The sequence below is a fragment of the Taudactylus pleione genome, unplaced genomic scaffold, assembly GCF_031769625.1.
Source record: "Taudactylus pleione unplaced genomic scaffold, aTauple2 ptg000326l, whole genome shotgun sequence".
Lineage (NCBI taxonomy): Eukaryota > Metazoa > Chordata > Amphibia > Anura > Myobatrachidae > Taudactylus > Taudactylus pleione.
In genome coordinates, this window is record NW_028284727.1 from 5117015 (window position 1) to 5405372 (window position 288358).

Consider the following 288358-nt stretch of genomic DNA (forward strand, 5'->3'; position numbering starts at 1 on the left):
CAGGCCTCTCGCCTTCGCCTCCTCCCACAGCCTCAGACCTCGGCTTTCAAAAACCCGCCTCCCAGCATGACACATTCCCACACCTTTCACATGATCTTCCAAGATCCGCGGTGTGCGTATAATAGTAGTTTTATGTCCCCACCCAGAGACACATTATTGATGGACTAAGAACCACCTTGTGCCATCCCATAATAACACAAAAATAATATGTAAATGTAAGCCTAAATTAAATTCTAAATAGCAGATTGTGATAGCATGTTGTTTGTTATCAAAGGGTGGACTGTCGAAGCTGAATTGGCTGAGACAAGATCAGTTTAAAATTGAAGCGTGCGCGACGCCATCTTGCAAATGGCAGCTAGACTCCATTTTAGAAATAAGAATCTGCAAAGATGCCATTTTGTGACCAGCGTCATTTCAAGTTACAACTCAGGAGCTAAGAACAGATGGCAATGTTTTTGTTAATCTACCAAGGGCAACTGGAAGAACAAGTTTTCTGAGTAAGAGTAAATAGAACAGACAATGGTTATTTTTACATACAAATTGGGAATCCCTGGATGCAGATAAAGCATAGTTGTGGCAATTGTAATATAATCCAGGCATTGATCTACACAATAGGATTTGTCTGAATCCTAGACAGGATGGCCCCAACTTCACAGCTTGATTCACAGTTCACACAAGAGTCTGGGAGAACAAAAGAGGTTTTTTTCCTTTGAACACAGGACAGGTGGGGGCCTGCTGACAGAGGGCATGGAACTATAATGCTCAGCAATCCACACTGCTGAATGTTCACTTCGTGTATGAGAAATTATGCACTCAAATATCACCCATTAATAACTAGCGTCCTTATATCAAACCCCGAACACCCACACATTACATATTCACACATAAGGTTCAATAAGCTCTAGAGTGTATGATTTAAGTTGGTTCAGTTAGTTTAAATGCTGAAAAATAAAGATATTTGATAACTAAGGTATTATACATGCTAAACAAGTCATGTTTGGAGTTGTACTGATGCGTATCCTTTTTACAGTATTCCGGTGTTATCGGTGGGGAGATCGCATCATACATTCCCGAGTTATGGATCGCAGAGCCTACAAGCAACAAAATGTATATTTTAGAAGCAACGGTTAGGATGCTGCAGGAGGCGTGAAGAGGAAGACCCCCAGCTGTTAGAGGCAGGGAGAGTCTGTTTGAACCAGCCTGTTAAATGTGCTGTAACAGATGCTTCACCCCTGGGAACCAATGATATCAGCAACAGACTTCCCTATTGTCCCGTTTTTTCTGGGGGGGTATAAATATGAGTGCACGAACGCTGGTTCTGAGTCTTCGTGCTGAATGCTGAATGACGAGGGGTCTCTTGCTGATGCCTATCTCCGGGTCCGGAAGCGCCTGCGTATGTATACTGTACTTGGGTCTGTATAATTTCCTTTTGCACCTAAATTGTGTGTCTCTCTCTCTTTCTCTCTGTGTCTCTCTCTCTCTGTCTGTTTCTCTCTCATTGTAGTTTGATCTGTCTGTCTCTCTCTCTGTCGCTCTCTGTGTGCCTCTCTCTCTGTGTGCCTCTCTCTCTGTGTGCCTCTCTCTCTCTGTAGTTTGATCTGTCTGTCTCTCTCTTTCTGTGTCTCTGTGTCTCTCTCATTGTATGTTGAAGTTTAATCATGCATATGTATATCAACTGTACCTTGTGACTTTATGATTTATTTGCGCTTATTGTACACAGATCATAGCATATAACTGACTGTACTTTTACTTGAATAATACTTTGTGCTTCGGAACCACATGTTCTGAGTCTGGAGTCTCTATTTATTGTATGACTGTGTACGCAAATTAGCGTCATCCTTAGAGGTTTATAGGAAGGATTTTAGAAGGTACAGGCAGGGGTATATAGAGGTTCATTTAAATATCAACACCATCTGCCCTAGTATAGGCCTCACACTGAAAGTAGGAGACAAGCTGGAGGTAGTCACCTTTTCATAATGCCCAAGGACATTGCCACCTATAATCCCTAGATCAAATCTTGTCCTAGGCTTTCAATGGGAAGAAATTTGCACCTTCCAAGTGCACGGTTTTTAAAACTCACATTTGTAGGCACACTATGACCAACGTAAATAAAATAAGATAGATAATTCACACACTCATAATTATATGGTTAGAGCTGTAATCTATCCTATTTCACATTGTGAGACTTACTAGTTTCTTTCCAACATTTGTATTTATGAAAATTAGATAATTTTACAATGTCCAACACCCTTTTCATATTATTTCTCATGTTATTACAGCTACATTTGCATAGTGCAAGTATCAATTTTAGATGAATGAAGAAACACTCCCAATAAGATTTATATACTGTATTCCTTTATTGAAAATATTGAAGCATTGCTGTACATATCAGCCATTCCATGGTGTCAGTGATCATTTAAGAAGCAGAGCTTCTGTATATTTAGGCAGTATCATCAACCTTGCAAATACAAGTTGCAAATATTACCATACAAAAGCAAAGTCCTTTAGGTGTTGACCCCAGTTGTGATGCAAGTACATTTTGGCCAATTAACTGGTGAAGTATGTGAGATAACCATGCACTGAGATACCCATAACAGCAACAAATGTGTGGTCTGTTCAAAGAATAAACACATCAAAAATAGTAATGCTATTTTCTGTGCCCACAGTAAATAAAGCTTTGTTAAAGTTTGCTTAACAGTTCAATTTTGAATAATACCTTATTTTTAAGATTAAACAATTTTATAGAAGTTACCAGTGCTTTGACACATTTCAGCATCTCTGAACAATGTGCTTAAGAGAATGGACCCAAGCCACAAGTGTTTTGTTAACAAAGGCTTTAATTAATATAAAAAATATCTACATAAAAACAGTAGTTTAATTTATTATGATCCTTGTGTTTCAACTTGCGTCTTGCAAATTTCCACGACCCAGCTTTCTTCATAGAGATACAGAATTCAAGTTCAAAATTATGGTTTAAATAAGAAAAAAAAAAATTATTATTATACTATTAATAATAATAATAATAATAATAATAATAATGAACCACAAACTGTCATCTACCCAAAGAAAGCTTAAAAGGCAACACTCTTGCACAATCTGCTATTTTGGTATCATGAGTAACAAAGCCAGGTGGTTTAAATGCGGTTACAGTTGGAGTGGACAAAATGTTCAATCCTCAGTTTTCTTTATACTAATTTTCTCTATTAAATTTAGTCAGGGGCGTGACCAATTTCGGAAGTTAATATGGAATGAGAATAAGTTTGAAAAAAACTGTTCCATCTTAAATTTAATCTCTTTAGTTCCCACCTCCTTAGTATCAGTGAGCACTATTGACTGACACACTTACCTTCTAATCCCAGTCCTTTGCTGACCAGTCTGAACCTGTGTTAAATGTTGTGGCTCGCACCAAATACCTGACACCAGTTCCCGAGTCACAGTTTACCTAGCTCCCTTGCTACCTGTAACTAGAATATTTTATATTGTGCTAGAAAATTATCATCAGTTATACAAGGCAAATGGGTGGAGGAAACAATACCCAGGATATCCTATAGACACTAAGGATTAAGTTAAATCAATTACACATGTTCAGGAAAGCTCCAAAAACAAGTGAGGAGAAAACACCATGCTTTGATTATGGATGGGCAGTGGATATAAAAAGTCAGGTAAACCCCGAAACATATCTCCCAACATGTACTGATAAATCGGGACAATAAAGTGCACTACAAGGAGGCAACAGGGTGTGTCCTCACATCACAGGGGTGTGGTCAACGTTCTGATTCACTGGACCACACCCCTTCCTTTTTGAGGCTTTTGCTATGCAGAGCAGCAGTGAATTACATCTCTTGCCAACTGCCTGACCTATCAGGAATATGAACTTGCGGTTGTAAAGGTGGGACAAAACCCTCAAACCAGGATAATTGGTAGATATGCTGAAATCGGGATAAATCACATCAGGCTTTTTTTTAACACCTTTAGTATGACCTTGTAACCAACAAAAATGCAACTGAAAATACAAATATACAATTTTTAGGAGAAATTAATGAAATCCAAAGCCACAATACCTTGGTTGCACAATTGCACACATCCATTCATAATGGGGTGTAACAGGGTGCAGAGTTAACAAATCACATTCAAAATAATGTTCAAAGGGAATTTGCACCTGCGAGGAATGAAAGGGATTGTGATTAACCCCAAATAAAGATGAGCTGTTCCTGTAGTTTTTCCTTGCAGTTTTCTTGGTTGCTTCCTACTGGCATAGCCATGGTCCACCAAAGGGCAGACTAGATGGGCCAAGTGGTTCTATCTGCGATCAAATTGTAGGTTTCTATGAGATTTCAAAATGGGTGGGATGCATGATGCATCGCAGTAGCGATGCATTCCGCCGGTCATCGCATGCATGCCAGCGTTGGCAACGCCAGTATGCATGACGATCACCGCAAAGGACTGCTCTGTCGATACGAGCAGCCCTTTGCGGTGGAGGGGCTTCCGGGTCTATGATCCAGAAGCCCCTCCGGCGTCCTTCTGCGCATGCGCAGAAGGATGTGCATACCATGGTGGGGTGCTGGGAGGGATCTGATTGGATCCCTCTGTCAGCACTCTGTGGAGATAAGCCCATAGGCTTCTATGGGTAACGCCATCAGGAAGATGGCATTACCCACCACAACCAAGCACTCTGGGCTTGGTGCATATGAAAAATGCAGTCAAAATTGCATATTTGGGGTTTGACTGCATTTCTCGGCTTGCTGCATCACGCCCCTAATGGTACTGTAGCTCATTGTTGAAAGATACCAAATCGGGACTGATGTATAATAGAGCTTCAAAAAGGAGTTACATGTACCATGGAACATTGTGAAGACTATTAGCAGTGGCAACACTGGAGTCAGCGACACCCAGTGCGCCAAATAAATCCCTGAATCAATTCTCAAAAGGGGTGTGGCCTCGCAGCACATCCCCTCTTTCGATGCCCCCAGAGACTCTCCCCGGACTGCCGACTCCTCTCCAGTGACCGGGATCTGCACACTAACAGTGCAGCTCCTGGTCACTGAGGAGGAGCTGGCATTTTGGAGTCACCTCCTCAGAGAGCGACACCCAGTGCAGTCTGCACCCCTTCAGTGGACCACTGCTATCAGCAATAAGTGGAGAAGTGTGACCCAAAAGGAACATTGCCAATATCAGGACTTCAATCCAAAGATGATTTCAGGACGTGTAGAATACGCATGAGGGAGGATACAGAGAAGCCTACGACAGCATTAAAGGAGATGAAGATAGTTCCGTCAGGAACAGGTTGTTCCCTACATGTGACAATCTCCATATACTGCATGTCTGGGCTATGGGCTAGTATTGCAAGACAGAAGCAACTTCGCACAAAAGATAACATCCCAGGCCATCTACTGTAAATCATGCAACAATATTTAATTTCCCCAAATCATGTGAGCACATGTTTTATTGTCTATTGAGACAAAGATGGATTTTTTTTTTGCTCGATTTCTTAAAAAATATATTTGGCACAATAACACAGCTGATCATCCAGAGATTGCCACACCTAAAGGTGAAGCATGATGGGGACATCCTCATGCTTTGGGTGGCTTCTCTTCAGATGGGTCAGGGGCTGTAATCATTACAGAGAGAGCATAATGAGTACGGTTGAGTCCCCCATATCCAAAATGCTTGGGACCAGGGGTATTTTGGATATCTGAACATTCCGTATTTTGGAATATTTGCATAATATAATGAAATATCTTGGGAATGAGACTCAAATCTAAACACATAATGCATTTATGTTTTATATACACCTTATACACAAAGCCTGCAGGTAATTCTATTCAATATTTGTGCCTTAAACAAAGTTTGTGTACATTGATCAATCAAAAAGCAAAAAGTTTCACCATATCAATCATGCTAAAAAATTCTGTATTTCAGAATATTCTGTAATTTGGAATATTTGGATATGGGAGACTCAACCTGTAGCTCCAAAAATCATTATACTTTGGCATGAAACCTGCTGGCTTCCGTCAGAAAGATGAAGGGGAATTTCACCATCCAAGATACCAATCCGAATCACACAGATTACAGTCTTGGAATTACCCAAACCTCAATCCCATTTAAAAACCTGGAATGACCAAAAGAGGGTTGCGCACAGCAGATGATATCCCATCACAATACCATGGACCTTCAACTAGTTTGCAGACAAGAGTGGGAGAGAATCACAATGTCCAGGTTGATGGGGACCTATTAAAGAAAGACCATGCTAAAATAAAAGTAAAAGGTAGTTTAAGGGTGTGCACACTTATGCAACCAGGGAATTGTAGGTTTTTTTTAGTTTTGCTTATTTTTTTAAAAACATTGTCTGACTTTCGCTAGGTTACAGTAATGGCGGAAAAGGACTGACATGACTTATCTGGATTTCAGGCTTCACATTGCAAAACCTGCAATTTCAATATGGATTGTAGACTTTGTAAATCCACTGTAGACTATACAGTCATCAAAAATGCAAACGTACAGAAGAGAATTTGGCTTCATAATAAATATTAGTATATATTACTTTGCAGCGGTGATGGGGTGGGTACAAAATACACTTGGCTTGGAAAACACCTTTAAGCCATAACTGTTGGATCACAAGTTCATCGGTGCTACTTTCTACTCCAGTAATATGACAGAACAGTGGACAGATGTTAAGTTATAGAATCATCAAAAATGAGTAAATAGAGCATATATGCACTCACAAAAATCACATGTTTTGGAACACTTGTGTAAATTGTGTAAAATGTCTGCTGAAGAAATATAGTGGGGTGAAAAGAGTTGTCCTAAGTGGTTCCCTTTTGGACAACCCCTCTGTTTTCATAGTGCTCTATCCAATTAGTTATCTGACCTCAGCTGGGATCAATAAACACCTGTGCTATGGAAGCCTGGTGTCCAATTGGCCTTGTTCTCAACAGTGAGAGAAAGGCATCCAAAACATTAGGTTAATATTGCAGATTGTGGCACCAAAATGAGAAACAGACCCAATAATAATCAGATTATAGATCAGTATTGGGTGTGTTAGAAGACAACCACACAAATAGGCAAATTCTAACTACACCAACAAGCCCCAGTGAAACTGGAAGTGATCCAGTCGCTCAGCATGACCTCGCAACAGCCAAATGTCATACAACTTTGTGTGGTGCTTTATTGAGGTAAGCTGACTAAACACCAAACCTGTTTCTCAGTTTAAGGGACAGTATCACCTTCTAATTTAAGATTGTATTGTTATACAACATGAACATATGTCACCATTGGGAGAAGAGGGGGTGAATTCAATGGATTGGTCACTAACACTGGCCATACATACACCAGACCAACTTTCATCCAAACATCCAATTAGTTGATTGGTTGGAATAAAAATCTGGTTATGTGTAGGAGCAAATGACAATCAGCACTTTGCTCCCAAACACCAGTTTAGTGGATCACCAGCTAACTCTTCCCAACAGCACAAACAAGGTATGAAGACTGGTCTAGGCCTCTGAGAAGTCACTGTGCAAAAGTTATTGAATTGCTGAAGGAAAGTTTCAGTAATCCATACCTGCATAAATATAATGAATATTGTTGGATTTAAAAAACTTCTTCTAATTATTAATTTGCATTAATAATTTGTGTATTAAGTTTTTAAATTCTAAAATGTAGATAATGATGTATTGACAGTTAACATGCAAGAAAATCAATGGATCAATATAATCTCATCTCTGTGGTAAGTAAATAATGCATTATGCATATTAGTTGTCATTGAATGCTGATCACAACATTCCTATAAGTCTGTGAATTCAGCGTTTTTATTTTTTCTGCATTCTTCTTACCTTCTTATTGTTGTGGCACCTGCTTTCTGATTAAATCTACATATTTGCCATCACAAAATATGTATTTCAAATTATTTTGTACATTGATAATTATAGTCAGTGTTTCCAGATATTCATTTTATTACAAGAACTTTCCCAGCAGTTTGGATAATTAGATGGAGGTCACATTATGCTAACCAGTATATAAAAGTACAACATAAAATACGCGTAGAGAAAACTTAACAACACTTTACTAAATAATTTCAAATTATTGAAAAATAAGGCAAAAACTAAAAAAAAAAAAAAAATATATACGTTTAGAAAAACAGATTAAAAATTACAAAAAAAAAAAATAAAGCAGCTTTCAGAAACGACCTGCGTTCCTCAGTGCAATACTCTTGCTTGGAACAATAAAGTCACCTGCCCAGTATCTCATCTCTCCACAAACCCTTTTTTTTTTTTGTCAACATTCTCTTGGCTAACAGAGATATACATATAAAAACAATGCAATGTGTATGGCTTCCTATCATGGTCTAAAATGCACCTCCCCTAAATAGCAACGGTCAACAACAACAAGCTCCAGCTTTCAGTGGCATGGGGGAAAGAAGAGTAGGGTATCTTGTCATAAAAGCGAATATAAGGGGAAACAAGTCGTAGTGTAAATATCTGTGCGTATGTATTTTATAACTGGAATCCTTTAAAAAAGTGCCATGAGGGGAGATCTAGAAATTGAAGGTCAGCAATATTGTTCAAGAAGTTAAAAAAAATAATGTTACCATTGTTTTCTTAAAATGATAATCATTTTCTCCTCTTCTTGGGGGGTAATTGTGTGGACATACAGCTTTCAGAAGTATTCCATAATGAACATAGGCAGCCTCCCACCAAGTTACTTTTTAGGAACCATATTGCATGATCGTATCAGTTTGACTTTCCCTACCACTACTCACACGTAGACTCTGTCATGAGTCATTAACATTTCATACAAGGCTTCAATAATAGGTTTCCAGTCCTGCATTAACGGCTTGAAGCAGTCAAAGTTTGTTCATAACAGCATTGCATTCATGAAAAAATATGGATTCTTCAGTGCAATCAGGAAGAGCATAATGTTCTTAGTTCAGTAATAGAAAGTCAAATGCATGTTAGCAATGTGCTGCCTGATGTCCTCTCCCTGACCTAATGCGAAAGACATCTTTACATGCCATAGGATATCCCTTTATTGAAAGGTCCACACTTCTAAGTCCTGAATGATAAAATCTTCTTTCTTAGATAGGATGTCATTATTAAATGTACTACAGGGGTTACTGCGTCCATGATACAAATCTGAATCAAGCCACAAGCCAAATCGACCTCTGAAAGAACAGAACAAAATCAATGAGAAAAAAATCTTTACATTTATTTCATGGGTTTATTACTAATAAAAACAAAGGAACTAAACTTCCTTTAATTCTGGCTCAATTTTAAAGTTTGGAAATTAATATTCAAACCAATATTGTGCTCTTGTCCCAAGTGTGATCATAATTTTCTGTTTAGTTGCGGTTGCAAAAGAATGGTAGAAATATGAGCTACGATACATTTACATCAACTCAGTCTAGCTAGATCAGCATGCTAGCTGCTATTTACTAAGTATTAATAAATCTAGGGAAGAATCTTATTTATTTTATATAATATATATATATTATATATACACACATACACACACACACACACACACACACACACACACACACACGGGAAGTACTGACAAGCTTTTAGTACACATGGGTGTGGACAGAGTCTATCAGTAATTCCATAATCCTGACCAATAATATTATTTGTTAAAGAAACGTTAATAGAAGATTTTGTCAGTATGCAGACATAAGACTGCAAGCCACTATCAGAATAGGTTCAGCTAATTTTACTGCAGGACTTTGTAACTCAACAAAGCATCTGCCTCCCGATACAGAAGGACACTGATCTCTTAACATACTGCTGCTAGCATCCTGGTAATCAGATTGTTCCATCCCAAAAGCTCTTCAAAACTGAGGACATCGTGGATGAGCTCCAATAAGGTACACAAACCATAAGCAAAAGCACCTTAAGTAGCAAGTAGGAAACCCCATGCTGAAGTGTTTTTTGTTTTTTTTATTTACTGTTTTTTTCCGGTCACACAAAAGCTACCATACGGTATATATTAGTGTCATTTCATAAAAATATAATAAGTTACTTTGTTCATATACTAAATTTGTTTAGATCTAATTGCAAATGTTGTAAAAATAGGACACCAAGCAAGAATGAGTGAATACTAACCCTCCACCACCAAGCTCCAAAGAAGTGATATCTCCATTAATGAAATAAGAATTCTCTCCACTCCATTTGAATGCCTGCAATAGAAATTATGCAGAGGACAATACAGCCCATGAAACATTAACTGTACATAAAAATTGGAAAAAAAGAAACAAAAAATAGAGTTCAGAAACTATTAGAGTACAGTAATGCTATTTCCACAGCTAAATGCAGCATAAAATGTATTTTCAGGATGAGCCCACTAGGTGTCACTATGCACTAGTATCAGGAGTCCGGCACTGGCTTAGCTTACAACGGCTGAATGCAGGAAATCTGTGCAATAGTGCAATACAATTCCATCTCTCAAAGTTTTTCTTCTGTAAATAGGCATCATCTTAAAGGGAGATTAACATTTCTCAATAATACATTAACTTCCATTAGTCTGGATATATAATTTGAAAGAAAACAAAAAAACAAAACAAAACAACACCTTCTAAAATCGTCTGTGTACGCTGTAATTAATTATTATACATGATAACCTTATGGCTGTTAATACCTGTAGTCAGCCAACTCTGTACAATACTAATCAATGGTTCCATTATATTAAGGATTTTCATAGTCAGCATAGGTCACCTATCACCTCCGTTGTGTTACTATTTGAAAGTATCTCACCATGTGTCTATGCTTGGGAAGTTTTCTGCAATACATTAACAAACCATATACTAAGAACCATGGGAAAAGATTTACCTTAAAATCAGGATTGAATGTGAAGAGGAACGTTTCCCCTGTTCCATAATAATGATCGCTGAGTCTGAAGGGATGTGTTGCATATGTTCCAAACACCTGATTTAATGGAAACAAAAGGAAGACTGTTCGGTCCAGTGGAAAAAATTAGACTGTTACATTATATTACATGGTGCAAAAAGTAGACAGCATAAGTATAGGACACCACAGTGAGAGGGCATTATATTGTGCGGGAAATAGGCACAGTAAGCAGAGGAGACCACAGTGAGAGGGCATTATATGGTGCGGGAAATGGGTAAAGGGGGGGCGCATTTGGCGGACCTGGGTCCCTGCTAGACCCTCCATCAAGCCCGAGCCAATTAGTAACCACTGCCCGCACTCTGGTACCAGAACCTGCTGAACACCTGAACTGCACATGTGCTTTTTTTTTTCCTCACTTTTGATGTGCTGAGTAACATCCATTCATAGAGTCAGATCCCTGCACAATGCATGGAAATATGCACAAAGAAAAATATTACAATAGGAATGGACAATGTGCAAAATTAGGATTGGGGCTCCTGCGTAACATTATTAGGCATTTATATTTGTTTGGTATTTGCATTGCAAAGTTGGTAATTATGTCTCATGTGCTCAATATTGCCTCTCACACTCTATTTAATGATTCCTAATGGCTAGTTTCTGTTTCTATTGGCATTAACTACTACTATGTCAAAGGTGTGTAATAATAATGTAAGGCCACACCCACATAAGCATACTTACATTTACATAAACATCCACAATCTGTGTAACACACTTTCCACTTAAAGGTTGTACTGGGAGTAACATTTCTTTATGAACTTGCAGTTTCATGCTCTCTGATTATGGCACGAAAGAGAAAGCATGAAATAATTACTAGTCAAACATCTTTGCTAACAAAATTTAAATATTGACTACCCGATCTTCATATCATGAGCAATAAAGAAACACATTTAGGGTCAGACTATTAGCGGTGAGCTGCGGCTTTGTGGGGATGCATCTCAGAGCAAATTTCTACTTGTCGCCTATGGAGCTGCAAACAGAAACCAGCTGCAGCAATTAGTAGTTATACACGCAGCTGACAGATCACTGCTAAGTCAATCTGGCCCTTATCTGCAGAACTAATTCTACTTTTTTGTGTTGGTGAAACTGCAAAGATAATAGTTTAATAACCTATGTAACTGTATTTAGTTTATCCACCAACTGTTCCCTCCTCTTAGTATGTAAAGCTCTCATGGACAGGGCCCTCCTTCCTCATGTTCGACCTCCCACACCGGGATGCAATCGGGAAACCGGCTGACATGATCCCGACAGCTGGCTTCCCGACTGCTTTATCCCGGCGTGGGTTAAATGACAGGAGTCTATATTTAGACGCCTGTCATTTACCCGACGCCGGGAGACAGGCGCCCGGCATCCCGATCGAAGGGATGCCGAGTGCCGCGAGCGGACAGCCGCAGGTTGGGGAGGGTTAGGTTTAGCGCACCCGGGGGGGACTTGGGGTTAGGCACCCCCCCGGGAGGATTAGACTAGGGGGAGGGAGGGTTAGGCACCCCCGGGGGGGACTTAGGGTTAGGCACTTACAGGGGGGGATTAGGGTTAGGCACTTGTGGTGAGGTTATGGTTAGGCACCCCTAAGGTGGGTTAGGGTTAGGGGGGTTAGGTTAGTGATTACTTACCTTAGGACGATCGGGATTTCCAGCGCTGTCGGGCTGCCGCCGCCGGGATCTGTTAATCTGTTGGGCTGCCGGGAATCGGCGGTATTTCATACCGATTCCGGCTATGTCACCAATGCTCCTTTACTTATGTTTTCAAGAGCTCTTCAATAATCCAGATACTGTACAAGCTCATCATGGGCCAAACATCCTTGCCCTCCCTGTGAGTCTCCTCCACTTGCCCTACTAGATACAGTGCTCTACTCTCGACCCCTGTCCTCGTTCTATCTCAGCTGTTTTATTGCTCGGTGTTGTTCAGTTCCTAGGATAGGTCAGCTTACTCTGTATTGTACATTTGAGATGTTAAGTTACAAGGTTACTATGGGCTTGAATCTGATCCGCAAGCAATGCTGAAATTTACGTAGTTTGAGCAATTGTTAGCCATTGTGCATGTGTGAAAGCCGCACAGAGATTGTTTTAAGATCACACACACACAGAGGATTCACTCGCAAACTGAGTGATAGGTAGTCAGCGTTTGGGGGAGGTAACGGGGGTGGTTACAAAAAGACAGGCATGGTTTTCAGGGCGTAAATCAGCCACTGTGTACTTACTCGCTGCAGGAGAGCCTGCTGTGTGTCGGTAGACCTGCTGTCTTCAGCACCTTAGACATACTCAAAAGGGTGATGGCCTCTGGATCTGCGTTCAATGTTTCCAGTTCAGTGCATGAGCGGCGGATGAGAGATGCTTTCAGTGGGACTCAGCCAGCGAGTGGCTCATTAGCATATTTTCGCAATTGCGTTCTGTGAGAAATCACAGCTGCGATGGAATTTACGTGCGGATCTGAATCAGGCCCAATATACTGTATATTCCCTCTCCACTGCAGTGAACACTTATTGTCTTTTACTTTTAAACTGTCCACAGCACCTCTTTCTTAATTCTGCATGCAGATCCGTAACTAGGGTGGCACGGCCGGTGCCGCCGCACAGAGCACAGGATGCCCTGGGGCGGAACAGGCCGCCACCACAATCTGTATATTTGGTGGGTGCCCGCATGTTACTTGCAGTGCACCCAGGCTTCTTCTATGTACTCCAGAGCTCCACCTTCCAGAAAGAGCCCTGGGCCAATTGCAGCAGCAGGGAAGTGGTACAGAGACCAATAGTGGTTAGGGTGGACAGGGCTGACTGGAGTAGTGTGAGCGGGACAGAAAAGGAAGACAGACACTATCGGCTTCAGTAATGCTCGTAAGCAACTGTCTCTCCATGCCTGCACATCCCCCCCTCCATTCAGTAACAGCCCCCTACCACCCCCTGAACAGAAGAAGCACCAGCAGTATTATTGGCACCCCCACTGAACAGCAGCACCTTCAGGATTGAGCCCCTCGCGTCCCCACCGCACTGAAAAGCAGCAACTTCAGTTTTGCGGGTTACTGCTGTGCAATGTAATGAGAATAAGGTTGCACTGCAGTGTACTGTAATTTGAAGTGGTACTAGTGTGTGATCACGCCCCACTCGCTGTCCCAATTAAAGTATTTGGGGGTTGTGGGGTGAGGGGGGACGGGAATAGACGCCAATGCTCTTTCTGGCGCAGGACACCAAAATGTCTAGTTACGGCTGTCTGCATGTTTAATATAATTAAAAGATTACTTTGAATAAATGTTGTTGCGCACTTGCATTATACTTTTTATCAGTGGTTATGCGATGTATGAACAAGTGTAGTACAGTGTTTAGGGCACAGAATCACCAGACCAGCAATAATAATGTCCTGGGAAATTGTGTTTATATATTTGCAAATATAGTAGTAATGGTCACATATGACAAGCCTTTGCCTAGAACAAGCAGGAAGGATGTGTCTGGTTATATGGTTATATGGGATGAACTAATCAAATGCCAGAGAAAATACATATATTGATAAATGCAATATGTGTTATGATGCTTGACTACGTTCTGTACATTAACAGTTAAGTGCCGATATGTAGATTTCTTACAGTAGGTGTCAGTGGTCGAAGTGGAAATTTTAAAGTGGGGGTATGGAAATATCAGGGGGGCTTTTACTTAGGCAGGCCCAAAACCTTAGCCCCCCCTAATATTTCCATACCCCCATTTCCTCCCCTCACAGCACACCTCATAGCACAGCACCACCCCACACCTCAGCGTGCTGCACTCTGTTCAGCCGGGTGACCGCGGCGCTCCCAGGGGCTTCCTTCCCCTCACTCCTCGGTGGCATTTTGAATTCAGTGCTGGCCGCGAGACATGACAGCTCGTGGACCTGCAGAACAGCCTATGAGAGGCGACCACGTAGCCACCCCTAATTGGCTGCCGGAGCCAAAACTCAATATACTGCCAGCTGCACCGATTGGCTGAGCCAAACTGTTGACCAGAGCTGGAACAGTAACAGTCCCAGCGCCAGTCAGGTGCCAAAGTGAAGTGTCTGTATAACATGCCCAGAGGCGTAACCAGAGGTATGGGGGGCCCCCCCCCCCCCACCCATATTTGCCTTCTCCTGAGCCAGGCGCGCTGTTCAATCTCTTCTCACTGAAGCTGGGAGGAGGCGTGGCCATGCCTCCTCCCAGCTTCTAGGTGAGTCGATGTCATTTTTCATGAGGCGCTGGTTGCGAGCCAATTTGAACTAGCGGACCAGCAGCCACTGCCAATTTGCTGCTGGTCTGCAAGTTCCTATTGGCTCGCGACCAGCTCCTGATTTAAAAAAAAAAAGACATTGCTGCTGGCTGTACGTGGCAGGGTGCAGGGGGATTCTTGCTCGGCCCCCTAAGCCATTGAGTCCCATAGCAAGAGCACCCCTTGCACCCTCTATAGTTACGCCAGTGGACATACCGTCTCATATCGGCACACTTCAAGCACTGGTAGGTTATCCCCAGAATAATAATGTCCTCTAGTATGCAGTTGTGAAATGCAGCCCTGTATACACACTAATATGCACACGTTTCTGCTCAAGTTTTATTTGTGATGGAAAGTTTGAAGGTTGAAACAAATGTGAGGGCATGCAGCAACAGGGATACGGTGTGTTGTGAAACATGCATTTTGTGCATTCCAATGTATTGTGCAACACAAATTCTACTCTACAGAACACGGATAGGGAAGAAAGGTGTATATTCAGCAATCTAGTATCAGTTTCCAGGGTACTGATCCACTATTAACACCAAGGAGAGCTACCGACGATTACTTTTGGACATGCTATAAATTCATGTTTGAAGTCTCTCATTATGGAGTTGCTACTATATAGTAAAATGTTTAGTTGCAATTGGAAAGCTCTGTCCATACTAGAATAGGGTGCAGCATCTCCTGCAGAATACGGAAAAGGTACTGCATCACATCATGCTTTTTCAGCAATGAATACATATTGAATAGGAAGAGAAGCTGTAAAAAAAATAATTATGATAGCTTGTAGCATACTATAGGAGTTACTTTATGAAGAAAAATATAAAAGGTGAAGTATGTATACAGCAATCATAGCTACCATCCAGTTACTGTTCTCCCACAATAACACACTGTGATTCATACGCATTATTACCTGGCTGTCCATGTCTTTGACAACCAGAAGTACTGGGCTGTCCAGAGAAGAGAGATTCCTGTACAAGGTCTTCAGACTGGTCCCATGCTGCCGTGTACTGTAAATCAGATGCCAAGGATATCCTTGTACCCTAGCAGGAAGGCGGTGTGCCAGCTGCGTAACAAATAAAGAAGAAAAGCAGAAGTTGACTGAGACCACAATGCAGCCATAAGAGAATATATACAAAAAAGGCACATGGCAGCACAAGGTGTTCTTTCATCAAGACAGCTGGTACTTTAAAACACAACCCATCAAATTTATAAAAAATATTTGTGGCCTTATATCATGCAAGCAAATCAGAAAATTAATTCCTATAAAAAACAACTGTTCTAAATGCAAGAAAAAGCGATTTGAAAACAAAATGATTTATGGTCAGCCTTCCATGCCTGTTGACAGGGAGAGTAGAGCCTCGAGTAGGCTTCTGTGATCAGCCATGTGTCTCGGATAAACCACAGACTCATCACAGAGAAAATAAATTGTTATAATAGAAAATAAATCAAATTAAACTTGCCAGCATCCAGGGATCGGTGTCTTCTTCTGTGTGACCTGGCCAGCTGATCTGTGCGTCCTCAGCTTAGATGCCTGCCGAGACTTTAACAGCATCTCAGCCTACTACTGCACAGATCAGTTGACCGGGTTACACAGAAGGAGATACCAATCAAGCTGTAGGCAAGTTTCTTTTTAATTTATATTCTAATGAGAACCAAGAGGGAAATCTGGGGGAGGCTGATAAGTAGCTGGCAAAAAATACCCTGAGAAGTTCTTGGAGGGGATTTGCAGGGACAGAACATTCTTGCGATATTTTCAAATATTACATGACAAATTTAGCCAAATTAATTGCATCCCATCCACATCTGAGATGTGGACTGTTATAAATATGCCCCAGAAGATAACCCATACACACAAAATACATTTTCCAGCTGACAGCCACAGTGCCCCCAAATAGTAAAACAGTGGGGATCACAATCCAGGGACCTCACAATACAGCAGGACTCACCCATACTAGCAATGTAATAGATTAAAATTTTACATTGATAAGTGGGAACTGTGTAAACAAAATATCTAGTGTTTGTTTCTAACATAGTTGTTGCCAGGATATAATTGCACTTCTGTTCCGTCACCATCCGTGTTACCGATGCATAAAAGGGTAGCTTAGACTGCTTTCTTCCCAGACTGTCAGCTGGGAGATCCAATCATTGCAGCACGGGCATAGTTCTGCTGATGATTAGGGCGAGTCAGCGAGAAAATGTCTTGTAGGTGCAAACACTGAACAATGAAAAGTTCTTTTAGAAGTAGATCAAAGAAAATCTTTGTATGTGGTAGCTTACGGGCGACTTGTGATGTAGCTAAAGATTGGCTAACTTTCTGTTCAATTCCACCTGTACACTGTAATAGGAACAAATAATCTAACCCATTTAAGTTATTTCTAAAACCATACAAAAAGACATACAGTATGGCCATCTCTTATTCAGCACAAAAAATCATGTACAGTATGCACACATATAAAAATTGCCATTCTTGAAAGAGGTCCTATTTTCTACATAGCTAATGTATAATTAAGGTTCCCAAATTAGCTATTAAAAAAGGTATTTAAGTATTGAAATATTCATTGTCTTTATGCATACCTTTTGTTCAATGCATACCTCATGGAGGACTTCAAAACAAACTGAAACTCCGTCTTCATTTTATAGAAATGATTTTGCACCTTGTTGTACTAACTTGGTAACCTAGTACCCATTCATTTATTTAGTGAGAAGAGATGAAGATGTGTATAAACAGGAGGTTTACGATGTACATGGACTTTTCCAACATTTAGTACATACAGATGTGTCCTTTGTCATTGTTGTTGCTGCAGTCGCGGTAAACAGTCCTTCTAGTCCCGCCTAATCCCGTGCGGGTTTACTCATGCAGAGTGTCTCTTCATGCTTCTTTTTAAACGCAAATATGTCTTATTCACAATGCGATACGAACACGATGCACAAGCAGACTACGCTGATTAAAATGATATGCGGCATGTGTACGTTCTGTGTGTGACTGCAGCTGTATCTGTATACAAAATGCTACATTACTATGTTAGGGCCTGTTTTCCACATCATGTTAGGTTGTGATAATGTTACAGACTCGGCCGCACACAGAACATACACATGCTACATATCATTTTAATCAGCAGAGTCTGCTTGTGCATCTTTTTCGCATCGCATTGCAAATAAGAAGCATTTCTGCGAAAGAGCCGGCCTAGCCGCACGGGAGCCCTGTGACTCAATGTGCTGAGGATAGATGAGGAAGGACATATCTGCAACACTTGCTCTGAGCTGTCCTGCCTCAGGCACACCTGAATACCTAATATTTGTGTAGGACTACATTTAAATATACAGGCGAGTCAGGAAAAGAGAATTGGTTTGTTCATTACTATAATGGAACACTTCTCAGGCAAGGCTCAAGGCTGCGTTTTCTGTGATTCTGCAACATAAGAATTCTGACTGCCATTGTGAGGCTGCTACATAAAGACAGGGGAGCAGTTGTGATGAAACAAAAGTCAGCTCCAAGCTTCACCCTAAAGAGATCACTGGGATGGTGATGCAGAACCTTCCATACCAAGCTTCATGGTCTAAGACATTTAGAAAATAAAATAAACCAAAGAGACTCTGCATCTGTGCCCTGGAACCTCATGGCACAACTAATCGGATGTGTTACGATTATAACACATACGATTAAAACCCAATTATTTAATTGCAATATATATTCTGTGGTTTATACTCCAAGTTCATTTAACACGGGGGAACACAAAAAAGTAAAAATAAAATCATGATAATAATAGTCCCTGCATAGAGTAGTATTGCTTCATACTGAATTACAGCGAAAGCAGTTTTAGTAATGACTGGGTAAATCATTGAAAGCAAACCAATAATGTACTGCATTCTGTGACCCCTCCCTGGGGCTGCAAATAAAAATCTGAGGTAGAGGGATTTTAAAAGATCAGGTCAGCTTTACTGTACCAACACAAAAGTGGTATACCATCCTCAGAGCATGCCAACCTAATGGCAGTATATTTTACCACATCTGGAAGAATATCGGCGTTCACATACATGAAGCAAAAAGTAAATTAAAAATAATAAATTGCAAATACCTTGACGCCATCACAACAGGAAGCATTGGGGTTAGGAGGTTAGGCACTAGGGCAGTGGCCTCCAACCTTAATTGGGGTGGGAGCTACTTGAGAAAAATGAGATGTCTTGAAGACATTTGGAAGCTAAAATCTGGCCAATAACCAAATTTGTCATAGAACAACAACAATGCATTATTACAATGATAAAGCTACTAAGCTTTGGATGGAGATAAAGTGAACGGTGATAAGGTACCAGTCAATCAGCTCCTAACTGTGATTTTTCAAACACAGCCTGTGACATGGCAGTTGGAAGCTGATTGAAAAGGGGATGTGGGACCATAAAGTGAATGGAGATAAAGTCCCAGCCAAAGTGCCCAATCTGTACCTCTGATGCCTGTTGAGAGCAGTCAGTGGGGAGCAAGGTGCTGCTGGTGGAACAGTGGATGGGACTGGTGGGACAGTGGATGGCCTGGTCCCACGCTTCCACCAAACAGTGTTGGGAAAGCATTTCTCTTAACGCAGTCAGCAGCGAGCCTGCTGGCAGTGTCTGTCATGCAGTGACAGGCGCCGCGTGACATGTGCACCATGAGGTTAGAGCCGTAAGGGGAGCTGCCCCGCCGTGTTACCGCCGTCGCCGTAAGGAAATCTACCCAGATTGGGGCAGTGAGCGACGGGTTGGCGATTGCTGCACTTGGGAAAGGGTTAGGCACTAGGTGGAGAGGGTTAGGTTTAGGCAGCAGGGGGAGGGGGGGGGGTTAGGTTTAGGCTGTGGGGAGGGAGGGTTAGGGGAGCGCCGGCATCCAGTACCTAATGTCTTGGACTTTATTTACTAATGGGCGTCTTACTTCCTGTCTGGTTGGAAGTGAAAGTTTAAAACGGCATTCACAGTCAGTGTAAAGCCCGGCGTGCTTTAAATTTTCACCTCCATCACGCCGGTAAGCAGAGGTTTACACATCTGCCGCTTCATAAATAAAGCCCCTTGCATATATTCTATGGAGCGACTCCATGTCTTGGAATCTACCTGAGAATTTTCTAACTTATGTCCTAATTTTTATTATTCCCATTGAGGGCTGACTACCACCTGCTCATTCTAGTTACTGTGGTTGCTATTAGAAATCAGTCTGCCTGCCATGCTGAGAGAGAATTGGTCCAAGCATCATTTTTTTTAAACACGTATTTATGACTGCAGTCAGTACTTTTAACATTAATATGATAATTTATGCAGTTTAGTTTTATTTTCTAATTTGTTTGCTTTTTCTTAATTAAAATGTTTGGATACTTAGACTACCTCCGAGTTGTTCATTACCCTGCTAAATAAGGCTGTCCTATCCTTCATTTTCTACTACAAAAATAGTTACATTTTTGTCATCTCTCATCAACCAAAACAAATTTTTTTCTCCAAGAATGAGGAAGTTTGTTAGTACCGAAAGAAAAAAAAACCAAAAACATATTGCTCAAGAGCATTACTATTATTACTCTAAGACAGTGGTTCTCAAACTTGGTCCTCAGGACCCCACACAGGTCACGTTTTGCAGGTCACCCAGCAGGTGCACAGGTGTAGTCATTACTCACTGACACATTTTAAAAGATCCACAGGTGGAGCTAATTATTTCACTTGATTCAGTGTGGAGACCTGGAAAACATGCACTGTTTGGGGTCCTGAGGACAGAGTTTGAGAACCTGTGCTCTAAGAGCATTATAGGCAAAAACAGCATACCAATACACTAATTCCCCGATACATCTGGTGAGAAAGCATGTTACTTGTAAACATACTGTAGGTCTTTGCAACTAGAAAATACCAGCAGCTAATTTATGACAATTTGTTCATAGAAGTCAGTTGTTACATAATCTGCTAGCATGCCATTTAAGGTTATAAACACATATAGAACATGAAAAAAAAAAAAGGTTAAAATGTGGTATTTGGTTTACTTTTTATTTCTTCTGAAGATGCGCCTGACAGGAATGGACAATACTGTAATTACAGCTCCGCCCCTTTATTATTTCTAATCTATTACATCTTTCACCTGTATTATAGAAATGTTAATACCATAAAAATATATCTGCAATGTAACATTTTAAATAAATTTTTTTTAAATAAATAGAACACACAAAAGGCTTAGGGATAAACTTACTAAGATGGGAGTTATATTAAGAAGTGATGTTGCCCATAGCAACCAATCATTTATCTAGCACCTTCAAGAATATAATACCTGGAATCTGATTGGTTGCTAATGGGCAACATCACTTCTTAAATAGAACTCCCATCTTAGTAAAATTTACCCCTTAGAGTGTCTATCTTACCTTCTCTATATGCATGTCATCCAGCAAATTGCTCTTCTGCTTTAAATCAGGCAGAAAATCCTCAGGCGCTTCCTCCTCCTCCTCATCATCGTAACTGCAGGTACTTTTCCGACGCTTTGCTTCTTCTACAGTGATTATCTATCAAAACAGAAAAACAGAATTTTTAGTGAATAAATACAGTACATTAGATTTAACGTAGTCCAAATACACAAGCAGCAGTATGTACAGATACATATTATAAATGTTCTAAAATCCTTAGCCACAAGGCATTTACATCTATACGTTTTGGCATTTTCCATTCCCCACGCCCAAAATTATATATTATTTTATTTTAGAGCAGACCAAAAAAAAAAAAACAAATTGGCCACCAGAATATTGAATATTAATCATACAATCCTCATTATTCACTGATTGCGCAAACCAAGCTATTTTTGAATGTCTGCAATTTTGTGTGCCAAGTAAACCTCACACTGGCATAAGTTGATAAGAAGCCTGAAGTGTTGCCTCAAAAAACAAAAAAAATCATTTGTCCAGATCCAGCTTACAGAACGCTGAATTGTAAGTGACTAACAATTTACTGAAATAACATTTTATTAATGTTACACGTCTTTGTTAAGAATGCCAACATAAAACTTTAAACACTTTATAATCAATTTTTTTTTTTTTTTTTTTTTTAAAAAGATACTTTAATACAGATGATGAAAAGTTGAAATTACAAATCTTCAATCCCATAATGCAAACTAGGATACAATACCTTTTGTTAAAAAAACCCCAAAAAATAATTACATATAAAAAAGGAAAAGGAAAAGGAACTCTATAAAAAAAAGCAAATTGGCAAAAAAAAAAAAAACAACAACAATTGTATCTATGACAAAGCTGCATGCAACAAAAAGAATCTACCTGTACATAAGGCTCCTGAACCCCACTTGCAACGTAAAGGACTTTGATGTTTAGCATGTTATTAGGAGTCTTCATAGTAGAGGGTTAGAACAAAGACTACAGTCACGCTGGTCCTTTATATGCCACCCTGGAAGCATGTGTTTTCTAATCTGTACTGGACAGTTGAAGCCATAAAAGGGGTTTCACTTCCTAGCTACACATTTAACTTTCGATTTCCTGGATGGGAGGAGGATTTTTGTGCAAGAAAGAACTTGCCTGTGTCAGTGCCCACACAAAATACCTATATTTATGTAGCACTGCTGTTGAAGTGGAACGATTATCAAAACGGATGTTTAATAGATTGTGCAAAATAAACAAAATATGAACATTTATATAAATATAGAAAAGATATCCCAAAGCAAATATTGGTGAAAGCTATCATTTGTATGCTGCCTATAAATTGGCACGTTGTGCGAAAAATACCCTGAGAAGGGCAGGTGAGAGATTAGCAGGGGCAGAGCTTTGTCGCAAACTCTGTGTCTGCAATGCGATATTTCATACATCCTTGTGTGTATTCAAATATCACATTGCGATTTTGGACAAATTTAGTATATCCCAGTGTATAAGTAAGAGTATTATCCGTACTGCATTAGATCACATGATTGTTGAGTGAATAAAATTGACAAAGACCATTAAACATGCTTTAAACCAGTGGTTCTCAAACTCGGTCCTCAGGACCCCAAACAGGTCATGTTTTCCAGGTCACCCAGCAGGTGCACACGTGTATTCATTAACCACCGACACATTTTAGCCTAACCCTCCTGGAAGGGGTGCCTAATCCTAAGCCCCCCCCCCCCTCCGGGAGCCCCTAGCCTAAACCTTCCCCCCCTCGCGGCTGTCCGCCCCCTTCGATCGGTTTGCCGGGCGGAGGTCTAATGCCAGGCGTCGGGATTTTGACGCCTGTCATTAGACACCTGCCGGGATTAGACAGTCGAGAAGCCGGTGGTCGGCATTTCGACCGTTGGCTTCCTGACTGCATCCCCATGTAAGTGTATGGGTCTGTGCACAATTGGTAAAATACATTGTGGTCCTATGTGACAGCTTACTGCATAGTATACATTGCTGCAGCAAGTCTTTGTAATACGTTAATGAACAGAATTCTAAATGCGGTGTTAAAACGATTACAAAATACAAGAATTTTGTATATGCTTTGAGGCGAGCAGCCATTTTTCAATGCACATATGAACATACAATTACAGACAGCTGAAGCCACTCCTATATCTATGGGAATTGATCTGATGCAGAACAAAAGATGGAGACTACATGTTTTTAAGTTATTCTGACATTGCTGGCCATGGCACTACATACCTCTATCAATCCACACGGTCCTTTTGAAGAAAGTCTGCAAGTCTTTAAGCCAAATATACAGGAATGACTTGTTCTTTAATATGTCTTATGCAACCAATTAGCAAGTCTATTGTCTCAGCTTGGCGAATGGTTTGTACCAGCTGACCCAAAAGCGTGGGTCCTCCTTGAACGTGGTCAATTAGCTCCTTTTCCCCTTGCCTGATATATTATGGCTGCCATCTACTATTAAACCTCATCAATCAGCCAATAAGTGGCGGTGCAAACTTCACATAGAGCCTGGTTAGAATTTGTGTCCTTATCAGAGGATGTGTCCCTACCATTAACTGAACTATCTCTGAAGAGCATTGCGCTGCTAGTTCCAGATACGTCCTTCCACTCTTGGTCAACCAAAGGAATACTTTCGTTAAATGACGCGGTGATAGAAGGCTCCTTAGCCGCATACGCTCAACCCCAATCGCAGTGTTTTATATCACATAGAGACTTCTATAAATATCTTCAACTAAGACATTGGGTATCCCACAATACACAAAACCCTTATATGGTTTCGACACTGCCTTGGTACTTACGGGTATTAAGGGTATTACTACTTGGTGGTACTCATTATTAATCCACCCGCAGACACCGGTTCAGTTCTCTTCATTAACAAAGTGGGAAAATTACCTTTCTTGCTCGTTCTCCATGACACAATGGCATAAAGGTGTTCCAAATAGGTTTTCGTTTATCTAAATGTATTTCTCAAAGTGAACATTTCTATAAACTCATTCTCGGATTATACTTTACTCCTGCTCTTATGCATACTATTCAGCCATCCAGCTCTAATTTATGCTGGCGTGATTGTGGTCATGTAGGGACTCTACTACATATTTTTTGGTCCTGCCCCAAGATCTCCACCTTATGGAAGTCTGTCTTCTCCCTCATATCGAAGATTTCCCATTCCCATATTACCCCGTGCCCGATTCTAGCTTTGTTTCATGTACCTGGTGGAGCTACGATGCCAAATTACACATATATAATGGGTCATATATTCATTTTCACTAAACTTTTATTAGCCCATTAGTGGCACACATCTACTATCCCCACTATGGAAGCTGTTAAGTACATTCCCACTAAGAGTTAGAAGTGGCCGGAGTCCCGTATTTATCCTCGGCCTCCAATCCTAATATTCGATGGTTTGGTTGGAATGAATATTAGGTGTCAAAAAATCATTAACAGTCATGTGTCGTAATATTTTCTTTTTAAAACGCACATTGGCAAGTTTATATATGTATAAATATACATTAACGTGTTTGTGTTTATTATAGTATGTCCTTATCTGAAATTGATCTACTCAAATTTGTATACAGTCGTTTAAATATTGAATGTATTCTTGGCGTGTACCGCCTTACCCTAGTCCCCTCCCCACCTTTTTTTTTTTTCTATTTTGTACCCCTCCCCCCTATTTCTTTTTTTTTTTAATTTGTATAGTCTCTTTTTTCTTTATAGATTTTAAAATAAAAAGCAATATTGAACGAAAAAAAAAAAAAAAGTCTTATGCACATCCAACTACAAGGTCTACAGCTCTGTATTTTACACAATGAGTGACTACATTCTCAATGTGTTTTGAAAAGATAGCCATTTTACCTCCCAGCTTTTAGTAGAGGGTTCACTGAAGAAGTTGTCAATCATATGCAGCTCATCCTTCTCCACAACTACAAATCCTTGCTCCTTTGCATCTTTCCCATAGACATCTGGAGACCACTGGACAAAAAACGTGTAGAGATGATCCACCCTGCAAGAGGAAGCATGGCATGTACAGGTTACAGATAAAGAGATGTTACACCAAATAAAATAGTGATATGGGAATGAAGTATAATATTTATTAATACTATTACGTAAAACTTTAAATAAAAAACCTAACTTAAAATGTTTTAGGCTGAAGACATTAGACTGTCTAAAGACTGAATCTTCAACTGTAAAAGTCAATTGGTTATGATTGCTTGTATTACGAGGGGCGATTGAAAAGTTTGTGGCCTAAGGTACAATGAAATGTGCTAAACAGTTATTTTCACATAAAATTGAACTTCTTTTAGGATTACATAACAAGTGTCAAGTTAATAACTGTTGTTTTTGTTTTACAGACATCTGAAATGGACAGGATGACAGATTTATAAAAAAAAATAATTCTGTAATTGCTTATGGCGCAGTCATCTGCTACCTCGTAATAAAGAGTTTAACACCCACAGAGGTCCATGAGGACATGGTTAGGACACTAGGGGATGCTTCTAATTCTTACAGCATGGTTAAGAAATGGGCAGCAGAATTCAAACGAGGAAGGGACAGCCTTGAAGATGATCCTCTTCCCGGGAGGCCCGTCACCATTACCACACAAGAAACCATTGACAAAATTCCTAACATGATATTGGAAGATCGAAGAATAACTGAGCATTACATTGCCAAACATCTGTGTATCTCCCAGGAACGTGTTCACAATGAACTCTGAATGACAAAGGTCCCAGTTTGATGGGTCCCAAAACTTTTTAGTGTTGATCACAAGTGGGATCGTCTCACCATGGCAAAGACCAATCGGGCTCGGTTTTATACAGATCCTGAGCAGTTTCGTCAGCATTTTGTAACCATGCTTCCAACCTAAGACTAATGAACAATCAAAACAGTGGAAGCATCAGGGATCTCGTGCTCCAAAGAAGGTGAAGTAACTGCTGTCTGCTGGAAAAGGTGATGGCCTCCATCTTTTGGGATGCAGAGTACTGCTGATAGTATTATCCTTTTCAAGGTAGACCATCGCCAGGACATACTATGCTGATCTTTTGAAGCAGCTACTACAAAGAAATCAAGAAGAATCGATGTGGGATGTTGACAAGAGGTTGCTCTTCCACCAAGACAATGCTCCAGCACACAAGTCACTGGTGGCCATGACTGCTCTCCAGAATTGTGGATTCCAACTGCTTGAACACCTGCCTTATTTACCAGATTTGGCACCTTCTCACTACTACCTCTACCCCAAACTGAAGAAAGAGCTTGGTGGTCACCATTTTGCCATGGACGATTACTTAATTGAAGCGGTTAAATTGCCTACAAATAAATCCTTGTACCTTATCTCAAACATTTTAATCACCCCCCCATATTTTGGAATCAGATTATTTTCAATTAATGGTGCGTACACACGGGACGATCAACAATGGTAACGTTGTATGACCTCTTGGGTGTGCTGGACGATCAATTTGGATCATCCAGCACACCACCAATTCACCAACGACTATAGCGATCTGCGATCAATGATCACGGGTCCCTATAGTAACCTGGTCGATATTGACCAGGTTGGTCTGCATGCACGGGTGATGGACGATGGACGATATCATCCATACATGCCCGCGCATCGCAGGTCGATGGACACCGAAAAATGCACGATATGAACGATAACTACATGATCGATATTGTTATCGTCCATTTTAATCGTACCGTATGTACGCACCTTAAGGACCATTTTATCCTCCATATCATGGCAACAGGGAACTAGAGGGCCTGCAAAGTAAAATACATTCTCCCAATGGACGGTTCTGTCAATGAGTGTCCGTATATAAAATCGTAAATTAAATATAGCCAATTTTGTTACTGAACTGAAACAGATTAATGTTCATATGTGAAATGTCACATTGCGGTAACACAAATGAGGGGGTGTTCGCTGAGAAGTCCAAAAAGATGGACAGAGATAAGAAACTAACCGGTATTCCATTTATTACTGGATATAATAGCCAGCATAAACAGGTAGAACAGATTGCCAGAAAACATTGGGGGATACTTAAAAAAGATCCCCTATTGAGTTCTCATATTGTAAACTTCCCCAGATTTGTATATAGGAAGGCACTAAAGGCTCTATTTACTACAATCTGCATTTTGAATGCAGATTGTAGTGAGATATTACTGACTGAATTTGCATTGCGAATTCAGCCAATATCACAGGGATTTACTAAAAATCCCTTGCAGGGACAGAGCTTGCGATAAAGCTCTGTCCCTGCGAATCTCCTCCGCACACTTATCACAGTATGTTCACAAAAAAAATACTGTGACAACTGCCTGCGCATGCGTCTGCTGCCGCTAAACCCCGCGATCGCGACCCCCCCTCACTTAATTGCACTTACAGTACCTCCAGTGACCAGGCTCCGGTGATGTCCTCCATGGCTCCAGTCAGCTGATCTCCCATCCTGCACTGAGACCCGGTCATCAGGTGACCGGGTCAGAGTGCAGGATGGGAGACCAGCTGACCGGAGGGAGGACATCACCAGAGCACCGATCTCCGGTCCCTTGACTCAGGCAAGTTATTTTTTTTTTTTTGTAGCAGAGATCAGTGTGTGGTCTGTTTAGACCACACAGCTGATCACTGGGGCTGGTTCTGGGCTCTGTTCTGCCTGTTAGAGTGGAGCAGGATTCCGGTAACTGGGGTAGACAGGGCTTCCCCCGGTATTTTGACAGATGGATCTGACCGCGTGGCACAGTAAACAACCGCTCGCGGCACACTAGTTTGCCGCAGCACAGCGGTTGAAAAATGCTGCTCTAGAGAATGTTGAGTCAGGACAGAAAATGGGTAATAACAAAGAAAAAAACATTACAGCACATCTTCATATGTTTAAGCACCCAGAGCTACAGCGACTTAGGAGGCGGCAAGAGAAAAAGTCAGAAATGGTGTTTCCACTGTGGAAAACATGCACATCTTATTGTATGAAATGACGGGCACTCTTCCGTCTAGCATATTTAAAAAAAAAAAGGTACAACCCCAAAGAAACAGGACCACAAACACTAAAAGTGCTTCAGGGTTATGTGCTATTTGGGTTGGCAACGCTTATGAAACAAGTGTGCTCTACCAGTGGCGTCCCACCCCGCAGTATCACGCGGTGCGGGGAGGGATACTATGTGCGCGGCTCTTCTGAAAGGGGACGTGACCTTGCGGGCATGGGGTACAGCCTCGTAGCCCGAACCCCCGTGGTCCCATACTTTTTACTGGGGAGAGGGGGACTGCCCTGTGTGCAACGCCGGCTCCCTCACAGTGTCAGGAGCAGAGTGCTGCACTTAATACTACAGTGCAGCACTCTGCTTCTGTCACTGAGGCGGAAGTCTGCACTTTGGTGTCACCCATCGGCGGGTGACACCCGGGTGTGACCCAAACCACCCTTGTGACGCCTCCCGGCCCGTAACTAGGGTAGTGCAACCAGTGCCATGGCACAGGGCACCACAGAGCAGGGGGCGCTGTTTGAGCCTGTCATTTTTCCTGTTTATTATCATTCTCACTCGTAGCTTCTTCTTCTTTTATCCCCAGCATTACCTGGCCTCCCCTATCTCATCCCTGGCCCTTCCCCATGAGGCCATGGCTCTTTTTCAGGTGTGACTCGCTTAAGTCCCTATTTAAAAAATGGGAGGGTAAGGGGGGGGGGGGGGGGTCAGCTATGCTCTCTCTGGCACAGTGCACCAAAAAGTCTAATTACTCTGGATGCCACTGTGCTCTACTTCCCTACAGCAGGAGACAGCACAAAGCCATGCACTGTGCCACTCGCAAAACAGAATTTGCCCTCTTCAGTCTGTTACTATTCACAGTCTCTTTGGGTAATAAATGCACTTAATTTACTAGTCACACACTACTGTAATTAGTAAGAAAACATCTGGAGAAGTTCCCAATGGTAAAACAAAGTTTCCTGGGCAAGCAGCCAGAACACACATTTTTCTTATGGAGAAACGAAATAAATGTATAGAAAAAACCCCCAAAACGTATTAAACACTTATCTTGCTCAAGGCAGACAGTTGCAATCCTCAATTTCTCCAAGGCAGTGTATGCGGTTACCACACCCTTCCAGCAGGTCACTAGTTTCTACAATTAATGGTGCATACACACGATCAGATTTTTTCTTCAGATATGGACGATAACGATTTAAAAATCGTTCAGTCGTTCATATCTGATGAAAAATCGTTCATATCTGAAATGCCTGAACGATGGACGATCAACGATGCGCGTTGCCGTTTGTCAGATAACGATATCTGACATCTGATGGGTTTGCAGTCAGACTTGGACGATTCCATTCATTTTAATGCAGTTAAAAATCGTTCAATCGTTCAAAACTTTGGTCAAATCGTCCAAATCGTTCAAATCGTTTAATCGTTCATCTGACAAGTCTGACAAATCTGACCGTGTGTACGCTCCATAATTATTATCTTTTAACAGGAAGACTAGTGGTCATCAGGACTCAGTACAAGTATGTCAGGCAAATTTAGATGAAAGCAAACAGGCTGCTACATCCTGTAAATGTTACAAGCAGCTAACATTAGCAAAAGGAGCTGACATTATCCAAATTATATATGTACAGTATAAAAACATTTATATTAATTTTGCAAGGATTATGGTTTCTAACTTGTATGCATGTATATGGAGCCCATTTAAGGATACCAATGGCATGATTGAGTGGCAGTCACAAGGACCGTAGAGCATACTTACCTACTTTTGAAAAAGCATTTCAGGGAGATTGTGACAGCAACACCTATGAGTGCGGTGGTAAAGTGGGCGTGTACTGCTACATCTGAGAGGCGTGTCACACACTTGACTTACATCCAAATGTAAATGAGCTCCAAAGCAGTTAGCCAGATATATTTGTTCATGAAAAGACACTAATACTTATCGGAAAATGCATGTAGTCATAGGGATGATTGTGCCTTATAGCCAATGCAGGGAAATGATACTAATGAACTAATAATCCCATTTGAATGGGAGATTATATATATATATCACGATCAGTGACACTCTGCTAATTTTCTATGAAAAAGGTATTGTTACAAGTTTTAACGGTAGCTTTCATAGTCTTCTAGACAAAACTTCAGACACTTATTTTATTAAATTTCTGAAACAGTTTCACAAATTTATCTCCGTTTCCAGAACTAGTTAAAAGAATGCAAAATTATACAAAATAAAAAAGTGTCAGTACAGTTGTGTTTCATGGGAAAAAAAACAAAAAACAGATAATAGCAAACAGAAATGCCCCCCCCTTAATTTACCACTTGACTCACTTTGCCCAATATCAAGCGATCATATCAGAAGTGCTACTTTTTGATCAATCATGCACCCAGGATTGATCCTTCTAAGAATAGGGAATAACCAACACAAATACTAAACAATGGAATGTGAAAATCCATCCTCCATTAACACCACCTTGTTGAAAACTTACAGTTGAAACGCATTGATAGCCAAGTTTTTGGATCTCGGAACCTTATCGGTGGTACAGTATTCACCTATGGCCGGTGTTCAATTAGACCTGAAAGCTTGCACTTATCGAGGATTGTGGTCACCTGCCTCAGGCAGTCAAAACAAGATCCCTGATAACAGCCCCGTTTTTCGTGGCAGCAATCACGAAAACACTCTGTTACAGGGGCGTATCTATAATGGGTGCAGGGTGTGCGGGGAACACGGGCCCCTGGGTCCAGGAGGGCCCTGCACCGCACGCCCTGCACCCATAATATTACTTACCTCTCCGGAGTCCCATGTCGGAGCTGGCGTCGGGCGCTCTAAAACTACTGGAAAATTCCACCGCGGCCATTTTCCCGTCGTTTGCGCATGCAGAGTACAGGGAAAATGGCCGTCGCGGCCATTTTCCAGGTGATCTGTGCATACACTATACACTCTGGCCACACCCTAGTGCCCAGAGTCTATAACTCCGGCGCTGGCCGCGCACAGCTCAGTGCGCTGCCGGGCGGAGAGGAGGGGGCCAGTGTCAGAGACTGCACATGGGGCCCCTGCTCTGGTATCACGTACCCTGTTTGTTTTCTCACGAAAACACGGGCTCTAACTGGATAGCCCAATAATGACCATCGGGCAAAAATCGCGATAACAGCCTGTTTGTTTTTTCCAGGAGAAAAATTATAGCGGCTAATTAAATACCAGGCTATGTATATAGTACAGCGCTCTCATTTCATCCATCTGATCTTGACATCTACATTATTTTCTAAATTATTTACTACCGATTTACCAGTTTTATATATTTTAAATATGAGTTTATATGGTATTGTGACTTGTTTTTTTACTACAATTCATCATTATAAAGGGTATTATGCTGGATTGTGCTTTTTTGTCTTGATACACTCTGGCATTACACTATTATTGCAAGATTTACACAGCAAAAAAGTTTCAGACCCTAATTATTTGTGGGTTATCATCTTGGACAAAAATAAAAAGTAGAACAAAAAGTTGCTTATAAAAATATAGTAAGTACTAAGCACCCCCTTCCCACTCACATAAAACCACTGCAGGCGCAATCATTTTAAAAAGGAATAAAAAAAAAAAAAACACAACACAAAAAACACATTTTTGTATGAAAATGTATAGTGTAAAAGTAGATTTGTAACAACCACCACCATAAAAACTATTTTTGCCAATATGTAGTATATACTACTCACTCTTGAATGCTGTAGGATACACCCATGCTGAGGAGAGGAGATAAATCTGGCAGACTGATCTCAGGGCCAGCACAACTACTTATACACACAAATTGCCAGAAATTGTAGTTAATTATTACAGCTTTAAATTGTGAATCAGGGAAGAAAAGGATATTGCACCCGCCTAAATACTGTATTAATCACTAACTGTAGTAATAGGTTAATATAAAACTACATCAAATGGAAACTCCAAAGTGCAGACAATAGAAAAGTATAGATTTTGAAAATGAAACATTTAATACGGACAAGAGAGTACACTTAAATTTACAAATAAAAAGAATAATAAAAAAAAAAACCTTAGAAAAGGGGGATACATACCGTAAAGCAGGGTCGGACTGGCCAACACGGGTACAGGGGAATTCCCTGGTGGGCCCCACTGACTGAGGGCACCCACCTCCTTCTCTAGGGGTCAGGTTCCAGGCTATGCACTGGAATTATACATTGTTACTCTAAGGGTCAGTTACCCAGTGGAGCAGGACAATTGATGGACATGGGTGCTTAATTCATATCTATAGCTACTACACCAAGATTCACCCTCCTGCCAATCACAGTGGCTGGTCACAATGCACCCCTGTCCCCTTCTCTTGTTAGCTGTGGGCTATCAATGTGGAACATTAGTGTGCATGCACAGTCAGTATTTACTATATATATTTAAAAAGGGGCCCAGGCCATGCCCTCTATAATGGTTAGCCAAGCATCTAAAGTGGCTGGCCACACCCAAACTGGTGGTTGGCCACACTCACTGGTGGGCCCCTACCACTGTATTCCCTTGGTGGGCCCTTCATGCCCCAGTCTGAGACTGCCATAAAGTGTATATTAAATAAAGTTATTCTGCAGTCCTGTGAACACGTTGCTGTGGTCTCTTGTTATACTGCTAATTGTGAAAAAAAGAGCAAACTGGTAGGCAGCCCTGGAGCAGTGCTCACCGCCCTGTGTTGACCCCACCCCCGAACAAGGGACGGAGGCACTGGCAGGAGACAATGGAGAGATGCCCGGATACTACAACCAGTTCTACACACATGCAGGGTGCAAACCTCAAGCATCCTTTGGATGCTCCAAGCTGCACTGCTACTGGCCACATGGTGCCCTTCCAGATACAGGGAATATACGAAGTGACAGTGAAACTTGACATATTATTGGTAGACATATCTTCAAAACACAGAACAAACAACTAGGTAGAACGGCATCAAAGAGTGAGGGTCGGCTAACTCAATACAGCGCCTGAAGGACTCTGTACCTCCCTGAGCTGGCCCTGTCCACTGAACATGCTATGGCCGCCAGCACTAGATGGTAGCTCACTGCCGCTGCTCTACAGGCTGCGTGCCCAGCAGGTCATAAGTAGTGCTACTACCAGATGCTGATGCACAGCATAGTGAATAGATGCCACAAGCACGCACGTGGCACCCTTATTGTGCCAGGAGAGGCTGGGGCAGCCGAGCAATTTGGGGGAGCAATAGGCATGCCACCTGAGGTGACAAAAATGGCTTTCCCATGCCAAATGAATTATGCTGGTACTAGTAGCATTGCAATACCTATTTAGTTAACAGATTAAAATAATGTAATAATTTTAACAAATTATTTATTCCATGATAAAAATATGGTGGCAATTTATGTTAGCCTGTTTTTGTAAAGAAATTTTTTTTCCTTATGCTGGCCATACACGCTACAATTATCAGGGCGATCCGCCTAATATCGGCGGATCGCCCCGATAATTGTAGCGTGTGGGGGGCGACCGAGGGTTAAATCGGTCGGGCATGCCGGATTGTCCAGCATGCCTGTCCGATGTGATATTTACCGGTAAACTGTCGGCCGCATCGGGCAGTATATGCCCAGCCACGGCCGACAGACAGACATTTCCTGTGTTCCTTCCTACGGAAGGAACAGGGAAATGTCTCCTCCCCCGGGGGCGGAGTGCGGATGTCGGGCTTATACACAGTGAGAGAAATCTCAGTGTGTATGCCGGCGACATCTGCGGCTGGCAGGTTGCCAGATAAAATGTCTGTCAGTCTGACAGACATTTTATCTGGCCGTGTATGCCCAGCATTATCCATTTTCTTACGATTAATAAAACACAAAATATTTATTTCAATTTGCTGTTAGAACAAAACCCTATCTGCCTTTAAAGAAATAAGTGATTTTGGAGAAACCTGTTCTTCTCAAAAACATGAAATTGGGCCTGGTCATTAAACCTCCATTTATTAAGGGGTTAAGGTCCCAAAAATACACCTCAGATTATTAAGGGGTTAAGGCCTCAAAAATACAGACAGCATTTATCATAGTCAATCCTTTCAATTATTAAAAAAAAAAATAAATGAAAGATTTGATTAGACTTGTAATTTATTAGCCAGTTTTACAGTTAACATTCCAACATTTTTGCTGGCTTAATCAGAATACATCTCAGACAAACGTCTGTATTTCACTGCCCACTGCTTGACAGACTCAATTCTCTGTATACAGTACTCTGCATTTCTTCATTTTTTTTTAATGAAAAACACAGCTAAAATACATCTTAACAATGCATGAAAGAACAAATATTAACATTATCTTTCCATTCAACTATTTGTACGTGTTATCACTTTTGTGTGTGCTTGCAGACGCTTGCTTTAATACTGTATAATCGTTGTGTAGAAGAGGACAGGTCCGCAGCGCAAATGTAATTTTGTGTCCATTTTAAATATGTTTATGGGGGGGGCACAAGGATTTGCAGGCGAAACTGTAAGGTGCAAACATACTTATTTTAGTAGGTACATTCAAAGCAGTGGTTCTCAACCTTAACCAGGGCCGAAACTAGGATTTTTGTCACCAGGGGCAAGACAGTAATTTGGCGCCCCCCATGTAATTCCCCCTGCAGTAGTGCCCATATTGTAATGCCCCCATAGTAATGCCCATATGTTAATACCCCCATAGTAATGCCCCTGTAGTGCCCACCATACAGTAATGCCCCTGTAGTGCCCATGCTCCTATATTAATGCCCCTGTAGTGCCCATGCTTTCATAGTAATGCCCCTGTAGTGCCCATGCTCTCATAGTAATGCCCCTGTATTGCCCATGCCCCCATAGTAATATCCCTGTAGTGCCCTTACAGTAATGCCCCTGTAGTGCTCATGCCCCCACAGTAATGCCCCTGTGGTAATGCCCCTGTAGTGCCCATGCCCCAATAGTAATGCCCATGTAGTGCTCATGCCCCATTATTAATGCCCCTTATTGCCTATGCCCCCATAGTAATGCCCCTGCCCCCATAATAATGCCCCTGTAGTGCAGCTTATTAAAAAAAAAAAATACTTACCTTGAACCCCGCTCCTGCATCCAGCGTCGCGTCCGGTCCGCCGGCTGCTCCTTGGAACTATGGGGGAGATGTCATGACGTCTCCCCCATAGTGCCCGTGGGGAGAGCCGGAAGCTGGAGTTCGGGAGAGAACTCCAGCCTCCGGCTCCGGCTACACCGCGTCGCTGCAGAGAAGGAGCCGGGCGCCCGCTGGTAATAAATATTACCAGCGGACGTCCGGCTTGGAGCCTCTCTGCAGCGCCGGGCTGGAGGTCACTGGCACCAGGTACAGCGGCTCACCCGATGCACGTGCACCTCCAGCCCCCCCCCCTAGTTGCGGCCCTGCCTTAACCATCAAGTTTTCCCAACAGGTCACATTTTGAGGATTTCCGTCTGTGGAAGCAAGTGGGATAATTACTGACCCAGCAAGATAGATGAACTCACCGTGCACGATTAAAGAAATCCACAAAACATGACCTGTTTTCCATGTCTCCTCACAGAATCACAAGTTAAATAATTAGCTCCACCTGTGAATCTTTTAGAATGTGTAAGGTATACCCTTTTCAATTTTCACCTTCAACACGGCTCGGACCTGGAACACAGAGCATGGGTTGAAGCCTGGCTAGCCTTTTTACACATGGGTGATAACCCAGGTTAATCCCAGGTCGTCACCCTTCACATCAGCCCCTGGTCTTGCTGCGACCCTGGTCTATAGTCAGGCAACAGTGGACGCATGGAGATGATGTAATCTCAAAGCTTCACCGAGCCTGCCAATTGCAGCCTTTTAGGCATGACTCTGGTTATGACATTCAGACTAGAGGTGACCCGGGAAAAAACCCTGCTACCAAGCAGGGTCATGGATCCGGGACTCAGACTCTGGATCAGTCCCTTTCACACATTGGACCTAATTCAGACCCACTCACGAGCGCTGAGCGCTCGCAAGCGGGTCGATGGTGCCCTAATGCGCATGACGGAGGGAGCTACGTCGTGCGCATGCGCAAGACCCGCATAGCGACAGCCAAGCTATGGGTCTCGCACCAAAGGGGGCGTGCTGTCGATGGTGACTGACAGCACGCCCCCTTTGGTGGGCGTTGCTGCCCAGACGGAGGCGTTCCCATGGGAACGCCTTCCGTCTGGAGCCGGCCCCACTGACATCACTAGCGATGTCAGTGGAAGTGCTTTTGGGTCTGATAGAGCCAAAAGCACTCCTGGGCTTTCGGCAGAGAGACCCTACCGCAGGGTCTCATCGCAAGCCCGATGGTCACGATGGTCTTGACCATCGAGACCATCTTTTTTGGCCACTCGCATAAGCTAGACCCGGCAAAAACTGATTCAACGCAGGACGGAATTGCAAAGCTTCATGCAGTGCTTAAAATGGTCCCAGGGAAGTGGTGGAACTCGCCGCCACCCCCCCCCCCCCCGGTGATTTTTCAATAGAGGGACAGCTTGTGACGCAGACGCGTGGCAAAAAAAAAGGGCATTGTCTCGAGAAAGGGGTATGGTCACACAATAGTATTTCCAATTCAAATTACACCACACACAGTAGCACAATCTTGATTCACATTACACCACATAGTAGTGTCCCTTATTCATGTATAAACACACAGCAGTGCCTCTTTTACACAATGCCCACATTTGTGCCCCTTATACACAATGCCCACAGTAGTAGTGCTTCTTGTACAATGCCCACGACAGTAGTGTCCCTTACACAATGCCCACTATAGTGGTGCCCCTTATGCAGTGACCAGTGTCTATGCAATGACCACTGTGGTGGTGCCCATATGCAGAGCTCCCCAAATGGTGTGCCCCCTATGCAATGCCCCCATTAGTAATCCTCCTGTAATAGTGCCCCCAATAGTAATGCCCCATGAGTAATGCACCCAATAGTAACACCCCCAGTAATAGTGCCCAAAGTAGTAGCGCCCCCAATAATAATAATAATAAATAAAAACGCAGCCTCGCATAATCTATGATAACATCAGCAGGCTAAGTGACCCATGGGTACATGCGCAGTAAGAGTCCGGCACCTGCGCAGATTGACGACCATTGGGAATCTGTGTTTAGAAGTGCGCTGCTGAATAAGGCCCTATGGGTGAAAGGGGTATGAGTAATGAATACACCTGTGCACCTGCTTGGTGACCTGGAAAACATGACCTGTGTGGGGTCCTGAGGACAGAGTTTGAGAATCACTGTTTTAGACTAATTGATTGTATTTCTAATGGAAAAAAATAGAATACCACATAAGATATGATAATAAATTTACCCCAGTATAATCTATTTTTATTCTGCTTTAATATCTTAAAACCATTAGGATAATTATGTACAGTGGCTTACAAATGTTTCCAACCCCCTAAAAAAAAAAAAAAAAAAAAAAAAAAAGTCAACAGATTTGTCTGATGATGATTTTGAAAACCAGTAGGCTTTTAAAGTAAAATTTCGAACAGATATCACACAGGGGCAGATGGGAACCGTCCCAGCGCCCCCCTCTCTAGCACATGCCCGCTGCCGTGATCGGAGCTCAGCTCTGATCAGAGAGCTCTACAGCTTATGCGCATGCGCAGAAGCTTACTAAAGGTAAAAAACAAAATGGCAAATGGGGGAGCTGCTGCGCATGTCCAGCTGTAGCAGCTCCTCCCGCAAGGCTCTGCGGAGCCCGTCAGTCACCACCTCCAGGACAATCTTCTCCGTGCATGCTGCAACAATGAGCAGTCCACATGGTAACGCCGGCCACAGACAAGCAGCCAAACACAGAGAAACCACCATATACAGTAGGTAAGAAAAGACTTTCAAACTGACCGGGCTGTACCTAGTGCAGAGGGATAGGGGGCCCCAAAAAGAGTGTCGTCCACCAAGATTTCTGTTGCCAGCTCTGCTCCCCTCAGTGGTTTGCAACAGCCCTTGGCTTCCAGGTCCTAAGAGGAGGGAGTATCCTTCCCTCCTCTACAGACCCCACCCCCTCAACAGACCCCCCCCCCCCCCCATTAAGGCTGCTTTGAGCTATTTCCAAGGCTGGTTTTCCATACCAATCCACCGCTGGAGTCGCTTATCAAATTAATCATGAAGCAGTAGTCGCATCTGCCCAATCCATTTCAAACAAACTACTGAATTAGAACATCCTAGCTTTTATTAACCTTTGAATTTTAAGAAAAATCGATTGGCAGGTTATAGCACCAATCCATTTTTTTGAAAGTTGGATTTGTCTGAAGTAAGGTTTTTAGAAGAAATATAATCACAACTGAACCCTTTAATACACTATTTTTTTTACTTGATTGGTTGCACTTCAGGACCGGTCATGTTTTTCTTTATATAGTCTGGGGTTTAATTATGTAGCTTTACCTTGACAAAGCAAGAAGTCAAGGGCTTGTTGACACCCAATTGAGAATGTGCAATTTGCTAATGTAATATTGTCTGCATATAAAAATAAAATAAAATGTAGAAAGACCGTATAGCAAAAGCAGGATAAGTGCATGAGATTTAGGTAAGAGATCCAGTTAGTTGAGGGCAATATCATAACAGTATATGTTCGGAGTGTGAAAAAAATAAACATATAAATCTATGTAATCTGCAACATTTTCCTCATATGTACAACTATTTGTGTGGAGACATTTATAGCAAAGAAACAAATTGCTAAATACTAGTGATGACACCTCAATTTGCTCAAGAATTGTATAACATCAACACTACAATACATAGCTGCCCTTATGATAAAAAAGCAATTAAAAGAAGATAAATACAAGATTACAGAGTTTTATTTTAATACAGAGAAACTACGTTATTTGGCATTATATCTCTATGTGTGAGACACAATCAATAATATTTTCAAACAACTTTGCCAAATATTTACAGACATTTACGGCAGATACCTGCCGGCTCCGTAATCAACTAAGACTTAGCGACTCCTCTACACGACAGATGAAAGAGGAATTGGCTGCAACCACATTCTCACCATAACTCATGATATGCAGTGTATCTGGTTAATAACACTGTTTATATATATATATATATATATATACACACACACACACACACACACACACACACACACACACTAAGGGAACACTTAGTATTGTTACATCCATTTGAATTGGACAATGATCCTAGACCAACCAGACACTGAGTTGCGGCTCCAAGACTGCAAGCTTAGCATCTAATTACACATTGCTGTAATAGTAAATTAACCTGTTGGTTTCACAATACCATAATAATAGAAAATGTTCTTTGCCAATTGTAAATGACCTGATATATTTAGTAAATTAGGTTACACTAAATCAAGAATACAACCCACTTTAATGGTATTAAAACTTGAAGCTGCTGGGTTAACTTATTACATAATCAAAACAGATAGATAAATCTGGACATCCAACTATCCAAATAAAGGAAGAATAAACAGAAAAAGCAAACACATATTCCCGCTTTATTATGATCTATATTACAGACAGTCAAAAAGATTGCTCTAAACACAAGCCAATTGTAAACACTGTATAATTTCACAAAAGTAAAAAAAAAAAGACGACGACATTTTCCCCATAAAACAGTACTTCACCATGTAAACAGTCTGTAAACCAAGGACCAACACTAACCTCTCTTGTGGAACTGCAAACCAATATTCAGGCTGTTTTTTTTTCCGTACATATTGTTGCACCATTGCAGTTGTTTGGGCAGCAAAAGACTTCCTCATGGGCTTGCCCACTTTAATACATAGGAACATAGGCGGAATTTTGCTCTTTTCTTCTTTGGATGGCAACATATCTGGAATAGCAAAAACAAACATGGATTTTAAGATTAGACTTTTTTTTCACCATTTGTTTTTAGCAATCACTGGAAGGAATAAAATTAAGAGTTATGGTATAATATACCTTTGTTAACTTTTTCTTGGAGGTCCATAGGGTCCACAGAAATTACTTTGGGGTATGTGGTTGGAGTGATCCAGGCACCAAACAGTTAACAAGCCCCCAAGATTCACTGGGTTCTCCTCCATATATACCATGCCCCTGGCTACAGGCAGTTAGTTTGTTATCAAGACCAAGCAGAAGAAGGAAAAAGATGAGAAGGAAGGACAATTGTACTCTAGAATCACTCTAAGAAGAGGGAATCACAGAAATACTAAAGAAAAGGTGACCCAATAACACCAGGTGCAATAGGGTGGACCCTATGGACCCTGTTGGACCCTATGGACCTTGAAGAAAGAGAGTTAACAAAAAGTATGTTATACCATAACGCTTAATTTCTTCTTCGGGGACCATAGGGTCCACAGAAATTACCTTGGGGATGTCCCAAAGCAGTTCCCTTAAGAGTGGGGACGCTCCAGTGTAGAAAGGGGAATCAGATGCCTAAAGGAAGCATCCTGAGAGGCAAATGTGTCTGATGCATAAAATTTGACAAAAAGGTGTGGATGGAAGACCACGGCTGCCTTGCACAATTGTTCAGCAGAGGCACCACGACAAACCGCCACGATGGTCCCACAGATCGAGTAGAATGTGCTATCCCTGTGTTTGGAACAGAGATCAGCCTGTGTGCACGCTTGATAAATTGTCATATGAAGCCATCTGGCCAGAGTCTGTTTGTTGTCTGGCCAGCCATTCAACACAAATAGAGAATCTGTATACCTAATGGAGTTGGTGCGATCCACGTAGATACGTAGGGCGCGTACAACATCCAGAGAAGCTTCGTCTATAGAGAGGCCTGAAGACTGGAATCACAATTTATTAAATTTACATGAAAGCAGGATACAACCCTAGGAAGATAACCAGCCCTGGTACGAAGAACAGCTCTATCCTGATGAAAACCAATAAGGGAGAGCAACAAGAAAGAGCTGCCAAATCAGTGACCCTATGGGCAGAGGAGAAAGAAGAAAAACGGTCTTCGCTGTCAACCACCTAAGGTCTACTGATTCAGGGGTTTCGAATGGGGGAGCCTGCAGAGCCCTGAGAACCAGAGACAAATCCCACAGAGCTACCGGAGGGACAAAGGGACGCTGAACCCTCAGAACACCCTGAAAAAAAATGCCCGAACATCAGGCAGCGGGGAGATCCTTTGCTGAAACCAAACTGAAAGTGCAGATGCCTGAACCCTCAGGATGGCCAGACGGAGACACTGACCTAAACAAGCCTGAAGAAATGAAAGCACTCGAGAGGCCCTAAACACTTCAGGATAATATTTCCTATGTTCACACAACTGAAAATACGAGTGCCAAACTCTGTAATAAATGCGGGCAGAGGAAGGTGTCCGCACCCCAGGCATCGTCTGAATTACAGAACTGGTAAAACCCTTGGCTCTTAAGATGGCAGATTCAAGAGTCACGTTGACAAAGACAGACGAGAAAGGTCCAGATGCAGGCAGGGACCCTGTGTTAATAGGTCCAGCATTAAAAGGAAGAGGCCATGGAGTGACTCTGAAGGTCAGTAAACCAATGACGTCTGGACCAAGCAGTATTACTGTGCCGACTTCCTGCTTGAATTTCCTGATGACCCTTGAGAGGAGGGAGATCAGAGGAAAGAGATACATGAACTTGATGGCTACTCTTCTCAGTGAGCTGTACAGATTGAGGTAATCCATCCTAAATCACCTTCAGGTGTCTAGTTGGAGTACTTCCTTTAGTCATAAAAGGCAACACTGTAATGTGACCATCTTCACAAATATCTAGTAAATGTTAAGTCCAGTTACAACGGACAGGTTTTTTTTGTTTCAGAAAAATAAAAGGCAGTGTAACACACACAGCAAAACTTAATGCATTTAAAAAATATATGTGCAATAGGCTCTTAATCAACTACAAAAAGCACAAACAGCTTAGTAGGACATTGAACTCTGTATAACCTGGCCACCAAAGGAGAGGTATACAGGGCCATGATCTGGGAAAAAGAAGCCCAAGAGGGTTCCTGCCCAGGAGCTGGTAGGTTGGACTAATGTGGTGACTATTTGTAACAGTGACCACATAATCTATTCTGTATAAACCCCTGAGGGGACAACCCACCAGACAGGCCATACATGATACCAGCACAGGGGCTTTCGGCTCCCACTTCTCATTTTCTTTGGACATAACAAATATCCCTTATGTTATGCAAAGTTCCGCAGGGAACCTTACCTGCGTCCCCGATGTTCCCGGCTGCAGTCCGATACCCGCTGAAATAACCAGTTCCCTCACTGGTGTTGCGGAACTGGCGGGGGAAGACTGAACAGGCAACACGGGTATCCGTCTGGATGCCTAGCCAGTCAGCCTCGTGTCATTTACTCATGAGAATGAAAAAAACAAAAAAACAAAAAACGCACAACTTGTTTGGGACTGCTGCCGCAGTCCCCCTGTCAGCAGAGTGCACTCCTGCGCACCAAACAAAAAAGTAACTGCCTGTAGCCAGGGCATATATGGAGGAGGAGCCAGTGCATCCTGGGAGCTTGTTAACTGTTTGGTGCCTGGATCACTCCAACCACATACCCCTAGGTAATTTCTGTGGACCCTATGGACCCCGAAGAAGAAATGATAATTTCAAGGTACTGTAGTCTACTGTATTAATACAGGCAACCGCCGCCCATATAAAACAATCCTGCATCCAGTAGCAGACTAGTGCTGATGCAGTCGCTGTGGGGCCAGAGTGTAATGGTGGTGATCTCGGTCCATCTTCTACCAAGGCCTCGATCCGAACCTCACAGAATGCGTGGGTGTCTGCATATGTACAGTGAAGACCAGGTTGATGACAGCTCCTGTACTGGAAGTCCAAAGGGGACTTCACTGGTCATGCTTAAAAGGGGCAAAGTGGCGCTTCTAGAGAGACATGAACCAGCTAGGCCACCTTCCCTAAGTTTTAATATTGGGTCAATAGATGGAATATCATGCCTCTGACTGTAGGTCAGAGACAACAAGTAAGAAACGCAACAGTTTGTGCATATGATGAACAGCAGCTAGCAAAAGCTAGTTTTGATAAGGAACAGAAAGGTTTATAATCACATTTTACAGACCCATATCAGTGACATAGCCAGTTTTTGACATTACAGGGAATGAAGTTGCAAAAAAAAAAAAAAAATTAGTCATCCCAGGCCCAGATGTTTCGAAATTAAAGTATCATCTAAATACATTATTTGCATCCAAATGACAATTAACCCAATATTAAACCCTCACACACACACACTACAGAAAAAGTATAAAGCAAAACAGCCACAACTCAGTGAGCGTCTTAGAGTGAACAAAGCCTCCAGTGACCACAATACAAAACAGATTTTTGTGACAGCCATACAACACAGACAGCATTTTTTAGATGGCTATACAGTACAGTTATGAGATGGCAACTCAATATGGAGAGCAATTTTAATGCTGACATTATGTGCCAAGTTTGCTTTTATTCATAGAGGGGAGGGAGACATTTCACAAAGCTGGGATGGAAGAGAAAAATAAAAATGGAGCAGGAAAAAGGAAGTACAGTGGGAATTTAATTTTGTTGCCTGTTGGTGATGTGTTACAGGGTGGAAACAGAGGACTGGGGACTGAAAGATATTGGTATGGATGGAGAATACAGGGTCAGGATACAGGAGGAAATATGAGGAAGGAGATGTATGAATGCATTGAATGGCCCATACTGGGGGAAAGTGTGAAGTTTCACTGCTGAAGAACAGTTTAGTGTTGGCATGAATCATCTGCAAGTCCAGCATGTCAAATACTTGTGATTAAAAGCCCAGATATGGGTTCCAAGCCACATCACCATAAATGCAAAATACGACAATCCCATATCAGCAATCAACACAACTTCTCACATCTGGACCACAGAAGACATCAAGGGACTACCAGGTGTTTTGCCACAAAGCAAAAATTTAATATTTAGCATTTAACTTGCCAGACCAGCCTAGTTTTACAAAGGCAGCTTATGACAACTGACCAAAACTGAAAACAGTTGTACTAAGCATATTCAAATCTCTAACCATAACAATACATTTTGACTTGTATCTGTTTAACATATAAAACAATGGGTATTTAAGATAAAGAGACAAATAAAATTAATGAAAACTAGTGTTGGGCATGTGAATTAAGCACCATCCACATTGTGTAAGGTCTTTGGGTGGTTAAGGAAAGCGCAGCATTTGCCTTTAATGCATACATTAGATATAGTTTTCATGTTACCAGATACATAATCAAGGAAGAAAATCTTACCTTCTATTGGACCCTGCATTCTCTTCAGTAACCAGAGTTTCAACTCAGACTCACTATCCACTTGAGCTTCTTTTTGGCTGCTTTCTTCAGAAGAGCAAGGTGACAGAGAATCAGGAGGAGATCTCTCTGAGGTATGATCAGATTTGAGCTGAGTTTCCTCCATTTTCGTGTTGGCTTCCCCAATGTTCTCTCGAAATTTCATACAGAAACCAGACTTGCCACCTTCTGAAGAAGCAGATATGTCCCCTTTCGTTGGACTCAGGCAAAGTTCTATGTTTTTGGTTTCATTTGTGGTTTCCAAGACAGACAATTGTTCAGTTGCAATATCCTTAATATTAATTCTAGCTATTGAGTCAGAAATATGTCCAGAAAAACCAACTTCTACTGTCCCATTACAATTCAAATCCTCCTGTGGAAAGGCAGCCACCATCCTTCCATCTGATCCTTCACGGACATCATTTCCATTCTGCTGTGCTAAAGAATCTACTAACTCTATAAAGTCTTCGTCATTAAGAGAATGACCAGATTTTTTTGCTTCAGAGTCCACAGTGATATCAAGGGATTCCTCTTTTGTGAAATGGTCACTAACATTTAGCTGTACTTTTGATAGGTTATCCGGTAATTTCTTTGTATCTTGCTCTTCAGTGGTTAATTCTATGTCAGGAATGTTTTTTCTCTCTACAGTGCTTACAATAACTCCATTCTGTCTTTTCCCCTTATTAAGAGATTTGAACTTGCTGAATGGATTGATGTCCTTTTCAGATGAGAGATCCTCCCATTCCCCAGGCCTGTACAGAGGACAAAGATCCTTGGGTATATCGCTGTCGAGGGAGAATGGTGGATGGATGTGGAATGGTAAAAGTGAAAATAAATTAAAAATAAAACCAAACCAACAAAAACTTTACTGAAATCTATATAAAAAAAAAAAAATATCAAAACAATGGTAGACAAGCATAAAATTATCCTGACAACATAAAAGGTTTGATAACAGAAATAGTAATAGATAACAAAAGTAATAAGTGACGGAAAAATAATAAGTAAATGTAGATGTTTTGTGAATGACATGACTGGTTGTTTAATCATAGTAGCTAATAGATAGTTCTCCAGAAGTATTCCTTATATATTTCATGCCAATAATAATGCAAAAGAAACATGTAGAAAGTAGACCTGTGGCTACACATAAAAAACAAAACATGTATATGCTTTAAAACAGAGATGCTCAATTTGTGGGTTGTGTCACCCGATCGTTGGATATATTCAGTTGGGAACCCAGGAAACTGGTTGAGTACCGCTGTTACAGCTGTAGTATCGGTCTCCTTACCCTTGCTATAACAAAGAGATACTTATAGAACAAGTGACAAATATGCAGTCTGATGTTTGCATAATACAGAAATCTTCAAAAGATCTATATTCTAAAAAAAATTCAGTTTTCTTCCCTGTCAGATACAAATTGATTGTGTCCTTAACTGTTGAAAAGTCAGTAGTGTCAGAAACGTTGCTAAAATGTTATTTATCTGGCTACTATGTAAAATAGACCGCTACAAAAGTAGTTTTCTGTTTTATTAGTATATACAAGCATCATAACGCTTGTTACTGTAGTTTCTCTTTTTTTTTTGTTTCTTTAAAGTGTCCCTTCTCCAATATAAAAAAAAAAAAAGAATGCTGGAAGAAACATATTGGGGAATATTCTATTTGCTTAAAAGATATATCCACATACATTTTTTAGAATATTTCTATTCAGATCAATTTCTATTCCAGTATTCAGATTAAGTTTGTGAATCAACTATAGGGTCTGCAGTCAGTTTCAAACTAGTATTAGAGTACTGTGTAATTAATTAACACAGGATAAAAAAGAAGGTCTGGGTTTAAAGAATGAAAATAAAAATATAAAAAAAACCGTTACTTTCTGATTCTAACAGCTAGCTTCTCAAATCAGTACCAATTTTTAAAAGCATTAAAGCAGACTCCAAGGACATGTGAAAGCCAACTTACTACTGTACATACTCATTGGCAGCGGTTGCCAAACTGGGTGCAATGTTACTCTGGGGTTCCGTTGGCACATGCATGGGTGCCACTGGTTAGATGTTCAGGACCAAATCAAGATATTTATGGTCAATGTGATAGGTAAAATCAATGCTGGTTGCTGGCAATCATAAAATACGTGGACAAATAGAAGCGTAAACTTGTCCAGCGCCACATAACTTATTCTAACGATGAGAGGTAAGCACAATTTACTTAATTTAATAAATTATTGCTGAATTTCTCAATAAGAAACTTTTGGCCCATGTGTGCCGTGAAATAGATACTGATATTCTAGGACGCCTTGCTTCAAGAATGTTTGGGAACCACTGCTCTATGGCTTCCTTTTCAATTACATGCAAGTACACAGCTAGAACAGTACACTTCAAAAAAAAAAAAAGAATAAGAACAAAAATATGAGGAGTTTTTCTACTACTACTTAAACTATACTAAATAGGAAAAACTATAAAAATTAGCTCAGCTTAATTTTTTATTTCGCAAGATAAAAGTGGTTATTCATATGCCTGTGGTTTGTTAGGTCACATGACAAATAGAGAACAGTTTCCTATTCAACTAGGGGTCATTGGTCACTATATAGAATGGGTCGAAAACATACTCTGCTTTATGTAAACATGACGAGTGTACCACTGCAAATTAAAAATCAGACTCCTAAGTGAGTATGCAGTGTGATTTGTTATTTTGAACGGAACAGTTTTTTTTAGTATAGTTCACAAACGATCATTACCAGAGCCTTCAATGGACGCAAAACATGCACTTTATGTCATTCTCCATAAAATAATTTTATATGGAAATCAAAGCCAATTGATAACATTGACATGTATGTATGTATGTATGTATGTATGTATGTATATATGTATGTAGTGAGGAAAGATCAGGGGGGGTATTCATGGAAGCTTGAAGAGAGACAAAATTATGAGCGAAAGTACTAACCAGTCAGCTCCTAACTGTCATTGTACAGTCTGTGGGGTCTATGTGCTAAGCCTTTGAGAGATATAAAGTACCAACCAATCAGCTCCTGTCATTTTCCAAACAGCCTGTAAAGTGACAGTTAGGAGCTGATTGGTTGGTACTTTATCACTGTCCACTTGATCTCTCTCCAAGGCTTAGTACATAGACCCCTGTGCTTGTAAAATGAAACTTAAGGTTTAAACGATATGTCGCCCGAACCGGCAGATTGGGACGACATATTGTCCACATCACAAATGTGTACCCACTATGAGAGCGACCATGCACGCTCCCGCAGGTCGTGCATCAGGGTAGTTTCATCGGCCCTACATGCCAGGCAGGAGAATTAAGCTGGTGCCCAACATATCGGGTAGTTAGGCACCGGATTGTGTAATGTGTACCGGTCACCAGATATGTCGGCCTGTCCGGGCGCCACATCGCTGGGTACACACATCGGTAAGTATGTGCCCAGCGTTAGGAGCTGATTGGTTGGTACTGTATCTTCACAATTTTATGTCTCTCCAAGCTTTCATGAATAGCTTCCTAAGCCAGTTATATGGCGAGTAGTCTACTATTAAATTAACATCTTACTAAAGATCATTATAAGATTTACTTACGACGGTAGTGCATCTTTAATCTTCATGTGGGATATGTCGCTATAAAGTGCAATAGAAACAACTTCTTCCATAGGACAAATCAGACCATACTCCTCGCAGCCATTCTCAATGACCAGTGGATCCGATTTGTGGGGATCAAACATTACATTGTTGGGAGTGACTATCATGACTCCACCCACAACACCCTGTGTAAACATGTATAAATTGATTCAAAGAAGTATTGTGTCCCAATAGCAACTTTTTAATACAAAAGGGGTCAGACAGTACAGTTCAAATTTCAGAAATTATTAGTTGATTTCCTAATCACAGATTAGGTCAAGGCATATCAACCTATTAATTCCAAAACAAAATTGCAGGTCATTGCAAAATCACTAAAATCACCCATGTTCCAGTGACATCCCATAAATAAGCAATGCTTTTTTTTATCATGGTACGCAGTACCGGCACCTTTTATTTTTGGTATATACAGTAATATTTAATTTTTAGAACTAGTTCTGGAAACTGCAAGAAATCAGTAACATTTTTTCAGAGATAAACGTCTGAATCTACTAGGAATCTAGTAAAGACAACCTTGGCAAATAGCTTTTCGAAATTACCAAACAGGTTTTCAATGATTTCAGGCGATCAGTTCAAAACCAAAAAGTGTGCTTTATTAACCCTATGTATTCCACATGATCCTGCATTTCTCCTGTGTTTCCATGTCCCTAGATACCACATGCAGCAGTGTCTCTTTCCTCCATGAGAGATTAAGAAGTCTTTAAATGGTTAATTTATTAGTTGTCACTTTAATAACGCTCATTGTTGAAAGCTTACTACTACTATATCAAGAATGTCATTGCAGCGGAAGCTTTCAGTACTGAGCATTATCATGAAGTGCATGAATTAACCCCTAAATTAAGTTACAAGTCACTATTAATGTGATAACAAGCAACTAAAAGCACACATCCACGATTAAATTGAGCGATTGAACGATATCGTGATCGTTCGATAATAGTTTGCAGATTGTTTAAAAAAAAAGGTCTAAACGACCAGAAATGCGCGCTCCCGCTGGTCGTTTAGACATCTATCATCGTACAAATGTGTTTCACAACCTGACGATAACGTCAGGTTGTGCATGTTTGCAGATGATTGATGTGCCTACATTGAACAACTGCTCGGTCAGTGCAGGCTCATCACAGACAGACAAACGACTGCACGATTACAATGTCGTAATCGTGCAGTCTTTTGCCTGTCGTCTAGTGGATGTGTTCCTTTACTCTACTGGGAACTCCAGACACATGGGAACACCCACACAAGCAAGATCCTTTGAAATGCAAATATCAGCTCTTGCAGGGTGTCCAGAGTTCAAACTAGTCTGAAACTAAACCTGTGCCTAGTAATAGAAAACTGCACACAGTAGACAGAACTTTGTCCATTCATTTAGCTGCTCCCAGTCATTTATAATGGTTTTACTACATGTGACAGACAGTGAAATGAATGGAAGTTTCTTGAAGATCTGTAAACACTGCCAGCGAAATCACAATTTTTTTGTATTTTTGTTTAAAATTGATGTAAATAGCTAAAATGGCTGCTTTGTACATTATGCAAATATAACAAATAATATTTTTTCCCACGAAGTGTTTCATAGTGATATTTCGAAATTGCATTCCAAGTTATATACCAGACGCAATTCTTAAAAATTTCCAATAGTAACAATGATTTCTAAATTATTTATTAGTACGCAAGTACCATCTAAAGGCTTAAAAATGGTTAGCAGAATAGATCTATCATCCACCTATAAGAATCCAGTATACTTGCACATATTTATTTACTACCAATTATTTATATTTAGAATGGATTCGGTCTTTTGCATGCCAAATATACATGCAAGTAAATCATCTCTCAATCTGAGGATTGTGTGAGAATATATCACTATTCAGCAATTAGATGTAGCCATTTCGCTCCTAACCTACCTTCCCATCCGTTATGTATCTACAGTTCATTTTCAAGAACTTCACAACAACAGGCTCCTCCTCTTCTGACGTTGATGACAGAACTCTTTCTATCGGTATTGTGGATTTTCTTGCCAAATCTGCATCCTTTAAATAAATAGAAACATAGTAAATATATATATATATATATATATATATATATATATGTCTGAACTTCTGCAACACAGTTTCCATGATCTGAAGACTATTCATGTTTTTTAGAAGGAAAAAGCTCTTTGTTTCTGTCACAATGCTATTTTCCACCAAAACTCAAGTAGGAAAGAGTGTATTAAATTAACTATGAGGCTGTTGGGAAGTTGTTTTGGCATTTTGTATATATGTTTGTCATATTGACAAACTGTGGGAGCTGGAGGATACAGGAAAGGCACACACTGACAAGTTGTGTAATGGCACTTATATAACTATAGAGACTAAAGGGGCCTATCCATTACCCGACTGAACAATCTGACCAAAACCAGGTGGTTTTGATCGCATTGTTCACAAAGTCGTGCAATGGATAGCCGGCAAGGACCAGTGAAGCGCGTGCATGCAGGGTCCTTGCCATCCCCGACTGTCTACTGAACATGCCCGTCAAGCTGACAATGCTCTTCAGGTTCAGCATGTTCAGAGATAGGAGGTCGGGCTCCTTCACTGAATGATGTTCAGTGAACGCCGTTCAGTGCGGGCACCGCACCTCGGCGACCTGAAGGTCTGAACGCTAGACGTTCAAACTTTCAGGTCGCCTAATGGATAGGCCCCTTAAAGGGAGAAATTTACTAAAACTGGCCATACACCAGACCAACTTTCCTCCAACCATCCAACTAGTTGGTTGAAATGAAAATCCTGTAATGCATGGAAGCAAATGACAATCAATCATTTGCTCCCAAACACTGGAAACTGGATGAAAGCTGTTGTTCAGACAAGTTATTTAACCACTTGCCTGGCATGGTTGTATCAGATACGACCATACCAGACTGGGTTTTCCCTGACATGGTCATATCTGATATGACCAGTCAGGAAAGCTGTGTAGGTGGCTGCTGAAAAATTATTTTCTAGCAGCCGCCAATCACAGAGGGACCTCCTGGTCCCTTTACACACTGTCCCTCCCTGTGGGCCGGCCGATCAGTGATCGGACAGCCCAGCGCTGGCGCACACCCCCCCGGCAGTTGCAGCAGCCCGGCGGCTGCTGACAGGGCAGAGAAGGCAGCGCTGTCCTTCTCTCCCTCCTCCGGAGCTAGCAGCAGCCCGGCGGCTGATGGCAGAGCAGAGCAGCCGCCGGGCAGAGAACAGCGCTATCCTTCTCTCTCCACCCCCACTAGCAACAGCCCGCCGGCTGCAAACTAGACAGAGCAGCCGCCGGGCAAATAGAGGGTAGCGCTAACCTTTTCTCTGCCCCCTCCCCACCCACCGCCCTGTTAGCGGCTCCCCAGCGGCTGCAAATAGTAGAGGGAGCAGCCGCTGGCCAAGGAGCCAACCCTTTCTCTCCCTCCTCTATTTTTGCAAGCCCCACCCCATATATATATACACACACACACTATATATTATAAATATATATATATATATATATATATATATATATACACATACATACATACACACACGTGTGATCTATACATACATATATTATATACACACACACTGTATATACACAGTATGTGTGAGCGCATATATGCTATATATATATGTATAGTGTATGGAGCCCCCCAACCGATGTCAATCGATGGTTGAACCATCGATAGAAACAATCAGCCATCGATGGTACAGCTGTCAATGACCAGAACTACAGTATACCATAAAAAAATATATATTTTTATGGTATATGGCGTTTAAAAATAAAATAAAAAAAAATTGCTTTGAATTATTTTTAAAGATATGTTCTTGACCTAATTCAATCATAAAAAAAAAACAAAAAAAGACAATTTCGGAGCAGTTTTTGGAGAAAAAATGTGTCAGTTAAGTGGTTAAATCAAACAGATTTAACCAACTTGCCTGAAGACCTTTTTAGTGTTTATTGGTGACGGAGCAGTGTTATTCAGGCGGTATTTGCTGAGGAGGCATACCAGAACCAGAGTTAGCTCTTCATTGTCTCTCAGATGGCAAGACCTTTGCACATGTTATCTTTTAAATAAGTTGTATTCTGATTGAAATCAAACTTGTCCGACGACCATTTTCCTCTGTTTTCTGGCATTTAGGAGCAAATTGCTGATCATCAGTTACTCCCATACGTTACCAGATTTTCATTCCAACCAATCAACTAGTTGGTCAGAATAAAAATCTGGTAACGTATGGGAGTAAATAACGATCAGCAATTTGCTCCTAAATGCCAGAAAACAGATGAAAATGGTCGTCAGACAAGTTTGAACAAGTTGTTTAGATCACACATTTAACAAACAACAGTTTTTGTCCATTTTCCAGCATTTGGGAGCAAATTGCTGATTGTCATTTGCTTTCATACCTTACCAGATTTTCTTTCCAACCAATCAACTAGTTGGATGGTTGGGCAGAAAATGTTTATGTGTGTATGCACCTTACATACATAGTCAGATAAAATGTCTGTCAGACCGACAGACAAATGCAAATGCTGTAATCCAAGAACAGGGAGTACCACCTTGATGCTTAGTAAATAAGTATGGTACCCCAGTAGGGTTATTGTGAGTAGTAACCCCATTTAGATATGAGTTTTCTCCAGCAAAATAGTTTTCACTCTTTATTAATCAGCCTGGGCTCAAAAACTAAAACCACTCGTTACGGATGGGCCACTGCTTTGTGCTTGCCCCTACAGGCTAAAATTCATCAGCCACCCCGATGAGCCCTATTACTTTTCAGCACAAGACTGGTAATCTCTAAATTGGGAGTGGGAGACATTTTATTGCCCCACACTGCTTCTCTTATAGAAGCATCGACTCTGTGCTGACCTGTCTGGGACGGTGTCAATTAAAATAGCCCATGCTGACCAACAAATTTTTCACCTCTTGAGCACTGTGGATGACTTCTCTTTTTGCAGTGTGCTGCTCAGGGCAGGTACAGCTGCTCTCCCGAACGGGTCCGCCTCACCTCACTGACTGATGCTGGGAGGAGGTGTGGCCATGATCTACGGATATCCCGGCAGGCTCAGCATGGCCACATCTCCCAGCATCAGTCAGTGAGAAGAGACAGAGGCGGAGCCCGCCAGGAGAGCAGATGTGCCTGCCCAGCGCAGCACACTACTGAAGAAGGACGACCACGGAGGTCAAGAGATGAGCACATACCTGGCTGGCCTGGCAGCATAGGTGCAATGGAAGGGCCGGGTCATGGAGGCAGGCCGGGTCCCATTGGAGCCACATCCCCTGCACCTTCGGTATCTACGCCTATGGGCCCTGACTACTTGGCCTTTTGCCAGCAGGTTAAACTAATTTTTACCAATTACCATAAGACAATGATACTTGCCATATTTTTTAAATGATTCTCTGGCATTCCAATTTAGGAAAGACAAGGAGGAAATGGGCAGAGTCTAGATCAGGTCTCTTAAAAACAAACCTGCCCAAGACTCCTCATTCATAGGTTATAAATGGAGTCTTTTTACAGATGTGTCCACATATACCTACAAGTGTGTCCTCATACATTCTTGCTGCAGTCACGCCAAACAACCCCTCTTGGTGCGCTAGGTCCCACGCAATTCTGCTGATGCAGAGTCCTGGTCACAAAGTGATGCAACTAGGATGCACCAGCAGACTGTGCTGATTAATTTGATAGTCAACACTTGCATATCTGTGTGTGACTGTCTCTGAATCTGTATACAAAGGGCTACGGTGCAGCAGCAGTTTCATTTTTCCACACCAGTTCCATTGCGCTTAATTTACAAACTCAGTCGCACACAGACATACAAGTGTCACATATCAAAATAATCAGCACAGCCTCCTGGTGTGTCCTAGTACATCACATTATGACTAAGACGCATTTCTGGACAAAAAAAAAAAAAAAGACGCTCGGCGCTAGCAGAGTCATGCGAGACCTGTAGGCTCACTCACACGAGGCATCTTACACACATGGCGTAGTCTGGCTAGATGTAAGAAAACACATCTGTATATGCTTTAGCATGCCACAGACTTTGCTACTTAGCAGCGCCAAAACATGACTTTATACCAATTCCTTTGCAGCAAAAGAAAAATCATCCTAAGTACCTTGTACACTGCATGTAAACGAAGATGCAAAATTGAGGGTTAAAAAAAACCAAATGCATAGGCATCGTGCCATATGGTGCAAAAATGATAGATGTATGAGAAGGAATCGGTATGTAATGACGCCGGATGTATTGCCGGTGGACTACATACCGACGCTGGAAGCCCGAACCATCAAGATCCCGACTGGGGCTGGTAAGTACCATAACCCTCCCCTCTCCCCTCCCTAAATGGTGCCTAACCTCCCCCCAGGTGATGCGTAACCCTAACCCCCCGTCCCACACCCTAAACCTCCCCATCCATCGCGGGTAACAGCTAAATGTCCCCACTCACCTTCGTTCGGGATACTGGGCGTCGGGATTACGGCGTTTGGCTAAAGATATGAGTCTGTCCTAAAGATAGACATCTAAATACTGAGTCGGGTTTCCAGCGTCGGGATTCCCACGACCGGCATTCCAGACGCCGGTAAATGAACGGCATCCCGTATGAGAACACTTCTGTATATAGGACAGCACATACTCACAGGTAGTTTATCATACTCTGCATCTGATGACAATGGAGATGTAATACCAGAATTTGAATGAAGATCACAGACTGGTACATAAAGAACCTGCCAAAACATTTAGATATTTGTTATCGGTTAGTCAAAGGTTCATAGCTATAAGAGTTAAGTCTTCAGGTAAATAATTCACATTTTGTTTCCAAAATATTTCTGTAGAAAGACTGCAGTTTTACCAAATAGAAACACCAAATTCTCCCAATTTAGTGGCTGTAGAACAAGGAGGTTATCCCCTTTCTACATTTTATCAGTGTGTCTTTGAGCGCTAATTCGCCCATCCCATAGGTTTACCAACTGCTATCTATAATGGGTGCAGGGTGTGCGGTGCACACAGGCCCACACTGCACCTGTTTAATTATACTTAACTCTCCAGAGCCCTGCAAACAAAAATCACTGGGAATATGGCACGGCAGCCGTTTTCCTGGAGACTTGCATCTGCACAGTAGAGAAGTCTCAGAGAACAGAGCATGGGAACCATATTCCCGGAGACCGGGGCGTACACAGTAGACTCTGGCACATAGCCACAGTTTAATGCGCTGCCGGAAAAGATGGAGCCTGCACAAAGATTGCACATAGAGTCCCCCTTCCTCTCTTTAACTGCTCCTGCCCCCAATTTCTTTCACTATGTGTGGCTCAGAAAGACCCCCAACTGATAGATTCATGGGTAAGAAAGGGAGGTATCAGCCTGAGTGTCATTTGTGTATATATTATATGTGTTATTTAACCACTTGCTTTACATTTATTCTTATTATACAGACATCTCCATCCTGCTGACACTACAAACTTATGTCTCCCCTTACAAAATAAATAATACCATAGAATTTCACCAAGAAAGCAATTTTAAAATAATGGGGCAAAACATACATTTACACAGGGGACATAAAGGTCAGATATCCACTTTAATAAACCCCACTAATGGAGATTCAACTAGAGAGACCCCAATTTAGTTCCGAATTCAGTTCCATGATATACTAGGAATTATTATATTATTTTAAATAGAAATTGTTTCTTTAATTTAAAACCCCCACACAGCCATAACGACCAGAGCCTAACAGAGCTCTAATTTACCTCTCAAGAGTAAAATAGAAACAGCTCTAGAGAGCCGAATTATCCACAAGGCAACCAAGCAGCTGCCTAGGGACATGTGGGTTTTAGACCCATCAATCGCCCAAATGACAGAAAAAGTACCCCCCTCATGAGGCCTGGATTGTAGGGGGTATTGTACGAATGCTCGCTTACAGAGTTCTGCTGTGCCAGCATCTCATCAAGGGTTACTGGCAGGCTGCAAACCCAAACAGCTCTGCTAAAAAAATAAATAAAATCAAAAAAAGTCAGTGTAGTAGGAGCGGAACTTCCTTCACAGCACAGTCTGCCAATCACAGGGGCCAAGCTCCTCCAATCAGTGCTCTGCACATTGTCCTCTGACGACTCCTTCTCAGCAGGGTGGGACTGAGGCTGTCAGCGATGTGCAGGAAGTCTATGTAACGTGCTCTATGCAGCAGTAAGCTAGATACATGTAACACAGGTGAGCTATGGACAGTGGTTAGGTCACTAAAAAAAACAACGGTAATTAATTCCCTCATTGCAAATATTTGCATCACTCATTTTTTAAATGTCCACACTGAGTAGAAAATATTACCACACCTCTTCCTCACAGTAAATAGGTTTCTTTAATAGGATTATAGATGTTTTACAATAGTAATCATAAACTGACCACGCACTTTCAATGGCATAGTAGTAGGAGCAGCAACAGCAACAATCCTAATTGTGTCTGGGCTGACTGTACAGCAACCCCCACCTGTCTCAAGTCTTCTGTATCAGACGCTCATTAATCTGGCACAAATTGTGCACTATAAGGTCAGAAACGGCCAGCGATGCGCGCACCCACTGGTCGTTTCCAACATCAATCATCAGGAATGAGGGAGGGTGTCTGCACTGACCGACTGCAGGGGAAGAGGAACGACTGTACGATTACAATGTTCAATCGTACAGTCGTTCCACTATCTGCTAGTGGATGTGATATAACCATCTAACACTAGAGAAAGGATCAGACACAGCATACAGCTGCAACTTAAGGTGCATACACACTAGACGATATGCTCCCTGAGCGATATCGTCTAGTGTGTCCCCGGCAGGCTGTGCTCAATATCGTTCATGACATTGAGCACAGCCGCTGAACGATATCATTAGCGATATCGTTCAGCGCCGGGCTCTCTCACCCATTCCCTGACATGCAGCAACCTGACGAGGTCGTCAGGTTGGCCTGCATGTCAGCCCGATGAACGAGGATGACGAACGACCCGCGGGAACGCGCGTCGTCGCCATCGTTCATCTTTTCTGTGTTAAAAATGGACGATAAAGTGGACGACTGAACGATAACGATATCGTTATCGTTCAGTCGTCCACTTTAATCGCCCAGTGTGTACGCACCATTACTCCTCACATTTTGACAGACTATGGGGGCCCTCTAATGTCCTAAAGTGGTCCTACCAGCCCACCAATACAAGTAGTCTATATTAAGTGTTTCTTCTACCTATGTTTGCCTGTGTTCCCTTGCCCATGTTTCAGGTTAATAAAATGCATTGCAAATATATGAAAATGGCTGTGGTGAGCTATACAAAAAAACAACAACGTTTGGTCATTAACACAGTGGTTCCCATACTGTGTGCTGTTTTTTTTCTGAATCTCTCAAGAACAAAACAAACTTAGGGGTGCTGTGAAAACAATGCTGATATTCTAGGGCACCGTGATTCAAAAAAGTTTGGGAACTACTGGCTTAACAAATTAATTAAAGTAAACAAACTAATCAACTATCCACGATTTTAAAATATCAAAGCTAAAATGAACATACAATAAAAACACTGTCACATTAGTGCTGAACATGAACAATTCTAGTGTCGATGGTTATTACCTGTCCTGGCATGATGGTGTGAGTGAAGAGCTTGTTCAGTTCCACAAGTTTGTTGGGTGTGATATTGAATTTAAGTGCTATACAGTTTAAGGTGTCCGTGCCTGATGCCTATGACAAAGAAAGGTTTGAATTAAACAATAATTAATATTTTCCAGTGCCCATACTCTCTGGTGTTGTCTTTGATGCCATACTGCAATTCTTGAAGGTGCAAATATGAATGTGAACAGCAAGATACAGTATGTGCAACAATCGCTGCATAAAATAGCTGAGGACTATTAGCACTTTAAGGGACCCATTTATCAAGCCCCTTTTTCTTTCAACTATGTAGTTAACAGCAGTTTCTGAATAATAAAAGGTATCTGAGCTATTCAAGAATGGCCTAATGGAGGATATATCAGCGATATCTCCTGCATTAGGCTATCAAATGCTGCAGATAGTCTCTGTTATTCTCAACGGTGGCTGACTGGCAAAGTTTACCAAGCTCCAAATAGCTTACCTTGGCCGCAGTAGCAAATGCCATCCTCAGATGGCATTAGCTAGCAGACCGCTGAAAGTTGTCCTTAGTTACTAAGCCATATTGAAATCAAAATAAATCCTCAAAAGGTTTGGTCTCAGAGGAGCACATTCTTCAACTAAGAGCTTAAACAGTATTAAGCTGTTCGGTTTATAAAAGTGTTACTGTTTGCAGGCTTCGAATAACATAAAATAATACATTACAGGACATGTGTCTCCCACTAAATATATTCGACTCAAATATGCATATTTACGAACACAAAAATGATACTGATGAGTTTGACAATCCACTAATGCTAGGCATGCTGTGAATAATGTTGTTTAAAATTGGTTGCTATGGGTAAAAGACAGCAATATTAACCCCCTCCCCCGCCATACTTCCCACAAGGAGAGTACAGATAGGAATGTAATTTTGTATTGTACTTAAAAGAAATTTGGATTTTGGTTGCAAAACAATGCAAGTAAAACTGAGTTAATGTCTTTTAGCGGGATGCGGTTAATATCCCGACCGTGGGGATTACGGTGCTCAGAACACTGGCACCGGCATCCCGACCTCCTGAATCCTGGGTCGATCACAGGTCACCCGTACACACCAGCACATGCACCGATATATCTGCAGATTTGCACTGCCAATGCGATATGTCAACATTCACATAAACACCCGCTGATGCATTCATGATATATTGGCCGTTCGATTGAATGGCCAACATATCGCACAATGTGTACCCAGCTTAAGGCCCCTATTTACTAAGCTTTGTTAGAAGAAAGTGAACGGAGATAAGGTACCAGCCAATCAGCTCCTAACTGCCATCTCACAGGCTGTGATTGAAAAATTACAGTTAGGAGCGGATTGGCTGGTACCTTACCTCCGTTCACTTTATCTCCTAGCAAAGATTAGTAAATAGACCCCTAAGTTGCCGATTTCAGCAGAAACTAGAAATTTAAGTGAGTTTTATTTGCATATTGTTATCTGCAAGCAGAATCAAAATTATACCAGTGTTCTCCAGGCTGCCTTTGTGTTACTGAATATTACTATTGGCTATTAGAGGCCGGGTCCCATTGGACGCTTTCTGACCAGTCAGCAGAGCAAGGAAGGTATGTGCGCTTTTCTGAGCTCCACCCTGCTCCATTAGATACTGTGCGGGCTTGTAAAAACAAAGTCCTACCCTGGCCACCTGCAGCATTAGAGAGAAGCTGGAAACAGACAGGTAAAGGAGTCATAAGGTAATTAAATAGGGGAAGGGGTAGACATTTGTTATGTAAAGTACCACTGGTAGTTTGTGCATTGGGTGCAATAAATTTGTACTTTAAAACACTGCAATATATAAGACTACAAGTATCCAAGAGTAACACACATACTATCCACGCCATAAGTCATTCAACCCCCCCTTGTTTTACCTGCACATTGATACACACAAAAAGGCAAAATATATAGATTATAATAAATGTGAAGCATACTCACCGTGTTTACTGTTGGTGTGCTTGAAATCAGTGGTGTAACTAGAAATTGGAGCCCAGGGAAAAGGGTAAAAAAAAAAAAACCCCAAAAACTGAGCACCCCCAAAGTATGTGCATGGTGAAAAAGTGGGCATGGCCACTGAAGAAAAAATAAATAAATAAAAAGGGACGTGTCAATACGACACCACCGTTTCTCGTCACTCTGGGAACATTCTGTTCCATGTGCACTTTAATGCCCCCAGTAGTAGTGCCCCTTTTTCAATGCCCCCAGTAGTGCACCCATATACAGTTCCCCCAGTAGCTGTCCCCCCTATACAATGCCCCCAGTAGTGGCCCCCCCTATGCAGTGCCCCTTTATACAGTGGCTGCAGTAGTAGTCCCCCCTATGCAGTCCCTCCCCCTATGCAGAGCCCCCAATAGTTGTCCCCCCTATGCAGTGCCCCCAGTAGTGATCCCCCCTATGCAGTGCCCCCAGTATTGAACCCCCCCCCCCTATGCAGTGCCCGTTACATATACAGGTTAAGTCTCCCATATCCAAAATGCTTGGGACCAGGGGTATTTTGGATATCGGAATATTTCAGATTTTGGAATATTTGCATACCATATTGAAATGTCTTAGGAATAGGTCCCAAATCTAAACACAGAATGCATTTATGTGTTATATACACACCTTATACACACAGCCTGAAGGTAATCTTATACAATATTTTAAATTATTTTGTGGCTCAAACAAAGTTTGTGTAGAGAAATGAAATTAATTTATGTTTCATATACACCTTATACACACAGCCTATAGGTCATTTTATACTTTATTTTTAATAATTTGTGCCTTAATAAAGTTTGTGAACCAATTTTTGCTCACGATGTCTACAGTATTTTCCTTTTGTCTGTTACCCCTATCATATTCTCTGCACAAGTGGTCACAGCTTCTATTCTGCCCTAGTATACATGTACGATTTATCTTTAGTTCTTCTACTCCTTATTTTCGCTCTCTGTTATGCTCCCCGCCAAAGGGAAGGTATTTGTAATGCCTTCTCTTTCCAATTTAGGCCTGTCCTCTGTGTTTGTCAAGGTCTTCTCTTTTCTACTACCTTGGTAGTTCCTAATCCTTTTCCTTTCTCCCCTAATTTGTCTTCTTTTTTTCCCCGGATTTCTAACCAGTCAATATGTCCAATCTATAAATTACGCAATTATCTAGATACTTATCCACCATGAAGTTAAAGGTTCTTACGTTAAATGTCAATGGGTTAAACTCCCCCACTAAAAGGGCCATGGCAATCCAGTTTTTCCATCGTCGTAGACCTGTTGTTATTTTCTTGCAGGAGACGCATCTTAAAGCCACTCATCCATCTCTAGCAAGCAAAAAATACTCACAGGTTTACTATTCGAATATGTCAGCTAAGCGTAGAGGCACGGCAATTATGCTGCATAGGGACTTCCCTATCACTATAGACAAAGTGTTATCTGATGACCAGGGTCGGTATATCATCATATCAGGGACGTATAGTAACTCACCGATTATTTTAGCTTCGGTATATGCCCCGGCCATGCAGCAGGTATCCCTATTTACTACCCTCTTCAATCATATTTCACAACTCCCACAGGGCCTCATTATTATTGGGGGGGGGGGGATCTTAACACCATTTCAAATCACAATCTAGACAGATCTCGTCCCGTCTCAATCTGCTCCACCCAATCTAAACTCACCAAACGACTTCATTCTCACATGTCACTCAATGATCTTTATGACGCATTGGAGAACTCTTTATACTTCAGCTAGAGGTTATACACATTATTCCCCGCCACATGATATTCATACACGAATCGATTACTTTTTAGTTGACCGGGCATCCACTCAAAGGCTCTTGGGGGCACAGACCTTACCTATCCCATGGTCAGATCATTTCGCTATCGAGATGGAGCTTTTGGTTACAAGCCCGACACCCTCGACCCGTTGTTGACGCTTAAACGAGTCTTTGTTAATGAAACAGGCTAATATAGCACAAATTACATCTGCTTTTAAAGATTTTTACGCCACTAATTCCACTCCGGATATCTCCCCCTCAATACTTTGGGTAGCTCATAAGTCCACACTGCGAGGTCTTTTCATCAGCCTATCCTCTGTTCAGAGAAAGGCGGATCTCACGCGCATAAATGAACTGGAATCTTTATTATCCTCACTCACGCAGCTCCATCAACGTTTTCCCAAAAAACGCATGTATCTAAAAATGTTATCAGTAAAGGGTCAGCTCTCTCAGATTCTCTCTAAAAAAGCGGCAAATGCCCCATTGTGGACACGCCAGAGATTTTATGAGAAATCTAACAAGGCAGACACACTTTTGGCCCGCCCACTAAAGGTGCCCACACACATAGCGATATTTTACACGATTTGGCCGATTTCGACAAATCGTGACGACGAATCGGGTAAAAAAAGTACAAATCGTGAGTTTATACTCACGAGCACGATGCGCGGCCCCGCTCGTCGTACATCGCATCTTCTGATCTGCCGTGCTGTAGGGCAGATTAGCCAATCTGGGATACAATGCATTGGCTGCAAGATGGATCTTTAGTCAGATTGGACATTTTTAACTCCAAATCGTGATCACGATGGCAAGGGAGCTCCCGTGAAAGCTCATGAGGAAATTGGCCATAAAATCGTATCGTGAGCACATCGGTATATGTGTCATAAGGAGACAAATGGCTCTCCAATTCATGATCCCCAGGCTATGGCTAATCTATTTCGGGAATACTATTCATCTTTTTATAACCTCCCACCTGTAGACATAAATACCCCCCCCCACTCTTGATAGAATATGCCAATATTTGGAGTCCTGTAAATTACCTAAACTCTCTGGATCACATATTACCTCCCTTAATGCCCCTATCACTGAAGAGGAAATTATAGCAGCCATAAGGCATCTACGTAGGTCAGCTGCCCCTGGTCCTGATGGATTTTCCGCTCTTCCTTATAGAAAATTCACTACACCCTTACTTCCTATGCTTAAGATACTCTTTAATTCTCTGTTGGAGGGTAAATCGCTTGATGCGGCCACCACCAGGGCCAATATAGTTGTCATTCCTAAGCCTGATCGGGACCCCCTGGAGTTGAAAAACTATAGACCAATCTCACTTCTGAATGTAGATTTGAAGTTACTGGCTAAGATCCTAGCTAATCAGTTAGCCCCAATTTTACCCCACCTGGTTCACTCGGACCAAGTGGGCTTTATTTCCAATAGACAGGCCTCGGACAATACGAGACGCCTGATCGATTTAATACAAATTGCTCAGGGCAGATCAGACCCAACCCTGGTGGTGGCTCTCGATGCGGAGAAAGCCTTCGACCATGTAGCTCGGCCCTTTATTCAGCAAACTTTGCTTAACATGGGGTTCTCGGGTGCGTTCTATAATGGATTATTTTCATTATATCACAATCCATCAGCTTCCGTTTTAGTTAATGGTCTATCTTCCGACCCTTTTTCCATCTACAACGGCACCCGTCAGGTTTGCCACCTATCCCCTCTTATATTTGCGTTGGTGATGGAACCCCTAGCCTCAAAGATTAGATTGAGTTCGAATATCTCTGGTATTCGAGTTGGCAATACTGACCGCAAGATCGCTTTATACGCTGATGATTTGATTCTAACACTAACTGACCCCCATTCCTCCCTCCCAAATCTTTTTTCGAGATAGATAAGTATAGCATATTCTCGAAATATAAAATTAATACAGATAAGACGGAGATTTTAGACTTACAGATCCCCCTGCTGACCTTCGCATTCTACAATCCACATTCCCCGTCCGCTGGCAAACTGATAAGATAAAATATTTAGGGGTTTATTTAACTAAGACGTATTCCTCCTTATATGCAGCCAATTTTCCTAGACTATTTGCCTCCATTAAGTCCGACCTTCATACGTGGAATAGGTCTTTAATCTCTTGGATAGGCCGTATGGTCTCAATCAAAATGAACATACTACCTCGACTACTATATATGTGGCAGACTCTCCCGATACATATCCCAATCACAATACTGAAAAATATTCAAGTAGAGATCTCACATTATATATGGGCTAGGAGACGACCCAGAGTAAAAATGCGCTTATTACAAAAACCTCATAGTGATGGAGGGCTGGGTATTCCTGATCTAATTAAATATTATCGGGCAACCCAATTAGTCCCGTGTGTTCTCTGGCATGCCCCGCCTGACCAGAGAGTTTGGACATCCATCGAAGCCGGAGCATTATCTGTTTATTCCCCCTATTCTTTCCTTTGGTGCCCGGCCCTTTCACGATCACCTAAGCTAACCATACTTTCCACTGTTCGCTTTACGATTTCGATTTGGAACCAATGCTCCAGTCTCTATAATATTCGCTCATTTCACCCCCTACTGGTTCCTCTATGGAACAATCCTGAATTTGTCCCAGGTATGAAACATAAATCTTTTCGCCAATGGATTAAATCTGATATCTTATTTTTATTTGATCTAGCTCCCTTACAGGCTCTCCCGGGATTTGCTGAATTGCAAGCTCAATTCTCCCTACCCAATAATGTTTTTTTCCAGTTCCTTCAATTACGCCATTTTTTTCACTCCCAGACACAATCCTCTACAACACCTGATAAAACTACACTTGAATCACTCTGTTTACATCCTCACTCAACTAAGGGTCTTATTTCCACAATTTATCAATCATTAATTCAACATAACCAACCCGTAAAAGAAGCCCATGAGGAGGCCTGGGAGAGAGAGGTGGGAGAGACATTAACCCCTGAGGAATGGTCAGATATAAGGAATGAGATCGCAAAGAGCTCTATTTCAGTCCGCATACAGGAAAACTCCTACAAAGTCTACTATAGGTGGTACCTGGTCCCCACTCGACTTCATTCTATATACCCCTCTTCCTCTAATTTGTGTTGGAGGCTTTGTGGCCGGGTGGGATCCATGCTGCATGTCTGGTGGTCATGTCCTAGTATTCAAAAGTATTGGATGGAAATACATAAATTGATTAAGGATGTAGTTGATATTCAAGTCCCAAATACTCCTTTATACACCCTCCTCTCTCGACTATTCCGAACACCACACGAGCCAAACTGAAATTAATCAAACATATATTGAATGCAGCTAAATGTCCGATTGCCTCCCTCTGGAAGTCTTCCACCCCCCCCCCCTCTGTTTTAGCAACTATTAACGCCATATGGCTTACATATAAAATGGAACTACATGACACTCCAGATCATTTTATTAAAACATGGTCCCTGTGGACTGCTCATTTTTCAGCTGAACCACCCCTGACACCGATTTAATTTTTTTTTGGACATAATTTGTTTCAGTGAATTTGCTCTATAACTGACTGGTATCAGTTTGTTTACATACATAAAATTAATATATGTTTCATATACCTTATACACGCAGCCAATAGGTCATTTATACTATATTTGTAATAATTTTGTGCCTTAAACAAAGTTTGTGTACATTGAACCATCAAAAAGCAAAAGGTTTCATTATCTCAGTCATGATAAAAATATTCCGTATTTCAGAATATTCCGTATTTCGGAATATTTGGATATGGGAGACTCAACCTGTATTGTATATTAGTGTACTTCATTAACAAGATATGTTTTTTGTTTCTTATTATATTCCTGTATACAGTCACCTTGGAAGTTTTATAAAGGAGTTGGTGAAAGCTATGCAGAAGAGATGAGCCATGGAATGCTGCAACCTTTATGACCTTTTAGAATCATTCAGGTGTAGCTGACAGGAGAATCATTTCAGCAAGACTGCAAGTAACTGAATAACTACACAGATCCCAAAGTGATTTTATTGGAGAGGGGAGGAGGGGGGATACTGGTAAAGTAGTAAAGGCGTCTCATTTTAAAAAGCTCTGCCATAATTAACAGGATTTAAGCTTTATCACCTGTGGCTGTCTTGATTTCCAAGTAACAGATTGTCAACTGTACACAACGCCTGATTCAGAGAGGGTTGCTAATGCAGCCGCACTTGCAATAACAGTTGCAAGAATATGCAAAAGCTATAACCTCCCTTTGTGCTCCACAGTGCGAGACGCCCACTCTCAGGCGGTGTGGACTGAGCATTTGTGATGGAGTTTGTAAACACACTAACATCGACACAACATCAGTCGTACCATCGACATTTGTAGTAGCCTAGGGTCTACTCTAACTAATCCAACTGAACATAACCTCTGAATCATTGTAGAAGTGATTGGGAGCGCAGCCGCACTCCCGTAACACGCCCTTTTTGCAATCACATTACATCACCTCTCAGTCTCTACTCAGACACCCAGGAATCACAAACCCCTTCAAGTGTTAGCTATACCGTACACATTTGCGATCAGCATAGGACACTTGGGTTCATGCATGTGCAGTAAGGAATTCTTGGACTTTTTGTGTGTGCAAACTAGCAAAACATCGCTCAACTGGGGGTACATCGGAAGAGCAACCATCTCTGAATTAGGTCCACAGTGCATTATTGGTTGTAGTAACCATTATATAGTGTAACGGATTATTAGCATGTTTTATGGAGCCTTTTATCAGGGCACCAGAATCTAATAAGATTCTATAATTCATTTACTTTATTTTATGGGCAAAATAAATGATGTGTTTGACTTGTATATTATCAGTTATATATACACTACCAGGAAACTCCACAGTGCTTTACAACTGGGAACAGAGTATAAAACAAGACGGGGTATTGTCAAATAGACAATAAAAGGAGGATACATGAGGTTAAATGTCACACACTGCATTGGCAGCGGCATCACTAGGAGGGGGTGTGGGTCACGGAATCGGTATGAAATACCGCCGGCCGCATGGTTCGATTCCCGGCAGCGGCAGCCCGACAGATGAACAGATCCTGGCAGCGGCAGCCCGACAGCGCTGGAAATCCCTATCGTCCTTAAGTAATAAATAACCCAACCCCCCCTAACCCTCCTTAGGGGTGCCTAACCCTAACCTTCCCCCCAAGTGCCTAACCCTAATCCCCCCTGTAAGTTCCTAACCCCCCCCTTCCCCGCTGCCTAAACCTAAATCCCCCGGGGGTTTGCCTAACCCTATGACCCCCCCAGGGGTGCCTAACCCTAACCCCCCCTTTCCCCTAGGCTAACCCTAACCCTCCCGGGGGGTGCCTAACCCAAAGCCCCCCCGGGTGCCCTAAACCTAACCCTCCCCCCTGCGGCTGTCCGCCGTCTCCCGGCGTCGGGAAAATGACAGGCGTCTAGATATAGACGCCTATCATTTAACCCACGCCGGGATAAAGCAGTCGGGAAGCCGGCTGTTGGGATCACGTGGGTCACAACTTCCGAGTGGGTGACACCAAAATAGAGCAACTCTGCTATTTTGGTGTCACCGGGCAACGCTGCAGCAACTGTAATGGCCTTCATCGCCCATGGTGACGCCACTGCATATTGGTCCAGTCCGATTGTAACAGAAAAAATATTATATTAGAGATAAATTATACATTCACACAGCAAGGTTGGATTAAGGATCAGCAACAGTAAAGCTGGGTACACACTGTAGCGACCAGCATTCGTTCAGACTTTCCCAACGATTTCCTTTAAGCCCAGAACAAGCTATATTGAGTGTACACACTGTGCAATCTTGTCAACGACTGAATAATATATATATCTTATCGTTTGTACATATATACAATTTATCGTTGCTCCTGTAAACACTAGAACATACATCTTTAAGGTCACTGGCTGGGAGTGGCAAGAGCTGACGTCTTCAGAGGCCAAATCGGAGCAACATTTTGCCTGGTCGACCGGTTGGCCGTACACAATAGGCGATGTGAACCATATCGCTAACGTTATCGCTAGGTTTGATGTGCAGCACACCATCGCTAGCGACCAGCGGGAGCACACAATAATGCGTGCACACTGAGCAATGTTATTATGAAACAGCAAATTGGCCCGACATCACTCCAGTGTGTACCCAGCTTAAAGAAAGGGAATAAATGTAAGCTTTGTGTGAACCGTGTTGAGGTGTAGTAATGGATAGATTCATTGGAAGACATTTTAAAGTGCAGGCAAACAATGTAGGGAGTGGCATTGATGCAGATCATTTATCTTTAAAAAAAAATAAATTAGTCCAGAAAGAAATTGCTGCAGATTAGGAGTGCAAGAAATAAGCCTTTTGCAGTTATGGGTTACGGCAGTGGTTCCCAAACTGTGCGCTGTGGCACCCTGGGGTGCCTCGGGACACTTGCAGGGGTGCCTCAGGTTGGTGGTCCAGCACCAAATCAATTTTTTTTATGGTCAATGTAATGTAAATATGTGGACAAGCAGAAGCACCACCTGTCCACCGCCACATAACTGAGCCTAAGGATGACAGGTACACAAGTTACTTCACACTACATTTTTTTCTGAATGTCTCAATAACAAACTTTCGGCTTAGGGGTTCCGTGATAACAATGCTGATATTCTAGGGCGCCGTGATTCATAACATTTTGGCAACCAGTGGGTTAAGGACAACACCTACACTTGAGGGTTAGGAATTATTATTGTGTTATAGATAGAGATGTCAGATAAGTAGATTTTGCTGACTGGTGGAAAATGTAATAGCTCAGATTTTGAAAGACTGAGTTTGAGATGGCAAAAGGACATGTAATAGCAAAAATAACTTTATTAACACAAGAAAACATATGGTGAGAGATCCAGAGAGTAGATGAATTTGGGTGTCATATGTAATCAGTATTTAGGCAATACTGGACCTAGTGAAATGAACTCTGAAGCAGCAGCTTGGTGCATGATAGCAGAGATAGGATAATGCCCTGATGCCCAAAGAATGCAGCATTTGTATAAGACATGACTTCACAATAAGCATGGAAGTGGCAAAATATAATACTTTGCAAATATTGTATGTATGATATATACAGAATGGTCATTTACTTCCTTTTTATTGGGCAGTGCAGTTGGCATAGTGGTTAGCAGAACTGTTTTACAGCACAGAGGAGAGAGAGTTTGATTCCAAGCAGTGCGGTCGGACAGTGGCGCCTCTCCATAGATAGCGCACCCCTCCCAACATCCCGATTTCAGCAGGACAGCACTGTGCGGCAATGCTGGACCCCGGAGTAGCTGAATGGATGCTGCACATTCATGCGGAATCCATTTAGCGCCGAGAGAGGGCTGGGGGAAGCCCAGCTAGTGATGAAGTGCTGGGCTCGCCCCCAGCCTGACGTTACACGGGAGGTGTGCCTTGCAGGCACGCCCCCAAATGGCATCATTTAGGGGGCTTGGCCTATGGTAATTAGGCTATGCCCCCATTTTGCGGTCGCGACAACTACAGAGGCGGCACAGGGCATGGCTACCCCTGGAGCCGGCCCTGGCAAATAGACCCCCAATTATCTGACTGTGGGCCTGATACAAAGATGGACGAAGGATTGATGGGTGCAAAGTCGCTGAATCAGGCCCATAGATTGTAAACTCCGCTGAGTGATGTCAATGGCCAAATACTATGTATGCGGTATATAAATAACTAGTAATAAATAAATAATAAATTGGAGTCCTATATATTGGATGGAGCAGAACATGACTTACTATGTATTCCACAGTCCCCAAAGGTTTTTTCGTAACCATTTTTTTCTCCTTCTTTTCATTTTTATTATTATGACTTTCTCCTGGAAAAAAAAATAAAAACAAAAACAGACACTTAGTATAGAGGTTTGAGCAGGGACTTAATTTTAGCAAGCAAATTAAATAGACGTTAGTTGTGGGGCATTTCATTGCTACCTTACTGCATCGTCACATTTATAATTATCCAAAAGATACCTGCTCTAACATATTTAAAAAAAAAAACTCCCACAAGTATACAGAACCCACACCTGCCATGTAAGCGATACCCCCGCCCGCCGAGTCACTACTAGAATGATTGATTTTCATTAAGCTAATGGCAGGGATATTTGGAACGGTCATACTGAAACATATGTAACATGTTCAGATCACTGACCAGTCAGAGCTCTAGACAAATCACTCATCTGTGGAAAGGCGGGTATCCAATAGTATACTCTGCAGTGTCGGGCTCAATGTCATTAACAACATTGAGCACCCACACTGAACGATTTCATTCACAATATCGTTCAGTGACGTCACCCTCCCTCATCCCAGTACTTGCAGGACCTGACAATATCATCAGGTTGCCCTGCAAGTATGGGCAATGAAAGATGTTAACGACCAGCAGAAGCGCGCATCGCTTTTCGTTGACTGCATACCCACTGGACGATGTTGCGGACGATATAGTTATTTTTCAAATCTTCCAATTTATCGTCTAGTGCAAGGGTTCCCAACCACGGTTCTCAAGGCACACTAACAGTCCATGTTTTAAGGATAGCCATACTTGAGCATAGGTGCCTCAATTAGTACCTCAGTTATTTTTATTTAACCACCTGTGCTGAAACATGGACATCACGAAAACCAGGACTGTTAGTGTGCCTTGAGGACCAAGGTTGGGAATAACCGGTCTAGTGGATACGCGTCTTAAAGCACTAGCCAATTATTGCTGTGGGAGCATGCTAGATCCCTGTGTGTCCATAGCAGCCTTGTTTTCCTGATGCTTGTGAACAGCTTGTTATTTTGGTTGGGCAATTAATTTAAGATAATTTGAAACTTTGAATAAGTGAAGAGCCACACTGTGCGCTTAGAAGGACATTGGTATTTTTATTATATGGAATATGAAGCCAGAATAGCTGAAAAGAATGCCTGTCATTACCTTTCTTTTCTCTCCCTAAACACATACTGGCAATATTGAACTCTTTCGGTAGATTACTACTACAACAAATCCTGAATCTCTCTCTTCATTCTGAAAGCAATTACATGACTTCAACTCCCTCCAGTATACAGTACCTCTCTACTCCCACTCACAGACACTGCATCACAGTACACCAGTTTCTCTCAAACCTAGTCGTCGGGAAACACTCACAGAATCAAATATTAAAATGTGTCAGTCAATAATACAAACACCTGAGCTACATGAAGAATATATGGAAAACATGCACTCTTAGGGGTCTATACATTAATAATCGCGGTACTGCCACGATTATTGACGTTCCAACTCGCCGGGGATATTTTAATTTTTAATAAAAATATCCCAGCTATGTACTACCGGTAACTCGCAAGGACAGCGGTTGTGGTAAACGCTGTCCCCACGAGCTATATCTCCGGCATTTAGGAGAAGTATTTCAAAGAAGAAAAAGACTTCCCCAGGGGAAGCAGACGCTGCGCATGCGGTTCTAACAGGGTTGGTACTATCATTAGGCAAACAAGCGAGGTTGCAGGAACACCAACATTTCAGGGCAACTAAAACACGAGTGTGACAGGAGTTACTCATTTGGTTTTGAATATTTAATTAAACATGGAATCTTTAAATGTGCATTTCTTTCAAAATAAAAAGTTATTTTTCAATGCAGTCTGGGTTTTTGATTTAGGGGTATATGTATCAAAGCTTGATGTGAGATAAAATTGTGAAATATATATCACCAACCTATCAGCTCCAAACTATCATTTCTTAAACACAGCGTGCAAAATGTAAGTTTGAAGATGATTGGTTGGTGATATATATCTCACATCAAGCTTTGATACATATGCCCCTTAATATGCCTTGATAAATCTACTGACAACATTCTGATACTGCAGAGGTTCCCAAACTCCATCATTAAAGTCCAGATGGTTAAATCAAATTGACTGAGGCACTAATTAAGTAACCTCTGCTCAAGCATGGACATCCTTAAAATGCGGACTGTAATGGCAGAGTTTGGGAACCTTTGTGATAGTATATATTATCTTTTTCATAGCTAGAACCATATAAATTGTGCAGTTGCTATATCCAGTTTAAGGGACCTATGTATCAAAGCTTGATGAGAGTCAAAATTGTGAGATATAACTCACCAACCAGTCAGCTTCTAATACCACTTTCAGACAGAAAATGGCAAAAAACCCAGCTTTTACCCGGCATTATGCGTGCAAGGCTTTTTGACATTTTCTGTCTGATACCCCTTTCACACAGGAAAATAAAAATCCTGGGTAATGCACTATTAACTGGTAAACAACCCAGGTTTTCTCAGTGTGTAAAAGGGTCAACCTGGGGCTCAATTCCCCTAAACCAGGGTCGGAGACCCGGGATGACCCTTTCACACAGGGATAAAACCCGGGTTGTTTAGCAATTTAACAGGTAAAAGTGAATTACCTGGGATGTTCATTTTCAGTGTGAAAAGGGGTATTACTTACATTTTATTGGCTGTGTTTGAAAAATGACAGGAGCTGATTGGTTAATACTTCTCTCAAAATTTTATTTCACATCAAGCTTTGATACATAGGACCCTAAAAGTGGCATTTCCCACACATTCTAGGAAAATGTGGTTATTATACAGAAGGACACTTACATGCTTCTTAGTTTACGTGTAACCACAAAGTTATGATGGGATTAGTAAGCTTTCCTACATACACAAAGTAATCCATTCACAAACATTTCTCTGCTGGATACAGCAAATCAGTTTATTAAATTCAATTTTTAGAAAAGAAAACCAAACCTTTACATGCTGGCTAAATTAGGGTGTAATAGGAACACAATTCTATTAAGTTACAGTCATTTACCACTTTTATTTGGCAACAATTGCAATAATACTTTTTTTTGGCATTTGGATATTTTCCACATAGTGCTTTATAATAAATATCATTTAGCAACACTGTTGTAACTAAAATTTATGTTCCCTCTTACTTCAGTCAGATACACTTTCCTACCCTTTTATGGAATTGCAGTACCACAAAATATAAACAAATGGATTGTAACATTAACAAATAACTCCAAACGGTCACCAACAATACTTTCTATGAACAATGAAAGAATGCACACAGTGGATCAGCAAGTTGTAAACCTATTAGCAAACATACCAAGCACACAGCAGGGCAGCTGGCTACAGTCTATAGACCAGCAATAGGACTTATTAGAGAAGGGGGCATATAGATGATCCACAGGTCTCCTGTCAGGACTGTAAGTGCACTTGTGCCCAGGGGAAGGCAGAGCATGGCTGTCTTTAGCTGGAGGTAGCTCATCACTTGCCTCTGGTAGCTGCTCCTCATGAACACTGTCTGTGTCAGGCTGCACATCTCTCCCGCAGCACAGGGTGCAATGCTCAGTATCATGCATACACTCTACAGCAAACATTCTTATACCTTCCCTCAGTCACTGCAATAGGACTTCATGCAATATAATATAAGTGCTGCTCCTTATAAGGTGGCAGGTCTCTGAGGAATCAATGAGCTCCTAACAGTGCAAGCAGCATGGCTTCCATAGTCCATTAAAGAGACCGTACTCTATCCTCTCCATCAGGATCTATGGAAATGGGCATGTTATTGTTCCTGCAGTGCAGACCAGTTAGATCCAGACTCAGCAAAGGAGGAGTTTGCTTTAGGGTCCTGAAGTTATCTGACCCATCCCCCCACACAGACTGTAGACAGGCTGAAGGGGCACAAAGGCCTGATACTGGGAACTTCTACACCTGGTTTACTAAGCTTTGTACAGAATGCACAGCCATTAACTGTTTTACCTTAAATGCAACTGACAGCTTATGTGAGTATTGTTCATTTCTTAAACGAAATAGGATCTCACATATTTGGAGAAGATGGTAACAGCATTTTGTCACACTGGTTGCTCACCAATTTTAAAAGTATAGTAAACATATCAGGGATTTTTGGTTTTATAAAGATAAAATTAAATATATATGTAAGACACACACACCTTTATACAATTAAATAAAAATGTAAAGGCTCCCTTAAGGCCCCCATACATCAGCAATCTGAAAACCACAATTGAACAATTTGAAGATTTATTGCCCGACCTTAGGATTTCCCAATCGAGCAATTTGCGCCCATACACTACAGATCTTTTTCAGTGATTTGCAGATCGATTGCAGCAAACACAGATCTGGCAATCTTGAAAGGCTCCATCATTTTGCTAGAAACGGTCTGCAAATCTGCTGATCATGTCCATACACTAGCAATCTACAGCCCCAATCAATCTGTGAAATCCAACATGTTGGACAATCAGATTTAACAATTCCAATCACTTTTTGGTTGCAATCTGCGACCTGTGAAGCCCATACATTGCTGATTTTTATACACAATCAATTGCAATGATGGATTGCAGCAATCGTGCAATTTGCAATTGATTGTGTATAAAAATCTGCAATGTATTGGCTTCACAGATCGCAGATTGCAACCAAAAAGTGATTGGAATTGTTAAATCTGATTGTCCAACATGTTGGATTTCACAGATCGATTGGGGCTGTAGATTGCTAGTGTATGGCCATGATCAGCAGATTTGCAGACCGTTTCTAGCAAAATGATGGGCCTTTCAAGATTGCCAGATCTGTGTTTGCTGCAATCGATCTGCAAATCACTGAAACAGATCTGTAGTGTATGGGTGCAGATTGCACGATTGGAAAATCCTAAAATCGGGCAATAAATCTTCAAATTGTTCAATAGTGGTTTTCAGATTGCTGATATATGGGGGCCTTAAGAGACACACACCCCCTTTTTGAAGTTGATATACAATAAAGGCCCCCATACATCAGCAATCTGAAAACCACAATTGAACAATTTGAAGATTTATTGCCCGATCTTAGGATTTCCCAATCGAGCAATCTGCGCCCATACATTACAGATCTTTTTCAGTGATTTGCAGATCGATTGCAGAAAACACAGATCGGACAATCTTGAAAGGCCCATCAATTTACTGGTAACGGTCTGCAAATCTGCTGATCATGGCCATACACTAGCAATCTACAGCCCCAATCGATCTGTGAAATCCAACATGTTGGACAATCAGATTTAACAATTCCAATCACTTTTTGGTTGCAATCTGCGACCTGTGAAGCCCATACATTGCTGATTTTTATACACAATCAATTGCAAATTGCTGGATTGCCACAATCGATTGCTAATGTATGGGGGCCTTAAGATAAACTGTTGGACCTGCTGAACAGAATATTTTACAGTAGCTTTTTCCCCATTTTGATAAAAACTTAACTGTTTCATGACCATGGTATATTAAACCTACATGTCACATTTTAGAGATATCACTTTCTCCTGGGATTACCAGTTTATTTCTTATGCTGGCCACACACTGCGAGGTAAAACTCACCATCAGACAGACAGACAGACCAATTATCTGACTTACATACTCAGGAGCAGCTGATTCAGCCCTGGACGCAGTCCATTCACGGATGTTTCCGGAATTACGCATGTGCTGCTGCAGCTCCGGTAGCAGTGGGACAGGTTGCGGCAGTTTGGTGGTAGGAAGGGGGCACCTTTCAGAAAAGGAGGCACGTCGCCTTAGTTTCTTGGGTGAGCAGAAGCCATTGACTGCGTCATTGGACACATCTTCACTGGCCTCCAATGGTTGCAATGGTGATGCGATGCTGCATCTGCCTATGCAGTCAGCGAAGCTGAGAAGCGGGAAGTGCTGCATTAACATAACTTTTCAGATCCGCTGCGGCACAAGACGCAGCACTGGTCACTCCTGCGTCCATCTCTGAATCAGGTACACAGTCAGATAATTGGCCTCTCGGTCTGATGGGGAGTATATCCCATGCTGGGCATACACTATCCAATTATCAGCTCGATCAACCAACAATAATCTGATCAAACCGATAATTGAACATTGTTGTATCGCCTCAACTGATCAGTAATTATAGGATATATAAGTACTGTCGGACATGCAGAATTGTCCAAGATGTCCATAGATCGGATAATTGGTCGACTGCATCTGGCAGTGTATGCACAACATTTCCCTTTCTTTCAAAGGGTAGGGATGTGGAAATGTTTGCTCTCTAGGTGAGGAACATAGGTATCGTAGCCACACTGTGAAATATTTCATAGTATATGACCACAATATCTGATGGGTTTTAGCGTGTCAGATAAAATGTCTTTTGGTCTGACAGACATTTGATCTCACAGTGAATGTCCAGCATTAGATTTGATCAGCAATTATCGCATCTTTCAGGCATACTGAAATATTCCTCATGCCAGGCAGAGTAATAATTGCTGCTCAGTCATGGATCGTAGCAGGGTATTTATGTTAACCCTCTCCACCCCTGACTGGCAAGTAGCAGCAGTGCTACTGATCCTGCTGCTTGTTTTAGCAATTGCACCCTTTAAAAATTTAAACAAACACCCTGGCCTGCTCTTATCTGGAGGCTCGACACAGGTGTGCAGAGGAAATCCCCGGTGGCCAACATCTCACCTGAGGGTCAGTAACTTGGTGTAGCAGGATCATAGATGAACTTGGGTGTTTGGTTTGTTTCTATGGAAACGACACCAAGATTAGCCCTCCTGCCAATCAAAGTGGGGGGTCCTCATACACCCCTGTCCTCTCTGGTTGGCCAAGTCCCTCTGTGGTGGCTGGCCACTCTCCTTAAAGCTTAGACCCATACCACTGCATTTCCTGGTGGGCCCTTCATGCTCCATTCCGACACTGCAGCGGTGTTCCAAACTGCAGCTGCCGGCTTTCCTGTACCTGTTATAAACCCCATACATGGGATTTTACAAATATTGAAATATATTTTTTTATTAAAAAAAATTCAAACTTTATTAATTTCTGAGCATTTTTTGGTAAAATAAAATGTATCAGTTAAGAATAATATTAATGCCTCTTTTAGCATCATCATTAATTTTAGTGCTAGGCGGACTTAGCATCGCCTCGGGACCCTAGGCAGATGCCTAATTGAAAAATAGGCCTTGGCTATAGTCTTTTTTTTTTCAGCCTGTGTACACAATGAGGGATAAACTCGCTCCAGAAGTTACTGTGCCAGTATTACAGTGGAAGTGGAAAAGAGGTTTCCCTGGCAATGTGCCTCTCATCACCAGATGGCGTTGCCTAATAGAAGCTTATGGGTTTCTCCTCTGGAGACTTCCCCAAGAATGATCCAATAGGATCCCTCCCAGGGTCCCCAGCAGCTCGTGCAATGCATGCAGGATGCATTGCATCCAAAATGTGCTGTTTGATGCATCCCGCTCTTCATCTATTCCTTTAAAATTAAATGAAAACCAAATTACTTCCAGTGTTAGTTATGAAAATCTCCACATGTATAATGGAAAGACATGTAAAAACAAATCTGAGGACTGAGGCATGGAAATCACCTATGACTAAATTGTTATGTATAACCTAATTTTTGTACACTGTAGAAACAGATCTTCCTTTTAGGTTTAGACATTTTTTTTTTCAGTTTTCAGAAATGTGGTTCTCACAGTAGGTCAAATCGGTTTCTCACAACTACGCTATGCACAGTTATAGGAATGTAAAGAACCCACTCACCGTTTAAACCACAATTATGTCAGTGATTTTGCATAGATGGTGAATGAGATACCAGTGATGTTAGAATTATGTATGGAATATTGCGTTAATTTAGCTTACTTTGTACTAGCAACATTCGCAAATACACATAAAAAATTATGGCAAAATAAGAAATGTATCTACAAGACCACTAAGCATCATTTAAGAAAATAAAAACAAAAATAAAATATATTCTCTTTTGGATGGGTGCAGGTTTTCTTGGAAAAAAAAATTCTTATGTGTTACCCCAGAAACTGACATTCTGATCTGGTCAAACCTGGCAAACTGAAGATCGGGAGAAGGATCATCCAACCTGAATTGCAGTGCTCATATCTCCAGACATGTAGGCAGCAATGTATGCTGCCAGAGGCTTGTGCTACATGTGTGCTATATAATATATATATATATATATATATTGTCGTAAGCTGCAGGAGGAAGATGCTACTAATACTGGGTACACGCTAGGTCGACGGGTCGGGCGTTTGGCCGGGTATGTGTTTATGATGCCGGCGGTCGCTATGCCGACCGCCGGCATCTCCACTACAGAATCCCGGCGAGGGTTAATTAACCTATGCCGGCATCCCGATCGTAGACAGCCGCAGGGGGGGGAGGGTTAGGTTTAGGGTTCAGGGGGGGGACTTAGGGTTAGGCACCCCCCCGGAGGTTAGGTTTAGGCTAGGGAAAGAGGGGGTTAGGGTTAGGCACGGGGGGGGGAGATTAGGGTTAGGCACCCTAAAGGAGGGTTAGGCGGTAGATTAGGTTAGGAAATAATTACCTTTCGGGCGATCGGGATTTCCTTCCACGTCGGGCTGGCACTGCCGGGCTTTGAACCGCCGGCCGCAAATATACCGATTCCGTTTGGCCGACCTATCTGACGATTGGTAAGTGCATAAACAGCATTTAAAATTACACATCCAGTTGAACTGTCACTCATCGGTGGGTCCCTGCTAGGGATGGACATGGTGGGTAATCATCGATGGTATAAAACCATTTAAATGGAAACCATCAATGGTTTCAATCACCAATGGTCATCCCTGCTCTATGACATACTGGGCTGACGACCAATTAGAACTGAGGGACGGGGGTTCACGGTTGCGTCGTGGGGGGAAAGATAGGCTAAGTGTCCTGGCAATAAGTAAAAACAAAACAAAACTGGGGGTCTCTGTCATCGATAGTGGAGAACCATTGGTTCTATGCCATCAATGGCAAAACTATCTGATATTGGCTGTAAACCATTGATGTTTTCAAAACATCGATGGTCGATGGCCATCCCTATTCCCTGCAACATGTGTACAGGTGATCTGCGGGTCTCCCGTACACACCAGCAGTCCTTTCAGATATATCAGACACCTGCTGTGCTGCAGGGCCGATCCAATATGTTTGTGAAAGACGTCGTCCACAGACATATCAGGTGTGCTCACCCGAAGATGAACTATAGATATATCGGCTATTCAGTGGAACGGCCGATATATCTACCAATGTGTACCCAGCTTTACTCTCTGGTATCTGTATTAACAGACATTGGACTGTATGATATTACATTCAGGAAAGGAAGTGAAGACTTGACATAGTAATGAAGAGGTGATGGAGCCTGTACAGACCAGGGCAGTGATAATGTGTAAATCATTGTCAGAGAGCGGTTTTAAAGTATGGAAGAAGAGTCAGCAGTTTTACCTGGCTAGCACGCTGAGCTGCCGAGCCGAAAGTGAGCTCCCTGCTGTGTTATCTCAGCAGGGTTTCCAATTGCAGCTTTTCACAACCAGGAGAGGAAACGGAAGAGTTTTTTTTGCCAGGGCAGGATAAAATAATAATTTTTAATGTCTAGTGGTCCTATTAGAGAAATTTAAGGAAACTAACTCCTCAATCCATTGAACTAAAATCCCATGTAATGTTGTGCAGCACAAAGACTGGGACACGTTTAGGAAACCGGTGGCCGCAATCCCGACCGCTGGCTTCCCGAATCCTCTATCCCGCCTAGGGATAAATGACTGGGGTGTTTGACTGGGGCGGTACACCTGTCAAACCGTAACGCAGGTGTCCTAAGGCGAGCTCAGGGAGGACAGAAACCTCCCGTGGAGCAGAAGGGATGTCGGGGGCCGCGAGCGGACAGCCGCGGGGGGGGGGGGGAGGGTTAGGTTTAGGGCACCCGGGGAGGAATTAGGGTTAGGCACCCCCCCGGGAGGGTTAGGGTTAGGCACCACCGCGGGGGACTTAGGTGTAGGCAGCGGGGAAGGGGGGGTTAGGGTTAGACACTTAGAGGGGGGAGGTTAGGGTTAGGCACCCCTAAGGAGGGTTAGGGTTAGGGGGGTTGGTTAGGTTAGTAAGTACTTACCTTAGGGACGATCGGGATTTCTAGCGCTGTCGGGCTTCCGCTGCTGGGCTCTGCTGTTTTGTCTTGCTGCCGCAGCCGGGAATCGAACCGCCGGTCGTGCGGAAGCCGGCTATTCATACCGAATGCCAAAGGCTGCATAACAATGTATATGTAAACAAAATTGACTAAATGTAACTAGAAGATTGTTTTCCCTCTACAGGCATTTATATGGACTGTCTACTTTGTTGAGATCTTGCTCCTGATGTAACACTTTCTCTCTGCCTCTCTCTGGCAGTCTCTCCTGGAGAGAGATTATGAGATTTTAGTAACGGGTGGCAATGTAAAGCTGGGTACACACTGACAGATATTGATTGCCCAATATATCTGGTGCCCGTTGGCCAGTGCGTACCAGCGATAAGTCTGTGAACGGCGTCATTCACAGACATATTGCGTCGGCTGTGCAGCACAGCCGATGGACCGACATATCTGCAGATATTTCTGACCATCGGCAAGTTTGTACGGGGGTGATCAGCCGATCTGTACACATGCAGCCATGGGGATGGGGGGCAGAACATGCTGCCTGGAAGATGATGGTTGTTCAGTGTATATGAACGACCATCATCTACAGATCTATCTGCAGATCACTCATTCTGCAGATGTATCTTTGCAGTGTGTACCCAGCATAACTGTGAATACAAGATCCCGTCCAGCTCTGACATCAGTCGGCTTGTGATCAATGCAAAGCATCAGTTATTGCATTCACCACAATGGGTAGTGATCACTTTATCATGGACATTATCTCATAGGCAAACGCAGGGTGGGTTTCTGTCTACCTGGAAACCCCCCTCCCCAGCCCACACCATGACCACAATAGAAATAGTAATACAATAGAATTTTACAAGTGCTGCATGTTATACTCAGTATCACAAATGAAATAATTAGCACCACCTGTGGATCTTTTAACATGTATCAGCTAGTAATAAATAACCTGTGCATCAACTAGGAGATCTGGAAAACATTCACTGTTAGGGATGTGCTGCTATAGAGCCCAATATATACATATATGTCCAGGGCAGTGCTAGGTTATTCTGCTGCTCCCAGCAGGGGCGGAACTCCCGGAGACAATGGAGTCAGTTGCCACCGGGAGCCAGCCCTGAAGGGGACACCTCCTCCATTGTCACCCGGGTCCCGGCCGTTCCGGCTTCTAAGTAGTTGTAATAACTTCCAAAACAGAGGAACCGCTGAGTGACGATCAGCATCAGCGGTGCTCCTCCTCCACTCTGTGGTCTCTGCACTCTGTGGTCTCTGGTCGCGGACGTCGCATAGCATGTGACCACCTGCGACCCTGTGGCCTGTGCCTGCCTGCCTGAGGAGCCAAGACAGGCTGTCTCCATCACTGCAACTTGACACCAGCGACTGGCACTGACTGCGGGGGAGAGTGCTGTGAAACCAGCGCGGCCGCAGTCACTGACTGCGGGGACAGTGGCCGGGACCCGGGAATGCCGCAAGGTGAAATGAAGGTACTGTAGAACAGACAAACTCACTTCTTTATCTATCCCACAGGAGAGTGCTTACAATGGGGGTGATTGAGGCAGCAGGGGGTGGGAAGCAGCAAAGTGTTAGGAACTAATTTAAAAGATACTGTAAGTGACAATATTGGCTTCACAGCCCAGAAATAATTTTACACTCCTGTTGCCTAACTCTGTTTAATCTCTATAATTATCACTAATGTCCTCCAGTATGTATCTCTCATGGCCACGTCTTTTGTAATTTCTGTATGTCTCATGTCCATATCTTCTGTCCTCCGTGTACATTCAATCACTCCCACATGTTTTCTCCTCTATGTATGTCTCATGTATGCTTCTATCTTTTTATATGTCATGCCTATGTCTCCTGTCCTCTGTGTGTCTCCCATGCCTATGTCTCCTGTCCTCTGTGTATCTCCCATGCCTATGTCTCCTGTCCTCTGTGTATCTCCCATGCCTATGTCACCTGTCCTCTGTGTATCTCCCATGCCTATGTCTCCTGTCTTCTGTGTATCTCCCATGCCTATGTCTCCTGTCCTCTGTGTATCTCCCATGCCTATGTCTCCTGTACTCTATGTATCTCCCATGCCTATGTCTCCTGTCCTCTGTGTATCTCCCATGCCTATGTCTCCTGTCCTCTGTGTATCTCCCATGCCTATGTCTCCTGTACTCTGTGTATCTCCCATGCCATGTCTCCTGTCCTCTGTGTATCTCCCATGCCTATGTCTCCTGTCCTCTATGTATTTCCCATGCCAATGTTTCCTGCCCTCTATGTTTCTCTCATGCTTATGTTCCCTGCCCTATATATGTGTTCCCTAAGCTCTGGGTCTCTCATGCCCACATTCCCCGTCCCCAACTGTATGTTTCCTCCATGGCCAGGTTTCTTGCCCTCTATGTCTGCCTCTCCTGTCCTCCATCTCTTTCACCCACATGTCTGAATCTCCTGTCCTCTCTCCACCTCTTCTCTCATTCCTAATTTAGTGCCCTACTCTTACACCCATTTGTCAGTATATGAATATACAGATGTCAGACATACTTTTCCTTTTTAGGAGAACCATTTGTTGCCCAATATGTCCTCCTTCACAATGAGCCAGTTCAATCCTACCACACAATATCGAGTCCAGACACCAGCACTGAAGGGGCACATCCTCCATTTTCCCACAATATATTTACCATACTTAAGGCTGTTCTATATTAGTGTTTTTGTGCATATGTAATAGATAGATATGCACCATATTTATTTTTCCTTTTTTTATTAGAGGGGGGCACCAAATTATAACCTGCTTCCGGGCGTCTGGGATGAAGTTACGCCACTGGCTCCCAGACTTGTTCTGGTGCCCACATCTAAAATAAAAGCATTCAGCTCAGGCAGGATGGCCCTACTGCCGCATCTAATGGCTTACTGTGATTGCTGGTCCTCTATATGCTGGAATTATGACACACAATACACTTTGTATGACTCATATTAAAGCTGGTTAGGTGCTAAGTATACCCTCTTCATGGACTGGCCACACTCACTCTAAAATCAGGCATTCGGACCCCCCCACCCCTTAGAAATCCTGCGTTTGCCACTGTATCTGGTTCCCTTCACAATTTAAGCTGTCAGAGTAAGAACCGGTGGTGGAATACACTGGTCAACATGACTTTTTTACACAAGAAAATAGTGAATCTTTCCATCAGGCACAGTGTGTTTGTGACAGTTACTTTTCTTTTTTCAGATTTTTAGATTTCTTTATGGCCTGTCATACACACAGACAAACAGACAGACCTGGGCATATAAACAATATGTCCCCCTACAGGGCTGCCATCAGAAATTGTGGGGCCCAGTACAAATAAAACCAACAGCCCCTGCTCCCCCCCTCCCTTACACACATACCACCAAATCCTGCTCCAACGGAAGCAGAGGTGTAGCATTCAGCCCTGGTACATGGAGTAAGCACATGCTCCTGTCAAATAACAGGTATGTCCCTCAGATCTCTCCACGTGCCATCAGACCTCACATAAATTAAATAGAAGATATAGAAGAATATATATATATATGTTTATACATGCACACAGAATAACAATAGCAAAGAGACGTGGGGAGGGGAGCAGAATCACATATGGGGCAGGAGAGGCACATGTGGGGGGAGCTGACACAGATGGGTATATGAGGCAGGTTCATGAAGAGGCAGAGGCACATATGAGGAATGGGCAGAGGCAAAGATGTGAAGGGGGAGGTACAATGGGCACAGATGGTAAAATGGAGGAAAAAGGAGCAAGGGCACATATGTCAAAGAGGCCAGTGTCAGTTGTAAAGTGGGAAGGGGTAACAGAGTGACATTGGGCACCGCAGCTTCTGCTCCCTGTGGTGCACAGCCACAATGCCTAGCTAATGTAAGTAGGTAGAACTAGGGGAAGAGAGTGTAGGTGAATAACAGGGGCGGTTCACCTGTGGTTGCTGCAATTGTAGTAGAAGGGAAGATTGTTTCATTGCTCTGGAAGGGGTCTGTATAAGAATGGGGGGCGCGGGGCGCGCACCTTCATAAACCTCAGTCTGGCCTTGAAAGTGCCAATAATCCTGGTGGGTCAGCCACGTACTGTTTCACAAAGTCAGGAGTATGTGGTCAGGATCATAAGTGCCGCAGGCTCGGGGCCCCCAGTCTGCCTGTGATGACAGCGCCGGTCACATGCCACTGGCGCTGGCCGGCCGTGTTACTGTTGTGTGGTATCATGACATCTCTCCGGCCAGTGGCCAGCACTAGCAATTTGCACTGACCTGTGTGGCAATGTAATAATTCTTTGCAGACGGCCATGGCACCTCTGCTGTCAGGGTTCAGCACAGGAGTACTGGCTGTACCCCCATAATGGTGGCCCTGTCCCCTTGTTGTCCCTCTCCACTCTCCCCTCTCACTTTTATGTGGAGCCTTCAGCAGCTTTCTCCTTCTCTCCTCCATGCAGCTTGACCGGCTGGTGTTGCCCTGACCCCCTGGTCGGGTCAGAGGAGCATGTGTGTTGGGCTCCTCCAATCAGGGCTTAGCACATTGTCCTGTGACCCCTGGGTGTCTCTCACCATAGAGGAGCCTGTTAACACAAGTATTTGTTGTATTAGTTGTTATTTTCAATAATGCCAAGAAAGTGTTTACATCACCCAGACAATTTCTGTTATGTGTGTGGTGAAGTGACCTTTAAATCCAGAGGTGACATTTTCATGAAAATCATAACCTAGGACTTTTTAGGTCAGCCAGAATTTAGACTGACGTAGGTACTAATTTAATAAAACTTTAAAAACTTATGTCACAAAAAACCCTGTCTGATGGAATAAGTCTGAAATCATGTTCGAATTCAGCATGAAAAATACATTTAGATTGAATTTATTTAGTTCTTGTTGTAACCCTGGTTAAGGGTAAATCTGATATTAATAAATATATTTATTTATTAACAGTTTCTTATATAGCGCAGCCTATTCCGTTGCGCTTTACAATTGGAAACATTTATAGAACAAAACTGGGTAATAACAGACAGATATATAGGTAGAAAGGCCCTGCTCGTAAGCTTACAATCTATAAATTTGAACGTTATTTTACAGTGATATGTGATCTATTGGTGTACATATCCTGAGGTAATACCAGGCGCAGGGGGGTGGAGCCGGCTAGGGAATCCTGAGTCCCAGCATAGGTACTGAGGATACAGGAGCCTGCGGTGGTCACGTGTCTTGCAGCAGCAGCCAAGCACCGGCAGCGACAGCTGACAGAAAAATCATCCCACTGACAGAGGAGGCAGAGCTGCAGCAGATCAGCACAGCTGTGAAGCTGTGTTAGTGGAGAGTAGGCAAGTCTGGCCGTTCAGGAGGTGGAGCAGCAGCAGGGATCAACATGTGACAGGGCTACAAAATGACAAGGAGGCGGGGATCGTGGAGAGAGGCAGCACATAGTCTGACCAGAGAGCGCAGGGGCAGCCCGTTTTTACTGTCAGTGTATCCGGCTGTTGTAGGCTACCTGAAGGGAGGAACTAAGCACCCTGGTGTATTGTTGGTAGTGACAGCAACGCCCTACCAGCAGTGAGTATAAACTGTCACACTGCACACAGCAGCAGAGCTCAGCAGCCCAGACTATAAACTAGAATGTAAGCTCTTACGAGCAGGGCCTCTACCCTCTTGTGCTTCTCCTTACTTTACTTTTGCCTACTTCTTACCCCCCTCCAGGGCACCTAACACTTGGTTGCTTACGCTCTGTTGCATATCTAGGTGTTATGGTTACTTATGTATCAATGTATATTATCCATGTCCTTGTCCTATTTTGTACTGTAAGTCAGTTGTCAAATTATTTGTTTATGTACTTTGTAAGGCGCTGCGGAACACTTGTGGCGCCATATAAATAAAGGATAATAATAATAATAATATATACTATCTTTAGCAGCCACAGCGGTATTCTTCAGCATAGCAGGGAGGCCAGAGCCGTAACTAGACTTTTTGGTGCCCTGTGCCAGAAAGAGCACTAGTGTCCCCCCCACCCACATTTTTCAAATAGGGATATAAGATAATGCACCTGAGAAAGGGCCATGGCCTCATAGGGAAGTGCCAGGGTAGAGATAGAGGAGACCAGGAGATGCTGGGCATAAAAGAAGAGGAAGCTACAAGTAAGAATCACAATAAACAGGAAAATTGACAGGCCCAAACAGCGCCCCCTGTTCTGCGGTGCCCTGTGCCAAGGCACAGGTTGCACCACCCTAGTTACGGCCCTGCTAGGATCTCGTAGGACAGTGGTCAGGGAACAGGGGTAAATTACCCCACATGGGGTAAAAATGAAATTCCTGGGGGTAATGGATGGACAGCCGGGCATGCATATGAATCATTCTATAATATATGATTCATATGCATGCCCAGTTGTGCCGCAGGGAGGCTCTAAGCCGGACGCCCGCCGAGATGTTATTACCAGCAGGTGCCCGGCTCCTTCCCTGCAGCGCCGCATTAGCCGGAGGCTGGAGTTCTCTTCTGAACTCCAGCTTCCGCCTCTCTCCATGCGCACTATGGGAGAGACGTCATGACGTCTCTCCCATAGTTCCGAGGAGCAGCCGGGCGGACAGGACGGTGGCGGATGCAGGAGTGGGGATTAAGGTAAGTATTTTTTTTTGTACAAGCGGCACTACAGGGGCATTATATGGGGGCACTACTACAGGGGCATAACTATGGGGGCACTACTACAGGGGCACTACTATATGATTTCCTTCCTTTCAAATCAAGGGGGTAACGTCGGCATATCTAAATATATTTTGGGGCAAAATGTAAAAAAGTTCACTGACCCCTATCATAGGAGATCTGAGCCTGGGAACAACTAGAGTAATCCTAATATCCTGTTATATTCTCAGCATCATTTACTATAGGAGAAGTTTGGGAGAGTACCACACAGGTTGAGATCATCAATCATCACAGACGAGTTCCATATCTGGCTGCATTACTATTTAAGTGACAGGAGTTGCAACTTTCAACAGCAGCAGCTTAAAATTGACACACTAGTATCCTTACAAATGAAGATGCTTTTCAGTAGTTGCGATGGGATAAAAAGTAACTTATATGTAATTAAAATACATTTTAGGAGGTTGTTTATTCCACAATAGCTCATAGCTATAAGCTCTGGCTTTTACATCTACTGTATAGAAATACCAATTGAGACTAATATAATAAATTCTGCACTTGTGTACTTCAGTGAAGATAACAAGGAGAGTGACCCTGTTAGTCCCTATATGTATAATAATGATTTACAAGGGGTTGCAATTAATTAACTTTCTGGAGACCGTCTTCGCAAAGTAGCAAACTATTAAAACACCTTAATGCATAGCTGTTCAAGAATACCTACAGTGCATCATAGCTACTAATTCCTCTTTTCCATTTGAATAGTGGGTTGCACCCGGGATTTTGTTCACGCACCCATTCCGAGTGCGACCCGGCTGAGACCCCATACAGACAGGTGGCCTGACCCAGCACTGATGCTGGTCGATGATGCCATAGGTATCACGTGATGAGCTGGCGCTTGGAGATTATCTCCAAGCGCCGGCTCTTCCTATGCAGAGAACGGGACCCGGGTTACCCGTTCACACTGCATCACGAGCCGGGTTGTGACCATGGTGGAAATGCCAAGTCACACGACCCCGCTTATTTCAAACCCAGCCTATTTCACACACGGGTTGCTGCTCGTTCATGTGCGAAAACCCGGGTTATTGGAGCTAGTGTAAAAGGGGTATGAGTAATTATTAAAGCTTTAGTGCAAAGCATAAGGAGTCGGATACAACCGCATCTCAGACACAAGTACCTATTTCTTCTAGAGTAAACGCAGGACTTTCAGGTCATTGATTTAGAGGTCCACTCATAGGTGTCAGAATGGGGGTGGGCAACTCGCCCCCCTCAAACATTTGAAAGGCGGCAGCAGTGGATGGGCAGGGACTCTGCTGTATAGCAATAGGCTCCATGGCCCCTGCATTTCACGGTGGAGGTGTAATGTGTGGTCTCTTCCTGTCAACAGTGAGTCCACCTCAACATTCATTTGTGTATGTACAGCAGTTAGGTAAGTTCCCGTGGTTGGGCATGTGCAGCAGTTCTATTTTGCCCATTTTGATTTGCAGCACAGAGAGAAGTGTCTGTGGTGCTTCTCTGCTCTGAAGCAGCAGACTTGGAGCAGAGTGTTTTGGGCCACCAAAGTGTTTTGGGAAACCCCCAAAATGTGCCATTCCTACCATGATCCACAGAGAAAGAGGTAGCACATAGCTTTCTGCAAGAGTACAGGAGTGACTTCAGCTATTTTGGAGAAAATAATATATTATGGAGGAGATTCAATTAGCTGTGGTAATTTACCGCGGGTTAATTGATAACCGTAGGCTTTTCATTTAGCCCCAATAAACGGGGATTTATTTTCGGTTCTCATGAGACCCGAAAAGAATTACCCGATAACTGTGCTGTAATCAGGTGATAACTACCAGTTGACACATTAATCTGTGAACATTCTTTTAAAGGGAGTTAACACAGGTATCAGGGGGAATAATGGAGCTTAAATGAATAAAGCCCAAGGCTACCTCCTTTATTCACCCCCCTCCTAAATTTATTGGGGCAAATTGAATCTTACGCTAAAAATTCAATACATAGGGCCTCAGAGGTACACGCTAAGTACTCACAATGTCAATGTTTACGAACTTCAGTGATTATTTACTACTGCACAAAATTCTGAGAACCCATACAGCATTTGCGTTACTTTTTGTGTGCTTATAGGAATGCTGGTATCAGAAATGACCAGGGAAAACCGTGACTGGGAGGTGGTCTGAAGAGAACAAAATAAAATCAATCAAGTGGGCATGTTATGGGAGTGTCGTGGGTGTGTTATGGGAGTGTCATGGGCGTGTTATTTAAAGCAGCTGCGTTTTGAGATGCTTCACTGCACCCAGAGAAGCCAATTCCAGACCGAGACACTGCCCCCATGCTATCAGTTAAAGAACTTTTGTTAAAGTTCTGAGACGGCCAAGTTGAAGTCATGTGATATATTGATGCCTTTTCATGTGTTTAACCCAATTAATTTTACAGGTCGCTACAGAAAAGCTGAAATGAAATGTTTGTCTAACACGGAGAAGCTTGTAGCAAGAGGGGGGTGTTGAAGGAGGAGTGCTACTACTGCGCAGACTCCAGTCCACTGAGCTCACAACTGAGCATGTGCCGGGGTCATCTTCTATTTTAGTAGGAATTTCTGACAAACAATAATAAAATTACAATATGTGTTTATTGGGGATGCAGTCAGATTGTTCACAGTGACAATGCTGACATTCATAATATCGATATGGTTAAAATGTCATCATCATAAATGATGACACCTGGAAAATGTTGACATGTCAACATTAGGGTAAGGGTTAGGGACTGACTTACCTTAAAACAACAGTTTTGATATTCTGCCCATTCCAACATGTCATCAGTGTCGACATGCTGAATGTCACCATGGTCAATGTCCACATAATGACCATGTAACATGATTAATGTTGACCTAATTTACTGAAACCATTTATTGTACAAATGTATTTGTTATTGGAAAGTCTAGAAAAAATAATGCACACTTTATTATAAATAATCATTGAACAACGGATCAGGGACCTCAGTCCATAGTTATATAGGGCCTGATTCAGAGCTGTACGCTATTCCGATGTTTATGAAGTTGAGTGATTATCAGTAAGTCACAATACGAATGCATCAAGATACGTTACCGTAGTCCCTCGCAGTTACTATTTATTTGCAGTGTGAGTGACTGTCAGGGAGCGTTTGGGGGAGATAATGGGGAGTGGTGGCAAATAACGCAGGCATGTTGTGACGGTTTCGGAGGCATGTCACACCCTGCAACCATGATCCCATACACAAGTAATATGGCTCCAGCGTCTCAATTCCCACGACCATTGTTCAGCACCATATACTCACTCAGGACTGCAAGAATCGAATGATCTGCAACCAATGCTGCGTATCTGTATGCCTATGCTGCAACATTTTACGCAGATGCTTGGATTTATAAAGCCACAGGAGGGGCGTCTCAATACATCTACCAGGGGCGGCATGTTTTCGCATAGGAGCTGCATACAAATTCACAGCTGCGGAGGCATTAGCGTACAACTCTCTATCACGCCCATAGTTAGCAAGATTGAAAGAGAAAAGCCCATCCAGGTTATTTAATTTTATAGGACCTACAGCTATATGGACTATTCTCGTAGTAGAAAATCAAATTTGTTCCCGACCCCATCTAATCGCCCTAATAATGTATTGTAATAATTATAGCTGCCGATACCATTGCTTGTAAGAGAGGCATTAAAATCATTCTTTAATCCATGCAATGAATTGGCCATTGCCCAGACCATTTCTCCCATCAGGTGAAGTGGGTGTAATGCCCCTGCCATCATAAGTGGGCTTGATTCAGAGGTGGATGAGGAAGCACCCACAGCTAGGACTATTGGCAGTCCCTCATCTGCGACTTTATACAAATGCCACTATAAATTCTTTCCCTTGTGTACGTCCATACGTCCGAATGTGCAAGGACTGAGACGCAACTTGCTGCATCCGTAGGTGCTAAAATACCAATTAATTGTTGCACCATCGAAACTTGCACTAGTACTATTGCAGGTGCAGTTTCTCTGTCCAAGTACAGCCTCTTGTGTGAGCGATTGAGCATCTGTGTAGACAACCACTGTCACTGACACTACCATAAGACGGACCATCTTGAGCGCTAAGATACCTCTCTATCACCGCCCATTAACGCCCAATACATTTTCAATACACTTCTCCGTGCATGCGTCTGAAATCAGAACTGCAACTCTGTAGGGACACAAAAAAGACGCAAGGTGCTAGTTAGATGCATGCATAAGAGCAAAAAAATCGCTCCACTACCTCTGACATCGGCAGAGCGTCTACATCTCGATCAGGCCCATAGTCTCTGCATTGAACTCAGATACTTTTATACAAACTAAGGGCCTCGTTTATCAACCAGTTTTATTCACAACGAGCGTGATAATGGTGCTCCAGCCAATCAGCTCCCAACTGTCATCTCTTTGGAAAATGACAGTTGGGAGCTACATATTTGGCTTGAGCACCATTTATCATACTCGTTGTGAATGATAAACTCATTGATAAATGAGGCCCTAAGTCATCTCTAACATACCTTTTTATCCTGTATAAACAATCTGTCTAGTTCTACATCTTAATATTATCCCCTCTACTCCTTTAATTAGTTAGATTGCTTGCCTGATATTTTATATATTAATATATATATATATATATATATATATATATTTATATATTAGGGATGTGCAGGCTCGGATAGGTTCGAGTTTGCACGTGGAGTTCGGATTTTTCCCTCCAAAAAAACGGAACTCAGAAAGAGGCAAAACGTCATCTTGCACGGACGAACATCATCATTCCTGGACTTTTGTCCAGGAATGATGATGTTCGTCCGTGCAAGATGACGTTTTGCCTCTTTCTGAGTTCCGTTTTTTTGGAGGGAAAAATCCGAACTCCACGTGCAAACTCGAACCTATCCGAGCCTGCACATCCCTAATATATATGAATCTAGACAGGACAGCACAATTGTATCACAGCACTGGGGGTCAGTAGCTTGATTACCATCTAGGGACCTAACTAGGAGTTTGCATTGTATGTTCTCATATTTGGGATTAATTGGGATGTGCTGATTGGTCAGAGCGTGGGAACTGCCGCAAAGTAACCATTCAGCACATCATTGAGGAGGTGGGAACCCATGTTGTGGGTAGTCCCCACTTCCCTAGGGACTCAAGCCCCAGTCTGAAAAGTTTGGGGCTGATTACCAATATGGCAGGGAGACCCCACGCTGTGTGTATAGTAGCTGGTTCAGCCTAATGCTGGTTATTGGTAAATAAAGTACAGTTGGCAGGCTGTAGCAGGAACATTTTTTCCCCCTTGACATAACATTTATATATTTTGTTTTTGCATAAACCGTTAGGAGGGGGAGGGGACCATGACAGAGATTGAACAGTAGTGGAGTCAATGTATAGTACATATTCGTAGCATATAACGTGGTACAGAGAGATATGAAACAGTGACAAAAACATTGGGAACTACGAAAAACTGTTTAGATATTGTGTTGCAAGGTTTTAATTGGTTTTAATTGGTAATGGGGATCAGGATAGGGAGGGAGGAAACTATGGATATGTTAGTACAGGATAGAGATGGGGAGGGAACTCTGAAGTTTGCATTGATTACAAGGAACAACCTATAGGAAGAAGAGTAGAATACTTTATGAGTAGTAGTGCGGGATCCAAAGTGAGTAAGCCAAGCATCCTATACTTTGGAAAATTTAATATGATAGTCGTGTAGTATACTAGTAATATGCTCAATTGTGTGGATTTGCCAGACTTTGTTGTCTTAGGTGGGTTTCGAGGGCGGGTCTGGCTGACAGCTACTGTATAAGGTGTCTAGTTTACCATTGAGTTGATTAAATTTGGGGCATCAAGAAAATATTTTACTGTCTAAAATAGGTACAGCAGCTTCTGTTGGACTATTTTGATGGGGGGCAAGGAGTTACAGCTCCACCCGCCCGGTTGTTAATCCGGCCCTGGAAATGATCCTTTACCTGATCTGCAGAATTCCGTGAGAACACTTTCACAGACTTTGGGGTAAATGTAATAGCCTGCGGACTGCAGGCATCGGCGAGTTCCGTGCGAGACTGCCTAGTGTTTTAAAGTAGCAGTCATTTCAAAGGCAAACCCAGGCTATTACATATACCCCTATTACTTTTACACCTTTTTACATATAATCATAAATATTTGCCATTGGAGAACTTAATTTTACATTCTGCTACTGCTGCGAGACTGTACTTATAAACTGATATGCTTTGTGTATCATGAAACCCCCGATATTCTCTGAGGTAGAAAAAGGAACTGGTAGCCATTTACATAAACCTAATCAGTTATAAGCGTTATTTCCACTTGTCAGTATTGGATCTATTTGTTATATTATATTATATTATATTATCAGGGCCATAGCTAGGGTAGTGCGGCCGATGCCATCGCACAGGGCACCACAGGGCAGGGGGCGCTGTTTGGGCCTGTCAAAATTCTGTTTATTATCATTCTTGCTCGTAGCCTCCTCTTATTTCATCCCCAGCATCTCCTGGCCTCCCCTATCTCTTCTCTGGCCCTTCCCCATGAAGCCATGGCCCTTTTTTGGGTGCATTATGTCCCTTTCAAAAATAAGGGGGGCGCCAATGCTCTTTCTGGCACAGGGCACCAAAAAGTCTAGTTACGGCTCTGTATATTATATTGGTTTTATTTACTGATGTACGAATGTCCAGAACCACCAGTGCTACATTAATGCGACTGGGCAATAATTGTATAAACAGTCGCATGTCAGTGCCCAACAGAATCTATGATTTCATGCTCCCCACCAAATGCATATTGGTATCTGGTATGTGGAACAGTACCAACCCCTTTCCATCATTCAAATATATCCAATTCATTGCAGTATCAAGATCCATTCTAAAACTAACCACTTAAATAATAAACAGATTTTTTTTTACCAACTTGTTTGTCGTGAACTCATGGTAAGAATATGTTCATTATCTATTACAGATGCATGAATAGCCTCACTTAGAATTCCTTCAGATATTTGACTTATGACTTCCGTCACGCTTACCAGTATAACATCCGGTTACTATAATTTAAATATTGGTACTATATTTATTTTACATTGGCCATGTGGCTCTAACCTGATATAAATCTGTTCATAAATAAATGATCTACCTGCTATAATTCCTTCGCCCAGGAGCTCCTATTGTCTCAGCATTGCCCTCTCCCTTTAGACTGCAAGCTCTCCTAGACAGGACCGTCTTTACCCCGTTTCACGCCTGCATCCGCTTCTTCAACTATAAAATGTACTTGTTCTGTTTTTATGCATGATTTGCTATTCTGCCTGTCCATCTCTGCAGTGTTTTGTGGCACCTTATACATGATGAGGATGAGGAGGGGATCTCTCTGCACCTCTCTCCATCACCCTCATATGTACTTGTCTGTTTTTATGCATGATTTGTTATTCTGCCTGTCTAGCACTGCAGAGTTTTGTGGCACCTTATAAATGTCTGCACTTCCTTCATCGACCTCATACTGTATGCTCACAGGTAACAAAAGTGAGAACCAATGTATATAAGTGACTAGAATGAAAATAAACTGTGCTTAGTAACCTTTAAGTAACTGTTATGATGTTTTTCCCTGTCATCTACATGATTGCCGCAGCCTGCACTGAATTATCTTTTTAAGCACTATTTCAAGGATATGCAACATTTTAAAGTGATTCAACTCTGAACTCTTCACACATTTAGCTAGAGGCTCTCATAAGCAACTGCCAAGTATGTGCTTCATTCTGCTCTTAGGTCTGTGACTCTATACCACCTAGTAGCTGCAGACAAATACAGAATAATCCGAAAAAATGAGAGTTATGGTAAATCTTACCTTTGTTAACTCTCTTTCTTCGAAGGCCATAGGGTCTACAGGGAGATCTTGGGGTGTAGGTGCTGGTTGAGGACCGGGCACCACGCAGTTAAAGCTTTAGCTCCCAGGATGCATCAGTCCATCCCCCTATACCCCGCCCCTGAGCCAGAGGTACCTCAGTTCATGACAAGCCAGAGGCCGGAGGAGAAGAGATAAGGAAAACTGGTACACACAAGAATCACACTCTCACTGAGAAGAAGACAGGAAACCTGTTACCATAAACATAGCCCATATGAAGCCAGGTGCATCAGGGCGGGTGCCCTGTGGACCCTATGGACTTCAAAGAAAGAGAGTTAATAAAGGTAAGTTTTAACATAACTCTCATTTTCTTCTTCAGGGTCCATAGGGCTCCACAGGGAGACCTTGGGGATGTCCAAAACAGTCCTTTAAGGGTGGGGACGCTCCTGCACTGAGAGGAGAATCCAGCGCCCAAAGGAAGCATCCTGAGAGGCGAAGGTATCAAAGGCATAGAACATCAGAAAGGTATGGACAGAGGACCACGTGGCCTCCTTACAAAGCTGCTTAGCTGAGGCACCACGGCGAGCTGCCCATGAAGGACCCACAGAACGAGTAGAATGAGCAGTAACAGTAGCCGGTACAGGAAGGCCTGCCTGCGTGTAAGCCTGTGAGATAGTCATGCGAAGCCATCTAGCCAATGTCTGTTTGTTGGCTGGCCATCCCGTCTTGTGAAATCCATAGAGCACAAGTAAGGAATCTGATTTCCGAAGGTAACTGGTACGTTCCACATGGAATCGGTATGGAATCCCGGCTGCCGCATGGCCGGCAGTTCGATTCCTGGCAGTGGCAGCCCGACATATCAGCAGAGCCCGGCAGCAGAAGCAGAACAACGCTGGAAATCCTGATCGTCTCTAAGGTAAGTATAAACTAAACTAACCTAACCCCCTAACCCTAACCCTCCTTAGGGATGCCTAACCATAACCTCCCCACCAAGTGCCTAACCCTAATCCCCCCTTCCCCGCTGCCTAAACCTAAGTCCCCCGGGGGGGTGCCTAACCCTAAGTCCCACCCGGGTGCCCTAAACCTAACCCTCCCTCCCGCGGCTGTCCGCTCGCGGCGCCCGGCATCCCTTCGATTGGGATGCCGGGCGCCGGTCTCCCGGCGTCGGGTAAATGACAGGCGTCTAGATATAGACGCCGGTCATTTATCCCATGCCGGGATAAAGCAGCCGGGAAGCCAGCTGTCGGTATTAAGGCAGTCGGTTTCCCGACTGCATACCGTTCCACATATATCCTGAGGGCACGGACCACATCCAAGGAGACCTCACCTGCCGAGAAGTCTGGTGATTGAAAGGCCGGGACTAAAATTTCCTCATTAATGTGGAAACTAGTAACTTTTGGAAGGAAACCAGGGCGAGTCTGAAGCACAGCCCTGTCCTGGTGGAATATTAGAAATGGGAAGCGATAGCTGAGAGACCCTAATTCTGACACTCTTCTGGCGGACGCTATAGCCAGAAGAAAAAGAGTCTTCGCTGTTAGCCACTTGAGTTCCACAGAATCCAGGGGTTAAAATGGAGGACCCTGGAGGGCACAAAGAACTACTGACAAATCCAGAGGAGCCAAGGGAGGGACAAAGGGTGGTTGAATCCGGAGGACACCCCGGAGGAAGGTGTGGATATACGGTATCGGAGCAAGTCTATGCTGGAACCAAATGGACAGAGCAGAGACATGCACTTTCAGTGAGGCCAGACGAAGCCCGAGGTCCAATCTAGCTTGAAGGAAGGTAAGGACTCTGGAAACCCTGAACACCTGGGGGTCATAGCTTCTGGTACAACACCATTGGAAATATGTATGCAACACTCTGTGGTAGATCCAAGCAGAGACTGGCTTACGCGTTCTGAGCAGTTTTAATTACAGAGCTTGAGAATCCTTTAGACCTAAGGAAAGGCAAGGACCCTGAGACAACAGGTCTGGTCGTTAAGGCAGCAGGAACAGAGTGTCGATGGAGAGACTCTGAAGAGTACCAATGACATCTGGGCCAAGCTGGAGCCACCAGCAGGACAGTGCCTCCATCTTGGTTGAACTTCTGAAGAACTCGAGGAAGAAGGGAGACTGGAGGGAAGAGGTACGCAAACTGGAAGGTCCACTTCACTGATAATGCGTCTACAAAAGTTGCCTCGGCTTGCTGCTTGACTTCGAGTGCCTCCTTGATGGTTGATGTAAGCCACTGTTGTGGCATTGTTGGACTGAACCTGTACAAGTTTTCTGTGAAGTATGTGCTGGGCCAGTTTAAGTGCCCCGTAGACAGCTCGACGTTCCAATATGTTGATTGGCAGGGTTGATTCGACCGATGTCCAATGGCCCTGAAAGGAATGCGGACTAGTCACAGTGCCCCAGCCCGGAGGCTGGCGTCTGTTGTTAGGATTACCCAGTCAGGGATCCAAAAGGGGCAACCCTTGGTTAGGTGAGATGTCTGTAGCCACCAAGATAGAGACAGATTCACCTCTGGAGAGAGCACCATCGTCTGAGCTTTGATCCAATCTGGTAAACCATTCCACCTGGAGAGTATCAGCCTTTGCAAAGGCCTGTAATGGAATTGAGCATATTCAACCATGTCGAAGGTGGACACCATGGATTCCAGAACCTGCATTGCTGAGTGGATCGACACTCGGCAACTGTGGAGACATCTGCACACTCGTTGTTGAAGTGTGGAGATCTTGTCTGATGTCAGGAAGATTCTCTGATCCTGAGAATCCAGCAGGACTCCCAGATGCATCATTCTCTGTGAGGTATTCAGGGAGGACTTTTTCCAGTTGATTAACCATCCGTGCTTGTGCAGGAAAGCAATGGTTAGCTGCAGATGGCGGTGAAGCACTTCTGGGGATCCTGCTAGGAGCAGGAGGTCGTCCAGATATGGCAACAGTCAGACACCCTGACCATGTAGGTGGGCCACCACCATGATAGCCATAATTTTGGTAAACACCCATGGAGCTGTAGATAGTCCAAAGGGCAGAGCCTGAAATTGGAAGTGTTGCTGTAGTATAGCAAACCGGAGATATCACTGATGTTAGGGCGCTATAGGTACAGGTAGGTACACGTCCAGAATATCCAGAGATACCACGTAGGGTTTCCATCCTGATCTGGGTACCCTGAGGAATTTGTTCAGGGATTTGAGATTGAGGATAGGCGATGAGACCCATTCGGCTTTTGAACCAGAAAGAGAGTAGAATAATAACCAGTGCCTTGGACTGTATGGCTTTCTGGATATGTAGGGCCTTGTTCAAGTCTGAAGGAGGGCCTGTGTGGAAAAAAAAATGGTGGGGTGGCCGTCTAAGAAATGAGAGAGCCTACCCGTGAGAGACCACTTCTCTTACCCAAGCATCCGTGGTTTGACACCAGCACTGGGTGAACTGAAGAAGTCGGCCTCCCATTCTGGGATCCCCTAGAGGGAGGCCTGTCCCGTCAGGCTGAGGGTTTATCCTCTGGTTTTGAAGCAAGGCATCTGGTGTTAGAGGACTGCTTGGTCCTGGGTTTGGCGGCCCTAGCAGAAGCCTAGGAAAGGACTGACCTTTAGGCATTCCTTGAGGCCTTGTAGGAGTAGTTGCTGAAGGCAGAAATGCAGTTTTTGATGCTGCCAACTTGGTTACAATTTTGTCAAGGTCTGGGCCAAACAAGATCTCCCCATTGTAGGGTAACCCTTCTAGGCCTTTCTTGGAATCCGCATCTGCCTTCCATGTGCGTAGTCACAGGGTACAGACAAGAATCTGGAGGTTAGGAGACTGGCATCCAATGTTGTGTCTTCAATATAGGACGCTGCATCTCGAATGTGAGCAACAAAAGATATCTGATCCCTAGAAACATCTGAGGGAAAAGAGTCTTCAAGTGCGTCAGCCCAGCTCTCTATAGCCTTGGCCACCCATGCAATAGCCATGGTCAGACTAGCAACAGCTCCTGAAAGAGAGTATATCGATTTTAGGCAAGATTCCACCTTTCTATCCATAGGATCATTCAAAGAGGTTACTGCAGGGATTGTATCAAATCCTCCTCAATTAAACCTGCAGCAATAATTTGTATGATAGCAGTATGGGTGCAGATGCCTGTTTGTTACTCTTGCCTTTGCTAGACATAGCTGCAGAGCAATATGGCACACAATATGGCACTGGGTATAATGCCACCCCTGTGTATGTAAGATACTAGTAGGAATGCAATATTACTGGTCCTGTCTTATACTTGGGCAAGCTGCAGGAGCACACAGCACAAATATGGCACAGTGTATAAATCAACTGTATGTAACAAGCCTCACAGATACTTAGTTTTATTATGTGAGGCACAGAAAAAACCTGAATACACCTGTATGTTAGGGCAAAGTCAGAGAAAAAGGGAAAGATATATGCTGACCGTATAGAGAGGGAAACAGACAGGCAGCGCTAGCATAAGTCACATACTATGCAGAAATAACATATAACTGCAATATGGCACTACAATCAACTACACAGACTCAGTGTCTGGTAGGCTATAACACTACATACACTGAGTCCAGGGAGAGGTATGTAGGGGGGACCGGACCCTGCGATTCCCTGAGAGAGCTGTGGCTGTGTCTGAGAGAAGATGGCCGCCGGAGACCTCTGAGGGGGCGTGGTCGGAGGAGTAGAGCAGCTCAGGGAAGTGAGACCTCGGAGGAATGGCGCCCTGAGCTGAGGAGAGTGGCCGCTTTAATGGGGAAAGCTGACCTCCCCATGCTGATTGTTTACCCACCGAGACGCTGAATTCCCGCTCCATATGTACCCTGGTGGTCTAGTGGATCACATTGGACGGAGCCTGTGTCCACACTCAACGTCTCCGGTCTGTCCCCTGAGACCGGAGGTATGACTGCCAAATCGTGGGGCACCACGAAATCCCCAGCCAAAACTGGCGTTGTGTCGCCTGGGGGGTGTTGGAGCGGCAGCACAGACGTCCTGTGGACAGTCTGCTGCTGCACGCTCAGTATACAAAAATATAAATAAGTAAAATCATAAAAATAAAAGCTATTTGGGCTGCCTAAGGTGATCCGACTCCGGCCCGGGCACCGACGAAACTGAGGTGCCTCTAGCTCGGGGGCGGGGTATAGGGGGATGGACCGACGCATCCTGGGAGCTAAAGCTTTAACTGCGTGGTGCCCGGTCCTCAACCACCACCTGCACCCCAAGGTCTCCCTGTGGAGCCCTATGGACTCTGAAGAAGAAATACAGGATAGATGCACATTTGTAGTTTGAGCAGTCAACTCATTTGTGCCCATAATTTCCCTATATCAAAACGTAAGTTTCTTCACTTGAAGTGGTATTCCCCATATCCCGTTACCAGACTATGGTACTAGCTGGTTCTTTATTTTTTAAACTTTAGTACAATCACAGAAGTCTCTTACCCCTATACACCTGATTTATTACCATGCCACTTTGATTGACAGATGCTAACAGAAATACAATGAATATGACTGTAGTAAAGAGGAAGATTTGATAATGAAAATTGGAACAGAACAGCAAAGCGGAAAGTACCATGTAGAGAAAGAAAAACCTCTCCATGAACAAGACTTTTCCTAAATTAAGAAGGAAGTTGGATAAAATAGGATTGTGTTGAAGTACCAGGAACATTAAAATTATCTGAAGTTTTATGTTACAAAGTTTCAATTGCTGATAAAAAAAAGACAATTACTTCCCATAACCTCAATGGTGATGCATCCCAATTTATAATATAAACAGTAATATTATAGTATAATAAAGTCTGTCACAGTACTAACTGTACAGTATACAGAACGTTTACAAAATATTTATCAATATTATATGTTGTTTCATTTTAATTTAATTTTAAGCCCAATAATGAAAATATTGGTTTATAGCAGAAATAAAGAAAAATATATAAATATTGTTAAATTTCTAATTTTTAATTTGACTTACATCAGTTCTGCAATCTCACTCCTCTGCCTTTTGGTGCAAGAGTGATGAGCTTCAGGGTCGTAACTAGGGGTGTGAAACCGTTCCTACCACACACAGTGCAGGGCTCTGTGGGTGGCACCGTCGCTGACCCGCGACCCTTTCTTTTGGCAAGGCAGAGTGCCTAGAACGACACCCTGCAGCCAGTATCACTGCGGCATGGTGCTCCACTTCCCTCTGCTGGCGGCCCCACCCCAGCTTAGCTGATCAAAATATTAATCTATTGATTCTGTTTAAAGATGCCTGTAGAATAGTAGGACCCTGGACACACTGTATCTACACACTACAGCATGTAGATACAGTAATGCTAATGACAGCTCAGGGAGAATGAGGTATCATTAGTGTCAGGCGCGAGCCAATCAGCGGCGGCTTCACATTAGCGCCCGTTCATTGGCTGGGACCCACGTGGACTTAGCCAATGAACGGCTCCTCCACGTGGGTTTATTTGGATTATTGCGGAGAACATCGTGGGACAAAAGGTGAGTATTGGATCTTTTTTTACAGGTACTTCCATTGGATACTTTACATTGAGAAGGGGACATGAACACCTGGCAGCAGGTAAGTATGTGTGATTGTGTATTGATGTAATAAATCTTTATTTTCACGGTGTGTGTCTTTTTTTACGCATTTCTTTACAGGTGAACTACACGGAGCAGCAGGCCCTTAATGCCCCACATGCTGGTACTTGTGGTTCTCCATGTACCAGCATGCTGGGGAGGCTTGCTGAGACCTGTAGTTCCACTGTAAAGACAATGTGAATTATTAAAATTTTTACACAGTACACCTACACTATCAACCCGCCACCCAACGCCCAGGGGTGGTGGGGATAGCCCCGGGCTATCAGCCTAGGACAGGGGAGCCCTGGAAAGGGGGACCCCTTTATTGGGGGGGGTCCCCAACTCCCCAGGGATCCCTGGCCTGGGCTGACTAGCGATCACGGCTGATGCTGCGGCTGGGGGGCCCGGTGAAAGGGTCTGGAGCTGGTTTTAAATATAGGGGTAACCTCACGCCAATTTGTTTTATCCCTATATTTAAAACCAGCTCTGTCCCTGCTGCCTAGTGCTGGTTCTTAAATTACATTTGAACCCTACACATTTTTTTCTCTGTCATTTTAAGAACCAGGACTGGCTGGCAAGTGCGGGGCTGGTTAAGCTTTAGGAGGGGGGCCCTATGTAATTTTTTTTAAAATACTTTTAACCTTTTTTTCACAATTTACAGGCAGAAACATACATGGATCACAGTGATCTGTGTATGTTTCTGCCAAACTCACAGATCACAGGCAGGTGAATGTATTTCACGAGTTTTTACAGGAGAGTTTTCCCATCTCATGAGAGTTTACAAACTCTCTGCTTGGTAAATTTCAGAATCCTATCTTCACCTGTGAAAAGGTTCTCGGGTTTTGCCGATGGTGAATTGAAGAGAGTTTGCTAACTCTCCAGTATTTTCCTGTAGCAAAGGAGATCTCTCTCCCGAGTTTGACATCAGTAAATTTGAGAGTGGGAAAAAATGTCCAAACTCTCCCAAACTCTCAGCTTAGTAAATTTACCCATAGTAGTTTAGGGGTTTTTCTTGCTCACCTTTTTCTGTGCTAAAGCTTGGTCCCATCATTAAACTATAGAAGGAACTTCTACTTATTTTATTTATTAAACAGCATAAGAAAACTAGTGTTTTTGCCTTATCTATCAAGGTGATAACTCCTGTGATCAACCATCGGTAATAAAATTTGTCAGGTTTCTCAGTACCATTGCACTTTCTGCAGGGGTGGCTCGAGACACAGGCTGACAGGGCCGTCTACAGAAGCGCCATTGCCTGGAAGGATGCAGCCCTGTGCCCTCATCTGCATGCTAAACCTCTGGCCTGGGCCATGCTGACTCGCCTTCCAGCTCGGGAATGGGAGCTGCCCGGGAATGGGATTCCCAATAGCTGCCCTCTCCCGCGGCCCGCCTTCTAATCATCTGCAAACGCCTGCCCTATCTGCTGCTCATAGTCTGCCCAGTTGCCCTCCTACTCCTCTGCAGTTCATTGACAGCTTTGGCTGCAGACAGGAGAACACCTTAACAGTCAACAGAACAGCGTGTGGAGGACACAGAGGCCAGAACTGCTGCAGGAAGAGGTACCTGAGCATGGGGCCATGGTGGCAATGTGTGTTTGTGGGGCTATGGTGGCAGTGAGTGAGGCTATGAGTGTGTGTGTGTATGTGTGACACGCTATGGGGGCACTGTGTGTGTGAAGCCATGGAGCAGTGAGTGTGTGAGGTAATGAGGGCAGTGTGTATGTGAGAAGCCATGGGGGTAGTGAGTGAGGGAGGCCATGGGGGTAGTGTGTGTGTTTGTGTCTGGCTATACGGGCAGTGAGTGTGTGACGGTAAGAGAGCAGTGTGTGTGTATATGTGAAGCCATGGGAGCAGTGGCGTAACGTGTGGGGTCGAGCAGGGCACGTGCCCTGGGTGCCGTCAGACCAGTACGCTGATTTCAAGTTAATGTAGTGCAGACCACATGGAGTGTGGTCCGCACTATACAATCACAAACACCGCCACCGGCTAGTACACTCGTACTACCCTGCGGCTGTGCGTTTCTTTTGGCAGCCAATGAGAGTCAGACAGACTATCATTGGCTGCTGCGCCCACTGCCGGAGCCTGGCTGGAACTCACTCATGAGCTGTGCCTTCTGGCTCCCACAGTGGGTGATGGGAGAAACGTCATGAGGTCTCTCCCATAGTGCAGAGTGCAGAGCGGGCCGGGAGGATGAAGGAGCGGACAGTGGTGGGCGCGGCAGGAGCGGGTAAGTGTTGTGTGTCTTTGTCCTATACATGTAGGGGGCACTGCGTAGGGGGGACTACTACTGAGGGCACTGCGTAGGGGGGACTACTACTGAGGGCACTGCATAGGGAGAACTACTACTGGGGGCACAGGGCACTAGTGGGGGCACTGCATAGACGGGACTACTACTGAGGTCACTGCATAAGGGGGACTACTACTGAGGGCATTATATAAGGGGCACTGCATAGGGGGGACCACTACTGAGGGCACTGCATAGGGGGGCCACTACTGGGGGCACTGTATAAGGGGGACCTCTAATGGGGACACTGCATAAGGTGACCACTACTAGGGGCACTGCATAAGGAGGACCACTACTGGGGGCACACTGTATAAGGGGAACCACTACTGGGAGCACCGTATAAGGGGCATGGCATAGGGGAAACCACTACTGGGAGCACTGCATAGGGGGGACCACTACTGGGGGCACTATATAAGCGGCACTACTGGGGGAACAACATAGGGTGGACCACTACTGGGGTCACTGTATAAGGGGCACTGCATAGGGGGACCACTACTAGCAGCACTTTATATGGGGCAACACTGGGGGCACTGTATAAGTGGCACTACTAGGGTCACTGTAAAGGGTGCATTATTGGGGGCACTGTATAAGGGTGCATTACTGGGGACACTATATAAGGAGCACTACTGGGGTCACTGTATAAGGGGCACTGCTACTGGGAACATTGCATAAGGTGCACTTCTACACTGGGCATTGCAAGAGGGGCACTACTACTGGGGGGCATTAAGGTGCATTTGGAATGGAAAGGAATGTTTCCAGAGTGACGAGAAATGATGGTGTCATGTTGTCACACCCCCATTTTCCAGTGGCCACGCCCCTTGTGATGTGTGACCACACCCATTTTTTTCCGGCATGCACATAATTGGGGGCTCAACTTTCTAACTTGCTCCAAATACCTTGGTTACGCCACTGCATGGGGGTAGTGAGTGAATGAGGCCATGGGGGCAGTGTTCGTGTGGCCATGGGGGTAGTGATTGTGTGCGGCCTTGGTGGCAGTGTGTGTGTGTGAGGCCATGGGGGCAGTGAATGTGTGAGGCTATGGTGCAGCATTTGTGTGAAGCTATTGGGGCAGTGAGAGTGTGAGACTTGAAGGGCATCGTGTGCATGAGGCACTATGTGTTTGAAACTAGGTGGTCAGCGAGAGAGTGTGTGTGTGTGTGTGTGGGGGGGGGGGGCGTGGCTTGGCGTGTGGCAAAAGAAGATCTAGCCCTGGTCTCCACTTGGTCTAGAACCAGCCCTGAATCCTTGTTGGTTGTGTTATAGCCATATAGCATAGAAAGGATATTTGTCTGCACAGGAAAGTATATGTGTGAGCATCGACCAGTTACTGTACATTAAAGGGGGTAATTCTCACTTATAAAAGCTACATTTCAATAGGAGAGAGGCACTGAGATTCACCAAAAAGGTAAAAATAATAATAATAATGATAATGTGAAAACAATAATCTGTATACTTCTATATTAGAATTGTTCAAAAGAGTACATCTTCTGCATGTGTGATGTTTGCCGTTATGTATGACTGGCGGTCTGAATTGTGTGATGTTGCTCTATGATGAGTAACACTACCTCTAATTCATATTTTTAAATGTTATCTCTCAGAATATAGATGATCTTATTAAGATCAAGACTGCAGATTTGTAAGGTGTTCTACCGTAAATGGTATAAATGAAATTGTATAATGTAGGGTAAAATATGAGATATGGTAAGAACTTACCCTTGTTATCTCTATTTCTACGAAGTCCATAGGGTTCCACAGGATACCTTGGGGTATAGGTGTGACGTCAGTCGCAGGGCACCAAAGAGTTAAGCTTTCAGCCTCCCAGGATGCACTAGGTCCCCCTCCTATACCCCGCCCCCGGGCCAAGGCACCTCAGTTAGTTACCAAGCCATAGGCCGGAGGAGGAGAAGGAAGAGAGAGAACAAAGATCTGGACACATACAAGAATCACATTCTCACCAGAGGGAGACGGAAAACCGGTGACCAGAGCAAAGCCCATCTGCAGCACAGGTGCGACAGGGCGGGAGTCCTGTGGAACCCTATGGACTTCGTAGAAATAGAGATAACAAGGGTAAGTTCTTACCATATCTCATATTTTCTACTTCAGGGTCCATAGGGTATCCACAGGATACCTTGGGGATGTCCCAAAGCAGTATCCTTTAAGGGTGGGGACGCTCCTGTGCAGAAAGGAGAATCCGCCGCCCGAAGGAAGCATCCTGAGAGGCGAAGGTGTCAAACCTGTAATACCTCACGAAGGTATGGACAGAAGACCACGTAGCAGCCTTGCAGATCTGAACTGCCGAGACACCACATCGAGCTGCCCACGAAGGACCCACAGACCTAGTGGAATGAGCCTTCAGAGAAGGAGGGACCGGTAGGCCTTCATGAAGATAAGCTTCAGAAATAGCCATACGGATCCAGGCTGCCAAAGTTTGCTTTGAAGCAGGCCAACCCTTTTTACGGAAGCCATAGAGGACAAACAAAGCGTCCGACTTCCTAAACGAAGAAGTGCAGTCAACATAAGTCCTCAAGGCCCGCACAACATCCAAAGAGGCCTCACCCACGGAAAGACCCGGTGAGTTAAAGGCCGGAACAACTATTTCCTCGTTAACATGAAACTGGGAAACAACTTTGGGAAGAAACTCGGCCCGAGTGCGGAGCACTGCCCTGTTCCCATGAAAAACCAAGAAAGGGGGTCTACAAGAAAGAGCCCCTAACTCAGAAACACGTCTGGCCGAAGCAATGGCCAGAAGGAAAACAGTCTTAGCTGTTAGCCATTTAATATCCACTGAGCCCAGTGGTTCAAACGGCGGTCCTTGGAGAGCCCTCAGGACCACAGCCAAATCCCAAGGCGCCACAGGTGGAACAAAGGGCGGCTGAATACGGAGAAGACCTTGCATAAAGGTGCGCACATCCGGGATTGTAGCAATCCTACGGTGAAACCAGACAGATAGGGCCGAAACCTGTACCTTCAAAGAAGCAAGGCGAAGCCCATGATCTAGTCCCGCTTGCAGGAAGGCGAGAATCCGAGACAGACGAAACTCCCGCGGTGCATAACCTCTCTGTCGACACCACTGGAAGAACGTATGCCACACGCGATGGTATATCCTCGCGGAAGACGGTTTCCGAGCTCGTAACATGGTACGCACCACAGAGCTGGAAAACCCCCGGGACATCAGCATGGCCGTCTCAACAGCCACGCTGTCAAAGACAGCCGAGTCAGGTCCGGGTGAAGACAAGGACCCTGAGACAGAAGGTCCGGTCGTAGCGGCAACCGCAGAGGACTGTCCACGGACAGACCCTGAAGGTCTGAGAACCAGTGCCGTCTGGGCCACGCGGGAGCTATCAACAGGAGCGTCCCTCCTTCCTGTTTGAATTTCCGGATTACCCGTGGAAGAAGGGAGACCGGAGGGAACAGGTATGCGAACCGGAACGTCCACCGGACGGACAGAGCATCCACCAGAGACGCCCCTTCGTCTTTTGTGCGAGACCCGTACACCGGCAACTTGTTGTTGTGCCGGGACGCCATGAGGTCGATTTCTGGAAGACCCCACCTGTCCACCAGTAGTTGAAAAACGTCCGGGTGCAGGGACCATTCCCCTGGATGAACGTCCTGGCGACTTAGAAAGTCTGCCTCCCAATTTAGCACTCCCGGGATGAAGACCGCTGATATGGCCGGAAGATTGCGCTCCGCCCAAACCAGAATCCGAGAGACCTCTACGAGAGCCGCCCGACTGCGAGTTCCTCCTTGCCTGTTTATGTAGGCCACGGTGGTAGCGTTGTCCGACTGGACCTGCACCGGGTGACCCTGGAGAAACCGCTGTGCCTGCAGGAGAGCATTGAAGACCGCACGGAGTTCCAAGATATTTATTGGAAGCTCCGCTTCTGTCGGCGTCCACCTGCCCTGGAACAAGTGTGGACCCGAAACTGCTCCCCAGCCCCGAAGACTGGCGTCCGTTGTCAACAGGACCCAATTTGGAACCCAGAACGGACGTCCCTTGTTGAGGTGGGTCATCTTTAACCACCACGCAAGGGACAGGCGAACCTCCGGGGTGAGCACAATCGTCTGGAACTTCAGAGGCTGAGGCAGCCCGTTCCACTTGGACAGGATCAGGTGCTGCAGAGGTCTGGAGTGAAACTGGGCGTATTCCACCATGTCGAACACCGACACCATGGAGCCCAGTAACCTCATCGCTGAGTGTAAGGACACCCGGCGGCTGTGCAGACAACTGCGCACCCTTGACTGTAAAGCAGAGATCTTGTCCTCCGTCACGAAGATCCTTTGCTGTCCCGAGTCCAATAAGGCTCCAAGATGCAGAATCCTCCGAGACGGGATTAGAGTGGACTTCTGCCAGTTGATTAGCCAGCCGTGCCATTGCAGCAGTGCAATGGTCAGGCCCAAGTGGTGTAACAGGAGCTCTGGAGATCCTGCCACCAATAACAGGTCGTCCAAGTACGGCAACATGCGGACTCCTTGCAGCCGCAGAGAAGCCGCCATGACCGGCATCACCTTGGTGAAAACACGTGGTGCTGTCGCCAGGCCAAAAGGTAACGCCCGAAACTGGAAGTGGTCGCTGCGGATTGCAAACCGAAGGAACTCTTGATGGCGCAAAAGAATAGGGACATGCAGGTAAGCGTCCTGTATGTCCAATGACACCATGTAGTCCCCAGGTTCCAGCGCCAGAATGATGGACCGTAGGGTCTCCATCCGAAACTTCGGGACCCGCAAAGACTTGTTGAGTGCTTTGAGGTTGAGAATCGGACGATATGACCCATTGGGTTTCTGTACCAAAGATAGATTTGAATAGAAACCCTGGCCCCTCTGGGAGAATGGAACAGGCACTATAACTCCAGCCTGGAGCATAGTGTGCAATACCTTCCGCAGCTCCGTAGCCTTGTTCCGGTCTGATGGTAGACCCGTGGTGAAGAATCGAGCCGGGGGTCTGTGCCGGAAGGAGAGGGCGTACCCGTGGGAGACCACCTCCAGAACCCAAGTGTCTGTCGTAGTGAACGACCAACACAGGGAGAACTGCAGCAGGCGGCCTCCCACCCTGGGATCCCCTAAGGGGAGACCCGGACCGTCAGGCCGCAGGCTTGTCATCTGGCTTGGGGGCCGGACGTCTGGTACTCCATGCCTGTTTCCGAGGCTTGACCGATTTCTTAGGGCCAGCCTGTCGAGGAAACGACTGTGGTTTGGGCCTGCCCTAGGCCCTAGATGACCTAAAGGACGATGGTCCAGAACCAGAAGGAGCAGCGGCCGACGGGAGACAAGCAGATTTGGCTGCCGCCAGCGTGGCCACAATCTTATCCAGATCCGGACCGAAGAGAACTTCTCCGGTAAACGGCAACGCTTCCAGACCTTTCTTGGAATCTGCGTCCGCCTTCCAGGATCGCAGCCACAAGGTGCGACGAGCAGCTACCGCTGCTGAAGAAATTCTAGACACCAGAGTACGAATGTCTAGAGCCGCCTCGTTGATGTAAGTGGCCGAATCACGGAGATTGCCAATCAACTCCGCCTGTTCGGCCGGACAGTCGGAATCAAAAGAAGCCTCTAATGAATCCGCCCAGCGCTCCATCGCTCTGGCAACCCAGCAAATGGCCATAGCCGGCCGTGCTGCCCCCCCCCCGCAAGGGAATAAGCGGACTTCAGGCAGATTTCCACCTTGCGGTCCATAGCATCCTTAAGGGAGGACATGGATGGCATCGGCAATGTGGCACTACGGACAAGACGGGTCACGTGAGAATCCACCTGTGGAGGGGATTCCCACTTAGCAAAATAATTATCCGCGAACGGATAAGCCACCGCCAGGCGTCTCTGCGGCTGGTATCTTTTGCCAGGCTGTTTCCACGCCTCCTCTAAATGGTCCACCAACTGACCCGAAAGAGGAAAGACTGTGGCATCGCCCTTCACATCTTTGAAAAAGGCATACTTAGATTTAGCCGCTGGGGGAACTTCGTCCTCAATCACCAAGGCTGTGCGGACCGCCCGAATAAGTCCAGGAATATATACTTTGGACTTAGCATCAGCGTCCTTAGTATGGAGAGGTTCCTGATCGTAAGGATCCAGAATCTCCCCATCATCAGACGTCCCTTCATCATCCTCATAAGGAGCGGACAGAGACGCCACCGGCCTTTTATGAGGCCGCATCACAGACTCCCCTTGCAACACATCCGACAAGTGCTGTACAGAACTCGTCAGGGAGTTAACCCACGCTGGCTCCTGAGAACCCGGGAGTGGGGAAATAGGGAGACTGTGGGGTACCACCAATTGTCGTGGGAACCCCTGCATGGGTGACGACACCACAGACTGCTGGGACAAACCCATCGGAGTAAACGCGGGCTGCGGAGCTAACTGGCCCACTAAAGCTGTTAACGCCTGAGCGAAACAAGCCCAGGGCGGCTCCTGTACCGGTGCTGTAACCGTAATAGGCCGCGCCATGGACAAACACTGCCGGCAAAGGCCCTCCGCGCTACCCTCCCCCTCCGCTAACGGTACTTTGCACGTGGTACACTGTAGCCGGAGGGGAAAATCACTTTCAGACATGATGGCACCACGTATGTGACCTCTCTCACCAATTAAGTATTAAATAGGCGAGAGACCACCCTGCAGCACCGCACCGCAAGGGCTTTAGCAGAAAGAACAGGGACAGTAATAAAGCTGACAGTTTAGAGAAGAAAAGTTACAGGCAGCGCTAGCACAGTCACATACAATGCAGAGAAATAACAATTCCTGCACTAACAGCGCTGATCACTCAACTACACAGACACAGGGCCTGGTAGGACACAGCGCTGCATACACAGACCTGAGCCACAGCGGAGGAGAGGTATGCGGGGGGACCCAGACCACGATGCTTCCTTCCAGACTTCCAGCAGCGTTCACCATGCGTTGCAGAGAAGATGGCCGCCGAGGAGCAGAGAGAAGCTGGCCTGGGGGAGGAGCGCTGACACAGGACCAGTCAGCACAGTGCAGAGAGGGCTGTGTGCAGCGGGGGAGGCGCCGGCTGTGAGACAGGGAAGGCGCGCTCCCCTGGCATGCATTTAACCCCTGGGACGCCGCAGCGCTACCGCTCTGCTGCGGTCCGCTGTCCCAGGGGGTAGTGGAAACCGCAGGTTCAGTACCTGGCTCCACGCTGCAGCCAGTCCCCAGGGAGCCCCCTGCCTGGGGACTTAGGACCATGTGACCAGCGGGGACCCACCGCGGGACCCCGCTGCTTACCTTTGTCCCCCTTGGATCCGGCCATGGTCCGGAACATCTGGGGTCACCGCTAGCTGTGACCCCAGATGCTCACCAGCATCCCCGGATCGGTACCGGCGTTCTGGTACCGGCGGGGGTGTAGGGAAGACAGCATGGACGTCAGGACTGACTGTCCATGCTGTACATCCAGATGTGCAGCCACAGCTGCACTGAAGAAAGCTTCAGGGGCTCTTCTAGCCCCCACTCCGACAGGTGCACCCGACGCCGGCCGGGCACCAAACTAAACTGAGGTGCCTTGGCCCGGGGGCGGGGTATAGGAGGGGGACCTAGTGCATCCTGGGAGGCTGAAAGCTTAACTCTTTGGTGCCCTGCGACTGACGTCACACCTATACCCCAAGGTATCCTGTGGATACCCTATGGACCCTGAAGTAGAAATTAATATTAATAATGTGAGTGTATACTAATACTTATATACATATTCCTTGATATTTTATTAGTATCCTAAATATAACTCATGCTTGGAATATAAATCAGCCCCAATGTCTCGGTACTTAATACTGGAAGGTCTAGGCCGGCCATACAAGGTTATGAATGTATATACATGTCTCAGAGTGTTTATATCCAAAAGTGTTTTTTTGTTTTTGTTTTAATCAAAATATCCTAGTCTAATAAGTTTTCAGTTGTTTTGAAATATGTATTGAAAACATATAGCGTACAAGCTCTGGATTTATATTTGTTATTAAAGAGATGTACAGTGTGGGCTTCATGGGACAGAGTAGGTGGGTGACAAGTGTCATATACATGAACAGCACAATTTTCTGTGCATATTTCTGTGGGACATTGGTTCTGTCATTTGTATTATTGAAGGCTTACCTATTTCCTGGTGGCTTATACTATGACTGATGCTTATAGGAGACTCATTGCAGCTTGCCCTTTGCATTATTTAACAACTGCTTGAGAATACCCCCAAGCCCTCCCCCCCACACACAGTGGTGCCTAACCCCCCACCCTCCAGGGCTGCATAACACTAACCCCACCCCCCAAACAAAACCTAACCCTAACGCCGCTATGCTGCCTAAACCAAACAACACCCCCCATCCCACTGTGTCCCGCGTCGGGCTTGCGACGTCGGAATTTCGACAAGCGTCATCCCACCTGCCGGTCTCTTAACTACGTCCCGATAATAACATATTTGATGATGGTGATGATTTAAGAATAAGGTTGCTCAGCTATAATTGCTTTGAGCATTATACAGTGTGCAAGAACACAAGTGGCATCTGTACTCATTTACAATGTATAATACTTACATTATACAAACACAGAATAACAAATGCAAATAAAGTGTTCGAGCTCCTTCAGCCATTAATATGAGCCTACTCACCTGTGCTGTGTCTTTTTATCTCACTGCGCCAAAGCTGCTTCCCTTGTCCTCTCTTCTTCTTCTTTTCTTCATCTGGAACCTTCTCAGAAACTTCTCCCAGGATCCCTTTCGATGTGCCATCCTTGTTAGACGTGGAGCTGGCATCTGAGTTAGCAAGTGTGAACTCTGGATTCTGTTTTGCAATTTTTTTCTTCTTCAGCCTATACAATGTCAAGGAGACAGCAAATTATTCTCTGGTGCTTAATAAAAATATAATTGGTGCCTAACCCTAACCTTCACCCGGGGGTGCCTAAACCTAACCCCCCCCTCCCCGTACCTAACCCTCCACCCTCCGCAGCTAAGCGCTAACACTACCCGGTTAACCTTCGTTCGAGAAGCCATCTGTCTAGATTCCAGTGTCGGGATATAGACGGACGTCAGGATTTCTACGCCTGTCTTTAGTCCTGCGTCGGTATTTAGACGCTGGGATTTAGTAAGACAGCTTCCCAGCCGTCTGCATTGTAACTGTATCCTGTATTATTTGCTAAACACTTACTATATTTATAATCTCCCAGGACTGATAGGCAGCTGCTACCTCCTCCAAGGTATGAATATAGTGATAGATAGGATTGGTATTTTGTGCATGGATGCATGGAGAGTACACAAGTATGTCGGTAAAGAAAAAAAGCGGAGTATGTCTGCATTGCCATAAATACTGTATAGCAATACTATTGGACACTTTAGTGCTGTTACCAAATGTGACTGGCTGCATTAGCTTCTCCCCCATAGCCAGTGGTTTAAAATCTCTGTTGTTGTTCAATAATAGAGATTTTAAACCACTGGCTATGGGGGAGAAGCTAATGCAGCCAGTCACATTTGGTAACAGCACTAAAGTGTCCAATAGTATTGCTATACAGAATTTATGGCAATGCAGACATACTCTGCTTTTTTTCTTTACCGACATACTTGTGTACTCTCCATGCATCCATGCACAAAATATAAATCCAAAGACAAGACAATAAATATTAAACAACTTAAGGCTTATTGACATCACAGACCCACAGCCATAGGCGTATATACAATCGGTGCAGTATACCCTGTACCAAGAGTATACTTACCTTGTGCAATCAAGAAGATCCCACCCACTCCTCCACTTGCCATTTTCCCAGTGACATCTTTGGAAGGATGGTGCAGTGAAAGCAAAGACTCTGCCAGACCCTTTGCTCTTTTTAGCGCATGCACTATCTTCCTGAAGATGTCACTGGGAAAATGGCGCTGTGGAGAAGGGACCCATTTGCTGGCACAAACTAAGTTGCGGAATGGCTGGGGAGCCCACTGCACATGGGCCCCTTGCTTGGGCATTAATACGACCCAGCCCATAGCTGGACTAAGGCCTTCATTCAGAGGCGGCCGTACGGTCTACGACCGCACGGCCGCCTCGATGTTTGTCAAGTGCGCATGCGCACGAGGGAGCCGGCTCCTTCGTGCGCATGCGTGAGACCTGCTACGACCGACAGCGCCGGTCGTAGCGGGTCTCTTTCCAAAGGGGGCGAGCTGTCGATGTTGATTGACAGCTCGCCCCGTTTGGAAGGCGGGCCGGGGGGGTGGCAGCCCAAACGGAGGCGTTCCCATGGGAACGCCTACCATTTGGGGGAGGCCCCACTGACATCACTAGTGATGTCAGTGGAGAGCTTCCAGCTCTGACAGAGCCAGAAGCTCTCTGGGGCTTACGACAAGTGAGACCCTACCCTAGGGTCTCGTCGTAAGCCCCGATGGTCGCGATGGTCTCTGACCATCGTGACCATCACCCTAGCCCACAGCCTAACGATCGAAACAGAGGCGGGCGGCCAGGATGCAAGCGGCCGCCCAGTTTCTGAGCGACCGCTTGCATCCTCCGACCTCCTCTGAATGAGGCCCTAAGTCTTTTGGAGGCTTGGTGTATTTAAGAGAAGGGGCCTCCCTATGGTCTTAAATTTAGAGCATAGTGTAATCATGCTGGTAAAGAGAGAACTTTAAAAAGTAGGTGGTAAATATTAGGCAGTCAAATTAATTCCATCATTAAAGAAATATTGATTAAACTTGTACACATATACAGTACAAATAAGACCTCTTAGTGAGTACCTTACCATAAAGAGAGCATCTTAGCGACTACCATACAACAGAGAGCATATTAATACCCATCATACAATACAAAGAGCATCCCACTGATCACCATACAATTGAAAGAGCATATTGGTGACCTTCATACAATACAGAAAACATCCTACTGAATCCTATGCAATGCAAAGAGCACAGCTGGGACCACCACACAATACAGAGAGCATCTAAGTGACACATTACTGTGCATAGAGTATAGTGACCGATAAAATAGAGAGCATCTAAGTGACAGCAATACAGAGAACATTCTTGTGACAGTCATACTATACAGAGAGCATCCTAGTGAATATCATACAATACAGAGAGCATCGTAATGACTGCTATAAACACTAGTGAGCAGCCAAATTACCTCTATACAACAGATGATATACAAGTGAACCCCATACAATACAGATAGCATACAAGTGAATGCCATATAGTACAGATGTGTCCTCATACACCTAGTGCCTATACACCATATGGCGTGAGCAGCCCGTCACACTGAGCCGCTCTGAAATGTGTAGCGTACCATCTTTTTCTTAAAATTTTGCATCTTATTTGCATTGGAGATGCAGAAAAGCACTACTCAAAGTGTACTAAAGACGCTGTGTTGCAACTTAAATCACACATAAATTAGTTTTAAATATGTGCAAATGTGCAGATCAAACTCAAGGAAATATGGTGTAATAAAACGCCACGTCTGCTGCATCGTAGCACTTCGTATGTAGATTCAGACTCAGGGCCTGATCTAGCAAGGAAAGCACGCTACCAGACGCACGCACCCGTCCACTGCAATAATATGCTAGAGACCGTAGCACAAGATGCAGGCGCCCAGCCCCAATACTTATCCACCCATCTCCCTTTACTCTCAGCCTGATCAGTACGCAAGATAGCATAAACATCGGTAACATCGAGGACCAATGGACCCATACGCACAATAGTGCTTGACCTGACATGCCGCAGGCTTTTGGCCACTTCCTGTGTACAGTTTACGGTATGGCTGCGTATGCCGTCACACTGCCTTAATTATGCACGCCCCTATAACTGCGTTTTAATGCCTGTGTTTGCCTGACCACCCCCCGTCACCACCCACAAACAGCACTTCCTGTCAATTAATATCGGAAGGGTCTGCGTGCACACTGCGTGTAGTCTGTGTACCATAACCCAATCACACTGGCTAGTTCACGCATGCGCAGTGCAATGCATGCTCACATCAAAAACATCCGGCAAGTGCATGCGTTCTCTCATTTGCGTTCCTTGCTGAATCATGCCCTCAGTCACACACAGACATATACAAATGTTGCACATCATATTGATTAGTGTAAGCTACCAATGTAGTTTTGTCGCTCCCAGTTGTTTTATTTATGCAAATAAGACACACATTTTGGGCGACTAATATGCTCATCCGGGATCTGGATTGCCGGAAGGGGCTGTTAAGCGTGTCTGAAGCCGCATTTTAGGAGAACTCATCTTTATCTGGCATACTAGGGACTGAGGGCCTGATTCAGAGCCGGATGCTCTGACAAGATCGCTCGCTCTGAATCAGGGCCGTCCTACCTATTATTGGAGCGGCCTCCTGGCCGCTCGCATAGCTGTGGGTGACCACCCACAGCTTATGCGAGCGGCCAAAAAGATGGTCACGATGGTCAAGACCATCGCGACCATCGGGCTTGCGACGAGACCCTTGAGGTAGGGTCTCGTCTGCCGCAAGCCCGGAGTGCTTTTGGCTCTATCAGAGTCAAAAGCACTCCCACTGACATCACTACTGATGTCAGTGGGGCCGGCCGGCCCCAGACGGTAGGCGTTCCCATGGGAACGCCTCCGTCTGGGCAGCAACGCCCCCGGCATGCCCACCAAAGGGGGCGTGCTGTCACTCACCATCGACAGCACGCCCCCTTCGGTGCGAGACCCATAGTGACGGCTTGGCCGTCGCTATTCGGGTCTCGCGCATGCACACGACAGAGCTCCCTCCGTCGTGTGCATGCGCACTAGGGCAACATCGACTCGAGCGGGTCTGAAGCAGGCCCTGAGATTCAACAAAGAGCTCTTATTACTGTCATACAATCCAAATAGCATTCTAATGTCCACATACAATACAGAAAGCATCCTAGTGACTGCTAAACAGTACAGTAAGCAGCCTACTGACTGCTATATAATACAGAGTGTCCTTATGAAAACCATACAGTACAGATAACATCCTAGTGACCACAGACATAAACCCCCCTACCCAACTCCCTGTTGATCGTTTAAACTATTTTTAAAAAGTTCCAGTAAGGCCTATGGTCAATCTGTCCTTGCAAAATTAATAATGGAGAGGTTGAGAAAATAAAATAATATAGTTATCATTAATTATGGTTATTTACAGTGACATACTCACAGCCTCTAACTTCTCCCCAGATAATGTATGAGCTAGCTGCAACCTAGTTCCAACCCCTCCCCATTTCCAAATGGCCGCAGCCTGTCAATCAGAGTGCGGCTTAGACAGCACTGTGTGCGATGATGCTGGACCCATTCTACACATGTGCCTTCTGAGGAAACCCGGGAGTGTGTTTGTATCCGGAGAAAAGCGTCAAGGATCTACCCCTATGCTGCACTGAGACTGCCTATTACGGAGCATACACCGGCCACAGACAGCCAGTCTTCAAGGCATCTGTGAGCCGCTCTCTTTTTAAGGACATTTTCCTTAAATAACGTTATTTTGGTATTCATGTAGCCACTTAGCACAGGAGATATCACAGATATCTCCTTGCTAAGTTCCCCTGCGTTAATTTCCACACTCCCCATACATTAGTACATTAGTATGGGGATGTAGAAATTGTGGTATTCATCAAATTCCGAAAATTATCAATTTTCGGAATTTGATGCAATTACTATTCGCCACTGTGAGGTGGAGAATAGCAGGTGAAACGTACCTGTATCCGCGTGTGCAGGTCCCCCGACGAGTCCCTCCGGTGCTCTGCTCCGTCCTCAGGCTCCGGAGGCTGGTCGGACATGTGTGCTCCCCAGCAGAGCACAAGAAAGTTTAGACAAAACTTAACGCATCTGTAGGCAGTGCTGCGCATGCGCTGGTTTTACAGATGTAACAGCGCATGCGCAGCACTGTTTCCAGATGCGATAAGGTAGTGTAGGCAGGGAAAAGTATCTATTTCCCGAAAAGCTGTCATCGCAAAAATGACAGCTTTTCGGAATAGATACTTATGGAGAGGTGGAATGATGAATTCCACCTATAGTTAGGTAGAACTCCATGCGAGTTCTAAAGCTAATTATCTCCAGAGAATTTTTAGGTTTAATGAATAGGCCCCTTAGTCACTGAAATGGCATACAGCTGAGTATTAAAATACTGCGGGATAGAGAGTGCTCGAATACAGTGGAGCACACACTGGAGCAGAGGTGTCCAAGTCATCAGATGGATTCTCTCCAAACAGCGGAGAGACAGCTCACCGACAAAGCGCTGGCTGACATTTATTGGTGAATAAATCCAACCTCTGGAAAGGCATATATTGGACCTCCCATCGGGTGAACTAATTCCTCCATCTACATACTATCCCCGCAAGTATTTTCAACCAACAATTAACATTTGCAACGTATAAATACCTTTTGATACAAACTTACCTCTGACTAATCAGTATCACTTTGGGAACACTGAAATTGGAACATGTTTTATGATAACACACCTACTCAGTAACATTGCCAAAGTGAACTGCGGACTGTTACATATTTAATAGTGTGGCTAATCACCGACTCTTATTCTACGTAGCCTCAAAGGATAAAACTGTTTTGATATATAATACTCTTAATGTATTTTACATGTCTATGTAGACTTTTAGAGATTGGAATATAATATATTTCTACGTCTTGTTAGGATTTTTTAGGCTGTTTAACTGATCCATTACAGTCTTCAGTTATCAATATTGATATGTAATTTTAGGAATACCATGCATTAAGTGTATAATACATTGTTTCTATTGAATTCCATACGGCACTTCACTTTTTTTCCCTTTTTTTTTTATACCTATTTGTGGGATGCAGAGCCCACTGTGACAGCTGCCGAATTTAATTCAGAGTATTAATTGGCAGAACACCAGTGCACCCTTCTTTCTTGCGGGAGGGAGTTAGGAATGGGGTTAGAATACTTACCAAAACCCATTGGGATTTTGACTGTCTGGATGTCGCTGTTGGTATTCTGACTGTCTGCATACCTAACCCCAACTATCTGTATTTGGATCCAATTAATCAGGCTCTGGCACTGCTATGACAGTCGGGAACAAAGATTAGGTATAGAAGCTATAGAATAATCACTTTAATACTGGAGAGCAGACTTTTCATTTGGGAGATTCACTGACCACCACTGAAAGGAAACTGGAATAGGGTACATACAGTAAATATGAGAATCAATTTATTAATGGAGCAACATTTTAAAAGTTACAAAAAATCCCCAAAAAACTTATAAAGGCTTGTCATTCTGTCATCAATATCATCCTTCTTCTCAAGTATTAGTTGTGGAGAAAAAAAACTCAGACTCTGAGGTAAAAATGGATTCTGATCATAATTAACTATTTTCTGGGATAGGCATGTGGGAATGTAGTTAATAGACCGGCGGACTATGTGCCGCCGATCCATATCTCGACACCAAAAGAACGGCAAGGGACAGAAGATAGACGTCGAAATACTGATGCCTATCTTCATCCCGATGCCATAGTGCCGAAGGATGCCGGACCGTTCGAGGTGAGTCCGGTTGTCCCCAGTAGTTAACCGCGCGGGGGGAGGGGGGTTTAGGCAACCACCCTGGGAGTTTAGAGTTAGGCACCCCTAAGGGAGGGTTAGGTGACTTACCTGACGCTGTGGGGATTTCCTCCTGTTGGGCTGGCGCTGTGGGGATTTCGATCCCATTCTGGCATGTGTTCAAGACAGATATTCCCACTAAAAATAAATTTAAGAAATCCACACAGGGATGCCAGCTCTGGCACAGACACAAAGTGCCTGATTCAGCACGGATCGCAAGTCTGCAATCACACGCATCTGCTCGCTGCAAAAATATGCAAATGAATGCGATCGCGATGCGATGGCAGCACTATACCAAGACGCACCCCAGCTTATAAAGCCGCCCACTTCCCACTACATATGTCCGCAAGTCAGCAAAAAACATCAGTAACATCGTACCCATACGAGGAGTTGTGGTTGAGCTTGACATGCCTTAAAACCTGCAAAGCTTCCTGTCGCCATGTAGAGCACTGGCTGCGTATGCTGTCGCTGGAGCTTAATTATGCAAGCCCCTGTAATGGCATTCAAATGCACAGGCACACCTGCCTTCCTTTGACCACCCCCCCTCTCCACCTAAAAACGGCACTTCCTGTCACTCATTTCCTTGTGCCTCTGTGTATCCGCTGAGTTGGAATTTGCGATCGCAGCAGCTGGTTCGCGCACGCGCACTGTGAATGGATACCAATGTGCAGAACGCAAACATCGACCGATTGCGTGTGAACGCAGACCTGCGACCCAAGCTGAATCAGGCACAAAATTCCCTGATATTGCATGTAGTAGGCATAAACATTTGGAACCCCATTCTGTGAATAAGGGATGATGTGACTGCTGGCCAATCACAATTACAATATCCCTTCCTGATAATTTCCACACTACTGAATGGGAATCCTAATACCAGATCACAAGGGCGGTTCCAGCTGCCAGGACACCTCCGCCTTACCTATACTCCTCACACTGGGCTTTGCGTGAGCATTCTGAGGTGTATAAAATTTCTAAACAGGCTTTCAGGTCTACACTTATAAAAGCGTATTATATAGTGCTCAGGAATTTCATAGGCCTGCTGGATGTACCTACTCTTTTTATCTCCCAGATATTGATGCAGTTCTTAATGCATTACTGGCTGATAAACTGCTGATTTCACAAATGAGACTTTGAGAAAAATGTAATAAAAATTACAGTTGCAGCAGGTCCTCTGCTATTGGCTGCCAATCAGGAAATGGGTGGGACAGCTGGAGCTGCGGTGTTTGTGTGAGGCTGTGAGCAGGATCTAGCAGCCTCTGGCGCATGGTGTGGTCCCTCCCGGTATTTAACATTGTATGAAACCGGCAGGGCAAGGGACTGGAGAACCAGGTACAAGGTATTGAGCCCTCTCACAGCGATAGTCCGGTCTGCCCCATTTTGCTGGCTATGGCGGCTGCAAAGTATCATGCATGGCATGGTCACATTACAACACTGTGACCGCAGACTAGCTTCATCAGGAGGAGCCTTGTAGAGTTCCCGAGGAGAAGGACGAATAGGAGGAAGAGGATGTGGGCTAGGAACTGGCGGAAGGACTCAGGAGCAGAAGGATCATCTCTGTGTCTCCTTGAAGGAAGGCTGTCACCAACTACATGGAAAGCACATGAGTGCATGTGTGGCTGGATAAGAACTATAAGAAGTTGAGTGCATTGGGGTTTTTTTCTTGCATTGATCTAGTTATGGATATCTGCAGACATCCATTTTAACTGCTATTTGACCACTATAGTATGTACCAAACTCCGAAGAGAGCACCTAGAGGTGCCGCAAAAAAAGTCTGAGACATTAAGGGGTATAATTACTATAGTGAGAGTTTTTAGAAGTGTTTTTACAAGAAAATAGCTAAAAATTGATTGGTTGCTATGGGCATCATCTCCATTTCTAAAATCTCTCACTTTAGTAAATTTACCCCTAAGGGTGCCGTGAACCAAGAAAGTTTGGGAACCACTGCACTTAGCTCATTTTGCTCATTGGGTTTCTTTGCAATATTGTTTACTTTAGCATCCTTATCTGTTACTGGAAAACAAAACGAATACAGATGGAAAAGTTATGGTGGGTTCACACCTGAAAGATATATCTGCAGATCGAGTGATCTGCAGATATATCTGTAGATGATGGTCGTCATACACACTGAACTGCCATCATCTATCTGGCAGCTGCGGGACCCGCTGAAAGCGAGGCCTGTTAGAGGTGGGCTTCCCCCGGCTCCCCCCCCCCCCTGCTGTGTGTGTACGGGCGGTCTGCAGACCAGAAAAAAATTATTTTAAGGTTAAAATGTCGGGACACTGTGCTGAACCCCTTATACACCTCCCATAATGACTAAATAGGCAATTGGAAGTTTCCAATTAGCTTAATTAGTCCAATAATTACATGAAATTTTTTGGGGTAAAAAAACATTGTTCTCAAATTACCCCAAAATCTACTTTTTCGTTAGTGTAGGCATCCAAAATGTAATTACAATATTTTTTTTACAATTTTCAAGGTGTCCTCAAAGTACCCCCAAATCACCTTTTTTTCCTACTTGTTTTGCATTTTTCGTTTACTTCATTTGAGATTAAACAAAAAAAGCTTGCTTTTTAATAATTTTTTTTGCATAAAAAAAAGCACAAATCAGCCACTCAACACCATTTAAAAACCTACAGTACCTTCCTAATGTCCACAAACAGCCATCTATATGGTCCTGCTAATGAAATTTTAAAAGAGATGAAGCGGGGAGAGGAGGGGGGGGGGCAAGGCCAAGGGCAGTAAAAGCCCATTGAAAAAAATCAGGAGAAGCGGCACCTATTATAATAATATAATGCCTCAATGACAGGGACGTGCTTTCAGTCCACATCAAAGCACGTCCCTGTCACTGAAGCAGATGTGATTGGGCAGCATCAGATTCAGCACTGGCAATGACTGTATCCAGCTGTCACTGTCAGAGCTGTACTAATACTCTATGGGAGAGAGTCTGCAGGGCAGGCACGGGCATCAGTAGCGGCCGTGCATTAGTGGCGACGGCGGTAGCGGGCATTGGGGCGGAAGTAGCGGGCAATACCGATGCCACCCGGCACCACTGGCAGCAACATCTGTATTGGGCAGGGTCGGCGGTAGCGGGCGGTGACTGTAGCAGGGCATCGGTGGTTGCGGTAGCCGGCATCGGTGGCAGTGGCGGCAGGACTTGCTGTAGATTATGGCTGCAGGCCTGGATCCTGGAGGATCCGGTGCCTGTCAGCCAATAGGGCAGAGTTTGACCCATTTTAAATATGGCACCGCAGAGCCATTTTTAAATCGAAAATGGCCGCCGTGAGCCAATCACGACTCTCTGCGTCATTGCCCCCCCCCGGGCCGGCTTATTGAAGCCACCACGAGGAAGCGGCTGGCAGTACGCCTGCTCGTTCAGTGTAGGCACATCACAAACTGACAAATGACTGCAGGATTACAATGTCATAATCGGACAGTCTTTTGCCTGTCTTCCAGTCAATGGGCAGCATTAGGGTTGTCAAATAATAACAAACTATTACTTATTTGTATACATAGCCAACTGTACAATATAACCTTTATGTTGCTGAATGTCATGCTTAGCCCTGTTCTATACCGTACAGTGTTGAGTGCTGAACATTTTATAATTCTTTTTATTTTCCATTACACAGTACATTGTGTTTTGTCTAAATGTTAGAGATGTGTGGGTCCGTTTCTCAGAGAACTGAAAACAACCGAATTAAGGGATTCCGAGTCGAACCGAGTTTGTAATCACATTGGGGTACCGAGCCATACCGAGTCCCGGTTCGGAACTCGGATTTAAAAACCAAGCTCGGGTTTTGGATTGCATGCTAGCAGGTCAAAATGACGTCATTTTAGCTGGTTTTTTGTTTTTTTAAATACACATACAAAATTAAAACCAAAATACGAAGATGAATCCGGATCCAAAACCAAAACACGGGGGTCGGCGCACATTTCTACTATTTGTTAACGGGTTATTCAGAACTACAGCATCCAATCTCTGCCAGCTCTGAGCTTTAGCAAAAAATGCGGAGAAGTGCTGGACCACTATTGATGGCAGTTGATCTTGTTCACAAGACCGCTCCTGGATCGTGCTTCGCACTTTAGTCGGCACAGCTAAAGTCTTCAATTGGGAGGTAAGAAAATCGCGGTGTTTCAGAAGGTGATCTCAGGAACAAGCATTTCAGTCACTCCTGTGACCTTTTTCAGGAGTGACCAAAATGCAATTGCATTCCTATTTTTATTTTGTATTCTTTTTAATATATGTATAGGCTAGCATGTGTTTGTACTAATAAAATAATGTGTTAAGTATACTCTCCAGTGCAGAATTTTTTGGCTTCTTATTCATTATTTTCATGAGGTAAGCAACACCTCATATTATTCTGCTGCAGGAGGGTATTGAGAATTTCCCAGCAAGTGAGGATCAGGCGCTGAGAGTCATTAATTAATTATAGATTCCATACACTTATGCGACTTACTGGAAAACTAGGTGCAGTTGTGCAACCTGAGGCACACAACAGGTCCAAATCTGTATTTGTGATAGTGAGCTGTAATTTTACCCTATCTAAACTACCTCCACTGTTTTAATCGAACTATAATACCTCAGGTATGGGAGGTCTGAAAGAAAGTTTGTCTCAGAGACTTCACAAGTGTCATCTCAGAGTGCCACCTGCAGGCAGAAAACCATATTGCAAATAACTTAAAACGGATTTGGGAAACTTACATAACACAATGCAATGTGTTTTCTTAAAGTGGCACAAAGTAGAAAATGAACTAAATCGCCTGACATTAGAAGAAAAAATTGGCACATTCTACATCTGTAATACAAGCCACCTAGTAATACATATGTAGTTCCATGACTTTGGGGTCAATTCAATTATGAGCTATGAAAAATGACTGGTTCCAGTACGATGTACGGGTGATGTGCAGTGCAAACAAATTCCATACTGTACATATCATAGGCTTAATTTGAGTATCTTATCTCTTGATTTGCGACTACACTTGCACAGACGATTCACTCACAAAGTGACAGGTAGCCAGCATTTGGAGGAGGTAACGGTGTTGGCTGGGCAAATGCAGGCGTGTCAGGACAGTTAAAACGCTGTTTCATAGGCGTGCATAAATTAGCAATTGCGATCTCCTTCACAGCATGTGAACTCTCTGTGTGTCAGGAGAGAAGCAGTGTTTGAGACAGGTCAGACGCTGTGTGGCTGCCCAAACTGTATTGACATTCCTGATGTTTATGCTGTTGTACGTGGTCGGACAGATATGAAAAGGCAGCGATGGGCGTCCCTATGCTCGGGTATGCTTCGGAAGACGGTAGCATATTTTCGCTATTGCAAATAGTTCTCATCGGCTTGTTCCCACCCATGCACTACACAAGTTCTGCCATGTGCATAAAAAATTGCGTCATGTTGCAGAGTTTTTTTTAAAAATGTTTTTGATCTATTTTTTATTAAAAAATAAAATGCATTGGTATGATTCAGCCCATACTTGTTGTTAAATAAGTGAAAATAACTGTTGAAGAGCTGATATGTGTAAGGATTATGTTTTTGTTCACATGTGATGTAATATTATCAGATTTGCTGGCAAATTCTGAAGTCGAATGTAGATGACCACACTAACATGCCCCTGTCATCTTGGACAGGGCTGTTGCAGACCAAGCAGAGCCCAGGGCAAATAGTCGCTTTGGCACCCCCTTAAAAAAAAACATAATTAAAAAATATATATATATATATATTAACCCCTTATACAGTACCCCGAGTAGTAGTCCACCCTATGCAATGCCCCCAGTAGTAGCCCCCCTATTCAGTGCCCCCAGTAGTGCAGACAAAGACACACACGTAAAAAAAAAAAAAAACACCTGAATCCCTGTTTCGGCTCCTCTGTCCTCCCGGGCCGGCCCGCTCTGCATTATGGGAGAGACGTCATGACGTCTCTCCCATCCATCACCCACTGCGGGAGCCGGAAAATGAAGCTTATGAGTGAGCTCCAGCCCGGCTCCGGCAGTGGGCACAGCAGTCAATGAGAGTCTGTCTGACCAGTCACCGGTGAACACCTCCCAGTAAGTTGGACTCCACGCCTCTGGTCAGGTCTCGCCAACATCCAGTACTGTGGATGAGGAAATCACTAATCCAGGCCCCTGGCCCCCGGTTCCCTCCTCTACCTGGGTCCATGTCTTCTAATTCCGTGGCAGAGAATCACCTTAGCCAGATCGTGATTGTCCACAACAAACCCTACCTTTGTAGCAGAGTTTGGCTGTTCCGCACCCGTTTAAGCCTCCTACACAGCTGTTTCTGTGTCAGTTAATGACTGTGGGCCTGATTCAGACCCGCTCGCGAGCGCTTTGCGCTCGCAAGCGTGTCGATGGTGGCCCAGTGTGCATGCGCGAGACCCGGATAGCGACTGGCAAAACGTCGCTCCGGGTCTCGTACCAAAGGGGGCGTGCTGTCGATGTTGAGTGACAGCACGCCCCCTTTGGTGGGCGGGCCGGGGGCGTGGCTGCCCGGACAGAGGCGTTGCCATGGCAACGCCTACTGTCTGGGGCCAGCCCCTCTGACATCACAAGTGATGTCAGTGGGAGACCTTTCGGCTCTGTTAGAGCCGAAAGCTCTCTGGGGCTTGTGGCAACGAGACCCTACCACAAGGGTCTCGTCGCAAGCCTGATGGTCGCGATGGTCTTGACCATCGCGACCATCATCATGGCGGCTCGCTATAGCTGTGGGTGGTCACCCACAGCTATGCGAGCGGCCAGGAGGCCGCACTAAAAAACCAGAAGGCCGGCCCTGATTCAGAGCAAGCACTCTATCAGAGCATCCGGCTCTGAATCAGGGCCTGTGTTTCAACCTACGTGTGAAAATGATGATAATTATCACCTGTTTGGTATGATTGGTTAATCATACACCTGACTATAATCCTAACAAAATCCCTGATTTGTGCAAGTGTACCTAAAATAATTGATGCTGTTTTGAAGGAAACGGGTGGTCAAACCAAATATTGATTTGATTTAGATTTCTCTTCTGTTCATTCACTTTGCATTTTGTTGATTGATATAAATAAGCTATTTCCACACCTGCCCAAAACTTTTGCACAGTACTGTGTGTGTGTGTGTATATATAGTGATTGCAAAATACGCGCTACAGCGCTTTTTTATGCGATACAGGAAGTGAGGTGCTCAGTTTTTAAAAATGACCTGGTCCCACAGGATGCGCTGTGTGCGCCCCGCAGAGCAGCCAATCACTGGTGATTGGTCGGGGAGATGCTGCCTGCGGTGACTGGCTGCTGTGGCACACACACAGCAAATAATCATTGGCGTCTCATCAAATCACAGCCGGTAGCGTTGCCAACCAATCACCGCCGGTGTCGTCTCATCCAGTCGCCGCCGGCTGTACGTTCCACCTAACTTCCGCGCTGCTCCAGGTGTCCTGCCTCATAGAGTGCCTGTGCGGGGCTGAGCTGGGAGTATACAGTATGGAGGACCAGAAGCTCCTCTTCCAGCTGATTAAAATAATTCAGAGCGTGGCAGCTGAGGACAGCGATGGGACAACAACCGTTGCCGGCCTGTGTCTACCTCCAGCCCCCTCACAGCAGATCTGCCACCAAGAGGCAGCTGCAGTTTGACTTCACCTGTGAGACGGACAGAGATCCGTTTCCATAAACTGAATTATGCAGCTACTCTCATACCTATTTCATTAAGTACCCTGCAGAAATCTGTGACAGGGCGCCACCTGCTGATCACCACCGTGGCCAGAGGTTCCCCACAGCACAAGGAGAGGAGAGTTCAGCTGAAGGGTCCTGACTAGAAGCACTGAGGGGCACAGTGCCAGGCTTTAGAGACATTTAGGGCACATTTCAGGGTATAACTATGGAGTGCCGCAGACACACTACTTATGGTAATAAAACAACATGGTGACCTGTGTGATGTTTCTCATTGATAAACCCATTCGTCTGTACTGTTTTATACATAGATTATGACCCTTATTAAATCCTACTCTGCCCACCCACTTGTTCCCCTTTCCCCATGTCTGTACCCCTTCTGCTCTCCTGTGTACTCTGCCCGCCCACCTCTGTGCCCCCTGTTCCCCTCTCCCCATGTCTGTACCCCTCCCACCCCTGTGCTCTTCTCTCCATGTCATTCTCAGTGTAAAATATGCGCCATAGAGCGTTTTTACGCGCTACAGGCAGTAGGGCATAATTTGTGATGGGACTCAGGAACTGTGGAGTAGGTCCCTTCGTTCAGCGCAATCACTGATATATGTATGTATGTGTATATATTATATTAAGGCTAAATTGAAAAAACAGGAAATCTCCATAGAGGATTCCAGAGAAGGGGGCATGGTGTTCAAGGGGCTACACCTCAAAAGCTATTGGAGGTACAGAGCTGGACAGGTAGAACTGTCTCTTGGTGCTACATGCCAAATTTCAGGGCAAAAAAATTAAATATGAGGATTTGGGAGTAATTAAAAGTTCCAACTGTCAGTTTTTTCTGACACTCTCAGTTAGGACCACTTTTCTGCTGTTCTCTATAGGGGATTTTTGGGAAGGCATAACACAGGGTAGGGGGCGAATTTGGACTTGAGGTTAGTTTTATTAGGTAGCTATTGTTCCAGGGTAGGGCCTTTTGGGGTTCAGGTAATTGAGAGAGTTCCAGTTTTTAAACTATTAAATTGCGCCATTATAGAGATAGGAATATTCAATTTGTTGCGCAGCCTCAGTAGGTGACTTCAGCAGGAGTATTCACTGTGGGTTCACTTGAGTGCACCAAGATGGCTGTCCTCTGCGGGCTGTAGCGGGGGTCGGGAGGAAGGAAACTGGCGTTTGTTGTGGCCAGGACCCGGGGGGAGGTAGCGGGCATTAGCGGTGGCTGAGATCCTGAGAGACAGCAGGCAGCAGTGGCGGCCTTTAATGGCCCAGGCGGGGCGAGCAACGGGTAGTAGGACCCGGGGAGGTAGCCGGCGTCAGCGGCAGATGCAAGGCTTATGGAGCCTGCATCTGTGTGCAAAAAAATGTAAACATGTGTAAAAAAAAAGCGACCCAGTGCTGGTTGTGCAAAATACAGAGGACAAACGACCCTGTATTAAGCACAACCAGCACCAGGCTAATCAGAACCAGTCCTGGTTACCAAAATACGGGGGACCCCTACAACGTTTGTCCCCCGTATTCAGCGCAACCAGCACTGGACTCTGATCCTGTCCTGGTTCTGGAAATACAGGGGAAAAAAATTAGAAGGATTCCCCTGTATTTTCCAGAACCAGCACCGCACTTTTTCTAGCGGGGGGCTGATGCCACAGCCAGGGGAGCCCTTTCACTGGGTCCCCCAGTCGAAGCATCAACCCTGACCACTAGTCAGTCCAGGCCGGGGATCTCTGGGGGCACCCCAGGCCTAGGCTGATAGCCCCTGGGGCGGTGGGTGCCGGGTTGATAGTTAATGTGGTGTAAAAAATAGAAGTAAAACATTGTCTTTTGCTGTGGAACTACAGTTCCCAGCAAGCCTCCCCTCCGCCGCATGCTGGTACTTGGAGAACCACAAGTACCAGCATGCGGGGGTAATTGGAGAACCACAAGTACCAGCATGCGGGGCATTACGGGCCCGCTGGTACCTGTAGTTCTACAGCAAAATAAATATTAAAATAAACACCGTACAAAGTAAAAGTTTATTAAGCATACATGCACACACACATGTACACACACATGCGCACATACTCACCTATGTATCCCTAAAGCCCATCTGTCACCTTCTCTAGTAGAATCCACAGGGTTCCTGAAAACAAAAAAAACATACTCACCTTCTCCTATGCGTGGATTGGTCCTCTTTGGTCCAAAGTAGGTAATCTCCAGGTTTGGCACAACAAAAAAACGAAATATGCAACCCACGGACAGTGCTCGAATAAGAGCTTAGAGCTTTCACTAAAGGAAACCCCGCATCTGAGAGCTCATTGGCTGAGAGGCAGAAGGCTCGCCTCTCTCAGCCAATGAGCAATTCTCACAACTGACTTCAATGGTGAGAACCGCACTTGCCCATTTCAAAAATGGAGCCTCAGCGCCATTTTTTAAATTAAAAGATGGCCGCCGCGAGCCAATCACGGCTCGCAATGTCATCACCCCGCCCCCCCTCGGCTGACTCAAATAAGCCAGGGAAGGCAGTGGCACGGCAGTCTGATGGCGGAGGGGCAGCGGGTGAAGACTGCCGAAGAAAGAAGATGCCAGGGAAGTCCTGGTTGGGCGGCGGCCATGTAAAAGAGCTTAAAGCCCGCCTACCTCCAGGTGAAGATGCAGAACAATAAAATATTAAAACAAACAGTGTCTTTTTTTCTTTTGTTATATATTTCTTTTACAGTGGTACTATAGGTACCAGCGGGCCCTTAATGCCCCGCTTAATGGTACTTGTGATTCTCCAAGTACCAGCAAGCGGGGGAGGCTTGGTGGGGTCTGTAGAGCTTCTACAAAAGACAATATTTTAGGTATTTATTTTGCACTACACTTTACACAATCAATCTGGCACCCACCAGCCAGGGGTGCCGGGAATAGCCCCAGGCTGGAGAGGGGGACCCCTTTATTGGGGGGTCCCCAGCTCCCCAGGGATCCCCGGCCTGGGCTGCCTAGCGGTAAGGGTTGATGCTTCGGCTGGGGGACCCGGCGAAAGGGCTCACCTGGCTGTGGCATTAGTCCTCGCTAGAAAAAGTACGGTGCTGGTTCTGGTAAATAGCGGGGAACCCTATGCATTTTTTTACCCTGTATTTCCAGAACCAGGACTGGATCAGAGCCCCAGTGCTGGTTGCGCTGAATATGGGGGACCCTACTTCACTTGTCCCCTGTATAGAGCACAACCAGTACTGGACCTCCGGTGCTGGTTGTTTTTCTTTTGGGGGGGCCACACTGTTTGTGTTTTTTTTTTTTTTACTACGCAGGTTTTCTTTTTTTTTTAAACACAGAAGCACAGACAGGTATCACTGATCTTGTCCCTGCTTCTGTGTATGTTTACGACCCATGGCACAGGGCACCGCAGGGCAGGGGGCACTGTTCGGGCCAGTCAGTTTTCAGTTTATTATCATTCTCTTCTTTTATCCCAAGCATCTCCTGGCATCTCCTATCTCTTCCCTGGCTCTTCCCCTATATTTCTTATGTCCCTTTTTGAAATATAGGGGATGGGGGGAACCAATGCTCCTTCTGGCACAGGACACCAAAAAGTCTAGGTACGGCTCTGGCCGCAGCTAACGGACGCTTTCTTCACCCGAGCCCACCGCCGCAACCGACCCCACTGGCCAGCCATCTCTGTGCACCCAAGTGAAGCCAGAGTGAGTACGCCTGCTCAGGGCCGGATTAAGGTCTGTGGGGGCCCTGGGCAACAAATGTGTGGGGGTCCGTATATGTACATATTTGAACATATATACATATACTGTATATATAATATATATATATATATATATACACACGCACACATATATAGACACACACATATATACACACACAGACATAAACACAGTACACATATATACATTACTTACTGCTTCAAAGGCAGGGAAAGGCATATCGGCCAGCAGCAGCAGAAGGGGGCAGAGCCAAATGCCGGGGGCGGGGCTTAATCGCGGCCCGCAGCAGGCGCCTCCGATGAATAAAAAAAAAACAGTTCATCTTAGGGATTGGGTCCGGATAACAGTGTTTGTGGGGGCCCCGGGATGACCGCCCCTGTCATCCTCCCTATAATCCGGCCCTGCACCTGCTGGAGGCTCCTACTGAGGCTGCACAACAAGTTGAAACTTCCTATATCTAAAATGGGGGATTCGTGAGGTAATAGTTTAAAAACTGTAACTTTCTCAATTACCTAAACCCCAAAAGCACCTACCCTGGAACAATAGCTACCTAATAAAACAAACCCCAAGTCTGAATTCGACCCCTACCCTGAGTTATGCCTTACCAAAAATCAGAGAACAGCAGAAAAGTGGTCCTAATTGAGAGTGTCAGAAAAAACTGACAGTTGGAACTTTAGATTAATCCCAAATCCTCACTTTTTAGGTTTTTGCAACAGTTCTACCAGCCCATGCCAAATTTCACCTTGGTACCTCCAACAGCTTTTGATGTGTAGCCCCTTAAACATCATGCCCCCCTCGGGAGACCTCTATGGGAGAATTCCGTGTTTTTCAAGGGGACCCCTACGTCGTTTGTCCCCTGTAGTTTGGCAACCAGAACTGGCTCTGATTAGCCTGGTGCTGGTTGTGCTTAATACAGGAGACCCCTACATCATTTGTCCTCTGTATTTAGCACAACCAGCACTGAGGCTCCAAAGCCCGATATTGGTTGTGCTGGTGAGGGCACGTCATTTTTTTTTTTAATATTACACATTAATTTTTTAACAGATGCATGGATGGATCTTACTGATACATCCATGCATCTGTGTCTTATTGATTTGATTTTCTCAGGTGCATGCCTAGCACCAGTGAGTCCCTCTGTCGCCCGCTGATGCTTCTGTGCATGGCCCTGTCGCTGCCACTGCTCCGCACCCCCACTGCTGCCACTGCCCCACACACCTGCAGCCTGCCCTTGCAGCCGTCTCTCCCTCTGCACCCCCAAAACACCTCATGTGTGCTGTGTGCTTCTCCACCCATGCTAATGTACCTATTTGTTGTCCTTCTGCCCTGCACGTGGCCCGGTTTGCTCGTCAAAACCCTGATGGTTAATTAATTATAAAAGAGCAATGAAATTCCATAGACAAAAAAACCTTACGGTCTCACATGTCCCATTAAGGATTCTTAGACATGATCTGAAAATTTCACGAAACCTACTGAATCTGCTCAAACTAAAAAAAGCAATGAAATTCCGATCATTAAGGCTGATGGACGTGTTCCTTGCACAATACAGATTTGGTATGCCATCACACCCTGTGGTTAACTACAGATTCAGAACTCTCATAGAGTGAGATTGCTGTCACTCACAAAATGATGGAGCTGCTAATTCACAGAATGTTGGGTTAATCGTACGGCCATTTTGATGCTGGAAGAAATGTGGCTGCTCGAGCCGAGTGTATTGCTAAATTGTACTCTGATTATAGGGTATTACTGTACAACATGCTGCTCATAGAATGGTTTTTGGCTGCAGAAACTAGATAAAGGTGTAAAGCAGCTAGAAAATACTGGGTGTGTTTGTGTGTGTGGGGAGATTACCAGTAAGGAGCAAATCTACATAAATAGAATACATATGAAATGAGATAATCCATTGTGCGATGCAAGTGGGGACACATTTATTATTTTTTTATTTATTTATATAGCACACTCATATTCCGCAGCACTTTACAGAGAATATTTGGCCATTAACATCAGTCCCTGCCCCAGTGGAGCTTACAATCTATGTTCCCTCCCACATGTACACACACTAGGGTCCATTTTTGCCAGGAGCCAATTAACATACCAGAATGTTTTGGGATTGTGGGAGGAAACTGGAGTACCTAGAGGAAACACACACAAGCACAGGGAGAATATACAAACTCCACACAGGGCCATGGCGTGAATCTAACCCAGTGGTTCTCAAACTCGGTCCTCAGGAACACACATGGTTCACATTTTCCAGGTCACCCAGCAGGTGCACAGGTGCATTCATTACTGGCTGAAACATTTTAAAAGATCGACAGGTGGAGCTAATTATTTCACCTGTGATTCTGTGAGGAAACCTGGAAAACATGCACTGTCTGGAGTCCTGAGGACCGAGTTTGAGAACCTGTGATCTAACCCAATACCACAGTGCTGTTATGCTAACATTACACCAAGCGTTCTTCTGCTTCATTTTTTTGGGGGGGCATGTAGGAAACATGTTGACAATTGAAATGTCTGCTTTCTGCACAATACCTACATGAGGGTTAGGCTGTGAGAGGGGAGTGGTAGGGCCTAATTCACAATTTTGGCTAGTCTTAGGGAGAGGAGAGGCAGGTGGGTGGGACATAAGCGGAACACCGCGATACACATAATTGCAGCCCCCTCCTCTTGATGGTTTGACGGTATTCCCGGCTTTTGTGGGTAGAATGGGATGGAGCAATGCAAATTGCATCATTGTGCGCCCCCCACCCCTGTGATGACTTGCCATCATTAATGTCTTTTCAATGCTAGGGTTGAGGCCACAATGATGTGATTCATAGGGAATTTTGTCATCATCACCCTTATCCTGCCCACTCCACGGTCAGCCAGCGGGATGCAGCACAGACGGCATAATGGTCAGCATTACTGCCTCACAGCACTGAGGTCGTGGGTTCGATACCCACTACGGTCCTACCTGTGTGAAGTTTGTACATTCCTCCCTGTGCTTGCGTGGGTTTCCTCTGGGTGCTCCGGTTTCCTCCCACACTCCAAAAATATACTGGTAGGTTAATTGGCTCCCAACAAAAAAATTACCCCTAGTGTGTATGTGTGTGTGAGCATGTGATAGGGAACATAGATTGTAAGCTCCATTGGGGCAGGGGCGGATGTGAATGGCCAAATATTCTCTGTAAAGCGCTGCAGAATTTGTGAGCGCTATATAAATAACTGGTAATAAATAATAATAAAATGCAGGGGACTTTGCCGAGAGCTGGGAGCCTCTCTCCCTATTTTGTGAATGTTTCACAAATTCCGGGAGAGTGGGCAAGTATGGGTTAGGGTTAGGAATTTACAGGCCAATCGCTAGAGAATCTTCCTTACCTATATGTGGTTCCTCTGCAACAGGGAACCTCTGAAAGAATTGTTCCTCCCTGGGAGGATGGTGACTTCAGTCAATATTCATGTTAGAGATCACATGGTCCATAAGATGCCTGTTTGTGTAGGAATTAAACCAATTACTTTGTCATATAGCAGTGTCCCTTCAGCCTCCAGTGTCTCTCCAGTTCCAACATTGTCCCTCCAGCCCCCAGTCTCTCTCCAGTCCCCACAGTGGGCCTGATTCAGACCCGGTCGCAAGCGCTGAGAGCTCGCAACTGGTTCGATGTTTGCCCACTGGGCATGAGCACGACAGAGCCGGCTCCGTCATGGGCATGCGCGAGACCCGGCTAGCAACCGGTGCTCTGTCGCTCCGGGTCTACCACCAAAGGGGGCGAGCTGTCGATGGTGATTGACAGCTCGCCCAATTTGGTAGGCGTGGCTGGGGGGGTAGCTTCACAAATGGAGGCATTCCCAAGCAAACGCCTGCCGTTTGTGGGTGGCCCCACTGACATCACAAGTGATGTCAGTGGGAGAGCTTCCGGCTCTATAAGAGCCAGAAGCTCTCTGGGGCTTGCGGCCACAAGACCCTACCACAAGGGTCTCGTCGCAAGCCCGATGGTCACGATGGTCTTGACCATCGTGACCATCATCCTGGCCGCTCGCAATAGCTGTGGGTGGTCACCCACAGCTATGCGAGCGGCCAGGAGGCCGCACAAAAAAAAAAAAAAAAACGCCCAGATTCAGAGCGAGCGCTCTTTCATAGCGTCCAGCTCTGAATCAGGGCCAGAGTCTCTTCAGCCTGCACAATCACTCTCCAACACCCACATTGGCCCTCCAGCCCCCACAGTGTGTTCAGGACCCCACAGTCTCTCTCCAGCCCACACAGTGTCCCTCCAGCCCCACAGTGCCTCTCCAGCCCCCACATTCTCTAAGCCCCCACAGTGTCCGTCCAGTCCTAGCCCCACAGTGTCTCTCAGGCCCCTACAGTGCCCCTCCAGCCTCAGCCCCGTGTCTCTCCAGTCCCCACAGTGTCACTCCAGACCCCACAGTCTCTCTCCAGACCTGAGTGTTCCTCTATTCTCCATTCAGTCTCTCCAGCCCCCAGTGTCTTTTCAGCCCCACATTTGCCCTCCAGCCCCAGCCCATAGTGTCTCTCCAGTCCCCATAGTGTCACTCCAGCTCTCACAGCGTCCTTCCAGCCCCCACAGGGTTAGGGTACTTACCTGCCCCAGTCAGGATCATGACGGTTCGGACTTCCAGCATTGGTATTTAGTCCGCCGGCAATACATCAGACGGCATTACATACCGATTCAGTCACCGGGCCTGGATATGTGATTATGCTCAGAACCAGTGAAATGCACGTCATAAGAGACTCCGCCCTTACAGACAGGAGTCTTCAATATCCCGACTGCAGGGATTTAGGAATCCCGACACCTGTCAGAATCCTTCCGCCGACATCCCAACCGCCAGAATCCCGAAGGCAAGTAGCGGGTTTTGGGGGTGGGTTAGCATTAGGGGTTAGGCACTAGAGGAAGGGTTAGGGTTAGGCACTAAGGGGGGAGGGTTAGGTTTAGTGTGCGGGGAGAGGGAGGTTAGGTTCAGGCACCAAGGAGGGAGGGTTAGAGTAGGCAGAGGGGGAGGGTTAGGATACAGACCGACAGCTGTCGTTATCCTAACCCTGTCGGGATGCTGGTGTCGGGATTCTGACATGTGTCGGTATCCCGAGTGCCGGCACCCCATACCCGTCCCTTTGTGTAATCTTCATTCTCTAGGAACACCAGTGGGTGAGTGTTGAATAGACAGCTGACAGCAGAAGCACTCACTGCATCCTTTTGGTGCCAACTATACTATAGTATTTGTCACACTGTGTAAACATGAACTTGGATTTCACAGTGATTCCACTAATTTGTAATAGGAGAACCAGTACATGACATACAGCCTACTCAGATAAGCAGGGAATTCAACCTCTCATGAACTGATGACTTGTAGTATAAAAAATCTTTGTGACATTCACCCTGGTTTTTTATTTTTTAATGTGCCTTCAATGTGTTTAATTATTGTTATATGTCTGACAACTATGCAGCTCAATATACATATTATTTGTTTAAATAACTGGATAACTAGTAATTAAACCCTAATTTGTGTTTATGCACTATGCTTTGGACAGCCGTCGTGCTGCCTACGAGTTACTTTGTGACTGGTGTGATTATTTTGCAACCAAATTTTGCAGCTGGGTCCATACATTATTTTCCAGAAGACAATACATAAGACAAATTTTGTCGATTTCTCAACAGTATGTATTGCCTATATCTTCCAAATAAATACTTTCAGACGGGATGTAGTAAGGATACCGGCAGGCGCTATCCCGCCCGCCGATATCCCGACAGCCGCATCCGGACATGGGACTAAAGATAGGCGTCGAAATCCTGACACCTATCATTAGCCCCACTACTAAATCCCGACACCCAGCTTACCGAACGAAGGTAAGTGGGGGTCTTAGTGTGTAGCTGCGGGGGGGGGGTTTGGGAGGGTTAGCGTTAGGGACCCATAGGGGGACCTAGGGTTAGGCACCCCCTGGGAGGGTTAGGGTTAGGCTAGGGGAAGGGGGGGTTAGGTTTAGGCACCACTAGGGGGGGTTAGGGCTAGGCCCCCCCCCCGGGAGGGTTAGGTTTAGAATGCAGCGGGGGGGTTAGGTTTAGGCACTAACGGGGAGCAATAGCTTTATCCAAAGTATTCATAAATTTGGACATGGTTTAACAATTTTGCAATACATGTATGAGCTTTATGCTTAAAAAATAAAATTAATGTAGGCTTTCAAAACAAATAAACATTGTAAATAAATGATGATCAGTCCTGGGACCAATATTAAATTGGAATTTGAGGTAACTGAATTGAAATGACAAATCGAACAATTAGGTTAAAAAAAAAATCAAGAATTAAATGATACGTTTTTTTGTTGACTTCTATCATTGTGTTTCAATTGACTAATGCATTTAATCATTTGATAAACAATAAATAGGAAACTATTTGCAGAGCATTGTACGGCAAAACAAGTCGAAAGTGCATAGAAGAACTAAAGCATTTAATTTCCATAAATGTAAAGCATTTAATATTCAATGAAGTGATGCACCTGCTAGCAATAGTTAAATTGTACAAGATAAAATGAAAAATGCTTCTTAAATTACTCTAGAGTCTCCAAAAGAAAAGCAATATCTAATTACCAATCTAAATCACTGTATAAATTTAATTTTGTTGTATCTTCATGTCTCTATTTAGCTCTTATTAAATTAGACATGGGTCCGCATGGCCTTTTGAGTACAGTGTATTTAAAAGTAAAAGAACAATAAAGCTGTGAAGTCTTCACAAAAACAGGACAAAAACCAAAGTAAATAATTACAATCACAACAAGTCAAACACCGCTTACATATTGGGAATACGTTCAAAACCATTAAATATTCTCACATGGTTGACACCTTGGGATGAGTAGCCCAGAAGACTTATTTATCTGCTGCAGGGTGAACTACAGAGACATAGTTGATAAACCATCTAATATTTCCCTATAACCTGCCAGCTAATAAAGATATTAAATATTAATTAATACCCACAATTTTAAGTGGTGGGATGGAAGTCTACCAGGCAGCCTAATATGTTTCCCAGCATCCTATGCACAATAATAGATGGTGCAGTATTCAGGCTTAGGTTTGTGGCATTTTACACGGGGAACAGGGCTATAAATCACTGTGGCCCTGTCAACCACTGTACAGAACTGTTATTTGCTGCATTTTACAACGGGGTGGGGGAGGCAGGCCAGGCTGATGCAATTCAATGCAAAATGCATTGTCCAACCACCCACACTTCAGACTGGAAGTGGGCAGCATCGGGAGCCTGACCAATTCCCCCCCCCTCCCTCATATGGACTCTCCTGGACCTTTCTGGCCAGTATGTCTTAATCACACATTGCAGCATGTCAGCATATCTTTGATAAGATGGGAGAATGTGGTTTCTTTGATGATGATGACAATGCCTCCATCTATGGCGAATGTGTGGACGCTCAATGGTTTGATGAGCTTGACACAGATGGCATCCATATGGCATGGACGTCTAAATCATCAGATATTAACCAAATTAAAAATGTTAGGTATATTCTAGAATGAGACAATTTTCCGCTGCCATAAATCAGGAGTGACTTCTATGGAGGAGAATGATGCACAATACCAGACACTGGTAGTCTCAGTGACCCTGGGCATACTGGCTGCATATTGATGTTTACATTTTTTTATCCGCTACCTATAGGTGATTTTACTACTATGATGTGTAATGTTTCCTGTTTGTCCTGGTGTAAAATAAAAAAGTTGGAGATGCCCATGACTACCAATATGATACTACTTTTCACTTTGTAGTACAGTTTAAGTAATAAAAATGATTAGGTATTAAGGGTAATACTTCTCTCTGCACCAGTTTTCATAAATGTCCTCAATGCCACATCCGATTTAATTTATACATTATACAACGGGTGGTAGGAGCTGGTGTGTTGGCTACCAGCAAGAAAATATTGAAAATATTTGTTAATATAGTTGAATTAATGTATTTATTTGTACTAATGGGACATAAACTAGTGACAAGGCATAGGGGAAATCACAGTAAAGTGGCCTGGGGGGGTAGGGAAGGGGGATTATTTTAGTCTCACCAGCAGTAGAGTCACCAGAGGTGGGGCTGCAGCGCAATCCAAAATTCAAATAGGGGAACCACACCAACTGCCCTTCCAGACGCTGCCAAACATAGATGGCTGGGACTCACTGGCAGTTGGTGTGGCTCCCCTATTTGAATTTTGGACTGTACTGCATCCCCACCTCTGGAGCCGCCACTGCTCACCAGTAAAACAGATACCCAGCCACCAAATATTTGCCAGATACAGTAAGGAGATCTTAGGCAGGGCTTCCAAATCTCTGTCCTCAATGCACCCTAACAGTCCATGTTTTAAGTCTATCCATAATTGAGCACAGATAGTTAAATCAAACTGACTCAGGTACTAGTTAAGGGCTTTAATCAGAGATGTACTTTAACCTGATGACTTCCTGGCCTCATAGGCGCCAGGAGCCGGCCAGCCTGCGTAAGCTTGGTCGCAGAGCTGGGATCGCAGATGCTGACAGGAGGCGCCTCTTCTCTTCAGATGCCTCCTGCAGCATTAGCACTTTAGATAGATGGTATTGCACAGCCGAATTTATGAATTAGGCCCTAAGCCACTAGTGCGTGGATATCCTTAAAACCTGGACTGTTAGGCAGGCTTGAGGACCTGGTTTTAGAAACAATGAATTATGTTTTTTATTATTACTTATTTATTTTTAGGGATGAATATATAAAAACATTCTTCTTACAGGACTTTTTCAACCCTCTCACAATATAATATTTTGGGGTCAATCCAATTAGGTACAAAATCCTCGCACCGCATGTAAGTGAGGCTGTTCACAGGCAAGTAGGGCTGCGAGCAAAACTGTGCAAGTCCGGGGTGAGCTAGGGCCACGAGGGGGGCGTATTGCCGTGACATTGCCGGCAGCAATTCTCCTCCTTCGCACCTAATTGGATTGACCCCTTTGTGTGGGTGTGGCAGAAGGGCAAGTAATATGTTAAATCATAGTGAGGATATGCCCAGTGCTGAAAGGTCATAAGGTGGCACAGATAATATCCTAAGTTTATTGATACCTGAAACACACTGATAATCAGAGCCGTAACTAGACTTTTTGGTGCCCTGTGCCAGAAAGAGAATTGGCGCCCCCCTCATTTTTCAAAGGGACATAATGCACCCAAAAAAGGGCCATGGCTTCATGGGGAAGGGCCAGGGAAGAGATAGGAGAGGCCAGGAGATGCTGGGGACGAAATAAGAGGAAGCTACAAGCAAGAATGATAATAAACAGAAATTTGACAGGCCCAAACAGCGCCCCCTGACCTGTGGTGCCCTGTGCGATGGCACCGGCCGCACTACCCTAGCTACGGCCCTGCTGATAATATTTCACTGTGTAATGGTGCATACATACGTAGCGATCAGCCTGCGATAAGATATCACTGACTGATCGTCCAGTACCTTTCCTGGTGTGCTGGATGATTGACCCGCGATCGTGGGTCCCTAAAGTAACTTGCTCGATATCAAGCAAATTGACCTGCATGCACGGCCGATGGATGATATGGCTATCGTCCATATGTGGCCATGCATCGTTGGTCGTCGTTGAGTTTGTAGGGACCTAAAAATGAATGATTTAAATGATAACCATATCATTATCGTTCAAATTGCTCATTTATATCGCTACGTGTGTACGCACCATTAGGCACAATTAAACACAGAAATATTTAATGCTAGTATGTCAAGTGAAACACCACAAGAATACACAACCCTCCCAGTCCCTTAATTGCACCCTTGTCAGTACTTATAACAATAATCAAAAGACAACACTGTGATATAATAACACAATGTATTTGTAATAATAAACTAGGACAGCTACTTATATTAATACAGAAACTGAACAACGGATTATAGTTGTCGGCTGTCTTATGTTCACTGAATCACATGAATATTACTGTGACAGCTCATAGATCAGAGACACTACTCACAGCATTAACGCTGGTTAAGATGGGCGATTAATCAGCGTTTCAGAAGAATTAGTTCACATTGTGGGTCTCATTCAGAGCCGCTCGTTACCGGCCGCTCGTTCGCTCCGAGCGATGTTCGCACATCTGTGCATGCATATGAGTTTTAGTACGCATGCGCGAACCAGTCAGTGCGGTCGAAAATCGTGTGCTCGCAAAATAGCGAATGCCTGCTAATTTGAGTGACAGAATGAGGCGTTTGTGGGTGGTAACAGGGGAAGGTGCTTAAAAACGGGGAGTGGAGATCCGAACGCAGGCGTGCCAAAGGGTCAAAACGGGCGTTTACTGGGAGTGCATAATTAACAAAGCAGCGTCATTGACCACGTCACTTGGTTGTCTTTTAGCCTGAACTGCTCGCATGATTGCGGTAGGAAAATCCAACCACAAGCACTGCGAGCAGTTCAGACGCCTTTCGATGTACCCGATTAATCAAATAAATAGCGGAGATGACGTAGGATGCGAGCGGCCAGGGGGCATTTTTTCCTAAATAGTGAGCGCATGTTTCGTTCGCTCGTTCAGACATAGAGGCGTCAACAGACCGCAAAGAGCGAGCGCTTAATTTAAATAGCCAGCCCCTTTTTATGAACGAGCGTCCGCAAATAGCGTCCGGCTCTGAATCAGGTCCTGTATTCCAGAAGGACACTTATGGAAAATACATCAGGGTTACTGGGAATAGGGGACATTATTTAGTACGGCTGGTAAGGGATCTGGGAATGACACATGAACAGTTATTATCAATCCTGTTTTTTTTTTTTTTTAACATTATAATATCTGTGCCCATGTCAGTGGTGGAGTGAGTATAGCACTTGATGTCTGAGCTGCAATTTTTTGTTAATGTAAACAAGAATCCTGTTAGTAGCGCTGTATCCTAAAGCCTCCTGTAGTATAACTTTCTTCATTAGTCTGGCAGCCCTCAGTCAGCAAACCCTCTAATGTGACTCTTCTAACTGATGTAAAGTGATTTACTTCCAAACATCCCATTTATACCCCTTTCAGACAGAAATACAAATTACTGGGTTAAACATTTCAACCCAGTAATGTGGTGATTTACACGGTACTTTTTTCTGTCTGAAAGGGTCATCCCCTGTCTAAATTCCCGGGACTTCGACCCCGGAATTTACCAGGGTTGGAGATACGGGAAATCAGTCCCGGGTTGACCCTTTCAGACAGAAGAAATACACGTGTAAAACAGCAAATTATCGGGTTGAAATTTTAGACCCGGTAATTTGCTCTTCTGACTGAAGGGGGGTACAGACAGACAGTGGCAAAACAACCCGGTACACAAAAGTCGGGGATAATCCAGGTTTTTTGCCATTTTCTGTCTGAAAGTGGTATAAGTCTATTAAGACAGAATAATGGGCTGAATTAATTGATGAGAAGGGTTTTCCTATCCCTGTTAATTGTAACACCAATATCATCAATTAATAATAGCCAACCTGACTCCCCAGAGTAAAATAAATGTTACCTTTGCTTCTTAGGGGTATATTTACTAAAGTACAAGTTTTTAGAAGTGGAGATGTTGCCCATAGCCACTAATCAAATTCTACATATCATTTATCTTGCACCTTCTAGAAGATAATAACTAAAATCTGATTGGTTGCTATGGCCAAAATCTCCACTTCTACAAACCTGCACTTTAGTAAATATACCCCTTATACCACGTTTACATTAAAGTATTGGGTCTGACCAGGGATTTGAAACATGGTTACAAACTGGGTCAGGCCCGGGACAGTCCCTTTCACACTGTGGCACCGTCCCGGTTTATTCCCGTGTCGGCGCCGTTCACACTGCACCCATATGTAGTGAAACTCTTCAGGCGGCGCTCGGAGATTACATCATCTCCAAGTGCAGACATCCCCATGCTGGAAACGGGACCCTGATCGGATGACCGGGGATACCCGTTTCCACTGAGCCCTACCTGCGTCCTTCCCGGGTAAAACCCTGCTAGCTTCCAGGGTTGGATTCCCGGGACACTGGACCCAGGTGGACCCATTTCCACTACCAAAAATTCCTGGGTTCATGCACGCTCACGTGCAATAACCCGGGATTTTGAGGTCAGTGGACAAGGGGTATTACACTTGATTTCCAGCTGCGATCACCTGGGTTGAGTTAAATATCTGGAGTTAAAGGAATTTTTTTCTTCACCAACAGTTTTTATTGATATTTTTCAAAAACTAAACAGAGGTAAGGGAGAAGGTACTGTAGAGCTATAAAAGGTGGAGTGGGGGCCACAATCCACAATAATAAAACTCATATATAATTATGAACATACCATAAATGTTGCACCATAAACAGCAAAGTAACATGAGGCACATACAGTATGTATCATAACTGGGAAGGAGGGGTCAGAGCAATAGGAGCCTGAGGAGATGGAAACATATCCATAAACAGAAATTTAGCACTCTCCCCATCCGTCACAAATACGTTCCATCTGAGCCATTTCATCAATGGCAAGAAAGCAGATGTAGAGGATATAATGCCTTCCATTTCCATTCGGAAGGTAAATTGAACCTTATTTATAACCTTATGAGGTATATTTACTAAAGTGCTGGTTTTTATAAGTGGAGTTGTTGACCATAGCTACCATCCACAATTTCTGGTGGCAGCCCTGGTCTTAGTCCTGACCAACATATGCCCCAGCACATAGCTGTCATGCTTAGTTAGATCTGGGAGGATATACAGGAAAAAGGGCTAAAGAGGGTAAGGGTTGTAATCTAATAGCCAAAACCTCCCCCCCAAAATATATGGAATATATCTCCCACCACAAAACAATTTCACAAACAGTATTTCGACTGAAAAGGCAACATTTTATGCAAATTGCCTGGGGCGAAGTCAAGCTGGCGAACCATTTTATATTGCAGTACCAAATAGTTATAACACTTGGACAGCTGATGAGCAGATAAATAGATTCCCATTTCTGGGATGTAAAAGTAATTTGGAGAACAGATTCCAAACAGGGGGCCTGATTCAGTAAGGATCACTATCCTGCTTATACGCACGCAATGCAGGTGCTAATATCAGCGGTGCTATGTAAATGTTTGCATTCGCATTGCGATCGCAGCCTAACATAAGGATGTCCACTTCCCCTTACTCACATCCGTATACTTTGGTAACATAGCGAACAATCAGTAACATCGAGTAACATTGGACCCATACGCACAGTTAAGGCAGGTCAGACCTCACTTAGAAATTGCTTCTTTCAGCGCACGCTATGAGGCATCAGGCTACGTCTGGCATTGCAGTGGATAATTTATGCACACATCTGCAACGCTGTCCCAATGCACTGGCACGCCTGCGTTCGCCCAACCAACCCCCCGTCACCACCCACAAACTGCACTTCCTGTCAATCACTCTGCCATGGGTCTGAGTATCCTCTGCGATCGCAGTCCCAATCACAGGGGCTAGTTCACGCACGTGCACGGCGATGCATACGCATGCAACAATCAGCCAATTGCGTGCATACAGGCAACGGTGATCCTTGCTGAATCAGGCCCAGAGTTTGGCCATTGATTTGCCCACCAGACCCTCGCCAAGAGTGTACCAAGATCCAATGCTCCACCTAGAATTACCACGTGTCAACTTAGATAAAATATCACGCGGGGACAGCCCCAGGGAGCAGCTCACCTGAAGGGACACAGAGACCCAATGTCCCATACAGAAGTATATAATTGTAAATAGTTCATCAGGTAGAAGGCGGTATTGGGCCTGTAGTTGAGAGAATGGGACCATGGAATTGGCACACAGGGGCTGATTCAGGCCCGTTCGCAAGCGCACAGCGAGTGGGTCGATGACTGAAGTTCAGTCGCTCCGGGGCTCGCTACAAGATGGGGCGGCTGTCGATGTTGATTGACAGCTCGCTGATGATTTGTAGGCGGGGATTGGGGGTGGTTAGGCAAATGCAGGCTTTCCCTTAGGAACGCCTGCCGTTTGTGGGCGGCCCTACTGACATCACTTGTGATGTCAATAGTGGACTTCCTGCTCTATTAGAGCAGGTAGTCCACTCGGGATTGCGAGAGCGGAGACCCTACCACCACAGGGTCTCCTGGCAAGCCCGATGGGCACCCACAACATAGCGAGCGGGCAGGAGAAAAAAATAAAATTAAATAATCCCCGTCCTGATTCAGAGTGAGCGCTCGCAAACAGCGAGCAGCTCTGAATCAGGCCCACAGTACATAAGCTACCTTCATAATCCCTCTAAAACACAAGTCGGAGACACCTAGGATGTGTAACAATAGAAAGGGTGTTGGCCGGTAGTAGTAGGCATTTAGATGTGTACAACATATCATCTTACATCCTAGAGGAGTCCAGCAGTCAGTAAGGATGCGCAATTATTAAGGTGTCTATATTAAGGTAAACAATGGGTAATTTACAATTCAGCACAGACGGTGTAATGGTTAGCATTACTACGTCACAGCACTGAGATCGTGGGTTCGATACCCACTATGGCCCTAACATTATGTGGCATTTGTATATTCTCCCTGTGCTTGCGTGGGTTTCCTCCAGGTGCTCCGGTTTCCTCCCACACTCCAAAAATATACTGGTAGGTTAATTGGGTCCCAACTAAATTAACCCTAGTATGTGTGTGTGCATGTGGTAGGGAATTTAGATTGTAAGCTCCACTGGGGCAGAGGCTGATGCGAATTAACAAATATTCTTTGTAAAGCGCTGTGGAATATGTGTGCGCTATAAAAATAACTGGTTATTAAAAATAAATAAACACCCTTTACAGTTTAGAGTTGGGCGGATGCAACCAATCACTAATTTGCGATACCAGGCAAGCAGAGTGATATGCAGACAAATTGGAAATCACTCTGGAGTTAAAGGAATTGTTAACATTGGTCAAAATATTAACTGCACATAGCATAACCTGCAGTCAAAATATAGGCATGTCAACATTTTGACTGTCGACATTCTGACCGTGTCTATATTTTGGCTGTCAACATTCTGACCATGTCTATATATTGATTATCTACATTTTGACCCTGTCAACATTTTAATTGGACTATTTATAAATTGCCTACATTATGTCAATGCATTATGACCCTCTTGACATTTTGAAGGCCTACATATTGTCGACATATAGCCCATGTCAACATTTTGGTTGTCTACATAAAATACCTGTTGACATTATAATGTGTATATATTATTATTATTATTATTATTATTATTATTAATACTATTGGGACTACTCTAAACATAGCCACCGAATAGCGCACAACTACTTCACAGGTAATCAGAGTAGAGTCTGGCACACATACCATGTGCGTTATACAGCTAGACCGTTTGTGAAGTTACCAGCCAGGGCTTGCTATCACAGCCGCTGGCTGTTGCAGCACAGTGGAGAGAGCTGTTGGCTTGCTACCGAATGTACGAGGGCTGATTGAAAAGTAATGAGACTGCCAATGTATTTCAGTATAGGTAGACGTGGCAACGCTATGCTGGTTATTGTGAAGCTCATATATTGAGGTGTCTGAACCTGCGGTTAGACTGCCATAATCTTCTTTGTTTGGTTACAGCAAGAGGAAGATCTGCATACGTTTCATCATGGCAGATGAGGAAGACATGGCTGTGAGATTACATCAGAGATGTGTGATTGAATTTTGTGTGAAACATGGAAAAAGCGGAAATGAAACTCATGAAATGTTACGGCAAGCATATGTTGAAGAAACAATTAGCCGTGCTGCAGTATTTCGGTGGTGGAAGCACTTCTAAGAGGGTAATACGTGAGTGACTGACAAAGCACGTTCTGGGAGACCGTCCACCGCAGTTGCAGATGTCAACTTTGCCAAAGCTGCGGAGATGTTGCAAAATAACAGAAGGTTACTTTACATGAACTTTCGACTTCACTTGGCATCTCATTTAAACGGGTTCAGCATATTGTGACAAATGAACTGAAAATGCATTGCGTGTGTGTGCCAGGTGGGTACCCAGAAATCTCACAGAAAAGCAGATATGGCGATCATTTGAATCGTGCAAGAACACCATTCGAATGTCGGAGAGGATACCTGATTTCCTGATATCGATTGTGACGTATGACGAATCGTGGATTCGTCATTATGATCTGGAATTCAAACAGTCCAGTGTATGGAAACACACTAAATTGCCTCTGCCCAAAAAATTCTGTGTGATTCCCTCGCCATGTAAAGTCATGCTTCTGCTGTTCTTTGATGCATACGGTATGATCCTACAGCACTGGGTTCCCCGTGGACAGACAATTAATGGTGACTACTATGCAAACATCCTGAAAAACCATTTGCATGGAGCTATGAGAAAGAAAAAAAACACATTTTCAGAAGACAATGCCCAACCACATGTTGCTGCTGTGGTATTGGCAGCACTGACTGAAATTAATGGGACAGCACTGGAACACCCTCCATATAGCCCGGACTTAGAGTCCTGTGATTTCTGGGCATTCCCAACCCTGAAAAAACAACTGCGCAGAAAGAAGTTGATGAAGTGATGTCACAAAATAGTTTACTGCACATCTTTGAATCATTGTTGAAACGCTGCAAAAAATTTATTGAATGTGAAGGACGCTACTTTGAAAAAGAAATAATTGTTCAGATCCTGTGGAGTCATCTGATTTTGAATAGAAAAATCAGTCTTGTTACTTTTCAATCAACCCTCGTACCTTAACCAAAGCCCTCCTACAAAGTGTAGTTTTTCAAAGGTATTTATTGGAACTATACCGGGCAATGTGGAGCTCCAACTATACGGTAATTACCACTTAATTAACAGCCAGACAAATTGTCCTACACCGAAGATCGAAAATCTAGGCATTGTCACAATCTACACGGCTAACTAAAAAAAGCTTCAATTTTCTTCTATTTTGTCATTGATATAATGACTGCCTTTTTAAGAGATACATTGTATATATTTTAGTTACTATCTGGTTATACTTTGTAAATAAATTCTTAAGTGCTATTGGTATATAATTTTAAGAAAACAGGAGTTATAGTTATTCCTATTATTTCTACATTTTATTGTGACAATGGATTGATATTTATATATGTATGTATATATATTTTGGTTGTCTACATTTTGGCCTTGTCAACCTTTTAATTTGTCTATATACACAGTGCCTTGCAAAAGTATTCACTCCCTTGGCTTTTTACCTTTTTTGTTACATTATAACCTGTAATTATTATTATTTTTTTTAATCTGAATTTTATATGATGGATCTGTACAAAATAGTCTAATTTGGTGAAGTGAAATGAGAAAAATATATATCAAAAAGAATCTTTATAAATAAAATTCTGAAAATTGGCATGTACATACTGTATGTAATAACTCCCTTTGCTATGAAGCCCCTCAAAAGTTTTGGTGCAACCAATTACCTTCAGAAGTCACATAATTAGTGAAATGAAGTCCACCTGTGTGAAATCTAAGTGTCACATGATCTGTCAGCATAAACACACCTTTTCTGAAAGGCCCCAGAGGCTGCAACACCACTAAGCAAGAGGCATCACACCATGAAGACCAAGGAGCTCTCAAAACAAGTCAGGGAAAAGTTGTTGAGAAGTACAATTCTGGGTTGGGTTATAAAAAAATAGCCAAATCTTTGATGATCCCCCGAAGCACCATCAAATCCATCATCATCAAATGGAAAGAACATGGTACCACAACAAACCTGCCAAGAGAGGGCCACCCACCAAAACTCACAGACCGGGCAAGGAGGGCATTAATCAGAGATGCAGCACAGAGACCAAAGGTAACCCTGAAGGAGCTGCAGAGTTCCACAGCAGAGACTGGTGTATCTGTGCATGTGACCACTATAAGCCATACACTCCATAGAGCTTAGTGATAAAAAATAATAAGACACGATTTGAGCTTGCCAAAATGCATGTGGGTGACTCCCCAAATGTATGGAGGAAGGTGCTCTGGTCAGATGAGACTAAAAGTGAACTTTTTGGCCACCAAGGAAAACGCTATGTCTGGCGCAAACCCAACACATCCCATCACCCCAAGAACACCATCCCCAAAGTGAAACATGGTGGTGGCAGCGTCATGCTGTGGGGATGTTTTTCAGCGGCAGGGACTGGGAAACTGATTCGAGTTGAGGGAAAGATGGATGGTGCTAAATACTGGGATATTCTTGAGCAAAACCGGTTTCAGTCTGCCTGTGATTTGAGACTGGGACGGAGGTTCACCTTCCAGCAGGACAATGACCTGAAGCATACTACTAAAGCAACACTCGAGTGGTTAAGGAGAAACATTTAAATTGTTGGAAAGGCCTAGTCAAAGCCCAGATCTCAAACTAATTGAGAATCTGTGGTCAGACTTGAAGATTGCTGTTCACAAGCGGAAACCATCCAACATGAAGGAGCTGGAGCAGTTTTGCCTTGAGGAATGGGAAAAAATCCCAGGGGCAAGATGTGGCAAGCTCATAGAGACTTATCCAAAGCAACTTGCAGCTGTAATAGCCGCAAAAGGTGGCTCGACAAAGTACTGACTTAGGGGGGTGAATAGTTATGCACGCTGAAGTTTTCTGTTATGTTGTCCTAAATGTTGTTTGATTCACAATATAAAAAAAACACAACTTCACAGTTGTAGGCATGTTCTGTGAATGAAATGATGCACACCTTCACACAATCCATTTTAATTCCAGGTTGTGAGGCAACAAAACATGAAAAATGCAAAGGGGGGTGAATACTTTTGCAAGGCACTGTAAATTGTCTACATTATGTCAATGTTTACATTATGTCCCTGTCCACATTTTGACTGTCTACATATTAATTGCTGACATATAGTCCATGTTAACATTTTGGTTGTGTACATAAAGGGGATGTAGTCAGGAAGCCGGCGGTCGAAATGCCGACCGCCGGCTTCCCGACAGTGAAAGCCCGGCATGGGACTAATGATAGGCGTCTAAATGCCGATGCCTATCATTAGCCCCACGTCGAAATCCCGACGCCCGGCATACCGAACGTAGGTAAGCTGGGTGTCAGGAGCTGTTAGCCGCGGGGGAGGGAGGGGGGGTAGTTTAAGGACTCCCGGGGGGACCTAGGGTTAGACAACCCTGAAGGGAGGTTAGGGTTAGGCACCAATAAGGGAGGGTTAAAGGGAGGGGGAGGGGGGGGATAGTGCTAATACTTACCCGGTCATGATCTTCATCTGCCGGCCTTCCAGCATCGGTATTTCAACCGCCGGGCTTAGGTCCGGTGGTATAACATACCGATTCCACAAAATGTACCTGTCAACATTATAATGTTTATATATTATGATTGTCTATGGGCCTGATTCAGAATCGCTCACTGTTTGCGAGCGCTCGCTCTGAATCAGGGCGGGGATTTTTTTTTTTCGGCCTGATCACCCACAGCTTTTGCGAGCGGGCTGGCGATGGTCGTGATTATCGCGACCATCGGGCTTGCGAGGAGACCTTGTGGTAGGGTCTCAGCTCTCGCAAGCCTGAGTAAACTTCCTGCTCTAATAGAGCAGGAAGTCCACTACTGACATCACTCATGATGTCAGTAGGGCCGCCTACAAATACCAGGGAATGCCTGCGTTTGTGCAGCCACCCCCCCTCCCCGCCTACAAAACTGGGCGATCTGTCAATCAACATCGACAGCCACCCCGTCTTGTAGCGAGACCCGTTGCGACGGAGCAGCCATCGCAGTATGGGTCTCGCGCATGCGCACGCTGGAGGGGGCGCATACGCAGTCGGGGACCATCGACCTGTGCGCTCGTGAGCGGGTCTGAATCAGGCCCTATGTTCTAAATGTAGATATAATATACCACACCCCGTTAGCCAATAAGATACACAAATGTAGGCTAGGACTTAATTGGACAGATATTATAATTTATGCCGGATGCATCAGACTTGCATTTGACATGTTATTTGGAAAACAAATAGAACGACCACATCAGTGTGTACACAGCATTGCAGTAAGTAGAAATTAATATTTTAAGTTTAACTAAGTCTTTTTTGTGGGTTTTTTCAATGCTAACTACTAATGTTCTACTGTAATTGGACCTGAAGAGTACTGCCAGATTGATTTGAGCAGCTGCCATTTTTTGTTTGTAATTTTAACATTGTAGGAAAAGCAATTTGAACATGTGAATGCAAACATGAAGACACTGTGCACACGGATGTCTTTCATCTGTACATTTGCACAGTGTATGTTTACTCTGCAGTGACCAGCCACACACTATCCAATGAGTAGAAGTAAAATATTGGAAACTGGATAGAAATGAGTGAGACATTTGTCTCTCACCCTTGGACAGTGTAGCCATGTACGTAGATCACATTAGATTTGCACGGTCTATAGAACACAACCTACACAAGCCCTATAAAGGAGAAACACACATAATATGGAATGTCTTGTCACACAGGTTTTCTCACTTTCTATAATTCCATGTTTACAGAGAAAGGTTGACCTCATATATTCCCCTGTTTTTGTAAAGCTTAATTACCTAATCTAAAAAGCTATTTAATGAGGTCATATTTACTGCACACATTATCCATGTTTACATAACAACCTACCTCTGTCCGGGAAGGTAATTTGTGCCAAAAGGAATTAAAACAATAGACAGAATGAATAGAAAAATTCCATTTTACTCTTGCAATGTTTAGTATTACGGACATACTCAAAACATAAAATAAAAACTGTATTAATTTTTTTGGCAACTCTTTATATTTTGAATTGTAGGCATAATACGGCAATGTGTTCACAAAATAATAGCAATAATGAAGATATTGTGCTACCATAACAAATGACAAAGTGAAAACACATTTTGGTACTATACGTATTTAAGAAATAAAAAGTTTACTTTATGATAATAAAATGAAGCTATGCAGAAAACCTACAGATATAAAAGTGCTAAAACAAGAAAATTGCCATTAAATAGTACATCTGCTGAAACTTACTGAAAATATTACCTTTTGCTTTACTAAGTAGTATTCACTTACAAAGTACAAAACCAGCTATAGACTTGCTGTGTACATCGATTTGTACTACTGTGCCAAGATTTACACTAAGGCCCTCATTCAGACCCGCTCGCAAGCAGGTCGATGGTGGGGCACTGAAATTCACTCGCTCCAGGGCTCGCTACAAACGGGGCGGCTGTCGATGTTGATCGACAGCTCGCCCCGTTTTGTAGGCGGGGAGGGGGGTTGGCTGGACAAACGGAGGCGTTCCTGAAGGAACGCCTGACGTTTGTGGGCGGTCCTACTGACATCACTCGTGATGTCAGTAGTGAGCTTCCTGCTCTATTAGAGCAGGAAGCTCACTGGGGCTTGCGGCAGATGAGACCCTACCACAAGGGTCTCGTCGCAAGCGTGATGGTTGCGACCATCGCGACCATCACCTGGCCGCTCGCAAAAGCTGTGGGTTGTCACCCACAGCCTAGCGAGCGGCCAGGAGGCCGGCTAAATAAAAAAAGCGGCCGTCCTCATTCAGAGCGAGCGCTCGCTTTTTGCGAGCGGCTCTGAATGAGGTCCTAAGACGCTTAGGTTGAGGGAAAAAAAATGGCTGCACTTACAAAGAAGCAGTGTTTCTCACAGGAAAAGGGAGATGGAGAGGGGCAAAAATAAAATTTCATTTTGCAGCACAAGAATAGATAAAAGGGCACATTTTTAGGGAAATTCCTTGCGGTGTCCATGGACTTCTTTTTGCACCAGCTCGGAGCTAGTGTCTTTCGGGTTTTGTCCTATGTGTTCCCACATCCATTTTGCACTTCAGCAGATCCACATTTCTGTCCGCTTTATAGGACACTATTATGATCAGAGCCGGCCCTAACCAATTTGGTGCCCTTGGCAAGATTTTCTTGCCCCCTATCAGACTATCCCACCACAAAGCTTAATGTAGCATTCAATATGAAAGTTTGCACTCCAATGAATTCCTTAGCTTTTCCTTTCAAACCCAACCAATTGAAATATAAAGTTTCATGTAGATTAAAACTACTGTTCTCCTCTTACAGCATACCAGGCTCTCCCCTGACAGCACCCTTGTCCCCTCATTGCAAAGTCCCCATCACCCTCTCACCCAGCAGCCCTCACAGCACCCCTCTCACCTCACTGCAGAGCACCCCTCTCCCAGGACAGCACCCATCACCCCTTACCCAGCACAGTCCTCATCCAACACCCCTCTCCCAGCACAGAACCCTCATCCAGCACAGCACCCATCACCCCTTACTCAGCACAGCACCCTTCTCCCAGAACAGCATTCATCACCTGACTGTACACTGTGCCTGATTCGGCAGATCCACCCAGAACTGCGCTTTGTGGGGGTCGCTGGCACTGGCAGACTGCAGGGAGATGAGGCAGTGCAGGCACTCTTCCTGCTGAACTCGCAATGGCCCATGGGGGGAGGAACTGCTGCGGGTAGGCATGTGCAGCAGCCCTCCTCCAGTGGCCATTTTTGTTGTTGCCTGCTGCCGCCACTGACTCTGTTCCAAGCACTACAGTAACCTTTTGGTCAGACAGGTTATATGATCAGATGCAAACAAAGGGAATGTCTGTCTGCTGCTTGGACACATATTTGCCATTGTAGCAGCCATAATGACAGTGCCCCCACCCTCTTCCAGTTACTGGGAGGCTCGCTCTCTGCTCAGACCATCTATCTCAGCGCCCTCCCAGACACACCCCGGGTTCCTACTGGCTCCTGTCACACAGTCAGAGCCTGAGTGTGGCCTGTCTCTGGGTCGGGGCTCTGAGTTGCACGCTTTGAGATAACCGTGGTCAAACCACCCCTCAGCTGAGGCTGCCGGGCATGGGGCGGCTCACGCTGAATGGCAGCCGGGCAAAGGGGTTATGTAACCTGCGTTCAGAGATGCCGCTTAGCATATTGTGTTCAGTCAGTGCTCTTCTAAGCCGGCGATTGGTCAGCGAGCGGCTGCCGGAGACCCCTATCCCAGCTGTAGCCACGGTCTGTTTGAGCTGCCCAATTAGAGCTGAGAGTTTTCCAGCCTCCCGCATTCAGCAGGTCCCCGCAACCTGACCCCAAATCTCCGCTGCTGACGCCACCCGAGGCATTCCAAATGCCCTAGGCATTTGCCTAGTTTGCCTATGCCTAGGGCCGTCTCTGATTAAGACTGCAGGAGGAGTGATACTGTGCTCTGTATGTGATAGGTCTCTGAGGAGTGGGTCGGAGTGATACAGCTTGGTGTGATTTGTCCTGTCAGAATAACATCTTGAAACCCCATTCTGCTTTGAAATCTTTGCCTGGGAGATACCTTGCTGATGCAGTATAACTACCTTGTGTCTTGTTGCTGTACTAAGTCTTGCCATGGTGTATGACCTGTTACATGAAACTGTCTTCCACAACCGGACCTTTGTAGCAAGGTTTGACTATTCCTCAGCCAGTGTTAAGCCTCCTACACAGCTGTTTCTGTTTCAGTTAATGACTGTGTTTCAACCTACATATGAAAATATTGATCATTATCACTTGTTCGGTATGACTGAATAATCATACACTTGACTATAATGCTACAAAATCCCTGACTTTGTGCAAATGTATCTAGAAGGATTGATGATGTTTGGGAGGCAAAGGGTGGTCACACCATATACTTTCTCTTCTGTTCATTCACTTTGCATTTTGTTAATTGATAAAAATTAATTATTAACACTTCTATTTTTGAAAGCATTCTTACTTTGCAGCATTTCACCACACCTGCCTAATACTTTTGCACAGTAATTTTTATGTAGCTGCCGGGGCCAAACTCTGGAATGCTAAATGCTTCGCATTCCGGGGCTGGTAAATCTGACAGCTTTGTAGTCCCCATAGAAACCTATGGGGGCTTTGGCTGCTGTCAGAATTGGAGGGACTAAAGCAGATATCGGAGATATTTGCTGCGGTCCCTCCTTCATACATACGGGTGATATTTGTGGGTATACAGAAAATATTATTTGATAAATAGGGATAACGCCGCAAATATTATTTGATAAATAGTCCTTTAGTTCCAAAGTCTGAAGACTCTCTCTGGTGCATGTGGGACAAGAACTGAAACGTATATAGTTTATACTGTATATAACAGTGGTCGCCAACCTTAATTGAGGTGTGAGCTACTTTAGTCAAATGAAACCTCCTGAAAAGCTACTAAAATTGTATTCATGGTGAGATAAGAATTATTTGTGTACATATATCATGGAATCCTTGATGAAGCTTTTCAGGATTAAAACTTGATTTATTTTTAACACAAATTTGCTGATGACACAGCAAACTAAATACAAGGGTATAAACCAAAGTAATTCCTGCCCTCCATCAGGACCACCTAGTTCAGCCTAAATTGTGGGAAGGGCTGTGTGTTACAGACACTACCTTTGCACAGTATATACACCAGGTGTAAATTGAACAGATACAAGCAGTACTTAAAGTGGTCCTAGAGACGTGGTGGAACTGAAGCCCTAGGCGCTTTTCCAATAAAGGGACAGCGCGCGCCATCAAAAGGGGTGTGGTCTCAAAATAAAGGGGCGTGGTTACACAATAGTATCCCCAATTCAAAGTACGTCACACAGTAGCAAAACATTATTCATATTACACCACACATAGGGCCGTATTCAATTAGCGGTGAAAACGGCCATTTTTTTCGCCAAAAAACTGCAATATTTTCGCTAAAAAATAAAAAGGTGAAAACGCAATTGGCGAAAAAAACTGGAGAAAAGTTTTCTCCATCCCGGACCAGGTGAAAAAAAAATGCAAAATCCCTATTTTTGTCTAAAAATTTGGGGATTTCTTTCAGAACCCTTTGGACACCCCACCTAATGATAAATGACTCAAAACATTTTTCGTAAGTTGCGCACTTTGGCGAAAAATGATTGCACAACTTTGGGTGAAAAAAAATAATAAAAGTTGAAAATGATTCAAAGCTATTTTTTCCAGGAAATTACTATTCCATGTAAATTGGGGGTACATTAAAATGGGTGCAAGTATATTTTCGTGTATAAAACGCAATTTTAAAAACCGTAAAAAAAAGTCTGCTGCGACTGCATGCGATGTTTAAAACACTTCACAAATCCATTCCGAAAAATCAGACCCAATACATTATAACCATTTTCAAAGTTTTTTGTTTTTTACCCAAAATTGCGTGGTCGTTTTTCGCCAAAGTGCACAACTTATGAATTTATCATTAGGGGGGGTGTCCAAAGGGTTCTGAAAGAAATCCCCACATTTTTAGCCCACAGTAGCAGTGCCCCTAATACACATAATGCCCACAGTAGTAGAGCCCCTTATGCAATGTCCACTGTAGTGGTGCCCCTTATGCAGTGCCCTGGTAGTGGTTTCCCTTAGGCAGTGCCCACAGTAGTGATGCCCCTTATGCAGTGCCCACATTAGAAGTGACCCTTATGCAGTGCCTCCAGTGGTAATGCACCTTATGCAGAGCCCACACTAGTAATGCCCCCAGTGGCAATGCCCCCAGGTAGTGCTCCCAGTAGTAGTGCCCTTTACAAAAAAAACCACACAAAACTTACCTTAAGCCCCGCTCCTGCATCCCTTCCGTCCGGTCCGACTGCTCCTCGGAACTATGGGAGAGACGTCATGATGTCTCTCCCTCCAGCCTCCGTCTGCCACTGTAGGGAAGGAGCTGGACGCCCACTGGTAACAAAATGTCAGTGGGCGCCCGGCAAGTGGAGTAGGCAGTTGCGGCGCCGCTCCAGCCCGGCAACTTCCTGCGGCGCAGGGTGACTGGCTGGGTAAGGTGGACTGGAGGAGACGGAACTCGTTCCGCCTCCAAATAGAACTGATGGAACTCGTTTGCCTCGTTCCAGCCCACTTTAACCCCTGGATACAAGGTTTTGAAAAGTTCTGTCTCTGTAACACATTAGCATCTGCTATGACATACTGTATATCTGTCAGCTAGAACCTTCCAAGGATAGTTGTGCTAATATGTGAGCACACACAGCTGCTAATCCTAACCCACTAACACAGCTAGGTTGCCATGGATATCAGCTTTGCATGTTTCACAGAAATAGAATAATGTTTAGGGCACTTTCCTCTATGGTGATAGCAACTTCTGTATTAGTGTTGTACCCTTGTGATTTGTGTAAACTAGTTTAAAATTGAAGCTGCTAGCCAACTAGTGCACTTCTATTGAGTCAGCTGACAGCCAGCTTCTAGATGTTACAGAGTAGATAGCACAGATCTCTAATTTATTATTACAACATGCCACACCCAATACATGGTGGTGATTTCAATAGTGTATCTGACCTCTGTCTCGATTGGTCAAGATCTAACCCTTGTCACTCTGCTCTGAGTGGGGAGGGGATTCACTTATTGAATAATATTAAAGGTCTTTGTGATGTTTTGAGAATTCTGAATTCCACTGATGGGACTTACACATTCCACTCTCAAGTTATTTGGTCCTTTCCTCGAATTTATTGCTTTCTGCTCTCTGATCATTTTCTTTCTAAAGTGATTTCTACTGATATTCATAGTATCCTCATATCAGATCACACTCCTATTTCTGTTTATCTTCAAACTGCTGACCCTAGTTTATCCTCTACATTTTGTAACTTCCCCTCTTCTCTCAGCTAATTTGAACATTTCCGCCATACTTGACTTCCAAATGGATGGAATTTACCGATGATAACTTGGGACACTGGGAAGACCCGTCTGTCTTTTGGGCAACGTCTAAAGCGTTGCTTAGGGGACCTGTGGAGATGGTAATACTTGCAGAAGTACACAGCTTTGAGTCTATGACCTGCTTATCAGCACTATGTAACTAATCAATCGTATTATAATCTGACTGACTATAAGCAAAAGTATCAACTTCTTGCGAATTTTCTTCTGGCCCAGGTGTAACTGAAAATAGACTATACTGCAAATCACTATTATTGTTGGGGCAACAGGGCAGGTTGCTTTTTGGCCAATATGACCAAAGTGCAGAAAAACAACACATCGCTGTTATTCAAGTTTTGACTTTGGAAGGTCGCATCCATTTCATATATACTTTCTTAATTCCACACATATTAGTTGTCTCTGTATCAATCCAATCCTGATGGTTACATCACAAATTACTGGAGGAAGCTAAATTGTCCAAACTGCCACCCACTCAATGTGAATTCCTTAACCAGGACATTACAGAGGTAATCAAGGTTATAGGTTTCTAATGTAATCTCCCAACTTCCTACTAATAAATCTCCAGGTCCTGATGGGTTCTCAGAGGAATATTTCAAACCTCATATTACCCCTCTTTTCACCTCCCTTTTCTGAGGCATTCATAAAGATCAACTACATTTCCCAATCTTACTGAAGCCCATACCGTTATGCTTCTTAAGCTCTTTAAGGATACTGAATTAGTTTTCTCTTACAGACCCATTACGTTATTAAACCAATACTTCAAAATACTGTCTAAGGTCATTGAGAATCACCTTGAAACTACAGCCATGGCCAAAAGTTTTGAGAATGACATATTGAGTATTGGTTTTCACAAAGTTTGCTGCTTCAGTGTTTTTAGAAATTTTTTGTCAGAAGTTGCTATAGTATACTGAAGTAAAATGACAAGCATTTCATAAGTGTCAAAGGCTTTTATTGACAATTACATTAAGTTTGTTTATGCAAAGGGTCAATATTTGCAGTGTTGACCCTTCTTTTTCAAGACCTCTGCAATTCCCCCTGGCATGCTGTCAATTAACTTCTGGGCCACATATTGACTGATGGCCACCCATTCATGCCTAATCAATGCTTGGAGTGTGGCTGAATTTGTGGATTTTTGTTTGTCCACCTGCCTCTTGAGGATTGACCACAAGTTCTTAATGGGATTAAGGTCTGGGGAGTTTCCTGGTCATGGACCCAAAATTTTGATGTTTTGTTCCCCGAGCCACTTAGTTATCACTTTTGTCTTATGGCAAGGTGCTCCATCATGCTGGAAAAGGCATTGTTCGTCACCAAACTGTTCTTGGATAGTTGGGAGAAGTTGCTCTTGGAGGATGTTTTGGTACCATTCTTTATTCATGGCTGTGTTCTTAAGCAAAATTGTGAGTGAGCCCTCTCCCTTGGCTGAGAAGCAACCCCACACATGAATGGTCTCAGGATGCTTTACTGTTGGCATGACACAGGACTGATGGTAGCGCTCACCTTTCCTTCTCCGGACAAGCGTTTTTCCAGATGCCCCAAACAATCTGAAAGGGAATTAATCAGAGAAAATAACTTTACCCCAGTCGTCAGCAGTCTAATCCCTGTACCTTTTGCAGAATATTAGTCTGTCCCTGATGTTTTTCCTGGAGAGAAATGGCTTCTTTGCTGCCCTTCTTGACACCAGGCCATCCTCCAAACGTCTTCGCCTCACTGTGCGTAAAGATGCACTCACACCTGCCTGCTGCCATTCCTTAACAAGCACTGCACTGGTGGTGCCCCGTCCCGCAGCTGAATCAACTTAAGGAGATGGTCCTGGTGCTTGCTGGACATTCTTGGGCACCATGAAGCCTTCTGTACAACTACTGAACCCTGATGTTTTTCCTGGCTTCTTTGCTGCCTTTCTTGACACCAGACCATCCTCCAAAAGTCTTTGCCCTGTGTCAAGCCACCAGTAAAGCATCCTGAGACCATTCATGAGTGGGGTTGCTTCTCAGCCAAGGGAGTGAGATCACTCACAATTTTGCCTAATCATAAGGAACAATTCAGATTTGTCATGGCTCTTCCCGATGAGGCCACATTTTTGGGAGCATGCATCTTATGTCCCTAATTGATCATTTGGGGAAGGGGGGGGCACTAATGCCCAGGGCACAAAAAAAGGCTAGTTACGGCTCTGCCCAGGGGCAACAACTTTCAAAATCTGAAACTCTATAGGCATGCAGGAATACTCCGATACATACATTCGCCAAACTGATTTTTACACTAATTCGCACATAGATCAAAGCTTACTCTCCTTTTTACATTGGCATAAACAAGAACTCCCTGATGAGGTCATCAGTAATCCTTTGTTGATGGCAGTGTGGGTGGTATGGTATTTTATGAGAAATCGTTGTGGCCTCAATAGTCACTATTCCCTACTCCTAACACAGAATTTAAAATTTGCCAGGCAACATTCCAATCCACTGCCTGGGTATCTAAAGGTATTGCTCACAACTGGGTGTTGGTAGATTCTGCCTCCAAATAACTTCTCCGTATACAGTATATTGTGGATAAGTTTGGTAGTTAAGAACTTATCCCACCTAGACTGGTCCAATACCCTAGACTCTATGCTTACCCATTTGATTCTTTACATAAACATTGGAGGCAGATTTCCCCTATCGGAGACCACCTTTGACAGTGGAAACAATACCTATAGAAACCTTTATGAGCTTACCACCATTATTTCTCAAGAAAAAATGAATGTAAGAAAATTCAGTGTCATCAATTGATCATGTGTGGGGTGTCTTCAAAAGAACTGGGGAACCCTATTCACACGTGGAAGTGTCTTGTATTTTACGTTATTATACTATTGTGTATTTTCATGTATTTATTTATTTTTATGAATTACATAATTGAAACGAAGAGGAAACATTCACTATTAAGAACAATACTGCTGGGACAATCTAGAGCGCAACGTGAGACTGTCACTTTTAATTTATTTCTATGCTTAATGGGTAGGAAGGCAGTTTTGTCCCATTACAAACTTTTACATGACCAGATGGACTTCCTGAAATCCACTAGGGGACTGTTGTCATGGTTACAAACATTCCCTCACATTATGTTGGAACAGCTCTTGAAAACATTCTCACATTCATTACGCACTCTTTCTTACAGTATGTATAGGGAAATGTTTTATAATATCTTTCACAATGGTTATTTTTCCCCGCATCGCAGGTTTGTCATGGATCTTTCTGATACAGGGGCCTGTCCAAAGAGTAATAGGTCAGATGCTACGTTCCTGCTCTGTATGTGGGATTGTCCCTCATTTCCCAGTTTTGGAGACGTATTTGTTGCTTTGCTGTCTCTTACCTTCTACTCAGGGCGTAACTAGGTTTTTGAAGGCCCCATAGCAAAAGTTTGTAAGGGACCCTATGTTGAAAAATGTATTTAACACATGTATCTTTGATAAGGAAAATGGTCCACCCTAAGCTCTGGGCCCCATAGCAACTGCACCCCTTGCACCTATGGTACTTACGCCAATGCTTCCGCTGTCAGCTGAGTGGGCAATTCCTCAATCAACTAGATTGTTGTACAGTAGCAGGAAACTGTTACTTGTTGCATCTGCAGTTGCAAGAAAATTTATATCACATATGTGACATATGTGGATTCAGAAAGAGCCCCCTACTATAACTGTCAGAAACCGTGCTCATCTTTAGGGTCATGATGAACTGTCTTGTCGGGGGTCCCGGCCTGGGGTCTCATGGAGAGTGCTGCCGGCAGTTCCCCCGCGTGGCTGTGGTCTGAGCCCTGGAGCTCCGGCAGCCTTCCCACTGGCATTGGACACTGAACGCAGTCATGGAGGCTTCTGTCCAGCTAGGTGTGTCTCTAGAGGGTCCTCAGTGTGCTGGTGGTCTCGGGGCTCGTGGTTCCAATGACGATCCCAGTCTCACTACGACATAAGTGCATTCTCCAAGTCCGATCTCACTACAGTAGAAGTATATTCTCCAAGTCTGGTTTCATTCAATTACCAGTGTATTCTCCAAGTCCGGATCCACACCGGTCTCAGTACGGACCAGTGTCTACCAAAAGTGCTGCTCTTAGTCCTTGCTATCTGATAACAACCACGTATATTGTCCTGTTGTCTATTTCATCTATGATGAGGATTTATATATGACCATCTCTACTGCAAACCGTACCATCAGTGAGCAAGTACCTGTGCCTCTACTGAGCAGTGTTGAGTCCCTAGTCCTGACAAAGGGCTTTATTCAGCTTGGATCGCAGTTGCTAACACGCACGCAAACAGGGAGTGGTCAGGAAACCGCAGGCGTACCAATGCGTTCGAACGCCGTTGCAGGGGCATGCATAAATTATCCACTGCGATACCATACGCAGCCTGAGGCCTCATAGAATGCGCTGAAGTAAGCAATTCCTGAGTGAGGACTAACCTGCCTTAACTGTGTGTATGGGTCCAATGTTACTTGATTTTACCAATTGTTTCGCTATGTTGACAAAGTATATGGATTTGAGTAAGGGGAAGTGGGTGTTCTTATGTTAGGTTGCGATCGCAATGCCAATGCAAGCATTTGCAAATCACCACTGATATTAACTGCATTGCGTGCGCATAAACAGAATAGCGATCCGTGGTGAATCAGGCCCAATGACCTTATTTCATACTAAACTCTTCTATGTATTTAGCATAGATTGGCTGGAAGCCACCTTGTATAAGGATGTTAGAGCTGAAAAGTTATTTGAGATTTGGGAGGGTATATAGATTCCTTGGCTGATGATCGTAAGCTGTTGTTTTCATTCTACCAAGTGGTATAAGACTAGACAACTATTAGGATCCCTCCCGATAATGTTGCCTAATGTCACTTCAGTTCCTAGTTCTTTGGTCGACCATCCTGATTTCCTTTGTGTCCGTTAGACATGTTTCGTCTTTTCCAAAGTTTTCTGCATTATTGCATGTAATTTTTTTTCCATGCATACATATGTATGTTTCATGTTCTCATCTTTTCTTTTTGGTTTTTATGTGCTGCACTAATAAAAAAGAGTAGCTAGCAGAAGTTTGAATTAGCCATGAAAAGTGTAGTTGCAGCTCCTCTATTAACACCTAAGTAGTCATTAGGTCGACATTCACAATGTCGACAGTAGTGATGTCAACATTGTTAAAATGTCAACAGGCAATACATCGACATTCACAGAATATCGACAGTAGGGTTAGGCTACAGGAGGAGGTTAGAGTTAGGCTGCAGGGGGATGGGGGAGTTAGGATTAGGTACAAAAGGCAGGCTTAGGAGAATATTACTTACTGATATGCTGGAGGATCACAGATATGACCCGAAGTGACAGTCACATGATCACGCGGAAACCTGGAAGCTGCGTTGCAGCCGCCAGGAGCAGGTATAGTAAGCCACCACTGGGCCACCATGAACAATATATCAACATTCTAACAATTAAATCTAGATCTAAGTCTGAAGAAGCAGACAGCTTACCCGTGAAACAAGTAACCAGTTTATTCTATTTATCTTCTATATGTCTTATACAAGACATTGTTTCCCTGCCACCCCCGGGGTGTTGAGTCAACTACAATGAACTTTTAAATAAATTCGTAGCCATTTATAAGAAGTGTTACTGATTCTTTCTATTGGTAGAACCTGCGCCAAAAGAGGACCTTTCCTATTCCCAAATCTTTTTTCAGATGCAACGATGTCTTATAATACAATAGTTTGAGACATTGAATATGTATGACATGATTAGAAATGGATTGTAACATCACTAGGGAGTGACCATTCCCGGAAAGTTCCAAATATATATAACAGAAGCAGACAAAGAGGTGTTATCTGCACCTCCGTATTTTGCTCTTAAATGTAACACTATATCCAGCATATAAAGATCCATATGGCAGCCACAATTCATCAAACACATTTTGTGAAGTATACTGTAGCTAAGAAATGATTATAATGTAGAGAGGATATGTAGAAAGGAGATGTAGGGAGGAGATGAACCAGGAGATGTAGGAAGGAGATGTAGGAAGGAGATGAGCCAGAAGATGTAGGAAGGAGATGGAGGCAAGAGAGATATAGGAAGGAAATGTAGGGAGTAGATGAGGCAGGAGATGTAGGGAGGAGAAGTAGGGAGGAGATGAGTCAGTAGATGTAGGAAGGAGATGGAGACAGGAGATGCAGGGAGGAGATGGAGGCAAGAGATGTAGGGAGGAAATGAGGCAGGAGATGTAGGGAGGAGATGTAAGCAGGAGATGTAGGCAAGAGATGCAGGGAGGAGATGAGGCACGAGATATAGGAAGGAGATGCACGCAGGAGGGGATGTAGTCAGCAGACCGGTGGCCGGGATGCCGCCGGTCTAAATCCCGACGCTGATATCCTGACAAGGGAGTTAAGATAGGCGGGGGGGGGGGGGGTTAGGGCAGTTAGCAGGGTTAGCGTTAGATTTTGGGAGGGGGGAGAGGTTAGGGTCAGGCACCACTGAGGGGGAGTTAGGTTTAGACACTAAGGGGGGAGGGTTAGGTTTGGGCACGAAGGAGAGGGACTTAGGTTCAGGAACTAATGGTTAGGGTGGGGAAGGTTAGGGTTAGGCTACCAGAAGGGAGGGTTAGGGGGGAGGGTAAGTATACCAACCATCGGGATGCTGTCGGTATTCTGACAGGAGGCATCCCGGCAGCCAGCATATCATACCGATTCCAGCAGGAGTTGTAGGGAGGAGATGAGGCAGGAGATATAGGGAGGAGATAGGCAGGAGATGTAGGCAGGAGATGTAGGGAGGAGATGAGGCAGGATATTTAGGGAGGAGATTATGCAGGAGAGGTTAAGAGGAGATGAGACAGGAGATGCAGGGAGGAGATGTAGGCAGGAAACGCAGGGAAGAGATGTGGCGAGGAGATGAGAAGTAGGATCATTTAGCGAGCTGTAGGATTTGAGAAGAAACCTTAAGTGGAGGAAGTAAGCAGAGCAAGAGCACTTGTGGAGTAAATGGGTCAGAGTAGATTGCCTGATTTGGGGAGGGGCCAAAAGATTGATGGCAACAGCTGATGCAGCAGAGTCAAGTCAGCAGAGTCATAAATCTCCCCCAGGATGTGGGTGTGATGTGGGAAATCCACCCACTCTTCCGGGGGACTACCTGAAAAATCATGAGTCTCCCGGACCTTTCGGGAGAGTAGGTAAGTATGGGGGATAATTTGCACAATTATGGATACACGCATATTTCATGTTGTACATTTCATGACAACATTCTAATGTCGGAGGATGCTCTTTTGTTTTCAGCATACAAGTTATCTAGTCTAATGGGCAAACTCCATTAGCGGCAGGACTTACTGCACGGCTGCAGTTCTCGGGTTTAATGTCCAGAACTATTGAATGACTTGCCAGTTTCCACATGTGGTAAGCACGTGTCTAACACGTGTTTACCCATAGCTCCCGGGTTAAATGACCAGAGCTATGGAATAACGTTAGAGATGGCCAACTGTGGGGTGTCCATCAATGGTTCCATCCGTGATTACTATCGATGACACATAAACCATCTATGGTGAACAATTGGTGGTTTGCACCCATTGATGGTACCCGCTGCTGGGCGCACAGCAGGTCGCAGGCCAATCAGAAACGTGTGTGGGGTGGGGGGGCTAAGCTCCTTCCTTTAAGAAAAACAACCATCGGATCCCACTCGCCCATCGATGGCAGAGAACCATCAACCATTGGAAGTTACCCATTTATTTTATTTATTTATTAACACTTATTTATATAGCACACACATATTCTGCAGTGCTTTAGAGAGAATATCTGGTCATTCACAACAATCCCCATTCCAGGGGAGCTTACAATCTATATTCCCTATCACATGCTCACACACTTGGGTTCATTTTTGTTAGGGGACAATGAACCTACCAATATATTTTTGGAGGAAACCAGAGTACCCAGAGGAAACCCACATAAGCAGATGTAGAATATACAAACTCCACACAGTTAGGGCCGTAGTGGGAATTGAACCCATGACCTCAGTGCTGTGAGGCAGTAATGCTAACCATTACACCATCTGTGCTGCCCATCAATGGCTGTTAACTATCGATGGTTGATGGTATCCTGAATTACTATACAAAGTAAGCACTAGAGTAGGGGTGGGCAATAAGCGACCCCCCTTCTGTTGTAGAACTACACGTCCCAGCATGCCCTGCCACAGTTTTGCTATTTGCCCATGCTAAAACTGTTGCAAGGTATGCTGGGATTTGTACTTCAACAGCAGCTGGAGGGCCGCATATTGCCCACCCCTACCCTAGAGGGTACACTTAAGGCAGATTTTGTTTCTTGTAGATCCTGAGGCTACGGGGGGAAATTTGCATTTAGTGCACCCTCTGGAGCTTACTGCAATGAACAGCGGCAGTAATTGAATAGCTCGGCACAGAGCAGCTCCCGCGCAGTAAGCCCGGTGGCTAATTTAATCTCCCCCTAAATATCTTCAAGTGATTTTGGTAAATAAATGTTCTACTTGTTTTGTGTAATCATTATACAAATGCAGGAAGAACAACTGACAAAAGAAAAAACACAGCCAGCACAGTCAGGGTCAGGCAGTGTGTAAACACTGTTTTTGTAATTGAATGAAATTATTTTATATATAAAGGACAAAATCCTGACACAATGAAATGTTACTTCAGTTAAACAATACATATTTTAAAATCTATGACAGACTTGCACCTGTAGTATGAGGGGTGCTCCTACTACAATAGTGAACCGGAATGAAAAACACAAATAGATATTCAATCTATACTGATAAATGTGACACAACAAAATCCAGCAAGCCATGCCTTTGATGAAGTAATCACAAATCTTATGCCCAGGAAAGGTGAATTGAAGCCATATAAGGCCCTAATCAAGGTAGTAGTTTTGAGGTTCACGCCTCAGATTCCCTGCTTTTCTACTACCTATCTATCTATACCAGCAATGCACCCACATGTTCTGTCTGCAGACATAAATGTCAGTAACCCTGCACACCCACTATGGTAATACAAATGTGCACACAAGTTATGCCACAATTACTGTCCTGCATACATCTACCCCTATGTGACCTGTAGTAGGCATACACAAGGCTGCACCTATCTTAGTTGCAGTAACTGTGGGGGACATGTATGATCAGGCAGCTAATGATTGGTAATTATCATGGTGAAGCAGGTCCCCACACTGCCCACATGTATTATAACTTGGGAGAGTGTTAATTGCACTGTGCCTGTTTCAGGTATGTGACCGGCGCTTGCATATATTCTGCACATGTGCCGGTAATTTTCTCCAAAAAGCTAACCTAGACTTTTTGGAAAGACTTCATCCCCATTGAGAAAAATGGGGACTACAGTCTGCAGTGATCGTTTGCGCAAGGCAGGAGATATCTGTGATATCCCCTGTGTTTAGACTTTGTTAAATAGACTAGTAACAAACCATGCCATTTCTCCATTATTTTGAGGGAAAATAAATAGATTACTGGATCCACGGACATGATGAGATCAGTGCACTCCCAATGGCCTCTACAGTCACCAGATCTCATTCGTATAGAGCACCTTAGGGATTGGTATAATGAAAGATTTGCAGCATGAAAGCACAACCGACAAATCCGCAACAACTACATAATGCTTTAATTCCAATATGTTCCATAGTCTTTAAGGAATGTTTGCAGCACCTCATTGAATTCTTGAGTTTTTGAATGTTATAGTGAAAAGGGTGCATCACACCATTGTCCCCATCACAGGAGATGGCCCCTCATGTTCCAGTCCCTCTCCTATCTCATGTATGACACTCAGATAATGGCTAGGGAGGTATGTTAACTAATTGTGAGGCTTGTGGTGGACAACTGGGAGGAGTTCTCCATCGTGCTCCACGACAGCAAGGGGGATAACTACATCAGCTCCGCTGAGTACCTCCTTGACATGTCCCAACCCTTTACTTATGGTGGTTCATGCGAACTGGGGGCGGCTGGGCAGTTGTTTGATTTTGTCTTTGAGGTTTACTACACTTAATCTTGATACTAGAACGCTCCTTTACATCAGGAAGGAAATTAATATATCTAAGGTCTACCCAAGTGCATCAGCTAGTCTGTCTGTCTGTCTGTCTATCTATCTATCTACTTCTCATATCATCTCTACAATTCAGGACACAGATTCTGTTTCTGGCTGACATTTCACCTGGTTTTAATTAGCCACATAACCTGCTCACATGGATGATATGGCACGAATATTTACTGCAAAAGTTTTAGGCAGATGTGGAAAAACTGCTGCAAAGTAAGAATGCTTCAAATAGAAGTGTTAATCATTTATTTTTATCAATTAACAAAATGCAAAAAGAATGAACAGAGGAGAATCTAAATGAAATCAATATTTGGTGTGAGCACCTTTTGCCTTCAAAACAGCATCAATTCTTCTAGGTACACTTGCACACAGTTTTTGAATGAACTCGGTAGGGAGGTTTTTCCAAACATCTTGGAGAACTACCCACAGATCTTCTGTGGATGTAGGTTTGCTCAAATCCTTCTGTAAACCCAGACAGACTCAATGATGTTGAGATCAGGGCTCTGTGGGGGCCATAACATCACTTCTAGGACTCCTTGTTCTTCTTTACGTTGAAGATAGTTCTTAACATTGGCTGTATTTTTGGGGTCGTTGTCCTGCTGAAGAATAAATTTGGAGCCAAGAGACGCCTCCTTGAAGGTATTGCATGATGAATAAGTACTGCCTGTATTTCTTAGCATTGAGGACACCAATAATCCTGACCAAATCCCAATCTCCATTTACTGAAAATCAGCCCCAAACTTGCAAGGAACCTCCACCATGCTTCACTGTTGCCTGCAGACACTCATTATTGTGTGTGCAAGTGTACCTAGATGAATTGAAGAAGTGATGCTATTTTGAAGGCAAAGTGTGGTCACACCAAATATTGATTTGATTTAGATTTCTTTTCTGTTCATTCACTTTGCATTTTGTTAATTGATAAAATTAAACTATTAACACTTCTATTTTTGAAAGCATTCTTACTTTACAGCATTTTTCCACAGCTGCCGTAAACTTTTGCACAGTAGGGCAACCGACAACATGTGTCCATTGGGCTGACGGACTGGCAGTTTTTGACCACCCTCGCTATGGTCTCCGTCATGCTCCTTGACTTATAGTGGTTCATACACTTTGTATATGCACTTTATATGATGCTGCTACTTTCTCTATAAAACTACTATCCTTGCATTTATAATTGGATGTGCTGGCTCCCTTTTTTGTTTATATATATATACCTGAATGTCCTGTACCGATGTATCCACTTCCTTTGCTGTGATACACCCGTGCTTTAGGTCATTAGCCAGGAAAGTCCACAGGGAAAGTACTTAATCTGCCCATATATTTTTATAGCAATGAAACAAATAACAGAACTGACCTTGCAAAATAGCCTTGTCTTCGCTCCTTCTTTTCTTCCTTGCTGTCCATGATAAACACTGCGAGGATCCAGAGCAAGTTTCTTAGTCAGAAGACCTTTTCCTTTTCACTGACTCATGTCCGCTGACATTTCTCCTGCTTTGACAATACAAAGAGGTACATTTTAAGACCAGTACACAGACAATCTACTTCCAGTCTGATCAGACATTAACTGTTTTTGTTAAAAGATGGAGCAATTAACTTCAGTGCCATTATATGGGTCACATGACACACGTAATATGCCAAGAGAATAATATAACCACGTCATATAAAACACACATGCACTGTTATAATGCAGGTTATGTATACAAGTTTTATTTATACTATAAAAACTGCATCTATGTGAAACAAATACAATGTATTTATCCATACAGTATTAGCAACTACCATATATACTTATTATTTTATTATAAAAATGTGCAAAATCAAACAGTGACAGTGATACAGTATCTGCATAATTATTCAATACAGAGGAGGAAGTCAGCGATAACAAGGTACATCATAAAATGTCAATTTAGGGATTAGCAATTGTTTGTTAATGAGCTATTGTTTGCTAATGCGCATGCACGGACGCCATACAGAGTACACACTTGCATAGGGAGTGATGAATAGGAGGTGGTAATGGGGGGGGGGGGGTTAGAAAAACGCAGGTGTATTGGACCGATTAAACGCTATTTTATGTGCATACAGTCACTAGATCTCTCACGAGTCCTATCGCCCAACTAGCAAACGGTATATGAGTAGAAGGACAGTGTGTCCATTATTTACACTAACACTACAGCCAGGGTAGTGAGTGACTGGATCCCCTTCATTCGGGGAGTTACTTTTATGCATTGTGGTCTATGAGGAACCCACTCCCACTCCCCACCATGTCCCCAGCAGCTGATGTCAGAAGGTCATTCTGGCAAAGGCGGATGCAGTGCAGGGTGCGGACTCCGGAGAACAGATATTGCTGTGGCGGGTTAGAGGCGGTGGGTGTGGGGGCCCCGAGGCGACCGCCCTGCCCTTAATTCGACATTGGCTAACAAGCACATAGCATACACACTAGTAATCTAGTCTGTTTCTACAATACTTGTATTATAAACACGAAGACTAATCCTTTATAGATGACCTTAATAGAGCTTTGATAAAATCCATGCACCAAAAAATAAATACAAATATTTATACTTCATACATAAAGCTAATTAGGTGGTGTAAACATTCTAGTATGCTTTTTTAAATACATAAACTGAATTAGTAGTAAACTGTTAGATTGGATGAATGATATTATCTATACACTGAAGGCATTTCATATCACCTTTTCTTTTAAATTGTTTCTGCAACATTACCTTGCTTATATGTATGCTGTAATTTCTGATTTTTTTTTTGTATACTTTGTATTTTTTGATAGTGTCCTTGTTGCACATAGTAGTGTGTAGTGGCTTCTGTTATTTTATGGTTACAAATACGATTTGTCATGCACCTAAGAGTTGCGTCATGAGGGGGGTGCAGACAGCACCCGGGTGTCACCTTCAGAGGGGGTGACACCAAAATGCCGGCTCCCCTGTAGTGACAGGAGTCGAGTGCTGCAGTGTGACATTCTCCTGCAGCATCCGGCTCTTGTCATAGAAGAGTAGCAGACAGTGCAGACTTCCCAGTCTCCAGGGGAAGCCAGGTGATGCTGGGCTGCCCTCGGAGTGATGTTATCAGGATCCCCTGTGAGGCCACGCCCATTTATTTAGGCCACACCCCTTTTGGGTAAGGGAATATCCGGAGTGCACACCGGGTGTCACTAGACCCGGTGAAGCCCCTGTCACCTGACCTTATTTGCTCATCTGTACTGATTAGATAGAGCAATTATATCCACATGTGGGATACCTTTGTCAAGTCATGCATCTCCCCATTCCATTTGTACTTCATTCTGCACTTGAGGAAAGGGATAATCTAGTCCCAAAACAAAGATGTTACCCTGTTTGTCTGCTCGACTTTAATAAAAATAGCTATAATGAGCATATTTTGATGCAACAATTCACTGGGTTTCTTTTTATGGATTTATACATTGCAACTGAGATTGAGTAGACTTGCTGTGTAGAGAGCATATGATCTGGATGCTCCACATCCACACTTCTATCCTTTCAAGGAGCTTGCAACACGGTCTCTATTTTGTCCTCTGATTTGTGAAACCTCAACATGTCAATCATATGTCCATAGTACGATTTTTGACCTTTGAAAAATTCACATCATTATTGACTCTATGGGCCGGATTCAATTAGCCGGGAAAGCCAAGATCGGCGAAAAGCATGATGTTTTCGCTTCATTTGCGTGTTTTGAGGCAAAGTTTTCGCCTGCTTACTCAATGCGCACACCCGCTTTTCTCCAGTTGTAAAACAGGCGAAAACGCATATTGGCGAATGCAGCGAATAATGGAACTGGCGAAAATTTCAGGTTTTTTGGGGGGGAAATCAGTCTGTACCCCCAATAAAGCCTAGCTCACCTGAAGAATCAATATAGAAGTGTATTAATAACCCTAATAAAAGTAATTATGGTACTTAAATTGAGTCAAACGGCTGTTATATGCATATTTGCATAAGTGTGGAAAAATTATGGAGAGCTATTTTTGTGGGAAAAAATAATTGCTGTAGTTAAATTGGGGGTACATTACAATGGATACTAGTATATTTTTGTGTCTATAAAGTGTAGATCAAAAAATTTAAAAAATACACCTGGTGCAGCCACCTGCAATCCGAAAAACACCTGCCCCATCCATACAGCACCCCAAAATACCTGTCCCAGTACTTTAGACCCATTTTCCAACACTTTTTACATTTTTGTTGGGGGGGTGAATTAAAATATATATATTTTTTTTTCCCGAATTAGTCATTAGGGGGAATGTCCAGAGGGTTCTGGACCAAGGCCCAGATTCAGACCAGTTCGCAGACGCTGGCCGCTCACTGGGTCTGTGGGCGTTTTTTTTTTTCTCTGGCCGGTCGCAAAGCTGTGGTAGACCACCCACAGCTTGTGCGAGCGGCCAGGAGACCATCGCGATAATCGCGACCATCGGCCTTGCGACGAGACCCTGCGGTAGGGTCTAGGCTGCCACAAGGCCGAGTGGGCTCCCTGCTCTAATAGAGCAGGAAGTCCACTATTGACATCAGTAGTGATGTCAGTTTGCCCGCACAACAAACGCCCAAGGTGTTCCTTGGGCGTTTGTCCATCCACCCCCCCTAAACCCGCCCACAAAACGGGGCGAGCTGTCACTCACCATCGACAGCCGCCCGGTCTTGTTGCGAGCCCCGCAGCGACTGAACTTCAGTCGCTCAGCGGGGCTCGTGCACGTGTATGCCAGACGCGGCGTATTGCGCATTGTGCAAACATCGGGCCACTTGCGAGTGGCTCTGAATGAGCTCCCAAGTCCCTACATTTGTACCACAAAATATGGATTTTGCACTTCTATTTTCCTGCCTTTGGGTGGACAAACTTTTTCGCCTGCTTTTGCCTATAGAGTTTTCGCACAGGCGAAAACGTCCTGGAATTGAATAGGGCAATTCTTCGCAAACAGGCAAAAACCGTGCATCGGTAAAAAGTTTTCGCGAATCGCGGCTTTTCGCCTCTAATTGAAAACGGGCCTATGCCCTATTCTTTTAGTCAATGAGGGACCTTTGTTACATTTTCTAGGTGCTCAACATTACTCCTGCCAGTGACAATATTTTCCTAAAGATAGCATTGCATACCCCTACTTGCCAACTCTCCCTGATTGTCAGGGAGACTCCCTGAAATAGTAGCAATCTCCCTGTCTCCCTGAAGATGCTAGCTACCCCCCTGATTGCACCTTGCCCCCATTATGAAGCTGTTATATGTAGGAAAAAAGTTATATACATTCAAATGGGATAATTAGTATAATTTCCCTGCATTAGTTATGATCCTCATGGCTACATGCATGTTCTGAAAAGTATCAGTGTGTTTTCATCAACAAGTAGATCTTACAGCCATGGCCAAAAGTTTTGAGAACGACATAAGTATTGGTTTTCACAAAGTCTGCTGCTTCAGTTTTTATGATGGCAATTTGCATATACTCCAGAATGTCATGAAGAGTGATCAGATGAATTGCAATTAATTGCAAAGTCCCTCTTTGCCATGATAATGAACTTAGGGCCTGATTCAGCTTTGGAAATAGAGTGAGATATAGCATTTAACTGATCATCTTGGTGAAACCATGTTGCACTCCAGTTGGGGCAGATTTAAAATGTGCAGAGAAATTTAGATTTGGGAGGGAGGTGTCCAAACTGACATCTAGATTGTGGAGTAATAATAAAGCTGTGCAGTATTTGTGGGTTACATGCAGAAGCAGCCAGTATTTACCCTACATGCAATTTTTTTTAATGTATTTACACCGCTTGCATTGCAATATGGTTTGTCCAGGTTCACAGTTAAGTGCTAATTCTCACTCTATTCCCAAAGCTGAATCAGGTCCTTAATCCCAAAAACATTTCCACTGCATTTCAGCCCTGCCACAAAAGGACCAGCTGACATCATGTCAGTGATTCTCTCGTTAACAAGGCTGGAGATCACTCTGTCATGCTGATTGAGTTAGAATAACAGACTGGAAGCTTTAAAAGGAGGGTGGAGCTTGAAATCATTGTTCTTCCTCTGTTAGCCATGGTTACCTGCAAGGAAACAAGTGCAGTCATCATTTCTTTGCACAAGAAGGGACTCACAGGCAAGGATATTGCTGCTAGTAAGATTGCACCTAAATCAACCATTGATCGGATCATCAAAACTTCAAGGAGAGAGTTTCAATAGTTGTACAGAAGGCTCCAGGGCGCCCAAGAACGTCCAGCAAGTGCTCCTAAAGTTGATTCAGCTGCGGGACAGGGCAACACTAGTGCAGTGCTTGCTCAAGAATTGCAGAAGGCAGGTATGAGGGCATCTTTACGCACAGTGAGGTGAAGACGTTTGGAGGACGGCCTGGTGTCAGGAAGGGCAGCAAAGAAGCCATTTCTCTCCAGGAAAAACATCAGGGGCAGACTAATATTCTGCAAAAGGTACAGGGATTGGACTGCTGAGGACTGGGGTAAAGTTATTTTCTCTGATGAATCCCCTTTCAGATTGTTTGGGGCATCTGGAAAAACGCTTGTCCGGAGAAGGAAAGGTGAGCGCTACCATCAGTCCTATGTCATGCCAACAGTAAAGCATCCTGAGACCATTCATGTGTGGGGTTGCTTCTCAGTCAAGGGAGTGGGCTCATTCACAATTTTGCCTAAGAACACAGCCATGAATAAAGAATGGTACCAAAACATCCTCCAGGAGCAACTTCTCCCAACCATCCAAGAACAGTTTGGTGACGAACAATGCCTTTTCCAGCATTATGGAGCACCTTGCCATAAGCCAAAAGTGATAATTAAGTGGCTCGGGGAACAAAACAGAACAGAAACTCCCCAGACCTTAATCCCATTGAGAACTTGTGGTCAATTCTCAAGAGGTGGACAAACAAAACCCCACAAATTCTGACAAACTCCAAGCATTGATTAGGCAAGAATGGGCAATCATCAGTCAGTATGTGGCCCAGAAGTTGATTGACAGCATGCCAGGGAGTTAAATGCAGAGGTCTAGGAAAAGAACGGTCAACACTGGAAATATTGACTCTTTGCATAAACTTAATGTAATTGTCAATAAAAGCCTTTGACACTTATGAAATGCTTGTAATTTTACTTCAGTATACCATAGTAACCAGGAAGAATAGGAGGAGAAGAAGGCGCAAGACTGAATTTATTGTCGTCTTGAAATCTCCACAGATTCAGATGCTTCCTGATTTGCCCCTTTTTTTTAGAACTGATATTGTCAGTGTGGCTCACTCACTCCATTTTACAATAGAAAGCACCCAGGAGTTTATTAACTTATGTAATTTTTCTTCAACCATTGGCCGGATGGTGTACGGAATAGAGCGTACCTTGCAAAATTTCAACCTGCCATTGACCAATGCACAGCAAGGTGCCCAATCTAATCACCTCTCTTTAATGTCTTCACAGGATCTGCACTGGCAGACTGTTATTACTGTGCAGCAGCTTGGGAAGGGGATCGTGTCTGAGGAGCTTAGCAAACAATACAGCATACTGTACTTGCCTACTTTTTATTCTTCCTCCCCGTGAGAAGCCCAGGGAGGAGAAACAGGTGAGCGGTGATGGTTGGCGGGGCCGGACGTTTTGCGTCATTAGGCCTCACCTCCTCACCGTAAATTACCGTGAATAGCTGATATGTAAATAGGGGAGGGGCCAAATGAAGCGATTCTTGTAGAATTGCGTCATTAAGCTCCGCCTCCTTCTCGGGGACAGCCGATCTGTGTGAAAATTCTCCCCATTCTGCCCACTCCACTAGGAAGTGGGCAGGATGCAGGAGAAGTGCCTACTCTTCCAGAGATGGGGGTAACCCAAAAAATCTGGAGCCACCCCGCAGGTCCGAGTTGAGTAGGCAAGTATGCAATACAGACAAGAGGAGTGCACTATTATGAAAACTCAGGCAAGGGAGAACAGTATAAGGAATATACAGACAAGTGTGGGGCAGTATAAGGAATATACACACAAGTGTGGGAGCCAGGTGCACCGCACACCCTGCACCCATATTTAAACTCACCTGTCCGTGGTCCCGCATCGGGTGTCAGCGTTGCAGAGAACACCGGAAAATGGCCGCCGCGGCCATTTTTCCAGAGTTCTGCGGATGCACAGTAGACTCTAGGCACACTCTAGTGCCCAGAGTCTACTGCTTCTGCGGTGACCGGCCAGCTGCTGGCCGCTCGGGGAGAGAGGAGGGGGACCTGCGCGGGCCCTCCTCTCTTAAGACGCCCCTGGTGGGGGCACTACAAAGCATATACAGACAAGTAGACAAGTGGGGCTAAGGATAATACATTCACAGGGGGCACTATAAGGATAATATAGACAAGGGAGCAATATAAGAAATAAACATACAAGTTGGGGGCACTATAAGGAATATACAGACAAGTAGACATAATACAGAGAAGTGGGGGTCACTATAATGATAATACAGACAGGGGGGCACTATAAGGAATATACAGACAAGTGAATATAATACAGACAAGGGGGGTACCGTTAGGTTATTACAGACAAGATGGCACTATAAGGAAATTACAGACAAGTGCAGAACCTATAAGGAAAATACAAGGGGAACCGCACTCAGGACATTTAGGCATACCTCCCAACTGCCCCGCATCCAGTGGGACAGTCACGTTTTTCTGGGACTGTCCTGCTGTCCCACCCGCAGGCCGCAGTGTCCCGCGGTGGGGGGGGGGGTTGGGGGGGCACGGCATCTGTTCTCTTGTGTACACAGAGCCTGGGAACTGTCCAGCATCTTGGAGAGTGCTGGGCACGCCCCCAAAGTGACGTAAACGGGGGAACCTACAAGGCTCCGCCCTCTTTTTCATCTTTTACAGAATCCCTGCCCTCTTTTATGGCGTGCGACTTCAGGCGTGCGACCTGTCCCTCCCCAGGATTCTTAAATGCTGGGAGGTATGATATAGGTAGTAAATTGCTATTTTTATCTTTTTAGGTGGCCTAGGGGTACATTTACTAAAGTGAGAGCTTTTAAGAAGTGGAAATGTTGCCTATAGCAACCAATCAGATTCTACTTTAACTAGCACCTTCTAGAAGATAATAGCTAGAATCTGATTGGTTGCTAAGGGCAACATCTCCACTTCTAAAAACTCTCACTTTAGTAAATTTACCCCCTAGAGTCCCCTAGAGTCCCAGTTTGCAGGAGTTTTGAAACAGCATCTAAAATTAATTTCTTTCTCCCTCAAAATCCCTAAAGCTTTTGGGGGCTAGATGTCCCCCAGACCCCTGGCCATTCACATAAAATTTCCATTCCACAACATTGTATATGTACACGTGCTGTCATATTCATGTCTCACTATTTTCTCATTTAGTGTTTCCAGTGTGTGTTTATTTGAGTACCAAATAAAAATTCAGAGTATTAAACAACAGTTTTCAAGTAGCAACATTTTTTTTAATTGCTCTGGGCGCCATTGACCCTAGTTACACCTCTGGTGCCATGTGCCCAGAGTTTTACAGCAGTTGATAATGCATGGGTGTAAGGAGGGCTATATATATCGAGTGGAATCAGTATAATTTACCGCCGGCCAACAGCGGAGGCCCGGCACTGAAGATCCCGACAGGTGAGTACTTTTTCTATTTAGTAACCTAACCTCCCCCCCAACCCTCCCTTAGGGGTGCCTAACCCTAACCTCCCCCCCAAGTGCCTACCACTAACCCCCTCCAAGTGCCTAAGCCTATCCCCCCTTCCCCGCAGCCTAATCCTAAGTCTCCCGGGGGAGTGCCTAACCCTGACCTCCTGGGGGGGGGTTGCCTAACCTTAAGTCCCCCCCCGGGAGCCCCTAACCTAACCCCCCCTTTATATTTTTCAATTGGAATACTGTTTTGTTCCTGTTCCGTTTTTCACCACTTTACTGTTACTTAAGGCTTCTTGTGCTACCTTGGAGTTTTTGCTCTCAGCTGTAAGAATCTGCTAATTTGGGTCAATCACAGTATTATGCAGATTTATCTCCTACTGTGATTAATATATAGCATGCCTGGACAACCTGTGGCTCTACAGATGTTGTGAAACTACAAATCCCAGCATGCCTTGCCACAGATTTAGCATTTACTAATAACAAAAATGAGACAGGGCATGCTGGGACTTGTAGTTTCACAAAAACTGGAGAGCAACAAGTTGGCCAGGTCTGATATTGAGGAATTTCTTGTTATCCTTTCATCAGATGTTTTCTACAAGCAGGGTTTTCTATTTTTATTATAAAATATTTTTATTATATTTTAAAGCCATATACAATGAGCCGCGAAAAAGCAAAATCTTAACGTCGGAGAAGTTTTCCCACAGTTTGCATGTTTTGGTGCAATCTTTTCTCGTCTTTTGTCTATGCGCGCTCCCGTTTTTCGCACTATCCTATTACAAAAGACGCGGAAATGGATTCACACAAAAACTGTTAGTGGAGAAATCAGCGAAAAGTACAGCAAGATTTGGGGAAATCTGTCTGTACCCCATAATAAGGCTAACTGACATAGGGAATGAATTCAGAAGTGTATTAGTGAACCTAATAAAAGTTTTTATGGTTTTAAAATTTTGCCAAACGGCTGTTATATGCATATTTGTATAAGTGTGAAAAATGATAAAAAGCTAGTATTTTTCTAAAAAATAAATGCAGCAGTTAAATTAGGGGTACATAAAAATGGGTGCAAGTATATTTTTGTGTCCTAAAGTGCACTTTTAAAAATTGGTAATAATACACCAAACCCACTTTAAACCCATTTTCCAACTCTTCTAATATTCTCACTCCAAATATGACATGTCATTATTGGCCAAATTAAGCTAATTAAAAAAATTATTTGTACCTAATTTGTCATTAGGGGGGTGTTTAAGGGGTTCTGAAACAAGTCTCCACATTTTTAATCAAAAATAGGGATTCTGCAAATTTTTTCACCTGCTCTGAGATGGTGAAAACAGTTTGTTGGTTTTTGTCTATGGAGATTTCGCACATGCGTAAACATCGGCAACAGGACTGCACAATACGCATTTAGTGCTGTAAGAAATGGGGAAATCAGCCTGATCCCCCCAAAAAAGATGCACTAACATTGAGGATCAATGTACATGTGCCCGAATAGCCCTAATAACACTATTTGGCGTACTTAAGTTGTTTCAATTGTTTCTTATTAGCAAATTTGCACAAGTGGTGAAGAATGGCATTAAGCAGTATTTTCTGTTGAAAATAAGTAGTTCTGTCAAATTTGGGGTACTTGACAATGGGTACTAGCATATTTATATGTCTCTAAAGTGAACTTTTAAAAAAATTTGTAAAATGCACCTGTTGCATGCACCTGCAATCCTAAAAACACCTGACCCATCCTTGCAGACCCCCAAAAAGTCTCTTTCGCTTGTTTTTATGTTTGTCCCCCACTTTTTACTTTTTTGCCCCCAAAATTAAAGTACTTTTTTGGGGTGTTCTTAAGTTTTTCCCCGGGATTTTTTGACACAGTTGTCCTTTTGGGGGACTGTCCCAAGGGTTCTGAGTGGTTTCCCCACCTTTGCACCCCAAAATAAAGATTTTGCACTTCTTTTCACCTGCTATTCAGAGGCGAATCTTTTTCGCCTATTACATTGCATTGACTTTCCGCGTATGCGAAAAGCGGCTAGAATTGAATACAGAGATAAGTTTCCGCCACACGAAAAGCCAAGATCGGCGATACTTTTCCACAGATCTCGGCTTTTCGCGTCTAATTGAATACGGCCCGTCCTTAGTTTCCAAATTTTTTTCAAATTTTGGATAGCATTCTGTAATAACTTAAGGACAAACGTATCACCTTCATGCCAATCAGGAAATAAAAAGACCTACATTTGAACCCAAGTTTGCACACATGTTGTAGCTTAATGTTTATGTGTGTAAGCATTTATTATACCTTTACATTTTCACACTTGGTAAAATTGTACACGTTCTGAGAGTAAAAATAATGATCTGCATGTCAAATTTTATATACAATTCCAATTGCTATTAGCATAACTAACCCATCCTAGTATGTAAGCACTGTCCAGCAGATAATAAAGAATCCATTCAGGGTGTAAGTGAGAAGATAGATAATGATGATGAATGTGGTAGTAACTCTTTCCATTGTCCATCTCAATCCTGAAGTCTACCAAGCCTCCTCTAACCAGCAGAAACTTTAGCACTATTAATTTTCAACAACTTTCCACCTCTCTGCAACTGCTCTTACCAATTTCTACATTCACGTCTCCTGAGATTGCTGCATCACACCTGAACCAAGCTCTAGAAATGGGTTCGGTATGATTTAGCGCCTGCCGCATGGAAACTCCCGATCGTCCAAGGTAAGTATTTTGTAACCCTATTCTACCCCATAACCCTAACCCTCCCTTAGGGGTGCCTAACCCTAACCTCCCCCCCAAGTGCCTAACCCTAATCCCCCCTTTAAGTGTCTAAACCTAACCCCCCTTCCCTGCCGCCTAAACCTAAGTACCCCGGGGAGGTGCCTAACCCTAACCTCTCCCCGGGGGTGCCTAACCCTAACCCCCTCTTCCCCTAGCCTAACCCTAACCTCCTGGTGGGTGCCTAACCCTAAGTCCCCCCCCGGGAGTCCTAAATCTAACCCCCCCCTCCGCGGCTGTCCGCGCCTGGCTTACCTTCGATCGGTAAGCCAGGTGTCGGGCTCCCGGCGTAGGTAAAATTACAGGCGTCGGGATTTCAACGCCTGTCATTTAACCCTTGCCAGGATTAGACAGTCAGGAAGCCGGCGGTCGGGATTCCGTCTGTCGACTTCCCGACTGCTTCCCATAGAAATAGCCCTCGGTGAAGTGGATCCAGCTACCCTTCACTCTCCAAGCATATTTAGATGTCAACCATGGCATTCTAAAGTAACAAGACACCTACAAAAACTCTCACGTAAAGTATAATTTCAATGGCGTAAATCTCGTACTCCAAGTGACTTCCTCACATATCTACCACTCCTAGGTAATGGTTCTGGACACAAACATATTTTCAATCTCTTATCTCTGCTCAAGCTTCTTACCCCAAGCAACTTTTCAATACATTTAAATTACCACTTAACCTGGCCTTACACCAGACCAACTTTCCTCCACCATCCAACTGTCCATCTAAAACGGTGCTCCACGTATCCAACCAACTTTTTTTTTTTACCAGCAAACATTTATTAAATAAATGAAAACTTTTTTTTATAGTAAACTACAGGTCCAAGTATGGTCGGCCTGTAAAATTAGTCTGGTACCTGTACTTTTGTATATTCTGATTTTTGGGTGGGTACCCACAAATATTAAGGATCCCTGGAATGTACCATGGAGGGACCGCAGAAGATATCTCTGATATCTGTCACAGCCCCTCCATTTATAATCACAAAGCTGCCTCCATAGGTGAGCTGTGGAGGTGGCAGGGGGCGTGACTGGGGGAGAGCATTGGGATTGGACGGGCAAGTAATGTAAAAGGAAGAGAGTCACAGGAGAAAAGGGGGAATGAGTCGGCTTTGGTGTGGTGGGAATAGAAGAGGAATGGGAGAGTTGAGAGTGTTGTGCTGGCCATACACCTGCACGATTTCGGGCCGATTGCCCGATTTTTGACGAGTCATATGATGGATCTTGTGAAAATAGTGTCTTTTTTTCATAAGATACGATCCGATGCACGCTGCCACAGCTCCTTAAATCGGATCTTATGATCAGATGCGCAGCCTATATGTTCCATCCTATCATGTGCAGATCGTGCCGTTTATTTTGTTCATGCGATCCATCGTGCGGCAATTCAAGTCATTTCAATGACTGTTTCCCTAATGAGCGCGTGAGGCATACGATCGATCGTACGACTGATCATGTGCTTTGAAATACAACAAACATGCCACCGGGACTGCTAGGGAGCTCCGGGAGCCGGATGGAGAATTGGATCTGATGCTGGTCGTGCAGGTGTATGGCCAGCATTGGAGTGAAAGGATATGGGTGCTAGCAGGCCGAGAAGGCAATGATTCACAAGTGAGGGGGAGTGAAGAAAATGAACAAGGCAAGAAAGTGGGCAGGGGACCAGAAAGAGGGGCTAGGGGTGGGCCGCAAAGTAAGTGGACCGGGAATGGGAGACAGGGGTAGACGGTGCATGAGGGGTAAAGGATGAATGGGTTAGTAACTTTTCCCCCAACTGAACGATAAGTAGGTGGACACCATCCTCAACTCCATCACTGTCAGGCAGCCCCTACCAGCCCAGAGCCAGTGGCGGCGGTGGGAAGATCGCTGCTGCTGCTGGATCAGCGATGCTGCTGCACCATCAGTAAGAGAGTCTCTCTCCATGCCTTAATTACATTAGTGACCCCCCATGATCGCGGTCATATACCCGAAGTCCTTATTTCACAAAGGACATCTCTTATAGGAAGAGCTGTCCTTTGCTATTTTAGCCACAATTGTAAAATTATACTGCATTAAAAACGCCACTATGTTTGCGATCAGTGGTGGGATGCGCAATGCTTGATACATCCCGCTCTTTACCTTTTCATTTTCTGCTTCAAACTTAAATTTTTTGTTATCTCTTATATCACACTGCCATGGCTACACAGAAGGCCCCCACGTACGCTACAATCTCGTTTGCAATTACCCTTGAACTCCTTCAAGGCCCCCATACATCAGCAATTGATTGCAGCAATTCTGCAATTTGCAATCGATTGTGTATAAAAATCTTTCCCTTTTTCAAACGATTGCAGATTGCAGAATTGCCACAATCGATTGAAAAAGGGAAAGATTTTTATACACAATCGATTGCAAATTGCAGAATTGCTGCAATCAATTGCTGATGTATGGGGGCCTTAACACTCCCGGACAAACGATATTGTGCCTATACATGGAACGATTGTACAAACGATGAAACGACATAGATAGGTCGTTAACTACTGCAAATCGTTACCGATATATTGTTTGCAGCAAACAACCTCAAGATACTGGCACAAAATAGTGGAGGGGAGTGGCCAGGAAAAGTGAAAACATATCATCCATCGTCCATCGCATTGTTCATCGTGCATACAAACGGAACGATGTGTGCCAAATCGTGAACGATAGGTTGATTTCTTTCTGCAGGTTCAACTGATCAGCGACCAAGATCAGCGAGAGCGGGAGCGTGCATCGGCATCATTATCATGCCCACACTCACTTTTTTAACAATTTGCCATTCTAATCGGTTGAAAACAGCCAAATTGTTTAAAAAATCGCAACCTGTGTGGGGGCCTTACGACTATTGTCTTCTATTGTTAGATACCATTTCAAATCAGCTTTTATTATTCTTGTCTTTGTTTTGACATCTTATCTGTACTCTCAGTCCTAAACACTGCTCCTCCACCCTAACCTAGGCAACTAATATACTGTAAAAACAGCATTTAAGTTCATAAAATGTATTAATATATAACAGGAATATAATGTGCATCAAATGGGCTAAACATTTCTTAATGACATCATGGATTTAGACATGCTAAAATGTTTAGAAGAGTAAAAATACATTACCAAGCATAAATAATATATACTCAGAATATAGCTGCTGCAGAATAAAATACTTGTCGAAACTAAATTGGATACAGTGGAGAAAGTTTACAAGAAGCTGCTGAGGAAATACTATAAATTTAAAATCTTAACGCAAAAATATTGCCTATGAAAAAGACAATTTTACTCCTCAATTACTTTCACAGCATTGCCCAAAACCAGAAGGGGGAATTAGGAAAGGGAGGACCAATCCTAAACTGCAATTAAGAGATTGTGGTTTGTGATTGGTTCTCCCACTTGCACCACATGTCTGCCACCATTTTAAGTTGAGAACAGTGGGTCTCATTCAGACCCACCCGCAAGCGCTGTATGCTCGCAAGTGAGTCGATGGTGCCCAAGTGCGCATGCGCACGACGGAGGGATCTCGGGGTCTCGCACCAAAGGGGGCGTGCTGTCGATGGTGAGTGACAGCACGCCCCCTTTGGAGGGCGTGCCGGGGGCGTGGCTGCCAGACGGAGGCGTTCCCATGGGAACGCCTACCGTCTGGGTCCGGCCCCACTAACATCACTAGTGATGTCAGTGGGAGTGATTTTGGCTCTGATAGAGCCAAAATCACTCCAGGGCTTGCGGCAACGAGACCCTACCCGATGGTCGCGACCATCATCATGGACGCTCGCATAAGCTGTGGGTGGTAACCCACAGCTATGCGAACGTCCAAGAGGCCGCTCCAATTTTAGGTAGGCCGGGCCTGATTCAGAGCGAGCGCTCTGGTCAGAGAGTCCGGCTCTGAATCAGGCCCAGTGCTCGAAGTGTGCCGGTATGCAACGGTATGACATACCGGCACTTCAAGCAATAAACTTTTTTTTTTTCCTATTTGAAAGGACAGAGCGGTCCAAGGTACATATGCTCGGCCCACTAATGTCAGTGATTTACGCTGCCCACAAGCTGTCAGTCACTGTCTGGAGCACAGCCCCTAAAGCCAGCCGCATTGTGTATTTATGGGGCTGGCTCAGTGTGCCGCTGCTCGCCTTCCCCCGCCGGTGGTGCGAACTCCAGCATGATTGTACCTCCACACACCCGCGTGTCAGGTGCCTGTTCTGCAGCGTCCATTACATGCTACAGAGACATTGTTCCTCTGCTGCCGCCGTCCATCCCCCGCCTGTGACAGCGGCTGATTCAGTGTGCCACTGCCGGCTACATCAGTGTGTACCCAGAGCCGTGTCCTGCCCCCGCCGGAAGGTCTCTATCATCCCAGCATTGTGCCTCCGAAACCCCGCCTGCATGAGCCGGGTGCCTGTCCATCGCACACCCCCTGCCGGGCAGGGCTGCCATCGGGGGGTTCAAGAGCACATCACTAATCCCACCTCTGAACTGTTTGTAGCACCTGGAGTAGCGTTCTCCAACCCCCACTCATAGCAGGGAGGCTTCTTCATTTAAGAGTAAGGCAATCCCAGCTGACTGTCAGCTCCTCCGATTCCCCGCCCCCAACTCTGTGATATTCCTCCTCCCAGCTGCTAGTTCTCCTTCAGTTCATTCATTGTACCTCCATTGCTGCTCTGCCATACTGCTGCTGTGCTGCCAGAGTAATGGCATGCATGCACAATTTCCCAAGGGTGCCTCTACCTCTGTGCTTTTCTCCCCAAACCTCTCCAATTGTGCCACTGCCTAGCTCCAAACTTCTGCTTCTGACCCCCCCTTCTAAAGTTGTGCCTCTGACCCTCCCCTCCCCTCCCAAGTTGTGCTCTGACTCTCCCCTCCAAAGTTGTGCCTCTGACCCTCCTCTCCAATGGTGTGCCTCTGGCTTCCCCTACCCAAAGGTGCCTCTACCCCCCCTCTCCAAGTGTGCCTCCAGCCACTCCCTCCCCATGTGTACCTACCTCTAACCCTCCTTACCTTCCCCATCTCTGAACATGGCCAAACACTGCTCCCCCCTCCCAGATCTGTTGGGCCGGTGATGCTCGCACTGTAGATCCATGTCTTCAGACGCAACCAATGGGTCTGAGAAGGCAGGAGTGGGTGTCTTTTTACATAAGACACCATCTGCAGCATTAGCAGATTTCCTGCATCTGAAGTCACAGGAACGATCGACACTGTGTCTACCTCTGAATCAGCCAGTGTGTGTTGGGGGCTTCATAGCATTTGCTTGATCTGGGAGCCAGGGCTCCATTCTGCATCCGCCAGGTCAGAGTTTTGGGGAGATGTGAGGGCAGCCCTGGTGCCGGGTACTGTCTCGAAGGTCTTTGCAGCATCCATTACACGTGCAGAGAAATTGTGCCTCAGCCGCCGCCCGTCCCCCGCAGGGTTCAGTGAAAGGGATCACAGCCCGACAGTCCCTCATACTGGTCTCTGTGATGAGGGTGACTTTACAGCTGACTAAGGGAGCCCTTGAGCTTGTTTCTAGTGCTGGCGCCTCTTAATTACTGGGGCCCTCCCTAGTACAACAGTTGGTGCCACTGGCTCCTGCACTTCTCCCTGCTTCCTTCCTCACTCCTCTAGATGGAACCCTCTCCATTTCACCTAGTTGGAGTCAGACAGCCTCCTCCTCAGCTGTTAAAGCAGCAACCGGTGAGTAATACCAACTTCCAGTCATTTTTCTCTAGTGTGTCTAAACACCTGGCTTAAGGCGAGCTAACCGGCATTGTCCGGGGCACGGAGGAAACAATTGAATAACTCCAGGAACTCCCTGTGCTATTCATGTTTAATTGTGTGTGTGTTTTTTTTCATGCAAAGCCTATGTGCAGCCACACCCCTCATGGCATGTAGCCTTGCCCCCTGTGATGCGCAGCCACGCCCATTTTTTGCGTGCACCTTCGGTGCGCACTCAGTGTACATACCCCCACTTCAAATTTCCCACTTCGACCACTGGTTGAGAACCTAAAGTTGGATTTGCAGGTTCTGTATTACACAACTGGAAACGCACTGGGAAATTAGCTGCATGCAGCAAAGTTAAAGATAATATGCTACTGTATTTGCCTTTATTAGAAACAAGCAAACAATGTTGGGGTCCATGTTGGAAACATACAGCAGATTATATAACAATATTAAGTGAATAGTTCAAAATGCAGCCGCTATCCAGTATATGCCTCAGGCAACATAGTGGCATGGCCTCGGCATGACGCAGATTCTGATGCATCATGTTTATGTCTATGTTTGTATATAAAACAAAGGGTAACGTTTTTTGAATCCGCACAGGAATAAATAGAAAATGAATTCATTAATATACCCAGCCTATTAACAATATATTTATTGTCCTAACATAGACCTTATATTAAATTACCTTGTGGCTGGTGGTACACCACGGGAAAAAAGTCAATATACAGTTATATTGTGTGTAGAATCAAAGAATGATTCTAAAGCGAAAAATTTCCCTTTTAGGTGCACTCATTGTCTGACAAAAAATTGTCTAAAACTTCACTTTTAATAATTAAATTAATAATAAATGGACTCCATAATACACACAAAAAAGAACATACAAATTTCCTTAAACATAAAAATACTCGCATAGCCAGTTTATAAGCATATTGTTGCGGTATTAATCTAAATAGGGACAAACTAGTAATGTTGTCCTCTATATTCAATAAAGAACTCTGTATTATATATAAACCTGTCAGTTTAGGCAAAATGCTTCCATATATATTATAATGTATTCATTCAAGGTTTATTTAGAACAAAAAAAGTGAATTTAAATAACCATTTCCCTAATTATTGGACTCATAATTCTCCTGTAGCCAAGACAAGATATAATGTATGCTTTCTGTCTCAATCTCATAAATACATTTGGGAACGGTTATTTTGCTGCATAGTGTCACATCTATTCAAATTGCCCCATGTAGCCTTATATTTTAACCTTGATTAGGTAATTTAACCCTTGGTGCCTCCTCCACCAATTCTCTTCAGAATTCAGTGCACAAAAGAACAATGAAATTGTACAACATCGTCAGTCATGTATTGATAACAATACCCTCTTCCTAAAATTGCCTCTTATAAACGCTATATCTTATATATAGTACATAGTAAATGCATTCACAAGGGTATATAAAGTGTCAAAAAAGATTCCCCTACCATAATTGTGATAATTATTAGGTAGTGATAAAACACATATATAACCTCTATTTTAAAATTGTGCAATTGTGTACACAATTAAATATGATAAGCTCATAAAGAAGACAAGGAAGTATCAATATGTAACAGATGGCTCTGCCCTATTGGAGGAAGACCTCTCACCCCCTATCTGTTTACCGATGGTATTGAACAGACAAGAGGAAAAGTGAGACCCCCTGGGTGCAGAGCGAGAATACAGTGGAGAGAATAGAAAGCCGGTTTCTACTTTCCCTGCAATCACCGGCAACCCCCTGTTGTGAGTACACAGTGCAGGGCAGATTAACCGGTGAAGGCGGGATGAGAGCGCCAGCTGAGGTACCTGTTAGCAAGGCTATATCATGGGGGAAGTGTGCGGGAACTCCGTCCCTAGCTGCAGCATGCGAGCCGTCCAATTGCTGGTCACCTGTGCAACATACAGAGGTCCGGTGAAGCGGCTCGTCCTGATGACGCGCGTTTCACTACAAAGCTTGTTCACATCAGAGCCTACCTGCTCTCCGTGACAAGCTAGTCTTTTAACAGAAGTGGCCGTGCTTGATTCATTATTAGTGTCATTACTGATTAAACAATACTAAGCCAGTTATCATATATTATTAACACAAAACCATTTTTTATTCATTTAAAAAAATTAATTACATAGAAATATAAATGTCTCTAATATTCCCAAAATAAAAATCAATAAAATAACTGAGTGAACAAATTAAGGGGATAATGGGCCTGATTCAGACCCACTCGCGAGCGGCTGTCCGCTCGCAAGTGGGTCGATGGTGTGCACTGAGCATGCGCACGACGGAGGGAGCTTCGTCGTGTGCATGCGCGAGACGCGACGAGCGAAGGACTTTCCTTCGCTCGTTGTGTCTGATCAAAGGGGGCATGCTGTCGATGTTGATTGACAGCACGCCCCCTTTGGTGGGAGTGCCGGGGGCGTGCCTCCCAGACGGGGGCGTTCCCAAGGGAACGCCTACCGTCAGAAGCCGGCCCACTGACATCACTAGTGATGTCAGTGGGAGTGATTTGGGCTCTGATAGAGCCAAAACCACTCCGGGCCTTGCGGTTGAGAAACTCAACCGCAGGCTCCGACATCGCGACCATCAACCTGCACGCTCGTATAGGCTGTGGGTGGTGACCCACAGCTATACGAGCGTCCAGGAGGACGCTCCATAATTATGGAGGTGGGTCCTGATTCAGAGCGAGCGCTCTGGTCAGAGCGTCCGGCTATGAATCAGGGCCAATATCCCTAAGGAGTCCAATTAAGTACTAATATCTTTTAAAGTAAAAAAATAGCTACGTGAATAAATTAGGGGGAAATTATCCCTAAGAAGTCCAATCAAGTGCTATAGGACAATAGTTGATACATAAAATATGACATAATAACCAAAAGTATGTGAATAACAAAGTGTTAAAAAAACTAACTAAATAAGTGATATGTATAAAGAAGGATATATATTATCCCTCTTAAATACCAAATATAGTGAAACTAACAGTGTCAAAGTGAGAATATTAAGTAGGGAATAAAATAGACAAAATCGTTATATATTTTGCAAAAAGAAAAAGAAAATTTTTTTTTTGATTATTATTAAATTAGATATTCTATTTTAAGATCCTTCAATACAGAAAAACATGGTTAAAAATTAAAAGACCGTACTTTTCATTCCGTCAATGGAAAAAAAATTTTTTTTTATTTTTTCCATTGACGGAATGAAAAGTACGGTTTCACATAATAACTGTTTTACTATGTTGATAATGGTTTGTTGAGCAACATGTAGCTCCAACAATTGAACAGCTGACAGTAGAAATTTTTCAATTTGCAATTATTCTGTAAATTAATGTAACTGATAAATACAGCTTGCTCTGTTTGCAGAACTCACCATTTAGAAGAATTGTCAGTCAAATCAATTTGGTGCGAGTTTGCGAAAGCGAGTTTGTTTCACGAAACTTGCATACATTGGGTGAATACGTGCACCTGAAAAATTCGAGATCCAATTAGAAAAGGCAATCTGCGGTAGCCGTGGCGAGGTTGTGTGCTTTTTTTTTTACGAAATGCGACCTGGGAGAAATGCATGAAAAAGTGGGGAACCCATCCTGGATCCCAAAAAAGTGACAAGTGAGACATTGTGAACATATAGAAGGCTGTTATTGGCCATAAGGAAAGTACTGGAGGGATTTAAATGGTGTCAAATGGCTGCTTTTTGCACGTTTTATTAATTGTTGAAAATTAATTGTCCCTAATTTCACTTCCAGAATATCACTTTGTCTTTTCCAAGAGCTTATATGCCAAGTGCACAATTATTTTACAGAACAATACAGTAATTTTCATTCAGATCCAACCCAATACTATATCTAACATACAGTATACTGTACTTTGCTCTGGGCTGAGGTGCATTAAGCCAAGCATTTTTGGAACGTTACAGTTCCTTTAATACAATGACTGCAACACTTCTTCCTACATTCAGGTAAAATTACATAATATTTATTAACAGTTATATATACAGTATAGTGCATAAATATTCAGCCATTCACATCAGATCTCCTGGAAATATTTTGGGTGGGAAATTTAAAAATTTAATTTCACAGTCCTCACCTTTGGCAGTGCATGGACAGGGGTAAGACAAGCTAAGACAGAGAGTGAATGCTAGGCCTGTGTGCCATGAAAAAATAGGGATATGATCATACTTACCGGCTTTCTGGCTGCCCCCTCCGTCGGCTTCCCTGTCACAGCAGGGGGCGTGGCATCGCCATAGGTGGGCGGTGTGGGGAGTGTGGTAGCCCGATCACGTCATCCTGGCCCCGCCCCTGCTATATAGTGCCGATATTGCAGGCACTGTAAAGTGGGGGAGTGGGGTTACAATGCCGCAATTCATCGCGAGTCGCCATTGGGCCCCCCAGACTGCCTACTTTGCCTCAGTAAGTGGGCAGCCATTTGGGGGTGTTGGCAGCTATGGGTGGGGGTGCAGGAAGTTGCTGACTGGCTCCAGGAGACTTACCTACTCTTCCCAGCGGATGGGTGCACCACCCGATTTTCAGGAGCCTACAGTCTGTTTCCGGGAGAGTAGGCAAGTATGGATATATTAAGAATGCAATACAACTGCAACAGGCTAAATATTTAGCACACACAGTAAATGCCCAGGATAACATGTCCATGTCCTACAATATGTACAACATGATATAATATGGCAAGTAATAAAGTAGACATCTTGTATGCCAAATAATATGCTTACAATATAATATGCCAAACAAGATATAACATGAAGATGGATGCTTTGTATATGTCCAACAATATGACACTGATGTCCAACTGTCTTTACCACGGTTCGGAGTATGTGGACTTTTCTTCTGCTCTGCACTTCTCCTTCAGGATGTGTCATTGTGACACAGGAAAACTGTTCTATGCTGGACTTCTATCAAACGTGTTCTCACATGTTCAGCAGACCCTCTGGTGCATAGTGTTGAGCAGAACTCATTAATTTGGTGCCTATAGTACAGCAGACCCTCATTCTGATGGCAAGAATTGAGAAGTACCCCATTCTATTAATTAGTGATAAGCAGACCCCATCCCAATCTGGTGGTTAGTCGCAGAATTTCCAATCTAGTGGCTAATGTAGAGCAGATCTCCCGGTCTGGCAGCTAGTGTTGTAGAAAGCATAGAACAGCTCAATTCATTGTTTTGACTAGAATTGAAAATGCTCTAATCTGGCTGCATGGGTTAAGTAGAACCCAATTTAGACGCTACTCTTGAACAGGCCACCATACTATTGTGTATTCAGCAAGCACCAGAACACAAATTGTTGAGCAGCACTAACTCTTCCTCACTCTAATGCTTACTCTTTGCTAGAGGAGAAGCCACCATTGGAGAGCCTGTCTGCTAGATTTTACTGGCAGATTCTGCAGACTCCTTCCCTGGCAGGATAGCCTGACATCAGCCCAGTTTGCTCCCTTAAAGGTGCCACTGGTTTCTTATCACAAGAAGTGAAAAGATGTACCTCCCTAGGATTTAATAATTTGTCCCCTCTTCCTCCACCATATTTTGCTTAGATATATCATGTAGACAGTATTAATGTCTAATAATAGTAAGGATGTCAAATTTTACAATGTACTCTGTCGACATTGAGTACCTGTTGGCATTATCTAGTCTAGATAATGAGTGTTGACATTTTGACCGTCAATAAAACATACAAAACCCATAAACTACATACATAGAAACAAGACAAAAACCACTGTGTTGTCAGCACTTACTATTGCAAATGTATATGTAATTAGAATAGCTAAATTAAAGTATTAGTTCATATTATGATCAAAACATTTAAGCGAGCAACCCAACGTCAGGGGTCCTCATTTCTATGAATCCCTACAGTTACATGTATGCTTCAAACAACACTGAAATGAAGTTAAAATTAAATATACTGACACATCACGAGGTTGACATGCAACAAAGGGCTGGTTTATAGACTACACACCTATACAGCCTTCAGCAGCTGAGGCAACATTAGGCAATAAAATATGGAAACAAAATAGAAAAGAAACAAGCCAACACTCAATTATTACCATACTGTACAGGGCACCAGCTACATGGCAATATAAATACCTTTCATGGATATAAAACAAATAACATGATTGCTGTCCGTGCTTACAACTTAATATTTGTATGTATCTAGCAAAATGAAATAACAAAAAACATGTAGTAACTGATTAAATGACAAAATGGCTTATGCCTTTAACCCTGTCAGCAGGCCCAGAACAAATTACTATGATTAAGGGTCAGTGTAGGAAGTTATCACTCTTAGGTTTTAAAGATGTAACGCAAAAAAAGATCATTTTAACTTTATCAATTTAGGTGTTTTTAGACTGCTGATTATCATATGCGGCCTAGGGCAATTTCCTATAGTATGACCAGAACTGTAGATAGACAGGCTGGGCCTGGGTAATAGCAAGGGTCCATGGCCTAATGTAAGGAGCTGTTGCCATGCCTCTTACAAACAAAGAAAAAAAACATAGTAACTGCGGCAGCCCTGAGTATGACCTGATGGTATAGTTTCTTAGTAGAACACAACAGGGACATCCAAAAAAATTTCTTGAAGTGAAAAAATGACTTTGAGAGACACAATTTTTTTCTCTCACAGCAATTAGGTAAGTACTGAAATTATAAGCCAATATTAGGATGCACCCTGAAAGTGATGGACGGATGGCTTATAAGAGGGTAATGCAGAAAGTAAAGACCATTTGTGCATTCCCATTGTGCAGGTCACTCACCCTCCCCAATTCATGGTCAGGCGGTCTCCCTAATCTGTTTTCTAAGTGCTCTGTGAGTGGCGTGCTATTATGGTTGTTTTTGGTGATGTTGTGTGTTGTTAAAATGAACCTTACGATACAAAATCTCTCCAACTGTTAAGTTATATCAAAAGCTCTGTGATCACATGTGAAGAGCTGGCAGTATGACAGATTCTCTGCTGTCTGCCATCGCTTGCATCACAGCCCTGTGCTCGCTCTATCTGACAACCCCATGTCGATAAGCGCATTTCATAGCTGCCAAAACCCGTATGTTTTACTTGTAAGCATACAGTGTGGGACACTCCAACTTCCAAAATGTGGTCAAGACAGTGGGCCGGGTTGCAGCAAGTGATGAGCCGTCCTTTGTCTGTGGGACGTAGTTTGGATGTCCCTGCTTTAGACTATTAAAAAAAATATACATATATATATATTTTTTGTTTTTCCATACAGAAATCTAAATAGCAAAATAGATGTAAGTGTATTTCAGTTCTTGTTATTAATAGTGCATAAGTAAAATCTAGAAATGTCACTAATGACTTGGCGGTATACATACCCTAGGTTGATGGTCACTTTGTCAACAGAGACTACATCGACAGCAGAATGCTCTCGACATGGTAAAAATGCTACTTACAGTGCTGGCATTATAACTATAAACATGCATTGAAAACAGCATTCTTAAAATTCTACTGCCCACACAGTCAAAATGCTCCAAGTAGCATTTATACCATTTTGGGATAGTGCTGCCGGCGTTCAGCTGTTGTTGTTATCGACAAAGTGACCACCGACTTGTCATGCATATATTATTTTCTAACCTATGACTGCTGACACAGGGTCTCATTCAGACCCGCTAGCAAGCGCCGATGCACTCGCAAGCAGGTCGATGTAGAGGCCCTGCGCACGTGCAGTGGCCGCACTGCGTGTGCGCAAGCCCCGGCGCGAGAAATTCTCTCGCTCCAGGGCTTACTACAAAAGGGGCGGCTGTCGATGGTGATCGACAGCTCGCACTGTTTTGTAGGCGGGGCAGGGGGGTGGCTTGCCAAACGGAGGCGTTCCCGACGGAACTACTGCCGTTTGGGGGCACTGGTGATGTCAGTGGTGAGCTTCCGGCTCTAATAGAGCCGAAAGCTCACTGGGGCTTGCGGCAGATGAGACCCTACCACAAGGATCTCTTCGCAAGCCCCGATGGTCGCGATGGTCTTGACCATCGCGACCATCAACCTGGCCGCTTGCTAAAGCTGTGGGTCTCCGACAGCCTAGCGAGCGGCCAGGAGGCCGACTCAGACAATTGATGCGGTCGCCCTCATTCAGAGCGAGCGCTCGCATTTTGCGAGAGCGCCTCTGAATGAGGTCCACAGGCTGAAGTTGACAGGGATCATGCAGCAAAGGCAAAACCATAATAATCCAAATGATAAGGTAAAAACAAATTCACTGTTTTCACCAGCAACACTGTACAATTCACAATGTTACAGTTTGATTCATTGTATTTCTCAATACATTTCAAAACCCCAAACATGTAATGATGATTCACTAAAGCACACAGTACACTGTTATATGTAAATGAAACAATAACACCGCCACTGAATTCTGTTTGTGCCAAAGAAACACACTAGTTTCCTTTAACCAGGGAGGATCCTGACTGTTCAGGTTTGCTAAACATATTGCTCACTTATGTTACAATCCATACTATATGTACAATGAAAATCATATTGGTTTAAGAGTTCTGTGTTACTTCCTAAGCTGCTGCCAGTTGAGCATTATGGTCGCCCTGAAATTTAATCTCAGTTTACACAGAATATTAAATAAAAGTATGTACATGATATTTGTACACTTTGAAAATGTATCAGAAATAAAATTATTTTAATAGTATTAATACATTAACTTTCTATAAAATATATTTTCAGTAATACAAACTGGACATGACAAATGTGATGAAAAAGTGATGAAAGCGTCTTGAACTATATTTCAAAATAAAACCTTTATCTGAGACTTTGCACTTAATATGATGAAGAACTAATACATTTCAGATGAAATACCAAGAGCAGCGTCAGCGGGGAAGAGGTCAGAATGTGAAAAAGAACACAACAAAATGAAAGAAGACCGGTTTATCAGGGCAACAGGGTGTGAAAAAGTTGTCTGAAAAAAAAAAATACAGTAAAACGTATTTTTAAGAAAGCAGGACCCGAGTTGGTCTTGAATTTTCGGCAGAGGGATTCAGTATTCAGCTTCACTGCACCATGGTTGACCCTTGTAACATTCCAGCACTGAGCCAGACTCAGTAATTGTATAACACAGTTTATCTCTTTGCTAAATTGAGCATAGAAATGTGCTTTCTAAACAAACATGCTGTATTAGATGGACATTTGTACACTGTCAGGCTACTGGATAAGACTTTGTATATGTATAGGCAAATGTTGAGTTCCTAAAATAAGAAATGAATATAAAAATCAGACATTTTTGACATTACACAAAGGTAACCCAGAAATACTGCCATTCCCATAACTAAGGAGTGTGGAGGAGAATCACTCATATACACTCAGCTGTCAAGATAAAGTGTCCCTCTGCAAAGTGTTTCACAATAGGACTGATATGCAGTACATCCTGTTTATGATCTGACTGTGAGGCAAAAGTATACAATTATAACTAAAGCTGGACATACATGGCCAGATAAAATGCCTGTCAGACCATGTATTTGCCCGATATCTGCATTCCACCCCCGGGGGAGGAGACATTTCCCTGTTCCTTGCATGGGAAGGAACACTGGAAAACGTCTGTCTGTCGGCCGCGGCTGGGCATTCACTGCCCGATGTGGCCCACAGTTTACCTCTTAAATATCGCATCGGACAGGCATGCTGGACAATCCGGCATGCCCAACCGACCAATATTTAACCCTCGGTCGCCCTCACACATGCTGCAATTATCGGGGTGATACACGGATATCGGGTGGATCACCCCGATAATTGCGGCGTGTATGGCCAGCTTAAGTGATCAAAGAGTTTTAAATACTGATAGATGCATAATCCATTCGGAATCAGATAAAGAGACTGCTTGGAAACACAAATTCATTGCAACCCTTTAAGCCACTGCTTCATTTACTGTGTACTGCAGAAGCAGGGGTAAGGTGCCTGTGGCAGCATACTATATACCAGTGCTTAGTGGCTAAGAGGCATACAAAAGATCCAGCTCTGCCTTTCTGATTGTGTTTTACATTCATCAAAAAGTAATATCCCATGGGCTATGGAGGCATTGTGCCAGACACTGCATCACACTACAGCGCAGGTCTACCATTTCACAGGCAGACAATTCCCAGCAGCCTCTGCAGCTGCTTAAGAGGTCAGGAGCAGGTCACATGATTAGTGTCAGACATGTGACAGTGGGAAGCAAGCAGCAGTTGGTCAGTGCAGTCTGAAGAAATGTTGGGAGAGCAGGACGCCAGTGCTGGTAAAAGGCTCCTGACAGGAACCTGGGGCTGTGTGACAGGCAGCACTCTTAGTGAGCCGACACATAGAGGTTATATTGCAGGCACCTGGCTCCCCCTTGGTGCCCTGCAGTGTGAGAGGGCAGTTCTGAGGCATGGCTCCCCAAAGCTGGGTAGAGCCGGAGGCACGGCTGTTGCAGAGAAGAGACAGTCCTTCCCGGGAATTGACAGCCATCAAGGTGGACCTGGAGCAGCGTGCAGCAGAAGAGAGACAGGTTCTGAGGAGGGGTTTTCAGCTGATTGTAGGCTGCCAGAAAAAAAGTGAAGAGTGGACTGAGGGCAGCACATAAAGGGCAGATGTACTTAGGGGTCTATTTACTAAGCAGTGTTAGCAGACAGAGTGAAAAGTGATAAGGTGCCAGCCAATCAGCTCCCAACTGTGCGTTTGAAAAAGGACAGTTGGGAGCTGATTGGCTGGCACCTTATCACTTTCTTATCAGTTTTCACTCTGTCTCCTAACACTGTTTAGTAAATAGACACCTAAGCCTTCTTGGAGAGTGATAAATTGGAGAGTGATAAAGTACCAACTGTCATTTTTCATACACAGGGGTCTATTTACTAAGCAGTGTTAGGAGAAGTGAAAAGTGAAGAGTGAAAAGTGATAAGTGCCAGCCAATCAGCTCCCAACTGTCATTTTTCAAACACAGCCTGTGAGATGGCAGTTGGGTGCTGATTGGCCTGCACTTATCACTTTTCACTCTTCACTTTTCACTTCTCCTAACACTGCTTAGTAAATAGACCCCACAGCCTGTAACATGACAGTTAGTAGCTGAGTGGATGGTCGTTTATCACATTCCAATTTATCAAATTCCAGAGCTTACTACATCTCCCCCATAGTGAGGAGAATAGTGAAGACAATAGTGAACCCAGCCATCATCTGGAACAGGTCTGTGTAATCCTGAACACATTTCTTCACCTCAGATAGACACTTCTGACATTACTGAGCAAACGTACTGACAGAGTTAGATTGAATACAGACATCATCTCTGCACAGAAATGATTGCTTGGAATAATGCGATGAGCTCTTTAGCTCATTAAGCAATGTCTTATAGCACAGGAATGTTACGTCAGCATAGGACAAGTGAAGCTGATATCATAACTGCTCTCTATGGAATAGCTATTGCAGAACTTCCACCAACGTAGCCACTATAATAGGATTCAACAGTTAACGGAAAAGCAAAGAGTGTACTGTAGCCAAAAATATTAAATCAACTAACAAGATTTGTTTTCATGAGTGCACCGCCGAAAGCCTGGCCATGGAAGACTAATGGGATTAGACTGAGGGAAGCAGTGTATCTATGTAAAGTAGTATTGATATAGGAATGGGTATGAAATACCGCTGGCCGAATGGCCGGCGGTTCGATTCCCGTCAATGGCAGCCCGACAGGAGCAGAGTTCGAAGCAGCGGAAGCTCGACAGCGCTGGAAATCCCGATCGTGGATAGGTAAGTGTAGACTAACCTAACCTAGCCCCCCTAACCCTAACCCTCCTTAGGGGTGCCTAACCCTAACTTCCCCCCCAAGTGCCTAACCCTAATCCCCCCTATAAGTGCCTAACCCTAACCACCCCCTTCCCCGCTGCCTAAACCTAAGTCCCCCGGGGGGTTGCCTAACTCTAAGTCCCCCCCGGGGGTGCCTAACCCTCCCTCCCCCTAGCCTAACCCTTACCCTCCCGGGGGGGTGCCTAACCCTAAGTCCTCCCCGGGAACCCTAAACCTAACCCTCCCCCCTGCGGCTGTCTGCTCGCGGCGCCCGGCATCACTACGATCGTAATGCCGGGCGCCGGTCTCCCGGCGTCGGGGAAATGCGGGCATCTACATCTAGACGCCGGGATAAGACAGTCGGGAAGCCGATTGCTTCCCTTGATATACAGTATATATTTATACTTGAAAGTAATAATTAACCCCAGTTACTTATCTCTAGTTTAAGTTGGGTGTTTAAATACTTCATAGGTGACATTGTTGCATTATTGTGGTATTGTTAGTATCAGCTCTATTTAGCAGCGAAAACTATAAATAGATTAGTAACCGGAGATAACAAATTCTGATTATCGGTTCTGTGATGTATATGTTTAGGAGAAGCCTAAATATATAATATTGTGTCATATTGTGTGATATGTTATCACTAACTTTTTGCTTAAGGAAAACTTAGAAACTGTCAAAGAGATCCAATTTAATAAAACATACATTATTTTATTGTGTCTTGTATTGTTTTGGGATTGGGGACCACCAGCCTCTCTGTTGTGGCGTAGGAAATCCAGAAGACGACCAGATCGGTGAGAAGTTCCCACTAAAGGTTAGCAAGCACATACATCAACACACCCACAACAATTGGGTATTACAGAAGCAGCCAAGCAACATCTTCTGCCTGCTTCTCAAGCATATCGCTACAGTAGCACATTGATTGGCAGGTAGCACAGGACACAGGTCATCCACCAATCAGAGTGCAAGAAGATTCAGGGCTAGGCAAAATCCATCCTCCCTCCTATTGCCCCATCTGGATCCACCACTGGTATGCTGAGAGCATGACAAGAGCCAGTAGCGAGAGAGAACCAGTGGACAAGTATAGAGAGAGTTTTAAGATATTTAATAGGGACAATATGAAAATAATCTATATGGAAATCATCTTGAAATCAAAATGGACTCTGGTGTAAGCTAACAGCCTGGACCAAAATATGCAATTATTTTAAAGCATGAAATAGTTTATTAAAATGTATATCTCTAGATATAAAGGCATGGGTACAGGAGACACTGGGCCTGATTCAGAGCCGAACGCTCTGACCAGAGCGCTCGCTCTGAATCAGGGCCCTCCTCCCTAAAAATGGAGCGGCCTCCTGGCTGCTTGTATAGCTGTGGGTGACCATGGGAACGCCTCCGTCTGGCAGCCACGCCCCCGGCACGCCCACCAAAGGGGGCGTGCTGTCAGTCACCATCGACAGCATGCCCCCTTTGGTGCGAGACCCCGAGCGACGTATTCCTCGTCGCTCGCCGGGTCTCGCGCATGCGCGTCGTGCGCATTCGGCAAACATCGACCCGCTTGCGAGCGTCCTTTGCTCGCGAGCGGGTCTGAATGACCCCCACTGTTCATTCACAGTATGCAGCAGAATCCAGTATAACACTGACTTTACATAGGTCTTACAATGCAGCCACCTGTTTTCAGTTCTCCTGTCTTTCCAAAGAAAGACCTTGTGTCTCTGGAATACAGTTTGCACATTTTTTGTATTTCTGTAGCTCTTTGTACACCGCCAGGAAATTATCGCATTGCATGCACAGACTGGAAATCGTACCAAGATTGAACCCTAAATATGGATGTTCGATGCCCTCCCCTACAGTATATAATTACTCCAAAGTATTAAACATCATTATGCTTACATTGTTAGCCTTGCCCTGTTACAACTAAATTGAGCCCATGGCACTTACCTTGCCAGTCTGTGACATTATCACACTTACAATGCTAGCCCTATCACATGCTCTTCTCCAATGCACAGTGTTATAACATGGTGTGATGCTTCTGAATCCAAGTCAGCACACCAGAGAAACACTGCTTACAAGGTTTGCGTTGAGCGAAATAATGAGAACACAGCCGGGCTGATTCTGAGGTTGACGCAGACGCAGCCTACCGAGATGCCCACTTACAGTTAATGCGCTAATCAGTTGTGGTGTGTCTGTAGATGTACCACCGGTTACACCATCGGAACTTGCACCTGCCCTGTGTCAGCCCAAGTGCCTCTTTAGATGCACTCGATGTCAGCGACACGCCCCTGTCTGGCTAGCCTATATCCCAGGATCACCCACTGAAATCCACAACACTTGCATCCGAATTTGATTTGTGTATCCCGGCGATAACTATTGGGACGCATGCGCAGTGCGAATCGGGCGCATGCGCAGACTTACAATATTGGCCAATGGCGTGCGGTATCTACACTGCGTTCACATCTGAATCAGGCCCAGCATGTTATAACAATGTGCATGTGAGCTGCCCCATTTCCAGCATAGGTACTGGAGAGCTGGCTCTTATTCCCAGGTTGCTTCTAGTGTAGAGGAGAAAAAGGATCAACAAAAGGTTACATGATCCAATCAACAACAAGCTTACATAAAATTACAATGGAGTGCTTCACCCATCACAATACAATAAGGATTCTTATATCACTATTGTAATAATACTGAGTTCATTTGTTTTGCTGTAATTTAATTCATTAATTCTGCAGTAGTGCCACGGAGGAGACATGAACAGGGAGCAGTGAATAATACACAAATGGAAAATAGAGTGAGTGCGAAATAAATGTTGTAAAGCATAGACAAAAAAATCTGGAAGTCAAATATCGTGGAAAGAAAGAGACAAATAATTATACCATAGACCAGTGGTTCTCAGCTGCAGTCCTCAAGTGTTACCAAAAAAGTTAATGTTTATGGATTTCTTTAATCATACACAGGTGAGTTCTATGTTTCCTCCTGCTCCCACAGACAGAGATCCTAAAAATATGAGCTGGTAAGGGTACTGACTGCCGTATACAAATAGAAGGGGTCTCATAATCAAATAGGGAGCGCAGAGGTTAATGGGTGGAGTAGAGTTGAGACCAGGTAGAGAGACCAGCACATATCAATGTAGGCACAGGATGTGCATGTTTACATGCCATTATGGAGCTGATTCTGAGTTATAGGCAAAGTGGCTATATTTGTGGCCAGTCACGGAAGCCAGATTTACCACCTTATGCTAATGCAGGGGCATATCTATAATAGGTGCAGGGTGTGCGGTGCACATGGTCCCCTGGGTCCAGTGGGGCCCACATCGCACACCCTGCACCCATAGTCTTATACCTACCTCCCTCTCCGTAGTGCTGCTTTGCAGCAAAAATCACTGGGAAAATGGCAGTGGGCATGCGCAGTAGATTCTAGCACTAAGCTATAATCTACAGTGCACCGTGGAACTGCCGGAGAGAGGAGGAGGCCCGCACTGAGTCTGCACGCGGGCCCCCTCCCCTCTTTAAACGCCTGTGCTAATGCGACGGTAGTCCATGCATCTGCAAGCGAAAAGCCGTGCAACCCATTGATTTTACTCCAGCCAACACAACTGTCATCATTAGTATCGACACTTGCACAAGCCCCATGCTAGGTGCAAAAAATCCATCAGACACAGGCTTCCTTTCCCTGTATGTACGACTCAGGATCGTACTGAGCTTTATCTATATGCCCACAACATTACCATGGTATTCCCACAAGACAGGACGGTTCCATATACACACCCAGTTCGTGCCCCAAAATACCTAAATTCGTGGAAAGACAGATTAAGCCAAGTTCCATCTAATAGGACGGATACACCAAAAATGAGTAAATTCACATCTGCGCATGCGCTGTACGCAAAAACTCACCGTTTGTGTCCATGACCAGAGATCCACCGACTCAAGGTGCCCACACACATACCGACTTTATATCCAATTTGGCCGATTTCGACGAATCGTGACGACAGATCATGTAAAAAATGGCCAAATCGTGAGTTTCTACACTTGATCACGATGCCGATGCGCGTCCCCGCTCGTCGTACATCGCATCTTCAGATCTGCCGTGCTGTAGGGCAGATTAGCCAATCTGGGATACAATGCACTGGCTGCAAGATAGATCTTAAGTCAGATTGGACATTTTTAACTCCAAATCGTGACGACTGCCTGGGGAGAGTTCAGGGAGAGTTCAGGGTAAATCGTGTACATTGGCTGATTGGGAGCAAGTCGGTATGTGTGTGGGCACCTTTAGTATGAGGCCCCATATGTGCAGTACAGGGTTAAAAGTATTTGGATCCCACTTCAAATGAGTGTCTTTGTCATGTCAAACACTAACAAGTGCATGAAATTAAGCATACAGCCATGCAACCTCCATTGCCAAACATTGGGTCATAAGAAGCCACCTTTCCAACAAGCCAATACATCTAACTATTGCCCTGCTAGAGCTGCACCAGTCATCTGTATGTGCTGAAAGGAGTACTATAGCCTAGAAAAGCAAAATCTAAAACAACTCAGTATGGAATTATTTCTATAATGATTTCAAATATTACTGAAAGTTTGTTTTATGCAAAGTTCATATGTTGATACTATTAACAGATTTGTATCTATGATATATTTTTTAAAGTCTATATATACATATACATATCTTGTAAAAACTTTTATTTCAAATTCTTGGTAGGTCCTGTCGAAGCTGGATAATTGGCTGAGACAAGATCAGTTTAAAATTGGATCGCAGCGACGCCATCTTGCGACTGGTCACAAGACGCCATCTTGGAAATGAGATCGCAAGACGCCATTTTGCGAATGGCCGCCTAAGCACCATTTTAGATAAACTCACACTTTAGTACATGTGGCGATATTACTATTAGCATCATGCGATTGCATCTGTGATCATCGCCATAAGTTACAGCGATTCATCAAAAGCCCATTTCATGACTTTACGTTGTTTGGGTGCTCTGGATAAAGTGTGTGTATTATTATAATTCCCCTAAAGGATATATTTCAGAAATGGCTGTACAGTATGTCAAAATTGGATTGCATTAGCTAAACAGAGCAAATGGCCACGTGACAACTAGCCTGTGAAGACAAGCTTCATGGACATAACGTCTGCTCTCACTCCAGGTGGCCCTGCTCGAATACAGCAAGAGGTTCGTTTGTAGCACCTTACATTAGCAGGCTACCTACAATAAAATACCTTCAAAGCCAAGAGTGTTATCTGAGGTTTGGGTCTTGTAGCTGTGCTAATTTGCATCTACACAGGCCCTGGGAGAACAAAGACCAGTATTTTGGAGCCTGAAAAGGGTGGGGGCTGCTGGGGCATAAGCAAGTCATGGAACTATAATGCTCAGCATTCCACACTGCTGGATGTTCACTAAAACGCTGAATATTAGCTCCATGCACACGCATCTGCCCCAAGTTAACTAGCGTCTTTACATCAAACCCCACATACTCACACATTACATATTCACATACAAGGTTCCATAAGCTTTAAGGTATAAGATTCGAGTATGCACATTTATTATCATTGCTAGAAAATAAAGGTTATTTCGTAACTAAGGTTTTATATGTGATAAGTAAGCCATGTTTGGTATTGTACTGATGCGTTCTCTCTCAACAGTATTCCGGTAATATCGACGGAGAGATCGCAACATGCATTCTCAACTTATGGACCGCAGAGACTTCAAGCAACAAAATGTACATTATATGAACAACTATTAGGATTTGCATGAGGCGGGAAACCAGAGACCACCAGTTGTTAGAGGCTGGATTGTGTCTATTTGAACCAACCTGTTAAATGCCTTGTAACATATACCCTCTCCTTTAGGACCAATGGTATTAGCAACAAACTTCTCTATTGTGTTGTTTATTTCTGGGGGTATAAATATGTGTGCTCTGACCCTGGGTTCCTAGTCTTTGTGCTGAATGCTGATTGACGAGGGGTTTCTTGCTGATGCCTAACATCTGGACCAGAGAGCGCTGCGTATGTATAATTGTACTTGGGTCTGTATAATCTCTTTGCGCTAAGATTATATGAGGATCATAGCGTGTAACTGCTGTACTTTTAGTTGAATAATACTTTGTGCTTTGGAACCACAGGTTCAAGGTCTGCAGTCTTTATTTACTGTATGACTGCGTACGCAAATTAGCGTCATCCTTAGAGGTTTATGGGAAGGATATTAGAAGGTATAGGCGGGGGTATTTATAAGGTTCAAAGGCAGTATCCTTAGTCCAATAGGTGCTACCCTCATCATCAAGTAACATCAGCTAAGGAAATGACCCACAACTCTTAAAAAGGGACTCCATTTAGTACATATTACTGCCTGTAATATAACAGACCAATATGTTTTGCTGACCTGAACTATCAGGATCTGTCAGTGTTTTTGTGATTCACCATCAGTGTTTAGGGTTTCGAAATGTATTATGAAATACAAATTCAATTCATCAAACAGACTGTCACATTGTTTCTAGAGTGTTACTTCTGAAAACAGTGAATTTATTTTGTATTTACCTCTTCATTGGGTTTATGGCTTTGCTTTCACTATATGACCACTGCCATCTTCAGCCTACAGCAGTTGTCACAGGTGCAAGGTTAAAATATGATATATACTTGTTTGTGAATTTTCAACATTTTATTTGACACACTTTTAGAAGCAAAACAAAATGAAATACAAAACAGTTAAATTGTTCTGTGTATTTTGTATAAACAATTGGTTTCATTGAATGATCTACAAACAAAACTACACCATCAGGCCAGGAAATTGCTCTGGGTGAGAACATGAAAGTTAGCACTCCAGAAACCACTAAGTAGAAAAGTTAAAATATATCTTCTTTTTTTTTTAAGTTACATCTATAAACTATAAACCAAATGGTTCAGGCAGCAGTGACCCTTATTTATCGCCAACTAGTTTGGGCTTGCTGACAAGGTCAAAGGCATAAACCATTTTTATCACATTGGAACAGCTTATATACACTATGTTAATGCACGTAATTATTTAAATACATATGTAGATTATATACGTGAAATGCATATTTCCAATATTACATTCATACATGATTAAATAAAACACATACATAAATTAATTGATGGATTTTTGATAGTTCCATTCAGTCATTCCCGATTTCCTATTTTAAACAGTGCTAGACAACAAGAGATGATCTTATCACTAATACAAACTACTGTAGTTCTTTATTATGTCAACTCATTCAATAAGAACAAAGTACAGTTGCTTTTGCCACATTATAAAATAATATAAAGGTACAATATTCCAGATGAATAAAACAAAAGCATTCTCTTGTGTTGTGACATTGACTACATGATGCTACCATATGTTCCAGAATAGCTACCTCTTCCTTTTAAAAGTAATTTACTACATATCACTAGAAAACAACTGATAAGATAGAGCAGATATATATAAAATACAACATATAAAACACAAGATAATCCAATATTGAAAGGCATCTTGTCAATGTAGCTTGATCTTGTAGCAATGGATGCATTTTAAGTGGAGGAGATCCCAAGCAGTATCCAGAACAACAGGGGTATCCCTACCTTCAGAGATACCCTATAAGAAAAAAAACAGGTGTTGTTACACGACGCTAATGGGTACGTGACTAGAGGTCATGTGGTATACTTAGGAACCCTCATTAGGGCTGATTCTCCGTATTGGTAGAGCCTCCTGAGAGGTGCTCCCATAGTGAGGGGGGAAGGGGTGGGGTCACTGTTTAGACTGTGAGGGTCCACGGCGAGGAGATGCTTCATACAGAGAGACAGAGTCCTGTTGGCAGTAACATTCTGCAGAAACCTCATGTCACGTGCACAGTTACCGGCACTGTGGCATCCCAATAGTTGGTATCCCGACAGGGGCCGGGTAAGTATACTTACCCTCCCCACTTCTCCCCCTAACCCCCTCTTCTTGTAGCCTAATGGAGCACACACACGGTCAGATTTGTCAGATGAACGATTGAACGATTTGAACGATCTGAACGATTTGATGAACGATTTGACCAACGATTTGAACGATTTGAACTATGGACGATTTCTGACTGCATTAAAATGAGTGAAATCGTCCAAATCTGACTGCAAACACATCAGATGTCAGATATCGTTATCTGACCATCAGGAACGCGCCTCGTTCATCGTTCAGACATGTCAGATATGTCAGATTTTCCTTCAGATATGAACGATTGAACGATTTTTGAAATCGTTATCATTCAGATCTGAAGAAAAATCTGACCTTGTGTATGCACCATAACCCTAACCACCCTGCACTCTAACCCTAATCCTCCCCATTAGTGCCTAAACCTAAGTCTCTCCCCTTCGTGCCTAAACCTAACCCCCCCCCCCCTGAAAAAAACCTAAACCCTAACTCCGCGTCCTTCTGTGTTCCGGTATTGGGATTAAGATAGGCGTCGGTATATCTTAAGTCCCTTGTCGGCTTCAGTCGTCGGGATTTAGACTGGCGACTATATCCCAATTTGATTATGCGGTTTAGCTGCCCTATAATGAGTACATCTGTGTCTAAATGGTCAGTAAACCAGTAATAACTCTTTGAATGATATACTATACATAAGTCTCATAGGAAATATTTTTAGGGGAAGCAATCGGGAAGCCGACTGCCTAAATACCGGCAGCCAGCTTCCCGACTGTCATATCCCGGCATGAATGAAATGCCGGGCATCTAGATGTAGACGCCCGCATTTCCCCGACGCCGGGAGACTGGCAGCCGCGGGGGGGGGAGGGTTAGGTTTAGGGCTCCCGGGGGGGACTTAGGGTTAGGCACCCCCCCGGGAGGGTTAGGCTAGGGGGAGGGAGGGTTAGGGTTAAGCACCCCCGGGGGGGACTTAGGGTTAGGCACCCTGCCGGGGGACTTAGGTTTAGGCAGCGGGGAAGGGGGTGGTTAGGGTTAGGCACTTAGAGGGGGGATTAGGGTTAGGCACTTGGGGGGGAAGTTAGGGTTAGGCACCCCTAAGGAGGGTTAGGGTTAGGGGGGTTAGGTTAGGTTAGTGTATACTTACCTATCCACGATCGGGATTTCCAGTGCTGTCGGGCTTCCGCTGCTTCTAACTCTGCTCCTGTCGGGCTGCCGTTGACGGGAATCGAACCCATTCCATTTTTAGGGGGTATTACAAATAGAGGTGGGGTGGAAATATTAAGTTCTTACAGGAGAAGATGTTATATGGAAAGCACAATGTTGTGTATAGACTATATATACTATTTACAGCACAAACGGTCACTGAATGTACTAAAAACTTTACAGTATACATTCCATATAAATAGATTTCATTATAATTCTATTACATAAATAAAATGTGAAAGCTTTAAAATAGGTATTCTTCCTTTAAATATACTGCCATTTGGTAATATGTACCACTTTATAATAATACATGTAATTAAATTATTTTGGGAAAAGGAAGAAGAAGATTGAATAAAACACAATATATATATCAGTATCATAGCTGCTTATATATCATTTCCTCTCTTCCTGTTCCAAGTCAGTCACATTCAATTCTAGTATTATTGTTTCACAGAAACCAATGGTGATTAATTTTAGGGACTAGGATGAACAGAGATGATGCCAGGCAAGGTACAGGATGCTTACAAGAGATAGTACTATGAGAAATATAAGAGCAGAATCCATAGTTAGTAGTTGGGAGCTAACCATGTCAAAGGCAGAACAGCTAAATAGCTACACTGTGAAATGTTATGTGCCACAGAAATAATATAGCAACAAAAGGCAAGTGTGCCAGGAACATAATAGAAAACTACATTTGGCACCCAAACCACTACTAGGAAAGAAGTCTCTCTCTTTTATTTATTTTTTTATTTTTTTCAGGGGGGCTGGGTTAGAAGGAGCTTTCAAGCACTTGTCACTGTTATGACCTCTTGTTCACAAAGTCCATGGCACTATACCAGAGCAAGCATGGATGTCAGAATTGAGGATTGAAATATGGAAGCCACGAATATACAGATATTAGGATTTGCAGATTAAAATAATACTAAAGATGCACAACATAGATTAAAATAAAAACATAGATACATAGCATGGATATGTGGTATAGTAACAAATAAGTCCTAACAACAAAATGAATACAAACAAGACAGAAAGCAAGTTGGTCACAATGAGGAAACTAACGTGTAAAGGACACAAAATGGCACCAGGATAAGGAGAAATTAAGGTATAGACTGGGGCTGGCTAAAGCCAGGACCTTATAATGAGTCTAACTAGAAATGAGCTTCACCAAATAAATACCAGTCAAGAAAATACCATAGCTAATAGTTAAACTGAGTTTAAAGAGAATTAAAATGTATAACCAGCCCAAATAGCTTAGAGGCCCAGAGCTAGTGGACAGACTATTGAGGAAATGGGGATTGCTGAAATGGGTGATAGTGACAGCCAAGTCTGAAACATGTGGGCACATTTCATACTCCTTTCTCAACTCCATTTATTGCATGTTGTATGCAGTTTGACAGGCTCTTCAAATAAGAAAGCACCAAAAGTAAACACCAGCATTTGGAGTCTTATCATGTCACAAGGCAATTGGGTAGGCTGTATTCTAGTTAGATCTATGGGGGTCATTCAGGCCCGCTCGCGAGCGCAGGACGCTCGCAAGCGGGTCGATGTTCCCCCACTGCGCATGTGCACGACGGAGGGAGCTCCGTCGTGCGCATGCGCGAGACCCGGCAAGCGACGGGCTCTACATCGCTCCGGGTCTCGCACCAAAGGGGGCGTGCTGTCGATGTTGATTGACAGCACACCCCCTTTGGTGGGCGTGCCTGCCAGACGGAGGCGTTCCCATGGGAACGCCTACCGTCTGAAGCCGGCCCCACTGACATCACTAGTGATGTCAGTGGGAGTGATTTTGGCTCTGATAGAGCCCAAATCACTCCAGGGCTTGCGGCAGCGAGACCCTACCGCAGGGTCTCCGTCGCAAGCCCGATGGTCGCGATGGTCAAGACCATCGTGACCATCATCATGGACGCTCGCATATGTTGTGGGTGGTCACCCACAGCTATGCGAGCGGCCAGGAGGCCACTCCATTTTCATGGAGGAGGGCACTGATTCAGAGCGAACGCTCTGGTCAGAGCGTTCGGCTCTGAATCAGGCCCTATGTTCACTTTGAGTGCCCATTTGTACAATTGAAAAGTTGATATATTGTTTCAATAGCTCTTAAGCTGAGTTCACATTTGTCGATATATATTGTTCCTTTGAACGACGAACGATATATTGCAAGTGCATTGGCGGTTGTGTAAGCCCAATATGTCTGTCAATGACGTTGTTCACAGACATATGAAAATATATATTGATGCATCTGCATGTGGGACGCAGACGCAGGACTCGCATACATAGACATCACAACTGGGCGGACAAATTTATATGCCTGCCCAGTTGTGATGTTAGGCCAGACATATTGAGTGGCCGATGGTAAGTTTGTAGCTTACCAATCAGCTTCTCAGATGGCAGATCGGTCTGCTGACTGATCCGTAGTTTAAGTGTGTACCTAGCATTACTGAGTGCTGATTAAACTGCATATCTGTGTGGAGTGTGTATGTTCTCCAGTTCCCTGCTTGTTCTCTGCTGTTTTTCCAAAATCCAAAAGCATATTGGATTAGCTTCTGACAAAGAAATGAACCCTAGTATGTTTGTGTACATGTGGTATGGAATATATGGCTTGATTCACTATGCATGCAGTTCAACTGCGATAGTATGCTAATTCATTGCGATCGTTATCCCGTCGCAGCACTACACAAGGACGCCCACTTTATTTAGCACACATCTGTAATGTTTAGCAATACTGCGAAACCATCGGTACAATCGAGTACAATCGCAGCCTCACGCGCACTTGCACAAGCTCTAACCTTACTCAGAAGTTTCTACTTCATCGCAAGCTATGAGTACTCAAACTGCGTACGGCATCGCAATGGCTAATTTATGCACGCCCCCTGCAACGTCGTCCGCTGGGACGCCTGCATTTCACAGACCACCCCCCGTCACATCCCAAAAACAGCACTTCCTGTCAATCACTCTGCAATGGATGTGCTCAGTCACTGCGATCGCAGTCCTGAACGCTGTGGCCAGTTTGTGTACGTGCACTGCAATGCATACACATGCGCAGAACGAAACAATTGTCCGACAGCGTGCGTATTAGCAACTGCGTTTCTTGATGAATCGAGCCCATAGATTGTAAGGCACAATAGGTCAGGGACTTATGTGAATGGCAAAATATTTTCTGTAAACCGCTGCATAATATGTATGTGCTATGTAAATAACTGTTAATAAATAATTTGACAGATAGTAAATGCTGCTGAAATAGAGGAACTATAAGTGCATGAAAAGCATATAATGAACCAGTGGTAAATTTACCAAGATGTGTTTTTATTGTTTTGAAAACCGCCACACATTGCAAGCAGTTTTTTTTTAGATCCAATAAAGCAGGATTTACTATTGAAACATGTAAAACCAAACCACTGGTGATGAATGGTATCCTTAAATAGCCTGTTGTTTAGCGATTTAAGCCAGACCACATAAGCAAATCAAATAGAAAACATAGGGCCTGAATCAGACCCACTCGCGAGCGGCTGTCAGCTCGCAAGTGGGTCGATGTTATGCACTGAGCATGCGCACGACGGAGGGAGCTCCGTCGTGCGCATGCGCCAGACGCGATGAGCGAAGGAAAGTCCTTCGCTCGTTGTGTCCGATCAAAGGGGGCGTGCTGTCAATGTTGATTGACAGCACGCTCCCTTTGGTGGGCGTGCCGGGGGCGTGCCTCCCTGACGGGAACGCCTCCCGTCAGAAGCCGGCCCACTGACATCACTAGTGATGTCAGTGGGAGTGATTTTGGCTCTGATAGAGCCAAAATCACTCCGGAGCTTGCGGTTGAAAACCTCAACCGCAGGCTCCGGCTCGCAAATTCGATGGTCGCGATGGTCTCGACCATCGCGGCCATCACAAAGCACGCTCGTATAGCCTGTGGGTGGTGACCCACAGCTATACGAGCGTCCAGGAGGACGCTCCATGAAAATGGAGCCCGGCCCTCATTCAGAGCGTGCGCTCTGCTCAGAGCGTACGGCTCTGAATGAGGGCCATACTGTTTTACCAACTACATTAGCTTTCAGCACAGTGCTATTCCTCTGGTGGGGTCAGAAAAATTATCAAGCTCCTACACCTAGAGCAGTCCTGACGAAACTGTGGGTCTCCAACTGTTTGTGAAACTACAAGTCCCAGCATGCACTGCCACAGTTTTGCTATTAGGGAATACTAAAACTATTGCAGGGCATGCTGGGACTTGTAGTTTTACAACAACTAGAGAGCTACAGGTTGGCCAGGCATGACCTAGAGCAGTGTTGGCTAACCTTGACACTCCAGCTGTTGTGGAACTATATATCCCAGCATGCCCTGCCACAGTTTTAGAATGCCCTAATAGCAAAACTGTAGCAGTGCATGCTGGGTTATGTAGTTCCATAACAGCTGGAGTGTCAAGGTTAGCCAACACTGACCTAGAGTGTCCCAGTTTAATGCTAAGTGCCCAACCTGGTTTGCCTGTCTGGTTAGTGCTAGGGTACATAAGTTAAAACTTGAAATGAGCGGGTTCGGATCTCAGAGATCCGAACCCACCCGACGATCCGAGTGACGCTCGGATCTCCCTGCCTGCCCCAGATCCCTCACCCAAGGCAAAACCTTGCGACCCCGCTGTCGGGTCGCGAAGTTTTGTATTGAGCGGGTTTAACGCTGATTGGCTGAGAGAGCCATCTGTCACGGTTCTCAGCCAATCAGCTCTAAGCCCATTGAAAATGAACACTAAAGAAGAAGATGGCGCCCGCCATCCCCCACCACCTGACACCGCCGGCACCCCCACTGCCGACACCGCTGGCACCCTCACTGGCAGCATCCCCGCTGCCGACACCCCTGCACTGCTGTCCCACGGACTGAGGAAACCGTCAGAGAACCCCACACTGCTGACACTGCCACACTGAGAACACCATTAGCACCCCTGCACTGCCAACACTGCCAGCACACATGAACTGAGGACACCGCTGGCACCCCCGCTCTGCCGGCACCCTGCATTGAGAACACACCTGCACTGTCGACACAGTCAGCAAACCTGCACTGAGGAGACCGCTGGCACCACCGCTCTGCCGACACCGCCGGCACCCTGCACTGAGAACACTGCCAGCACCACAGCACTGCCATTCCATGTACTGAGGACACCGCCAGCAACCCCCGCACTGCCGACACAGCCAGCAAACCTGCACTAAAGACACCACTGGCACACCCGCACTGCCGACACAGCCAGCAAACCTCCACTAAAGACACCGCTGGCACCCTCGCACTGTCGACACAGCAAGCAAACCTGCACTAAAGACACCGCTGGCACCCCAGCACTGCCGACATCACCGGTACCATTCACTGAGGACACTGCCAGCACCGCAGCACTGCCATTCCATGTACTGAGGGCATCGTCAGCAACCCCGCTCTGCCGACACTGCTATCACAGTAAGTGCACTATTGGTGTATCCAACTGTAAAACACACTGTATCCGTGTTGGAAATTAGAAGCTAAACTGCCACATGTTAGTGCCGCCCAGTGTGTCACATAGCTTAGTCAGCCAGCTAGCTGGATGCAACCTTTTGGCCTTAACTAGATGAAGTAAATAATATTGTGAGGTGGTCAAAATTGATTGGAAATTACTGGAAATAAATGTTATTGAGGTTAAATATGCTGTAGGAACAAAAACAGGCCCATTTTATGTGATTTTAGATGTTTTATGATTTTTTTAAAGAAAAAATCCAGATCCAAAACCAAAACACAAAAACAAAACACGGAGGTGAGGTTTTGGCAAAACCAATCCAGATCCAATACCAGGGGGGATCCAGATCCAAAACCAAAACCAAAACACGAGGGTCGGCGGCGGCGCACATCTCTAGTGAAAACAAAGCGAATGCTGTTGTAGCAAGACTGATTGTTGTCCCCTAAATAGAACACAATACTGATTATTCGGGGTAAACGTACTAAAGTGAGAGTTTTTAGAAGTGGAGATGTTGCCCATAGCAACCAATCAGATTCTTGCTATTATCTTCTAGAAGGTGCAAGTTAAATGTTAAGTAGAATCTGATTGGTTGCTATGGGCAACATCTCCACTTCTAAAAACTCTCACTTTAGTAAATATACCTCTTGATCCCTTAATTAAATTAATTAAATAATATTGCCCCCTTAAATAAAAATAAATTTATCTTATTCTCTCTCGAGGCTCCTGAGACTCTGGACCTGATTCAGACCCGCTCGCTATAGCCGGACGATTTGCGCATTGTACGCATGCGTACTCATCGCAGTGCAAGTGCGTGAACCGCAGCGAGAGATCGGGAAGCATTCGCTCGCTGCGCATAGAGTGCCGAGCAGAGTGAGTGACAGGAGAAGCCGTTTGGTGGGTGGTGACAGGGGCTGGCGACTTAAAACGGGGGAGTGGAGGTGCGGACGCAGGTGTGCCTGGGCGTCTTAATGCCATTTCAGAGGTGTGCATAATTAAGAGGTAGCGTCATAGTACACGTCACCTGGCTGAATTTTACACTGAAGTGCTCGCAGTGCTTGCGGCAGGGTATGGTGAACCACAAGCGCTGCGATCGCATCCGATGGTTGCATACACTTCCTGGAGATGATGTGCACAAGTGGGCATCTTAAGACTGGCTGGTGGGCGTCTGCATACACAAAGCAATCGCACGCCAAGACATAGTGGGCGTGCTAATGCCTTGCCGTGCAATCGCCTGCCTACCCAAATTTGCATATGCATCGAGCGAGCGGATGCATCCTAGCAAGCGGGTCTGAATCAGGTCCTCTGTGTGTCATCTACATTTCTTCTCAAGTGCTGTCCCAATTCTTCCAGTTGTTTGTACTATTAAAGTGGGGTACGCAGCTTCTAGGTATAGCTGCTGAGTATGTTATGAATTTCGGCTTTATTAAGAGGTTTTTCTATCTGGTTGCTGTTCAGTCTCAATCATTCTAAAGATGCGTGACTTTTCCGGCCTGCAAATGCACAATGGAACACAAACCCGAGATTTGTAACTTTCTATTCCATTATTTAAAAATAAATAAATAAAATAAGAATGGATAGTGTATAAAATAACCCTCAAAAAAATATGCATAATATATAACATCTTAATAATATTGTTATATTGTTTTTGACAACATTAATACACAACTACTCTTCTAGTAATGTCATCCAAATACTTATTAAAGTCATGCATTAGAAAGCCACTGCCGGCAACAGGTAGGGGCATAAGCAAAATAATTCTGTGATATCCCCCCCAAAAATAAAGTTTTCAGGGGCTGCCTGCAAATATTAATAATATATTTCCTTCCAACTACAGAATGAAGGCACTGTATTACAAACTGGGCTCCCAGGTTGTCCTCGCCAGCCACCCTTAGGCCAGTTTCACACCTGCTAGTCTTGACCGGCCCGTTTTTTTGCCGGGTGTGAAATATAGTTAAGGAGGGAAGCAGGTGGGTCCTTTCACATGGCCCGGGCACGGCAGCCATGTAACAGCCGGAAATATCTACTGAGAAGGACGGCTGCCGTGCCGTGCCCGTGCCGACCCTGTACGCCAGTGGTGTATAGAAAACAATGTTTCCTTACACACACACCGGCCGGCTTGTGCAGCAGCTTCTGCTGCTGTGCATGTCCAGTAGACAGATAATAAAAAAACATTAAAAGCGGCTCAAAGCCGCTGCTTGTGAAAGGCGCTGAGTGCCTGAAAAACACCACCCGGCTTTTGCCTGTTTCTTGGCCGGATGGCCAAAACCGGCATGTGTGAAACTGGCCTTACTCTGCAGAAGATGTTGTTTTACAGTCCGGTTAACAGAAGGTAATTCCCCAAGGCTGCTAGAGTATGCAGGGATTTAAAGAATATATTACCAAAATAACAGTCATCTACACTCAGAATACACAGTATATTGTAGGTGAATGTGCTGATCTTTTAGGAGGCAATGGCTTCCATCTGTGATTTATGTTAGTGGAGACATGGCTACATTTGATAAGGGCAGTGTCATAATGGGAGTAGGAGAATAGAAGCATGCAAGAAGTCAGATTTAGGGGTCTATTCATGAAGTAGAGAAAAGCTCTATTTTACTGAAAACAGGGCTTTTTACTGTTTCAATCTATTCATGAAGGGGGTTACCGTGGAGAAGTTCATAACTTCTCCAGCGGCAGTCCTGCTCCGTAGCTGGATTGCTTCCTCATACACTAGAATGGGGAGAGCGATTCATAGAAGCACGGAAAGCTCTTCTTTCCATTTCGCTTCGCATAATCCATTCGTCATCTCAGGGTGGCGAATGAATGCTTGTTAGGGGAGAAGAGCTGTGAAGACGGCTGTCTCCCTGCCTTCTCCCATGTCTCTCCATCCCCTTCATGGATAGCAGCCAATCAGAGAAGGCCATGGCATTTTTATATGCGGGGTCTCCTCTGACTTATCACTGCCTACTGCCCAATATGCCCCTGCTACAGCCCGGCCACCACCACTATATTATTAGTAAAGTGACCTGGTATATGCCAAGTCACATCCTCCTGACTGCCTGGTGCCCGCTGCCCCAGTGCCGCCCCCCCCACTATATTGTGACTGCCCGCTGCCCCTACCCTTTCACGGCCGGCTCGTTCTGTCTCCCCCCCTCCGCCCTGCCGGATCTCCTCGCTGCCTTACACCTGCCGTCCGCAACTATAGTAAAGTGATTGCCCACTGCCCCTGTGCCCCCTCCCCTGTCCCTACACCTGCTATCACTAAGGTGACCCGGTATATGCCGGGTCACCTCCTACTTATTGCCTCAGTGCCCCTCTGCTCTGTCCCTAATCCCGCCGATGCCGCCAAGATTACCTCCCTGCACACAGAAGCCGGTGCACAGATTTATTCACAGCACAGGAGCCATCGGCCAGATGACAGCAGCGCACAGAGAAGACCAGATCGCCGAACCTGTATTTACCGCATTGCATTGCATACCAGGTAAGTTTACATGAATTGCTACTTATCCAAACTAAAGACAGCATCGAACTGATACGATCTATAGTAATAAGTAACAATTCTTTAACGCAGATCTACATGAATAGACCTGTTAGGAGTAGATTTACTAACCCGGCTTTGTCAAAGCCGCCAATCATCACAAACCTGTTAGTAAATATACCCCTTATGGCTCTATTTATAAATATGATAAACCATGTATCCATCTTTTTATACAGAAAAAGGGATTGCGACTACTTAAGTAATTTTGGGGGCAAACATTTTGCCTTTTCAGGACAGAACTATGCTTACCTCCAGGGCTAGTTTTCTGGAATAATAGGTTCAGTAACTGTGGGTGGAGCTACTGGGGGTGAAGCTATAGAAAAACAAGTTATATATATATATTGTGATAGGATCATTGGTAAAGTGGTCTGTGGCAGATACATTTGTCCCAGATTCCTGTCTTATGTGTTTTAAACCTCCAGGAGAAAGTCTGCAGTGTAGCAGGCTTGAGTCTCGGCTTTTTGAAAAGCCGGTTTGGGACCTGGGGGTTGTGGGTGAGAGGAGAGGGAGGGCTCCACCCACGGCCACTCCAGGTTTTGGTTCTCGCAGCCTGGTAACAGGTTGTTAGGGTTTCCACCTGAGAGTGGCCAATATAAGCCTACTGTGTTGAGGGCTGATGGTCTCACCTGGGAGAGCAGACAGGGAGTTTGCTCAGAGACACTTGAAAACCTATTTGTGAGTACTGTGCTGTGCCTTGTTGCTGGTGAGGGCATTAGGCCCTGCCAGGTTCTGGTAGTGAGGGAACCACTTGTGAAGTTAGTGCCCCGACAGGGCTAGGATTTATGTTTATGTTTTCTTTATGTTATTTCTGATATTGTACAATAAAGACTGGCGCCGACCAGCTTGTACTTGCATCCAGACTGGTGTGCTGCTTCCCTGCTGCTGCGTGTGTGTGTAAGGAAGGAGTCCTCTACCCAGGAGAGGGACCCCCTAACTTAACTGTGTCACAATATGGTGGAGAATGCGGGCAACCACACACACTAAAGTTGCAGCAGGAGGAAAACTTTCCATTTAAAAATTAAAGGGACAGACACCCAATTTGTGACTGTGGAAATAACACTGTGTCCTTGGCGTCCCATAGAGGAGGCGTCAGCCAATGCTCAGAGAGGCAAGGTTCAGCTTCCAACCTACACCCCAGGACAAAATGGAGGACATTATTAAGGCCTTGCTCCAAGCTACAGCAGCTCAGCAGGAATCTACCAGGGCTCAGCAGGAAGCTACAGCAGCTCAGCAGGAGACTAACAGACTTCAACAGGTCTCCATTGAGGAAACCCGCCAGGCCTTAGCGGAAAACAGCCAGGCCATAAGAGGTACAGCACCTGGTCGCCCGGCCCAGAGATGTTGCTACTGGTCCTCCCACCCCCACCCCCACTCACTCCGTACGAGCCAGTCACTTCCTTCAAAAGATGACTTCGGGGGATGATGTGGAGGCCTATCTCACCGCGTTTGAAAGAACGGCCGAAAGGGAGAGTTGGCCCAAGGAGCAGTGGGCAAGTCTGGTGGCCCTTTTTTTGTCTGGGGAGCCACAAAAAGCATATTTCGACTTATGCCTGGCTGATGCCCAGGACTATAAAAAACTAAAACAGGAGATCCAAACTCGCTTGGGAGTCACAACCTTTGTTCGTGCCCAACGGGTCCACCGCTGGGAGTTCCATAGGGACAAGCCTCCACGTTTACAGATGCATGACCTCGTCCATCTGTCCTCAAAATGGCTACAGCCCGAGACGCTGACGGGACCACAGATCGTGGAAAGGGTCATGATGGACCGGTACCTGCGATCATTACCTGTGACTCTGCGCAAGTGGGTGAGCCATGCAGACCCTAAGTCCGCGGACCAGTTGATCGAGCTGGTGGAGAGGTACGTGGCGGCTGAGGAGCTGATGAGTATACCCCACCGAGCCCCGATGGCACACCGGCGAACTCCCACAGACACTGGTAAGACAGTTCCAGGGGAGAAGGGTGCTGGGCGGTGGAATGTACCTAAGACTGAGGGTGTAGAACCTGGAGACAGGCCTGCCGGGCCAGGAATGTTCTTGCTCCGTAAACGACTAGACATTAATATGTCTCAGTGTTTCCGATGTGGTGGCTTTGGCCATATTGCCGCTAATTGTTCACTTACAACTGAACCTATGCAATGTGATACTGCTCATGTCTACCGCAGAGGTTCTTTCTTTGCACAGACAGCCTGTACGGCTGACCGGCAGGCTGAGACTGATAAGCACATGTGTGTACTCACTGTAGATGGCAACCGAGTAGAGGCACTGTTAGACTCTGGTAGCTTGGTGACACTTATAAAAGCTGAGCTGGTGAACCCCTTGAGGCATACAGGGAAAACTGTTGGTGTGACCTGCATACATGGGGATACTCGATATTATGTTACGGCCGAGGTGAACATCGAGACACCATGTGGCTCTGCTATAGTTTCTGTGGGTTTGGTGCATGGTCTGGTGTACGATGCAATATTGGGGAGAGACTTTGCTCACTTCTGGAAGTTGTGGGAAAGCCGTTTTGTTCCAGAGGTGAACAACCCCGATCCATTTGAGAAGGTTGTCGATGTAGTGGAGGAGGGAGTTTCTTCTGAGTCAGAGTTATTCCCTTTTTCTACTATGGTTGGCGAACTAGAGAATGCGGAACGTGATGGTGGCCCGCCAACTGATGTGCCTCCCATTGAGGTGGGAAGTGTTGTTGGGCCAAGTGATCATCTGCCTGATTTAGAGGTCAGAAGAGAGGTCTTTGCCGTGGAGCAGTTGAATGACCCTACTTTGGTAAAAGCCAGGGAGAATGTAAAAGTAGTTGATGGTAAACCCGTAGACCCTGATAGTACTTTGTCCTATCCCCACATGGCAATGTGTCAGGATTGGTTATATCAGGTGACTAAGAAGGGGGAAGATATTGTGGAACAACTAATAGTTCCCAAAGCCTACAGAAGAACAGTGTTGGATCTGGCCCATGGTCATATAACGGCAGGCCATCTAGGGGTAGAGAAAATCACTGAGCGAATAATGCAGAGGTTTTTCTGGCCCGGGCTTCATAAAGAGGTGTCTGACTTTTGCGTATCCTGCCCTGAGTGTCAGTATCATGCTCCCAGGCCACATTTTAAGGGTCCACTAGTTCCATTGCCTATTATAGAGGTGCCGTTTGAAAGAATAGCGATGGATTTGGTTGGACCCTTAATGAAGTCTGCCAGGGGACACCAGTATATTCTGGTCATAATGGATTACGCTACCAGGTACCCGGAAGCGATCCCGTTGCGCAATACGTCAACCAAGACCATTGCCAGAGAGTTAGTTCATGTCTTTAGCAGGCTGGGTATACCCAAGGAGATACTAACTGACCAGGGTACACCGTTTATGTCAAAAGTCATGAAAGAGTTATGTCGCCTGTTCAAAATTGAACAGTTAAGAACTTCGGTTTATCACCCCCAAACCGATGGGCTGGTCGAGAGGTTTAACAAGACGTTAAAACACATGCTTAGGAAAGTGGTCGACAAGGATGGTAGGGATTGGGATTACTTATTGCCGTATTTATTGTTGGCCATAACAGAAGTTCCCCAGTCCTCCATCGGGTTTTCACCCTTCGACTTGTTGTATGGGAGACACCCAAGGGGGTTACTAGACATTGCCAAAGAGACATGGGAGGGGCAGTCTAGTCCTTACAAAACCGTGATTGAGTATGTTTCTCAAATGCAGGAGAGAATTGCTGCGGTAGTGCCGATAGTGAGAGAGCACCTGGAACAGGCTCAACAGGCACAGCAGAGGGTATACAACCGCAATGCTTGGTTACGCAGCTTTGCTCCTGGGGACAGAGTGTTAGTATTGGTTCCCACTGTGAAAAATAAACTTTTGGCTAAATGGCAAGGGCCCTTTGAAATCTTAGAAAGAGTGGGGCAGGTCAATTACAAAGTTTACCAGCCGGGGAAAAGAAAGCCGGAACAGATATACCATATAAATCTGTTAAAGCCCTGGAAAGATAGAACGGCACTGTCGGCCGTCCGAGCCCCTCCAGTAAATCCAGGGCCCTTAGTTCCCGAAGTGACAGTGGCAAAAACCCTGTCTGCAATTCAACAACAAGAGGTCAAGAAGTTTCTGATTAGAAATAGGGTGCTGTTCTCTGACGTACCTGGGAAAACCTCGGTCATTAAACATGACATCATCACCGACCCAGGGGTTAAAGTTAATATAAAGCCCTATAGGTTGCCAGAAGCACAAAGAGAATCGGTGTCGAAAGAAATTAAAAATATGCTAGAGTTAGGGGTTATTGAAGAATCACATAGTGAATGGTCAAGTTCCATTGTGTTGATTCCAAAGCCCGACGGGAGTGTGCGTTTCTGCAATGACTTCCGAAAGTTGAACAGTGTTTCAAAATTCGATGCCTACCCGATGCCAAGAGTGGATGAATTGATTGAGAGACTAGGGACGGCAAGGTATTTAACCACTCTTGACCTAACCAAAGGGTATTGGCAAGTACTGTTAACCAAGAGCGCCAAACAAAAGACAGCTTTTTCAGCGTCAGAGGGCTTGTTTCAGTACAAGATGTTGCCCTTCGGGCTACATGGGGCACCTGCTACCTTCCAAAGAATGATGGACAGGATTCTAAGACCCCATAGACGGTATGCGGCTGCTTATCTGGATGACGTGGTCATTCATAGTCCTGAATGGCAGTCTCACTTACCCAGGGTACAAGCAGTTTTGGACTCCATCTATAAGGCAGGTTTGACAGCCAACCCAAAAAAGTGTTGTCTAGGCATGGAGGAAGTAAAATATCTGGGATACACCATTGGCAGAGGCCTGATAAAGCCTCAGCTCAATAAAGTTGATGCCATACAAAACTGGCCACGGCCTCTGAATAAGAAGCAGGTGAGAGCCTTCTTGGGAATTACGGGGTACTACAGAAGGTTTATACCCAACTTTGCCACCATGGCAGTCCCACTGACTGACCTGACCAAAGGCTAACAAAAAGTCATGGTAGAATGGAGTCCTGAGGCGGAGAAAGCTTTTCAGGAGTTGAAAGTAGCGTTGTGTTCCCAACCAGTCCTGATGACTCCTAATTTTGACAGGGAATTCATAGTACAAACCGATGCATCAGAAGTAGGTATAGGAGCGTTCCTGTCCCAGAACAAGGAGGGTGAGGAACACCCTATTTTCTATCTAAGCAGAAAGTTGAATGTACATGAGAGAAACTATGCCACAGTGGAGAAGGAGGCGTTGGCCATAAAGTGGGCGTTAGAGGCTCTCAGGTACTACTTGGTTGGAAGAAAGTTCAAATTGATCACTGACCATGCCCCTTTGAAGTGGATGTCCGAAAATAAAGACAGTAATGCGAGAATTACGAGATGGTTCTTGGCGTTACAAACTTTTACATTTTCAGTGGAACACAGGCCAGGAAGCCAGCTGGCCAATGCTGACGCGTTGTCACGCGTTCATTGTTTGGGGGCTTCAGTTGTTCCGCCCCACAGGTCGAAACAAAGGGGGGGGATATGTGATAGGATCATTGGTAAAGTGGTCTGTGGCAGGTACATTTGTCCCAGATTCCTGTCTTATGTGTTTTAAACCTCCAGAAGAAAGTCTGCAGTGTAGCAGGCTTGAGTCTCGGCTTTTTGAAAAGCCGGTTTGGGACCTGGGGGTTGTGGGTGAGAGGAGAGGGAGGGCTCCACCCACGGCCACTCCAGGTTTTGGTTCTCGCAGCCTGGTAACAGGTTGTTAGGGTTTCCACCTGAGAGTGGCCAATATAAGCCTACTGTGTTGAGGGCTGATGGTCTCACCTGGGAGAGCAGACAGGGAGTTTGCTCAGAGACACTTGAAAACCTATTTGTGAGTACTGTGCTATAAATCACAGGGGCTCTGCACTCACCATAATAACTAACAATAATAATAATAATAAACATAATAAACAGTGGGGTTTTGGTTCATGAATTGATCAATGCATTTAAGCTTGCAGCCCCCGTCACAGGACCCCACTTTACTGCAAGTCCCTACTCTATTTGGCTATGTCCATGTTATAATTCTGAGCAATAGAGTAGGGACTTGCAGTAAAGTGGGGTCCCGTGACGGGGGCTGCAAGCTTAAATGCATTGATCAATTGATGAACCAAAACCCCACTGTTTATTATTTTTATTGTTAGTTATTATGGTGAGTGCAGAGCCCCTGTGATTTCTATTTAAACAATGTCATCACATACCATGCTGCACCCCAAAACTCGGAATGGTGAGTGCCGTGGATTAGTGCTTTTTATATATATATACATATTGGATACTGTGTCCCCTAAAGGACTAAATGAAATTAATCCTCTAAATATTTTCATCTGACCTATGGGGTTATAATAATTCTTTCCATGGTTTTCTTGCGGGGGATTTCTCCGGATGGAGTTTAACCTTAAGCAAGATGCACTTGTTTAGTTGTAATTATGCAAAGGTGTTCAGTACCAGTGTGTTCTCTTTTTTATAACATTTTTTTGTCATATTTTGTGTATTAATAATTTTTTTGTATAATGTGTCAATGTAATGTCTTTGTTTTACTTGTGTGTCAATGTTGCTTCTGGACCAAGGTCTCACTATACCTTTGATCTTGTTAATACTTATTTAAGGGGTTGTTTAGTATTGTGTTTTTAATATTTTGATATTGCTACGATGGCAGCTATTATGAGGTGTCCATAGATACTATAAACTCTGTGAGTGAAGGCGCCCTGGTTGCCATGGCAACACGAGCGCGTCACCCATTGTTGAGTGGACTGAGGGGTGATTTCCCATTTGATTTGTGCTAATGAGCTGATCGATCGAGATCTATTTGTATATTAGAATGTTCCTAGTAGGAATACAGGTATCTTGTGAGCATCGCGTCTATAGTCTGACACTGCTATTGTTTATGAGCTTGTATACTGTTCGGCTATGAGCTTTTTTCGAGAGCTGGTTTGACCCACTCTGTTAGCCATACAGAGATGAGGTCACTTCCGGTTTGCGTTCCAGCCGGTGAAACGCACGCCGGAGAGCGGTGCCAGGCACATGGAGTATAGCTCGTGAAGTCTGCTTGCGAGCGCTCCTGACTGGACATTTGGAAGCAGGTAAATGCTCATGTATTGATTGCATGATTGCCTGTGAAGGACATCTGTGGACATCTCTTGATAGCATTGCTGTGTGTTTTATTTGATTGGGGGTGTGTCTACCTGCTATATTTGGGGGGTATATATAGACTTATTAGCTCTGGTGGTGGGACTTGCTGCTTGGACTATGCGGGATGTGATTCTTTGGTCTTGACAAAGGGCACTGAGAGGCCCGAAACGTCGACTGTCCATATTGTCTATGGTGCTCTTATGAATTATTAAAGCTGCCTACCCACTTTATGAAGATTGGTGAGTGCTCTCTCTTTGTTTGCACATTTGTATGGCCACCTATGGATGGATTCTGTCAGGTGTCCTGAGCTATGCACCCCAGGACAAGCTGATTCCTCTTTTTTGGTGAGTGCCGTTCTACATACTATTGGACTATATATATATATATATATATAGAGAGAGAGAGAGAGAGAGAGAGAGAGAGAGAGAGAGAATGTAGGTTCCAAAATATTGCAATAATTTATTAAGCTGGCCACCGCTTCATGGCAGATCAAGTTCATTTATCTGAGAATCAGTGTAGGGACTGGCTAGATGGGAATGACCGTGTAGCGGTGGCCAGCTTAACAAATTATTGCAATATTTTGGAACCAACATTCTCAAAGAAACCACATGTTCAAAGGAGTTGCAGTTTGAAAAGCATGTGAGTGCCGAGTTTGTATGATATTTTTTATGTAGACGGTGTGGTCACATACCAAGGGCACCCCAGATGGTCGAGTGCCGTGGATTGAGCCTGTCGTGTAATATATATATATATATATATATATATATATACAGTCAGGTGCATAAATATTGGGACACTGACAGAATTTTCATATTTTGGCCTCTATTCACCAAAACAATGGCTTTGAAATGAAACAAACAAGATGTGCTTTAACTGCAGACTTTCAGATTTCATTTGAGGGTAATTACATCCAAAACAGGTGAACGGTGTAGGAATTGCAACGGTTTCTATATGTGCCTCCCACTTTTTAAGGGGCCAAAAGTAATGGGACTATCAACTCAAAAGCTATTTCATTGACAGGTGTGGGCTATTCCCTCGTTATTTCATTATCAATTAAGCAGGTAAAAGGTCTGGAGTTGATTCTAGGTGTGACATTTGCATTTGGAATCAGTTGCTGTCGACTCTCAATATGAGATCCAAAGAGCTGTCACTATCAGTGAAGCTAGCCATCACTAGGCTGAAAAATCAAAACAAACCCATCAGAGAGATAGCAAAAACATTAGGTGTGGCCAAATCAACTGTTTGGAACATTCTTAAAAAGAAAGAACGCACTGGAGAACTCAGCAACACCAAAAGACCCGGAAGACCACAGAAAACAACTGTGGTGAATGACAGAAGAATTATTTCCCTGGTGAAGAAAAACCCCTTCACAACAGTTGGGCAAATCAAGAACACACTCCCGGAGCTAGGTGTATATGTGTCAAAGTCAACAATCAAGAGAAGACTTCACAAAAGTGAATATAGATGGTTCACCACAAGATGTAAACCATTGGTGAGCCTCAAAACCAGGAAGACCAGATTAGAGTTTGCCAAACAACATCTAAAAAAGCCATTACAGTTCTGGAACAACATCCTATGGACAGATGAAACAAAGATGAACTTGTACCAGAGTGATGGGTATGGAGAAGGTAAGGAACTGCTCATGATCCAAAACATACCACCTCATCAGTGAAGCATGGTGGTGGTAGTGTCATGGCGTGGGCATGTATGGCTGCCAATGGAACTGGTTCCCTTGTATTTATTGATGATGTGACTGCTGACAAAAGTAGCAGAATGAATTCTGTAGTGTTTCGGGCAATATTATATGCTCATATTCAGTCAAATGCTTCAGAACTCATTGGATGGCGCTTCACAGTGCAGATGGACAATGACCCGAAGCATACTGCAAAAGCAACCAAAGAGTTTTTTTAAGGCTAAAAAGTGGAATGTTATGCAATGTCCAAGTCAATCCCCTGACCTGAATCCGATTGAGCATGCATTTCACTTGATGAAGACAAAACTGAAAGGAAAATGCCCCAAGAACAAGCAGAAACTGAAGACATTTGCAGTAGAGGCCTGGTAGAGCATCACCAGGGATGAAACCCAGCGTCTGGTGATGTCTATGCGTTCCAGACTTCAGGCTGTAATTGCCTGCAAAGGATTTGCAACAAAGTATTAAAAAGTGAAAGTTAGATTTAGGATTCTTTAGTTTGTCCCATTACTTTTGGCCCCTTAAAAAGTGGGAGGCACATATAGAAACCGTTGTAATTCCTACACCGTTCACCTGATTTGGATGTAATTACCCTCAAATTAAATCTGAAAGTCTGCAGTTAAAGCACATCTTGTTTGTTTCATTTCAAAGCCATTGTGGTGGTGAATAGAGGCCAAAATATGAAAATTCTGTAAATGTCCCAATATTTATGCACCTGACTGTGTATATATATATATATATATATATATATATATTAGGGGTGTGCACCGGCCACTTTTCGTGTTTTGGTTTTGGATCTGGATCTTTCTTCGTGTTTTGGATCTGGATTGGTTTTGCCAAAACCACCCTTCTGTGTTTTGGGTTCTGGGTTTTGTGTTTTGGATCTGTATTTTTTTTAAAAAAAAGCATAAAAACAGCTAAAATCACAGAATTTGTAGGTTTTTCTGCTCCTATGCTATTATTAACCTCAATAACCTTAATTTCCACTCATTTCCAGTCTATTCTGAACACCTCACACCTCACAATAGTGTTTTTATGTCCAAAAGGTTGCACCGAGGTAGCTGGATGACTATGCTAAGCGACACGAGTGGGCGGCACAAACACGTGACCCATCTAGGCGTGATACTGCAGTGGCAGACAGGATGGCAGTTTGAAAAACTAGGCCCAAAACTGTACATAATGCAAAGAAAAAAAAGAGGTGCAAGATGGAATTGTCCTTGGGCACTCCCACCCACCCTTATGTTGTATAAACAGGACATGCACACTTTAACAAACCAATCATTTCAGCGCCAGGGTCTGCCACACAACTGTGGCTGAAATGATTGGTTCGTTTGGGCCCCCACCAAACAAGCTGGCAATTAATTTGTCCCTGCACAAACTGGCTCTACGGAGGCAAGATGTCATCCTCATCCTCCTCATCCACTGATTGCTCACCCTCTTCAGAGTGTACATCCTCATCCTCACAAAGTATTAACTCGTCCCCACTTGAATCCACCACCACAGGTCCCTCTGTACGTTCTGGAGGCTGGTCTCCCTGGAAGAGCTGATAATTCATTTTGATGAACATCATCTTCTCCACATTCTGTGGAAGCAACCTCCTACGCCTTTCGCTGACAAGGTTCCCGGCTGCACTAAACACTCTTTCGGAGTACACACTGGAGGGGGGGCAACTCAGGTAAAATAGAGCCAGTTTGTACAGGGGCCTCCAAATTGCCTCTTTTTCCTGCCAGTACAGGTATGGACTGTCTGACATGCCTACTTGGATGCTGTCACCGATGTAATCCTCCACCATTCTGTCAATGGTGACAGTATCATATGCAGTGACAGTAGACATGTCAGAAATTGTTCCTTCAGTCCGGACCAGATGTCCAAACTTGGTCCTGCCTGCCCTGCATCACTGCCAGCGGGTTGCTAAGGATACCTAAGTTTTTTCCTGGCAGCCCCAGTTGCGGGAGAAAATGAAGAAGGAGCTGTTGACGTGTCACGTTCTGCTTCAGCTGACAGTGTGTTCACCAGCAGGTCTTTGCACCTCTGCAGGCTTGTGTCGGCCGGAAAGAGAGACACCACATAGGCTTTAAACCTAGGATCGAGCACGGTGGCCAAAATGTAGTGGTCTGATTTCAACAGATTGACCACCCTGGAATCCTGGCAAAGCGAATGAAGGGCTTCATCCACAAGTCCCACATGCCGAGCGGAATCGCTCCGTCTTAGCTCCTCCTTCACTTTCTCCAGCTGCTTCTGCAAAAGCCTGATGAGGGGAATGACCTGACTCAAGCTGGCAGTGTCTGAACTGACTTCACGTGTGGCAAGTTCGAAGGGCTGGAGAACCTTGCACAACACGGAAATCATTCTCCACTGCGCTTGAGTCAGGTGCATACCCCCTCCTTTGCCTATGTCATAGGTGGATGTATAGGCTTGTATGGCCTTTTGCTGCTCCTCCATCCTCTGAAGCATATAGAGGGTTGAGTTCCACCGCGTCACAACCTCTTGCTTCAGGTGATGGCGGGGCAGGTTCAAGAGTGTTTGCTGGCGCTCCAGTCTTCGGCACGCAGTCGCTGAATGGCGAAAGTGGCCAGAAATTTTTCGGCCCACCCAAAGCGTCTCCTGCACGCCCCTGTCGCTTTTCAGAAAATTCTGCACCACCAAGTTTATTGTGTGAGCAAAACATGGGACGTGCTGGAATTTGCCCAGATGTAATGCCCGCACAATATTAGTGGCATTGTCAGATATCAGAAATCCCCAGGAGAGTCTAAGTGGGGTAAGCCACTGGGCGATGATTTCCCTCAGTTTCTCTAAGAGGTTGTCGGCGGTGTGCCTCTTACTGAAACCGGTGATACACAGCGTAGCCTGCCTTGGAACGAGCTGGCGTTTCTGAGATGCTGCGACTGGTGACGCTGCTGCTGTTGCTGCGTAAGGTGATACATCTACCCAGTGGGCTGTCACAGTCATATAGTCCTTAGTCTGCCCTGTTCCACTTGTCCACATGTCCGTGGTTAAGTGGACATTGGGTACAACGGCATTTTTCAGGACACTGAGGACACTTTTTCTGATGTTTCTGTACAGTCTCGGTATCGCCTGCCTAGTGAAGTGGAATCTAGACGGGATTTGGAACCGGGGACACACTACCTCCAGCAATTGTCTAAATCCCACTGCACTAATGGCGGATACCGGACGCACGTCTAACACCAACATAGCAGTCAAGGCCTCAGTTATACATTTTGCTTCAGGATTACTGCTGTCGTACTTCATCCTCCTCGCTAAGGACTGTTGGAGGCTCAATTGTTTAGTAAAAGTAGTGGTGTTCCTACTTCCTCTCTGGGATGATGAACGACTCCCAGCAGCAGCAACAGCAGCAGCGGCAGCAGGAGGCGTAGCAATGCAGGATCCTCCGGAGGAATCCGGGATAGGAGAGTCAGTCATGCCAGTTACATGGCCTGCAGGACTACTTCCGATCCTGACTAAGGAGGAAATTGACGAGGAGGGAGTTGACGGTGTGGTTTGCAGGCGCTTGGATACAACAGGACAACGGGATTTAGGTGTCCCTGGACTGCTTACGGTCTTAGCCAAAGTTTCTGAACTTGACAGTAACTTATTATGAACGCGCTGCAGGTGCCGTATAAGGGAGGATGTTCCTAGGTGGTTGACGTCCCTACCCCTACTTATTCCACCTTTACATAAGGTACATATGGCAAGACAGTTGTTGTCCGGATTTGGATAGAAATATTGCCAGACCAAAGAGGTGGAATGTTTGGTCTTCTGCCCAGGCATGACCGTGATGGGCTTTTTCATCCCACGGACAACAACTGTCTCCCCCGGAGCCTGATTTAAACAAACCACATCACCATCAGAATCCTCCTCACCAACTTCCTCCTCAGCGCCAGCTACACCAGTATCCTCATCCTGTTGTACTTCAACAGTGACATCTTCAATTTGCATATCAGCAAGTGGACTGTGGGTGCTCCTTTCAGCACTTGCAGGTGGCGTGCAAATGGTGGAAAGAGCCACCTCTTCCCGTCCAGTGCTGGGAAGGTCAGGCATCGCAACCACCACCACACTTGGACTCTCCTTGGGGATTTGTGATATCTTCTTAGAAAGCACAGTTCTTCGCTGTGCTTTTGCCAGCTTAACTCTTTTGATTTTTTTAGTGGGAGGAGGGCTTCCATCGTCATGTGAAGCTGAACCACTAGTCATGAACATACTAGGGATCGACCTTAGCCGTTCCTTGCCACTCCGTGTCGTAAATGGCATATTGGCAAGTTTACGTTTCTCTTCAGATGATTTAAATGTTTTTTTCAAGGTCATTTTCCTGAACTTTGTCATTTGGGATTGTATGTGCCCTCTATTATGACACTGGGCATCGGCCTTGGCAGACGACGTTGATGGCATGTTATCGTCTATGTCATGACTAGTGGCAGCAGCTTCAGCACTAGGAGGAAGTGGTTCTTGATCTTTCTCTATTTTATTTTTATTGGAGAAAGTTTGGTCCTCCATTTATGTTATATCGATTTGATATATACGTGCGGCTAAACACAGAAAATATTTCTTTATTTTTGCTGGAGAGTAGTGCACTTTGTGGGTTACACCAGCCTTTAAGAAATGAGCCAGCCGGCTCTTTACTTATGGGACACAGGCGCACGCTTGGCGCTGCTCCTTTGTTGATGCACGTGCGGCTACTGCACACACAATTCACAAACACAGAAAATATTTTTTTTTTTGGTTTGGACTGGAGTGTTATTTGGGGGTTACAGCACCCTTTAACGGTCAAGCCAGCCGGCCCTTTACTTATGACACAGGCGCACGCTTGGCACTACTTTGTTGATGCACGTGCGGCTACTTCGCACACAATTCACAAACACAGAAAATATTTTTTTTTTGGTTTGGACTGGAGTGTACTTTGGGGGTTACAGCACCCTTTAACGGTCAAGCCAGCCGGCCCTTTACTTATGACACAGGCGCACGCTTGGCACTACTTTTTGATGCACGTGCGGCTACTGCGCACACAATTCACAAACACACAAAAAATATTTTTTTTTTGGTTTGAACTGGAGTGTACTTTGGGGGTTACAGCACCCTTTAATGGTCAAGCCAGCCGGCCCTTTACTTATGACACAGGCGCACGCTTGGCACTACTTTGTTGATGCACGTGCGGCTACTGCGCACACAATTCACAAACACAGAAAATAATTTTTTTTTGGTTTGGACTGGAGTGTACTTTGGGGGTTACAGCACCCTTTAACGGTCAAGCCAGCCGGCCCTTTACTTATGACACAGGCGCACGCTTGGCACTACTTTGTTGATGCACGTGCGGCTACTGCGCACACAATTCACAAACACACAAAAAATATTATTTTTTTTGGTTTGAACTGGAGTGTACTTTGGGGGTTACAGCACCCTTTAACGGTCAAGCCAGCCGGCCCTTTACTTATGACACAGGCGCACGCTTGGCACTACTTTTTGATGCATGTGCGGCTACTGCGCACACAATTCACAAACACACAAAAAATATTATTTTTTTGGTTTGAACTGGAGTGTACTTTGGGGGTTACAGCACCCTTTAATGGTCAAGCCAGCCGGCCCTTTACTTATGACACAGGCGCACGCTTGGCACTACTTTGTTGATGCACGTGCGGCTACTGCGCACACAATTCACAAACACAGAAAATAATATTATTTTGGTTTGGACTGGAGTGTACTTTCGGGGGTTACAGCACCCTTTAACGGTCAAGCCAGCCGGCCCTTTACTTATGACACAGGCGCACGCTTGGCACTACTTTGTTGATGCACGTGCGGCTACTGCGCACACAATTCACAAACACAGAAAATATTTTTTTTTTGGTTTGAACTGGAGTGTACTTTGGGGGTTACAGCACCCTTTAACGGTCAAGCCAGCCGGCCCTTTACTTATGACACAGGCGCACGCTTGGCACTACTTTGTTGATGCATGTGCGGCTACTGCGCACACAATTCACAAACACAGAAAATAATTTTTTTTTAGTTTGGACTGGAGTGTACTTTGAGGGTTACAGCACCCTTTAACGGTCAAGCCAGCCGGCCCTTTACTTATGACACAGGCGCACGCTTGGCACTACTTTGTTGATGCACGTGCGGCTACTGCGCACACAATTCACAAACACAGAAAATATATTATTTTTTTAGCACTTGGGGGGAGCACCCCTGATGGACAGAGCACCCCCTGGACAACACTACAGCACCCCTTTAGGACTGGGACACTGCACAGGACTTTGGAGTGGACACAGCCCCTATGGAGAACTGACTGCACAACACAGTCCAGCCAGCCCCTATGGACTTTGAAGTAGTGGACACAGCCCCTATTAACAACAGCAGCACAGCACAACACAGCCAGCCCCTATGGACTCTGAAGTAGTGGACAACAGCAGCACTACACTACACTACACTACACAGCCCTAACTCCCACCCTCCCTCTTCACTGTCCACAGCCGAGTGAGAAAATGGCGCCGACGCGGGTACCTTATATAGGATCCAAAGCCCGCGAGACTCGGAAGGCGGGATGATGACGTTTTGCCTCGATTTCAGATCCGAGTCAGGCGGGAAAAGTCGAGCCTGACTCGGATCGGACTCGGATCGGGGGGGCTCGGGGGGGGCACGGATTTCAGAAATCCGAACCCGCTCACCCCTAATATATATTTATATTTAGTATTTACAAAAGAAGGCACTCAAAAGGGACTTTAAAATAAAACTTATCTTATGGAATATACATTTTGGCCCAGAACATTACATCATAGTTATTGAGAGGTTCAGGCCCTGAGTTCCTGCTTGTTCCTGCTAAAAAATAGCACTGCTTACCTCAGCAGCAGCATGCAGAGTCTACTTGCAAATTATTGTGCACATTTGCAGTATGGTGAACAGGGGCATGTGTGGCCTTATCGGCTCGTTTATGCATATTATGGAGATATGGGAAATGTTTACTGTGCATGCGCAAGCTGTCCGCCCTGGGCCGATAACGTATTTGGTATTGCTGGATTAAGTAGCAATGCAAATATGTGAACTGGACCTTGGAGTCAAGTGCATTTTGTAACCAGCCTGGGACTGTGTGAATGAAGTGCGGTACTCACTGCTAACTGATCCCTGGATATACTATCTCTGCAAGGAGGGACATTGCTCCATCGTCCAGGACACAAATTAGTATTTGTTTCAGCTAATTAACAACTTTGGGCCTGATTCAGAGATGTATGGAAACCTGATGATTTGCATACATCTCCGATTGTTTGGGGTCTGCACATGCGCAGGATGGGTCCTGGGTGATCACTCACAGTCCTCCCTTAGCAGCAGCTTTATTGACATGCTGCGGTGTTTGGGGAGCGGACACAAGGACTGTTCTCCAAAACGGGACCATTTTGGAGATATGCCAAGCCCAGGGTCTGCGTCGCCAGATACAGACTTCCTGGATCCGGCTGTCCAATTGAATTTATACCTATTTGCTTTTGTAATTGCATTGCAGAGTTTACAAAAGGTACTTGTTCCATTTCTGAACTTTTGTCCATTTGAAGCTATACAATGCACTTTCAAATCCTAGTAAAACCGCAAATAAAAATGCACATCAATAGCGTTTGGAATGCGATTTTTACTAGTGTTAATAAATGCATCTCAAGTGCCAATGGGTATATAGGCTAAGGAGCTTTACCAACTGATATCAAAATACATGCTTTTAGTAGTGTTTTTTTAATTCTAGAAAAATAACATAAATGGGAAAGGTCATAGAACCCACTGGCTCAAAGGGCCACATACTGTACAAAATAGCATTAGCACTAGGACCTAGTGGCTTGCCGAAAGCACGAATTCCGACATCTGTTACTACGCATGCGTGCACTATGGTGCATCTTTCCTCTGAATCTGTCCAAGCTAGTGGGCATGCCACTGAGGCCTGGGTGTCCTGCAAGTGTATTGGAGGCTGGCAGAGAGACAACATAACAAGTGAAACGTTGATGTATGTTGTTCCAGCGCCCACCGGCTACTCTCTCCTGTAAGTGCCACATATATATTTTTGTGCACATGGACTTGTTAGATGGACTGGGTGCAGTATATACTGTAAACCTCTACTATTTGAGATACAAAGTCCCATGGGAATCAGTATGATTTACCAATCCCGATAGCGGAAGCCCGGCAGTGAAGATCCTGACAGGTAAGTAATTTTCCTATTGACTAACCTAAGCTCCCCCCCTAACCCTCCCTTAGGGGTGCCTAACCCTAACCTCCCCCCGAAGTGCCTAACCCTAACCCCCCTCTAAGTGCCTAAACCTAACCCCCCCTTCCCACAGCCTAAGTCTCCTGGGGAGGTGACTAACCCTAACCTCCCCCCCCCGGGGTGCCTATCCCTAACCCCCTCTTCACCTAGCCTAACCCTAACCTCCCGAGGGGGTGCCTAACCCTAAGTCCCCCCCCGGGAGCCCATAACCTAACCCTCCCCCCCTGCAGCTGTCCGCGCCTGGCTTACCGATCGAAAATGTCGGGCTCCCAGCGTAGGTCTAATGACCGAAGTCGGGATTTTGACGCCTGTTATTAGACACTTGCCGGGATTAGACAGTCGGAATGCATACTGTTCCATGCATTAGACTAGAACCTTCTTCTCCTGCATGAGCCCTCCACCCTAGGGCAACAACACTACCTTTAAATCTTCCTATACATGTGAGGCAGAGATATTTGGGGCTGGCAAGTGAGTCAGGAATATTGGTGATTATAATGTTATTTTATTTTTTTGCAGCAATTTTCATCAACAATGGCACCTTAAATCGCACCCCTTGTGGCCCGCTCCGAGCTCGAATTCGCACAATTTTGCTTGGAGCCCTACGGGGCTGCAAGCACTTTTGTGCGAATTCACGCTGCCGTAAAATGCGGCTGTTGCCACGATGACTCGCGGCTAATTGGATTGAGCCCTATATGTGCTTTAAGTATACAAACACAACTACATTCTATGTATAGCCTATATTTTGCTTTCACAACAATATATTTCTATATTTCCCTTATTATGGGGTTTATGTAATAGGGTGTGGTATGACTGTGCCAGCGAGGTCCTGGATTTCTATTTTTCAATAAAATTGTCACTGATATTTACCACCATGCCAGGGGTAATCAGCCTTGGGGTCATGTATTTTTATCCAGCGCTTTTTATGCTAAAATGTGATGCACTGTAACTGTTCACAGTATTACATCACGGATGCTAGCATGAGATGATTATATGTTTTGTCTCTGTTCTAAAGCGTCCTGGGTACATCTGAGTACATCCATTACTGTGGTTAGCCCAGCGTGGGTACCATCTGGCAATCTGCTGTCAACAGAAGGAGCAACCAATTGTTTAAATACTGTTATTATATCCTGCCTATTGTGGTGATGGGTATGTTTGGCAGGCATCCTGTTTCTAGAGAAAAGGGAAAGTGACCTAAAATGTGACATATGCTGACCCATGCTTTACTGAGGTCTTATACACCATTTGTTTAATTAAGACACCTATGGACGGTGTCCATCCAGCAACTGACTAGCAAAGTGACATAGGAATCGTAGGTCTGTTATTAATGTTTGTAGCTGAAAGATTGCTCCTCACTCCATGCTGCTACACACAGCTGTACACACAGGGCTCAGCCCACCTGTCACTCTCCTCCTCCTCCCACCCCCTCTATACTGCTGGGAATAACACTGTGCTGTGGCGGCAGCAGCACACCAGCAGGACGCAAGGCGTGGTTATATGCACTATAACAGCAGCTTCTACATTCATGGGAAGTAGATATGATAAAGAGCCAAGCTCTGCTAATAGAACACATGGACATAAATGTGACTATATGTGTGATTAGTAAGAGAATAGCATTTCCAAAGCACCCACCTGCCTCCCTTCTCCCACCGTGCCAGGCTGTGTCTGTCTCCCAGCTGCAGATGTTGTCAGAGGATGCCTCAGTCTTTGTGCATGAAAAGTCCCATTAGCCAGCAGCAGCAGTAGGAATGGAGCTGAACGTGTGGCTGCTGCATTAATGCGTCCTACAGTTTACATGGAAATCTCAAGCATACATAGCCAGCATCCGACCACCAATACAACACAGCATCTGGCAGCCTGTAAATCCCACCTCCTACTCCCCTTTGCTCTTCCTTCCTTCCTCCTCCCTCTCCCTCCTCCCTAGTGCAAGGCAGACACGACCGTCTGCAGCTCACACCCCATGGGCACGGCTTCCTTCTCACAGGAACTGCATGCAGTGAGTAAGAGCAGACAGCTGAGAGCTCCGTCCTAGGTGGCATAGGGTGGATGCAAGGGCCCTGTGTCTGTGCAATGCAGGGAGATGCAGAAGAAAGAGCCAGAGCAGTAGTAGCTATGGGAGGGAGACACTTCTACTCCTCCCTTCATGGTCTTCTTCCTCAGCATTATCTTCCGTCATAACATAGTGTATGGTATCGTCAGAAAGGGGGAGATGTATCAAACCTTGGAGAGAGATAAAGTGGAGAGAGATAACGTACCAACCAATCAGCTACTGTCATTTTACAGACTGTTTAAAAAATACAGTTAGAAGCTGATAGGTGGTAGTTTACCTCTCCACTTTATGTCTCTCTAAAGGTGGGTACACACTGGACGATGTGTATCGGGATGTACTGTATGTCGGCACACCAGAATGATGTAATGAACGACGGAAAGAGCACTCGTTTCCTCCGTTATTGACATGAATGGGGCCGCATACGCAGGGGCGCCGAGGGGGTGGGGGGTTGGGTACTATTTACCCGGGACTGTTGAAGGGGCGCCGGTCCTGCAGCCTGCCCCAGCCGCCGTCGTCAAGTTCAGGCAGCAAGAAGAGAGGACTGACTGCTTCTGCAGCAGCCTCTCTCCCCAGCCCAGCACACATGCTGCCGTCACGCTGTGTGCCAGGCTAGGGAGCGAGGCTCCTACAGCAGCAGTCAGACCTCTCTCCCAGTGTTATATGCCTCTCGGGGGAGTGATTGCGCCCCCACCCCCTGACACATGCAGCCGCCTTGTGGCCGCGAATACGGTCTTTTTTTTCTTCCGGAAGGAGGGGTCTGGCCACAACTCCCCAATTTACCACGCCCCCTCCCTTTACCTGGGCCCGGGAGAGCTGTCGGCAGCCCTGCGGTAGTGCGCATTTTGTGCATACACACTGTGCGATATGGGGGTAGGGGGGGTAAGGTGCGCTCTTACTGCTAGTAATGGTGATGACTTGTGTGTGTTTGTGAGTGGTGTTAATTAGAATGTTTCTTCTGGTGGTGGTGATGTTTATGGAGTGAGGAGGGTGTGATTGGGTATGGAGTGTAGTTTGGAGTAATGTGAAAAGGGGATTGGAATAGGATCAAAATGAGGCCAGCGAGACACAGTAATTTGGGGCAAAATCTTTTATTGAATAGTCACAATGCTGCTCTGTTAAGATCCCGGGCAGGTGGGTGGGGTTCAGTGATGAGTGGTGATGAGACTGGGGAGGTAGGTGGACCCTTTTAGGGGGCTCCTTCCCGTGCGGTTCAGTGACCTTGCACGTCACCCCTGCTGGACCTATGGTCGACAGTCTAGGAAGTCTCGGGGGGTGGGGGGATTTGCAGAGTGGGTTGGAACACCTGTGCGGCGTCCCGCGTGTTGGTGTGGGTCTTGGTAGTACTTACCTACCCGTAGTTTTTTTGTTATGGTGATGTAGGTCGACGTTGCGGGCGTTGCAGATAGGTTGGAATCTGCAGGTTTGTTGGTGAGCTGGATCAGCGTGTTGCTGGTGTGCTGCAAGTGCACGGCTGTTCTGATTGGTCTGCGGAGGTCAGCGACCGTAGTATGCAGCTGAAATTGGCTCTTGGTCGTGCCGCTGGTGGTGCGGAGCCAGAGGTGTGGATGGGTGAGCTGCTGGGAGGCTGGGTTGCAGCGTGTGTGCTGGGACCACACCTGGGGGGTGGTCTGCCCGGGATACTGATTCAAAAAAAGCCAGGGAGGAGGGGGGATGTGGAAAGTGTGACTGGGATGGAGCTGGTCACTGGCGATGCTGGCTGGGCGGACTTGCGGCCGGATGTGCGGGATGCTCTTATCACTGACGGTCCCTCGTGGAAATGGGGATCGACGATGGAGACACCCCTGGCCAGGAGTGAGTTGCTGAGCACGCCTGGGAGCAGGGGGGGAGAGGGGCTGGTCCGGGGTGGAGCCGGTCACTGGAGGTGTGAGCGGTGCGGACCAGCAGGCGGGTGGGCTGAGAGCTTTCTGCACTGGTGGTCCCTGGTGGGGATGGGGATCTTTAGTGGAGGTCAGCCTGGATCGGTGTCGGGTTTGATGTGAGGGTCTCCAACGCGTTTCGGCACAGGTGCCTTCTTCAAGGAGGTGTGAGAGGATCAGTGCTTCTGAGGTTCTTATGTAGGGCACTTCCGGGGGTGGGGGTGTGATCAGGTGACTCATGGGGCCAATGGTGTGTTTGAAAGGTAATGTGGTGCAGGTGTGTGCAGGGACTTGCTGAATGGTGATGCGGTGCAGGTGTGTGTAGGAACTAGCTGGAGTGATGAATTTAGTCAGATTAGGCCACTGGTGTGTTTGATAGGTAATATGGTGCAGGTGTGTGCAGGGACTTGCTGATTGGTGATGCGGTGCAGGTGTGTGCAGGAACTAGCTGGAGTGGTAAGTGTAATCATATTAAGCCAATGGTGTGTTTGGGAGGTAATGCGGTGCAGGTGTGTGCAGGGACTTGCTGATTGATGATGCGGTGCAGGCGTGTGCAGGGATTAGCTGGAGTGATACGTGTAATCATATTAGGTCAATGGTGTGTTTGAGAGGTAATGTGATGCAGGTGTGTGTAGGGGTTTGCTTTTTTTTTTTTAAATGTAATGCGGTGCAGGTGTGTGCAGGGACTTGCTGAATGGTGATGCGGTGCAGGTGTGTGCAGGAAGTAGCTGGAATGGTAAGTGTAATCATATTAGGCCAATGGTGTGTTTGAGAGGTAATGCGGTGCAGGTGTGTGCAGGGACTTGCTGAATGGTGATGCGGTGCAGGTGTGTGTAGGAACTAGCTGGAGTGATGAATTTAGTCAGATTAGGCCACTGGTGTGTTTGATAGGTAATATGGTGCAGGTGTGTGCAGGGACTTGCTGATTGGTGATGCGGTGCAGGTGTGTGCAGGAACTAGCTGGAGTGGTAAGTGTAATCATATTAAGCCAATGGTGTGTTTGGGAGGTAATGCGGTGCAGGTGTGTGCAGGGACTTGCTGATTGATGATGCGGTGCAGGCGTGTGCAGGGATTAGCTGGAGTGATACGTGTAATCATATTAGGTCAATGGTGTGTTTGAGAGGTAATGTGATGCAGGTGTGTGTAGGGGTTTGCTTTTTTTTTTTTAAATGTAATGCGGTGCAGGTGTGTGCAGGGACTTGCTGAATGGTGATGCGGTGCAGGTGTGTGCAGGAAGTAGCTGGAATGGTAAGTGTAATCATATTAGGCCAATGGTGTGTTTGAGAGGTAATGCGGTGCAGGTGTGTGCAGGGACTTGCTGAATGGTGATGCGGTGCAGGTGTGTGCAGGAAGTAGCTGGAGTGATAAGTGTAATTAGGTTAGGCCAATGGTGTTTTTTTGTTTTTTTTTTAAAGGTAATGCGGTGCAGGTGTGTGCAGGGACTTGCTGAATGGTGATGCGGTGCAGGTGTGTGCAGGAAGTAGCTGGAGTGATAAGTGTAATTAGATTAGTCCAATGGTGTTTTTTTTTTTTTGTTTTTTTTTGCTTTTTTTTTTTTAAAGGTAATGCGGTGCAGGTGTGTGCAGGGACTTGCTGAATGGTGATGCGGTGCAGGAAGTAGCTGGAGTGATAAGTGTAATCAGGTTAGGCCAATGGTGTTTTTTTTTTTTTTGAAAGTTAATGCGGTGCAGGTGTGTGCAGGGACTTGCTGAATGGTGATGTGGTTCAGTTGTGTGCAGGGACTAGCTGGAGTGATACGTGTAATCATATTGGGCCAATGGTGTGTTTGAAAGGTAATGCGGTGCAGGTGTGTGCAAAGAATTGCTGAAAGGTGATGCAGTGCAGGTGTGTGCAGGGACTAACAGGAGTGATAAAAGGTGAGGTGAAAGGGGTTGGGGCTGGAGGAGAGCGTGGGTGGGCTGGTTGGAGATTACTTCGTTATAACGGATTTGACTTCGTTGTCAATGTTGAGTCCCCTGGGGGTTAATGTTTTCAGCGTGAATATCCATCTAAGTTCCTCCTTGTTGAGGATTTTGTTATGGTCTCCGTCTCTCCAGTTTTTTTGCATGTGTTTGATTCCTATGAAAGTTGTGCCTTGTGTGCTGCTATGGTGGTATTCTTTGTAGTGTACTGGTATGTTATGGTTCTGTGTTTGTTTGGTGATGTTTCTCAGATGTTCGGCAATTCTGGTTTTTAGTGGTCTGGTGGTCCTGCCTATGTATTTAATTTTATACGTGGTGTTTGTCTGTGTGGATGAGAATGTTGTAGTGGGTGTGGTGCTTCTATATTTTAGTGTGACGCAGTTGGTACATGAGCTGCAGTGGAAGAAACCCCCTGTGAGTTTGGAGTTGTCTAGAGTGCTTTGTGTTCGGATGGGTGGAGGAATGTGGTTGGATACGAGTTTGTTATGGATGTTGGGGGCCTTGCGGTAGATGACTTTGGGTCTGTTGGGTAGGATACTTGTCAGTTGTGCATCTTCCTTAAGTAAGTGCCAGTGTTTGTTGATGATTCTTTTTATTTGTTTCGCCTGGGTGTTGAATTGTGTGATGAAGGGAACGTGGTTGTCTGTGTTTTGTGGTTGTTGTTTGTATTCCAGAAGTGGTTTCCTATCTTCTAGTCCTATTCGGGTGAGTGTGGCTTCTAATGTGTCCGGTTTGTATGCTTTGTCCGTGAATTGTTGTTTAAGTGTTGTGGCTTGTTCGTGATAGTCCGTGAGTTTTGTGCAGTTGCGTCTGATCCGCTTGAACTGTCCTGTGGGGATATTGGTGAGCCAGGAGGGGTGATGACCACTACTGGAGAGGATGTAAATGTTGACGTCTACGGGTTTTTGAAAAGTCTTGGTCTGTATCTGGTGATTATCAATGTATATTTCTAGGTCTAAGAAGTTGACAGAGGATTGGCTGTAATTGGTCGTGAATTTGAGGTTCCAGTCATTGTTGTTGATGTATTGAATGAAGTCAAGGAGTGTGTGTAGGGGACCCTTCCCTTTCAGATGCAGAACATGTCGTCTATGTATCTGGTCCATAGGACCAAATTCGCATCCCAGTCATGACCCGTCCATATGTGGGAGTCCTCCCAACTGCTCATGAACAGGATAGCATAACTGGGTGCGAACTTGGTCCCCATAGCGGTGCCAGTCCTCTGCAGGTGGAAGTCCCCATCGAACCAAAAGTAATTGTGTGTGAGAATGTATTCAATGCCCTGGAGGATGAATGCGATCTGTTCTGGTTCCAGTGTGTCGTCGTGATTGAGATGGTGTTTGATGCTGTCAAGACCCTGTTGGTGATTGATGATCGTGTATAGGGATGTGACGTCGCTGGTAACTAACCAGTCGTCATCCCCCCAGGTGGTGTCCTCGAGTATTTTTAGTATGTGTGTTGTGTCCTGTAAGTGTGAGCGTTGGCGTTTGACGTATGGTTGAAGATAGTGGTCGATGTATTGTGATAGATTAGATGAGATGGAATTGATGCCGGAAATGATGGGTCTACCTGGAGGGTGTGTCGTGCTTTTGTGTATCTTGGGGAGATAATAGAATACGGGTATGACCGGGTTTGGGTTATGGATGAAGTTATATTCCTGCTTATTGAGGATGCCTGTGTCTAAACCGGTCAGGAGTATGCGTTTGAGTGTTTGGTTGAACTTGAGTGTCGGGTCAGAATTGAGTTTCTCATATGTGTCTCTGACTTGAAGGATGCGCTGTGATTCTGCGATGTAGTCGAGTTTGTCCAGGAGTACTATGCCCCCCCCCCTTGTCTGCTGGTTTAATTATCAGGTTTCTGTCCGATTTGAGATTGTTCAGTGCACTTTTTTCGTTAGTGGTGAGGTTTGGGTTGTGCCGTTTGTTAGAGGTATTGAGTTTGTTGATGTCCTCTGTTACCAGATGTTCGAAGGTGTGTATGAGGTGGCCTTTTAGGTGACTGGGGAAGAAGCTGGATGGGGGTTTGAGTGTAGTGTGTTTGTATTGGTTATGTATGGGTTCTTTTGTGATGGGGTTGGACATGAAGTATTTTTTGAGGGTGAGTTTCCGGATGAATCTGTTTAAATCAAGGTAAGCTTTGAATTTGGTGAGGGTTATGTGGGGCGAATTTAAGTCCTTTGTTTAATACGGAGATGTCATTAGGTGTGAGGGTGCGGCTGCTTAGATTGAAGATACCTGTACTGTTGGGTGGTGTGGGATTGGTCAGTGTTTTGGTGGTTTGTCCACCTCTGCATCCTCGTCTCGTTGGTCTAGCTTGCGTTTTGGCCTTGTTGGGGTATGTGTTAGGGTAGGTGGGAGGCAGGCGCGGTTGCCTGCCTCCAGATCTAAAAAATGCTGTGACCATTGGTCGTCTGTGTGGATGGGTGTACATGGAGGTGGCAGTGGTGGTCGGGTGGCTTCTTGTGTGTTGTCTGTTTGTGTTACTGTTTGGTCTGGTGTCCCTCTGAGTGTGTTGACCCACCCTTGGTTAAGCGATTGTCTTGCTAGCTGTTCGTAGTGTTCCGACTCGGATGGGTCTTCTATTTCATGAATGCTAAATGATTTGTTGCAGTCTGAGTCTTGTTCCTGGTCGTTTGTGTCGTTATCTTTGTTGTGTGTGTTTGATGGGTTCTTTGTGTTGTGAATCTTGGACATGTATTGCTGGTACGTTAAGTCTAGTTTTTTGTATATCGGGGTGCCTGAGGTAGTATGGTTGGTTGTGTGTTGGTGGTGTGATGTTGGTGCGGTGTAAGTGTGTGTCTTTGTGGTGGTGAGACTGGTGGTTTTGTAGTTGTGATGTTTGTCTATGTTCGGATTGTGAGCGTTGGGGCGGTGGTGGTTACCTGGTTTATCCCGTGTGATTTTGGCTATCTTTTTCTCGATTATGGCTTCCTCTGTTTTATTTAGTTTGGTTCGTGTTAGTGTCACAAGGTTTTTAAATTCCTCCTCCCCTTTGTATGGATCCAGGTCTTTGTCAAGCGTGTTTATTTGGTTGTCTAAGAGGGCTAGGTCTATTTTGTGATGTCTGATGATTAAGTTGATCAATGATTTGGAGCAGTCATGAAGTATACTGTTCCATTCAGTCATGAACGTGGGATTGTCGTGGCTATGTGTGGGTGTTTTTTGGATGACTAGGCCCTTCGGGATGAGGTTATTATTGAAGTACCATTGGAGTATGTGTGCATCCCACCATACTTTGGACTCTCTGGTGATGAGTTTTTCGAGTTGAAGGTATGTTTGGCAGAAGGTGTTGCTGTTATTTTGTAGCGTGGCTTGTTGGTCTAGTTCCTTTAAGAGGTATTTGGCCCTATCTATGCGTGTGTCTCTGATGTTGAAAATGCCCATGTGGGGATTTGTGTATGGTCCCTTTGTTGTGTTCGGTTATGTGGTTACTTAATGTGTTTTGGGGGTGTCGGTGATTGTGTAGATTGCTGTTGGTCGTTGGTGCTGCAGTTCTGGGTACTGGTAGAACATATGAAGATGGGCGGTAGAACTGTGCTCTCGTTGACCAGGGGGTGGTTTGTTGTGGTTTCGGGGCGCTGCACCTTTGTGTGGGAGTACCTTTCCCGCACTGAAAACGTATGGGGGTAGGGGGGGTAAGGTGCACTCTTCCTGCTAGTAATGGTGATGACTTGTGTGTGTTTGTGAGTGGTGTTAATTAGAATGTTTCTTCTGGTGGTGGTGATGTTTATGGAGTGAGGAGGGTGTGATTGGGTATGGAGTGTAGTTTGGAGTAATGTGAAAAGGGGAATGGAATAGGATCAAAATGAGGCCAGCGAGACAAAGTAATTTGGGGCAAAATCTTTTATTGAATAGTCACAATGCTGCTCTGTTAAGATCCCGGGCAGGTGGGTGGGGTTCAGTGATGAGTGGTGATGAGACTGGGGAGGTAGGTGGACCCTTTTAAGGGGCTCCTTCCCGTGCGGTTCAGTGACCTTGCACGTCACCTCTGCTGGACCTATGGTCGACAGTCTAGGAAGTCTCGGGGGGTGGGGGGATTTGCAGAGTGGGTTGGAACACCTGTGCGGCGTCCTGCGTGTTGGTATGAGTCTTTGCAATACTTACCTACCGGTAGGTTTTTTGTTATGGTGATGTAGGTCGACGTTGCGGCCGTTGCAGATAGGTTGGAAGCTGCAGGTTTGTTGATGAGCTGGATCAGCGTGTTGCTGGTGTGCTGCAAGTGCACGGCTGTTCTGATTGGTCTGCAGAGGTCAGCGACCGTAGTATGCAGCTGAAATTGGCTCTTGGTCGTGCCGCTGGTGGTGCGGAGCCAGAGGTGTGGATGGGTGAGCTGCTGGGAGGCTGGGTTGCAGCGTGTGTGCTGGGACCACCGCTGGGGGGGGGGTCTGCCCGGGATACTGATTCAAAAAAAGCCAGGGAGGAGGGGGGATGTGGAAAGTGTGACCGGGATGGAGCTGGTCACTGGCGATGTTGGCTGGGCGGACTTGCGGCCGGATGTGCGGGATGCTCTTATCACTGACGGTCCCTCGTGGAAATGGGGATCGACGGTGGAGACACCCCTGGCCAGGAGTGAGTTGCTGAGCACGCCTGGGAGCAGGGGGGGAGAGGGGCTGGTCCAGGGTGGAGCCGGTCACTGGAGGTGTGAGCGGTGCGGACCAGCAGGCGGGTGGGCTGAGAGCTTTCTGCACTGGTGGTCCCTGGTGGGGATGGGGATCTTTAGTGGAGGTCAGCCTGGATCGGTGTCGGGTTTGGTGTGAGGGTCTCCAACGCGTTTCGGCACAGGTGCCTTCTTCAAGGAGGTGTGAGAGGATCAATGCTTCTGAGGTTCTTATGTAGGGCACTTCCGGGGGTGGGGGTGTGATCAGGTGACTCATGGGGCCAATGGTGTGTTTGAAAGGTAATGTGTTGCAGGTGTGTGCAGGGACTTGCTGAATGGTGATGCGGTGCAGGTGTGTGTAGGAACTAGCTGGAGTGATGAATTTAATCAGATTAGGCCACTGGTGTGTTTGATAGGTAATATGGTGCAGGTGTGTGCAGGGACTTGCTGATTGGTGATGCGGTGCAGGTGTGTGCAGGAACTAGCTGGAGTGGTAAGTGTAATCATATTAGGCCAATGGTGTGTTTGGGAGGTAATGCGGTGCAGGTGTGTGCAGGGACTTGCTGATTGATGATGTGGTGCAGGCGTGTGCAGGGACTAGCTGGAGTGATACGTGTAATCATATTAGGTCAATGGTGTGTTTGACAGGTAATGTGATGCAGGTGTGTGTAGGGGTTTGCTTTTTTTTTTTCTTTTGAAATGTAATGCGGTGCAGGTGTGTGCAGGGACTTGCTGAATGGTGATGCTGTGCAGGTGTGTGCAGGAAGTAGCTGGAGTGGTAAGTGTAATCATATTAGGCCAATGGTGTGTTTGAGAGGTAATGCGGTGCAGGTGTGTGCAGGGACTTGCTGAATGGTGATGCGTGCAGGTGTGTGCAGGAAGTAGCTGGAGTGATAAGTGTAATTAGATTAGGCCAATGGTGTTTTTTTTTTTTTTTTGAAAGGTAATGCGGTGCAGGTGTGTGTAGGAACTAGCTGGAGTGATGAATTTAATCAGATTAGGCCACTGGTGTGTTTGATAGGTAATATGGTGCAGGTGTGTGCAGGGACTTGCTGATTGGTGATGCGGTGCAGGTGTGTGCAGGAACTAGCTGGAGTGGTAAGTGTAATCATATTAGGCCAATAGTGTGTTTGGGAGGTAATGCGGTGCAGGTGTGTGCAGGGACTTGCTGATTGATGATGTGGTGCAGGCGTGTGCAGGGACTAGCTGGAGTGATACGTGTAATCATATTAGGTCAATGGTGTGTTTGACAGGTAATGTGATGCAGGTGTGTGTAGGGGTTTGCTTTTTTTTTTTCTTTTGAAATGTAATGCGGTGCAGGTGTGTGCAGGGACTTGCTGAATGGTGATGCTGTGCAGGTGTGTGCAGGAAGTAGCTGGAGTGGTAAGTGTAATCATATTAGGCCAATGGTGTGTTTGAGAGGTAATGCGGTGCAGGTGTGTGCAGGGACTTGCTGAATGGTGATGCGTGCAGGTGTGTGCAGGAAGTAGCTGGAGTGATAAGTGTAATTAGATTAGGCCAATGGTGTTTTTTTTTTTAAAGGTAATGCGGTGCAGGTGTGTGCAGGGACTTGCTGAATGGTGATGCGGTGCAGGAAGTAGCTGGAGTGATAAGTGTAATCAGGTTAGGCCAATGGTGTTTTTTTTTTTTTTTTGAAAGGTAATGCGGTGCAGGTGTGTACAGGGACTTGCTGAATGGTGATGTGGTTCAGTTGTGTGCAGGGACTAGCTGGAGAGATACGTGTAATCATATTGGGCCAATGGTGTGTTTGAAAGGTAATGCGGTGTAGGTGTGTGCAAAGAATTGCTGAAAGGTGATGCAGTGCAGGTGTGTGCAGGGACTAACAGGAGTGATAAAAGGTGAGGTGATAGGGGTTGGGGCTGGAGGAGAGCGTGGGTGGGCTGGTTGGAGATTACTTCGTTATAACGGATTTGACTTCGTTGACAATGTTGAGTCCCCTGGGGGTTAAAAAAAAACAAAAACAAAAAAAACACCATTGGCCTAATCTAATTACACTTATCACTCCAGCTACTTCCTGCACACACCTGCACCGCATCACCAATCAGCAAGTCCCTGCACACACCTGCACCACATTACCTTTCAAACACATCATTGGCCCATTATGATTACACTTATCACTCCAGCAAGTCCCTGCACACACCTGCACCGCATTACCTCTCAAACACACCATTGGCCTAATATGATTACACTTACCACTCCAGCTAGTTCCTGCACACACCTGCACCGCATCACCAATCAGCAAGTCCCTGCACACACCTGCACCATATTACCTATCAAACACACCAGTGGCCTAATCTGATTAAATTCATCACTCCAGCTAGTTCCTACACACACCTGCACCGCATCACCATTCAGCAAGTCCCTGCACACACCTGCACTGCATTACCTCTCAAACACACCATTGGCCTAATATGATTACACTTACCACTCCAGCTAGTTCCTGCACACACCTGCACCGCATCACCATTCAGCAAGTCTCTGCACACACCTGCACCGCATTACATTTAAAAAAAAAAAAGCAAACCCCTACACACACCTGCATCATATTACCTCTCAAACACACCATTGACCTAATATGAATACACGTATCACTCCAGCTAGTCCATGCACACACCTGCACCGCATCACCAATCAGCAAGTCCCTGCACACACCTGCACCGCATTACCTCCCAAACACACCATTGGCCTAATATGATTACACTTACCACTCCAGCTAGTTCCTGCACACACCTGCACCGCATCACCAATCAGCAAGTCCCTGCACACACCTGCACCACATTACCTTTCAGACACATCATTGGCCCATTATGATTACACTTATCACTCCAGCAAGTCCCTGCACACACCTGCACCGCATTACCTCTCAAACACACCATTGGCCTAATATGATTACACTTACCACTCCAGCTAGTTCCTGCACACACCTGCACCGCATCACCAATCAGCAAGTCCCTGCACACACCTGCACCATATTACCTATCAAACACACCAGTGGCCTAATCTGATTAAATTCATCACTCCAGCTAGTTCCTACACACACCTGCACCGCATCACCATTCAGCAAGTCCCTGCACACACCTGCACCACATTACCTTTCAAACACACCATTGGCCCCATGAGTCACCTGATCACACCCCCACCCCCGGAAGTGCCCTACATAAGAACCTCAGAAGCATTGATCCTCTCACACCTCCTTGAAGAAGGCACCTGTGCCGAAACGCGTTGGTGACCCTCACATCAAACCCGACACCGATCCAGGCTGACCTCCACTAAAGATCCCCATCCCCACCAGGGACCACCAGTGCAGAAAGCTCTCAGCCCACCCGCCTGCTGGTCCGCACCGCTCACACCTCCAGTGACCGGCTCCACCCCGGACCAGCCCCTCTCCCCCCCTGCTCCCAGGCGTGCTCAGCAACTTACTCCTGGCCAGGGGTGTCTCCACCGTCGATCCCCATTTCCACGAGGGACCGTCAGTGATAAGAGCATCCTGCACATCCGGCCGCAAGTCCGCCCAGCCAACATCGCCAGTGACCAGCTCCATCCCAGTCACACTTTCCACATCCCCCCTCCTCCCTGGCTTTTTTTGAATCAGTATCCCGGGCAGACCACCCCCCAGGGGTGGTCCCAGCACACACGCTGCAACCCAGCCTCCCAGCAGCTCACCCATCCACACCTCTGGCTCCGCACCACCAGCGGCACGACCAAGAGCCAATTTCAGCTGCATACTACGGTCGCCGACCTCTGCAGACCAATCAGAACAGCCGTGCACTTGCAGCACACCAGCAACACGCTGATCCAGCTCATCAACAAACCTGCAGCTTCCAACCTACCTGCAACGGCCGCAACGTCGACCTACATCACCATAACAAAAAACCTACCGGTAGGTAAGTACTGCCAAGGCTCACACCAACACGTGGAACGCCGCACAGGTGTTCCAACCCACTCTGCAAATCCCCCCACCCCCCGAGACTTCCTAGACTGTCGACCATAGGTCCAGCAGGGGTGACGTGCAAGGTCACTGAACCGCACGGGAAGGAGCCCCCTAAAAGGGTCCACCTACCTCCCCAGTCTCATCACCACTCATCACTGAACCCCACCCACCTGCCCGGGATCTTAACAAGAGCAGCATTGTGACTATTCAATAAAAGATTTTGCCCAAAATTACTGTGTCTCGCTGGCCTCATTTTGATCCTATTCCAATCCCCTTTTCACATTACTCCAAACTACACTCCATACCCAATCACACCCTCCTCACTCCATAAACATCACCACCACCAGAAGAAACATTCTAATTAACACCACTCACAAACACACACAAGTCATCACCATTACTAGCAGTAAGAGCGCACCTTACCCCCCCTACCCCCATACGTTTTCAGTGCGGGAAAGGTACTCCCACACAAAGGTGCAGCACCCCGAAACCAAAACACACCACCCCCTGGTCAACGAGAGCGCAGTTCTACCGCCCATCTTCACACTGTGCGATATGCACGATATGTCATTACGATAAATCATTTGTCCAGATCGAAACAACTTGGTCCCAGTGTCCACCCGGCATTAGGCTTGACACATCTCCCCCTAGGAGCCATATTTATTGATTATGGTTTTAACCCGATAAGTATCTATATTATGAGGGCACAGACGTTCCCTTATATTAAGGCTGTATCGAAAAAAACGGAAATCTCCATAGAGAATCCCGGAGGGTGGGGCATGGTGTTTAAGGGGCTAAACCTCAAAAGCTATAAGAGTTACTGAGCTTAAATTTGGCATGGGCAGGTAGAACTGTCGCTAGGTGCTGCATGCCAAATTTCAGGGCAAAAAAAAAAAAAAAGAGGATTTGGGAACAATCTAAAGTTCCAACTGTCAGTTTTTTCAATTTTGGTCAGTTAGGACTACTTTTATGTTGTTCTCTATGGGGGATTTCTGGGAAGGCATGACTCAGGGTAGGGGGCGAATTTAGACTTGGAGGTTTGTTTAATCAGGTAGCTATTGTTCCAGGGTAGGTGCTTTTGGGGTTCAGGTAATTGAAAAAGTTACAGTTTTTAAACAAATACCTCACAATTGCGCCATTATAGAGATATGAAGATTAAATTTCTTGCGCAACCTTAGTAGGTGCCTACAGCAGGTGTACTCACTGTGGCTTCACTTGAGTGCAGCAAGATGGCTGTCCTCTGTGGGCGGTAGCAGGGGCTGAAGGGGAAGGAAGCCGTCGTTTGCTGTGGCCGAGACCCGGCGGGAGGTAGTGGGCATTAACGGCAGCTGAGACGGGGAAGAAAGCAGCCTAGGCCAGGCGAGCGGCGGGCAGTAGGACCCAGGGGTGGTATCCAGCGTCAGCGGCCTGCATCTGTGTGTAAAAAAAATGTAACGTGTAAAAAATAAAATAAACGGTGTGCCCCCCCCCCCCCAAAAAAAAGAGTAACCAGCACCAGGCTTTTAGTGACCCAGTACTGGTTGCGCAAAGTACAGAGGACAAATGACGTAGGGGGCCCCCGTATTAAGCACAACCAGCACCAGGCTAATCAGAACCAGTCCTGGTAGCCAGAATACGGGGGACAAACGACATAGGGGTCCTTCGTATTCATTGCTACCAGCACTGGGCTCTGATCTGGTTTTGGAAATACAGGGTAAAAAATTTAAAAAGTTCCCCTGTATTCTCCAGAACCAGCACAGGACTTTTTCTAGCGGGGGGCTGATACCACAGCCAGGTGACCCCTTTCAGTGGGGCCCCACAGCCGAAGCATCAACCCTGACCGCTAGTCAGCCCAGGTCAGGGGAGCCGGGGACCCCCCCAATAAAGGGGTCCCCCTCTTCAGGGCACCCCAGGCCTAGGCTGATAGCCCAGGGCTATCCCCGGCACCCCTGGGGCGGTGGGTGCCGGGTTGGCAGTGTAATGTGGTGTATAAAATAAAAGTTAAATATTTTCTTTTGCTGTGGAACTACAGGTCCCAGCAAGCCTCCCCCGCATGCTGGTACTTGGAGAACCACAAGTACCAGCATGTGGGGCATTTTTGGCCCGCTGGTCACTGTAGTTCCACAGCAAAATAAATATTTAAATAAACACAGGACACACACACCATACAAAGTACAAGTTTATTAAACATACATGCACACACACAGGTACACATACTCACCTATGTATCCCTGTAGCCATTGTTCCCCTTCTCCAGTAAATTATCCATAAGGTACCTGTGAAAAAATAGCAATACTCACTGTCTCCTATGTGTGGATTGGTCCAAAGTAGGCAATCCCCGGGCTTGGCAAAACAAAAACACGAAAGCCGTGACCCACAGACATTGGTACTGTCCTACAAGGACAGTACTACGCAAATGAGCACTTAGCGGCGGGATTTCACTATGGAAATCCCATATTGGCTGAGAGAGGTGAGCCTTCCGCCTCTCAGCCAATGAACGGTTCTCACCGTTGACTTCAATGGTGAGAACCGCGCGTGCCTATTTAAAAAAATGGTGCCTCAGCGCCATTTTTGAAATTCAAAGATGGCTGCCGCAACCAATCACGGCACGTGACGTCATCGGCCCGCCCCCTCGTCTGGCTTATATAAAGCCAGCGCGAGGTGCCATCCGACCAGTCCGTTGGCTGGGTGACCTGCCAAAGCAAGAAGACGCCACGGAAGTCCTGTATGGGCGGCGCCCTCCAGGTGAAGTCGCCGTGGAAGTCCCGGGGCAGGTGGCAGCCATGAAAAGAGCTTAAAGACTGCCTCCCCTCAGGTGAAAGTGCAGAATAATAAAACGGTGTCTGTTTTTTCTTTTACAGGGGTACTATAGGTACCAGCAGGCCATTAATGCCCCGCTTCCTGGTAGGTACTTGTGGTTCTCCAAGTACCAGCATGCGGGGAGGCTTCATTTATAGCAAAAGACAATATTATAATTCTATTTTTTCACACCACATTACACTATCAACACGGCACCTACTGCCCCAGGGGTGCCAGGGTTTAGCCCCGGCTATCAGCCTAGGCTTGGGGTGCCCTGGAGAGGGGGACCCCTTTATTGGGGGGTGACCCCCAACTCCCCAGGGATCCCTGGGCTGGGCTGACTAGTGGTCAGGGTTGATGCTTCGGCTGGGGAGCCCGGTGAAAGGGCTCCCCTATCTGTAGCATTAGCCCCCCGCTAGAAAAAGTCCAGTGCTGGTTCTGGAAAATACAGGGGAACGCTACTCATTTTTTTCCCCTGTATTTCCAGGCCCAGTGCCGGTTGCGCTTAATACAGGGGACCCCTACGTGATTTGTCCCCCGTATTTTGGAAGCCAGGACTGGTCTGAAAAGCCTGGTGCTGGTTGTGCTTAATAGGGGGAACCCTACTTCATTTGTCCTCCATATTTTCACAACCAGGACTGGCGGTGAAAAGCCCGGGGTGGTTGTGTTTAGGGGGGGGTTGGTGATATCCCTTTTTAAAAAAAATGTATTTCACACAAATTCAAATTTTAACACAGATGCATAGGTGGATCTCACTGATTCACCCATGCATCTGTGTCTTAATTTCTCAGATGCATGCCCAGCGCCAGTGAGCACCTCTGTCACCAGCTGATGCCCCGTGCACTGCTGCCGCTGCCCCGCACTCCTGCAGCCCGCTTCCGTAGCCGTCTCTCCCTGTGCATCCCCAAAACACCTCTAGTGTGCTGGCCTTCTTCCACCTGCGCTAATGTACCATTTTGTTGCCCTTCTCCCATGCAGGTGGCCCGGTGTGCTCCTACAAACCCTGATAGTTAATACATTTTAAAAAGCCATGAAATTCCATAGACAAAAAACCTTACGGTTTCACACGTCCCATTAAGGCTTCTTACACATGATCTGAAATTTCACAAAACCTATTGAATTTCTGCCACTCAAACTTCAAAAAGCAAGACGCCTTAATGGATGTGTTCCATCTGCACAATCTGTCTACCCCAATCTCTACTGTTGTGTGGTCTTCCATTGTGCTAGTTTGTAATCCTCATTCACACCAATCTGTCTTTACCCATCTGCGCTGCTCTGTTTTCCTGCATCTATGCCACTCTGAACCCCCCATTGATGTTGCTCTTTTCCCCTAAACTGTGCCACTCTGTCTTCCCCTCCCCCATGTGCACTACTGTTTTCCACCCATCTGCATCACTTTGGCTCGCCCCCATCTGTACTGCTTAATCTTCCCCTCTTCACGCCTTTATGTCTGCCCCATCCACACTGCTGTCTTCTCCCCCCATCCACCATACTCTTATCCCATCTGCACAGCTCTATGTTCTGTTCAGACCTCAGTTGCATAGACTGCATGTGTGTATTCTAATGAGCACACAATTCTGTGAATTAGCAGCTCCACCATTTTGTGAGTGACAGCAATCTCACTCTGTGAGAGTGCTGAATCTGCAGTTAACCACATGGTGTCATGGCATACCATATCTCCCTCTTGGACTGCCTGTCCGGACTGCATGCAATAGCAGAGAGAGTGCTTCCCATGGGAAGCCACTCCCCTGCTATTACGGCAGCTTTATCTGGCTACTACGGACTGCAGCTGATGCAGTCCCTGGAAGTCACCCTGTTTGCTAGCAGCACCAGACTTAAGCCGTGCCCCCTTATTTAGGTTCCGACCCTCGCTGCTGCCGGACTTAAGCCCCGCCTCCTGGTGACATCAGCTGTTAATCACTGGGATGTCATGCAGCCTATGACGTGAAGACAAATAAGGACGTAAGGAGCTGCCTCTGTGTATATATATTGAGTAGATCTTAAGACTGAAGGAACATTTCAAATCAAAGAAAGAAGTTATAGAGAGAGATGATTGCACCCCTAATAAATTGAGGGCCCTTCAGTCAGGCTCTATGTTTGATTCACCATCATATAACAGTTCATTAAAAACCTTCTCACGTCTATTAAAAGACACAGTGCATAATGAAATAAAAAAATAACCCTCCTGTCTATCATCCAAATTTAAGCCGGGAGGAACAGGTGGCACTAAAAAACCTGAGATCGTATGATGATATCATAATCAGACCATCGGACAAGAGGGGCGCAATAGTCATCCAAGACTCACAAGATTACAAGAAGGAGATATGCAATCAACTCCACTTACCGGATACTGCAGGCGGATCCTATGTTAATTTACAAAAAAGAACTAGACACTATGCTGACACATGCAGTGGAAGACGGTCGTATCCCCTGTGAACTAAAACAAGCATTAATTGTGGACTTTCCTGTATGCCCATTGCTTTACACCACATCTAAGATACACAAGTCACTGGCCAATCCCCTAGGCAGGCCTATTATCTCTGCCAGGGGGTCATTGGCACAGCCTATTTCCATGTATCTGGATAGCCTCCTGCAACCCTGTTTCCCAAATGAGAACACCTGGCTACATGCCACAAAATAGCATACTGTGTTAGGCTGATGTAAAAGCCTGTTCACATGTATTCCACATGGTGAGGGCATGAATGCAGTTAAAATATTGATTACAGGTAATCCACTCTATAAGGGACCTGATGTGGATCTGTTTATCTCTTTATTAGAATTTGTTCTAACTAAAAATTATTTCTATTTTGATGGAAACTTCTATGCGCAGATTTCAGGCTGCGCAATGGGTTCAGCGGTAGCACCAAGCTACAACAACTCATACATGTTCTTGGTTGAGAAAGACCTACTGTATTCCAATGAGGAAATTGTGAAACATCTATATATCTATCAGAGGTACATAGATGACCTACTATTATTGTAGACAGGTAGCGTTGAGAATCTCACTAATATCTTTGATGTACATAATAGAACTGACCACCCAGTAAAATTTACATACAACACTAGCACTGTAAGCATTAATTTTCTCGATGTAACCATTGAAATCAGAGTGAACACATTTATCACCACGGTATATAAAAAACCTACCGATCGTAACAATTTGTTACACTATGATAGATTCCATCCGCCAACTTTGAAAAGGAGTCTACCATATTCGCAATTTCTTTGAATATGTTGAATTAACAACGATAGAAAATCATTGATTGAAGAATTGGATATAGAGATAGATAAATTTGTCACAAGGGGCTGTAAGAAATATGATCTATTAAAACAGCAAGATAAAGCTCTGAAACAGACCCGTAGCAGCTTTTTGAGCCCAAAAATGAAGGAATACAGAAAGAATAGGATTCCCTGGGTAAACAATTATACACCAGCAAGCCAGTTGATTGCTAAAACGATGAAAAAATTCTGGCCAATTGTGTCCAGCGATGTAACTTTGTCAGCCCTAAAACAGAGAACAATAATGCACTGTTATAAAAGAGGAAATAGTTTGAGGGAACTCTAATACCCCTTTTACACCAGAGCAAAAACCTGGGTTTTTGCTGGGTCTACCCAGGTCGCAGCTCAGTGTAAAAGGGTCCCTGAAAAATAACCCAGGTCAAGTGACCCAGCAATCCAACCCAGGTAGCTACCAGTGTTGGACCCAGGATCGACCCGGGTAATGGTGCAGTGTAAACGGTGCAACCGGGGTTATCTGACCTGGGTCATGCCTAAAATGAGCTGATTGGTGGGTGTGGGGCATTCACCACCCACTTTTTATGATCTCACAGGTTTAGCAGGGCAGACCTGAGTTCAGTGTGAACAGGGCTGACCTGGGAGTAACCCAGATCGAAGGTGCAGTGTAATACCTCTTTTCCACCAAAAACCCAGGTCCGACCTTGGTTTTTGGACATGGTTCCAACCCTGGTCAGACCCATTTACACTGCACCTTTGATCTGGGTTACTCCCAGGTCAGCCCTGCTAAACCTGTGAGGTCATAAAAAGTAGGAGGTGACTGCTCCACAACCACCAATCCGCTCATTTTAGGCATGACCCAGGTCAGATAACCCGGGTTGCACCGTTTACACTGCACCATTACCTGGGTCCATCCTGGGTCCAACCCTGGTAGCTACCTGGGTTGGATTGCAGGGTCACTTGACCCAGGTTATTTTTCAGGGACCCTTTTACACTGAGCTGCGACCCGGGTAGACCCAGCAAAAACCCAGGTTTTGCTCTGGTGTAAAAGGGGTATAAATGGGTCTGACCAGAGTTGGAACTATGGGCCTGATTCAGAGCCGAACGCAATTAGCACTCGCTCGTCCAGAAAATAGGGGTGACTTCAAATGAACCGTTCGCTCTTTGCGGTCTGTTCACGCCTCTAGGTCTGAACGAGCGAACAAAACATGCAAACGTAATTTTGAAAAAAACGCCCCCTGGCCGCTCGCATCCTACGTCATGTCCGCTATTTATTAGATTAATCGAGTACATCGACCAGCGTATGAACTGCTCGCTATTCTTGTGGTTGGTTTTTGCTACCACAATTTTGCGAGCAGTTCTGGCTATAAAATAACCCAGTGACGTGGTCAATGACGCTGCTGTATTAATTATGCACACCCATAAAACGCCCGTTTTGACCTTTAAGCACGCCTGCATTCGGATCTCCCCTCCCCGTTTTCAAGCACCTTCCCCTGTTACCACCCACATACGCCTCCTCCTGTCACTCAAATTAGCAGGCATTCGCTATTTAGCGAACAAACGATTTTCGGCCGCACTGACTGGTTTGCGCATGCGTATTACGATCCGTACGCATGCGCAGTTTGGCAAACCGCTTGGAACGAACGAGCGGCCGCTGACGAGCTGCTCTGAATCAGGCCCCATGTCCAAAAAAACAGGTCGGACCTGGGTTTTTGGTGGAAAAGAGGTATTAGTGAGGTCAGAGATCACTGCAGCTAACAATCAACCAGGGACACATCTCCTTAGAACAAGTAAGAAGCCGGGGTGCTATAAGTGCCCTAACTGCACAACACGCAGGTACATGATTAGTGGTGACATATTTTATCATCCGTTAACAGGTTCTAAAATTAAGGCCCTCATTCAGAGCCGTTCGCTATTTGCGGTCGTTCGTTCAAAAACAAGGGGTGGCTATTCAAATGATCCGTTCGCAAATTGCAGTCTGTTCACACCTCTAAGTCTGAACGAGCGAGCAAAACATACGCTCGTTTATTTGTTAAAAACGCCCCCTGGCCGCTCGCACCATACGTCATGTCCGCTATTTATTAGATTAATCGAGTACATCGAACAGCGTATGAACTGCTCGCTATTCTTGTGGCTGGTGTTTGCTACCACAAATTTGCGAGCAGTTCTGGCTATAAAATAACCCAGTGACGTGGTCAATGACGCTGCTGTATTAATTATGCACACCCATAATACGCCCGTTTTGACCTTTAAGCACGCCTGCGTTCGGATCTCCACTCCCCCTTTTCAAGCACCTTCCCCTGTTACCACCCACATACGCCTCATTCTGTCACTCAAAATAGCAGGCACTCGCTATATAGCGTACAAACGATTTTTGGCCGCACTGACTGGTTCGCGCATGCGTACTAAAAACCGTACGCATGCGCAGATATGCAAACATCGCTCGGAACGAGCGTACTGCCGCTAACGAGCGGCTCTGAATGAGGGCCTAAAATCCTACATCCTGTGACATGTTCAACTAAATTCGTTGTCTATATGATTTCGTGTCCTTGCAGCAGACATTAAGTAGGAAAGACAGAACGCATGTTTAAGGAGCGCATGGCACTGCACAGAAGTGCAATTCGTAGCGCTCTAAATAAAGGTAGAAGTGACCAACTTTTGGCAAAGCATATTCTAGAAGCTAATCACACCTTATCCTCTCTGAGATATTGGATAATTGATTTAATTCCCTCTAAGATACAGGGTGGCGATAGATCGATGGAATTGCTCAGATGTGAAACTAAATGGATACACATATTGGGTACAATGGCACCCATTGGCCTGAACGAACAACTGAACTTCCAATGTTCTTCCTTGTACAGGTATATCAGACATTTTATTGTTTTGCCTTCTATACTTACGAGATCATTGCTGAATTTATATATAGGTGGTTTGTACTTAGTAGATTTCAATCTATATTTTTATCTAGATTGTATCCTATTATATGCTTATTAATGCTACCAGAATGTTATGTTGAAGTATTGTATGTATGACTCCGGCAGTATGTCATTTTTCTTAGATGTGTAATGCTCAATTATGTCCACAAGATGGTAATGTGTATCAGCATATGGTCCTAATATTTGCTTTTATATGTATTTTAATCTCTCTAGGGGGTAAATTTACTAAAGTGAGAGTTTTTAGAAGTGAGTTTTAAAAGTGATTTTGCCCATAGCAACCAATCAGATTCTACTTAACATTTAACATGCACCTTCTAGAAGATAATATAATCTGATTGGTTGCTATGGGCAACATCACTTTTAAAACTCACTTCTAAAAACTCTCACTTTAGTAAATTTACCCCTAGGTATCCATACTTGTAGACCTGTAGTTTTTTTTTGGTGGTGGGTGTTTCACTAACATTATGATGTCACAGCTGCTGCGTTCCCGGAGGGGCTCTGGCGTGCAGATCATAGGGTGAAAGCTTAAATAAGGTGAGATTGTTTCATTGTATATTAATTGTATCCTGAGGAAAGAACCATTACAAGAGTTCTGAAACATTGATAAACCCACCTACGTGTTTGTGTTCTTTGTGAAGTCACCGGGAGTACCGCCTATTGCTTTCTAGCTTTCTATCTCTCTCTATATATTGTGACACAGTCAGATTAGGGGTCCCTCTCCTGGGTAGAGGTCTCCTTCCTTACACACACAGCAGCTGGGAAACAGTACGCCAGTCTGGATTCGAGTACAAGCTGGTCGGCGCCAGTCTTTATTGTACAACATCAGAAATAACATAAAGAAAACATAAACATAAATCCTAGCCCTGTCGGGGCTCTAACTTCACATGTGGTTCCCTCACTACCAGAACCTGGCAGGGCCTAATGCCCTCACCAGCAACAAAAGCACAGCACAACACTCACGGATAGATTTTCAAGTGTCTCTGAGCAAACTCCCTGTCTGCTCTCCCAGGTGAGACAATCAGCCCTCAACACACTAGGCTTATATTGGCCACTCTCAGGTGGAAACCCTAACAACCTGTTACCAGGCTGCGAGAACCAAAACCTGGAGTGGCCGTGGGTGGAGCCCTCCCTCTCCTCTCACCCACAACCCCCAGGTCCCAAACCGGCTTTTCAAAAAGCCGAGACTCAAGCCTGCTACACTGCAGACTTTCTCCTGGAGGTTTAAAACACATAAGACAGGAATCTGGGATAAATGTCCCTGTCACAGACCACTTTACCTGTGATCCTATCACATATCCCCCCCCATTGTTTCGACCTATGGGGCGGAACAACTGAAGCCCCCAAACAATGAACGCGTGACAACGCGTCTGCTTTAGACAACAGGCCCCCTGGCCTGTGTTCCACTGAAAATTTTAAAGTTTGTAACGCCAAGACACAATCCCGTAATTCTCGCATTACTGTCTTTATTTTTGGACATCCACTTCAAAGGGGCATGGTCAGTGATCAATTTGAACTTTCTACCAACCAAGTAGTACCTGAGAGCCTCTAACACCCACTTTATGGCCAACGCCTCCTTCTCCACTGTGGCATCGGGTAGGCAACGAATTTTGAAACCCTGTTCAACTTTCGGAAGTCATTGCAGAAACGCACACTCCCGTCGGGCTTTGGAATCAACACAATGGGACTTGACCATTCACTATGTGATACTTCAATAACCCCTAACTCTAGCATATTTTTAATTTCTTTCTACACCGATTCTCTTGGTGCTTCTGGTAACCTATAGGACTTTAGATTAACTTTAACCCCTGGGTCAGTGATGATGTCATGTTTAACGACCGAGGTTTTCCCAGGTACGTCAGAGAACAGCACCCTATTTCTGACCAGAAACTCCTTGACCTCTTGTTGTTGAATTGCCGACAGTACCGTTCTATCTTTCCAGGGCTTTAACAGATTTATATGGTATATCTGTTCCGGCTTTCTTTTCCCCCTTCTTAGTCACCTGATATAACAAATCCTGACACATTACCATGTGGGGATAGGACAAAGGACTATCAGAGTCTATGGGTTTACCATCAACTACTTTTACATTCTCCCTGGCTTTTACCAAAGTAGGGTCATTCAACTGCTCCATGGCAAAGACCTCTCTTCTGACCTCTAAATCAGGCAGACGATCAACTGGCCCAATAACACTTCCCACCTCAATGGGAGGCACATCAGTTGGCGGACCACCATCACGCTCCGCATTCTCTAGTTCGCCAATCATAGTAGAAAAAGGGAATAACTCTGACTCAGAAGAAACTCCCTCCTCCACTACATCGACAACCTTCTCAAATGGATCGGGATTGTTCACTTCTGGAACAAAACGACTTTCCCACAACTTCCAGAAGTGAGCAAAGTCTCTCCCCAATATTGCATCGCACATCAGACCAGGCACCAAACCCACAGAAACTATAGCAGAACCACATGGTGTCTCGATGTTCACCTCGGCAGTAACATAATATCGAGTATCCCCATGTATGCAGGTCACACCAACAGTTTTCCCCTTACGCCTCAAGGGGTTCACCAGCTCAGCTTTTATAAGTGTCACCAAGCTACCAGAGTCTAACAGTGCCTCTACTCGGTTGCCATCTACAGTGAGTACACACATGTGCTTATCAGTCTCAGCCTGCCGGTCAGCCGTACAGGCTGTCTGTGCAAAGAAAGACCCCCTGCGGTAGACATGAGCAGTATCACATTGCATAGGTTCAGTTGTAAGTGAACAATTAGCGGAAATATGGCCGAAGTCACCACACCGGAAACACTGAATCATATTAATGTCTAGTCGTTTTCGGGGCAAGAACCTTCCTGGCCCGGCAGGCCTATCTCCAGGTTCTACACCCTCAGTCTTAGGTACATTCCACGGCCCAGCACCCTTCTCCCCTGGAACAGTCTTACCAGTGTCTGTGGGAGTTCGCCGGTGCGCCATCGGGGCTCGGTGGGGCATACTCATCAGCTCCTCAGCCGCCACGTACCTCTCCACCAGCTTGACCAACTGGTCCGTGGACTTAGGGTCTGCATGGCTCACCCACTTGCGCAGAGTCGCAGGTAACGATCGCATGTACCGGTCCATCATGACCCTTTCCACGATCTGTGGTCCCGTCAGCATCTCGGGCTGTAGCTATTTTGAGGACAGATGGACGAGGTCATGCATCTGTGAACTTGGAGGCTTGTCCATATGGAACTCCCAGCGGTGGACCCGTTGGGCACGAACAAAGGTGGTGACTCCCAAGCGAGTTAGGATCTCCTGTTTTAGTTTTTTATAGTCCTTGGCATCAGCCAGGCATAAGTCGAAATAGGCCTTTTGTGGCTCCCCAGACAAAAAAGGTGCCACCAGACTTGCCCACTGCTCCTTGGGTCAACTCTCCCTTTCGGCCGTTCTTTCAAATGCGGCGAGATAGGCCTCCACATCATCGCCCGAAGTCATCTTTTGGAGGAAGTGACTGGCTCGTACGGAGTGAGTGGTGGTGGGAGGACCAGTAATAACATCTCTGGGCCGGGCGACCAGGTGCTGTACCACCTCTTTTATGGCCTGGCTGTTTTCCGCTAAGGCCTGGCGGGTTTCCTCGATGGCAACCTGTTGTTGCCCCTGGGCTGTCTCCAAGGCCAACAGTTGCACCCTGGTGGATTCCTGCAGAGCCCTGGTAGCTTCCTGCTGAGCTGCTGTAGCTTGGAGCAAGGCCTTAATTATGTCCTCCATTTTGTTCTGGGGTGTAGGTTGGAAGCTGAACCTTGCCTCTCTGAGCATTGGCTGACGCCTCCTCTAAGGACACAGCGTTATTTCCACACTCACAAATTGGGTGTCTGTCCCTTTACTTTTTAAACGGAAAGTTTTCCTCTCGCTGCAACTTCAGTGTGTGTGGGTGCCCGCATTCTCCACCATATTGTGACACAGTCAGATTAGGGGTCCCTCTCCTGGGTAGAGGTCTCCTTCCTTACACACACAGCAGCTGGGAAACAGTACGCCAGTCTGGATTCGAGTACAAGTACAGAAATAACATAAAGAAAACATAAACATAAATCCTAGCCCTGTCGGGGCTCTAACTTCACATGTGGTTCCCTCACTACCAGAACCTGGCAGGGCCTAATGCCCTCACCAGCAACAAAAGCACAGCACAACACTCACGGATAGATTTTCAAGTGTCTCTGAGCAAACTCCCTGTCTGCTCTCCCAGGTGAGACAATCAGCCCTCAACACACTAGGCTTATATTGGCCACTCTCAGGTGGAAACCCTAACAACCTGTTACCAGGCTGCGAGAACCAAAACCTGGAGTGGCCGTGGGTGGAGCCCTCCCTCTCCTCTCACCCACAACCCCCAGGTCCCAAACCGGCTTTTCAAAAAGCCGAGACTCAAGCCTGCTACACTGCAGACTTTCTCCTGGAGGTTTAAAACACATAAGACAGGAATCTGGGATAAATGTCCCTGTCACAGACCACTTTACCAGTGATCCTATCACAATATATACACATATATACATATACAATGAGTTCTGGATGGGGGACAATCCTGTCATGAATGCTGATCACAGCCAGTGACTGTGGCCTTGGGAGGGTGAGCAGGATGGGAAGTCGCAGCTTCCTCGAGTCCCCTGAGCTGCAGAAAGATTGTCTTTCCTGTTCGACCTTTGAAAAAGTCGCATGGCCTTTGTGATGAAACACATTAGTTGGGACATCTGAATTGGGAAGCTCTGTTCCATATACCTGAGCCTGGTCTCTTTTATCCAATACTATCTGCTGGTCCTTACACCGGATAATCCGCCGCCGCTGGATGCACTATTGGGAGCTTCTATATAAGTGACAATCAGCCTAGTATATGACGGACACTAACCCTTACCAGCACATACCGCAACTACGTTCCTCCAATAGAAGACAACAGCAGGAGGATATGCTTGCTGCAGAGCAGTGTGAAGGTTTGCTAACTAATGTCATTATCAGCATTCATTGCTGTGTTTCCACACACTATGGTATTCTGGAGGTTATCCGTTACATCTGCAGCCTTACCAGTGACACCTGCATCCTTGGTGAAGGATTTAGTTCATAGGTGTGGGAACTCCATAATACTACAAATTAGCGCGCTGCACAGATACATGCAGACATCCCAGCTGTTTTTCTTCTGGCATGGTCATTGGACGTTAATAATTTTTTTATTAAATGATCACTTGTTTTATTTTTTATTCTTTTTATCAGAAACAATTATTATGCTTATTTGTTAATCGGATGTTCAGTTATATTGCATAATCAACTATGTTAAGATGACCTGCAGGTAACTACTGATTATCCTAGCAATAAGAATCTAATAGCTGAATATCCAGACCTTTTACTTTAAAAAAAAACAGTTTGTGGACATTTGGTAATTGGTTACATGGAAAATACGTTTAAAGAAGATTAATCATCACAGCTCTTCCCTATTGTACCTTATTCTGTCTTTTATATGTGTTCATTATTTATTGTTTGTGTGCCAATAACATTTACATTGTGATTGATACAATTTGGCTTTATTTTTTACAAGGGTTTGATCACCATGTGGATACATACTTAAGCAGCGCTGCGTTATTTGCTATATTATAATTGTCCTTCTGTATATGGCCTTGGGTGGAGAGATGAAATGGGAAGAGGGGTTGGCCAGTTATGAGATTACCGTCCAGCAGCCACCAACGAGCATTCTGACATGGTCAAATCAAACGCAACCGTGTTAGGAAAAGACCAGCTTTGTGATGTCATATCTGCTGTGACCATGCCAGGTAAGTGGTTAAGAATATCTGTGTAACGCATACTTGCCTAAAATCGGGTGCCACTCCCGACCTCGCTGCCGCTGACCCCTCCTATCCCCCCCCCCGCAATTACATGTAAAAGTCCTGCAGCGGGGGAGCCGGTGACACGATTCACGTGGAATCACGTCACTTTGGCCCCGCCCCTTGCTTCACAATGCCTGTAATATCGGCAAACACTCGTCGTCAGTTCGCCCCCGCCCCCGTGTGCTGACACGCCCCCCCAGTCATGCCAATCTGGCTGCTCCCTCCCGGAAGGGGCAGCAAAATAGTTCGCAAGTATGGTGTAAGGGCATTTTTTCATCTGCCTGTAGTTGTAGCTGGAGGCTAGTTGCAAGTACAGAAAATAGTAACATACTTCCTACACAAATGTTTTCTTTGTTTGTCAAACTACACTATAGATTCTATAGAACAAGAATGAAAACAAATAAGAAATAACATTCTGTATATTCTTTTGGAAGTTCCAGAAGTCACTGAAGTGTTGCAAGCATCATACTGTGTGGATACAAAAACAACTAGATAAGACCAATTACTCAGAGCTATAAGTTTTCCCACACAACTGTCCAATTATATCACTGCTACACTGATAATTCCCAAATCTACCTCTCCTCTCTTCTATGTCATGTGACCAACTGCTTCTCTGCTATTTCCACATGAATGTCCAAAAGCTACTGTATCTCACAAGCCTGCGACCTTAGGGCCTGATTCAGCACTGCACGCTAGTGTACTGCTGAACGCAGATTCCTGATGTTTGGGAATCTCTGCAGGTGCCAGACCCGTTCTGCGCATGTGCAGAACGGGTCTGCGAGTCCGCTTGCTAACTGGCACCAGACTGTCAGTGATTGACAGACTGCAGCCATTTGGGGGTGGGGAGGGGGCGTCGACAGCATCCGTCAACCGAAACGGAGGCGCGTCGCTGCCGTTGGGGGGGAGGGAAGAGGCCAGGATCTCCGTCGAGTGACAGAGTTTTCCTGGCCTCTTCCTGTAAGCTGCGGTGGCCGGCTGTGGGACCCTATGGGTCACCGGAGCTAGCCGATGGTAAGCAGATTAACTGATGCTGCATGATGCCTCCGGTGTATTACCATATCTGCAAAGGATCGCAATTTCAAAGCTGCCTGAGTGCAGCTTTGTAATTACGTTCCTTACAGAATCAGGCCCTTAGTGTCACCCTCAACTTCACCTTCTGCTTCACTCCTCATGTCCAGTCCCTCTCACATGTTTCCCCCACTTTCAAAATATTGCTAGAATACGCCTTTTTTTTAATCCAAGATACAACCCAAACTATTATTTATTCTTTCATCTCCAGCTTGACTACTGAAATCTGGGCTTGATTCAGCAGAGCATGCTAGTGCACTGCTGAAAGCAGATTCCCAATGGCCTGAAATCAGGCGGTGACGTCCTACATTTCCCAAAATGGAGGCGTGTTGCCACCATTGTGGGGGAGGGAAGAGGCCAGGATATCCGTCAGCTGACGGAGTTTCCTGGCCCCTTCTTAGTAATTGGGTCACCATGGGTCACGTAGTCGGCCGAAGTTCCCGCAGATTATACAATTCTGCGTTGTACCTCCTGTGTATTACCATATCTGCAAGGATGCAATTCTGTTTATTACTGAATCAGACCCTCTGTTCCTTACATCTGTTCCAGCTTCACTTTGTCTTAAATGCTGAGGCAAAACTGATCTTCTCTCACTGTTCAGGGGCGTATTTATAATGGGTGCAGGGTGTACGGGGCACACGGGCCTCTGGGTCCAGGGGGGCCCGCACTGCACACCCTGCACCCATGAAACTTACCTCTCTGGAGTCCCACATCGGCTCCGGTGTCTGTGCATGTAAAAATGGCTGGAAAATGGCCTCTGAGACTATTTTCCCGTCGATTGTGCATGTGCAGTACAGGGAAAATGGCCACGGCTGCCATTTTCCTGGTGACCTGTGCTTACACTATAAACTCTAGGCACACTACAGTACCCAGAGTCTATAAGTGCGGCACTGGCTGCACACCGCTCAGTGGGCCTGATTCAGAGCCGGACGCACTGACAGAGTGCTCGCTCTGAATCAGGGCCGGCTTTCTGTTTTTTTAGAGCGGCCTCCTGGTCGCTCACATAGCTGTGAGGGTGTCAAGACCATCGCGACCATCGGGCTTGCGACGATACCCTTGTGGTAGGGTCTCATTGCCGCAAGCCTTAGAGTGCTTTCGGCTCAAACAGAGCTGAAAGCATTCCCACTGACATCACTTGTGATGTCAGTGGGGCCGGCCCCAGATGGTAGGCGTTCCCATGGGAACGCCTCCGTTTGGGCAGCCACTCCCCCGGCACGCACACCAAAGGGGACGTGCTGTCACTCACTCAACATCGACAGCATGCCCCCTTTGGTACGAGACCCAGAGCGACGATTTGCCCGTCGCTATCCGGGTCTCACGCATGCGCACGATGGAGCCAGCTCCATCATGCACATGCGCACTGGGCCACCATTGACCAGGTTTCGAGTGCTCAGCGCTCGCGAGCGGGTCTGAATCAGACCCAGTGTGCAGCCGGCTACCGGACGGAGAGGACGGGGCCCATGTCAGAGACTGCACACAGGCCCCCTCCTCTCTAGAAACGCCCCTGTCACTGTTCCTCCTCTACTGCACCACATATGGCTCCCATATCCTCCAGAATCCACTTGAAACTACTCTACTATGAGTCCTTAAATAGCTTTCCCCTTCATATATCTCACACCTCAAATACAAAAGGAGCTGTCTGTCAGACCAACAGGGGCTGTAAACTCTGCAGTTAATTAGTATATATAAGTAGTTATTACTATAAGCGTATTGGTAGAATATATACCTATCTAGTTATTTTGCTTGACAATTTATACCCCATAGGAAATACTGAACATAATAATTTAGCTCATTAGTAACTTGTAAGAACATCTCACACCAATATTGGAATCAAATAATAAAGTTATAGTTGGTAATGGAATATAACTAAGATTAGATATAATACTGTAGTATTTCTGAGTTAATTGATTAATATATTCTACCATAGAGTTCTCCCAGAGACAAATATCAAGGGCCGGCTCCAGGGTTCGGAGCACCCTGTGCCAGCACTTCAAAGTGCGCCCTCACATCGCGTGCGGCGTCCAAAAATGGGGCATGGCCCAATTACCATAGGCCATGCCCCCTATGTGACATTATTTGGAGGCACGCCTCCAAACAATGTCAGGCTGGGGGGGGAGCCTCACTAGCTGGGCTTCCCCCAGCCCTCTTCCGTCACTGAATGGATGCCGTGCGCAGGGCCGGCTCCAGGGGTCGGAGCACCCTGTGCCGGCCCCCTCCAGAGCGCCCTCTCCGAAAATGGGTGTGTGGCCTAATTACCAAAGGCAGTTCCCCCTACGTGACGTTATTAGGAGGCGTGTCCGCCTCCAAATAACGTCAGGCCCTCTCCCGTCACTGAATGGATGCCACGCGCATGCGCGCAGCATCCATTCAGAGTGTCCAGGGACCGGCACCGCCGCACAGCTGCGGTGATGGGGGTCCCCAATCTCCCGATTTAACCACCCGCGGGCCACTTTGGGCCACGGGTGGAACAGTAATTTCCCGCTGAAATCGGGATGTTGGGGAGGGGTGCGCCCTATATGGGTGGCGCCCCTGTGCAACCACTCAGGTCGGACATCCCTATGCCAGCCCTGGCTGCGCACATGCACGCAGCATCCATTCGGTCTCCAGGGACCGGCAACGCCGCACAGCTGCGGCGGTGGGGGTCCCCAACCTCCCGATTTCACCAGCCGCGGGCCACTTCGGCCCACGGGTGGAACAGCGGCACAGTACTGTCCCGCTGTAATCGGGATGTTGGGGAGGGGTGCGCCCTCTATGGGTGGCACCTCTGTTCGCCCGCACTGGTCTAACACCCCTAGAGCCGGCACCTGCATATATCCAGAAAAGGAAGCAGATTATGGAGTGAGTGAAACAATATTTTAATACCCTTTTCCTACTTAAAATTTTTCACACATCTTCATTTTACAAATATTAAATATTTTTAAAATATTTAGCTTATTTAAAATTTTACCAATTTGCAGAAATAAAAGGAAACTGAAATTAATACAGTTTAAAATATTAAAAACACACAATTCAAAACAGCACAACCTCCTTTTTTGTCCTAGTATAGACTGCAATCACTATAGGCTGTAGCACCCCCTCTGACATAGATGGCAAAATTTACTAAGCGGCGAGTTCCAAACCCCCGCGGTTTGGTGGTGGTTTGATGGCGGGTTCTGAACCCGGGGGTTTGGCGGCGGTCTCTAAATGACAGTCCTGCTCGATTCTTTTCTGAAATTTGTTTTGATGGCAGTTTTGGCCTTAGTAAATCTGCGGATAGCAAAACCACCGCCAAGCCGCTGGGGTTTTGAACCCACCACTTAGTAAATTTTGCCCAAACAGGGATAACATTGACACCAAAATATTGACAGTCAAAAGGACGACATGGTCAAAAGGTCGACAAATCACCGCCGCTTCCTGGGTTCGATTCCCGGTCAGGGAATAACATTCTTTTTTTTTCTTTCCATACACTGGTTTTGCTAATTTTTTATAATTCACTCTTAGTAGGTTCTTATACTGTGCATACATGAAGGCATACTATATTTTCTTAAAATAATATTCCTGTTGATAAATGGCTGTCATTCACAAGCAGTCTATCTGCATACGTGGTATTTTTCTCACTAATGTCATTCTGAAAATCTGGCAGGCAATATTTTACTTGCGATTGAAGGTGCATATAAACACTTCTTATTAATATATGTAGTTTACAATACGTTACAGTTAAGCCTCTATACAACAGAAGCAAACTGTATTACTTATGTGCAGTTATGGATGCTAGAAAATTGAAATGCTTTGGGAAAGAAAACAGGGTAAAAATAACGGTGATATGCTGAAATTTATTAGAAGCTTATTGCTACCGCCATCTACTGTCAGCAATTGGTGTAACAACTGAAACTGGATTTTGGGCCTGATTCAGCAAGGATCGCAAGTGCGATTATGCACGCAGACAACCGATTGTTGCGTATAGCGTATGCATCGCATTGTGTGAAGCCTCCACTACGATTGGGACTGCGATCACAGTGACCACGCAGACCCATTGCAGAGTGATTGACAGGAATCTCCGTTTGGGGGCGGTGATGGGGGGGGGGGGGGGCTGGTAGGTGAAATGCAGACGTGCCAGTGCATTTGAACACCGTTACAGAGGCATACCGGAAGGTTAGCAATTTCAGAGTAAGGTCAGACCTTGTGCAAGTGTGCGTGAGGCTCCGATTATACTCGATGTTATCGATGTTTTCGCAGTCTTCTAAGTATCACGGATGTGTGTATGGTAAGGTGGGCGTCCTTATGTTGTGCTACGACGGCATAGCGATCCCAGAAGATTAGCATATCTAGTGAGACTACGTGCGTAATTGCTATTGCATTCGAACTTGCAATCCGTACTAAATCAGGCCCTTAGTTAAGAGTGTCATCCTACAATGGGGTATGCATTATGCAGTGTTACCTATCTATATACTATACGCACGATATACTGTATATGTGCAGCATTAAGATGGCATAGCTTGTTGCTACCTCCCGGCACGCACTGGACAGCTTCCACTAGTACTTAGGAACTTCTGTGCAAGTAGCTTTTGATGGGAACTCCCAAAAGCTTAAGACATTACCAGAATGCAGCTCCAGGTCCTGACAGCTAGAACTTCCTCACTGAAGGACTCATATTTGAGCAGTTCAAACAGATTACTTACCAATATGTTGCACATATAACATGAAGATCTGTATTCCCATGGCTCCATGTGGTTGGTCACTTTTAGCTTTTTTTTATCCATACCTAACAACTCTACAGTATAGGAATAGGGAAAAGCTCATGCGCCACCATGGTGCACATGAAAGGGGTGCCATCATGCATTACAGTGGCGTGTCCAGCATTTCTGATGTACTGGACTGCTCTCTGTTCACACCAAGTGGAAGAAGAGCACAGCCCGGAGCATACTTAGGGCGGCTCTATAGACTGCAGCAGCTGTACTGGCTGCAGGGTACTGTATTAGAGATGTATACTATGTATATGTATGTATGTATATGTACACTGTATGTATATGTATTCATATTATGTATATGTATTCTATGTATAGGTATGTATAATAGGTGTATGTATGCATACTATGTATTTTATATGTATTCTATGCATAGGTATGTATACTAGGTGTATGTATGCATACTATGTATATGTATTGTATGCATAGGTATGTATAGTGCATCCGGAAAGTATTCACAGCACTTAACTTTTTCCACATTTTGTTATGTTACAGTCTTATTCCAAAATGGAATAAATTAATTTTTGTCCTCAAAATTCTACACACAATACCCCATAATGACAACGTGTAAAAAGTTTTTTTTGAGATTTTTGCAAATTTAATAAAATAAAAAAAACCTAAGAAATCACATGTACATAAGTATTCACGGCCTTTTCCATGAAGCTCAAAATTGAGCTCAGGTGCATCCTGTTTCCACTGATCATCCTTGAGATGTTCCTACAGCTTAATTGGAGTCCACCTGTGGTAAAATCAGTTGATTGGACATGGTTTTGAAAGGTATACACCTGTCTATAAGGTCCCACACTTGACAGTGTATGTCAGAGCACAAACCAAGCATGAAGTCCAAGGAATTGTCTGTAGACATCTGAAACAGGATTGTCTCGAGGCACAAATCTAGGGAAGGGTACAGAAAAATATCTGCTGCTTTGAAGGTCCCAATGAGCACAGTGGCCTCTATCATCCGTAAATGGAAGAAATTCGGAACCACCAGGACTCTTCCTAGAGTTGGCCGGCCGTCTAAACTGAGCGATTGGGGAGAAGGGCCCTAGTCAGGGAAGTGACCAAGAACCCGATGGTCACTCTGTCAGAGCTATAGCATTCCTCTGTGGAGTCCAGAAGGACAACCATCTCTGCAGCAATCCACCAATCAGGCCTGTATGGTAGAGTGGTCAGACGGAAGCCACTCCTTAGTAAAAAGCACATGGCAATCCACCTGGAGTATGCCAAAATACACCTGAAGGACTCTCAGACCATGAGAAACAAAAAAATCTCTGGTCTGATGAGACAAAGATTGAACTCTTTGGTGTCAATGCCAGGTGTTATGTTTGGAGGAAACCAGGCACCGCTCATCACCAGGCCAATACCATCCCTACAGTCATCCCTACGGGCTGGGCCATGGGGCAGGGTGCCATGTGCTCCCCGGTCCGCACCGTCACCTAGCGTCCTGGGCCACCTCCCCCACAAAAATGTAGCAAGTAAAGACTGTGATAAGCAGGAAGGGGGGAGGGTGGAATCACCTGCTGAGCCTCCAACACATTCAGCATTCAAGGCTTCCAGACAGGGTGCGTGGTGTGGGCGGAGCGGCACTCACAGCTGCTGACACGCCCTGGCCATGCAGCTACTGTATGCTGGCACATGCAATAAAGTGTTTTTTTTCTTTGAAAGCCCTGCGTTCGTGACACCCTGACGTCACGCCGCGCCGCTCTAGAGACAGGACAGCCACACTAGAGACAGGACAGAGCAGAGGAGCCACGTGCGTAACAAGGTAAGAGGAGGAGGGGGTTGGCTGGGGAGTGGGGACATTTGAAGGGGCCCAGCTGGGGCTGGCTGGGGAGTGGGAACATAAAAGGCTGGGGGCCTGGTGCTGGCTAGGGAGTCGGGTACATAGACGGCTGTGGCTGGCTGGGGAGTGGGGGAAATAGAAGGGGGCTAGCTGGGGAGTGGGGGCATAAAAGGCTGGGGCTGGCACGGGAGTGGGGGACATAGAAGACTGGTGCTGGCTGGGGAGTAGGGGATATAGAAGGGGGCTGCTGCTGCTGGCTAGGGATTGGGGATATAAAAGGCTGGGGAGTGGGGGACATAGAAGGGGGCTAGCTGGGGAGTGGGAGACATAGAAGGGGGTGCTGGGGAGAGAGGACATAAAAGACTGGGGCTGGCTGGGAGTGGGGACAATGAAGGGGGGCAGCTGGGGCTGGCTGGGGAAACTGAAGGGGGGCTGGCTGGGCACATAGAAGGGTTGCACCTGGGGCTGGCTGGGCACACAGAAGGGGGGCTGCTGGGACTGGTGACACAGAAGGGGGGCTGCTGGGGCTGGCTGCGTACTTAGAAGGATGCGGCTGGGGACACAGAAGGGAGCTGCTTCGATTGTCTGGGGACACAAGGGGGTCTGCTGGGGATGGAGAAACAAAAGGGGGGCTGTTGGAGCTGGGGACACCACTTAATGATGGGCCATCAACTATGGGCCAGTGCTCTGTACTTGCCCCCCAGGCTAAAAGTTGTCAGCCAGCCCCTGCCTAGAGTGAAGCATGGTGGTGGCAGCAGCATGCTGTAGGGATGTTTTTCAGTGGCAGGAACTGGGAGACTAGTCAAGATAGAGGGAAAGATGAATGCAGATGAATGTACAGAGACATCCTGGATGAAAACCTGCTCCAGAGTGCTCTTGACTGGGATGACGGTTCATCTTTCAGCAGGACAATAAGCACACAGCCAAGATATCAAAGGAGTGGCTTCATGATAACTCTGTGAAAGTCCTTGAGTGGTCCAGCCAGAGCCCAGACTTGAATCCGATTGAACATCTCTGGAGAGATCTGAAAATGGCTGTGCACTGATGCTTCCCATCCAACCTGATGGAGCTTAAGAGTTGCTGCAAAGAGAAATGGGGAAAATACCCAAAGATAGGTGTGCCAAGCTTGTGGCATCATATTCAAAAAGACTTGAGGCTGTAATTGCTGCCAAAGGTGCATCAACAAAGTATTGAGCAAAGGCTGTGAATACTTATGTACATGTGATTTCTTAGTTGTTATTTTTAATTAAATTAGCAAAAATCTCCAAAAATCTTTTTACACATTGTCATTATGGGATATTATGTGTAGAATTTTGAGGACAAAAATGAATTTATTCCATTTTGGAATAAGGCTGTAACATAACAAAATGAGGAAAAAGTGAAGCACTGTGAATACTTTCCAGATGCACTGTATAATAATGTGGGATGACTGCACCTCTCCAATTGATGACACAACTACCCTAGGCTGGTCACGCACCTTCAGCGGGCTTCTGCCATTTCATTCCTTGTGGGCCCTTCATGCCCCAGTCCGACACTGTCTACATGCATAACAAATACAGTAGGTTGAAAAATGACACGTCTAACTCTGGAGAAGGGACATTAATGTATCTATTGTGGGAGCACGGTGTGCTGTGCACATGGACTCATACCGCACACCCTGCACCCATATTTAATACTTACCTCTCTGGAGTCCCGTGTTGGCAGTGCAGCAGCATCACAAATCTCATTTTCCCTGAGACTTGGGCATATGCAGTAGAGAAGTCTCCGGGACCATGGTGCGGACACTATGTTACCAGAGACCTGCACATAGGCAGTAGACTCAATACCAAAGTCAACTGCAATGCAGAGAGGAGGAGGTCTGCACATAGTCTGCACACAGGCCCCCTCCTCCCTTAACCCATCCCTGAGGAGAGAGTTGCTGCTGGAGGCTACAAACCAAGGTTAGAGGTACCCCAGTCTGTCTCTGTGACCTTGCATATATATATGTGTGACCCTGCCTGTATGTATGCGTGTGTCCATGTGTGACCTTGTTGTTGGAAACTACTATTAGTCTTCTTGGTCCCCTTCTGGGATGAACATTCACCCCAAGCAGCATCAGAAGGCCTAGCCCTCACAAATTCTTCTTTGAGATCATAGATAAGGGAGGTGTCAATTAACCTTAGCAAATTGGGTGCAAGAGGACCAACTCCGATCATTAATGAGGAGATTGGTGATGAATGAGTTGGTTGGGGAGATTGCATGTGCTGGGATCTAGCTCAGAGTTGGGAGCTAGCTGATGCTGGACTGTTTGGTATTATTTTAGCAGATTTTGACAAAAACTTTGCAAGAACTCGCTGCAAATGATGTAACAGGGAAGAGGTTCCTAGGTGGTTAATGTCCCTACCTCTACTTTACAAACTCTACAGATTACTTGCCAACTGTTGTCAGGATTTGGATAAAAATAATTACACACATAAGTAGTGGATTTTTTGGTCTCATGCCCAAGCATGACAATGGCATTCTTCTTATCATGGGCAAGAACTGCTTCCACTGGTGCCTGACTTATACAACAACATCCTCATTATCGCCACTTCCACAGAAGCATCCTCAATTTCTATGTCACCATCTTTACTTGTGCTGCTCATACTCACATTTTCAGAGGTACAGAAATGGTGGAAGGAGGCTTCTCTGAGTACACTATCTGAAATGTCAGACTCACACAAAGCACTAGTGGACACCTTTAGACTGTCCTCAGGGATTTATGATGTTTCTGAACACACAATTTGTTCTTCAGCCTTAGTGTTTTTTTCTACGCTGATTTGACTGTTTAATTTTGACATCTCTTATGAGTGAGAAGGTGTTGCATTGTCATGTGAGGTTACAGAAGAAGATGTCTGACTGACATCAGTTGCAGAACCACCACTCATAAATAAGGGCCAAGGCCTGAGCCTTTCCTTGCCACAACATACAGTGTATGGAATGTTAGCAATTTTATATTTTTAAGCAAGAAACGTTACCTTTATTATTAGATGATTTTTTTTTCTTTAACTCTTTAACATTGTGAAATATTGGTTTGATTTCAAGTGCCCTGTCTTAAACCCTCTATGCCCTTGAGCACCGGCTTTAGTAGATGTTGAAAGACTAGTGTCATCGTGACTGGTAGCAGCTGCAGTGCAAGTATTTGGTTGCTGCTTTTATCAACTGATCATGATCCATATCAACTCACAATGCTTATATTATTAATGTATGGTTATATTATTAATAGGGATGTGCAGGCTCGGTTCTACTCGGTTCCGTTCGGTTCTTTTTACCGAATCTTATTGGCTATCCAAAACTCGTGACAGCTGAAACCCAATAAGATCCGGTAAAAAGAACCGAACGGAACCGAGTAGAACCGAGCCTGCACATCCCTAATTATTAATGCAGTGGCATGGCACTTACTGAGCGTTATTGTTTAATACAGTACCACTGCCTGGCCTGCCTGAATACACATAAGTTTTGCAAAAATAAAAAAATATATATTTTTTTTAATAAAAAGATCACTACGTTTGACAGGACTGATATTAATGACAACTTTACATATGCGAGTGACAGTACCAGTATTAATGACAACTTCACAATGCGACTGACAGCACTGATATTAACAACAACTTCACACTGTGACTGACAGCTGATATTAACGACAACTTCACACTGCAACTGACAGTGCTGATATTAATGACAACTTCACACTGCAACTGACAGCGCTGATATTAATGCGGTGGAATGGCACCTACTGAGCGTCATTGTTTAACACAGTACCATTGTCTGGCCTGCCTGAACACACACAAGTTTTATAAACATAAAAATGTTTTTTCTTGAAAAAGCAAACAAAAAACAAGTGAGATCCGAAGTTGGGAAGATGAAGTTTTGCCTCATTTTGGCATCCAAGCCCGATGGATATAACTGAGTCGGGATTCGGATCCTGTCAGTAAGGTGAAATTCGGGTGGGTTCGGTTTTAAGGAAAACAAACACACTCATCTCTAATCTCTAAATGTAATCCTATGTTTATGTCTCTATACATAACCCCATCGGATCTCCTGCATGAAATGGCGCCCAAGCAAACATGAAGGAGGGATCTTTATATGCAAGCCAAAACACGCGAGATCCGAGGTTGGGAAGATTAAGTTTTGCCTCATTTTGGGATCAAAGCCCGATGGATATAGCTGAGTCGGGATTCAGATCCCGTCAGTAAAGTGAAATTCGGGTGGGTTCGGTTTTAAGGAAAATGAACACACTCATCTCTAATCTCTAAATGTAATCCTATGTTTAGGTCTCTATACATAACCCCAGGGGCTGGCTGGCAACTTTTAGTCTGTGGGGCAGACACAAGGAAGTGGTCCGGATTTTGTACCAGCACATCGCAATGGGGAAAGACACGTGATAATAACCTCTGTAGGTGTAGTTTGTCTAATATACATGTGCTTTAAATAGTCAATCTACTAAATAAAAGCGAAAATTTGTCCTTCTGTCTTCCTATACAAATCCACAGTTTACAAGCCACAATCGTGAAATTTTACATACAAGCGTATTAAAACACGGCAGAGGCAACTAAAAAAATGTGAAATCAAAATTAATTACTGTTCATTTTTGATTAATGAAAAACCACAATTTTTGCATAGCATTCGCCCTCTACATGTCAGGTACGGAATTACAAAAGGATTTAGCTTATCTACTATTTTTGCTTTTCTATCTTCTCTACTAAATCGAAATTAATTACTGTTACTTTTTAATTAATTAAAAACCACAAGTTTTGCACAGCATTCGCCCTCTACAGGTCAGGTACGGAATTACAAAAAGATTTAGCTTATCTACTATTTTTTCTTTTCTATCTTCTCTACTATATGAAAGCAAAAATTTGTCCTTCTGTACTTCTGTTTTTCTATACAAATCCACAGTTTACAAGTGAAGATCGTGACATTTTATATGCGAGCGTATTAAAATTAATTTTTAATTAATTTAAAACCACAATTTTTGCTGGACGCTCATTGTGGGGCCTCACAGCATATGGGTAGGGCCTCGGAGCAAGCATTTTGTTTTGTCATGTTTTATCATGATCTTAATGTTTATTATCGAAGAGAGCTTTAGCAGGCTTTGCCAGCATTCTCAGCTCTCTGACTATACCAAATTATGCAATAACATTTACTTCTTTCTTCCAACTGTGTCAAAATGATGACTTTGCAAGTACCCTGCTGTACCAAATATTACACATGGAATGTTTCTCCCAAAGTTTTTCTGCGCAGAAAACAGGGAGTCACTGTAGATGGTCATCCTGGTATCAGAGCAACAGAAGCTCTTGGCCATGTTTACACTGTACATCCTACAAATTTTGAATGCTTCTATCTCCGAAGTTTGCTTTACACCGTTACAGGTCCTACTTCCTTCGAAGACCTTAGGACTGTTGATGGGGAAGTTTGTCACACTTTTCGTGAGGCCTGCCTAAGGAGAGGTTGGTTGGAGGATGATATGTATACAAACATTCTTAAAATCCCCAGCAACGCCGGGTACTCCAGCTAGTGAAATATATATTACAAAATTGTTATGTTAAATAGCTATAAACAAATACACCTACAAGCCCCATCTGATAAAACAGAGACCATTCTATTGACCCCTAGAAAATGCACACAGCACTCTAGTGAAGCATATACAATGCAGGGAGAATTCTAGTGACCAATATACAATACACAGGGAAAATTCTCATGAGCAATATATAATACAGGGACCATTCTTGTGACCAATATACATTACAGGGACCATTTCCGCGACCGATATACAAAACCAGGATCATTATAGTTACTGATATGCAATGTAGGGGACATTCTAGGGACCAATATAGAATGCAGGGTCCATTATAAAGACAATATATAAAACAGGCACAATTCTAGTAATGAGTATATAATACAGTGACTATTCTAGTATACAATACAGAGACCATTCTAATAATCAGTATACAAGAAGTTAGCAGAAGTCACTTAACTCCTACAGCCATATAATACAGAGGCCAACAGTGACTGCCATGTAATGAAGCAAAGATCGTCTCAATGACTGCCATATAATACAAAGTGCATTGCAGTGACCGCCATATAAACAGAGACCGTTGCAGTGATTGCCATAAAATGCAGAGCATCACATTGACTGCCATATAATGAAGAGACCATCAGTGCCCACCATATAATGAAAAGACAATCAGTGTCATTGATCTAATAAAGAGAGCATCGCAGTTAACTCCATATAATGTAGAGAGCATTGCAATGACCATCACTTAATGTAGAGCGGATAGCAGGGACTGCATATACTACAGTGACCGCCATATAATGCAGAGAGCGTAGCAGAGACTGCCATATAATGCAGGGAGCATTGTAGTGCCCTCCATATAATTCAGAGACCATCAGTGATTGCTTTATAATACAAAAAGCATAACAGTGACCACCATATAATGTAGGGACCATAAGCGCCCTCCATACAGGGCTGGTTCTAGACCAAGTAGAGCCCTGGGTGGAAAGTCCCTTTGGTGCCGCCCTTAAAAAAGAAAATCTATACAGTTTATTTGTGTGTACTAAATAAAAATAGACCTTACCTATATGGTGGTTTCTCTGCCTGTGTCACTCCTGCTTTCACTCTAGTTCCCCAATGTCAGTCCAGTAGCTCCCAATGTGTCACTTTAGTTCCAAATCCATCACTCCTGCTCTCACCTGTATCACAGAGTCCAACCCCCCCATTACACCCATACTACTTACCAAGCTGGCTGCTTTCTCCGCTGGGAGAAAGGGACAGTCTGCAAACTACTTGCCACTATACAAGTGCATTCAACAGTGTTTAAATTAGGGATGTGCAGGCTCGGATAGGTTCGAGTTTGCACGTGGAGTTCAGATTTTTCCCTCCAAAAAAACGGAACTCAGAACGAGGCAAAACGTCATCTTACATGGACGAACATCATCATTCCTGGTCTTTTGTCCAGGAATGATGATGTTCGTCCATGTAAGATGACGTTTTGCCTCGTTCTGAGTTCCGTTTTTTTGGAGGGAAAAATCCGAACTCCACGTGCAAACTCGAACCTATCCGAGCCTGCACATCCCTAGTTTAAAAACATGTGTAAAGTGGCAAATAGTTTGCAGACTATCCCGTGCTTCCAGCATGAGCTCTCACAGACAGGGAGAGATCAGATTACGCACACTGCAGAGAGCCAGAGGAAGGAGTACCAGCTCCGAAATGCATTGTTTGGATGGCATGCTTTTGATTTGAAGACACTGTTTGGAGATATCCTGACCCTGTATTACTCACCATAAAACTTACTGCGGTGGTGCCAAGGTATTGTACCCAGGACCTTTCTGCTGCTTTTGCTAAAGCCCACCACAGCACCAACAAAGGGTGAGAGATCATGATGGCAGGAATTGTTATTATGTTTTGTAAAAAGTTCATTTGCATCCTTAAAGGAAAGTTTACTTTGTATGTTTTTAAATGACATGGTAATTGTGAGAAAATAAATTAGTTTCATTGCCATTGTTATACTTATACATTTATTGCCGATTACATCTTTTTGGGCTTCAGGTGCCCCAAATCCCTCTACCCATACATATAGAAATTCATGGTACAAGGGATGTGGTGTCCCTAGGTATGAGGGAGGAAGCCTGAAAACCATTCATTAAGCACCTGTAAGGACACCTTTTTCCATTAACACACTGCAGAGAGCCAACAGGAAGCTGCTCAGCTGTCATCCACCCCATGGGCTCCTGTTAAGTTTAACAGCACCGAGCCCGCTGGAGGCACTGAAAGTGGGACCGGCCCAGGTGCAACTGGCACTCTGCTCCCCGGCCCAGCCCGCTGCTGCCTAACCCTGCCTGTATATATGCCTCTGTACGTAACTCTATATATATGTGTGTGTCTCATGCACGTAACCCTGCCTGTACAGTATATGTGTGTCTCTATACAGTATATGACCCTCTCTGTATACGTATGTGCAGTGCTTGGAATGCCACAAAGTGCCCCGTCTCCTCTCACTTCTCTTCCCTGTCTCCACAGCTACAAGATCATGCCATTGGCAGGGACAGTTCCTGCTCTGAGGCTGAATGGAGGTCCTTCTTGCTGTCACTGGTACATGTGTAATCACAACATGCTGGCAGTTCATGCTGGAGAATCACAAAAATAGAAGGGGCAATGAGGGTACTGTTAGGAAGCATATGAACGAAACCTCCCGTTTTGACCACTTTGGCCCACAGGTGGAATAGCGGGACAGTACTGTCCCGCTGAAATCGGGATGTTGGGGAGGGTTGCGCCCTCTATGGGGTTGCACCCCTGTTCGACCGCACTGGTCGAACACCCCAAGAGCCGGCCCTGACACGACTTTACTGAGTGATTGCACAATTACGACATCGTAATCGTGCAATCGCTCAGTAATTGGGAAACAAATTGTGTAAATTAATGTCGGAAACAACTAGCGATGCACGCTCCTGCTGGTCGTTTCTGACATCAATCATCGCCTGAACATGCTGGTCAATCTGCCGATAACGACAGATTGCCCATGTTCGGGGATGATTGATGTGCCTACACTGAACAACTGCTTGTTCAGTGTAGGCACACCCAGGGCTGCCATCAGAAATGATGGGGCCCGGTACTGACAAATAGGCAGGGCCCCTCTCCCTGGGATGGGGGGGCACAGAGCTAGGAAGGTTGGCTGGACTAGGTGGGGGGGGGCACAGGGCTGGGAAGGCTGGCTGAACTGGGGGGGGGTCACAGGGCTGGCTGGATTTGGGGAGGGCACGGGGCTGGGAAGATTGACTGGATTAGGGGGTACAGGGCGGGAAGGCTGGCTGGAAAAGGGGGGGCACAGGGCAGGGAAGGCTGGCTGGACAACATTGGCCGCTAGCCAATCACAGCTCGCGGACCGGCGACCAATCAGGAGAGGCCACTGCTGATTGGCTGCTCGCGACCCGGCAGCCAGTCAGGAGCGTTGTTTCTCCTCCCTGGCTGCCAGTAAATGAATGATTGATCCCCACCGCTGACATCCGGGCCCCCTCTCTCTCGGGGCCCGGGACTACAGGCCCGGCAGTCCCCCCCTGATGGTGGCCCTGGGCACACCACAGACTGAAACGACTGCACGATTACAATGTCGTAATCGTGCAGTCGTTTCACAGTCTGCTAGTGAATACGCACCTTAACTGTGCACCTTGTCAAAACCATGTTCATCTGCAGGTGGGGCAGATTAAAATGTGCAGAGAGATATAGATTTGGGAGGGGCGTGTCCAAACTGACATCTAAATTACAGTGTAAAATTACAGCTGTCCAGCATTTGTGGACTATATGCAACTGCCGTCAGTTTTCACCACGCATGCAAAAAAAATTGTATGTAATTGCACCCCTTACATTGCTACTACATAGTTTGCCGGAGCCGGCCGCTGTGTGTTTGTGTAGTGTAGCGCTGACCGAACTCCATCCGGTCAGCGCTACACGCGCGGTGCAGCTGTGTCATAGAGACACAGTCTGCCCGCGGCCCGCATGGTACGCAGCTGAGGCGCCCTTCACTATGTGGCACCTTACGCAACTGCGTACCATGCGTAACGGGAGAACCGGCCCTGTGTCATCCCACCGCCTACATGCCCATACAGACCCATGCTCAGCTTTAAATAAACAGAGTCAGGAGCTGGGCTGAAATAGACATATAGGACCGGATGTGGCACAGTCAGAAAAGTACTGTAAAGGTCATGTTGTGATGGTTTAGCTGCAGGAGGCAATATAACATAGGGGTTTATGTATCAAGAAGTGAAAAGTGTGAAGAAGTGGACCAGTGGAGAAGTTGCCCATACCAACCAATCAGCTCCTACCTATCATTTTATAGACTGTACTTAATAAATGCTACTTCAAAGCTGTTTGGTTGCTGTTTGGTTGCTATGGGCAACTTATCCACTCATCCACTTCTCCACGCTTTTCACTGCTTGATACATAAACCCCATAGGCCGGTATCCAATTAGCCACTGTAAATTACCGCGGCCAATTACCTCGCCTGGGGCTATACAATTAGCTTCAATGCCGGCACTTATCAGGGATTTTGTTTTGCCTGCCTCAGGCAGGTGAAAGCAACTACGTGATAAGAGGCTGTTTTCCTCCCGATCGCGGCAGTGAAAATACATAGGTCCGCAACTTTTCGCAGATCCTATGTGTTTTCGTGACAAAAACAGAATGTTTTCGGATGTAAAAAATGGGGTTTAATTGGATAGCACGAAAAAAATCAATCAGCGAAAAAGACCCAAAAATCAGCGAAAAGCCCTGAATTTTGCGTCAGAAAATTTTCCTTGGCTAATTGGATTCCCATCATAGGAGCTCATTCAGATCTGCTCGCTAGATGCATACACTCGCACCCAGCGTATGCAAATTCGACTAAGTGACGGCAAGGCAGGCAATCGCAAGGCAAGGCATAAGCACGCCCACTATGTCTTGGCGTGTGATCACTTTGTGTATGCAGACGCCCACCGGCCTGTCTTAAGACGCCCATTTGTGCACGTCATTTCCAGGTGTATACAGCCATCGGTACATCGTTTGCCATCGAATGCGATTGCAGCGCATGAGGTTGACTATACCCTGCCGCAAGCACTGCGATCACTTGAGTGTGAAATACAACCAGGTGACGTGTACAATGACGCTGCTTGCTAATTATGCATGCCTCTGAAACGGCGTTGAGGCTCTCAGGCACACCAGCATTCGCACATCCACTCCCTCGTTTCTTGCGGCCAGCCCTTGTCACCACCCACAAATGGCTTCACTTGACACTCACTCTGCTGGGCAGTCTATACACTGCGAGCGAATGCTTCCCGATCTCTCGCACTGGTTCGCACTAATATGTATACGCATGCGCAGATTGTGAAAATCGCCCAGCTACGAGCAAACGCATCCTAGCGAGCGGGTCTGAATCAGGTCCACAGTCTCATAAGTCTCCATATACTTTCACTGTAAAATGTTTCAAGATAGCTAGTCGGTATATACAGTACTGTATTACAAAATTGACAGATCTAGGCTAGTTGGTAGCTAAAAATAACTGGCTCTCATGTGCCGCTAGCTATTTCTTTATTTGCCACTAGATGGTGACATTATCACCAAATCATATATGAATGCACATGTCTGCTTTGCCGATCACTCCGCCATGCAGCAGTGGAAGCCTGGTCTTTCATTTCATATTTGGTAAAAATAATTTACAGTAAGTTTAAATTGAAAAATATGTTTTAATTAATTAAATAAAGCATTTTATTCTCTATTGCCATCCTGAAATAGAAATAGAGAAAGTTATCAGCAGCTTGGGGATATATGTACTGTACTTGTGAAATATGCTTTCCCTATTTTACATGGGGAAGCTATCGCCAAAGCCGGGCGGCAAAGGATGATACTTAGGAATTGCTTTTGTTAGCTTTAAGGGTTGGTAAACGAGGAGAAACCCTATGTCCAGTGAAAAAACACCCACATTTGATGGATTTAAAGGATGATAAATAGACCCATATTCCTAATGTATATATCACATTCACATTAGTCCAAGTCATACATCTGAACCTAGCCAAAATTTTAACCATTGATTAATTAATTGTAACCCACCTTTATGGTGCATACACACGATCAGATTTTTTCTTCAGATATGGACGATAACGATTTAAAAATCGTTCAGTCGTTCATATCTGATGGAAAATCGTTCATATCTGACATGCCTGAACGATGGACGATCAACGATGCGCGTTCCCGTTTGTCAGATAACGATATCTGACATCTGATGTGTTTGCAGTCAGACTTGGACGATTCCATTCATTTTAATGCAGTCAAAAATCGTTCAATCGTTCAAATCGTTCAAAACTTTGGTCAAATCGTCCAAATCGTTCAAATCGTTAAATCGTTCAGTCGTTCATCTGACAAATCTGACAAGTCTGACAAATCTGACCGTGTGTACGCTCCATTAGCCTCTTTAAAGGGACCCTAGGTTACGAATTAACTTAATGTATATATGTACCCACCCTTAACCTAATATTAAGGGGTGTTCCTTTTTAGAACAGTGTCTCCACCCAAGTATTGATAATTGGTATGGGTCTACTTGGGAAAACCCAAATATTTTTTTAACCCCCTTGAATTTGTGTGGCCTCCGATACCCCTCACTTTTCCACAATATGGAATAGCACACACTAAGGGGTATATCTACTAAAGTGAGAGTTTTTAGAAGTGGAGATGTTGCCCATAGCAACCAATCAGATTCTACTTAACATTTAACTAGCACCTTCTAGACGATAATAGCTGGAATATGATTGGTTGCTATGGGCAACATATCTACTGCTAAAAACTCTCATTTTAGTAATTTTAAAGTATGATATAAATGTTTCTTTTTCTTTATATGTGAATATGTACTTAACAAACGACAATAAGCATCTTACTACATATAGAACTTTTTCAATATATAGTAGTGTACATACAATTGCATATGGTTAACTGAACAATGAAATTACCACCTTTACCAGATGTATATATGCAAATATATGTAGGTGTCTGGATTTATAGTTCAGAAGGTCCCAAAAAAAACCCCTCTACTAAGGAAGCCCTGATTTATATTTTTTTAGTCTCAGAACCCTGTAATAAAAATGTATTCCTTTTATAATCTAAACATTTTACCAATGTCACTTAGAGGAGTGAGATATATAATTGGGATGTAGTTGATATGCTGGCGGACGGGATGCCGTCAGTCAAAATACAGAAGCCGGAATCCGACCGCCTGGCATAATGCCGATGCTGGTAGCCCGATGGACGTCATAATACAGGCGTCAGCATCCCGAACGTCCAAATGGCGGTAAGTATACAATGTTAGCCGGGCATGGAGGGGTTAGGATTAGGCACCCGTGGGGGGATTTAGGGTTAGGCACCCCCCAGGGAGATTTAGGGTTAGGCTACAGGGAGGGAAGGGGTTACGCACCCGCAGGAGGAGGTTAGGGTTAGGCACCCCGGGGAAGGTTAGGTTTAGGGAGCGGGAAGGGGGGTTTAGGGTTAGGCACCATCGGAGGGGAGGGTAGGGTTAGGCACCCCCCAAGGGAGGTTAGGGTTAGGCACCACTAAGGGAGAGTTAGGGAGGGGAGAGGGGAGGGTTAGGATATTTACCAGCCGTAGCCAGGATCTTCAGTGTTCAGGCTTTCACTGTCGGTACTTGAACCACCGGCATCTCATACCGATTCCTTATAATTAGTTTGACACTTTACACAACTATCCCCCATTGTGTAAACCAACCTACCCCCCTCCCTCCCTCTTGTAGAGTCCACAATACTATTCGATTCTTGTTGTTTTAGACTTGGTATGCTGTGAATTATGCCAATGCTATTGTGAAGAATATACTTTCATACTTCTCTCAAGGTGTTTTATAATATCAGTTTACATTTTGGTAACATATAAATACAAAAGTCAAATCCACACAAGATAATTTTCCAAATAATTGTCTAATAAATCCCAACATATTAGCTGTTTAGAAAGACATGTATAGTACAACTTTAAAATATAAGTTTTATTAGATACTACCCCTTAAATTAGTACCAAGGTTTCAAAGTATATCGAAAAAGTAAGTATAAAACAAGTATTAAATGTTACTGGATTCTGCGAAGTATTAAGTGATTTCCCTAGTTAATAATTCAAAGAATGGTCGATCATACTCTGCCTACTTGGGAAATCATCAGCTTCCTACTCTAAGTACCTCCCCAAAAAAACAGTTTTTTTTGTCTTTATTTTTTGCTTACTTGCAAAAACAGAATAATGATTTTGGTAACATAGCAATTCAATAGAAATAAAAGTCAATGCTGTGAGCTAGGAGCTAGTGATGCTAATAGTCTATTTACTACTTGAACATTGAGGCCATATGCCTTAAGGTGGATACACACTGGGCGATATTATGGACAACGGAACGATAACGATATCGTTCAGTCGTCCAAAATATAATTCAGTTTTTGCGCAAAAACGATCTACGATAACGACCAATGACAAGCGATGTTCGCTCCCGCTGGTCGTTGGTCTTTGACGTTCATCGCCTGAACATGCAGGCCAACCTGATGATATTGTCAGGTTGTTGCATGTTCGGGAATGAGGGAGGGAGCCCAGTACTGAACAATATCGTTCATGATATCGTTCAGTGTTTGTGCCCAGTGTCGTTAACGACACTGAGCACACCCCTACCCAGCCCTGCCGGGGACACACTAGACGATGCCGCTCATGGAGCAAATCGTCTAGTGTGTACACACCTTTAGTGTAAATGAGCCTTTCACACTATGGCCCATATTCAATTGCCAGCGAAAAGTCACAGAATTTTCGCATGCCGGAGTTTTTCGCCGTCATCGCTAGTTTTGCCTCTGGAAAAGTATTGCACCCATCACAGCGATTCGCCCTATTTAATTGCAAAGGACGCAAGAATGTGTCCTGGAGAAACTGAGGTCGGCGAAAAGTACTGTCAGATTAGGGGAAATCAGCTTGACACCCCCCAAAAGATGCACTGACATGGGGGATCACTATGGATACCCCCGAATAGCCCTGCTGAAGGTATTAGGGGTGCTTAAATGCTCTCAGTTGGTGCTATTTAGCATCTTTGCACAAGTGATGAAGAATAGCATTTTGCAGTTTTTTTGGGGAAAATTAAGTAGTCCCAGCCAATTTGGGGTACATGAAAATGGGTGTAAGCAAAGTTAAAAAATGCTAAAGTGCGTTTTTACAAAATGTAAAAAAAGCTCCTTCAGCAAGCACCTGCAATCAAAAAAACAGCTTGGGTATACTTGGGGGACCCCCAGGAGTTGATATTGCTAGTTTTTAAGTTTGTCTCCCAACTTTGTTTTTTTTCACCCCCAAAATGAAAGTACTTTTTTTGGGTAATCTAAAGTATTTTTTTTTTTTTACATTTTTTTGACGCAGTTTACCTTTGGGGGACTGTCCCAAGGCTGCAGGGGTGTTCTTGCAACTTTGCACCCCAAACCCCCAATTCTGCACTTTTTTCCGCCTCATTTCAGAGGCGAATCTAGTCCGCTGGTTACAAGGCGCAGACTTTTCGCACCAGCAGAAACTCTTTGCAATTGAATACTGGGAAAAGTTCTCACCTGGCGAAATTACGTGACTGGCGAAAACGTTTCGCCGATCTCGGCTTTTCGCCGGCAATTGAATACGGCCCTAAATATGCTCCACCAAACCACTATTTAAATACTGTATACTATAATGGCAGGCTAGTACAATCAGGTCCTGCTTACAGTATGTCCATATGCCTCCTGTTTTCCTTAGCAGTGCTGCTTGCAAGGATGTCATATTTTATGAAGTCTGTGTAGCTGTTAAAGTCTGGATATGTGTGTGCGCCGGGTAAATACTTTACTCACTGCTGCTGTTGGCTGTGTGCTATTGCTGCTATCACATTGCCTCAGCTACACTTTAACCAGCTTGCATGTTTAAAGGAGGTTCCACTCTGTACAGCACCTGCTTTAATGAGGACAGCCAGTGACCTGTCTTGCCTGACTGCCCAGCCCCTCTCGTACTACTGCTGGCCACCTATCACCTGCTTTAGCTGCTGTCACTCCTCCTTACGTACTGTACGGCATACCCTCTCACAGCCTCCTAGCTGTGTTATGTCGCTGCTCCTCCCCATCAGTGACCATTGGACTCCTCCGGTTGCGATCCCAGCCCAGCGGTTAAACATCCTCCGCCGGACAACTGACCACTGCTGAGACCTCACCGAGGAAACACTGGCGACCCGGCTCTGGAGGCCATCACCAATGGTTCTCTGCCATCGATGGATGACTGAGAGCCGGTGTCTCTTTACAGGACAGAGTTTAGCCCCGCCTCCCAGTGTCCGCTAAGCCCCACTCCCATTTTTGATTGACCTGCAGCCCAGAATCCCTCAGCAATGGTGGCCATCGATGGGGTGCAAACATCAATGGTTAACTATAGATGGTTTGTGTGCCATAAATGGTAACCAGTAGCCATCGATGAACACCCCACTGATGGCCATCCCTATCTCCCTGTCGGCCTTCTGGCAGCTGATTTTTATACCTCTCTGTCCCTGGTCCTGGTCCTTTGGTTCCCTGACAGGAACCAAACCACGCTAACCTGTATCACTCCGCCCCCAGTTCTAGCACTTTCTATAAGCAGCTTGTGTCACTGCTAAGGCTTTTACCTCAGACAAACCACCATATATGTACAATACGATGAAATACAATATATATGTATATATATTAAATCATGTTTATATTTTTACCTCACAACTGTTTTTTTAAATCAATACATAGTAAATAGCATATATTTATCCAACACAGATCCCACACATCAAATTATCATGAAGCACACGTTACACTATTCCCTCAATAACAGTGTAATTACATGAAATATTTTACCTCCGAATCTGTATTTTTATTAATACGGTATTTACTTTAACCCTTAACCAGGGTTACATAATATTTAATTTATTCCAAAATCCTAACAGTAAACTGAACTCAAGTTCTAAAAAGCTGTAATTTTACCTTTCAATTGTAATTCTGTAGGAGACATCCCAGTTGCGTAATTATAGGGGGTCGGCCGGGGCACGTGCGGACCTCACGGAGGGCCTGATTCAGCTTTGAAAATAGAGTGAGAAACAGCAAGTAACTGATCATCTTGGTAAAACCATGCTGCACTGCAGGTGGGGCAGATGTAATATGTGCAGAGAGATTTAGATTTGGGAGGGGTGTGTCCAAACTGACATCTAAATTGCAGTGTAAAAATAAAGCTGTGCAGTATTTGTGAGCTACTGTACATGCAAAAGCAGCCAGTATTTACACTACACTCATACTACCTGGTGGTGGTGTGTTTATTTTAGCAACCAATGAGAGTCAGACAGACTCTCATTGGCTACTGCTCGCATGGCAGGAGCTCACTCATGAACTCCGCCTTCCGGCTCCCACAGTGGGTGATGGGAGAGATGTCATCACGTCTCCCCCATAGTGCCAAGCGGGAGGACGGAGGAGTGGACGGCGGCAGGTGCAGGAGCGGGGATTCAGGTATTGTTTTTTTTGTGTGTATATGTAAGTGGCACTGCATAGGGGGGACCATTACTGGGGGCACCAGGGGCATTTCTAGAGAGGAGGGGGCCCGTGTGCAGTCTCCGTCATGGGCCCCCTCCTCTCCGTCCGGCAGCCGGCAGTGCACTGAGCGGTGCGCAGCCAGCACCGCACTTATAGACTCTGAGCACTAGAGTGTGCCCAGAGTCTATAGTGCATGCACAGGTCACCGGGAAAATGGGTGCGGTGGCCATTTTCCCTGTACTGCGCATGCGCAAAAGACGGGAAAATGGGCGCAGCGGTCATTTTCCAGTCATTTTTTAGAGCGCAGACACCAGTGCCGACGTGGGACTCTGGAGAGGTGAGTATAATATGGGTGCAGGGTGTGCGGTGCGGGGCCCCCCATGGCCACAGACCCTTCACCCATTGTAAATACACCCCTGGGGGGGCACTGTATAAGGGGCACTACATAGAGGGGACCACTACTGGAGGCACTGGATAGGGGGACCACTACTGGGGGCACTGTATAAGGGGCACTATGGGGGGTACTGCATATGGGGACCACTACTGGGGGCACTGCATAGGGGGCACTGCATAAGGGGCACTACTGGGGCACTGTATAAGTGGTACTACTGGAGGCACTGTATAAGGGGGCACTGTATTAGGGGGTACTGCATAAGGGGCACTGCTACTGAGGACATTGCCTAAGGGGCACTACTACAGAGGGCATTGCAAAAGGGGCACTACTACTGTAGGCATTAAGGTGCATATGGAATGGAAAGGAATGTTCCCAGAGTGATGAGAAACGGTGGTGTGTCATGTTGACACGTCTCCATTTTTCAGTGGCCACGGCCCTTGTGGCATGTGGTCATTCCCACTTTTTCAGGGTGCGCACATACTTGGGGAGGGGGCTCCATTTTTTAACTTGGACTGGACTCCAAATACCCTAGTTCCACCTTATGGTGGAATATTTAGTAGCGGAAATCTAAGATGATTTTTGGTTGTTTCTTGTGCTTCCTTCAGCACATCTAATGCATTCTCCATCAGTTGTGAGTAATCCCTCCTGTTTAGCAAAAGACAACTGAAGTGCACTAATTATTTATTTTTATTGCCAGTTAGCGCACATATATTCTGCAGTGATTTACAGAGAATATTTGACCATTCACATCAGCCCCTGCCCCAGTGGAGCTTATACAGGGTGTTTCACTTGCTATTGGCCACAACATTGACGTAATTGACGTAATTTTGTGAAATGTGACACAGACATACCTTGGTCTATGAAAAACATGAGAAGTCATAGCAAGTGTTGAAAGAGTTCTCCGTTAGCATCCAGACGAGCTAGTCACGCATGCGCAAAGTGAAGGCCAGCTGTTCACCACCCTAGTCAGCAGCACAGCGTAAAATTCAAGTAGGGGAGCCACACCTACTACCAGTGAGGATGTCAGTGAGGATGGTAGTTGGTGTGGTTCCCCTACTAATTCTGGACTGTGCTGCAGCCCCACCTCTGGAGCCACCACTGCTAGTCAGTAGGTATTCCTGCTTCTGTCAGTTGTGTTGTGTACTGAGGCGTCCACATTCATCGTGTCTGTGTGTTACATGCTGATATGAACCGGTACACAGCTGAACAACACGTAATTATTGTCCAGACGCACTGGTAAACTGAGTGGATAAAGGCATGCCAAAGACAATTTATTCAGCAGTTTGTAGGTCAGAAAGCACTGGCAAAATTCACCATTCAGTATCTGGTGAAAAAACTGGAAACCACTGGAACCATATTGGATGTCTATGGAGGAGGCTGTTTGAAAATGCCAGAAGCAATGGTGATGGAAGTGAAAAATAGACTACTGGTTTCCCTACATTAAGTCCCTGCATAAACAGTCACAGGAGATGGGGTTTCCACAAGCACATGCCACAGAGCTGTATATAAAGCACATTGTCCATATTGTTTTACTGTTGTTCAAGAATTGAAGGTTCCTGACCAACAGAAGAGGGTCGCATACTGTAATTGGTTTAAGACATTTGTCAATAGGAATCTGCGCATACTGGATTACAGGTGGTTCACCGATGAAGTGTGGTTCCATCTGAGTGGTCACATCAATTACCCATAATACCCGAATCTGGGCAAGTGAAAATCCTCACGAATTGCATGAGAAATCTCTTCATGCTAAAAAACTTGGGGTGTGGTGTCCTTTGTCGCAGGGCCGCATTATCGGCCCCATTTTCTTCCACACAATGGTGAATACCACAGTCTAAATGAAAATATTCTATTGTAAATCAGTTAGATGATAAGGAAATTAATGCTAGTTACTTTCAGCAGGATGGTGCCATTTTCCACACCTCCAATGCCAGCATGGCTGAAATTGCTTCATTCTTTGATGATCGTGTCATTTCCAAGGGACTTTGGTCACCAAGGTCGTCTGACCTTACACCACTGGATTTCTTTGTAAGGGGCATGTTACAAGGGAAAGTGTACCACAACAAGCCATGGACTCTCATGGCACTGAGAGAAAACATGCAGCTGGAAATTGAGACTGTGGGGTAAATTTACTAAGAGTCAAGTTTGTGTGAGTTTTGGTGAGATTGCATTCTCACGTGAGTTTTGGCATTTTATTAATCTCAAATTTACTAAAGACAAACTCAAGTGAGTTTGGAATTGAGTTCTCTTTTTTCACTGTTTAAACTCATGTGATATTGGAAACTCGAAAAAACTCACCATTGGTCAAATTAGGAAGTAATTTAGATGAAAAAGATGCAACTCGCAAATTTACTAAGAATCGAGTTTCCAATCTCGTGTGAGATTGTAGCAAACTCACTGTGAAATAGAAGTTTTTAACACTCATCTCCTGAGCTGCGGGTTTGGCTGAAACATACACAAATCAATGTGATTTGTGTATGTTTTTTTTATAATTTGTTTAAATAGGGTAATTTTTTTTTTTAAATGACATGAGGTCCCCCCCCAAAAGACTAACCAGCCCCGGACTTGCCAGCCAGTCCTGGTTCTTAAAATTACAGGGGAAAAATGTGTAAGGTTCCACTGTAATTTAAGAACCAGCACCAGGCTGCAGGGACAGAGCTGGTTTTAAATATAGGGCGGAAACATTTGGCGTGAGGTTCTCCCTATATTTAAAACCAGCTCTGGACCCTTTCTAGTGGGGGGCTGATGCCACAGCTAGGGGAACCCTTTCACCGGGTCCCCCAGCCGCAGCATCAGCCCTGACCGCTAGTCAGCCCAGGCCAGGCCTTGGGGAGCTAGGGACCCCTCCAATAAGGGGTCCCCCTCTCCAGGGCACCCCTGGCCTAGGCTGATAGCCCGGGTCTATCCCCGCCACCCCTGGGCAGTGGGTTGATAGTGTTAGTGTGTAGTGTAAAATAAATGGTTAAATATTGTCTTTAGTTGGGTAACTACACATACCAGCAAGCCTCCCCCACATGCTGGTATTTGGAGAACCACAAATACCAGCATACGGGGCATTGTGGGCCTGCTAGCACTTGTAGTTCAACAACCAAAGCAATACGTAAATAAACACAACATAAGCCGTGATAGCAAAATTTTATTATAACATACATGCACACTCACACTCACTATCACACTCACTATCACACATACTCACCTAGTATCTGAAGTAATCCATAGGGGTACCTATAAAAAAAACATACTCACCTCTCCTGTGTGTAGTTCACGTCCTCTTCTCCAAGTAGGCATCCAAAGGGTTAAAATAAAAACACGAGTGTACCTGAATCCAAGCGGACTGAGTAAAGGTATGTGTGTGTACTTTTACTCCGTGCAAATGACCGGGGCACATGTGTGCCCCGGAGATGCCAGCCAATCA

At 44.8% G+C, this 288358-nt stretch overlaps 2 protein-coding genes across 5 annotated transcripts; both read right to left on the bottom strand.

The window, feature by feature from the left end:
- Nucleotides 1-2338: 2338 nt before the first annotated feature.
- Nucleotides 2339-73168, bottom strand: NCOA7 (nuclear receptor coactivator 7). 4 transcript variants are annotated; one of them, XM_088443104.1, is made up of 14 exons: nt 72625-73168; nt 69280-69359; nt 57761-57868; nt 54814-54900; nt 50116-50241; nt 48164-48348; nt 44562-45349; nt 40009-40177; nt 25323-25470; nt 21456-21593; nt 16010-16162; nt 10818-10913; nt 10095-10168; nt 2339-9157 (listed from the first exon to the last, which is right to left on the bottom strand). In XM_088443104.1, the coding sequence occupies exons 1-14, from the start codon at nt 72896-72898 to the stop codon at nt 9022-9024; spliced, it is 2562 nt and encodes an 853-aa protein (XP_088299230.1). In that variant the 5' UTR covers nt 72899-73168; the 3' UTR covers nt 2339-9021. The 4 variants fall into 4 exon arrangements, with proteins under 4 accessions (XP_088299230.1, XP_088299229.1, XP_088299231.1 ...); XM_088443103.1 differs by having other exon boundaries at nt 44562-45382; XM_088443105.1 differs by having other exon boundaries at nt 44562-45382; nt 72794-72863.
- A 22587-nt stretch (nt 73169-95755) lies between these two features.
- Nucleotides 95756-232601, bottom strand: LOC148509465 (uncharacterized). Its single transcript, XM_088443076.1, has 5 exons — nt 232393-232601; nt 167313-167446; nt 111243-111442; nt 97615-97818; nt 95756-95823 (listed from the first exon to the last, which is right to left on the bottom strand). The coding sequence occupies exons 2-5, from the start codon at nt 167360-167362 to the stop codon at nt 95756-95758; spliced, it is 522 nt and encodes a 173-aa protein (XP_088299202.1). The 5' UTR covers nt 167363-167446; nt 232393-232601.
- Nucleotides 232602-288358: the final 55757 nt, after the last annotated feature.

Coding starts and splice junctions, on each gene's coding strand:
- LOC148509465 (XM_088443076.1), bottom strand. CDS start 167,362: ATGGACAGCAAGGAAGAAAAGAAGGAGCGAAGACAAGGCTATTTTGCA. Junction 97,819..111,242: donor GATAAAAAGACACAGCACAG/GTGAGTAGGCTC, acceptor ACTCTCTTTCAG/GAGCTGTTGCTAGTCTGACC. Junction 95,824..97,614: donor CAGATTCTTGTCTGTACCCT/GTGACTACGCAC, acceptor CTGTTGTCTCAG/GGTCCTTGCCTTTCCTTAGG.
- NCOA7 (XM_088443103.1), bottom strand. CDS start 72,898: ATGTTTGCTGTAGAGTGTATGCATGATACTGAGCATTGCACCCTGTGC. Junction 45,383..48,163: donor ATTAAAGATGCACTACCGTC/GTAAGTAAATCT, acceptor CTCCCTCGACAG/CGATATACCCAAGGATCTTT. Junction 9,158..10,094: donor TTGGAGCTTGGTGGTGGAGG/GTTAGTATTCAC, acceptor CTGTTCTTTCAG/AGGTCGATTTGGCTTGTGGC.